This window comes from Embiotoca jacksoni, unplaced genomic scaffold, assembly GCF_022577435.1.
Source record: "Embiotoca jacksoni isolate LCO1_2020_lvr unplaced genomic scaffold, fEmbJac1.0.p SCAF_14, whole genome shotgun sequence".
Classification (NCBI taxonomy): Eukaryota; Metazoa; Chordata; class Actinopteri; family Embiotocidae; genus Embiotoca; species Embiotoca jacksoni.
The window spans coordinates 10962870-11216738 of record NW_027185274.1 but is presented as its reverse complement, the minus strand read 5'-3'; the positions used below and the strand labels follow the sequence as shown (position 1 = coordinate 11216738).

Here is a 253869-nt window from a genome sequence, read left to right as displayed (position 1 = left end):
ATCAAACCTTTTCTTCATCAGCTTCATCAGAAATTAGCATAACATTGTGAATTCTTGGGGACACAGTTTATTTCATTTGACAATATGACTGTTATCACTTGCTGATGGAAGAAAACATGAACAGTGGGGTATTTATTCTTGATATCTCCCTTCTTTGAAGTTTCTTGACCAGCAGCTACTGTCAGTAAATCACCATGTCACACAAATTGTGGCTGATGGATCATTTCTCAGTCTATCGTGACACCTGTTGTGTGAATCACTGGTCCTGTCAGCTCAGCAGTTAAATGAAAAGTAAACTTTGAAACAAACGAACATTTTTCATGCATGCCTTTCTCAGCCTTTTTCTCTGGGTCGAGTTGTGCTCGCGCTAATGCAGAAAAACTGGAATGCGTTTTGCCCAAATGGCCAGAACCATCCAATCTTCCTGCACAAATCAGCTGGTTTTTCAGGCACTTATTTTTGCCAAATTCTAATATAACTCCATACCCCTCAGCTGGGTTGCTCTGTGGTAACGTTAAAAAACATCTCGGGGATCCTTCACATTAGTTTCTCGTGTGAAGTGTCAGGCGGCCCGTGTCCAGTGTGCTCTAACAAATGTGCTCATGCATCATGGAAAAACATGAGAATCGGTCTTTGGTTTGGCTTTACAGTCGTTGACTGGCTCCGACTCATTTACCCATCTGAACATGGCTTTTAGTGTTTTGTAATAAAAATCTGCCAGGGTCACTGGTCAGGAGTTCCACTTGTTTTTCTCTACCACTGAAGGCTATTTCTATAATATGATATGATACTTAGTAAGAGTTTGAATAGCACTAGTAAAAAAACAAATAGAGCGCTTGTCATGTGTGTGTGTGTGTGTGTGTGTGTGTGTGTGTATGTGTGTGTACGTACGTACGTACGTGCATTGAGGAGGTCGCTGGGTGTCTGTTGGGACAGCAGATGGCCGTGATTCACCCTCTAGGCTCTTTCCTTACATTGGTCCACTTAGCAATGAGTCGGTCATGTTTAAACTGGTTGCAACTGCAAACTTGACCATACATGGTGAAAGAACTATTCAAGTACCAATACAGCAAAGTCAAAACACTCCGTTACGAGTACAAGTCCTGCATTACAAAAAAAAACCTACTTAAGTACAAGTATTAGAAGCAAAATGTAGTTAAAGTAGATAAGTTTGAACTATTTATTATCCACTTTTAAATCCAGGGACACCAAATAAATCTGACAGGTCATCAGATGATTACTAGGAGAGGAAAAAACTTCACAAACCTGTTTTTTATTTTTTTTATTTTCTCTATTCTTTGCTTTCTGTAGAAATATTGGATCATTTGAATATTTATTAAAATGACACCATGTGAGAAGTCTGGACGACACACTGAATTTTGTAAGATGTCAGATGCCACAAAGGTTTGAAGCCAATGGTTTTATTTTTAACTATGTGTTGCATTTTAAAAGTTTGTTATATTATCCATTGTGTCAAATCCTCATCTGAAAAGTAACTAAAGCTTACAAATATATCTAGTGGGGAGAGTGTACAATTTTACCCTCTAAAATGTAGTGTAGAGGAAATAAAATGTTGTGTAGAGGAAATAAAAAGTAGGATGAAATGGAAATACTCAGGTGAAAAACTAATAAAACTACTCTGGGGTACTCATTTAAATATTTTTTTGCATTAAAAGATTAAATATTGGCAGAAAACAAATGTCTTTCACTTGCTTCATTCTAAAATGTTTTCCTTTTAACACTATGAAAACTCGGACGGGTAAAATTAGTGCAACTTTCAATTAGGCACTCTTTAAAAGGGGTCAATAAGTAGTGACCTATGGCTGTATTTATTGTTAATACATTATTTACAAATGTTTTGTTGCTCAATTATTTTTAAAAACACATCGTTCATAATTATGGCTGCCACTTTGTGTGAAATCCCTATTGTTGCTATTTGGTAAAAAAAAATGCCATTATAAATGTTGGTCATCATTTTATAAATAGTATTGGGTTAATGATTTAAGCCAATAGAATAGGATGTGTAACTATTACAAAGGTGCGCCTTCCTACAAAGTGATACTAATGGATAAACACCAGGTAAACCAAAAATGAGAGAGAGTATTAATACCTTCTAACTGATCTCGAAAGCATTATAAATTATATCATTGACTATTAATAAAGCCTGTAGTTACAATCTATAAGCCCTTTAAAAAGGGTGCTTAATTAGAAAGCACTACTGTAAAACCTTTGCTTTTACCCAAAAAAGGTAACAGCGTAGTTGTTGGTGTTGTTTGTCTGGGAGCATCCTGTGACCGTTTCAAGGCAGCGCAGTTCAAAAATAGCCCCAGCACTTTTAGGTATTTCAAAGAATATTCAGATATTCTGCATCGCTGTTGCCTGAACTGTCACAGTCTGGAAGCAGATGTCTGGCAAACCAAAGGTGGCTTGTACTGCGCTTTGGTGCACTCTTAAAAATGGATTTTGCTCAACAAACTGTGCTGTAAAGATATTGGATGTGACAGGTAGTAAATGGGCAAGTCACATCAATCTCAGTATGCTAACAGTCAAATCTGATGATCTGTGTTGAATATATATATATTTATATATATATATATATATATATATATATATATATATATATATATATAAAGTCTTGAAGGGAGGTACATGCAGCTAGTGTGTGCGCTTTTATGTTTCTATCTTTGTGAGGACCAATTTTAGTTTCTATACAAGGACTTTTTTTTTTTTTTTTTTTTTTTTTTTTTAAGTGAGCACTTTCTGGCTTGTTCTCAATTTTCTACAGGGTTTATGACTTACATGTAGGGTTGAAGAAAAAATGTGGTTCATTACAGTTTAGGTTTTTGTTATCGTAGCTGGGCCATAAATTCCATTGATTACATATTGGAGAGGAAAACAAACAATACCAGGTAATTAAACAAGCCTCCAATTTAGCCAGATTAAGGCTATATAAAGATTTGGGTTAGACATGGTGGCTAAGGTGTGTGAGTGTACATGTGTGAGTTAGAAGGTGAGAACGAGGACGTCCCTTTGCAAGTTACTTAAGCATTACAGGTAATGGAAATATGTCATCTTTAGAGGCCTCCTCTTTACTTTTTTTTTTAAACCAACCATTAGTAAATGGAAATTATTTGAACAGGCAAGTGGTAGTCACCCGTTAACCCGGCATTCCACCTCCATGACTATACTTATCTGGATCGTATACAGTTTCTTAAAATAGACCGTGGTTACCAGAACCAAACATTTAACTATCATCCGCAACATTTTCCAAACAAAACACTTGATAAATTGGCACTAAAACTAAGAGCATTCATACACAGTGTAACAAGGAATCATATGCAATAATTGTCAAAATGTCAACAATTTTTCACACAAGCCAACATGTAAAATTGCTGAAGGATAAGTGAGCAGTCAGACCTGCTGGTCATTCATTTTGCAAAACAAACTGTCCCTGTGCTTTGTGAAACGACAGCAGAGACCTCGGTGCTACTATGTCTTCTCTGGCGTTAGCTTGTTGGTGGAGAAGAGAATGATGAGAATGAAGTGCAGATTCAGGCCAGTCCTTCCCGCTCGCTTGTCAGCAGCAGTTAGGTTTGCTTCTCTGTTACAGACACAGTGCTTAAACCTAAAATCGTATCCATAGTGACATGCAGCTCCAGTGGACGTGTCGTAACCAAATCCCATGGAGTTTTTTGTGCCTTTATGAGTTTTGAGACAGATGGCGAGGCCTTGTAGAGAGCTTGTATGCCCTCTTTTTTCCGACAACCCACTCGGGTTCTCCCTGATGTCTTTGTCACTCCTGTGGTCCTTTGGGTTGCACTGCAAACGCGCACTGTTTGGATTTATCTGACATTGTCTCGGTTTCCTGCTCTGCTCTCTTTGAGGCTGCTCTGTCACTGGCTTCCACATCCAATCACAGAAACATGACCCTAGAAAATACACCCTCATTCTGCGGCACCAAGCACACACAGAGCCGATGTGCAGAGCTTCTGCACAGACGGAATCATCCAGTTTCATGTCTCTGTGTTTTCAGTATTACAAAGCATGTAGAATAAACATAATTACTTCAAAGATGGCAGTCTTTACATCAGTTATTTTGGTCAAAGCGTGATAGAGAGTATTTCATTATACCAATATAAGCGTAAGTAAATATTTCATGATCCAGATGTATGAGAGAGTAATGTCTTATAAAAACACCAACCGTAGGGCACAAATGATCACATAAAAAGTGTTATCATAAAGCAGTCTGTGATGAAATGTCTTTTTCTCTTGGCTCGGCATATCGCTGCTTTTACATTTAAATTCTATCGGCATCTTCTGCTCACCATGTTCCCACTATTGTTAGAGTATAAGCCCGCCCAGAATAGCATTTAACCTTCATATGAGCTATGAACCAAGGTGTGCTCAGGTTACAGTATGTGGTTGCTCTTTGCACGATGCGCTCGCTGGCACGCTGGGCTGTTCGGTGCATGTGCTGTTGGGTGTGGGAGGTTATCTCATAACTGATGGAGTACATGGAGAAGAAGATGCTGTGTCCGGACACACCCCATCAGATGGAGGTGTATATGTAGACGAAGACGAGCAGCAGGAGGTTTAGCACGATGCCGATGACTCCGAGCACAGCCAGGAATCTCTCCTCTGGTGTGCTCAGGTATGGACAAGTGAGGTCCATGTAAAACGTTTTTAGGGATTCAACTACCTAAAGAAATCGATTTTTAGAAATGGTAGCGGTTAATTATGTGAACATTTGTACCGATGTTCTATTCAAGTAGATTTACGGGCGCTCAAGACCAGATAGGCGTAAAGGTCCCACTGTTAATTGTGATAATTCACTTGGCAGTTTTGGTCCCTATTGATAACCCCCCCCCATTATCTAATAATTTGGTCAAGTTAACCCAAAGGTGTCTTGTTTGTTTTACCTCTTGGATAAGTTTAACTGGCAGTGATCTTAAATCTCACAAAAACAGAAACCACACAATTTGACAGAGATTTGTGACAAACTGGAAGATGCAGTACAGTCAAGTATGACCACTATCACATCAAAGACACTTTCGAACTCCAATCCAGCTGTCTGCAGAGTCATATGTTACTCCAGAGTGATGCCTCAGTATACATACAAATGCATGACAGGAAACGCTGTCAGCAGTCATCTGATATGTGGACATTAGAAGCTGTGTTGCAAAATGGGAAGATGCATGACTCTACTCGTAGCTCCTGGTCCATCATTGGCAGCATTCTTTAAGTAACAGAGCAGAGCTGTCTTAAGGGATAAGCAGTGATGCAGGTGTAGATAAATATGGCTACCATCCAGCTGAACCCACTGTCAGTGATCCTCACATCTTAGAGCTTACTTTGAATAATCAAACCCTCTTAAAGACGAAGGTGGCAGTGTAGGGGAAAGTTGGCTACAGTGCAAATGTCTCGTGTTTCAAGTCTTACAGAAGAGTTTATGTGACGGAGGTGTAGATGTAGACAAATATGACCACTAAAAGATTGAGGATGGTTCCGATAATGCCCAGCACGGCTAGAATTCGCTCCTCGCGGTCATTCGTGGAGTCTTCCTCTCTGGCGTGAGCGCTGCAAACATAGCGGCTGCCGGGGACCATGGTTACCATCACAGAACCCCACCTCCACGGGGCGTAACGCCTGCGAAGGGAGTCGGCGGTGAAAGGGAGGACAAAGTTTGAAATTAAAGAGAGGAGAGAGGCAGATGGAAAAAGGAGGAAGAAAGAAAAAGGAAACAGGTTAGTTATTTCTGACTCAGACAAGCATCTTCTCTTTCACAAACACACCCACATCAACTTTCCCAGCATGTATTTGGGCCTTTAATATGAATCACAGAAGTGTGTAAAGTAAAAAAAAAAATCATTGGACAATGAATTGACTTTTTGACTTTGTTCCATGTCTTCCATTTTGCTCTTTTTCTCCTGTCCCCTCATGTTTATTTTTTTCCCTCTTTTCTTTACCTCTTTCATGTCTCCCACTTCTCATGGTCCCACCTCTTTTCACCACCTGTTCCTTTACCTTCCTCCTTATATTTTGTCACCTTGTTCACAGCCTATTGACTGGAAGGCAAGTTCCACTCAACAAGACAACATCCAACACAATGCCAACATCGTCCAGTTTATTTGAGGACTTGTGTGATGGCCAATTTATCAATCTTCCCCTTTCCCTTCATTTGTCCTCTCAAATAACATCCATCTCTTCCTTCTTCTTCTTCTTCTTTTCTTCAAACTCCTGCAACACCTCTGTTGTTGATAAATCGACGTCATGTCATATTTTTTTGTTTGAGTTTTTAGAGCTTGTGTTAAAATTCCTCAAAATCCACAGAAATTCATCAGACTCCTCTTCCCTCTGTCTCTTCATGCATTTGTTCCTTCTTATTCCCTCTCAGAAAGCATTAACGGCGATGTGGGATCAACAGTGAATGAGGTCAGCACCGATGAGGGAATTATCTGCACTCCTCTGAGACAGTTTGGGAGCACACAGAGAAAGAGAGGTCAGGATGAGGACATTGTAACTGTGTGTATCAAACAGCTCACAAAGGATGTAAGATGTCCAACTGCCCATAATTGAGTCCACAGGTGGATTACCTTGCACAATTTCGTCAATGATTCGCTTCTTTTCGATTGAAGACAAAAATAGAACATAGAAAAGCTGTTTCATGATATATTATTATGGACATGAAATCAGTGACTCAGTCTCATACATATTCCACACTAAATTGATTAATCCTCAAAAGCCCTTCTCCCGTATGCCTTTTCTTTTCTTTTCTTTACTCTCCACTTGTTGTTCTTTTCATTTTGTTGGTGCGCTGGGTAAACATTTCAACATCTAGCAGCTGTTGTAGCAGCCCAGGGGTGTCTGTGTGTGTGTGTGTGTGTGTGTGTGTGTGTGTGTGTGTGTGTGTGTGTGTGTGTGTATGTGTGTGTGTGCGTGTGTCTGTGTGTGTGCACGCAAACACAGCGAGAGACGTAGCACAATCTTTTGTTGCAGCTTATCCATTCAGCGGTGTAACACGATTATTTCCAGCCCACTTGGAGGCAATGTATGGCACACCTCAAAAATCACAGCCGTAAAGCATAGAGACAGAAGAGGGAAAGGGAAGTAGTATAATAGATACACAAGAACACACACTAGAGTTTATCTGCAGCTATTCGCCACGAACCGATCTGAAGTGTTTACCATGAGTTTAAATCATGAAACAGCATTTTAAGAAATAGAGACAAATTTGGATATGTATCTGCTTCATGGAGCTCTAGGAGAAAACAGCTGGCCACTTGTTAGAGTGTATCCCATTTTATTCACTTAGAGCCTGATTTACTAAGATCTCAAATAAAAGGTACTAAATTGCGTGTTCCTTCCAAAAGTTTCCACATTTATTTTGCGGGTGATTTACTAAAAGTAATTGCGTCTTGAAATGAAGCGTAAATCGTTGTTTTTAAATGAGGGGTTTGCGTGTGTTAAAGTGATTCCAGCATTGGAAAACAGAGCGACCGCAAAAGGAAAAGGAAATATGATCCCATTGAAATTAAGAAATATAAATATAACAAGAACAAAACGTTATATAGGAGAGTATCAGCAAGAAAGTTAATACTGTGGGAAAAACAAAAAGGCGAAAAAAAGGCTTAATAATAAAGCGTCTGCAAATAAAACAGGAGGGACGGTGGATGAGATCCTCGAACAAACACTGTGATCAGCAGGTCCAGCTCTTTCTGTGATGAGCAGGTGACTTTTCACTCAGTGCAGTGTGAACATGCATGCGTATGCATATATATGTTGACAGGGACAGTGAGTCAGTGCAGCCCCTTACAGATAAAGAATGCAAGCATTCAAACTGTATAATGAGCCTCTATCGTGATTTCAGTGTTCTACCATCCAGTCAGGAGCTACGACATCCGACCGCTGTTGCTTCAAATATGTTTCAAGATATTAGAAGAACCCGCTATCTTTCCCTTTAACTTTCTCCCCCTCCCCCCCTCCCACCTCTCCGTCCCTTTCAAGAACACGCAACACAATGATATGCAGCAGCTCAATTCTAATGAATCCCACTGTATATTTCAGTCATCCAAACTACACATCCCCATTACTGTAACAAAAAACAGGAGCAATCAGATGTGATTGTCTTTCAATAATTTACCTTAATTGTTTTTTTTACCATCAATGAAGTCTACCATAACACACTAAATTATCTATGACTTTAAAGTTTTTTTTTTTTTTTTTTTTTATGAATTAACTTTTGTAGCAGGTATAACGTATTAGTAGCTTAACATTTTAATGAAATCTCATATTTGCATATACTGTATTTTAACCTGACGAGTGAGTAAAAAACATCAGTTTGCAGGATATGACTACAATATATAACTGAAAATACAAAGAAGTTCTGTGTCCCTAATTAAAAGTGTTCAACCTTTTCATCGAAGGTAAGACATTACTTTAGCAAAACGTAAAAATACTCATAAGTGGAATCTTCTGCTGGATAGTACTGCCAGTATTTTACAAATCGCAATTATTCTCAACCTGTTTGAACCAAACAAGGAGGACACTGCACTGGAGATTTGGCTTCCCCACTGACTGAGCAATGCACTCTACCCCGTGAATCTCATGCATAATATTCATCATAATTGGTGCAGATAGCTACTCTGCTTATTTCACTGTCAGATTAATTTATTTAGGATGTGATATGAATTCCCTACAGATAGTCTATCTGCAGTGCAGTGTGCATTACTGTGGGAGTCTGAGGTCACATTCACTACCAAAGCAATCTCATGGAAATATCTTTGATTAAAATGGAAGCCTGTGTGATGCAAATTCTAAACTATCATATAGTTTAAGTAAAAGGATCTTTTTAAAAATGATTATAACTTCATTATAGGTTAGTTTGAACAGTTGCAGGTTAGTTGCAGTCAAAACAAGACATGTAATGTTCTTAAAGGACTATTTTGCAGGTAGTGCTTCTTCTAAAGGCTGTAAAATGATCTCGACAAGCTTCCCAAACAGAAACGTTGGTTTTATATATTAATAGTGAAGGTTTGCTGAGATTTCAGTCTGTAGAGTTTGTTGAAGGACAATGCTGTAGTAAGCAAGGTCTGTGGAGGCTACCTCAGGGGGAAGAATCTACACACATTACTGTAGTAATGAAGCTGTTTGTTGGGGAAGAAGTTTGATTTTAGCTGACATTGGATTACTACTAGAGGTTTGAATTGGATTATTAATTGCAGCATTGTAAACACTGGACACATTTAAATGTTTTGCAAAGTGTGGGGATTGGTGGAATCACTGAATAGCAGATTTGCGGAGGGACTGATAAAATTAGTTTTGCCTGTAGCCATTATACAGAGCTTAATTACTGCTTTTGTTGGCGTAAATATTTCCATAAGCCTCCATATTTTAGACAGAATAGTGTCTGTTCCAAATAGCCTGCTGCACATTAGTACCCATGTACTAAACAGTGGTGCTAACACTCTTATTAATGTTTCTTAAAATGCATCAAATTAAAGATACAAACATAGTCACACAGTAAAAATATGCAGACCTTCCTCATCTGTTAGCCCCAAACAATCTGCTTAAAAATGCATTGACTACATATATAGCAGTTATAGATATAGCAAAATAAGTAAATATAATCCAAGCAGAAAACAAAAAAGAAAGAGAGGACACTGAAATGGATTGGCAGGGGACCAAAGAAGAAGTGAAGGGATTAAAGACTTTTGAGGACAGTGTGTGCGTGTCTGCGCACGGGGGAAGGGGGAGGAATTAAATGGCAGCAATATTCCCCCGGGAGATGTTTAAATGATCTTATTCTGATCTTAATCTGACACCTTAGCAAAAGGTAGACTGGCCTGTCGCAGTTTCATGTGTACTCTAATATGTACTTCTAATCTGCATACCGAGCTCATTAATTATTTTTTTTAGCAGATGATAACTCCTTATTTATAATGCACATAATTTCATCCCATGTTTGTCTCGACACCGGCGTGCCCACTCCTGCAGTGTGGGGGGAGTGGATCCACCACTGAACGTCAAGAAAGTTTTCGCTTAAACTGACTGACGCTGAAACCAATGCTGTTAATGAGAAACTGACAATGGATGAAGAGGTCTGTCTACTTCATCATCCTAAGTGGCTATAAATTCACATGGGATACTAACAATTAGCAATAAGTAATGCATGTTTATGTAAATACGCTGACAGTTTATAAAACAAACTGGCTTCCTAAGGTGACCTCTACATGATGATGTTGTATCTAGCCTCACACAAATATAAATGCCAACCACAGCTATCTGTTATGTGGATCTGCCTGTTGTCTGCTGATCCAAAACCGCCTCACCCACAACCGAACTTCTCAGTTCACTCTTTTTCGTCGTGGAATCTCACACTGTCATCCTCATATCTTTGCCTATCCTTGATTGGAGCTTTGACCTCAGTACCTGTGCACTCCTGGCATTAACATGTGTCATGTGATCCAATCACAAATAAACAGCTCTAAGCACAGGCGTGCCTGATCCGATCACTCTGACCACATTAGGAGGTGTTTTGGGCCACATTTGGCCGTGCTTTTCTAATATTGTATATGTGAATGTGTCTAGGGCCTCACTGAAGGGCCCCCAACTCAACTGACATCCTCTGTGCAAGTACATACTTATTCACACCAACAGAGTCATAATAAAGTGTGAAACTAAGGCTCTGGTGTTGGTTTGAATTATTGTTTTAATTTTCAGCCGACAAAGCACAGGAAGGCCATGCTGCCTCCCGCTGGCTAAAAACAACAACGCATTTGGTCTGAATGTATTTATAATGTTTAGTTTTGTCTTTCTATGCTGTTCTTTTCTCTCTCCGCTCTCTCTCTGGTCAGAGCAGATGACCACCCACCTCTGAGCCTGGTTCTGTTGGAGGTTTTCTTCCTACTGTCGCTCATATGGGAATTGCATATTTTTTGGGTTGCTGTGAGATCTGATCACAAGTGAAGGCGGGAGAGGCATTTTAATGCTAGATCTCAGCTGACATAGTTAAAGCTGTCCTCATGTGACCATATCACCCAAGACGCATATTATGTCATGGGTGAAGAGACTTTTCTCAAAATACAGCTGTTTCAGAATTCAGGATTCCTTGCAAGCTCATATTTTCCCAGTCTGCCCTTCAATGCCAGTTAATCTGTAGTGAGATGTCCTGGGAGCCTAAGAGTTTATGATGCTGACTCTCTTATAACAATTTTCAATAGACCTCAGATGCATAGAAGTCATTAACCATCTCTGTTATGCTCACATGTAGATGCCATCTAATACACACCCTTGTCTATCCTTGCCATATAATTTATAGTCAGGCTCATAAATCTACGAGCACCCACCAAAACTCTTGACATATTGCAATAATCAAAAATGATAAAATCTTGTAAAGACAGTTTATGTTTACTAAAGTGTAGCTAAAACTTGGGTTTTCTGATTCTAATTAATTTAAGAGCACTGTGAGTAATTTCTAACTTAGGATATAACCCTAACTAGTTTTAGATTTCTAACCTTGACCTCCAATCATGCTCCAAGCTATTCAATGCAATTATCATTAAGCAAGACACACATACTAAAAATGTCAAATACAATATAAACAAATCGAGTCTTACGGTGGAGCGCTGTGCTCTAAGTATTGGCTTTACAGCCAGTAGTGATCAGGGGAAGGAGGAATTGCAAGTATTGGGTGGAGCTATTGATTTATTGATTGGTCGTGTTAACGACTTCAGACAAAGTCTCAATCATTGATCGTACAGCTTTTGTGTTTGCTACACTACACCGACACTCTGTTTAGGCTTTGTATAGAGCAGGCCTGGCCAACCCGCGGCTCCCGAGCCGCATGCGGCTCTTTGCCTGGTTTCATGCGGCTCTTACGTTCATATCGAAGTTTGTGTTTGTGTTTTTTTTTTTTTTTTAATGTTTTTATTGATTTTGCAAATACTTTAGACAGAGAGGTAGGACAGGATTACCCCTCCAAAAAAAATTGGGATATACAGAATAGTACATTCAGTTGTAAGTCTCTTGGAGGTAGTGTTTGTGTTGTTTTTAATGTGCGTGTTCGCTTCGCTTGAGTTCAATACGGTATTTTCGTCAAACGCGCATGTGCGTGAGATGAAAATACCGCAAAGTTTCCCAGTAGGGTCAAGATCATTTGAGTAAACAATTTGTGTCCAGTTCGCTCTCAAAATGGCAGGGAAAAAATGCACAGCGAAACGAAAATATGAAGATGAACACAGGACGTTTTTAACAGAGTGGGAGAGTTTATATTTTTTTGTTGAACGTAATGGCAAGCCATTCTGCCTTATACAGTGGGTACAGAAAGTATTCAGACCCCTTTAAATTTTTCACTCTTTGTTTCATTGCAGCCATTTGCTAAAATCAAAAAAGTTCATTTTATTTCTCATTAATGTACACTCAGCACCCCATCTTGACAGAAAAAAACAGAAATGTAGAAATTTGTGCAAATTTATTAAAAAAGAAAAACTCAAATATCACATGGTCATAAGTATTCAGACCCTTTGCTCAGTATTGAGTAGAAGCACCCTTTTGAGCTAGTACAGCCATGAGTCCTCTTGGGAATAATGCAACAAGCTTCCGTCGGACCACTCTGCCATAAAGCCCCGACTGGTGGAGGGCTGCAGTGATAGTTGACTTTGTGGAACTTTCTCTCATCTCCCTACTGCATCTCTGGAGCTCAGCCACAGTGATCTTTGGGTTCTTCTTTACCTCTCTCACCAAGGCTCTTCTCCCACGATTGCTCAGTTTGGCTGGACGGCCAGGTCTAGGAAGAGTTCTGGTCGTCCCAAACTTCTTCCATTTAAGGATTATGGAGGCCACTGTGCTCTTAGGAACCTTGAGTGCTGCAGAAATTATTTTGTAACCTTGGCCAGATCTGTGCCTTGCCACAATTCTGTCTCTGAGCTCCTTGGACAGTTCCTTCGACCTCATGATTCTCATTTGCTCCGACATGCACTGTGAGCTGTAAGGTCTTATATAGACAGGTGTGTGCCTTTCCTAATCAAGTCCAATCAGTTTAATTAAACACAGCTGGACTCCAATGAAGGAGTAGAACCATCTCAAGGAGGATCAGAAGAAATGGACAGCATGTGAGTTAAATGAGTGTCACAGCAAATGGTCTGAATACTTATGACCATGTGATAGTTCAGTTTTTCTTTTTTAATAAATTTGCACAAATTTCTACATTTCTGTTTTTTTCTGTCAAGATGGGGTGCTTAGTGTACATTAATGAGAAATAAAATGAACTTTTTTGATTTTAGCAAATGGCTGCAATGAAACAAAGAGTGAAAAATTTAAAGGGGTCTGAATACTTTCTGTACCCACTGTATGTCAGGCGTCATTAGCGCATTTCAAAGCTTCAAATCTTCAGCGCCACTACAGCTCACTCCATGCTAACATCGACCAGGAATTTCCAAAAGGGACTGAACTTCACAAGCACAAGTTGGTCACTTTGAAAAGTCAGGCAGAAAAGCAGATACAGTTTCTCGGACCTCGAGTGGATTATGGATCTGGCCTTTTTGGTCGACATGCTGTGTCACTTGGACAGACTGAACCTGACCCTGCAGGGTAAGTTAAAAATGCTGCCTGACCTGGTGCAAAGTGTGTTTGCGTTTGTCAACAAACTGAAGCTGTTCAAGGCGCATATTCAAAAGGGAGATTTAACGCATTTTCCCACTCTGCTAAAAGCCAGCAGGCAAGTCACCAGCGCCGCCCTGAATAAGCAAAGAGCCAGATATGCAACACTGATTGAAAACCTGCACGAAAGCTTTGTGACCCGGTTCCACAATCTACAACTGAAAAGGCCACAGATTACGTTCCTCGTCGACCCATTTAATGCGGAGACGGACTGTTTGAAAGCCCCGCTAGTCACAGATGAGGCCGCGGCTGAGTTGGAGATGATCGATCTTTGTGAGGAGGACCAACTGAAACCTGCTTTAAGGGAAGGGACCATTGAGTTCTGGAAAAGTGTGCCAATGGAAAAATACCTCAATGTCAAACGGGCTGTGCTTAAGATACTGTCAATGTTTGGGTCAACATACGTCTGCGAGTCTGTGTTTTCTACCCTGAAACACGTGAAATCAAAGCATCGATCTGTTCTGACTGACACCCATGTGAAAGAATTGCTTCGAGTGGCAACAACAGAATACAAGTCAGATTTGAAGAGGATTGTTCAAGGCAAGGAATGCCAGAAGTCGCACTAAGCAACATGCATAGTAAAAGAAAAACGCTATTGTAAATTATTATATTTTTGTTTGTGGACTTGGTTGAACTGAGGGTTTGTGTGTGTGAGACAGTGCACACAATGTTCATTGTTGAAAATGACTGGCCTGTGGTCTTAGTACTGTAGGAGTCAATTTCTGTCATTATCATGTTGGTGTGTGACATTTACAATAAATCTGGCTGAGCAGAGGTCTGTGTGTGTGTGTGTGTGTGTGTGTGTGTGTGTGTGTGTGTGTGTGTGGAAAGGATGGGGTGATGTTCGTGTGTGCCCATGTGTATGATGTGGCTCTTTGCGGTAACACAGTAAAAAATGTGGCTCTTAGTCTCTGACTGGTTGGCCACCCCTGGTATAGAGCAATGACCTGCACACCTACTGTGCATACTGTTGTGATAGAGAGAGCATGGAAGATCATGTCCAAGCTGCAAAGACGTTAGAAAAATATAGTGCAGGGTGGCAGTTTGTTGAGGAAAAAAATATCTATTTGTATGTTTAGCAGTTTACTACCATATTGAGAAATAATTTCGGTAAAGCCAAGAAATGAAAACTTTTACTTAAATTCATAATCTCTTGTTGTCTCTCTCTCTCTCTCTCTCTCTCACACACACACAGAGCTGATTTATTTTGTTGGTGTGGGAACCAGATCCTCATGATAATAGAGCGTTCCACAGCCTTATTACGAGCTCGGCTGGTCAGTGCTGCCAGAATATAAGGCCAGCGGGCATCAAGCAACTGTCACTTCACCTCAGCAGCAGCCCCGCTTTCGCCGTGTTGGTGTGTTAAGTGTGCTTGTGAGGAAGAACCAGAGAGGGAACGAGAGAAAGTGTGTGTTCAATGTTCGACCGAGTGACTGCACGTATGTATTCATGACAGCATGAGAAGAGAGAAAGTGCATCTGTGTGCAGGAGGAAGTAGATGAGATAAGAAGAGCGATAACTAGAACTCGATCAACCAGAAGTAGCACTGGCTGTACTCAAGTGGCCACTCTGGTTTGCGATACGGTAGATCAAAACTGCGTTGCTCACTTGCTGGCTCTTATTAAAAATGCACAGTTTTTGTAAACATAATTAGAACAACGTGAATGAAAATTGGAAATCAAAATACTTTGCTGTAAAATCCATCAAAATTTTGGCAGCTTCTCAGCGACAACAAAGTAATGCCGATGCCTTCAGAGCGTGTGGCACATCAGCAGACAGTTGGCCTCGAGAGCCAAGATGTCAAAGCTTCCATCATTCAAAAGTCAAAACATGTGCTAATAATATGTGGTGTCCATATCAGTTTTTGGCTAAGCTTTCTATTTGCATTCAAGTATTAATATTAATTGGCTCCAGGCAAAACAACGCTCTGCTGTACATTCAACTTACATCACGTAATAGAGGGGAGTCCTGTGGTTAAAACTTTACAGTCAGACTGTGAGTTGATGCTGCCACGCATCTACGGAACTTTCTCTCGTGAGAATTTATCTCGGGCACAGTCAAAATGTGGAAGTGTGTATTGAAAAAGATGTTGTATTGATCCGAGCATGCTGGGGTGTAACATGATATATCCTGTATTAATTAGTGGGCATTCTGATAAATCTTCCGTCATCAATTTGATCCTGGTCGCAGGCTGGATGTCGTGTGACCCACTGGGCACCACTATCATGTGACCCACAGTAAATAGTTTGAATCAGTGGTTGGAAGTATACTGTGACCCATGTGACCTGTGATTTTTGTCAGATCGCACGGCCTGCATCCAATCATGAATGTGACCTTAATACTCCTGAACTCTGTGTCTTGGACCTGGCCTTTCACCTTTGACCTTGGCCAACCTCCTGAGGGAACATGATGCTCATTAGTGGATGCACAATAGACACACAATCACACCTACGCAAAGACACTGGCACACGTTAGCCAGGACAGTGTACCGCACATGTAAAAACGTGTACTCACCACACATTGCACCGGCGGGGCAGCCAAAGACTCTTTTCTTTCTTCTCTTTATCCAAACATGTTGTCGTTTTTTTCTCCTCCTCCGTCCTGCTGGTTTCTTTCACCTCCTTCTTCTTCTCCTCCCTCTCCTCCCCCTCTCTGTCCCCCCTCTTACCACTTCAGGTCCAGCTCTGTCGCTGGGGGAGAATCCAGGCGACACACACACACACACACACACACACACACACACACACACACTGCTCCGGGTGACTCTTTGAAAATATACTCAGACACAGCTGAGTACAAAACTCGGTGCACACACACAAACACGCACGCACGCACGCACGCACGCACACACACACGCGCACACACGCGCACACACACCTCTTAACTCACACCTACACAAGTTCACATAAACACATAGCTGGTCTGTCCGCAGCTGGATGGAGACTGTGGCATTGTGTCTTCCTGCGTTATTGTTGTGATGTTTTGGGGAATCAACAATTCAGATCAGAGACAAGGCAGTTCCTAACTTGATGCCTTGACGACATCAAGGGCAATCAGGACTTCATTTGGTCATGAAAGCAAAAGGGAAGTATTGCATCCTGGCTCCAGTTGAATGATCCTTAGTGTTGATGCACATCAAAGAATTCCCACATATATTTCCTCAAGCTTTCCTCCACTGGCCAAATCTCAGTAATGATCCCATTTTCCGAGACTTGAAAAAGCTCCAGTCAGTCCAGGACAAAGTAACATCAATGCTTCTGCAGCGTTGGCTTATCTCATCTGGCAGTGATGCAGAGTGGCTGTCAAAGCAGGTGAAGCACGTCAATCCAAAACATGAATTTGTGTTGTTCTCGTAGAAAAGACGAAAATTGTGCGGCCTCAGTGATCTCTCAAATATCGATCCCCTTGCACACAGCATAAAAGTCCACTTCTTCTCTTTATGGTCAGTCTGACCTCTCAAGAAGTTGCAGACTAGGCCAAAAGGAAAAAAAACAAAAAAACACAAGAGAAGCCAAGCCTCAGCTAATTTGTAAGTCTTGTCTTAATTTGCACCAACATCTCTCCTTCACCACACTTGGTTGTCATCTGACACACAGAACAGCTTGTCTATTCCAGTGTAAAAAAAATCTCAATAAAAAAATCAGCTGCGTTTCTGCTATTTTTCCTTCTGTGGTACTAGTAGCAAGCTCCTCCAGAGTGGCCTGTCAGCATCAATATTTAACAGGAACCTCTTGCTGTGTTGCTGTCACAGTTAAAGTTTCCAAGTCCCTTCGGTTGCGAGTTGTACAGCGTTTTCTCTGGTCTGCAGGGTTTTCTCGTCAAGTCTCTTTCTCTTCTTTGTAGACTTTGCTCTTTGCTTAGATGTTAGATTTTTCTCTGATCTGGCCTCATTAGTTCCTTACCTCTGGACCCCATTTTTGCTCTCTTTTTAACCTTCCTACTCTCTACCATTTTTTTCCCTTTTCCTCTGGTCAAGCTTCTTGAAGCTTCTTCTCCCATATGCAAACCTCAGTCATGTTCTCGCTCGGTAGCGAGAGACAGTCACTCAGAACTTGCTCCCCTGTAGGATCAGAGGCAGTTTTTACATCAAGCCTGTCGTTTTGTCCTTCTTCATCCACTGTCTGCCCTGCAGCAAACCTTCATTCAACCTTCTCTCAACTGGCTTCAGTCATACCAAACCCTCCACTTTCTAAACTCTCTTATTTACGTCCTCTCCCTGTAGCGAGCTGATTTGCTTGGCCTATATATTTCACTCACCGCCTGCTAGTGTGGCTGCTTCGGTCCTCATCCTGTCCTTCCTCTGTTTAATGACAGCTCGATTCTGGCCGAGACCTCTGTTTTTTTTCCCCCTATATCTTCCTCATTGTTCCTCTATCTCCCTCTACGTCTCCTCTTGCATGCAGAATACACAGTATTTGAGCTGCTGTGCTCTGAGTCATACTGCTCTCTCCTCCCTTTCCCTTCCAGAAGCTTGCAAATGTTCCTCTGTTGTTTTTTTCTTCTTTTTTTTTTTTTTTTTTTTTTTTTTTTTTTTTTTTTGCCTCTTTACTCTTAACAACTGGTCAGGATTCGTTCAGCAATTCTTTCTATCCCAGGCACCAAAACGATGCCTTTGCATCCTGCTAATACAGACAGAAGGACAGCCTGTGGAGAGACAGTCATGAAGAGAGACACAAAGGAAAAGAGGGAGACACACTTTTTCCAACAGAGGCAGGAGTCTGTTTGGTTCTCGCTGTGTTTTTGCTGTTGCTAATAGTCTTTGTGTAATTAAAGGTGGCTTATTTTCTCCTCTTCCTATTGGAGGAATGTCTTTTCATTTCTTGTGGACACTGATGCAAGTTTGCGCCTTCTGCCCTCTTCTCTTTAACTCTTGCTGCTGGTTGCTCAAGTATTCGTGGTAGTCTGGAAAAAATAAATAAAATAAAGGACAAACCGTGGCAAATGTTCTCTGTAAACACACAAGCGCAACAGAGAGCCACTCGCAGAGGGAAATAGAGGAATTAGAGAAGAAGGCTGAGGATATGGGGGGGGGGGGGAAGAGATGCCCTCAGGATCTGTAGAAGTGACAGCAGAGGAGATATTGAGAGAGAGAGAGAGAGAGAGAGAGAGAGAGGAAGCAGGGAGGGGGAGGAGGAGGAGGATGAAGAAAGGGAGGAGGAGGGAGGTAGTGGAGAAAATCTTGTGTGTGGGTGGAATGGAGAGAAGATTGTGGGATGGAGATGGAGTGAAGCGAAAAGGGGGAGCTTGCCGGGTAATGAAGGATGAAGGAAGAGGATGTGTGGATAGAGGCACAGGAAGATGTGCATATGCATGGATTTGTGGATGGATGAGTAGTTTGGCAGCTTGACTGCTCCTCTGTGACATCCAGGAAATCTTCGATGCACAGAAGATGACAGAAGAAAAGGCCTCTCCCAGTCCCTGTCAGTCAAAACTATTAGTATTCATTAATATTGCATTAATATTTTATTGATTCATAGCTTTTTTTTTTATATTTTTATAATGTATGGGAATCCTGTCGGTCTCTCTGACAATGCACTGCTCCTCTCTTTTATTTTCTACCTCTCCAATCGCTCTGTCTGCTGATGCAGCCTCAGTCTGTGCTATCACTAAAATGCAGCATCCCTCCTCCTCCTCTTCCTCCTCCCTCTTTCTCTCCCACTCCATTCCCCTCGTTTCCCTCCCTCCTTTACCCCCCCATTGCTCTCCTTCTCTCTGTATTCGTCCTTCTCTGTCTACCTCTATCTCCATTCCTCCTTGCTTAGTTTATACATTCACCTTTTGCTTCTTCTGTCTATACCCCCCCTCACCCCTACCCTCTGTCTCTACCCCCCCCCTCCATATTCCATCACCACCTCCCTCTCTTTCGCCTTCGCTTGCTTTTTTTCACCCCTCCCTCGCAGAGAGAAGCTTCGAGAACGCAGTGGACAGACTCTAGGAGAGGAAAGCTCTCAGGACATGTTAACAACATTCATATCCCTGCCACATGAATAATACACACAAAATACATTCATATTTTCTCATATCAATGCAAATGCAAACGTCGCGAACCTGCACATAAACTCTCTCGCTCTCCCTCTCCATCTGGATGACAAAAACGAAGGCACGTCCTGTTGAAATCGAACATATAAACAGGATAAAAAAAAATGTTTTTAAAATGTATGCATGCATACCTGAGAAACATTCACATTGCAGCTCCCCACACGGTAAAACACAGCACACCGAAAGCATCGATAATGGAAGAGTTTTTTTTTTTTTTTGCAGCGAATCAATGAAGGCTTGAACAGAAAATATATTTAGTACAAGTTCATATGACTGCAGCCACTGCACGCATATATGCAAGAATGGAAACCGTTTTTGACAAACAGCGACCGAGTCAGTGAGCAAATAAATGAAACACCAGCCCAGTTAGGTTTGTGTGGCCAAAGAAAAAGTCTGAATGTGACTGAGTGTCCGGATGTGTCCATTGTCCACTGCTGAACATTTGTTCATACATGTATAAAATATGACACGTATCTGTAACACATTGTCCTGTGTGTGTGTCTGTGTCTCTGTGTGTGTGTGTGTGTGTGTGTGTGTGTGTGTGTGTGTAGAGCAGTCCTTTTGGCCTCTAGCATCACCCAGTGCCACCATCTGTGCCAGATGGGAAGGTTGCGTGTCTGCACGAATGTGTGTACATGAGTAAGTGTGTGAGGAGACATGTATATGTTTGGGTGAAGTGATTAAAGATGATCATTGGTGAGGATTTTTGGGTGATTTTTACATTTGAATATCTACGAAGACTCATCCAGGTCACAGTACAAATCTTGGATGAGTCTCACCAAACAGCCCACTCCAGTTGGAGACTATCGTCCTGACTCCAATGGGCGTTTGCGCACACAGCTTCTTACCACCCATAGTTATGTTTTAATATTAGGTGACATTGTATGAGACAGCTTCTGTTGTTTCAGCAAACGCTTCCAAATGACTCTACTTTCTTGTGACAAAGCCCTCCAGCGAACTCGGTAATTATGATGGATTGCAGATAGAAGCGAGGTGATGTTACAACAGAGCCGCATGTCTGGGACAAAACCATGGACTTTATTACGGGAGACTTCTGTTTATTTCTCATTTAAAAAACGATAGTCGATATTTTTCTTTAACGGTTACCATTCCATCACAGTATCCACATGGCTTTGTTGTTGTTACTATGGCGAAGATGCTCATTTAACCTTAATGAAGTGCTTTTAAAACCAAACTATGGTGTTTTCCCTAAATACTTTTGGGGATTTTTTCCCCCCTTTTTTTTTTATTATTAAAAGTATAAGATATAGAAAATAATGCACTTTCTTCATTCTATGTACTGTATGTAGAGATGCTCTACAGAGGCAGTGGATTCAAACATAAAAAATGTATAGTGATGGTGACAAAGCTGCGGTTTGAGCCCAGATTTGAGAATGTAGGCCATGTAAACTGGCATTAATGGTTCCCACATGTCAGGCAGCGATAAGAAACATCATGTACAAATGTACATATTGGATAAGGTAGAGAGGAGCAGAACTGACGGGGTGCTTAATCCCACTAAATACTTCAAAAAGATGTAGCAACTCTGTTGCAGAAGTGATGTCAGTTTTGTGTTTTACTTGGAAACTAGGGCGAAGAGAGCCTGATAATGAGGAAACAGGTTATTATATCTACTAATCAGGATGCAGTCAGAAACATATCACAGAGACAGGAAGGCAGCAGGCTCATACATTTTTTACCCATCATCTCAGTTTGCTGCGTCATCCCCCTAATCTCTTCTCTTTCATCTGGCTTCAACTTTCTGTCTCTCTCCATCCACATTCACTCTACAAACTCAAACTTCGCCTTTATAAAGTGAATGACTTTAAAAAGCTGAGCAGAGTAACACAAGGAGAGGAGATGGAGAGAGAGTCATTAAGACAGAAATAAAGAGACAGTGAGAGAGAGGAAGAGCTAAATTAGGAACAAAAGACACCGGGGGATATGTGTGTGTGCGTGCGTGTGTCTGTTTACCATCTTTATGGGGACCACTTTGAGTTTTAGACCGTGACAGTGAGGACATTTTTGCCGGTCTTCACTTTCTCACACCCCTTTAAAAGGATGTTTGAGTGTTAAAACTGTGCTTCAGGGTAAAAGGTTCGATTTTGGTTTAGGTTAGGATTAAGCACTTGGTTAAGGTTTGGATAAGAGGATATAGGGATTGCATTATGTCCATGAGTGACATCACAAAGATAGCCCTACAGAAATGCGTGTGCTCATGCGTGCATTGTATGCGTGTGCTTGCATGTTTTTGTGTATGTGTGTATCTTTATAACCCCCTTGTGAAACCTCAGGCTACTTAATTCAGTTTTTCCAGTTCAGTCCTTCCTGCCTTGTCTCCCTCTTTTTTCCATTCTGTTTTATTGTAGGAGTTTTAGGGATATATCAACCTTATATAATTATTGAAAACAGCATATACTACTTTGAAAAAGAAAATATACTACTTTTAGAAAAGAAAACAAATAGGTATGGAATGACCGTTGTTTTTAGCTAACTGCATGTATGAAAAAGAAAGAAGTACCAAAAGGTTTGCGAACATATATTCTTCCAGTTTTACATAATATCTCAACACAATTTAAAGGATACAATAAAGTTTTGCTGCTTTCACAGTCTAGAAAGTAGTAATGTTTTTTTCTCTTCTGTGATTTTCCTAATACCTTCTTTATTCCTGTAGGAGTGATTTACCGTAGATCAATAGGACATCCCATCCATTCCTTTTCAGTGTAATCCAGTTCAGGAACATCTATCGTCTTAATCAGACAGAAATCCATTAGAGATAATTAATGTCACAGTTAAATCGTCTGCTAGCAAAGATTATCATCACTCTTGCACTATAATTTACTGCCGTCCCATTCTCCCTCACTCTCTTCCCCCTTTCTAATTTTACCTAGTGTCTCTCTGTCTTTTTAAATTTACAACATATCAGTTTTGACGTAAATGAACAAACTATACTCAAAGTTGTGCTGAGATCATCCTCCATACACGTACTGTATGCTGACACAGTTTAAAGCTGATTAGCAGGTGATGACAGAAGGATCATCATCATCCTCACAGCAAAAACATGCTCCATGTCCAAAAATGTTAAACACGTGTGCACATTTGCATCACATGTTGTTTTTTTAACCATTAATCTGGATAAACAGACAACGAGACTGTGGAAACATGTAGCTCTAATAAAGCAACCTAAGGTTGTGGCTCTCCCTTGTGTACATGTTTGAGATTGCAGGATTTTCTGTAGTGAGGCATTTTGTTTTCACTGTAATTTGAGTCTGCTTGTATTTAGTGGATGCTGTACATAGTCAATACATTTTAATGAGCCTGAGTCTCAGTCCGATGCTATGTTTGGCCTCTGAGGTTTACCTCGGAGATCATGGGAAGCACACAGATCTATGTTTGGAGGATCCCAGAGGCATCAACAAAGTGATCTTATCGAACACGGCTTGACTTACTGCTCTAATGGAGCTGCTCGGTGGATACAGTTAAGTGAAGCTGCTCAACTGTGAACCTGTAAATGTTTACAACTGTCTTGCATCTTAGAGACTTCCTCCCGAGGACATAGCTGAACGCGTGTAGTCACCTTGCTTGGGTGAATAAGAGAAAGATCCTGTGTTCGTAACAATGTCTCCCCTGAGGCTTCAATCAACACGGTATACAACATTGCAAGCAGCTGTGACCAGCAAACCTGAAGCTCACTTTGATTGTAAGTTGCCAAAGGCTGCAAATAATGAAAATAGCACAATCTTTTTGATTAAAAACCATCAAAAAAAAACAAAACAGTTTCATCTGCTGCTGTGGAAAGTCATCTCTCAGTACAATGTTACCGTCTTTAGTATGATTTAATAGTTCTGCATGTTTTAGTGGCTTATCTTCGATTTCAGTGCCATTGTGACTTTTTATTGATTGACAGGAGCACCCCAGCATTGTTTTACAGAGACAGACATTTTCTAGTCTTGTATTATGTCCTGTTTTGTCCACATGTGTCAGCGGTGATAATATGGTACACGACTGCCTCCCCGTGGTCTAAAAGCCTCATTTGTTACAGTTGTACAGTTTAAAAAAAAACATAGAGACTTCTTTTGAGTTCATTTGATGTCACAGAACAATTGGTAATCACTTAAGATATTTCCTGGAGGTGGAATTAAAAATATTCATTTATTTAGCTAAACATTTTACGGGCATATATTCTGTGGTGAAAATTGTTTAGTGGTGAAAGAAAATGTTCAAATAGACTTTATATGCCTTTAATTTGCCTTTAATGTGCAGGTGGTTGTGTTTGAAATAGAAAGAGGTTTGGAAAATAATGTTTATTAATTAGTTATTTAATAACAACAGCACTTGTAAACTTTCAGTTCCACATATTTGTTACCTATAACATGTTAACATTTAGAGAGATGCATTGATAATGAACTTAGTTTTTCTTAATTAGCAACTTGTTTGACATGTAAATCAAATTTAAAACACTGGAGTTCACACATTGCAGAAAGATGACATCATTTTTGATTTGGCTTTATTAATCCTCATATTATTAAAAATTTGTGATTATTCATTGCAATAATCTTTAGCTGAAAAGCTCTAATGCCTATTTTATCTTCCTGAATGTTTGGGACATGTCATTTCTGGAATACGACTCATTTCTTGAAATTAAAATGCTTGTTAGTTCATGCCAAATACACTTCAGGTCACAACAGCATCGACACACATGTGGACAGACAGGCATAGAGTCACTCGTGTGATCATCATGCACACAAGCCCAAAGCTCTTCCTTTAGTCATGCCAACCTTTGTGACTGAGCATTATGTTGCATCCAAAGAGGTTTATTGATGTGTAATGTACTGTAAAGCCCTAGATGGGACCAAACAGAAATGTGTGGTTAGACAGCCAGACCGCATACTTTGGCTGCATCTTTTTTCTTCGTGACTAAAAATAATTACATGTACACAGAGAAACTGTTCTGCTCTTTTTCAGTGATGGGTTGACAAAACAAGAACTAGCTAAGATGCACGTGTGTTCAGATTTGACTCTAATCTAGTGTGATACGAACATTTTGATGCAGAGTGAGCTACAGTTATGCTCCAATTAATTATAATCCTTTCCCACAAAAGGCTTTGTGCTGTTGGAGTTGATTTAGTCTGACAATAAAGACTAAGATTACATTTATATTATTTTAATTCATGATTTTTACTCTCAAAACACCAGGTTTTACATTATGGTGACAAATGACATCACTGTTGGGTGTTGCCTCACCTTATGTGAAAACGTTCATCCGCAGAGGTCGAGGCAACATGACATGATGCATTTCAACTTATTTCTAGACTCAGAAACTTTTATTTGTCAAAATAGGAGCATGAGCCTTTTGTAATAAAGCATATTTTATACTCTACTGACATTCATACCGCCATGACAAGACATCATTGTCAGCCTATGCCATCTATTGATTCTTTTCTATCACTTCACAATATGCTGTTTTATCCTTTGTGTTTTCTTTGCATTTTTCTTTGGTCAATTGTTACACAGTGATGTCGACTATTGTGAAAATGGAGTGAATTAAAAGAATGGAAGAAAGTTTCACTTCATATTTCATGACGATTTATTGATGGAATTATAGTTTATAAAATCTTAAGATGATGCTGATATTTTTTCTGCCTTCCAGCCCACTGGACCTTCAGAGCTGCAGTGCAACTCGTCAACACAGGAATCTGTTCCGTCTGTCTAAACGTCGACAGCATGTACACAAGAAGGCTTGACAGCTGGACCTCCTCACCCCCAAAACAAATCCTGTTTCAGATAGCAAGATATTTTTGAATATTTCAAATGCCTAAAGTATTTTTTTTTCCCAAAACAGTGTGTTACATGGAAATTACTTTAGTTGGTAAGGTCTTTTTCATCATATTTGTGCATCTCAGATAATACTGGCTCATCACAACACTGTTAAACCCACAATAACTTCAAATTTTTGCTTATCTCTATCGGGCCAAAAACATTTGGATATGCGAGTGGAGCTACAGACTGTCTGGCTAACACGTTTAACTTAAATTTGGAAACCATATTAACAGTCAACGAGTAATCGCAAACATGTATTTTAAGTCCTGTTTGATCCCTGTCTCAAAGTAAGCAAAAGTGAGCAATGATGGGTTAAACGCCCTTGAATCTATCGCAGAAAAAAAAGAGCTTTATCTGTCCTCATTGATAGACCTACAAATACTGTGTTCGAGATACAGAGTGCTTCTCAAGAAAAATCAATGTGCTCCAAAGAGCTATCGTTCTGCAGCTCCTTATAGAATACATTCGTATGAAAATGAAAAGTCGTAGAAAATTAGATGAAAATCGATTTGCAGTACATTTTATTCAGATCACAGGCACCCAGTGCCCTCTGATCTCTGTGTTAAACGGCAAACATTGTTTTACATTCACTGCTCAGAATGTCCAGCATTTTCTAGTTTTTCAGCATAAAGGTGCATCATGTAAGATTTAACTCAGGTCTTGTAATACCACTTCGTACGTTGGGAGGGGGCGGTGACTCAAATTAGCGTACATTCTTCTGAGTTTCATCGGTTTGTTTGAATTTTGTGTGTTTCCCTGCAGTTAGTTAGAAATTGGCTGGGCATTTATTTTGTATAACTTATGATGGTAAAGGATCCAGCAGTGGATACAGTCCTGGATCGAAAATGGTGATCGGTTAAGCCTATAGTTTAGGTTATTGCTTGCTTATCTCCATTTTTTTTTAGCCAGTGTGTAATAGCAAGAAAACAGCCACAGCAAAACCATAAATTGACAGCACGTAAGAATGTTTTACGGCAAGGTTTGTGTTGTCACTAGCGGCACTAAAGATCTGTTTTGAATTGTTCAAACAACGTCAGTACCGCTAGTTTGTCTCCCCCATAAAATTGCTTCGGTTTGGAAGATGGCTAAATGATGAGCGAATAGAGTTGGGACACATACAGTGATTTTAACTGATCTGACCGGTAAATTAACAAACAACTAACTTACTAACTAACACACATATAAACACTGTCAGCAACATTATACAATGAGTTACATTTCATTAGCTATTGCTACATAGCCAACATTAGCACAAGAAACTGTTTATTTGCCAGTCTAGTCGAAATGTTACGAGTTCAGCATAAAACGTTATACCTATACTCGCCAAAAGCTGTCTCCAGCTGTGGAAAGCCATGCCAATGTTGACTTTTGTTTTGTCTATGTTTTGCCAAGAGTTTGAGCCGTCATTGAGTTTGAGAATCCATTTCTTCTTCCTGTCATGTTGAATTGAGGGCCGACTGAACGTTATAATGACCCCCTATCGCCTCTCGAGGTGCGTGGTGGTATTACGAGATGGGACTGGCCAGGTTTACCCGGTAGGCATGTTACCATCAGTCGATATGTCTGCAACACAATGCACATATCCCATACATAAACAAAAAAATCTTACATATTGCACCTTTAAAACTACATTCAAAGGTTATTCAAATGTAAATCATTTAACACCTGCTTTAGAAAATAAATCTGCTGAAATTATACAATACAAAAATACATATTTTCTCACAATTAACTGTATTAGAAAGATGGATCCTTTTTGCTAGTCAAAGTGTGGATATCCAGAATGTCATTAAAGTTTCTCCAAAATTATTCATTCCACGTCACACTTCTTTTATAGAAGTGGATAGAAAGTATTCTAAGATAATGTACGTAGATAGACACTTGAGCATTTAGAATTTGGTGAAAACTGAAAAAACTTTACATCAATATGTAAAACACAGAAAAATGAGAATATACAAATCATGGAAATCTTTACCTCTCCAACAACAATCCTTAACAAGTGCAGAATATCATGAGCTTTTGTACCTTCATCAAACACTCTCTTTCTGTCAGCTCGCTCCTTAATACTCCTGTCATTTCCTGTGCGGTACAGTACCATACACCAATCCACTGTCCTCTACTTTTCATCCTATACTTTTACATTCAACCCCTCTTTGCTAACCGCAAATCACCCCGACATCTTCCTCATGAGAGCAGTTGTGCTTCCCAACCCTGGACCTCTGGCACTCCAGCAGAGATCTCTCCCCACCCTCACACTCCACATCATCCAACATGATCCTGACGCTGCTGCTTGCTTCCCCCAGCACAGCCTTCTTCATCACTGCCAGCGCCGTTGTGAAGCCGAGCTGTCGGCACACTACGGTACCTGCCTTGCTAGTGAAAAGGTCATCGCAGACCGTCCCCCATTCCCCTCTGATGAAGATCTCCACTCTGCCTCGATCAGACAAACCATCAGCACTCACAAGTCGCACTGAGCCAGCACGCAGCCTTCTCCCTCCTCTTCCTATCTTGTACCTGTGACCTCTGCCTCTGGGCCTCTTATACACTTGGTTGCCCTCGCCAGCACTTTCCAGCTTCTCTCCGAGCCACAGCTTCTCTTCGCGCGTTTTAGGCGGTGTGGTGCTGATTGGCGGTCTCTGGGACTTGTAGGATGATAGTGTAGGCTTCTGACTCAAATGTGGGGCCCGTGTTGTAGTTAACGCTCCAAGATGTTTGGGATAAAGTGTCGAGGTCAAAGCCATCTGGGGTCGTTTCAGCGATGTTGTGGATGTAGAGGGAGAAGGTTGAAGTGAGGTCAAAGGTTGAGAGGTGGTACTTGGGGGGTACTGAAGAGGTCTTCCATGTCTTCTTGTTGAAGGTGGGGTGATGATTGGGGTTTGAGCAATCCTAGAAGAGACTGCAGTCATGATGGTTGTGCGATAACCTGAGGGAGAGACAGAATCACCCTCTTTATTTGATCTTTATTTGTATATATGTACTTTCCTAATGTGCTCATAGTTTCACTTTTTGGGAAATACACTTGCTTGCTTTTACGCCGAGAGTTAGATGAGAAGATCAAATCTTTCGGATAAATAAGGAGCTACTTTCAGCTGCTAGTTGGCTTCTTGGAAATAAAGGAATGTCCAAGGAAATGTTGGTTATTTTCAAAGGTAAAAAAAAAATCCTAGTATTACCAGACCCAAATTCACTGTGTAAAAATACTGGTCTGGCCATGCTCCATTGAGGATTGTTTGTTCCATCCTAATGGTCAATGACCTCGGGTTAATTTTGAAACTTTTAGAGCTCCATATGACCACCATATGAGGTATGTTGTGAGCAAAAGAGACAACAGAAACCCCACTGCGCCCTCCCAACCTGAGCAGTTTGTAAAACACCATTGCAGACTTTGCAGATTCTGGTTTAAATTCCTCGATATTTGCTAGTCGTGTTACAATTGTTCGTGTCGCTTCATCGATCTCTAACACCTCCGCCATTGCTGAAACTACATTTATGAACAAGCGCTTGACTTTAACATCATCGCATAGGGAAGACTGAGGCTTTGAGCAATAGGCATGCCGAGTGAACCTAAAAAGTCCACCTGCCAGTTTGCATTATAAGATGTTATTTGGTTTACGTTTTCACACTTTAAAAGAAGGTGTAAATACAAAGAACTTGTTCAACGCAGTAAACCACTAATAATTGTCTTTACATTTTGGTTGATGTACTAATCAGATAAGCAAGCTTTAGAGGTGCTGGTACATACATTTTAATACCTTTGAACAGCCGAGATAGCTATTTGTGTATATGAGGGTTATAAACTATAGCTATATGAGTTTGTTTATTTTTTTCTCAACTAAGCTAACTGGCCTCTAGCTGATGTCCGATACTGACCGAACCAACACAACATTGGCATTAACATCTTCTCAGCTCACTCTTGGCAAGAAAGTAAATAAGAATATTTTTCAATCTTTTGTTCAAACTAATACACCAGACTGGTAACTTAAAACTATGTTTGACAGAGCTCGGATTTTACAAAAGTTATTTAATTACTTTTATCACTGAATATTTGCAAAGGAAGGACATAGACACAGACACACAAGGATGAATGTCCAAACTGAGGCTGATGCAGAACCATTTATTCAAAATAAATAATGCCAAAGCACCTGATTTAAATTAAGTAGTGCAAATTCCCGACACATAAATACGAACCATTTATCCTGCTTTAGACTCTTGTACCAGCCAAAGAATAGCATGTCAGCAGGTTCGAAATTCTGAATAAAGGCCACTTGAGCTAATTCCATAGAACCTGAGTTTCACAAAAGCCTGCGCAATGCCTCACCCCAAATTTATATCCAAAGAGGCCAGCTTATGAATTAAAAACAAGCCCATGAAGTTGAGACATTGAACACTACTGTAATAAATATTAAATCTTTAACATTTTCATAGCATTTACTTTTATTAACATTTAATGTTGCAAATACTATTTTAATCTTTTAGTCCCTCAATAATGTCTATTCTCTTCCGGATGAGAGGTGTCGTGAAGTAAGTGCACTGAATCTATTAACGTGCTTTTGTTTTCTTTTTGCAAGTATAAAAAAATATTTTGATGTAAAATGTCTTGCTCTGCAATCAAAAACAAAGTTTGTAAGTAACAATATATGAACTGAGAATAAAACAATTTCAATTGCAAACAAATTATCCCTTAGAGTTTTGTTGGTTTCGGTCACAGACTTGTGTCACAAAAACTTTTGATTGTGAATCAGACCTTTTTCATTGCAAGTCACAAGCTTTTGGTTGCAAATAAAAAAACTTTTGGTTGTGAGTTAGATGTAATGGGCAGGACATATGCTGATTGATGAGACAGGAGTTTCTCTATTGGTGAGTTTGATTTGGATCCACAGCACAACTGTTGACCACTGTAGAGACACATCTCTCCCTCCGACCCGAGAGGACTGTGTCGAGCGACATGGAGGTCTGTTTACATTATATTGCTCGTCTATCGAAATGCTTTAAAATGTGTCAGCACAGACTTCTATTTTGGTTATATTTCACGTTGCCAATGCCATCAGCATGCTGATCCCTTCAGCAATATATAGTGGTATGCTCCTCGGATTTCCACCGGCAAATATCTTTTCCGAGATAGTGGAGGTTAACGTGGTTTTCCCCGAGTGGTGCAGATCCTGTCAACAACATGTGCTGCTCTTCATCCAAGGGGACAGGAAACGATATATACAAGTGGAAAGACGAGCAGCACTGTGTATCCCGCTAAAGGGATCAGTATGCCGTCATAAACAATGTCAAATATAAGGGAAGGGAAAACTGTGCTGACACAATTAAAAGCATTTCAAAAGAAAAGAGCAATGTAACGTAAACGGAGGGAGAGCACGAGGTGTTTGTCTGCAGCCGTGCTGAGGATCCATGTTAAACCCCCTAACAGAAACTCCCACATCCTCCATGAGCAGAGGTCTCTCCCGTTACGTTCAACTTAACTCGCTACCAAATGTTTTTGTTTCGCAAACAAAGTTTTTGATTCCCAACCGAAAGTTTTTGTGACACAAGCAAAATTCTCAAGTCTGTGATCAAAACCAACAAAACTGTAAGGGAGAATTTGTTTGCAATCCAAATAGTTGTATTCTCAGTTTATATATTTTTACTTACAAACTAAAGTTTTGATTGCAGAGTGAGAAATCAAAACAAATACACAAAAGTACCTTAATAGGAATCATAAAAAGCATAAATAAATTGCATTAAATAATGTTTCGTTTGAGTGCATATTGATTTAAAAAGTCTCAGGAGTGGTAATATACAGTAAGTAATAGGCTACTAAATAATTGCCTATTAAGATACAGTATTATGATTGGTGATTTGATAGAAATTTAAAGTAATGGAAGTTTTTATTTATTATTAAACAGTATTTTTTGAAACAGTATTTTTTTCAAGTAGTGTAGAAAAAAATTCACAGAATAATTTTATATAAATATGTTACAGTCTCATTTATCAATAAAACCCACTGGCTGTTTTATCATAATTGATCTATTTACGAGCTTTTACCAAACACTAAAGATTTGCCTGAATATTTGCATAACTGTTATGGAGCTTTAAATAAAATGCTTTAACAGCCAAAACTGAGCTACAGTAAGGCCTTACCTACCCTGCAAAATATAATTTTATATTTTATAAAATAAATATAAATATCATTGTAATTTTCGGTCAACCAAAAAAAAAAAGCGAAGCAAAGCTGATCAGAACAATACGAATCTTTCTTTTGACATTATTCCTGGCGTTGGAAAATATTTGATTAGCTGTTATATTGTTAAAATGTAAAGCAAAAATAGAGTACAGAAGAATAACCCACCCGTTTTGATGCTGGTAGCTTCTCCCAGCAACAAAGTCTGCACTGGTTTAGTGGTAGATTCAGTGTTAGTTTTAACGATCAATTTAGAGGTTGGGTTAACAGTTGTGCTAGAAGTTGGGTAATCAGTGGAGCTAGGTTGATAAACAGGTGCACCAGTCGGCCTACCAGTGGATGCGGTTGTGGCGGGAGTTGTTGCCATGGCCATCTGGACAGTTGTTGGTACGGTTGTTGGTTTTATTGTTGTGGCTGAGGTTGTTTTTATTGTTGCTTTAATAGTTGTTGTTGTTGTTGTTGGTAATGTTGTCTTTCTCATTGTTTTTCTTGTCTGTAATGTCGTTTTTCTTGTTGTTGCAGCTGCTGTTGTTGTTGGTAATGTTGTCTTTCTCGTTGTTTTTCTTGTTGGCATTGGTGGTTTTCTTATTATGTATGGTGATTTTCTTATTTGTGTTTTTTTTGTTGTCGTAGTTTTTGCCGTGGTCGTCGTGGGAGGTGCGACAGTTGGTTTCTTGTTGATTACAAACTCTGCAAACAAGAAAAGGAAGAAATGAAAACATTTGTAAAGTGCTAAAAATCCATCTAGACTCTAATACATGATGTAAATAGTTTAATCTCATGTTGTTACTTAAAGAAGCTCGATTAATGCAGACAGATACAACCCTAACCCCTGACTATCCCAACCTTTGGGGAAGCAATCTAAGTGAAGTGAAAGGAAAATCATTACACACAAAAAAAACACAACTGCCCCAGAGCTCTTTAATAAATTAATCTTCAAGTCTGCTGGAATAGAACTTGAAATACATTTTTACATATCAATACATACTGTATGTCCATGTTATGTAACCAAATGTGGCACATTGCCAAGATTGCCAAAAAAAGGAGTAAATGAAACATTATTTTAGGATTTTTCCTACCTTCTTTGGGGTGAAAGTGAACCAGTTTTCCCTTTATCTTAACAGGTGAAGGCTTTATACTGCATTTTCCGGGTGGCGCTCGCCTATGTGTTCAGGATAGGAAATATTACCACACATATATGTCCATTTTTACCTGCTATTCAAGTTGTGGAGCTTGATTTTTAATGTGTCAGCTTCTCTTTAACTAGATCTACACAGGTAAATCTCTACCCAAATTTGAATATCAGCCTATTAAATGGCTGTCATCAGTTGTCATCACCTCACATAGGCAAACTCAGTAAGCCCGGAGGTTACATTTGATGTGACCTCTCGTCATCATCACCTGAGGAAGTCAGGTGATGCAGTAAAAAGGATGAGAAAGTCCATGCTGGCAGAGGTTTGGGGGGTGGTCGGATGGATCAAAAATAGGACTTTCCCCCAGGAGACCACTGTTCATGTCCCAGGAAACCGATATGTTTGTCCCGTGTGAAAACAAAAGTCACTTAAAAGTGACTTATTAGAACTTGCCTTACGTAAGTTAACTTTCAAGATGTACTTACATAACAAATGTACTTATTTGAACCTAAACCCAAACGATCTTCTGCTTGACCTAACAAAGTAGTTTTGGTGCCCAAACAGCGACCATATCACAACCTTAACCATATGATTATTGCTGTTACCATGACAACGCATGTCCTGTCACTGGTTCTCTCCTACGTTCGTGTATAATTGACAATGGCCTACTTGCGAAGGTGGAAGACGGCCCTGGATGGCCATATCTATATTGCTAATATCAATTGATATTATCCTTTTGTTGGGCTGATATCATTCGTAGTAGGAGTAGATGTGTTGGTCAGATACGTCAGCTGATATTAATAATCTTGTAAGAACTCATTTTCATCATAGAACGGGATGAGACTGGGAGGTACAATAGTTGTTTACAGAAGTAATCCCTTTTCTACTTAAGTAAATAATGATGTAATATTTAGTTTGTTCAAGGTCTACATTACCCACAATATCTTCATTACTTGGGACCGTCATAGCAGTTGAACCTGCTTCTGGTGAAATGCATAGCTTGCCTTTTGACTGTGGATTTCAGAAGCCATCTCAGATTTGATCGGCAGTACCTAAACATCTACACCACACACCCCACTTGGTCATGATGAAAGTGTATTGGTAAAGTGATGTGTTGTGGGTACGCTACCTGGAAGGGTCCACTATCTTATAGATGAGTCCTGCTCTGGCTGTGGCACTCGGAGCTCCTGTGGCTAAGAAATACAATTCACCTAGAAAAATTCAGAGAAGAAAGGGAGATAGGAGTGTGGCAGGCAGACAGGTGGAGAGTAGAAGACAAAGAGGGGAGATGGAGGAAAGATGTTAAATACCAGAGAGAAAGGAAGGAAGAGGGAGGGAGATATTTACAATGAGTACAGATGGGAGAAAGACCAAGAAAGCCGAGGAGAGAGGTAGAACAATTTCAAAACATGAAGAGAAGTATGAAACAGTAGAGAAAATACATAAATTAGAAAATATTGGGATTAACATCTGGTAAGGTGTCTTACACTAAAGAGATTTAGACTTTGCTTGAACTTCTCATTTTAAATATGCCAGTAAGCCTGAGCGTGATTTATTTGAGCTAAACTGTATTTTCATGTCATATTGCAATGTTTGAGGGTTCAAATTGCGATCTTTTAATGGCCTCAACTTGTTATTCCCCCTTCTTTAGTTTAATGGCACATGAGTGGAGAATTACCACCAGTAGCTGTTTACCTGCAAATATTTGACCAATCACATTCTCGATGAGCGTCTATTGACATTACCATCATGGATTTATCATGCACTCAAGGCAGCTGTGAATTTGGAAAGTTTTCTTCTGGAGCTTGTTCACAAACAGACAACAGACCCCAAAAATGTGCTCTATTTCCGTAGTCAGAATAGAAAACTTCATCCATACAAACCAACACAGGGACAAAATGGAGCTCAGGAAGTCAATATGCTTTGAACACTATATTTCTTCACTTTTTGACTTACTGCCATTTTTAACATTTAATACAGCTGACGAACTAGGAATACCAGGCAAACCAAGTCTAGTTATCTCCCGTTATTTTCTGAGCAAGTATATTTCATCCTTTAACCATAAACACAGTCCTGTCTTGTGACATCCAACCTACTACTTGGAGCTCTCAAAAACCTCCCACTTTCCTAGTGGGATATTAACAGTTCTACGGTTGTGTATTTTTCCACACAGAGGAAAAATACACAAATTCATTTGCTCTTCCCAGTTGCACACGAATGCACCAGAAGTTGCACAGTCAAACACCACAGACAATAACTTGTGCTTCTTCTTCATAAGGTGTATGTGTAATGTTAAACTATGATTCTGATTATGCTGCAACAGTAGAATAAAATTACCTGAACAGCACATTGTTAACTTCTATTATTTGCTTGACAACTAATTGGCAACTTAAATGTCATGGATGTGACCGTGCTAGCTTTCAGACACTTTCATAGAAAAAAAGAAAAGGAGAAAAACCCACTTAAGACCAGCAGCATGTGTTCAACACTCTTCCCAGTAAATCAGCAGTCTTTATCATTCAAACCAGAGTTAATGTTTACCTAACCCTCTCCTAACTCCTAAGAAATGAAGGCAGTTTAGTAGAAATTTAGTAAGATCAAAAATACCACCCAAAGAAAAATACCCATCTAAATGCGATGCTTGACACAGATAATAAACACACGGACACGGTTTTTACCTGCTTCATCCTCAGCAAAAGAGATGATGTATTTATAGTAACTATTGATGAGTTTGGGGAATCTGCAGGTCTGGTCTTTTCCCATACAGATCTCATTGTACTGCCATTCACCTGTGGTGACATTCTCCTTAAGAGACATGAGGCGCCTGAACAGAAACAGACATGCACATATCAGCCACAAACATACTGTTTGATTGAAAGTCCACAATCAAAGAAAAGACGGATCTGTGTGTGTTTGCATTGGGCTATATATTGTGATGATATTGCAATTACTGTTACCACAATTTGGACCCTGGATCTCTGCTGTGACGGGCAAGAATGTGTCTAAAGAGAAATTCTGAAATTAAAATTTTTGAAACACACACCCGCTCATGAAATCCCCAAAGATGTAAAGTCCGTTGAGGTTGGGCATCTGACAACCTCTGTAGATGTATCCTCCTGTCACTGACTTTCCCAGTTTGTGGGGGTAGGCGAAGATAGGCAAGATGTCATCTGCAAAGGCATAAACACCTCCGTTATCTCTTACTGTTACTTTTATATCAGAAGAAGGCAATACTAATGTATATTTAAAATGAAGAATGACTGACTGTTGAGAGGCTTTTACAGAGCAAAAACAACAAACAAACTGTAACAATTTAATCCTTCTCAGTAGTGTGGATCGGGGGGGGGGGGGGGGGGGGGAAATAACATTTGTATCCATTTTTGCAGAGGCTACTTTGTGTCCCTCCGTGTTAACATTTGATGCAGTTTATGGACTTCAAGCAACCCAGAAAGTGGACTCACCCAGAGAAGAATTTTGGCAGAGTTTGCGATCGTAGCAGCTGAAGCCTTCTTTGGCCCTCCATCCATAGTTGCCTCCTTTAATTGAATGTGTTGAAATAGTGAAACTACTCAGGGGGAAAAAATCCATTGCATAATTTATTCTAATTGGAATCACTTCATATTGCAGTAAATATACTTTTGGATTCACACAGATATTATTTGGTTTGAAAAAAAAAAAAAGACATAATACTGTAATTGAATGTTTTATCGTGCCGTCTTTGAACTCTATATACCCAGATCCCATCCTTAATTTTATCCTAACCTCTCTGACAATAATATGGATACAGAGAGATAACAGTTTTATATGACAAATAATGACAGTGATTCTACTTAAGAGTGAACTATTTCTATGTAAGCTGTGAAAACACGAATGCTGTCAATGTGACGATTCATGTCGAGGTATTCATGTTGAAAACCCACCCTAGAAACCTGTGTGAAAAGTGAAATATTACTTCGAACTAAAATCTTCATACCTTTAACAATGAGATCAACCTCTTCGTATCTGTTCTGGCCCACGTCGCCACAGAACATCCGGCCTCTGCCTGCGCCTGTAGCAGTGTCACCACGGTCAATGGAACAACGCCACATGTTGCGAACTCCATACGCATAAATCTCTGCACAGAAAGGAGGAAAGACAATTACATCCTTTGTGTGGATTTAATGAATATTTTACCGAAACTGTATACAGAAACTCAAAGCATATATTACTGTAATGAATAGTGATTTTCCTCAATCCACTTAGAGAAGGTGGTCCCTTTAAAGAGGAGTTCTCCTTCATGAGAACTTCTCAGAAAAGTCTGAAGTAAAATTTAGATTGATATTTGAAATGTTCACTTCATCTTAAAAGTCACCAGACATGATCAAATTCTTCCACACATGCAGGATATCAAAAAGTACTTACCAGGTCGTGTCTCTTTTTCCCCCAGGAATGGATTGTCTGAGGGAATGCTGTACGGGGCGCCATCATCATTGTCGTCGACATCAACACGTAGCGCCTTGCCAAGAAGTGCTGACCTGTTAAACACAAAGGACAGACAAAAGACTGAAAGAGATTCACAGCAGCTCAAAGACTGACGTGAGCATCACGGCTTCGGCCTGAATCTTTTACTTTTCATTTTCACCCATAGACTGTATTTTTAAAGGTGTAATATGTAACTTTTCCGCACTAAAAAGTCTAAAAATGAGAGTGTAGACAACAACTCCCATGATCCCACGCTACTTCTTGATGTCATCTAACCTCTTTAGTTATCGTTTCGGTTGAGACATCCCTTGCGCAGAAATTATGCGTTCAACTCCAAAGTCCTCTTGGTCTGTCATACCATCCTTTTTTTTCCCTCATTGCTTAAACTTTCCTGTTTTCTTTTCATTATATTTTTTTCTTTTGTGTTTTTGTCTTTTTCCCACAGCTATGTTCTTCAACATTGCATTGATTCCTGCCCTTTTGTTAGTGCCTTACCTTTAAATACACAGTAAATATACATTATACAGTAGTTGTTTTGCAAACCATTCCTCATATGTGCCCCCATCTCTATTCTACTTTCCAATATCTCTTTGACCGAGACTGAATAAAGGTTTGTTCGTTTTCAGTTTTCTCTCGATCCCTCTCGCCATCTTTTTCCAGCCTTAAGTAACCTTCTCCCCCTTCTCATTTATTTCACACCTTCCTCCCCAGAACAGGCTAGTCGCTCTTTCCTTGTAGCCCTTTTCCAGTCCTTCCAATCACACCCTGCACTCTCTCTCTCCCTTTCCCTTCCTTCCACATACCAGTGTGTGGTGGTCTACGATGTGTAGTGTCAATATTAGACTTGGTAGGCTGCATCCTCCCTCATTCCCAGAAAAGCTATTATAGCATGTATGTCAAGAAGCTCCCTCAGAAAAAAATAGTTACACTATACATGTCTGGAGAAAAAGTGTCAACATCTCTTAAACACACGATGGTTTTTCACACAAACAATACCATCGATAATTAAGTTTGTTTACTTTAGTCTCTCTATAAACTTGGAAAATAAACTGGCTGTTATTTATTTCGCATTGTTGGTTGTGATGGAAATTGTGGAGCTTGTCAACTGTATTGGAGGACACCTCAGAAGAACAGCTGATGTCTTCAGCAGAAATACTTACTGACACTGACTGAGTAATAATGTTTACAACCATAGTAAACAACAAAAAAATGCCCTGAAGTCCCTTTAATAAAAGCTTGTTGTGCATGTGTGTGTGTGTGTGTGTGTGTGTGTGTGTGTGTGTGTGTGTGTGTGTGTGTGTGTGTGTGTGTGTGTGTGCACGCATTGCCATATTTCTTAGATTTTTAAGCTATTACATATCTCCCGTTGGCATCTGTAAATACTAATGTGATTTATTCTTTTCTCCTTCTGTCGTCAATCCAACTATGAATTTGGAAATGATAAACATCAATCAATGGCACGTGTGTAAAGCTTGTCATGAGGATAATACTGTAACAAACGATTCAGTATATTCTCAGTACACCTTAATCTCTGTAAACTACGCTGGTAGGTATCAAGTATACACATTTTTGACACAAGTGCAAACTAAATTTTAATTTGCACCCTCGAGGTAATAATTTGCCTTATAGTGTTTTCAAAGCTATCATGTATAGTTCCCACTGAGCAACAGTTTTGAAGTTCTCCATAATTGTTATCCTTTTCATTGGATTTCATTTGACTGGAATTCCTCTGACTAGAAGTCTGTCTGGTCGGCTCTTCGCTGCTCTGACTTGACTTTGGTATTTTGCTTATTTTTTTATTTGTTCATGTTGCCAAGATCTCAACAACGTCATGGAGTCTGGTAAAAATTAAAATGATGAGCACCCTCTTAGAGCAATCAAGAGAATGTTTATCTTATTTGGGTAAATTATTTTAAATTACATATAAACTTGTGGATTTGTAATGAGGGCTGTCATTTTCTTCCCACATGATAGTTGTGTAATTTAGCGTTACTGTCGTGGAACGAATCAAACCGTTTGGTTTGTGATTTTCATACACTTCATCACTGTTGTTTAATGTAAGGTGTTATGAGAAGTCAACATTGTCAGTCTATCATCCCTCATGCACCCTAAGGTGCCAAAACATTAAGTTATACTGACTTGTTCTGTGAATTGCCAAACTTTCCAAATGGGTCCCCAGCTCGCCCGCCGTCACCGATGAAGATGTACAGATATCCGTCATGACCAAAAAGAATCTGTCCTCCATTATGATTAGACGCCGGCTCTACCACCTCCAGGATGGTTCTACAGCAGGAGAGATAAGAAATCAATGAATATACCTGTGCTATTTTAGACCTACATGAAAACCCTACAAACACATATTGGAGTGCTCACCTCTCAGAGAAATGGTCTAGTTGGTTATCATCATGTGATGACAGAGTGAACTCGCTGATTCGTATCCTTTCCTCCTTCTTGACCGACACAGAATAGTACACGTAGGCTTTTCGGACTGTGGTGAACCTAGGCACAGAAGAGATGCTCAATATAAAGGTCCAAGTCATACTTTGGCAGAGTGACTTTTCCCTCTGGAAAACAGTGCTAAAATTCACAGTTGAGTTCTAGATATAACCCAACTATTATGATGAAAGTATGAACCTGGGGTGCAGCGCGATGCAGAGGAATCCCCTCTCGTCTCCAGCCCACGGTGATGTGAGGACAGCCTGTGTGAGGTTCAGGAAAGGACGGTCGATCCTGGAGCCATTGGCCAAATACACCCACACATAACCCAGCTGCTCGGCGACAAAGAAGCGATGAGTTCCATCATCTGCGTGGATCATGGCCACAGGGTTACGCAGTCCGTTGGCAACTTCCTGCAAGCACAGCTCCAGACAGCCTTCAGGATCCTCGCGCACCGAGCCCAGGTTAACATTTAGCTCTGGAAATGTGTGGAAAAAAAGATTGTGAATAATTTTAAACTCGTATAAAGACATAGGATGCTAAAGGGTTCAATGTAAGTTAGTGTGTTAAATTAGTGCGTGGCTAAGACCTAATATCTTTGCTCTGTTAGTTTGTGTTGGTTATGTAAGGGCATATTATTCCCAATATTTCTTAATGTTAAATCAAAGATGAGCTTTAATCAGTGTACGTGCCCTCTAAGGAACACTGTCCCTCGTGTAACCCATACCTGCATTTGTCAATACATTAGGATAGCAATATTGTTTGTCTTTCAGCTCCAGGAAGTCACAGAACCTTCTGCGATCTTCTTCTATTGTGGCGGTCAGGTTTGCAAACTGCTGTGGACTCCTCAAGTCCTCCAGGAGGAGGCTGAGTGTGTAGCGACACTGCAGCCAGTAGTCGGAGCAGTAATCCCCACACAGTCCTGGCAGCATCCTCATGGGTGTATTGGCATCCTCGGCATCGTACAGGTGGGCAGCATATGGAGAACACTCCTACAAAAGAAAAACAAACAGAGTAATCGACTTCAATTTTGAAAATTCTTTAATAATTACCAAAGGAACAGTTTCTTGGAAATGTATTTTTTTTTATATAAATGGTGATCATTACAAATATTACATAATAACCCTCTTTTAAACTAAACGGTTTATCTCAGAGGAAGCGTTAAGGATGTATGAATGAAAGTATGAATTACATAAATACAGGATGGATTCTAACACAGCTCCTCACCAACTCTCTCTGACTGGTCCGGCCTGGGTTATATACAGCCTGTCTGAGTGTAGTATCATATAAATGGATCCCAGGAATGTCCACTCAGTTATTAAGTCACAACCACATTGTCCACACCCAGAATGGGGAGCTGTAGGCACAGTGAGGCACAACACCCAAACCATCATGTGGCCAGCTGGTGCGCTTTCACAAAGTGCCAGATCAGCCAAACCAATCATCACCAGGAAACAGAGCCCAAACAACAAACAGCACAAGGTCACTTATTCACACGTAAAGCATTTGGCAGAACAAAAATATGAAAAACTGGATCAAATGGTTAACTGATGCATGAACTGTGCGTACAGGACAGTGTCAGGCAAGTTTGGCATGTGTCTATTTCCGAGAAAAGGAGAATTAATCATGGTAAAAATAGGACTTTTCTATTACAGCTTGTAAAAAAAAAATTAAAAATGTATTTTGTTTGTAATGATTTGTTGAGATTAGTGTGTCTTTCTAAGGAATGGTTTTGGCATTAAAGCAACAAAAAAAAAAAATAACTAGGCTAAAGGTTTTAAATGTTTTTGCACAGATAAAAAAAAAATTGATTGATTATTTTTTTCCGTGTATTTTGAAGGACAGCTGTGTTGTGTCGCAATCTTCTCCTCTCTCTTGTTTAAAAAACAAAAAAGGAGATTACTGCTGTGAAGGAATTTTTACTTCATGATTAGGTTTCTCCAGCTCTGTGGGGGAAAGGGATCCTCATGCGGTCACTGTGATCTCCCGTACTGAGTTGCCATAAGCAACCCTGTGACAAAGATAAAAGCCGCAGGGTAAAGGGGCAAACACTCCTAAATACAAGGTCTGTTATGGCTATAAAAGGGGACAGTTTCCGCTGTTTCAAGGATGAGAACGATACCTCTCCTTATCTGGGATTGTGCATCGTTCTCTGGGACAATATTTATGCTGGCGAAGGACAAAGGAGCGCAGAGACAGAATGGCAAGACACAGATCCACACTTATCATTCTCACTCTTTCAATCGCGTATGTCATGTTTAACACATAAATCACAACTGCTATAGTCCAAAACAATTACTTAAGTGGTGAATTTTTGTCTCAAAAGACTACAAAAATGGCACTCCACATGTTAGTCACCTTCTGTAATTTTAACAAAATTTGTATTTATTTCATGAATCTGACGGAAACACCTCCACGGACAAACCCCAATGAGCTGTGTATGAACACGTGTGCTTGTACCTTAAAAGACTGCTTTAAAAAATGTCCCCTTTTTTTCTTTGTGCATGTCAAACTCAAAAAGCTCTATTAATTATGACAAGTTATTAATTATGGATAAATTGCAGAGACAGAACAGGAAGAAAGTTTGGTGTGTGGGTGAGTGTGTATACAGTTTGTGCACGCTATTATGCATACATTGGCTAATACATTATTTCGATATGTTTGCGTTTTTACAACTGCATTCGCATCTGCAATAATTTCTGTATTTTTTGTTTATTTTTCCTACAGAGGAGGTTTTCATACTGTAAGCAGCAGAGTCAGACGTCAGTCATGTGAGACAAACCTGCCTGACAGTCATCTCGTTTTTAGGTTAAGTTGAAAATCAAATGAATTCATGGCTATTTTATGTATACATTACAAACAAAAACTATCAATAACTTTTACAAAATACTTTTAGTCGTGCCAATTTGGGAAAATGTCAACAAATGTTCGGTAAAAAAAAACAAAACAAGTTGAAGCCCGCACCGAGGTAACAGACTCCAGATCAACTTTGTACTTAATATTTGCATTATGGGAACCTAGTTCTAAATCTTTGAGCATGATTATTCAACGAATAATTATAGGAATGACAAAATCCATTATTATTTCCCTTTTTTTTTCAGGTTGCACTGCATTTTTTGACATATAATGCTGGGTTGGTAAGGCACAGTCTCAGTTTTGTCTTTTATTTATCTCTTTTTCTTGGGCTCACGTAAAATGACTACCTTAATAAGTTACTAATGTGATATTGCTTAATCAAAGTGGGTAAGACTGCATGTTTCTGGCTTTATTTGATTTTGAGCTCACACAAAGACAACTGCTGCTCTATCTCAGCGGGGCACCAAATTCAACCAATGCTTAAAAAAAAAAATGCATAAATCATTATTAATCAAAACAGACACAAATACACTCAAAGTTGAACAGAGAGTCGTTGTTGAAAGTAATTTGCTGGGTAAAGATCAAGGCCTTCCTGTGAAACAGTTTTAGCTCTACAGGGCAAAACAAAAGCTGGGTTCAGTCTGAGCTGCTGGAACTGATGATGAAAGGAGTGTCTGAAAAAAACTGCGATGTGGAGCAGATGGCAGCTTGACTGACTGAATCCGTTGTGCTTCCAACATCTTCTTTGATCTTCTTTATAACGCAGAAGTGCGTTGTATTTAAAAAGTCATCCAGAGGTTTTACTTTGTTTATTGGGCTAAATGGAGATATATGTAGTGTACATGTGTAAGGTGAAAGGCAGACTGTCCTCCCCTGAAACACGGCAGTATAGTTCGCCTGGACAAGCAGCTTTAAACAACCCATATTTACATTTATTGTGACCACTAGTAGCTGGAGATTATGACAAGAAAAAAGGAGCAAGTCAGGTGATGTAGTATAAACTGTGACTGTTTCACAATGTTAATCATGTATTTGTTATTGTTAATATGATAGTTAAGGTCCAGTACGGCTATCACCGCTACTCTCCAACAGCCATATATTACATTTTGGCTGATGAAGGTATCAGAATGTGTTGGTCCTACAGAGGGCACTAAAAACACTCATATAGGTCATTTTGTGAGTCTTTGGAAATATAAATATTTTGTTGTCTGGGTTTGAGAATGTATTGCAAACAAATCATTTGATCCCCAGTCATCACTGATCTACAGCTACATCTACATCTTTCTTGTTTGACCCGCTGAAGCTGAAAACCCGGTCCTGTTGTGAGACGGTCGTATTTTGGTCCTACTATCATAGGGTAGGATAAATGCATGTAACTACTAACAGCTGTTCCCTAACAATGCAGCCACTTCAAACTGCTATAATTTGGTGTTTACACTATCCAGTTCAGAACCGGCCGAAATTCAAACTTAAACTGAATCTAAAATACTTTTTTTTTACTGTCATCTGTTTTACTAACTCCCCATTCAGCACTGACTGGTCCAAATGTCTGTCTTTTATTATAGAAGAGAGACAGAAAATAGTCATGGCAAACAGATGGCTGGTAAATGTATGGATTGGACCCTCTTAAAGGGGGGTGGAGAAAGGGAAGCACCGTTTAAAAATAAAACAAAGAGCGATAAAGACAAAAGAGAAGATGTATCTTTGCCATAACTTCACTATCAAAATAGGTGTGATCCAGCTGCTGTAAATCATAACTGGACGCAGACACTGTACAGATGTAAAGCTTCAGTAGTTGTGATAGTGGTGAAGAAAATAAAAACGTAGGTCTATAGATTCTGAGCACTGGATCTCAATTTTAACAATTTAAGTGCACAGTCTGAAGCGTGTGGTGCATGTGCATTCAGGGCATCTCCAAATCTACTTTTGCTAGTTTAACGGCAGAAAATCTGAGCACAAATTAAGGCGCACGGTTCACAGGGACGGTACTTAGTGCTCTATTTAATCATAATTGTGTTTTGGGTAAAACATGAAATGAACCATATCAGACTATCATCTCATTCCCTTTGAAAGCCAGATGTGCTTGTACCTCGGCAGATTCATATTATAATGGCGGATTTTCAAAGTTGTGAAGAAAAATAACTCTGCATAGGAAACAGATCTGCTTTTGCGTAGATTGAACAGATTGATGTGCACAATTATACTATTTCACATTGCAATCTTTTTATTTGTAGTCTTTTGCTTGTTTGAGCCCTGCTGCATGTGTCTGTGGGAGTAAGAAGTATAGTGTAAGCACGCTGCGCACACAGCTATGTAGGCACATATTACTATCTTAATAATCTGTCCTTAATATCACAGTAAAATACTGAACCAGTAACTTAAGACAAGGTTTTTGTTGATCAACTCTGTGATCACTTATGGCTGCCTCATGATAGTAAAGCAGTGCACCTAACCACGCCTCATTTTAACACCAACATCTTCATGGGCGCAAGTACATTTGCTGTTAAGACAATGTGGGTGCTGAATTGGTAAATGGCAACAGTGAAGACACTTAAGTCCACGTTGTGCCGAATGCAAGCTAGAGCCCTGTATTTGTGGTGCGTTCATGTGCTACTTGGAACCTTAAACATGTGCATCTGTCTGCTGCTGTCAGAGCAGGGGACAGGGGCCAATTTTTTAAAGTGAGAACAGCCTGAAACATGCAGAAACACTGCTGCAGTGCTTAAAAGTGCTTATTAAAAATGCATCCGTGGAAAACAACTAATTTGATGTTCCGTTGCCTGGTTAAGTGCACACTGAATGGTTTTGACCTCAAACAGCCCTCAGGTGGGTGTTGTTGATTATTATTTAATTACTGACATAACATTACTGACGTATTCTCTCTCTCTCTCTCTTTCTCTCTCTCTCTCTCTCTCTCTCTCTCAGTCTTTTCAACTATGAAGAGTGTTATCTGTGGGTTGCTTTATGACAAAAACAAACCAAACCTAAAAGACACACACACAGACACCATCTCATGCTTGTATGTCACGCTGCATAAACCTACTTAACCTTTCAACTGAAGGTCCCTTAAATCTGCCAGTATGTTTGTCTTTATGGGCTTTATTGATCTATTTCTCTATCTGTCTCATTTCTGCTGGATTGTTTTTAATGTATCTCTCCTTGTCACTCTCGTGCTTTTCTTCCTCCTCTCTCTCTGTCCCTCTCTAGCTGGAACTTGATATATCCTATAACCCTGGCCGGAGGAGGAAATGGTTGTTTGTTTGGTTAGTTAATCTCTTGGACGGTGTCCCTTACACACACGCACACACGCACACACACACACACACACACACACACACACACACACACACACACACACACACACACACACACACACACAATTTCCCCCTCTATCTGTCTCTCTCTTTATATCTGTCTACCTGGCTCTCTCTTCGCTGTGCGATTGATATCAGTGCCAGGAAGCTCCTGTAGTGCAGCTAGAACAGAGGGCCTCAGTGTGGTGGGTTTACCCAGGGTTAGTACCCTGGCAGTGGGATAACTTGACCAGCTCAAACCATTGATTTTGGAGCTGAAAACCACAGAGTGTGTGTTTGTCTCTCCAAAGACTAAACAAAGGGTTTGTGACAACAGAAATCTTAAAAATAATCAATTATCAAAGAAAGAACAGCCACATATCTCTGTGCTCTGTCCACTTTATTTGGCTAACCTTTGGTCACAAATTTAAAGCATAAACAAGACTAAGTCAAATCCTTGTGTATGGCTGGTTCGTGTCCAATCTGCCACAGGGCTGTTTATTTGAAACGTGAGCTTTTCATTTTATTAGACTGGGAGAAGCAGCAGCAGATATGTGGTGACTGTATCAGACAGAAGAGGAGAAGAGGGAACTGAGCCGCAAGGCAAAGCAGAGCTCTCTATTAACCATTCGGTCAACATCCCCACCCTCACCTATGGACATGAACTCCAAAGAATAAGGTCACAGATACAAGCGGCTGAAATGAGTTTTCTTCACATGGTGGTAGGCCTCATTCTCTGTGACAGGGTCACTACACTGCTACGGCAGGAGGTTGTGGCATACAGTCAACCAGAGGAGTAATTATGATCTCTCACTCACTAAGTGACAGACATTTATAGGGCTGGTCCACCGCGGAAAAAAAGGCTGCAACTAAAATAGTTACTTTTAGAATAACTCTTGAGTTAATTTATCCTCATTTAAGGAACAGTTTGTGTAAAGGAGCTAAATAAAATAGAATCTGTATGTAATGTAGAAACTTTACATATTTACATTGTACTGAAGTCAGCCTATAGTCAAACAGTTGGCATGCACTGTAGCTCTGTCATTATACTCAAGACACAGCCTGCACTGCTTGGAAAGAAACACCGTAGGCTATAATTACCACAGTGATAGAAACCTATATTTTAGAAGTCAGGGATTTGTCACTGCCTTTGGTGTGTGATGTATTAAACTGCTGGGAAGTCTTGAAATATGTTTTTGTTTTTTTTTCATTGTTTTGTTGTTGATATAAAAGGTTAAAGTTGGTTTTTTTTATAGTACGCCCATCAGCCGTTCTGTGGAGTAAATTTGGGCTGTGCCTATTATTCAATTTACGTTCACGATCTGCACGTAGTTAGCGTCTGAGCTGCAAAGTCAGCACCTAATAATGCAATGTGTGAGTGGGACTGGCTTCCAGGCTCCTTCCAGTGAGTGGGAAGTTGGGTTTCAGTGCCAGGATCTCTTGAGATCAGGGAGTTCAGAAAAGAAAGTAAAACCCTATGATACTGAAATAGAAATACTCATTAAATGAAATAACATTCCCTAAAATTAAGAATGACTGTAATCCCACTGTGAGGAAATTGCAGTATTTATGATGTAGCTCCATTAATGATGATATTATCACAATAACCTTTAAATTCAGAAAGGTTTCCAGGTTAAAGCAACCTAGACCAAGAAAGAAGGGAAGTGCAGTTAATGGGCTGTTAAATTAAGACGCAATTTTTTTTTTCATGCAGTTGTTCTTCTTTAGAGGCTCCTGATGTCTCGTGTGAGAGAAGATACTAAACAAATGCTATCTGGGAATCTGAGGGGGATTAAGTGTAGTTTAATGTAATCTGTATATATAGTCAAAATGGGAAAAACATAACCAGTGAGTATTCTTTCAAGGCATTGTTAGACAGTTTGAAGTCAAATATGTGGTGTGTTTTGACCTTATTTTTTTAGAAACTTGCATCAGTGTCAAAAATTTGGCTCTTTACATTTGCTCTGAATCAATAACTAATTTCATATTCATTTCCTTGTATGGCCTTTACACCAGACTATAGCTGAAATGTTTACAGCGTCACTTGTTTATTTAACTACAAACACATCTGACACATCAAAAAAGTCATGAATCTGCAGTTAGAACTGTGGTTTAGCTGTGCAAGCACGAGCCATGAAGTCATAAAACCACATTTTGTTTGTGACTACTTTGTTGAGATTAGGTCCTCACTCATGACAAACCACACATCCTCTCAAAGACGTATTGGTGTAATTGACGTCAACAACCGGTTGCAATCATTTGCTGACAGACAAATTGACACCTTGCATTACTTGGGATCACAACACAAAGTGGAACAGATTTGTGTGGATTCCAAATTAAAATGTGTGATATATAATCGAATGCAAATAATAACAAAAATCATCCTTTTAACATCTGGGTGCACAGGAATAGAGACATCATAAGACATGATGACAAGTTTTAAATTGAACCATTAGAATAGGCGTTGTCTTACCTGGCAGAGGATGCTGCGTATGTATTTGCCACACGTTGCGTAACCTGAATGGTCAAAGTTGTCCATGATGGAGTAAAATCTCTCTGATATCTCCATATCTTTTTCCAGATCACAGCATCCAAACTTGGAATACTCTTTGCAGAAGACCAGTTGCTTCCGGGGCTCAAACGGAGGTTTGTAATCCAAACACTGGGGGTGACAGCTCCCCCGCCAGGCCTGGAGGAGCAGCAGCAGGACGGGGAGAAGCAGGTGAGGGGAGAAGGTGTGCTGCGAGATGCACCTTGAAACCGAATTCCAGCTCTGTAGGGTCATGGTGGACAGATGTTGTCTTTCAGTTCAGGACAGTTCCGCTCTTGACCCAATAATGGAGTAAACCAGCTGCTTGTATGTGATATTTGAGAATAATATGTGAGAAAAGGGAGGCCAGTGTACATGTTACATCTGCACCAGCATATATGACACACAGATAGGAGACTCAAAGGTAGATTTTCTCTAACATTTTGGAGTATGTGATGTTTTCACTTGATGTCTTGGCAACCATATGTATGTGTGTGTGTGTGTGTGTGTGTGTGTGTGTGTGTGTGTGTGTGTGTGTGTGTGTGTGTGTGTAGAAGTGTGAATGTGTGTATCAAACACACTGACCTAGCATCACACCTGCCTGCAAGTTGGCCAGAGACCTAAAAAGTGCTTAGAATTGCTCTGGTTAAATTATCAACCCACACATCACGCCCATATGGCAAGCTGACACCGAGATGTGTGAAAATAGAATAAACTAAGGTCAAACTGATCCAGATCCAGGAATTCTTTTGATCAGCCACAGAACTGCAGTGCAGTCCAAGAGTTTGGTAGAACCAATGTCCCAAAGTCCTGTGATGGGAGGAGATTCACTTCTTGTCACTAAATGTATAATACCTGCAAAAACACCTGCAGATCACAGCAAAACTTCCTGAAAGACAGAAATCTTCCAGTTACTTAAACTTAATTACCATCACATGACAGTTTCTCAAAAATAAGTTCCTTTCTGCAAAACTAAAAGCAACAAAAGCAGGTAAAATGCTAAGAACTAAAAAAGCTTCTTAGAAAGAGGGACCAACCTCAATAAAGCACTTGAAAATGAAAAGTTGCACCTTCAGCTGACGTTTCTGCAAAATATTTACTTGCTGCTTGAAGTCACTTGGAAACTCTCGCTGTGTTTGCTCTGGATGTGCTCATTTGCTGCAGCGGACACAAGCCATGCAGACAGACAGCAGGCGAACGGGAGAGAGAGAGAGGTTCTTTCATTCAGACATAGAAGCCACGCTGCAGCCTTAGCTGAGATCCCACCCTCCTCTCGCTTCTTTCCTCCTCCTCCTCCTCCTCCTCTCTTCTTTTCATTTGCTTTTTCACTCTCCTACAAAGACACATGCATTCCTCCCCATAGCGCGCGGTCCATATTGCCCTGAAGTTGCAACTTTCCACCTCTTCTCCCTTGGCGCTCCCCCCACCTTTAGCATTCCCAGACCTCCTCTCTGTCTCTACTGGTTCCAGACAGACGCACTCACCCTGGTGTGTGTGTGTGTGTGTGTGTGTGTGTGTGTGTGTGTGTGTGTGTGCGCGCGCGTGTGTGTGCGTGCGTGCGTGCGTACCAGATGGATCAGAACGTGTGCTGGAAGTACAGAGCAATGGATTCTCCAGGCACAATTCCAAACCAAAATCTTATGTTAAAGAGCACAACGGGTCAACGTTTGCATCTAATTACACTGCTGGAAGGATTTGTAGCTGTATTATGTCACTCTTGAACCACAGTAGAAACCAATCGTAAAAAAAAAAGTACTTAAAGGACCAGCGTGTAGGATTTTACGGGATCTAATGGCAGAATTGTATTATAATTGAATTTGTGTAAAGCTTAGAATGAGCCCTTAATATCTACATAGAGAGCGGGTCCTCTACCACGGAGGCCACCATGTTGCACCGCCGTGTTTCTCCAGCAGCCCAAGACACACAAACAAAACTGACACTGACACTAGAGTAACCCTTTTTGTGAATTTTCGCAGTCACTGTAGAATTTTAGAGGAGGGTGAGAGGAGGAGTTTTCACCTAATTGCAATCTGCAACATGACTCCTAAATACAACTTAATCCTACACACTGGTCCTTTAAATTAATATAAACAACGATGAACTTGACTGAGCTTTTTATTTATGTTTTGATATTGCTGTCTTAACTTAAGTGAAGGGGCTATAATCAACATACAAACCCGACATTTTAGGTCCCTTCAGCCCCACAGAGTTTCAGTGTCTCTTAGCTTTTTGTTTTGTTTTTGTTTAACATCTACGAAGTTAGCGACTAAATGGTGAGCGAATTGGAGCGTTTACCTGGTTCAGACTAGAACAGAGCAAAAAGAGTGACTGTTGGATTTACAATCATGGGGTGGACAAAACTATGACAAAGAATGCAAATGTTCTTTTATATTTGCTGGAGGTGGGAGTGCTGATGAGTCTTTTTTTTTTTTTAGCTAAAAAGTTTACTTAAAATCTCCTTAAAAGGGATAATATGTCAGTGTTACAGTTGCATGGTGTTTCTGTTGCACTCAGATGTTAAAATAATACGTTTTTATATAATTAAATTGCAAATGTTATAACATACGGTATGAATATATTCTATAAAGTGTTCATTCAGTTCTCCAATTCATTTTATTATTGAGGGGTTTGCCTTTGTCTCATTTGGCAGCTTTTGGGAAATGAAAGAAAATCAAGTCTTTCTTTCTGTTTATAAAATGTCACACTCCGTTGAGAAGGTTTGTGTATAGGGGATTTGTCTGTGTGTGTGTGTGTGTGTGTGTGTGTGTGTGTGTGTGTGTGTGTGTGTGTGTGTGTGTGTGTGTGTGTGTGTGTGTGTATAGACATACCATGACCATCTGTGTCTCATTATTGCCGAGCCACCTTTCAGATCAGAGCGCGACTCCCATCTGGCTGGCTGACAGTCAAACACTTTATCACTGTGCACTCATAGATAAACACGAAATCTCCAGCCAGACGTTCAAATAGATCAATGGGCACGTTACCATGTTATGTAATTTTATGACTCATCACAGGTCCAAAAGAAAAATAGTACTCTTGATAATAGCAAATAGTGTATCGTACTGAGTGAAGCGTTCTCTCCTGAAGCTGGTGAGGTCAGATAACCCCAAGAGAGCCAGATTCAATACAGGCCCCGATAGTCGCATTTGTTGTTGTTCATTTTATGTTCTCCAAAATACAAAATCTTTACAGTGGCTTTTTATACGGGGAACTGAGTCTACACAGTTATGCCACTGTGAGCAGATCCCATTTGCAGAGACATGATGAGACCTGTGCCACGAAACAAAAAAAGCATTTTCTGCAGACAGTGTTTATTCTCAGCTCGTAAAATGTACTAATCTTTAGAATGACTAAAACGACTGAGTGAGTCAGTCTTTACTGGAAAAGACAGTCAAACTCATACTCACTCACTCACTCACACACACACACACACACAACTATGTAACCAAACACACTGACCCTCAGACTGCCTCTATCTTTGTTTTATTCTCTTACATAGACACATTCTCTTACAAACACTGTAAGTGATGTTGGGACATATTTTGTTGTCATTGCATGTTCAGTCCAAGAACAGTCTATCACACAAACACACAAGAATGCACTTTCAAGGTTTTATTCTACTTCAGTCATTTAGTTGCATTCTTTCAAAACTCCTTAACATTTATCCTGCAAATCAAAATGTGTGTGTGTGTGTGTGTGTGTGTGTGTGTGTGTGTGTGTGTGTGTGTGTGTGTGTGTGTGTGTGTGTGTGAGAGATTACGGGCTTTATTGTTTGGCGAATGTGAAGATTGGATTCCATCCAATGTGTGATCTTCTCCTCCGGGCCAAATTTGACAGCCTATCTTTTGTTTGTAGAAACGTTTCTTGATGTTCTTATAGACATAAGAAAAAAAGCACACAAGCAAATTCAAATCCACAGTCGACAGTTTGAATTGAAATGCTTTTGAGTCTTTAGCTGTATTTATGATTAGATATAACAGAATAATAAACGATTTTTATTTTTTTAAACTTTTTTTTTCAAAGAATCAATCAATATTAGATAATATTGAACATTCCTTTTGTGTTTGTGCATGTGTGATCGGGACAGTTTTTTCTTTGTCTGTGAGGATGAGACCATTCATCTGTGTTTGAGGATCTCCCATCTCCCCAAAAATAGCCATGCCTCGCAGTACTACAGATGGAGTGTCTGGGATAGCATGAAGGGCTGGCGCGCGCGCGCGCGCACACACACACACACACACACACACACACACACACACACACACACTTTATCAAAATGTCCTCACTTTGTCAAAATGTCCTCGCTCTGATGGTCTAAAACTCAACCTGGTCCTCACAAAGGTAGTTGCATAAACACAAACACATGGACAGTTGTGTCTTTTTACCTTTGTGAGGACATTCATTGACATAATCCGTTCCTTGCTTCTTACTCGAACCTTAATATCTCAAAAGGGATCCAGACCCCAACCCTAACCTAAACCTAATTCCAGCTTGGGATAAAATTGTGATATTTTTGGGGAAGCGATTTGATTACTTTGATACTATCTACTATCGAAGGTTAGGTACCTAATGACCTACCATAACTTTAACTATGTCTATGAAGATGTAAAACTCATCAGCCAGCCACAGCTGTCATCATTTATTTTGGCAGCACCCCGACATGTAGATAAAATCACTCGGTTTAAACATTGTTAAATTGCAGCATCTAGCTATAACTTGCATGTGAGGCATTTGGGGGACATCTGTTAATTGTAACTACAGAAAGCAACCTGGGTTACACTCTCCCCCTCTGAACAGCAAAAAAATAAAATAAAAATGGGGTAATACCTTAACTCTAAAGACAAGTCTTAACCCTCAAGTCACCCTTTAAAGTTATGAGGACCAGCTGTAATGTCTTCACAGTGGTTTAATGTAAAAATATATAGAAATAGCAATACAAATTTAAAAAAAATCACACAAATGAAGTAAAACCTCTTCTCTCCAGCTTCTCTCTCTATCATCAATCAGTCAGACAACAAGTCATTGATTCTATCAGTTCTCTCCCAAAGGTATTGGCGCTGGAGATTACAAATTTGATGGCTGCATTAAACGGACATCGCGAGATATATAAAGCGCTGCAGCAGTCCATCACAATAAAATTAAAATATTTAATCAGCATGTGATGATCACACTATTCCAACTGCAGAATCCCTTGCTTAGACTTAGACTTTATTATTTAGGATCCTTTACCCTGTATTCACTGCAATCTTATTATGTGTCAGTTAAAATGTCACTGTTTTTTGTTTTTAAATAAAAAATACATGGTACTATTACACAATTTACTTAAGTTTTAAGGTGTAGATGTGTTTTTTTGTGTTTTGTTTTTTGTTTTTTACTTAGATTACGATATTAAAATACTATTTAAAGAGAACAATGAATTCTGATGGCTGTATAATAGAACCATAGTCATATTAGATGAATCAAGATGAGGCCACATTACCATTAATTCTCATTTAGTCTGTGTCAGGATGAAGTCCTGGCATTCCACATTCGCTGATATGTAGACCAACCACATTGAATTAATAGTCTAATTCATACAAAGCAAAGGACCAATTATATGAATGAATGTATCTCTAATAATAACCATTCTGTCACAATTATTTTCGCTCATCCTATATAGTTCTCCACGACTCCTCTCCAGGACACAGTAATGGAAAATGTACTTTGTAGCAAGAGACAGCACCTTTTTGAATCACTTCAATAATTTGATTGGTTTACCTACTATGCCGCAGTCACCGTTTACATGTATTCACTGAAATCAACATTAAAGGGGCCCTTTTTATATATATATATATATATATATATATATATATATATATATATATATATATATATATATATATATATATAAAGCAAATATATATATTTGCTTTATTCTTAGACTCCATTCAAGAAGTTTTGAATGATCTTAATTTATTAAATACTGGTTCTTGATACAGCACTGTTCGGTGTACGGGTTGGAAATAAGCTAGAAAACGTTTTTCTGCTGCCGCCAAGTGACTGTAAGTTAAAGTATTTGTGCTTTGGTGCCGTGCTGCGCCTAGAGCGAGCTGACATCAGTTAGTTGCGAACTGAATTATCAGAGCTGTCTGAATCTTTTTTAACAAAGGAATTACTATTATATTTGTTTATCTAAACTTAAACTGTTTAATATGATCATCCGACATTGTAACATTATAATTAGGATTGAAACTATGGAAAAACTAAAAAAAGATCCTCTTCAAGAAAAATAAGCATTTGTTGTAATATTGCAAATGTTACGTGTCTCATGCAAATACACACATAAATATGATGGAACATAGCTTTGATATTCATTTGTAGATCTTGACAAAAAACCTTTTGGAAGTATTTATCACTGGAAGTACATTAACTGCAGTAAATAATTAATAAAACTGTATTGTAATAACAGGATGTTTCAATACTAAACTTGTCAAACACTCATAAACACACCTGGTGCAATATGCAGTCTCACATTCTTATTAATTTAATGAAGCTGTATTACAGAAGATTCAGTGTACTAACAGAGACGTACAGTAGAAAGGGTTAACTTTACAAAACTGCCTTTAAGGAAAGGAAATGTAATACATGACATTACTCAACATGTAAAAACAAAGGTTCTCTCAAATAAAACTCAAAATTAAGAAATAGAAAAAACATGTAATCTAACCTAAAGCCAAACCCCATACACATAATTGTACATTAACTAATAAATCTAAGCATGTAATTGGTGTTGCATTAGCGCAAATGATCGAAATGTATCGGAGAGGAGAAGAACAGTTTACTCCTTAAGGAAGAACGTTAAGGGACAGAGAGATATCTGCTGGTAAACATGCATGTCAAGTGAGGTACACACAATGCTGCACTGCTGAGAAGCTATCATGGTAATTATATTATCATGTCAAAATGTATCATTAATCTATATTCCTGTAGTTCTCGTCCTGCTAACCGTACAGTGCTTCAAATGTTTATCATTGCTTTTACCTGTATGCATAACAATTCATTTCACATGATGTCCTTTCTGTCTGTTTGATGTTGAGTGTGTGCATAATGTGTGTGTGCCTTAATGCATGTTTGGATCAAATATTTGAAAAATACAACGCCAGCAGTATTTCACAGTGGAGCCTCTGAATAACTGCCTGTTCACTTCTTCATAAATACAAACACACTGTCACATCCTCAACAAACAGGAGCTCGTTAAGACAAGGTTTGTGTTGGAGGTTGTATCACAGCTTGACATCTGTGCAAAAGTATATCTTCCTGCCTGGCTTCAATTATTGATACAGCCAACTTTTCCGGAAAGTGAAATGTTATTCAGTAATTGGCATTGGATATTTTGAAATAACGGAGCTTTAAACCGCCAATTAGTTTCAAGGTTGTGGAAAGAAAGTGGTCTTTGAGCCAGTAGCCAGAAAAAAACGCTGTTGGACATTTGCCATCATAGTCAGTGAAAATCTTTTATCATTCTTCTGCCCCTTCATCCTGCAAAGATTTTTTTAAATCCTTATGCTGCAGTTTTGTTCTCCACACGTCAGTCTTGATGTTTTATACAATGATGCATTTCCATGTACAGTTTTTTTCTTATAATCCTGAAAACTGTATCAGAAAGAAGTCAGTGCCATAGTGTTGTTTCTCTGCATTTTTTGTGGAAGACGGGGCCATTTCTTTTATCTGGTGCTCCTCCACTGACCATCAATGATGAGAATCTGTACAGACAACAAGCAGTGAAAAAGAGATTTAGTACATTTGTGCACAGCAAAAGTTTGAAAATTAAAACTTAAAAGGACATTTGCCATTAGCGTTTTATGATGCGCCTTTTGACTTGTGGAGTTTTCGTATTTTTATGTTCTCTGTTGTCATGGACTGATTACCATTTGACAGGCCATTTCAAATCATTTTTATTCAAACAAATATCAACATATAATTTTTTGAAATATCCTGCAACCATGTCTGCATACCAATCAACCCCCTGCAGCATTGAGACTGCTCTGTTGCAGAATGAGTTACATAAATGTGAGTGAAATGAAGATGAAAGATGGGGACGAGTCAGAGGTCTGGTTAGGGCAGTGTGTGTGTGTGTGTGTGTGTGTGTGTGTGTGTGTGTGTGTGTGTGTGTGTGTGTGTGTGCGTGTGTGTGCGTGCGTGCGTGTGTGTGTGCAGAACAGGGGTTTCACAATGTGGACTTCACGGTCTGGTGCCTCACATGCATGAAAGGAGGGACGTGTGAGATGACAGAGAAGGAAGGAGAAGAACTACAACGTAACACGAAGGAGCAATAGACCACAGTGCATATTATGCAACACAAATTCAAGTTTCTAAGTAATCATAATTGATAGTGCTTTATTCTACTCACGATACAGAGCAAAGCATATAACATGAATATGTAAATTGTATTCATCAAAGGTAAGGCTGACAGGGAAAAACTTAACCCAACAAATTGATCCAGGATAAAGCTGCTAAACCAACTTAGACTGGATGTATTCTGTATGTAGACTGTAAGAGGAGCAAACAAAGCTACGGCCGCTCAGGTCTTCTGTTAATTCAGTTTTCCGGAACATTTTGCGTGTTATACTGCCATCTTGGGTTCATATCCATTCTGGAGGATGCATTGGAATTTTACTTACAGTGTGTAAATGTACTGTATGAGGTAATGCAATCCATTTGCTCGGCTTAGCTATGTAGAGCTTTTGAAAACAACACAAGTGTGTTTTGTCATTTCTGCCACATAATTTCAGTTATCCCCGGAGTTCATGTGTTTAAATGCAAGAGGGAAAAAAAAAAATCTCAAGATGGATGATCTCTTGGTGACTCATGTTTGCTGCTGACTGGCTCATCACTTTCAGTGAGTGACATGAACAGAAATACTGCTAACAAGTTGGTTTTAGAGGAGACACGAGAGCAAAACAACATACTTTTAATGTAATATACTATGTAGAAGCAGTAGAGAGCAATACTACCTCAGAATCTGTGGTATTTTTATTACAAGGTTGTGATTTGTGCATTCAGGAGATATAGAAGCAAAGGTTGCCTCCATGAGATCTCTACACAACATACTGTACAATTCTGCTTTATTCTCACCTTGTGGTTGAGTAGCTGTGGTTTCTGAGCTGATAACAAGCACCAGGAGTCGGTGAGCAGGGCGGAGATGTTATCCTTTACTTCAGCTACTATCAGGAGCAACATGGTGGCATTTAAAGAAATCCAAGACTGGCTGGGTTGGAAGGTTTCCACAATAAGAGACACTAAAGTGCACATGCTTTCTTCTTCGTGGAGTCAACTGAGTTGGTTCCAAAAGCTTGGTGTCACCAGACAGAAACATATTGCTGGTATCTAATTGGCTACTACTGCAAGTCCAAGCAATCACAGAAACTGTAGACAGAAGGTTCAGGTGATCTGTGTTTAGTGCATTATTAGTGTGCATATGTACTCTGTGGTTGCTGATAGTGGTTATCAGGCCAGAAATATTACATTTTCTTTCCAGGGTCTCCATTAGGAGCTCATATATCTATAGCAAATGTCCAGTCATACATGCTAAATCAATTAACTGAATACATAAAATAAAATGATTAATATATGAAATATTTTTGAAAATAAGGACACTCCAGCTGCTTTAACAAATGTCTGATCTTTAACATAAGTTCCTCTTATTTCTTTATGTACTTCAAAAATGTCTAAGCATTCACTTAAATTTGTTTTCAAAAAACAGTAACTTGCAAGGCTTTTACTTTACTTTACTCCTACTTTACTTTTCTTGCCTCACTGATTTATCTCTTGTCATCTTCGCTCTTTGAAGTTTGAGGTATTACTAATTCATTTTCATTCCCACTCATTCCGACATAAAAAGCCAATAATGACAACGATTCTCTTTATCAAACATCATCCTCCCCTCACCGCCTCTTTTTGTTCTTCTTTTGTCTCCTCTAATCCATCACCTCTCTTTTCGACTCATACCCTTACTCCTCGTAAGTGACTCTTTCCTTGTCAGGTGCCTAAGTAAATCTATGGTAAAACTGACAACGAGCATTTCCTGCTTCATTATCTTTCATTTCTCTTTAACATCTTCCTCTTTTACTTCCCGTGTCGCTCATTGCCTTTTGCCTCTGATGACTAATATTACATATTTTTTTCTCGTTTCCGCTCATTTCTTTCGCTGTCTTGCTTCTTCAGACCTTGTCTTTGTCTGTGACAGCTGATAGTTATATACTGTCTGAAAAATCATCTTCTAATAAAGTTACCCACAGGGATCGGATGTACTGTGACTGCTCTAAAAGCCGCTGAGGATGCACTTCCCTCTGGGATATCAAGCGAGGAAGGGAAAAGGGAAACACTGGATAGAAAGCTCGAGAGGCGCATTACAGCTCATTACTCTGCAGAGCACTGACAGGACAATGACGCAGTTCACAGAGGGTGAATATCAGCAGGGATAGTGACATGCAAACATGCATATGTAGAAACACACACACGTGCAGTGGAAGACACTAGCTGATGATCCGTTCTGACTAGACTGGGTTACAACCACACAATGTAGGAAAGTAATCTTAGCACAGTGATGTGAAGACTGCCCTCAGGATGCAGAAAACCACCACTATTTAAAGTTTTCATTTTAAAGATTTTACATACAGCCTGATGAGGCTCCAGACTACATAAAAACTGAAAATCCTCTTACGGGATTATGGTAACTGGAAGAAGTCCTGGAAATTAGAGGGCAAAGTATGTCATTTGTAATTTCTCTCCACAATAGCAACAATATAAAGATGATAAACTGAGGTGCATGTGTGTCATTTACAGAAGAAACTTAAAATGGCATTTATGGTATTAAGAAAACAGTGAGGTTTACTTTCTAATCAAAGCAGCTGTAATTGATATTTATATATTACTATTACATCACTAGTATGTAAAAGTAACAAATTAAGTAATAGTAACTCTGTGGTTTGCTTCAGATACTTGAGACTAATTTCTCGGTGAAATGATGAACAAAGTTATGAACATTCTAGCGTTAAGTTTCTTCCCAATACTTTTTGACCTCCCGTGACTCGATTTTACCTTATATCGTATCTGCATGTTCTCTCTCTGCCTTTTCATCTTTGAAACTCACTGTCTTCCTCCTTTCATTCTTTCCGAAAGATCATTTCTCCGCTAACAATCTCAGTGATTTGAAGGGAGCTGAAAGCTAACGGCCAGTCCACTTTTTAATGATGTGTTTATCCTTCTAATGGGGGAAAACTAACCCTGACAGAGAGAAATACCCCCGCGTGACCTCGCTTGCTTGTTAAATTTCAGCACACCGCTTCTCTCTAAAAGGAGTTTGTTTCCTCTGGGCTTTTTAAGGGTGCTGCAGTTTCTTCGAAGGCCAGACATGCGTGTCAGATGAACTGGAGTTTTTGAAATCAGTGTTGATGTTTGTGGACACAAAGAAAAGGAGAAATTGCTGAAGCATCGACTAATGGCAATAAAAAAAAAGAAGAAACTGTAGTCACGACACGGCTGTATCGAGGAGTCATGGCATCAGATTGACATTATCTGACTGTTCACTAAACCCTTCCCACACTCAGCAATTTTCCAATCATACCTTAGCAACTGTAACAATGCAAAGGTGACCTCTCAAGCTTTGCACTCTCCACATTAAAAAAAGTGACATGTGGCTGTAGTGAGAGCGAACTTCCATAAATCAAGAGCTTAGAGGATTATATTGTCTTTTTAGCCTTCCCAAGCCAAATGTACAAGAAAAGACATGTAAGGAATGGATTCAACATTGTGTTTGTCTGCTAACCAAGGGGCATTTCATATTACATTAAATCCACTGTGTACTATTTCCCCTCTGTCTGAAAGTCAGTCCTGGATGATACATTAGCGGCTCTGTCCTGCTTTTTGTTCTGGATAGTTTACACTCCAGCAGATTGCACTACATCCACAAGGGTTAGACGCCCCCTAAAAGCATTTTCTGTTGTCACATTAAAGTGAAACACGTTTTTGAAAACAACAAAAGAGCCTTTTCAAGCCTACGTCTTTCCCTCATTGGTGAGTTGAATAAGACTCTGATCTTACACTTCTCTTTATGATATTAAGGCTGTGTCTCAAATCACATACTTTTTTTTTTACACTTGTTATTTTGAGTGCGCAAGTGCGTTCACATTGTCAAGAATGGAAACATACACTACGAGCACCCGGACGGTGCACTCATATCGGTACGCAAATTGAATAGGAAACAATGGACACTTTTCACCCTAGACAGCAAAAAGAGAGTGACCACGGACACATTTTCAAACTGCAGCAGCCGAGGAAGTCATATTGTTAACTAAGTACCACAATAATGCTGTTAGATTGAAGCCATTGGTATTTTTTATTGGTTGTGTAAAACAGGACACAAAAACACGTTCACTTTAAGTGAAAATAACCAAGCGAAGCTGGCGGTTATGTTTGCGGGTCATGCGTTCAAATGTTTCAGTCATTTCCAGCAAATGCAGAACGGCAGCGTGCGATTTGAGACAAAACTGACCAAATTCACGCATAACACTAGTAAATGTACTTATATGTAAATTTAATACACGCAAGTGTACCAACGGAAGTACGCGAATTGAGACATGGCATCGGATTTATTAGTTCTATAGTAGCTACAACACAAGAACAATGCTCTCTGTTTCCATGTTTTGTATCAAAAAGCTGATTTTGTAATAAACTTAAGTGGGATATAGAGCCTTAGCTTCAGTCTTTTAGCACGCTAATGTAGCCATCAAGTGCTGCGAAACCATTTTACAGGTTTCTCTTTTAAAAACACATCAGTGTGGAACATTAAGAAGTCAGCCGGACAGGCAGAAAGTGAAGCTAAGTTTAGCTTAACAATTTAGCTACTCACAGCTAATCAAATCTGCCAGTAACACTTAATATCTCAACTGGCAAAATCCAAAAGTGAGAATGCTTTTCTTGTCTAAATTAGTCCAAAATCCAGGACACATTTTAAATAACTAATAATTTTGTAAGGTATATCTGCCTTTATTAATCCATAAACCGTCTTGCAAGTACAGAAAGCTGGATATGCAGAGCAGCATTAACTGTAGTGGAGGTGATGCTTCAGTCAATTCCTCTTAGTTGCCAGAATTAGTCAAGTAAATAGTAAACTGGGTGCTAAAAATGTAAAAATAAAAACATGAAAGACAGGACAGGTTGGAGTTCAGGGCTTTGTTCGAGCATCATCGATACACTGGCAGTCGCAGGGTTCAAACCTCCGACCCCCAACTACTAAATCTGAATCGTGTGCAGCTTTAACAGCAGATCGCTATCTGGCTTCTGATCCAAAGAGATCAAACCATGATCTTGTCTAATCCTTGTTTGTTGTGATGCTGACCTCTGCGGAGCTGGTGGTATAAGCAGGGCTGAATGGGTTTATGTAACACCAGCTCGGCTTGCATAACCAACTGACCGATGGCATGCATGGTACTATTATTTTAAAGCCATAGATTTCCTTCAGCCTGGAACTCAAAATGAATAAATTTAGTATTTTGCTCTAGGACCAGTACTTGTTCAAAAAAAAAAAAAAAAAGTTAATTCACTGTTCAAACGGAGGCAACAATAACCATCACTGTGTGACCTTATTAGACTTTAGCCTTGAAGGACAACCTGAGGGAAGGTTCACATGAACATGGTATCTGTGGCGTCGGTTGTTTTAGTTCTATAATTGTAACTAAATATTAATGTGAAGATATCAATGACTTATGGTAGGTCCTAGTTTCAGGCTTTGAGGCCTCGGGATTAGAAAGTTGATGGTTGAAAATGTTTGACATGCTGAGAAAATATTTGTGAATGTTGAGCAAGATATTTACTGTAAACTGAGCTTTCTACAACCGATGTGAGGTTAAGGATTGTCTTTAAACTTTAGGGAACATAGGTATTGTTTTTAACTGTAGTGTGAAAGTTTCTCTTGGGTTATTAAAAATGGTGAAGACGTGTTGGTAGATTTCTTGGTGTTTAGTGAAAAATGTTTTTGTTGCAAACTATATGCATGTATGTGGTCTGAGTTTGGTCGGTATGAGGTTTTCCAGTGTTGGGGTTAAGTTTATGAAAGCTTCAGTAGCCATTATTGAAATCCTATTTGCGTCTTATTGCCATCCTTAATTCTGTTTGTTCTCTTGTTGTTGTTGCACTGTACAACTGGACAGAAAAGTAAGATAAGACATATCTCTATGAGATCATTATTTCAATCTGATAGCTGCTTTAAATAAATGAACAGTTTTGTGATACCTAACTTGAGTTGAATATTTTTGCTATTTGTTGCGGAAATGCTAAAAGTCTTTGAATAATTCCCACTCAAATTCCATTTCCAATCACAAACTAAAGCTGGCACTTGAAAAATCCATGGTATCAATCTAAAAGTAAGGCTATTTTACATTATTTTTGGAGAAAAAAAATATATTTTCAGGATATACAAGGTCTCCCATGTCCGCAGCAGCAGTATTTTTGCTCGGCTCCTCCATTCGGTCAGAAGGCACAGGCACAAACCACAGCCACCACCACTATGTTGCCAATGGTTGCCAGCACAGCAATCCACAGCCAAATGGTGTCACTGGACACTTTCCCATCATCCTCTGCTTCCGAGGGTCGTGAATAGCCGGCGTTGAGGTTGGACGTGGATGTCTGCAAGGATGTGTTGCCATTGTACGGAGAATCCATGAAGGCTCCGCTCACAGCCGGGAAATGCTGCCAGGAAGAGGGAGGAAGAAAGGGAACAAGACAGAGAGAGGTGTCTTCATGAAAGTCTGTGAGGAATGATTTCAGTCAGTCTTGTTGTGCAAAATTTCAGGAAGGTTATTGAACTGCACTTCAATAAATGAATACGGCACATTACAACACAGACTGAAACTTGCAAGAAAGACAAATGGAGGGGTAATTTGTTTAAATGTGTGTTGTTGTTGTTTTTTTTAAACTTTTTATAGGGCTATAAACAAATAAATAGATATTACAATGAAGAATTGCTTTCAGCAGAGAGTTAGCCCACTAAATGAAAAACACACAGAAAAGCAAACAAAGTTTGCTACAAATGAAAGGGGGTAATACATTTTTTAAATCAAATAATAAACATGAAACTAAGAATTTCCCCCCGGTATTGTGGGAGGTTTTTAAGAGCTCAGAGGAATAGGTTTGACATGCCTCGACATGGCAGTGTTTGTGGTGAAAGGCATAAATGTACTTGCTCTGAAAATAGCCGTACTTGTCGATTAACTAGATTACCTGGTTTGCTAGTTATGTTAAAGACAGCAGTACATCACGCTGTGTAGGAATAAAGTGTACAGATAACATTGTCCTCCTGAGCTCCATTTTATCCCTGTGTTGGATGATGATGAGGTTGTTTATCACTTTTCTCTGTTCTCACAACAGAAATAGAGCATATTTTCAGGGATTTGCTATGTTTGCTGATTGTGAACCTTCAAGTGCAGAGGCTGTGTTAGAAGGAATGGAACAAGACGTCCAAATAAAGAACTGAATATCAAGAAGTGATCGGTCAGATTAAATCATCACCTCTGGTTAAAATCTTTCATTTTAATTCTTAACATATTTGTACTCTCAAAATTCAGATGTGTTCGACTGTAAATGTAGGATACAGTGATGAGCATGGCATGGCTGGACAATAACATGTTCTGTTCAGGAGGTTAACCCCACAGCTGTGCCTGGTCTCAGGACAGCTGTACTGTACAGTGAATAGACAGCAGCATCTCAGACGGATTCATTCTCAGATGGATTAACAAAATCTAATGCATGCTTCACATATCTAAAAGCTGAACAGGGAAACACACACGCAGAGAGGATGGCAGAAAAAAAGCAAAAAACAAACGAAGCAGATCATGAGTCCCTCTTTTTGTCTCAGGTGGATGTGTTTGTTCCCCCGAGGGCTTCCACAGGTCCTCATCGCACAGACAGAGACCAATATCCCTGGAGCTGTCTCTGGTAATTATAACCTAAAATGTCCACAGAAGCAGGAACAAGCACACGTGCATGCAAACACTCTTCTTTCCAAGCCACCTCTATTTTTAGTCACTTGTCTTGCTGTCAGCTCTTTATTCTGGAGATGTGACACCTGTGATACAACCACACAGACGTGAGGTTGAAACTCAGGTGTGTGAACTTAATCTACTGTAACTTTTAACACTAGCTCACCAACACACTGCAAAAAGATTCAAAAACACAAGCACCCAGGCTGTCAAACCATGTACACACCAGAGACTGCACAGTCAGTGATCCAAACGGACAGCTCATTGCCCATTAATAATCCCAGTTTTCACCCGACAGCTGAGAGGTTCAATTGAGTTTGACCCCTTAACTTGTGGGCGTTTTAGCATGTTAAAGGTCCATTCAGCGATTACTGAACAGCATCAACCACCCTTGACTGTCAGAAATAGTCAGATGTGACAAGGCTTGGAAAAAGTTCCTTGTAGGCTGATATGTAGAAGGTTTTACACGTTTCATTTAAATGTTGAGGAAATAGGATAAGTCAGTCAGTTTCATGGGGATGCTTCGATCATCATTTATGATAAAAATCATGAATTTATATTTCACCCAAATCTAAAAAACGTCATAAACTTGTTCTCACTTTTGTCAGTTATGTATTTCTGTTGGTATCTAGCCACTCAGTTCTGATTTTATCTCTCTTCTGAGGATGATCCACTTATCTGACTGTGATCACCCCAGTGGATCAGTGGACGAATGTTAGAATTGTGGGTATCCAAAATTTCAGCAGATAACGAATTAAAGATATCAATATTTACACACAGAGGGTGCAAAAAGTATTAAAGAAAATCAGCTTTCATAAAGCCAGGGATTACATGTTTTTTACTCTGCATCAGTGTGAGTGCAGCTGCTCCTGTGATAATACAGATTCATTTTTTCTTCCAGACTGGCTCTGAGATGCCTTGAGATGTACCATCTGAACATGACGCTCAAAGCATCTGAGAGCCACTCTTGGGGTGCCCAAGTGCTTTTCATGTTTCTCTTGTGTCCTCATCGGCCCTATCTCTACGCCCAAACTGCAGATGTGACTTCAGGGCAAATTCTCACTTAGAAAATCCTCATACTGAAAACTGCCTCACTTTTCTTATCACTGAATATTACAAGGGAAACCCATCATAATGTTACAATTTTAAGGCTCACTTGTTATTATGTCCATTCAAGCTACATTACTTCCCCACAGACTTCAAAGAATTTTAATGAAATGAGTTAGCCATCGGCCTTGTTAACGATTTGTCACCCATTTTCAACGAGGGAGCAACCGGGAGCGAGACGTGAGGTCATCTGACATCCCCTGGCTGAGTGAAGGTGTAGGACACTGATACATGGTTCATATGTCTGCTGGTTGAGGCCACATCGACCTCTGTAATATGTCTTTACACCAACTGAACTGCACATAATTTACTGCACAGAAAATGTATGCAAGATTTGTTAAGATTATCTTGGCATGATAACAAAACTATCACTGTATTCATAAACAACCCTGTATCACACCAAAGCCTGTAATACACACTTCTGTCAACTACAGAATGTTGTTTCAGTGTCACGTTTTGCCATGCCAAGGCCTGAAAAGTAAGGTGCTTTCGGTTTATCTACAAAAAACAACATAATCAGGTTTAGCAGCAGACGATTTGGTTATGGTGAGACACCAAAGATATTTGGTTAGGGTTAAAATAAACAAGTTAAATACGTTACATTATGGAAGTAGCTTGAAAAACTTCTGAGAAATATACGTAGATTTTGGCTTTCTGGTGGATTCAAATATTTGTCTCCTGGGTGAAAGTCCTCCCTACTCTGACTTTATTGCTCCTTGTACTTCGTCAAATGACCTCCATTGCATGACCTCAACCCTGGTCATACGTGTGTGTACTTTTCAGCCCTAAAGGAGGCATGACACTCCCACAGTATCCTCTAGTGGATTGACGGGAGTAATGCACGTCTTAGTCTGAGAACCGGGCTGACGTATAGTATCATCCACTGGGATCGAAGGAGCTCCCAAAGACCAGAACATACAACCAGAAACAGGCACAGATATTATGAATAGATGAGGATACATTTTCTTTTAAAACATTTGAATATGAGTCATTGACAGGTCAAATCATGAAAAAAAAAAAAAATCACTGATCACATGAAGAGCATCCAGATTTAAGTCTACATGTCACAGTCAAGCGTATTCCAGACCTTCAATGGTATAAAATAAATCCAGCATGATTGCCATTAAGTCTTATGTTATCCAGTACCAAGCAACTATAGTGTGTTTGACTGTGCATGTTTTCGTTCCTTCTGAGAAGTGGAAAAAAAAAAAAACGAGTCTGAAATGTTGCAGCCGTTAAAATACGGCAGAATAATTTATAAGAAAACTTTAAGAGCTCTCACTACAGCCACTTAATATGTATATTTAATTAAAACTGCCTCCCAGGGTTTTTCATGGGTAAAGGAGGGAAAATGAGTAAATGCTGCTCTTCTCCTGCTGGTTTGGAAGTATACAATATGAAGTCCCCAATATGCCATTGACTCCTTTATGACATCTATCCACTCCAACCTGAAGACATACCTTGTTCTAACAAGAGGAGCACTGAACTTGTTCAAAATCTCTTTAGAAAGCCTCAGCCCAGAGGCTGTGTCTCTTTCTGTGACTAAAACAGCACAAAAAGGTCATCAACAGCAGTGAGCAGCAAGTGTTATTACACCACACGCCTGGAAGATAAACTACCTGAATAAATAATGAGTTTGTTTTTAGAACTACATGATCTAAATGCAAAAGGCTGAAAAGCTGCTTTGCAACGTAAAATGGCAGCTTAAGTAGGTCCCACTCTACAAATTCACTTTCCCATTTACTTTAGTGGCAGTTAGGCAGATTAAACATGCCATGCAGTGGTAAAGTTTGGCCTACACTTTGTAACTTTAAGTGTGTCTTGCTGTTTTTTTCATAATTAACTAATGTGAATAATCTACGTTGCAAATCATGACCAAGCAAAATAGCTGACTCTTTAATTGGCCAAAGTGAGACCACATGACCTCACAGGCAATGGTTCTACAAAAATTAAAGGATACAATTGAAAAAAATGAATGAAGAAATGACTGAATGAACCATTACAAAAGCAAGTGGCCACCAAAGTCTCAAGATGTCAACCCAATTAAAACCACATCACACTGTACCGCTATAAAATACTGTATGTATACAACATGTATTTTTCTCACACACTAAACGGTTCAGTGCATTGATAGTTTGCACAGTTAAAGGCAGTAGCTAGTGTTAATTAAGTCATTATCAAATGAATGGTGGGAAAAAGATCCCTCGCAGATAGACACACACGCACACAAAACAAGAGTATCAACACTAAGCTGTGCAGAAAGCAGCAATCTGTTCCTTTAGACTAAAGTTACAGTTATATAAGTAACTGACCTCTTTTGGTGATACGACAGCTACACACTTTTACTGTATGTTTATTATTTTTGTTTTATTTATGTGCAAAGAAACGATTCCCTCAAGACATAATTTTTTTTTAAAGGATTTTCTTAATTAATCATTTAACAATGTCTGAATATAGTGACAATAACATTGTATAGTTCAAAAAGACATCTTCAAAGCACAAATAAAGCTTTTCAGTTAATAAAACACAACAAAAAGCACAATCAAAATATTTCCCAACCTATTTTCTGTAAATCAATACTGTAAAATGATCTACACTTTGTTCCAGCTTAGTTATTTTAAGACTCACTGTGGTACATGAGGAAGAAGTGTTGCAAGACTAAAATGTGCCTCATTTCATTTGTGTTATACTCATCAGCCGTCAGTCTAGTTAGTTACCTGCATCCTGATGTCAACATAGGCCATATGGCAAATAAGGAAAATGACAGCTGGACAGCTGTTAATGGTATCATAGCAGTAGTGTCCTGTTACAACAGCGTAATAGCCAGGCAGAGTCGCAGAAACCTAAAACCAGCATGTATAGCTGCAGGCCACACAAAGTCCCTTCTGAAGACTCGGGGCGAGAAAGTGGTTTAGGAAAGTTGAGATCACACCTTCAGAAAAAGTAAACAAAGTAGCTTAAATTGAAATTGATGAAGTGAACATAAAACAAAATGTGAGTAAGAAAATCATGGTGTCGAGATGTCAGTCACTAAATACAAACAGACAGGGTTAGCCTGTGTGCTGATGCTGTGACGAAGGCTCTTTTACCTGTTGTTTGTTCTTAAACATTGTTATGCATCACAACAACATGACAGAAGTAAGTTGGTTTCATGACTTTGAGCTCAACACACATGCTGATTGATTCTCAGGAGGCGGAGAGAAAGTTCTTCATGGCTGGAGGTAGCTTTGACTGTAATGTACTCTTATGTGATGTTGGATATGTTTCTCACACCGATTGTGTACTGAGCAGCTACAGTATTAAGCGTAAACTGCATTCAAGTTATCAAAGTAATTCAAAGTTTCCAAAAGATCTCATTCTAGCATTCACGCTCAGTTAGTTACCTCTAAAACTTGCCCAACAAATAGAGCTATAAAAGGTCATTAACTTCACAGTCTTAAAAAAAAATCATTATAGGTTCCCTGTTTCTTTTTATGCATTCAAGTAAAAGCTTATACAAACAGAGAGGACAGCTGCTTTAGTGTTTCTGGGGTGACAGAAAACAGGCGACATCCTGCATGGAAAATGACATAATAGATACTGATAAACAAAGAAAGAGAATTGTACCTACTGCCGGCTGTATATGAAGAAAGAGATCAGTTGTGGTGTTGCAGTCTGTCCCGTCCTACGATCTGACTTAGAGTCAGTGCATCCAGAGACAGAGAGGAGCAGCACGCTTCATAAGAGTGAGAGACCTGACTCCATGTGAGCGAGCGAGAGAGATGGGATGGAGGGAGTGTACACTCAGAGGGAGAGAGAGAGAGAGAGAGAGAGAGAGGAGAGAGAGAGAGAGAGAGAGAGAGAGAGAGAGAAAGAGAGGGAGAGAGAGAGAGAGAGAGAGAGGGAGAGAGAAAGAGAGAGAGAGAGAGAGAGAGAGAGAGAGAGAAAGAGAGGGAGAGAGAGAGAGAGAGAGAGAGAGAGAGAGAGAGGAGAGAGAAAGAGAGAGAGAGAGGGAGGAAGAGAGAGAGAGAGAGAGAGAGAGAGATGGAGAGAGAGAGAGAAAGAGAGAGAGGGAAAGATCCTTCCCAGTGAAAGTGAGGGATTAGCGCACACTGAGAGCCTGTGTGTGTGAGACAGATTAGAGATGCTGCTGTGAGAGTTTGCCAGTGGGCCGTGTGTCATAGAGAACACACAGTGGGAACTGCATGTAGATATATAAAAATGATATATTGAGTGTGCGGGGCACTTTCATCTTTGTGGATCACCTCACACTGACAGACAACATCTAACTGGCTGAGTTTGCATTATCAGAATCAACCCCTGAAAATTATTTCAGTGGCTTCGTAGTTTGTATTTAGTTGGAAAAGATGGCAGACTTGACATTGTTGGTGAGATGTGTACCGTGATGGAATAGTAAGCATGTCTTTCCCAAATTGACAGCAGTCTCTCTCAGTGAAGGAAAAAACTCTAACAGTCAGCAAAGCAAAAGCTTAAACATGGTGTTCTTTACCAGAAACACGGGGAAGAACAACAGAACATGACCCAAATCCCAAATCTGATTTTAACCATCTGCATTGTGAGCACATGGCGTCCAACTCATCCCGCTGAGTCACCAGGATGATCAGCTTTTCTGCAGCTGCACATGGGACTGTGTGGACACGCAGGTAACAGCAAGAAACTCAATCAAAATGAGGCCTCATATGTGTTCTTGTGTTTTTACACGCATGCGCACAAGTACATATGGTACGCACCTGTGTATCTACGTGTATGTTGAGACCATGTATGTGGGCATTTCAGTGTGCATATGTATGTGTTTGTGTGCATGCACAAACAATAATGGCATGCATCTGTACGAATGGATGATGTTCTGTGAATCTGTGCAGAAAAAAATATGTCTTTCTTGTCTCAGTTAAGTTTCAAGACTATCTTCTGTCAAAACAATCTCTCTTTTACACAACACAGCGCTTTTGTGTTTTGTTAGATATTTTGTAATGAAACTACGAAGAAAAGTTCTGCTGTTACCATCTAAAAAATGTGTCATTTCTCAATCACCTAATCGTCTTCCCTCTGTTTCTTTTTCTGTCTTTCCCCTTCGACACTCCGCTGCCACCACATGTTGACTTATTAGCAAAAAAAAAAACCAGAAACATATACAGTAGGAGTGAACAGAGGAAGAGAGAGAAGAAATGTAAGTAATGAAAGATGGCGGTTATTGGAGGATAAATGTGAAAAAAAACAGGTGCGGCTCTGTGACGTGCTCGATGCTCACATCTTTGTCTTTCCGCCTCTCAGACATTCTTACGGCTCGTTTTTTACTTTACTTCTACCTGTCACCTTTCTATTGGCCGGCCCTCACTCCTGTCCTGACTTAACGACATTATATCTAAACTTTTATCCCGTCTCTTCTAGCCCCTCTGCTGTTCATCACTGTTCTCTCGTAACCTCTAAATGTCAGCAACTCTGTCTCTACAAACTCGCATGTTCTCATGTGGCCTCCCCCACCTACTTCTCTGTGTTCACGTTTACTCTCTTTGTCATCACCTGTAAAGGTCAGGACATTTCTCTTGCATTTTCTTCCCTCACCTCTCCAAACCTTCTTAGCTTTTTTACCTCCACTCTCCCTCCATAAATTCTCCCATCCCTCTTCGTTTTCTACGCGCATCGTTCCTTCGCTCTATCCACAGTGTCATCCCACCACAGGGGCAGTGTGCAGAGCTGCAGGACTTTTAGAAACAAACATATGTAGCTTCAAATCACCAAATCTCTGCCAACGAGAAATCTTTATTCTTTGGCGTATTGAGGGCACGACGTAACTTTTGTGTATAATAAGTGGTGTGTGAGTCCACCTCCTGCGCCCATCTGTGAGTGTGTCCTCCGGGTCTCCGAGGAAGGAAGCGCATGTGCATAGTTTTTGTCTTTCTATCTGGGTGTGCATATGTGTTTGCATTCATTTGTCTGTCTCTGTTTTATATGCACAGGTGCATCCATATCCTGCATGTACATGAACCTTCATTCTGTGTGGCCGTGTGGTTGCATGTGCAAGTAAGTGTGTGTGTGTGTGTGTGTGTGTGTGTGTGTGCGTGTGTGTGTGTGTGTGTGTGTGTGCATGTGTGCGTGTGTGTGTGTGCCTGCGTGCCTGCGTGCATGTGTGCGTCCGGAAAAAGCGCTGGTTTATAAAGTTATGTAATGTTCTTCTACGTTTGAGATACAGAAACTGCCTCTGGTAATCCCACGCTCATGCACACACAAGGCACAAATTAATGCGCACACACATGCTGCAGGAACACACATTCATCAATCACTGTGCCAACATAATCTCACTCACAACCGCACACTGGAGGCTGCGGGTTATTTAAAATGAGTTGAATTTGAGCTGAATAAGTGGAGATGGAAAAAAAAACAACTCTGATTAGCAAAGGATGGGGGGCAAGAAAAAGGGGACGGAAGTGACTTATCATTTGGCTTTTGTTACACAAGCTATTTGTTTCACAAGCTATTAGTGTAGCCCTTGATGTGAAGTTTGCTCCTGGGCGAGGGAAACATTTTGTGTTTGAATATTAAAGCCACCAAATATATATTTCCAGGGCAGAAAATTTGGGTCTCCATCTGTGACCGCTTTAACAGAAAAAAAACAAAACAAGCATGGAATGAGAGAGGGGGAGGAAAGAAGAGAAAGAAATGAAAGAGGGAATAAACAGCCCTGCAGCAGCCAGCTGTTCTTCTTCTTTGTGAAACATCTGTCATAAAATTACAAACTCAGAGAGAGAAAGTGGGGAAAATGGAAATTAAATACAGATAAGGTAAAGGGAAACAAAAGAGAAGGTAAGAAAAAGGGGCCTGAATAAGCCATTGTTTACTCTCCTGTTTAAAAGACCTGCTCACTGTCGGCCTGAATAAAGTTTGACAAAGCTTGAAGGGAAAAATGGGAACTTGGTCGCACAATTTACACGTACATGTGTGTTTGTGTGTCAGATAATAAACATCAGCTTAATTTCATTGTTTTGTAAAATGTGAAATGTAGCCGGTAACTATCTTCCGCATACTTGTTATTGACCTACTGATGGTGCTAAATGAGAAGTCGTTTGCTGGGAGCCATGAATGTCTTCACAACATGTAATTGCAAAGCATCTAGGATTCACTGTGACATTCAGTCTGGACCAAAGTGGCACACCAACCCACACTACCACCCGCAGAACCACATTGCTGGCGTGGCTAAAGGCCGGTGTAAAACCGAAATAAAGTCCACCACAACATCTTGCCAGACAGATCATGCCCTGTTATCATTACGTTTATGCACAGAACTGATGTTCCTAAAAAAAATTGCCCGAATGACAGAATAAAATGCAATTAACTTTTAAGATGAGATTTCTCTGAAGCGTTAAGGCGGGATCCGCTTCATCGGATGAATTTGAATGAAACTGAAGTAGGACAAACTCACCTGATGTGCTATGGCCATAACACAAGGTGGTTCTTGAGCTGTGTCTTTAATTTGTACAGAAAGTCTATCTCCTTTAAATTAGTCTCACTTTATTTCACTTTAAATCATTGATTTTAAATCTTTAGTCAGTTCCTCTATCTACTTTCACATTCGCAATTACACTAAGTATAAAAAGAACCTGCCAATATAATGAAAATACAAATCCCCCAAAATGATTTAAATCTTTTAATATGGCAATACATTTAAATAATCTAATTCTACATCCAAAAGTCTCTTTAAACACCTGCAGATACCATCTCCTGCTGGGAGTGGGTCTTCGCTTTGCATACAATTTGATGGAGTTAATTTTAAATGGCTCTCAGGGGATGATGATTTAAAAATAATAGACACCTCGGAAACTAAACCAAAAAGTAGCAGCAGAAAATGAATTCCAAGTTATTGAGCCGTATGATGAAAAGAAAATACGGAATATGTCCGGGGGGGCCGACTGAATTCATGACAAGAATAGCGGGAGCAAGAATAACTGCGAGAAGGGAGATGAAGCTGGAGATAACAGACTGAGCCGGAAGACAAGCGAGAGAAGGAAGAGGTGACTGCTCTGTAGGTTGTGGTGAGGAAGAAGAGTACGAGGAAGAAGAGTACGAGGAAAAGAGTGCGCTACACAGAGAGACATGGGCTTGCTCTCATGGCTCGCTGAATCTTTGCTTCGTTTTGCTGGAGGCTTCAAACCCTAACAGACGAACAAAGAACAGCATTCACTGATATCAATAAGTGACCATACCCAGCTTTCATAACACCCTTCAGGCTTCAAGCACACACACATACACACACACACACACACACACACACACACACACACACACACACACACACACACACATAAAAGCACATGAGAGGTGCAAATATACATTCACAAATATTTGTAGGCTTTCACGTAAAGATGCACATATGAATAGAATTCGTGCATTTCTGCACTACGTAACTACAATGTCCCCGGGTTGATTCTGGCTGTGGACCATTTGAACAACTGCCCCATAACAACGTGTTTACATTCAAATAACAGAGCCCTACAGCATTTTATGGCAGGAGCAAATGAAGAAGTCATGATAACATTACTGTTCACAATCATATTATGGAGGTTGGGGTTGGCGGATGGGTCAACAAAGAATAGAACTTTAACAGTCTACAGTTAAAACACTTTTTACATACAATGCAATACAGCTATAATCCAATCTTTTAATCAAATACAAACTACCGAAGGCCAATTTCTATATGCTTTCTGGACAACTAAAGGGCGATTGTTCCTTTGTGATGCAGGACAGTTGGACCTGTGTAGATAGTCATGTATTTCATTAAGTAATAAGCTTTTAAAAAAAAAATTAGCAAGCAAAACAAAATTCTATACAATTTTCTTGTTTCTTGTGAAACAGGTTTTACCATCTTTAATCAATGAAAAGTAATTCCACAATTAACCAATTTCAACCATTTTGAATGTAAGGAGCATTTTGTGTGATCTTATTCAAATATTACGTCGGGCACGGTTTAGTGAATAGACAAAGAAACCTGCAACCAAAAGCACACAAGCAATAAATGCAACTCAATGCTCACGTGGCAATTATTGGGTTCCTCTCTATAATGTTGTAAGGTTCTGTTGTAAGAACCACACTATAAATGCCCTGAGATCACCTTGTGATTTGGTGTTATATAAAAACAATTGAATTGAGTTGGACACCTCGTTGTACAAACACTCACACAACACGCACACAGAGATATACGTGCAGAGTGTGCACGCAGACACTGTGTGTGACCCTGCACTCTCCTCTGTCCATTATTCCCACCATGCAGTACATTTCATGTTCACGCTCTGTTAAGCTCCATTTAATTAACTTTCTGCTTTTCTTAACAGACAGATCAACCTTATTATTGTTGCATGCACTGAGATGTGAAGTCTGCTAAGTGCATTTCATGACTCCTGGTTACACCAATTCTCTCTGTAGAAATCAGTAAATAGTGAGTTTTGTCATTTGTGTATGACGTTTGTAATAATATATACATATACATATATACAATAATATATGTAATACATTTGCCTCAAATGCAGAGCCAATAAAGATTTGTGTTATATTTTAAATGTGTTTATTTTCAGAAAAAGTGTACCTTCGCCTACAGTATGAAGTGTCTGATCATTTTTAGAGGCGGAGTCTGCCTTTCTCAAGCTTGATCCAATTTTCTTACCGACTGTATGCACTACGGATTCACAGGAGACCAAGCGATTCTGTTTTTAATTCTATCTCACAGATTTCCAACCCTCAGTCCTACAAATTACATTCTGACAGTAATCGTTCATAATGACAAATTATGTGTTTGTGTAGGACCTCATTCCTAAGAAGCTGATTGTGGAAATACAGTTGTGTGCTCTTTACACTGTTATCATTCATGACACCACCTTCATAGGCAAAGTATATCTACACATTAAACATAGTCTTGTTTTGTTTATATGTGAAGCAGTAAAACTAACTTAAAATGTTTCCTTTTCTCATATTACTTATTACGTAAAATAAACTAGTTTATATCCATATTAGTGATGTTTTTGACGGTGGTATTAAGCCACGTTGTAATGTAATGCATTATTAATTATATATAGTATGTAAAAGAGATTATGCTGATCCTCCACCAAACAAGGCACATCCTGTCATTCCAGTTAGAATAATATTACACTGCAAAGGGATCTCATAAAATGATTAAAACCTCGGAATGTGATTAAATGTACCAAAAAAAAAAGCTCTTACTCATAATATACTTTTATGCAATGAGGTTAACGTTAGTCAGGCTCATGGCAGAAGAACACATAACAGGCCTGAAATTACAACATCAAGGAAAACCTACGGTCTGACTTTTGATCCTGGATCGGGGCTTTTGATTGTTGCTAGACAAGGAAGTGACATTGTAGTTCAAATTTTCTGTTTCCTTCCTCTGAACAGTCTCGATTAATGACATCAAACCTAATTTACAAATGTCAAAAATGCACTGCCATTAAATAAATATGAACACGTTCGACCGACCAAAATAAAAAGTTCCTCCAAATGATATCTTCATAAAGGAACGGACTAATCTCTGAGGTGAAGTATTGGGTTGACAGTTGACTTATTTATGTAATAAAAGTGCAGCCACTTGCATGTCTGACATGTGTATCTGTATCTAATCTGTCATGCAAACCATCCCCAATGAATAAAGCATTACAGACCTTATATGGTACGTGCCATGGATGACTCATCCCCCTCTATACTTAAGGTGTCATAACCTTTGTTTTTATCTCTGAAGGTTATCTCAACTCTCTGTGCTGAAATATTAATGGAACAGACACTGTTAAGATCCTTTTACATTTTCCCTGTTAAGGCCCTTCGTGCATAGTTCAAGCCAATATAGACCTTCTTCCAGCTTGGATGGCTCCTGTATTTGTACTCAAAGTTAAAAGTTTAAGCATGGCAAGTTTACAAGTATCATATATGTCATACACAAAGGCTATTGAAAACTGCTTTACATGAAGAGCAGTGTGGAAGATACTTGCAAAAAAATTTGAAAAACAAGAAAGGTCTTCTCTCGAGCTTGTGTTTGGTTTATCCATTCTGGGCTCATTCTGAGGTAACAAAAACACAGCAATGTGCAGTTTCAGGGGATTATACACCAGCAGTAAACATAATTGTAGAAATTATATTCCATTTCTGCAAATATACAAAAAATTCAGAAGGAAATGTGAATTAAAAACTAATTAATAGAATGGAACATTGTTTAAAGGAAATTAAAAAAAGTTATGAACTGATCCATAAATACAGGAAATTTGGGCAACATGATTCATTATGAGAGTTTAAGGTTCTGGGAAAGGCCATGCAGTACAAAAGTCTTATTGATTTTAGGATAATCAAACACAGAGGCAGTCTAATATCATCTGGAAGTTTGCTCCAGCTCTGTGGTGCTCAGAGAATGCTGTTTCTCTATCTTTATGTCATGGTAGATAAATATCTAGTTAGAGTGCTTTGTGGGAATTATCAACATTTCTGATGAAAATAGTGTCGAAACATTGGTATTCCCTTTACAATCAACATCCCAGATTTGTATTCAATGCTAACTCATGTCTAAAAATACAAATTAAATAGAAAAACAATACATTTTGGTACAGAGCAAAGAAAGTGTTTCACTTTAATAACATGTTTTAACCTCACGATCCTGCATCTCTTAACGGGTAACTCTTCTGTGTTTAGGTTCTTTGAAAAATAAGAAAACCTAATTCAAGTTTTTGTTACAAACACACTTTTTAGATGAACTGAAAAGAAGGGCTGTTCATCCTGGATCAGATTTACTGTCTGTGTCACAGCAGGTACTTCTGGGGAGTATCTACTCCCCTGAACTACCTGATAAACTCTTTAGCAGATGGTAATCTGACCTACATCTCCATCACACAGACTTTGATTGACTTTACTTAATTAAGACCAATCTAACATTCACCCTCGGAAAAAAAAAGAGAGAGCTGGGATTGAAAGAGAGGGAACGCAGTCATGAGCACGGGGTCTGGCCTGGAGGCTGTGCTGCTCAGGGTCAAGGACACATCATCAGTCATGGGGGGAGCACGACTGAAATCAACCCCTACTGTACATGATGTGACTCAGAAACAATTACCAGTTCATGACCGATGAGTAACACAGACAGAAATAAAAATAAAAAACTCAGATGTATTCATATTCCTTGCACACAAAAGGTATTTTTACATTAATTCGATTTTAAGATTTAGTCTTGCCAAGATGCTGGGTATATTTTTTATAGTAAAAACACAACAAAATTTACATCCATCTGCTCCATCATCAACTGAGAGCCTTTCAGCTGCAAAAAAAAAATTGTACCATTAGTTTTGGTTTTACTTCGTACTCAGCCAGAAACAACATTAAGGAGTTGACTACAGAGACAGTTAGTGTGGCGTGATTAAGGACCACACATTGGGCACGTCTGATTAACTATCTAAGAACAGATGGCTATCGGATGAGGCTCTCCATCAAACTCCTTCAACCGGACAGGGTTCACATCTGGAGCACAGGAGCTCAGTGACAGTAGTCAGAAAATTAAAGGGAGATACCACTCAATTCAGGGACCAAGATCACCTCATCTTTTACCATTACTTGAGCATGTCTTTGCACAGAGGATGAGTTGACTTAGATAGATAGATAGATAGATAGATAGATAGATAGATAGATAGATAGATAGATAGATAGATAGATAGATAGATAGATAGATAGATAGATAGATAGATAGATAGATAGATAGATAGATAGATAGATAGATAGATAGATAGATAGATAGATAGATAGATAGATAGATAGATAGATGTTTTTCGCTACAGCAGCATTATAGGTACTGGAAAGCAATAAAACAACAGTAAAAAATATTAAATATAAAAATGCACAGTATATACAATAAAATAGAATAAAATAGAATAATTAATTTAAATTAAATTAAAACTAACTAAACAATAGTGCAAAGATTTAAACAAACAAGAAAACAGACAACCAACGGTGTTATTGTTGTGTGATGAATTTTGCCAGAGGTGAGTTATTGTACTGTTTAGTACCTATAAGCAGATGGTTACAGGAGATTTTCCGTCAAATCTGCACAGCTAGAAGGGTGACAGGACATTTCAGGAAATAGGGACCTAATCCTGCAGGATTTCTGCATTGGTAATGCTATAAAAGATATCTTAAAGGCACCTATTTGTGATTGACATAGGAAAGGTCAACCGACTCAAAATTTCCTCATGGTGAAATATGATTTATTTTCTCTGACGCAAACAAGCAGATATAATTTCAAACTTTAGCAGGCGGCTCATTGGCTAGCTGAGTGACAGCTGCAGGTTTCAACTGTTATAAATCTTCAATTCCGTAGCAAATGTTGTCAAACGTCTTTTAAACTGCACCTAATGTGCTTCAATGCTGAAAGTTTAACCCAGAAATGGTGGATACACCATACACAACACCATAAAGTCATTGTGTGTCATTGTGTAGCTACTGAAAGTAAATCTTAGGATTATTAGGTCATTAAAGTAATATGACACCAGAATCACCAAAGACTTGAAAGTCATCAGTTATGTTCACTCATGACCTAAATCATTGCCTGTGCTCCTCCGGTAAACAAATATGATGTGCATTGTTTCATGATAGACACTAAATATTCATGATAAAAAAAACCTTTTTATATTGTCTGAAGACTTGGCTGTAAAAGTACATTCTCAACAACAGACAATAACCCATAATTCTTTCTGGCAAGAGAAGAAAACAACTTTGGAGCATCATTTTAAATACTTCCTCTAGCGAAAAGAGCAATAAAGTATCAGGGATTCAGTGCTGAAGGGAGAGCATGCAGGGAAAGTAGGCCTTCAACTGTGCTTGCACTTAAAAGCTTTAGTATAGTAATCACTTTCAGAACATATCCACAGGCTTCGAAGCCCAGAAAGTCACAGAGGGGCCTTGATTGTAACATAAAGCATTGCCCTTGGGTTACAACTAGAGCTCAACATCATTTGTCAGAAGATAAAAAAAAACAACTGGAAAATGGGACAAGAATAATCTACCGTCATTCAGAGCAACAGAGCTGTGTTGATGGTTGTACAAAGAAACAAACACAAGCAAAGGTTTTTAAAACAGAGCAGAATCACTTCTTTTTTCTTCTAAAGTATCTCATTCTTTGAAAATAGACAGATGCTACTCCCTCATTTTGTCGAAGACTTCTATGTGAGCTTTAGCTGCAACTTAGTGGAGGAGAAGACTTTGCAAAGGTCTCTCTCTCCAAACCAAAAAGTGCCCGCTGGCATGCAAACTGTAAGAATGTGTTTCATGCATGCTTTGAAAAACTGTAAGAGCCTTTATTTGACATTGTTTTACTTCAGTGTTAACACGGACAGACAAAACAATAAAAACATAGCACAGTGTTTAACAATAGATAATGTATTCAGGTTTAATCAGGCACACAGATGCCTCATGGGTACTAATATCTTTCTTTGTAAGATAACAGAAAACCAAAACGGGGCCCAAAATCAGCCTTAATTCACTACATGTTTATATGGCTCACACATGCTGCACCCTACTTAGTGAAAAAAATCTTGACAATTGACAGCAACACTCAGAAACAGCAGCCTTGTACTGACTCAGTCTGTGAGTCCCTGTCTGCGCGTCTCCTTTTGAAGAAGCCACTGTGCAGACTGCTTTTGAGTCACTGCTGTATGTGTGCACTGTCTAAAACTGTAGATCTAACTTGCACATTTGAACTTTACAAATGTACCAAAACTTTTCTGACGCTCCAGTGACTCAGCGGGTGTAGTTAGATTTCTTAAGTAATCATAAAAGGTGGACCTTGTAAGATCTGCACTCTTGTAACAACTTAGTCCAATAGTTAATGTTTTATCTGACTTGACTTGAGGGATTTGTAGATTATTGTGACATGAGGCTGTTTTTCGTCAACACTGTGACGATGCAATAAATATATGATTAAAAAAATAAAAAAAATAGTGTTAAAATGTTGAAAAAAGATCAATATAAATAAAGCAAATAAAACAAAAAGAAAAACATTCAGCTATCATTATCTGAAGGCCTTAAGAATTTGCGTGGATGAACGTCTTCCTTACCTGTGCTGACATCAGTGATAACTCCATTATCCCCAGATCAACGGTCGCCAGCCGGAGTGTGTCAAGAAAAACACGTTTTGCTGGGAAAGTAAGAATGTTGACAGCAGAGAAATCTAAAGGAGAAGCAAAAGAAAAAAAAAATAGTGCGAGCAAGGTCTTTAAAACAGCACTGCTGGGCTTAGCTGTGTGTGGCTGTGAATGTGTGTCATAATGAGACAAGGAATGCTTTTCATGCTTCATAGAAGACTTTATTCACTCAGCACATCTCTCTCTCTCTCTCTCCCCCACCCCTCTCTCTCGGTCTATATGCATGTGTATGTCGGGGGGGCTGGCTGGGGCAAACTTGCACGTGAAGCATGGCAGGCAAACTGTGCAAAATTATTGATGCTGGTGTTGCTTTGGCATGAAACCGCTGCAGACACCGCTGCATGTGTATCTGCTGCCAGTCACTTTTGACTGACCGTCATAATCAGCCCGAAGGTGCATCCTTTCATTATTCAAGTTTGAAAATGTATTTAACAATGGATTTGTGTTTTGCACTAATCACAAAGCTGTAAAGGGTCAATAAAGTTGTAATGCTTAATAAATCATTACCTTGTGTGCTACAGATCAGAAATAATACATTAAAAACAACAGTGGTGGGATTGCCAGGTTTAATAGTGAGAAACACATAATACTGAATTAGTTCATTATCAATTACTTAATTACAATTTATAATTGCAGATTTTAAGGTCCATTAGAAAGAAAATCATGATCATGGAAACTCACAACACTTCTAAAAATGTTATTTGGTTTATCCCTGATATGTAAAGCATCAGTAATTATTTTTCAACTCTTGACAAAGTCAGTAACTTGTCAACCCTACATGAAGGGTGCTGTCTTCAGTAGGAAAACTGATACATTGCTTTAATCACTATATTATTTACAGCTGAACAGCAGCATATCTACATTGTACATCTGGCTCTGAGTTTTGAACTTGTATGTAGGTGAGGGGAACCTCGTAATACAAACTATAATGTGAAATAGTATTTATATTTTGCACTGCATCTTTTGAAAGCCATCCATCTTTTTATATATTTACAAAGGACAGCAAAGGTTGCATGTCAGTGCCTTCAAATAAGACCTATATCCACATTTTCTGAGCTTCAGCCTCATGGTTAATATTTGGTTAATTTTCAGAAAATTAGCTAAAGGTATATTTAATTCATGCATAGTTCAATGCGGTTCGAGATATGCGACAATGTTCAAAGTGCATTTTCTTGTCAATACAACGGCCTCAGAAGACTTGGAAAAAAAAACACACAGATATTCTACATTAAGACACAGACAAAATGCAGAGTTGCTCAGATACAGCTCGGCAAACACACCGTTTTTTTGTTGTTGTTGCTCGTCTCTGCTTGAAATGAGCTTGCCAAAGTTGTTGAAAATAATTTCCAAAGACAGGTTCACCCCAAGCGGCTTGTGTCTCCAGAGTCACAGCTCACCAAGCTGTTAACTGTAGACCTCTATTGTATTCTGTGGCCTTTAGAACAATTACTACCGCATGAGAAAGCCCCTTAAAATAGTCCATGCTGTGTGCGTTGCAAGTAGGAGTGAGAAAATAACATTGTGTGTGTGCCCTACATGTACATGTGAGTGTATGCATGTGAGGCAGGGCTGTTTTATAGGGCAATGTGGCTCTTTAATGCAGTACAGTCCATTTACACAGAGTTGGTCATATTCCCTGAGGGCCAGTGCGTCCAGCTGTCAGAGGAGAGAGTGAGACGCAAAGTCATTTGAAACAACACAAAGAGGCAAACTGTGGACAGATAGAGAGACAGGAAATTGACAATTTTATCATTTTATTTTTGTCACACAGATTGATTGAACCAATAGGCCTCCACAGTAAAAAAAAGTAATTTGATGTTCTTGTATTTCATGTGTTTATGATGCCGGAAAACTGCCAGTCTGAGATAAATTTGCCGGCAGTGTTTCTGCGTGCTCACTTATTGTGTACAGTACAGTACACATTTACTTCACATCTGTCTAAAATGGATGGGAAAAAAAAAAAGAAAAAAAAAATTGTTTGTCCTCGCAGCCACAAAGACACTTCTTAAAAATAAGGCTGTTACTTACTTCCCAAAGGCTTTACACACACATGAACACACACACACACACACACACACACACACATAATGGATGACCAATCAGAAGTGCCTGTTTGCCTTATTTTACTGGTCATGTTTTCTTTCTTTTTTCCTGTATATTGCGACATCTAAAATATATACAAGCCAATCATTTTTAAATAAACACTACAGGTTGATGGTTACAGAACAAAAGCAATTCATACAAAAACTCTTCATGAGCTTCAAAATATTTAGGAAATTCTGAGAATATTGAATGTAGAATTTTTCTAAAGGATCGATTCTTTAAAGGTTTTAAATATACATTACTTGATTTTCTTAACAGAGCAAGCTGTAGATGCACAGACGCTGAACCCTTACTGATATGGCGAGTGTGTTACCAAACAGTTGCTTATGTTTACAGTTCATATATGATACCAATGCTATGAGCAGTAAGACAAAACCGAAGCAGTAAAATGTGTCAAAAAACAAACAAACAACAATTGGAGCTGAGGGAAACTGATGTTAAGCAGAGACTTGACGTTTGCTTCAGCCAAACCAGTTGTTCAACATTTCCGCTGGGTCCACAAATGGTAGAACAGTAGAATTGGGACCTACTGGAAATGAAAGGGAAATACGATGTTTGCAGTCCATCCAATCAAGTTGGTCGATTCAGTGTAAAAGATGAGTTCCAGTTCTTCTCGTAAAGTTACAATGCAGGTAGATCAGTGCTTTTCCGTTCTTTAGCACACCATGTAAATGCAGTACTTATATGTTATAGGTTTTATTGTATGGTGCATTTTTTTTTCAGAGCTTTCACCGCTGCTGGTGCCAAGACTCCCACTACCGCCCCGACAACTCCACCTACCACTGCCCCGATGCCCATGCAAAGTGGACCTCCAACAGTTGTTGCGGCCACCCCAATCAAAACGCCAGCTTCGGTTGCTGTCACGATCAGGCCAGTTTCAATAAATTTGTTTTTTTTCTCTGCCTTTTCTCTTGCTTTTCTTTCATACTTTTCATCGAGCCAGTTTAGCTTCTCCTGCAGCAGTTCTCCTTGAAGTGCGGCCCTTAGTATTTCTTCTTCTCTGCCTTTCTGCTCAGCACTGACCTGCATAATCTCCTTCATTTGATCTCGGATCGCTCGCTCGGCCTCCTGGAACATACTGTTGGTGTAAAATGTTCCTCCGTTTGCTCGGACCATGCTTCTTATCTTTGCGAGCAGCTGAGGTACCTGCCTGCTGTCTGGGGCTGCATTACTGAAGACGTGATACCGCCAGTTACATTTTTCAATCAAATTGCTGAGTTTTGCACACTGACTACAATAATCTTCAATTGTTGTAGATCGCAGCTGTTCACCATGAGTGAAGAGAACCAAAGAGTAAGCTGCGGCTTTGTCCCCGAACACCAGCTGCAGGAGCTCCACCGTTTTCTGTTCCTCCTTTGTGAATCGGTCCAGCTTGACCACAATCAGGAACACATGAGGACCAGGAGCGGAGAGTGAGATGCACTCTTTCAGTTTTCTGATCACCTCGTCTTGTTTGTACTTCGTGTCATAAATTCCTGGTGTGTCAATCACGGCAAGCCTGTACCCGTTCACCTTTCCTCTGGCCTTCTCGCACTCTGACGTCACAGAACATGGACTGGTGGATGACCTGAAAGCCTTTCGGTTCAGGATGGTGTTGGCAGATGCACTCTTCCCGTTTCCTGTCTTTCCAATCAAGATAATTCTAATTTCTTTATCTGGATTAAAACCTACAAAACAATGAGGAAAATGAATTCACTTGTGGATCGCTACATGGTGCTATTTTTACACACTACGTAATTTAACTGCAGTTTTAATAATCAATACACAAGTTGGCTTCTGGAGATGAACAATATGTTTACATAGCATCACCTTTAAACAATTGAACAGACTTCATGCTGCCCACTTTGCTGCCACATAATACTATATGCAATTGTTCACGTATGCAGCAGTACTCCCCCAAACCCAGAAACAGACTGTGATGTGATGTGAGGATGTAAAGATAGAAGTTCAGGAAAACCGCTAACTTTGCCTTTCCAAAGTTGAAAAATACACTCTTTTCAAATTTGTATTGTTTTCACTGTAAGGAATTACCTGTATCAAAACAGCAATAATGTAGACAACTAGCATGCTGTTAAATAAAAGGTTTGAAAAAATAATAAGAATAATGTCTTATTAAAATTTTTAAATAGTATTTGAAAATCTGGATCTTTACATTCATAACTGAAAACTTTAGTAAATCATTAGACAGCACTGTAACCTTTTGTCATTTTGTTTTTAAGTTTTCAGTTAAATGTTTGAGTTTTAATTACTTTTCTAAATTGCAGGGCAAATGTATTCATCTCACAACCGGCGTTCACAGGATGAAATCAAAACGAAACACTCAAACATTAAAAATAGAACTATAGTTGGTTGAACAAAAGACATAAACAGGTGCAAAAGAGCCAATTACCTGTGCTCCGTCTCGCTACAGTCGCCAATCGTCTGGCACTTTTCTGGCTTTGCCTCGGATCACTGTGGGCCATGGCTTTACAGATTTTGAGTTCACATTCACGACTAAATCACGAGAGCAGCTCTAATTTATTTCAAATAAGCGAAGGACTATTTACCAATTGTTTAGCTGGATGCTTTCCAGCAACTTTGTTTAAACGAACGTCAGCATTCAGGTTCGATCACATTCCATCAGTTGTGTTTCTCAAGTCTGACGTTTACATGATAAGTGAAACAAAAAGTATGAGAGCATTACGTGACTGTGAAACTTTTTTCATTACTCAGGATGTCAGGATGATGACTGACATAACAATGTTTTTGGGAACTCCCCACATATTGAAGAAAACCCATATTAAACCGGGGGTCACCAATCGTTTTTCCTCTGAGAGATACTTTGACAAATTGTGCGTGCCCAAGAAGTTGTATCAAACATGGGTCAAGTGAAGGTTAGTCTGTCAACGTCTTTGCTGCCAACGCTATACGCCCAACAGGGGAAATTGTGAGTCATCACAAAGTCACAAGCAATACAAAATTCAGGAAAAACAACCGCAAAAAAAAAGGAAACACAGCTAAAGCAAAGACTGGAAACTATAGCTACTCAAAGTGAAGCTGGTGGAAGGTGATTCTCAGAATGCTTTTAGCCTTTTTTGCACTATGTGTCCTAAAATAAATATAGTATATGTATGATATAGTATGACTTCTTTTTCATATTTCCGACGACATGCTACAGTACGACGTTTTTTTCGTATTTCCGACAATATATAGTATATATAATACTCATAATTCAGATGACATTCATATTTCCAACGAGTATGACTTTTTGGGGGATTTTTTTAAAGACATACTATAGTATGACTTTTTTTTTTTTTTTTCATATTTCCACCTAAGCAGTAAGGAATTGCAATGATATTTTTGGACGACATACGGCGGTATGACGTTTTTATAAAAAAAATTTGACTGATTTGGGGAATTTTTGACGACATACGAACAGGTAGGAATACGCGGTATGACGTTTTCATGAATTTTTGGACGACATACGTATGACGTATGAAAGCTGGGAAAGATAATGACAAGGAGATAACTGCTCTGAAGGTCTTACAATTAAAAAAAAATAAAATAAAATAAATTAAAAAAAACATCACGTCGTACATGTCGGTGAAACTTTAACCCCATCAGGACGGAGTCGTGTCGTCACCGAGGAGGTTTTTTTTTTTTTGACCCGGTGCAGCCGGACAAAGAGCAGCTGCGGCCGCCCCGGTCCTGCGTGGTTTCAACATCACGTGACGTCGTGACGTTTCACGTTGCCGGCTGAAGTCGGACGCACTTTCTAACCGTCATGCATCGCGTCAAATCAGCGCAGAGCGTGCTAAACCGGTACTAACTCCGTCTGAGTTCAGAGTTGGCAGCTGCCGGTACGATCAAGTTGTCCGAAAATGGATTATACTGCAACTCAAAGTGGGTCCAGACAGCGTAAGTTACGTACGTGACTTCCTCCATCACATGAATGTCGCTACGTGACGTGCTGCCAGCTGGGATCAGAAAGATGGTGTTAGCTCCTTTCAGCCGCTCGAGGCTAGCAGCTAAACGACGGGCACCAAAAACCTCTTATTTGGAGGTCTGGACACTTTATTTGTTTCCTCCTCTGAGTCTGGAGGGTTTTTGTTGTTGTTGTTGTTGTTTGAAAGGTTTTGTAGATCATTTAAGGCGAACGGCGGCTTCAGTTGAAGCTACAGTTCAGTGTTTCACAGGCGGACTCGTTCCGCTCGTGTTTGTACATCCCGGGTTTGGTTGTTTCACTCCGCTGTCGGCAGGACGAGTTTGAGGGCGAGCATCGAGGTGACGTAAAGTCTGCCTCTTTAACAGAAATCATCACCAACAAAACGTAAACAAGCCGCCCTGAAGGACTCTGTGTGACGTAAAAACCTCCAAACTGTCACGTGTTTGTGGCTCTCGAGGATGACGTCACCCGGTCACGTGATAAGCGTATGACGATGTGATTGGTCCCTTCGAGGAGCTGAAGATCATCTCCTCCTCCTCCTCCTCCTGCAGCGAAGACTTCAGAGTTTCTTCCGCGTCACGTCACGTCACGTCACAGCTCCTCACAAAGAGTGAGATGAACCGTGTGTCTGGTGCTGATGTCCACCTACGTCAAGACCGGTCCGACGAGACGAGGTGTCCTTGGCGATGCCGACACTGTTATTTCGCATTCAATTTCCATCGGGGGCCGCAAATAACAAAATTATTTTCATTGCCGATCTGTCTTTGTCAATTCTTTTCTCGATTCATTTATTTCCTGTTTGGTCTTTTTGAAATTGCAGAAAATGGTGAAAAATGTCAACTAGTTTTTCCTCAAAGCGCAGTGCGGCCTAAAATGTCCCAATGGACAGTCTACAACCTGAAGTTATTCTGTTTATTTTCATGAAGGATTAAAGGAAGCAGAAATAATCCACATTTAAGAAGCTGGGATCAGATAATAACTAACTGATGAATTAAGTCATCTTTGCAGCTCTAAGGGTCATTAATGAACAGACTTCGAAGCATGCATTTCAAAGTGTTTAGTGGCTACAATATGCTGTCAAACTCTTTAGAAAGTAACGACGTTTAAAAAGAACATGACAAAAAAAAAAAAAAAAAACGTGAAAATTAAATGTAATTTAATCTCAAAAACATTGACAAATATCAGCTCGTACATAAAGCAGCCAGCGTCCGTGATTGACTTTGGCTTAAAAGTATGAATTTGAATATGACTGGAACAACAGAAAGGTGGGAAGGAACGCATGCCGGTTTCTCTTGATTCTGCTTTAAATCTGTCTGCTTGCTTGCTTTACTAATACCGTCCGATTTAAGCAATTTGAAAAGTATAGATCTATTTCTCTGCTTGACACGCGTCCTTCCCTAAACTCCCTCTTTTCACACAGAGCCAAGCATGCGTCAGAGGAATAGCTCCATGGATGGTTCAGACGGCAGCCAGCTGTTTGAGGACACGAGCAGAGCTGGACCTCCTTCACAGGCAGGATACAGGTGGGACTCCTGCCAGCTGGGCTGCAAACAAAACTATTGAATCATGAACTTCTGACACGAAAGTGGTATTTTACAGCGTCAGCTCAATGTGAAGCACGATTCCAGACACACTCTTGAGCCGGCAGTTTACAGTTCACCAACGACACGTTGCGAATATATTCCATGCTACGGCGTGCCGTGCGTTTTGTGTCCTGTCTCGGACCAAGGAAACACCCGTCTTTTAATTTCTGTTTCTCCAGCTCGCGTCTTTTACGTTGTAGATCGATGATGGTCAATCGTCATGTTCAGTCAGCTGATCCACTGTCTGGTGTCATGTTGACAGGAACCAGCAGGCCACCCTTCAAGCGGCGGGATTTGCGGGCCAGTCCCTCATCTCAGAACCCATGTCCAACCTGGCCATGGCCTACGGCAGCTCGCTGGCCACCCAGGGGAGGGAAATGGTGGACAAGAACGTAAGACGGACTCACAAAGTTTTCTTTGAAATGATTCTGATTCACAAAAAGAGCTTCGATAACGTGCTCTGAAAAATCCCGCTGACATTTCCGCTCAGAGTAAAATCAGGCCGAACAGGAAGGCCCAAGTTAAATGATTGCGCACGTTGACGAGGTAACATACCCCATCTGTGTGCTTTTGGTTGTTTCAGCTGGACAGATTCATCCCTATTTCAAAGCTGAAATACTACTTTGCCGTGGACACGGTGTATGTTGGGAAGAAGCTGGGCCTTCTAGTTTTTCCCTACATGCACGAGGTAGGTCTGCTTACACCTGCTAAATGTAAATCACTCCGTTAGGCCTGTCACACTTTGCAGAAGTAGAGGTGAAGAAGAGAATATTTCTTCGTCGGCCTCTGTGGTTTTCCATAAATGGTCCTGGTTGAGACAGTCTGAACCAGTTATCCAGGCAATACAGAACGTTTTTTTTTTAGCATTCAGAAATACCCTTCTGCATGTGTCCTGCATATTCTCACTTCAACAGGAGATTCTTTACGTTGTTTAATCCACATAATCACATAGAGGTTGTGTCTGTTCTACATGCACACAAAAGTTAGTTTTGGCGTACCACAAAGTTTGGTGGTAGGTCCGATACTTTTCACTTTATACCGATACAGGTATAGACTAAGGTGATATTGGAAGGAACAAAAACGCATATATTTCCATTGTTATGCAGATGACACCCAGTTATATGTGTATATGAAGCCTAATGAAAGAAATCAGTTTGTGAAACATGTCTAGAAGACGTATAAGACCGTTCATTTTCTACTCCTAAATTCAGACGAGAGAAATTATTTCTGCAACAATTTAGTTCACCTCGATGAGATGGCCTTGGAGTCGACTCCGATAAGAACATATTCCTTCAAATCACACACAAAGCAAGTCTCTCGCTGCCTTCTTTCATCTACACAACATTAATAAACAAAGGGGAAGTTTCTTTCATCCCAGTTGTCTCGTATGTGGGAATTGTAAACATTTTTGGGCTTCCTCTTTATAATGTTGAAAGGTTCTGTTGTAACCACGTTAAGTGCCTTGAAGTAACTTGTGTTGTGATTCGGCTCTGTATAAAGGAATTTGAATTTGGTCTTGGCAGAAGTCCTCTTGGTTATCTGTTTTGAGTTGAAAGTCACCTGATAAAATATTCTGGCCAAAACCTGAGGGGACTACAGATTTGGTGTGTGTGTGTGTGTGTGTTTGTGTGTGTGTGTGTGTGTGTGTGTGTGTGTGTGTGTGTGTGTGTGTGTTGTAGAACTGGGAGGTGAGCTACCAGCAGGACACTCCTGTGGCTCCGCGCTTTGATGTGAACGCTCCTGATCTTTACATCCCTGCCATGGGCTTCATCACATACGTGCTGGTGGCTGGACTGGCCCTCGGCACACAGAACAGGTACACACACACACACACACACACACACACACACACACGTGTTGTTATCAGAGTGACACAGGTTTGGAAGAGATGTGGTAATCTAAGGCTTTGTGATCATTAGAGTATTCATCTAAGCAGCGCTTATTAACATTGAGCAGATTTCTTTGTAGACCTGTTTTTTTTTTTTTTTTTTTTTTTTTTTTTTTAATGTCTTTCTGTTTTGGCAACTTCATTTGGTGGAGAAACACGAGCGGCACGGATCTGTTCCCATCTGCGCTTTGTTTGGGCTTCGTCTGCCACGTACTTTTACAGATGTCCTAAATTTAAAACCTATACATTTTAGCAGCTGCAGGATTTACAAAAAAAAAAAAATGGCCTCCTAAAGACACTTTGACGAGACCAACAGGGCCACAGAAGGGAAGTACCCGGAATATATGACATCAAATTGTACTTACTTTTGGACAGAAACTGGATGGACGAGTGGCACAAATGAATACGTTTCTGGTCCGTTTCATTGCGTGTAGATGTCTCGGTGTAATTTGAATTGAAATCTATGTACATATATTAGAGAAAACAAAGTACTTTTATAGCTGAATAATTGTATACAACTAGAGATAATCTTAATTGACTCACTTTTTCTGTATATAGGACTTGTGTGCGTGTGGATTGAAGCTGTTAATAAGTTTGTGTATGTGTGTGAATTGCCATATTTTAATATGTTTGAAATAGTCACGTATAATTAGGCAAAAAAAACAAAACTGGGATAAAAAAAAAATTTTTAAAAAAAAAAAAACCCATCAGCAGCTTGATAGTAAGTAAATGATTTACCAGCTCACACTGATGACAGAAAAGTGTCCACAGTTTCTAGCTTTGTAGAGACTCTTCATGCTCCGCTTCCCCCCTTCAGGTTTTCCCCAGAGCTGCTGGGAGTTCAGGCCAGCTCAGCGCTGGTGTGGTTGATCATGGAGGTCCTGGCCGTCCTCCTGTCGCTCTACCTCGTCACTGTAAACACAGACCTCACCACTATAGACCTGCTGGCTTTTTCTGGCTACAAATACGTCGGGTATGTAGCCGTCTCGCAGTATGTCGCCGTTTGCACCTTGCGTGTCCCGTGAGCGTCAAACCAGACGTGCGACCACGTGCGTCCCTCTTCCTTCTCCCTCTGCAGCATGATTGTCGGCGTGGTAGCGGGCCTTTTGTTTGGGAGGCTAGCGTATTATCTCTCTCTGCTGTGGTGCTGCGCTGCCATCTTTGTCTTCATGGTGAGTAAAAATGTTGCTTATTGATTTTTTTTTTTTTTTTTTTTTTTTTTTTTTATGTGCAGATTTCATTTCTACAAATAATCGAAGACACTTATTCGCTCTTCTCATTCTCAAAGTCGTCTTTGACCCACTGTGCATGCATACTGGCCCCGGGACAAAATCTCACAGGGTTTCATAAACCTAACTTGACCTAATTGGGTCGCTTTGTTTTGTTTATGTCTTTGCATATTCTTTTAAAGACGGGACACATCTCTTTTTGTATTCATACATTTAAAGGGACCTTTTCAAAGACGTGAAATATTCTGATTTAAAAGCCTAATAGTTAGGTGTAATATAACGTCGACGCCAAAAACCTACAACTCCCTCCTTGTTGAAAAAGATTCTATGAATATGAAAATATTGTTCATTTTAAAAGCTTTAATTGCTAAACACAAGATCGGTCTCCTTTTACTGAAAAGTTCAGCGTCAGTGAAATTGAACCGGCGGTTTCGGTTTTAAGTTGCACAGGCTTACAATAGGCTCCAAACTAGCTGTGATCAGAGCCCAACTAATTTATCGGTCGGCAAACAGTCGTCGGTAGCCACACCACGATGGGCTCATGAACCGGGGCCCATGTGGCTACCGACGACTGATGTGGACGATGTGTTGTAGTTTTACTTTAAAAGAATACGTTTCAATAATTCTCCAAATTCTGACAGGATTTCTTTTTTTTTTTTTTAAGAACAGGTACTTTCAATGAAATACTTTTGATATTCACGAACAGTAAATATCAGATACTTTTAAGACCTACTCAAGGAATTTTCTAAGAAGTGTCTTTCACTTTTACCAAAGTTATTTCATGCCAAGGTTATTGTAGGAGGAAATATTGAGTGGGAAAAAAAAAAAAAACACCTACGATAGCTGTGCTAGCATATCCAAAGGTGGGGAAAAAACAAACGGTGTCAACCTGTTGACCGTAGAGCCTGTGTTTAACAAGTTTGCCATGTGCAACTTGTAGGAATCAGAAGGCCCAAAGGGAGGCGGAGCGCACGGAGTTTGCGCCTGTGCGGTGTCTATGTGGGCCAGGTGGCGTGCACTTTCCCTGGAGAGGGGAAAAAAAAAAGAAGCTGAGTCAGCATTCTTGAGCCGGGTGGCAGAGTGGAAAAATCCCAAGGGAGTCGTGACGGATCGCATTTCTGCTGGCTCGGCGGGAAATGACCAGATACGAGCGCGCCACCTGCGCGTGGTGAACAAAAGGGGGAAATGTTTTCATGCCAACGAAAAAGGAAGATCAAAGTAAAAGGAGGTGCCCTGAAAAGTATAAATAGAGTGAGCCGTGGAAAGTTTGGGAGTGGGAATGTTTGTTTGAACCCCTCCCCCCGCCCCGCCCCCTGTCATTTTATTGGTGTTTTTATACGATAAGGTGTTTCACATCAGACCCTGGAAGACCTCAATGCCTTGTTTCCGAGTCGTCATACATATATATATATATGTGTATATAAATATATATACATGCTGCAAGACGATTACGTCACTGGCAATGTAATTATACAAAAAAAAAAAAAAAAAAAAAAAACATGCATAGCACGTATGTGGCTTTCATGTGCGCTTCAGTTACTGATGAAAGATGATCTTCTCCTCAGATCCGCACTCTGCGTCTGAAGTTGTTATCCGAGGCGGCGGCGGAGGGGAGGCTGGTGAGAGGAGCCAGAAACCAGCTGAGGATGTACCTCACCATGTCTATAGCAGCAGCGCAGCCCATCTTCATGTACTGGCTCACCTACCACCTCATCAGGTAGAAGCGACAACACGACGCCAACAACAACAACAACAACAACAACAACAACAAAAACAAAAAAAACTCCCTCCACACACATATCAGAGAAGCTGGACTTGGACAAAACGTAAAGACCCCCCCCCCCTCCCCCCCCACCCCCCCATGTTCGCGTGAGGGCACAACAAACACGCGCTGCAAGACGATTACGAGAGGACGCGAGGCACTGCTGCCTTCTCTCTCCCAGCACAGAAAATGTCATTAGTGGGCAGAGCAAGTGGCTTTAAGTTTTCTTTTTTCTTTTTTTTTCTATACTGTATAATTACTTGTTAATTATGTTTTTTAGAAATATTTAAGTATGTATGTATGTATGTGTTATTGCGGACGTTGCTCCGGTCTGATATTTCTCGTCAGAAAGAAAAGCACATTAACCTCACAAACCGTCCACTTGTTATAAAGAAAGAACTGGAATGACCTTTTTTTTTTTTTCTTTTTTTTTTACTCATCCAGATGTTTGCGTCACGGGTGAGAAACGTGTGGGAGAAAAAAAAAAAAATACCCGTTCTGTCACCTGTTGGCTGTGGGAACAAAGGGTTGTCTATAAACGTGGGTGTAAAGCCACCTTTTTATCTTTTTGTACGCGCGAGCTTTGCTGCCCGACACCTCTCGAACAGAAAGATCGGCTCCAAGGAACAATGACATTCAAGCGAAGAAAGGGAAAACGGTGCGACGGGTTGTTTTTGTGAAAACCGTTTCAGTCTTCTTGGGATACTCGAGATCATTTAATAACCGAACCGCTTTTCTTGCGCTTTAACGTGGTTGCGAATCTCCCGGTGGTCACCATCAAAACGTCAAGTCTGCGGTTTCCACGTAGCCGACGTTCATTCTCGTTTCAAACCGCTGAAGGATTCACATTCACTTCAATTATTTCCAGAAATTCAACAAAATCCAGGACTTTTGTCTCCCTCGAACTCATTTTTTTATTGATTTGTCAAGTAACGAACCATTGTCTCGGTCAACCTAGGTGCCGCTACGATCCGTTTTTGAAAAGTACTCCATTTTCTCATTTAAGGACTAATTCTATGTACACGCAGCAGGTAAATTAAACACGTTTTCACGATTAATCCAGAAACTGATCCCGGCTCGAGTGTCAAAGAACGCAGGTTCATTTGAAATGATATGACGACTGATAAATAAAGTGCGACTGACGGAGCTCCTGAAGTGCGAGTTGTTGTGTGTTCTTAAAAAATAGGCTTCATTGTTGTTGTTTTTTTTTCAGATGTGGATTTATTTTAATGACAGAACTTTTGCAGATAAATTTGCTGAGGACAAAACGTGCAAACATTTGGTATCTCCAGGCTGCGCACACACACACACACACACACACACACACACACACACTACTTCACTGCAGCATAAGAACTGACAACAAAAAGCTGCGAAAAACATTTTCAAACAAGATTTTAACATTTTAAAGTGCAGGTTGGCCATCCGCCATTAGAAAGAGGACATAAACAAATACAGGAAGATTTACACTCTTAACTACTGTGTGTTATTACTCAGTTTTCAAACGACTAACTGGCACAACATTAGGCCGCCGGTCTACTCGTTTAACGCAAGTACACCTGTTTCCTACATCGCTGAGGATTAAGGTAACTTATTTTAGTGTGCAATTTACATTTCAAAGAAAAGAAAGGAAAAAAAAAAATCACTGCGAGATTATTTTTTTTTTTTTAAAGAACTTTGCTACTTTCAAGCTGGAGTGTGAAATTCCATGCGGAAGCCTCTGTTGTGATTAATAGCCTGGAGAAGCCTGGACCGCATCGTCCTGTCCACGGGGTATCTGCGGTAGATGGGCAGCCACAGCAGACAGTGGCAGGTGAGCGACTCCGGCAAGTGGAGCTCGTTGGAATTGGGCAAGACGGCGACTCTCATCCTGACGGCCTCCATTCCCATGAAGGGGACGCGGTCGCAGCCCGTGAGGAACACTGAGAGCAAAAGGGCGGGGGGGAGGGAGGGGGGGGGAGGGGGGGGGGGAGAAAATTTGTAAGATACAAAAAAGAACAAACTTTTTTTTTTTTTTTTAAATTTTTTTTTTTAGTAAGTCTGGAACTGACGGAGATGCTCTCAATTTACACCGTGAAGCAGAACGCCAGACGAAGCGCGATCGCAAAGTTCCTTTTGTGCGTAAACGTGACCGGTGGGGGGGGGGGGGGGGATGCACGCCGCGGACCCGGCGGGGAGCGATGACCTTTTTGACGGCACCTCGCGTGACAGGGCGCAATCGACGGTAATACTTACAAAGGAATTTTTTCTTTTCCTCTGCCGTCAGTCTCTCAAACACCTCCCAAAAGGTAACGATGTTTGGATGCCCGGCGTGGTAATCTCCTTCGTAAACCGTGTTCTGTTTGGAAGAAAAAAAATCAATTGAAATCGACAGATATAAGCAGAAATCTAAAAAGTTTTCTGGATTCAAGTGTCCCGCTGGTACTTTTATGTATTTTTACCCCAGTGTTTACGAATGATTGACATGCGGTTGTGCGAAGCAACCGAGTGCTTTATTTAAAGTACCGTTTTCATGCGCCACAGCTCGGGGGGGAGGGGGGAGGTATTGTATCACTATATTTATATACTTGTTACTTTTCAAATTCAAATTTTACACAAAAACGGATCAAATAAAACATTTAAAACACTGTTAAAAGGTTGAACTATTAATTGTTCTGTTTATGCCAAATTTGAAGAAATTCCATCACGGCGCTTTTGAGATATCGCATTTACAAGAATAGAGTTAAGTTAAAATGACATTTTGAATACCTTGGGTTTAAAATGAGTGGGAATATAAATCTCAGTTCTGCAGTTCCGACTCCCCTTAAAGATGAAAAACATCAAACACCTCCTGCGGTTTTCAGCGCACCTGCTTAAACACCTCCCAGTTGTAGTTGTCTTGGCCCACCATCACTCCTTGCAGCTCCTCCGGCTGGAAGAACTCCACAATGTCGATGTCGCACACTTTGAAGAACCCTCTTTTGAACTCGCTGAACACCCTCTCCACCGATTTGTTGAAGACGTGGTCGACAAACGCAGCCACGAACTCTTTCCTGTTTAGAAACGAATCATTAGAAAACATGGCCGCGAGCGTTGTGTCCGAGCGAGTCGAGAAGCACGTGGCAGTGAACGCTGCGACGGTGTCGACCGGTTGTCCCGGAGCAGATTCGACCCGCGAACCTTCGGCTCCTCGGGGTGACGACCCCACACACACCGCACCCACAGCGGAGACGCGCAATTTCACAACCATCTCGTGCAGGGGTGTCAAACATACGGCCCGCGGGCCGGATCCGGCCCGCCAGGGGGTCCGGCTCGGCCCGCCGGATGACTTTGCTAAGTGTGAAAATTACAGAAAGACATAAATTGCATTTCTATGAGAATATGGAGGTTTACGAGTACAAACGTTTTGTTATTTTTGTTTTAATCGATCCAGCAATTGCTTCAAAAACAGCGTAAATGCTGATGTCTGAGTTTTTGGTCTTTATGTTTCTAGTTTATTGTAGAAAGACCTTAAAATAGGGTTTATCATCCAAAAAACCTTCACCAATGATTTAAACAAAGAGAAATATTGTCGTTATGTATGCGTTATTATGCTATGATTTTACTGGTCTGGCCCACTTGAGATCAAAGTGGGTGGTATGTGGCCCCTTAACTAAAATGAGTTTGACACCCCTGATCTAGTGGCTTTAACAGATGACGTGTGCAAAAAAAAAAAAAAAAAAAAAAAGGGGTTGTTTGGGGATAAAATTATGAAACAAAATCACATATTCTGTTGATGGTCAGGTGTATTGTCAAATATTTTGGTGAAGTTTAAACAAACGTTTGGGGAAATAGAAACTGTTTTGCATTTGAATAAAGACGCGGAGTTGTAGATGTTCATTGATTTGGCGCGTTTTTGAAAACTGCAGAGTAAATCGGCTTCTGACTTGACCGTACGTTGCGGTAAACCAAAGTTTTGAAAAGTCACACGCCCTTCCGATGGCGTCGGGTAATGCGGTGGCGCAACTGGCGGCGCGGCGGTGCAATGATTAGTTCCGTCAACCTCGGTGCAAGAAGATGCGGGGTTCGATCCGCCCCCCGGGGTCTTTGGTTAGAGCCTAAAGTAAGTCGGACGCCCTTTGATTCTACAGCTGATGAGGTGTGGGTGAAGTTTAGGTAAACTGGAGTAGCTTTCGTTGTCCACGCTTAAGACGCTTCCAAAAAGTCCAAACGTTGTTGATCAAATTTCTGAGAAATTCATTCGGACGACGTCAACGTGTATCGTCGAATATTTTGAGCTTGTGCACACAGTACATATTACAAGATGTTTAATATCGCCGCGTGCTCGCCGTTTGACCAAACGTAACCCCTTTGAAAAACATGCGATACCCAGTATCCAAAGAATGTGTCTTTTTTTTTTTTTTTTAGTATTTGAATGAATATTTGTGGACATATAGACATATATATAGCGATGCCGCTTGGACCTCTAATTATCCAAGTAGTTTCAACTGACATCCCGAAATTGAGCTGCTACAGGTCAGTCATATGAATGTTCCTTCTGTAATTCCAGGAGTAAACACCCTGAATCTGTAATGACAGGAAAGTATGCCGGCAGAGCCACTGTAAAGGGATATTGCGGTTACGCACTTTAAAGTTTCCGACACCAGATGGCAGCAAAAGCACATCATCGACGTGTCCGTTGACAGCGCACACACAAATGACACAAAGTTGGGAGCGATTGTTCCACTTTACTGATCCTGTTTGAACACACCTGTTTGACCCTGTGACGGGTTTTCCGGGTTCGTTGGGATCGAGCTCCACTTCCTCACCTCCCCAGGTCACCTGCAGCGGATCATTAGTGCGTTGAGACCGGAACGTGGCACCAACACGTGAAGGCATTCGAGGCAGAAGAAGAAAACCCAGCAATGGTGCGGACGAGGCTTCGGTAGACTTACGTTGAAAGTGGTCTCCAGTCTTGTGACTTCATCAGGAGCGTAGTCCATCAATATGCACCTCCAAGACCTAAAGACAGTAAACACGGCTTAAGATGAATAAATCACGATCCGCACGTCCCCCTGCGAAGTGTCTCAAATCAAGACTGCGTAACTTTGTTTGCGATACAGAATGTACTGCCATTGACATTATTTTAAGTCTATTAGAGGTTAAACTGCACGGGATATAAACGTAGAGCTAAATAACACCCATCGGTAACGCAAACATTTCCTCCTTTTTTCTTTTGATGAAAACAGAGTTTCTGTTTTTATCGTTTTGTATTTTTAAACATTGTATTTATGCGTAATTAGATGCAGCTTTCCTACTTAATAAAACTGCGTGCAATAGAAAGCAGTTATGCACTTTCAAAATCGGTCTTACTCTGCCATGACGGGTTCAAACTCCATCATGTCGTCCAGCGAGGGTTTGATGCTGAGCAGCTTCTTGAAGAGAGCGCGTGGGAACGGCAGGTAGACAATGTTGTGGTTGTAAAGAGCCAGGCCACACAGAATGCCAAACAGGAAGTAAGTGTTCTCCTGCACTGTGGGCTGTTTGGTTGGTGAATAAAAAAGCAGTTAGAATTCAGTAATAATCAAAAAAACCAAAAAAAATGGCGGTAATATGTGTTGCATATCTTGAAGACAATTTACATCTTCAGCTTGTTTGAGTAAAAGTGCCAAACTTGGGGAATGAAAGCTTCTGACATTTTAGTTGTAAGTTTTCTGAAGCGTATTTACTTTTTTCTTAACATTTAATAGCGGTGTTTAAAAAAAAAAAAAAAAAATCAAGCTCACTTGCTTATTATATTCATAGGGATTTCTTTAGCATTTAAAATACTCACTGTAAGGGCTTTGGTCCAAAAAAAAAAATTAGCATGTGCAAAATCTTAATACACACAATACAACACTTCTCTTTAAGTCACTGGTCTTACCCGAGGAGGGAACCAGACCAGAGTCTTGCTTTCGTTGTCGATGAACATTTCCGATTTGGGATTGATCAGCTCATCAAACATATGGAGGAAAAAGTCCCGTTTGTTGACATCCATCACCTTCCTGTCGTCCACAAACTGCACCTAGGATAGAAGAAATAATACTTTTGAAAATACCGAACAAAAACTAAATTGAACGCGATATTCATTTTGTGCCAGAAACGCGGACTTATTCCGGCAGCAGCTGCTAAAATCAACAGGCCAAATGTTCCAACTTTAGTCAGTAAATTTGACATTTATCTAATTCTCATTAGAGTAACATCGCTGGCATTCGTCTGGGTACTAATGTAATTATATTTAATGTTGACTTCTCTAGTTTTACTCTTTCATTTTTAATGCAATTACATTTTGCTTAAAGCTTCAAACTTTATGGAAGCACAGAGCTATATGTCCAGAGTATCCCTTTAATTACCATGGAGGGAAACACTGAGAAGACAAAAGCTGCAAAAGTTTTTTTTTTTTATTTTTTTTTTTTTACAACAGCTGGCAAAGTTTGAATGTTACTTTTACCAAAAGCTCCCTTTGGAAGGCAGAGTGGTCGGCTGCACTGAGCTGTCTGAAGGCGTCCTTGACCAGGTGAGTTCGTCTCAGAGTCAGCTGGAAGACCGGGGCAGGAGTGGAGTCCGGGGGATCCCCCAAAGACTCTTCAGACCACGCCAAAGACATTTCATGGGCGAATTGGTGCGCTTTCTGGAATCACAAAACTTATGAGGAATCCTCTTACAAGACTAATTACAGATGCTGTTGGATATTTTATTTAAATAAATGCTTGATTTAAGAAACATCTGCAGGTATATTGTGCAGCTTCATCAATACAGTAAAATGTTTATAAAAGATGAAATTCTTAAAAAAAATACTGTACCTTCGTCATCTGGGCAAAGACGTTAAATATTGCCACCTTGCAAACCAGCGTGAAAACGAATGGGTAGCGGCAGAAGATGGCAGGTGTGGCCTCATTATCCTTAAAGAAAATAAGAATTTACCAGGAAACAATTTCAGCAATAAGCCGTTAAACAAATTTAACTCTATTAAGCACCGGTGGACAGGTTGTTTCTTTAATATTGTGGCGACTGTACGGCCTGTTTTTACCTCCAAGTTAGAAAACTCCTTCCAAAGACTGACGTCCATGATTGGTTGCACAGCCCCATTGATTTCCTCTACGTAAAAGGTGCTCAGTGGGACTTTGTAGGACTTTCCAGCTTTGTTTGCCTATAAACAAATACAACATACATTATATTTTAAAAAAAAAATAATAACCGAAAAAGTCGGACACAATATTCAAATTTAGGAATGTCTGCAGAAGTGCAGTCGCCACTTTGCCTTCAGTATATGATGACGGTCAGACACTGCAGTTCCAAGACATGGCTATAAACTCTTTTTACTTGTGATTGGCAATAGTCATAAATAGTCTGATTTTTACAAGTGACTACTTAATTCAGAAAAAAAACCGGATAATAATTAGTCATAATTAGTAATTTGACCCAAAATTCAGACAGGCAGTAAACCCACTGATCATCAAAATAAAACACGCAGCACTGACTTTGTAGAGAAGCTTGAGGGCATCCAGCAAGAACCTGACTCCTGGGTTGTGCGTTGCCAAGAGGCCATTCTTTAGCAAGAAGACCAGGGCCTTCTTGAAGACCATGATGTGCTTCATCAGTAAAGAGGCTGACAGCGAAGACCACCAGCTTCCTGCAGAACAAAAACACTCAAACAATACACTAACACTGCATTGAGCATTTAGTGAGAGAGGATCTCACATTTTTCAAAGTAACTAAAAAGCAGCATCTGTATATTTTTTATAATGAACATATTTGGTTTAAGATTTGTCCATAAATATTACTTGAAAATAAACTTTTAAATAAAGCAAAACATTCAGAAATAATATTATATTGCAAAGCTACGCAGCGAATTAAATCTAAATTTGCAATGCCTGGCTGTACTGACACTAAGCTCCAAGATTACAAGCCTCCACAACGCTGCGACAAAAAGCCTTTGGCCCCCCCAAAAAAAATCAAGTTGTTTACTTAGTGTTGTGAGAGTCTTGTCATTGAGATGCGCTGTAACCATCGCCAGACCCAAAACTCCGTGCATGACGCTAGAGTCCTCTTGCAGAATCGGGCACGTCAGCAGAATCAGGAGGATCTCCGGAGATTTTAAGACAGTTTTTGAAGCGAAGAGCAACTCAATCATGCAATCCAGGTTTACCTGCATGAGGAGAGGAGATCTGTGAGACCACATGGGAATGTTTGCACATGCGGCTGAAATGTTAGTGAGTGGTTACTGCACCAAATGTAAGCAGTCAATTTAGGTCTCACTTATAACGTGCATAATGAATGCATTTAAAGGATGTTCTTAACTGATTGTTTGATCCATGGTATTGCCAACAGCTGGTCAAAAACTCGGCTGGAAGCCTCGAGGTCCACAGTTAAGGCACCCGCTTCCAGTGGAGGCCCTCTGATATCAAAGGCAGAGTGTTGCAACAAAGAAGTGAGCAGCAGTGTCCACCTTTTAATTCTTAAGCTTTGTTTCCGATACTGTAAAAAGCCGACGGAAGAAAAGGACTTACGTGGGTTTTGTGAAACTTGCAACAAGACTTGAACTGGTCATGAACATTGATCTGATTTCCCTGTTGCACAAAGGGAGAAGAATATGGAAAGAAATATGTCAATAGAAACATTTAAAACATTTAAAGTACATAAATATTAATAATTGTGCCCCGGAAGTGCGCAAAAGCTTCGTGTCGCACTAAGTTATGCAGTTGTATGATTAAGCAACAGACGATACCAATATGATCAATATGATCTTATATGAAGGGCCATACTGTCTGTATGTATGTGTGTGTGTGTGTGTATATATCTGAATGAAAATAATATAAATGTATATACAATTATAATAATAATATATATATATACAATTATATAAATTGAGCCATTCAAATAAAACATGTAAACGTTTGATAAGGAGGAGACCGGTTGCTGGAGATTGGAAAGTTAAAAAAATGAATATGAACACCCGAAACCCCGTTTCTAAAGAAGTTGGGACGCTGTGTTGGGACGGGTTTACAGGATTGTCAAATAATTGCATTCTGTTTTTATTTAATTTTACACAGCATCCCAACTTCTTTGGAAACGGGGTTGTAACTGATTCAAATTCAGTTTTAAGTGTTATATATTTCTGCCATAGAAAGGATTGGGAGTGACTTATAAACAACGCAGTTATAGCGCATGTGTTTAATATGAGTCATATTTAATATGCACAGAAACATAATTACAAAAATTCCAGAGCCATGACAAATTACCTTCTCGCCTCCACGTTACCATGTGTCAATGTCAGCCATTTTTGTATTTTTGTGTCATCAAGGCGCCCAGTTATCTGTCTGTGATCCTGGTTTTTAAAAGAAAGGACTTAGAAGTTAAAAGGCAGCCATAGAAGCTTCTTTTTTGTATTTCTTTTTCTGTGAACATCTGTAAAAAAACTAAGGTTTTAATTAGTTATATATTACCTGTGCAGGTGAAGAGTACATGAAGTTTGTATTCCATCCAGCTGATATTTTCAAGTCTGCTCAAACAAATAAAAGCTGATTTCACTTCACACCACATGATCTTCTTTTACAAATAAAAATCCTAAAACATTAAGTCAACTGGCAACATTTCAGTTTGACTTGAATCTGAGGAAGTGCCAAAGAATAAGGGCCACGTTTAACTCAAAGTTTCATGTAATGCTCTTTGGCAGCACGTTATTACTGAGGAAAGGCTTCATTATTCATTCACGTATCTCCCGGAATAATTTAGCTTTGGTTTAAGGGGAGAAATGTGAACATGATCACATACGCCTTATTAAAATCTAACAGATCTAACAAATATAACTGCCCAGAGCCGGTGCATACATACCACTGGGTATGGCGGCTAGAGTATCAGCGGTCCATGGAAGCTGAACCAGAACCGGATTCAGACTGTCATCTGACTGTCCAGTTCCAATTTGACCTTTGGCTCCGTTGCCAAAAGCCCACAAGCTGCCAGAGGTGCTCAGAACCAGAGTGTGATGCCTGTGAAACAATAACCAGTTATGGATTTAATAAAAGACTTGATATTTCACAAGTATTTAAATACGTTTTTCTAGTTTGAGCTTTTCCATCCGACTATGAATGTGATCTCAGGACTGTAACGCGCCCAAAATTAAATACATCTTTCTTAAAATAATCCTAGTTATTACCTGCCACATGCAATCTGGGAGGCGGGTCCGTCAAGACCGTCGACCAGTTTGGGCATCACTTCATGAGCGGAGGAGTTGTGACCGAGCTGACCGTGGCTTCCCTCTCCAAAAGTGAAAACTTTACCATCCTGGAAATCCCAAAATTACATGATGACACCTCACACCAATTATCTGCACAGTGTGATAAGTCATCTTTGGGGGGAAGTAAATCAGAGGATTTTGTTACATTCATTCCAACACGGCTGAGAACCAGCGAAGTTTGTACCTTTGTTAACACGGCAGAGTGTGACTCTCCACAGCTGATCAAGGAGACACCCAGAGGCCTGAGGGCAGGCACCACACAGATGTTGAACCTGCCTGTTAAAAGACGACCGGAAATGAAATCATTAAATACAATTTAGTGTAATTCATAATATGGTTTAGTGCGAGGTTAGTGCCTCTCAGTTCTCGCATTTGACCTTACATTACACACAATTCTGAAAAATAAGACAACACCTGCCCCTGTTCTGAAGTCATCTCCAGAATAACTGCCTGTAGTAGTTGGTGATGTCAGGAATATATCATGTGTTTACAGATACTCTGCTTCTCACTAAATATGAACAAACTAGTGCGTGACAGGGTGAGGACAAATTATCGTACCGTTGTTGTCGACCCTGTTGAGCCCCAGCTGGCCCCATTTATTGGCCCCACAGCAGTACACCAGGCCTGAGAGGGTGAGGAACAGAGTGTGGGTCCCGCCGGCGGAAATCCTGGTCACTGCTACGCCGGTCAGAGCGGTCACCAGCACAGGTTTGTACTGCAGTGACACCTCCTTCCCCAGGCCCAGCTGACCGTGACTGTTTAAACCCCACGAGAAGACATCTCCACCTGGAAAACGATAAATAAAGTGAAAAAGTAAAGTAAAATGAATAGCTGACAATAAGAAATGAATTTAGTGATAATTAGCTTATGGTTTTTTTTATTGTTTTTTTATTCAACATAGAATGTTTTATTCAATTTTACAAGCCGTGAAACGGAAGCTGCCTCCGCTCATTATAAACACACCAAGCCGTCATCAGTGTGTTCATGGTCTTACCTTCAGTCAACGCCAGAGAGTGGGAGTTTCCACAAGCAACTTGAACTATTGGTATGGACAGTGGAATCGGCACCCGACTGCATGAGACAAGAGATAATTAAAACGTTAGACATGTAACCACCGTCCACTGACTTCCAGTGAAGTGTCTGACTGAGTGTCTTGCCTTGCTCTCTGACTTCTGGACTGTAGACCCAAGGGATCCCCGAGCTGTCCATCCTCTCCTGCTCCCCAAGAGAACACCTGTCCAGATGCACACAGAGCCAGACAGTGGTCCTGACCGCAAGCCATCGCCACCACATCACCCAGACTCTCCACCCGACCTGACCGAGGATACCAGACAACACGTGTTAAGAGAGTTAACTGGGATGTCAGGTGGAAGATGCATGTCTAAACACTAATAACTTCCAGATGATAAAACCTTTGATGGATGTCAGTCTGACAGACAAACGCAAAAGGAAAACCCGACATATCATAAAAAGCTGTTACCCTAAAAGCAGCACATACCTTCACTTAGTACGCACTCTCTTTACTAACATAATGAATCCGGGACTATTTTACATTGTAAAACGTTATAAACACCTTCTATTGCTGTATTCATCTATTGACTTTTTTTTTTTATTTCGACGTATATTTTGCAGTTCGTCAAAACTATATATCAAAAGTAAGAAACACAATCATATTCCAGACTATGAATGCAACACTACATGCTGAATACACAGCTGTCCCACTTGCACGTGTAACTCCGCGTGAACTATTATGATGGGCGTTGTTTGGAGTTACAGGGGTGAAACGAAACAGAAACCTAACTCTGCCAAAAGCAGCCTGATACGTGTATGAGGGGTGAGTCATTATTTTTTCGATGGCTGCAACTGATTCGTTAGGCTATTAGGCAGAGAAACACACGATCAAGGCAGTCCTTAAAAGTGAGAAAGAAGTAGGAAAACTCAGAAAAGACCAACTTCGTAGGACAATTACACGGTTTCTTATGTATTTCAGTTGTTGCCTACAAATAAATCATCTTCATTACTCACCTGGTGTCCTTCCATTTGTATTTTTCTTTCGTCCGAGTTGTCCCTGTGAATTGTGTCCACATGAAAAAACGGCTCCCTCAGCATTGAGGAATAAAGTGTGCTGGTCCCCGCAGCAGATGTCGGTGATGACCCCGGGGACAGTCCAGGACGCGGGGGTGAGTGCTGCCCGTGGACCGAACTGTCCACTGGAGCTGTCTCCCCAACAGAACAGATGCATGTCTTCACGCAATGTCTCCAAGAACTGAGGAATATGCAGCATCCTCTCTGGAGGCTATTTAACTCAGCTGATGCTGCCTTCAAGTGCTGCCGGAAATATCATAACCGCCTAGCAAAGTGTAGATAAAACCACTCATTCCTCATGTTGCATGGCTCTTTTGTAAGAGTTCAAATGTCTGACACGACTATAAATTTTATTTATTTACTTTTGGCCAACAGCAACTAGGGCCGAATGCACAATAACTTAAAAAGTAGTCAAATTTACGGGCATTCCGGGAAACTGGGAAGGCAGCACGAGAGCAGAAGTTGTTTGTTTAAAGATAAATGAAACTAAATGAACAACGTCGTATAATGTATTTTCAGTCAATAGAAGGACGTGTTTTTTTCTTTAAACAAGACAGTATTTGTATTTTCTGACGTTTCTAGCAAGATGCTTAGTGATACAAAGATAGGGGGATGTCAAAGTGACATTATTTTGTTTATTACATGAACAGAGATATAAAGAAGGCATTATTACCCGAGTATTTTATTTCAAATAATTGTGACAAGGTCCTGTTCGTGACAACAATAAGCATTATAAATTGGCAAGTCAGGTATTGGTTTTGTTTTCACAGAAATGAAACTCAGGTGGAAAAAAAAAATGCTGTTGTCATTATCATAAAAGAAGATCTGTTGAAAATGAGTATAGACAAAGGTGCAGTTGATAGCGTGGTCTCCACAAGTATAAAACACTGTAACGTGCAACTTTTGTACAGTTGTAATTTCTGACTGATTTGATGCTCTGCACTTTATTTTCTATCAAATGTATCCCCTCCGTTCACAGTGGTGCTCGAACGTTTGTGAACCCCGTAGAAAGATTTATATTTATACATAGATATTAAACAAATGAGACAAAAACTATCAAACTTGGATCATTTTCCGCAATACATAAATGGAAAAAGCATATTATTTGTTATTTCATTTCTTTATTAGGGTTGTACTATTTCTTTTAGGACTTGTGTCAAACTCTGATGATGTTTTTGGGTCATACTTACGCAGACGTGGAGAATTGTAAAGAGCTCACAAAATTTCAAGCCCTTACAGCAGCAGATAATAACTAGGGCCATATAATACTGGGAGTGGCTCGAGGAAACCAGTTGAATGGTGTCCTGTCAGAGGGGCATTGCTTCCGCGGACCGTTAACATTTCTCACCAACTCCTCCCCATCGATCGTGATACCTAACACGGAGTAGACACCCACAGACCCGTCCTCAAAACCCACAAACACACACTGCCCCGCGCACACAACCAGAGTCAACGGGCTCTCAGGCAGACGCACGCTGCCTATTACCTCCCCGTCTGAAAGGCGTGTGACTGTGAGGACGGGCCTCGAATGCAGGTAACATGCGCAGCCGCTCCCCCGGCTGGCGGGGCGCGATGCGCAAGCAGCGAAGCAGCCGCTTTTGTCCAAGCGGGCTTTAACGACAGGACCCTCGGCTTTGAGTGAGCACAGTCTGACCTGAGACAGGTCCAAGAGGTTGACGGCGTCGCCCTCAGTGGACAGCAGAGCGCAGCTCCCGTCAGCGGACGTGTGGAAGTCGTGTGGCTGACAGCGAAACGTGCGCGGCAGACGAAAGTGTCTGCACGCCGTCTCCTCTGCTACGTTCCAGGTGTACACGGCCCCCGAGGCCGCCATCACCACCGCAAAGTCCGGATGTCCCGAGAGCGTGTGGAAAGCGATAACACGCTCCGAGCCTGCCGCGCAGGAGAAGCGCTTACTGATCGCGCCCGACCACAGGCTGGCAGCCAGCAGGTCTCCGTGACGACGGCCGAGGAGAAACGTGCTCTCGGGCGACACCCGGGCGTCAGACAGGTACAGGGGTATGCTGCACACGATGCTCCCGTGTGCCATTTTCCAAACCCGGGACAGCCCTCGCTCAGAAATGCTCACTCCGAAGTTACAGTTGGGTGTGATCAGGACGTCCGTAGCTCTGCTGCCACAGATACGTACAATATTGTTCCCCGTCTCCGTCTGCCAAACGTAAATATCTCCTGCTGACAGCGACACCAGGTGCGCGCCGTTTGGAGAAAGCCGCAGTTTCTCCACGGGGCCGTCATGCAGGAAGTTAGCCTGCGGAAGTCCTGAGTCTAAATTCCACCTGCATACTTTCTCCGCACCGTCTGCAGTGTAGAACCACTGGCCTGTTTGTTCAGCCACCACTTCTTTCACTCCGCGCCCCATTTTAAGAGCTGACCCTGCGGCGTCAATCATCTCCGAGTCCCACACTGTCAGGCTGCCATCGCCAGTGACACAAATGAAGTCCGAGGCCACTTGGAGGATGGCGCGGGGCTGATTGGTCGTTTCTAAGGAGAGAACACACTCCCCGCTGCTAACCCTCCACACCAAGACAAGGGGGCAGGTGTCCAACAAAGCCAGGAACAGGTGGGCATCCCGGGACAGCACAGCTTGAGTGAGGGCTTTCCCTGGCGGAGCCAAGAACTGATCCCAGAGCTCCCAGCTGCACGTATCCCACAGCGTAACCTGACGGGCTTGACACACCAAAAGAGTGTCGGTTTCATTCGAGTAATCTGTGCTGAGGATGTTACTAGATTGGCCCCGGTTGCCGTTTTGTTTGACGAGTCTGGGTGGCAGTGTTTCGGCTGCTACATCCCATAGAGCTACATTCCCAGCCCTGTCAACACATGCCATTTCCCTCTTGTCTTCACTGAGGATTATGGATGTAACTGCACCGTGGTCGGAGTTTGAACAAGTGCCAAGCAGGCTGCTGGTTTCGATGTCAAATATCGACACTGTACCGTCTTCCTGCCCACAGTACATGCAAAACCCATTGGAGGAGAAAGCCAGACAGATCACAGAGCTCTGACACTGGAAATGAGTCAAGGTGTCACTGGAGATGTCAAACAGGCTCACGAAACTCACGTCTTTCCACCACATAAATAACTTTTTTTGACTCGCAACGAATCCCTCAATTTTGTGTGGTGTTTGGCTCGAGCCCATCTCGGTTTTTAAGGGGTCTTTAACCTCCAGAAACATTTCTGGGCCCGTCACATCCCACACAAAAAGCTTGTTGCATCGCGTTGAAAGCAGGAGGAATCGACCGCTACCTCTCACTCCCGCAAACTTCCGCTCCTTCTGTTTGCAGCTTAGTGACAGTTTGACTAGATCACATCCAGAGCCTTTCCAAATCCAAGCAGAACCGTCATCCATGATCTCTGCCACAGTCCCGCACTCCATACCAGCAGTTTCTACAACACAAGCACCCCCGGTTTTCTCATCATACTCTAAATGCCAAATGGGGAGAACAGAGGTGGGACCAGGACAAAGTGCTATTTCTAGTCCGTGTCCTCTCTTCTTCCTCTCCCGTCTGATGTCTCTGACATAACCCTGGAGAGCCGGAAACACCTTGAGATTAGGGAGGATGCTGGACTCCATCACTGTAAGCAGCTGCAGCGGTGAGCTCTGCAGGAAGCAAGCAGAAGACCTAAATGTGCTCGCCAGGAGTAGTCTCTCCCTTAAAAACTGAGATGAGCCGTCATCAGACTGCAACATGGCTACCAGGTCTCCTAGGAGACCAGCTCGAACCATGGCCTGGTGAAACCCCAACGACATTAACAACCCACGCTCCAACTCCTCGCACCTGCCACTCTGTTGCAAGTGATACGGCAATTCTACGACTTTTCTCAAGTTCACCCGCCCAACATCTTTGAGCGAAGTGAAGACAAACGGCTGGCTGGATAGTTGACTGTCTACGTTCCTGTTTGGTCCAGATTTTTGTTTTAGGAGAAGTGGTTTAGCACTTCCACAAGCCCAATCACCACTAAAATAGTCCGCCATCGCTGCATGAATCTTCCTCCTCACCTCATTAGTGCTTAAATACCTTTTAGCCACAACCAGCTTGAAATGCCTGCTCGCCCAGAACAAAACCTGTGAACCTGCAACCGTCCTTTTGATAAGGAAGCTCTTTAAATCCAAAAGGAGTCTCTCCACGTCGACTTGTGAGACCTCCACCTCGGAGGGAGGCCCTTCGCTGCGACAGACGCACTCAGCCAGAATGTCGTCATCATCGCTGGACAACAGATCGGCAAGCTCGGCCTCCGAGAGCCCGGCCCTGGAGAGGGTGAGGTAAGAGACGGCACGAGCCACGATGGAAGAGCTGTGTTTTTGCTCGAGGTGATCCAGGAGTGCAGAAATGGATGAGTGGACGCCACCCGGGAGCGACGACTCCGTCACATCCGAATCTGATGAGAGAAGAGTAAGGAGAGAGAAATGTAATCATTTCATAGGATGAGTGGTGGTATCGTGTGTTCATTTGGTATCGGCAACAAATCCCAGTAAATGACCAAACCCAACCATTAATTAAACAAATAACACTTGTGTATCCGATATCTCGTCCAGCACAGCTGGACCTATCGCCACCGCACTGCTCCAGCGCTGCAGAATGGTCTGTCTGGCTGCACCCAAATATCATTACGGTAGAGGAGAAAAAAAAAGGCTCCGGTTTGTTAATATTTCTTTAAACCAGTCACAATCGTCTCGGCCGGCGCCAAGCGCAGCATTTAGCCACGATGGCCCTGCAAAATAGTGGAACTTGTTTTGGAGGTGATCCCTGGCATTGAAATGGTTAAATCCCTGCAACAGAGCCAAAACATTCAAACAAGCCTGTCTGATTGCGTGATCCAAATCTTTGTCAAAGCCGACCATTTTCAGCGTAAAAATTGCAAATCAAATGTTGTTGTGACAGAGATTTTTAAAACAGTGCAGGGGAGGAGACTGACAAAATAAAATGTCTCAAAAAGACACAAGACGGTACATACCGTAAATTCTCACTATTTTCTTTTCCCCGTGGAACCTCTGAATATAGGTTTAACGTCACTGCTGACTAAAGAGGATGAATTGTCTCATGACGTCTTTGTTGACAGGTTTGACAGTCTACCTCTACTTTTTTTGGTCATCTCAGATCGTATTAAATGAAAAAAGATTACCTAAATATTCGTGACCCTTTCTTTAAGGATGTAAAGCTTCAGTAAGAACGAATGGGTGTGGCGCAGGTTGCCGCAGACAGCGAAGTGACTTTGGAAAGAAATGAAAGACGCTCTACCACACTGATGCTTTACTGATGAGATTTTTTTTGTTATTGACTATAAAAAATAAATAAATAAGAAGACTATCACCATCTTTATCCTTGAATAAACTCTCTTTGTTTACTGTATCAGTCATACCGGAGTGCCAGAGCTCAGTGTGTGCGTGCAGGAGCCGAGCGTAGAGAGGCAGACAACAGGACGTCAGCGCCTGGTTCACCAGAGCTTGTTGTCCTGACGTCACCCTCCTCCCTGAGCTTCTCAGCAGTGAGGCCAACATCTTCGCACACTGTTTCCTGCCCACCGATTCCAGGTGTACACGGCACACGTATCCCGACTCCTCCTCACTGCCCTCTGATACACAGCGAGGTGAACTGCACTGCGGGTAATGCCGTTCGATGGCTTGCAGGAGGTCCGCTCGGTTGGAGGAAACTGCGAGGATGACTTTGACACCGGGAGGGAGGGGAGAGGGGAGGTTCCCGATGATTTGAGCACCAAAGTTGTCTCCGAGTTGATCCAAGCCATCGAGGATTAAAACGAGAGGCTGTTTGGAGGAAGGCAGGAGGGCGAGGAGGGCGCAGAGACGTTCTTTAAGTTCAGACAGGCAGACATCAGGTTTTATGCAGCCAGAGTCGAGTCCTCTGTGATCCGGACGTGGTGTGGCACTAAGGTTAAGCTTACAGTCAGAAACATGTTCTTTAATGGTGGGGTCATGGTGAGAATCCAGAACAGGTGTTGGGCTACAGCTGGATATGGACTCTCTGGGGTTAGTGGGACCGTCTGGGTCATTGCTGAGGTAGAAGCTGGGATCCTGCTTCGAGGAGGGGTCGTCCTGATATCGGCGAGCAATTTGAAAAATCAGGCTGGACAGCAGATGCTTTGGTAAAGTATTGATTGACAGGTTGCAAAGGTAACTGATCACGACAGGATCACTGTCTGCAAGCCAAGACTTTATCTGTGGAGAGAGGCAGAGACACAGAGAACGTGTTGCATGTAATTAAGATCAAGTGGAACAAATTCCTACAACACTTGTGTCTTTGCCTTCAGGTTATTTTGCACGCGTTTTTCATTTGTTTGATGGTCGATTATTTCTGCATCTGATCCCTTTCATGTACCTCGATTGGAATCTAAGATTTTGTCAAGCGTAATTTCCTTTGATAAAGATACAGGTTAGATAGCTCTCTTCTCATTTTGTGCCTTTATATTAAATGATCATATCTTTAAGTCGATGTAAGTGCAGCTGCAGGAACAATTATGTCATTATCAATTAATCTGATGATTATATCCATCAATCCAACATAAAGGCGGAAGAAAACCATAAGATATTCATATTTAAAAAGGTTGAACCAATCAATGAGACGTTTTTCACTTGAAAGTGAAAAGGATGCAAACATTTTTTTTTTTAAAGGAAAGTAAGGACATATGTCTTAAATCTCACTTTTAAATTGGAGTAAAGTGTATCACCTTGATTTTGAAGTTTTAATCATTAGCTTTCTGCCTGGCATTTATTCTATTTTTTAATTCATTTTATCTATTGATTTTTGACCAAACAAAGTTACAATTTTTAGTACTGCATTTTTATATTTGAATTTTAAAAAAATGTGTTTATTTATATTTTTGGCTTTTATTTGTGTGTGTTATTTTAATGTGAAGCACTTTGGGCTGCATGTTTGTATGAAAAGTGCTACATAAATAAAGCTGAGTTAAGTTGACTAATTATCTGTCCCTCAACTAACTGAGAATAAAAAAAAGATCCATGTAATTAACAAATGAGAAGGCAGAATACTTGCAGATTTTCTTACTTTTAAGGGGACTGCTGTTATTTATTTAATGTTAATACATTATTCTTGTGAATACATATTTCTATCTCTACTGTCTGTATTAAGTATTTAATTGTTTTTTTTGTTAAACTTTAGTTTATAGCTGACACATTTCACCTCAGTACACCTACCTGCTGAGTGCAATGTGCCAGCAGGACTGTCTTCCCTGTGCAGGGTCCTCCCATCACCACTAGTGGGCACTGTTGGTTCCTCTGATCCACATAAGCTCTGACCTACAATCAACAGAAAGCAAACTCAAATGGTGCTATGCTGCAGGCAGCTGGATTTTTTTTTTTTTTTTTTGGTAGCAGTTTAATCAAGGCTTCCAAACACTGTGATAATAAATATATCCATTCGTTACTCGGTTAAAAAAAAAAAAAAAAAAAAAAAAAAAAAAAAAAAAAAAAAAAAGCTACTGCACTGGACATTGGAGCTACCACAGACTGTAGGCCGCAGGGACCACATCTACACCTCAAGCAGATCAAAATCAGAGTTAATGCACTTTCTGTTTTTTCTTGGGGAACCAGACCACCTTTATCCTGACCTTTTTCTCGTCTGGCTGACTGATGTCATAAAATCGAGACAGGACGTCACACAGCTGCTCCTGATCCGCCTGCTCTCGAAGTAAAGCGTCACCGAGGTGAGATTCTTCTCCGGTTTCTGAGATGTTCAAGCTGTCAATCAACCCCACAAGGTCAGAGTACACCTGCTGGCACAGAGCCTCGGCATAGCCCCGCCTCCTGGTTTTCGTGTAACCATGGCGACCATCACACTCTGTAGTACTGGTGTAGACTAGAAGTTGGCGGGAAGTGATGAGACCAGGGAGGAAGTTATCACATAGCTCTGAAAATAATTCATCATTGGTGGGTGTTGTTGTCCAAGTAGCCTCAGAAGTCCCAGCCTGAAAATTAAAAAAAAAAAGAGTCCTGTTCTCATCCTCTGTGACACTTCTGAAAGAACTGGAATCCAACATACATCAGGAGAGAGATGTTTAAAGTACATGTAGTTGTCTGGTTCAATAATAAACTTAAATAAAGGCAGTATAGAGAACTCATTTAGCAAATTGTACAAATCAATGCCTCTCATATCACATTTTAATCTAAATTCTTGATGTCATGGATTTTTAAAGTAGTTTGCAGGTGGTTTATATGCTAAAGTTGTAAATGTGAAATGTCTTGTGTCGATATTTCGGGTTGCTTCTGTGCTCCTTTTTTAAAATGAAATATAAACTACTCATGTTTGGGTATCTAACAGACAAAAGTGGCTACCTCTTCAGTTGTTACAAAGGTTTTTTTTTTTTTTTTTTTTTTCATTTCAAAACTAATTGAATAAAAGAGATTATTGGTAATTGAAGGTGGATTAAAATTCATCCTTCTCTGGGCATTAAGGATGTCTTATTATTATCTCACGCTACACTTTAAGCAAACAAGAATGGGAACTGAGTGAAAGTGAGGTGTATAATGACAAACAGCTGCTCATAAGAAAGTGCTGCATGACTTCTACCTCTGACTTCGGCTGCAGCTGTGATTTCATCTGTCTTTTTTCTCCCTCTCCGATTGCATTGACAACCTTGTGGACGTAGACCAAGCAGCGTCCGACAATGTCCTTAACAGGAAGGTTGTCCAGTGCGAATCGCAGGTCTGCGTCCAGAGCTGGAGACAAAGAGTTAAATTATTCTTCAGCAATGAATACATTCTACACATACAGAGACGCAGCTCATATTTCACCTGATCTGTAGTAGCGATGGGCTCTCTCTGGGGTCATAAGGCCGCTCTGCACACACAGACTCACAGCTGTCTGAAACACCTTCCTCAGCTCTTCCTCTTCAGTCTTCGCCTGTCTCTCCTCTTCCTCCTCGATATCTGCCCGCTGAACAAAAGACACTTAGTTGCTTTTTAAAAAGCAGCACCACGAGGACATTATTTATCTGAGCAAATGGGCAGAAATATGTGTCACTCGAAACTGTATTAGAATCAAATGCTGTATATTTGAATTTGAATATGTAACTTCATTTGAAAACATGACGACAGATGAAATTATATTAAATCACATTTCTAAATGCTTCATTTTGGGTTTTTAATCTGTAAATAAATACATCGCTTGTGGAGGAAGTTCACACTCACATTTAATAAGCAGCTACATCAAACCTTTTCCTGCTCATTTAAAAAGAGACTCTCAATTATGATTTACTCATTAAAATGTAGCTGTGAAAAGTAAACAGCGAGAGTAAACAACCAAATTACAAGGTTCACTGTATTCACCAGAGGACAGCGGGCGAGTCTGTGTGGAGGTCTGAGGCAGTAGGAGGCAGGGATGGTGTTCTCGTCCCTCTGGTAGACCCTCTCCAGCTCCAGGGTGCTGACTCCCGCCCGCTGGCTCTCCTGCAGCAGCAGCTGGTGCTCTGACACCTCGACCTGGGCGGGCAGACTCGCTGTGCCATACTGATGTCCTATCAGAGCCTGCAGCACCGCCATGTGGGCACAGAGGGAACAGCAGCATGAGATGAGTTGGTTTGATTGCCGTTGTTCTTGTGTTTGTGTATTTATGAAGCTCATAAAGATACATATTTTTTATTTTTATACATTATGTTTAGCAATAGGTAAGATTGCTTGATTAATACACAACAACTCTGCTGAATGAGCAGGTTCAGTGGTTGTGCACTATATGGGAAGTACCCCTGTGATGCTGTATATTGTTCAGAGCAATTCAAACAGTCCTTTAGTAGTAAAGTCTGTGTTTCTAATGAGCATCAACTTGTCTTGAGGCTGTGACAGAAAATTGCTGATTACGTTTCTGAGGACATTTATTAATTTCAATTATATAGGCAGGTGTTTCTGTTATTTTGTCCATGTCCTGTACACTGGAATTCAGAGTTGTATATGGGAAGAAAATATTTCCATCATTAAGAAAGCTGCCGGTGAGTGAACTATGTGGCAGCCATGATGTCAGATGGACAATTTGTTCTTCAAATCACCAAGGTAAACACTGTAGGCTAAGTGGTTGTAGTTCTGATGTTTAAACCTGATGACTTTCTGGTTAACAAATGATCTGACCCAAGCATACCTAAAAAAATAAATAATAATAAAATAAAATAAAGCCAGATAAGCTTTTATCATTTGTAATACTGAACACATTCAGAATTCAACAGCGACACTTTGACTGCAGCTGATTGTCAACTCAGGCGTCAGAGTGGCGCCGGTAGTCCTTCAGGGCTGCTAATAGTGCTTGAGTTGTAGAGTGAGGGTCAGTGGACCTCTCCCTCTCGGCGTAGGTCTTGCTGCACACTCATGACTAAAGACTTCCAGGGGTTTTATTTACCAGTAAAAAAGGTCCAGCTGAGCTCTCTCTGCATTCTTGGATCAGCTGCCGTCTGGTGTTTTCATCAGGCCAACGACTGGGATCACTGGACTCAAATGGGTCAATCACCTGCAGACAGAGACGCACGCACACACACACACACACACAGTAGAAGGGTTAAAGTTAAGTGGAGAGACACCTGACAGTCGAGGTCCAACAACAATCGGACCAGCAGTGGCTGACTAACATATCATGTTCTCCCCTGTGTCTTAATTACACATGCTGCTGAATAGAGATACGCAGCACAATGTGCTGATTGAACTGTCCTGTGGTGAGTTAATACACACACGTGCATGAGCAACAAACTAGCACACAATGCAGACAGTCGCGTTACAGCTGCTCATTCCCTTTGTTGTCAAATATAATCAAGCCAAGTTGAGTAGAATTGACTGCACCTTTACTGGAATGGCCTCAGGCGGAAAAAGTGAAAGAATAAAGAGAAAACACACGCACGCACGCACGCACGCACGCACACACACACACACACACACACACACACACACACACACAAGGAAGCAACCGAATGCTATTGCTTTTTTTTTATTCCACTGCTGGCAGTGAATACAACGTTACGCATGGTTGTCTTAGTGATGACTGCATGGATTAATAAGGTTTCTGCCCTGCAGCAATTAGTTGAGTATTTTTCTCATTGACTGATGGAAAATAAATTTGCTGGCAACAGCTATTCAGAACAGTGTGATTACACATTGTAAATGTATTTTTCCTGTTTTTTTGTGTTATTCCTAATTTGTATTTATTTTTTTAAGATCTGCACTTCAGTATCAGGATGGAAGAACAGACACTAAAGAAACATCACTGTAGACTGAAACTTTATGGTTGTAATTTCACTACAAAATATTTGCAGGAGCATTAAAATAAGGCAGTTTACGGCGTTTCCTCCAGTGGATCACAGCTGATGCTCCTCCTAGCTCTAAAAACCATTAAAAGTGCAAGTACTTATTTATGCAATTTAAGTAATCATGTTTTAATGCACATGCAAAAGCACCTGCAACCTGCCTCAGCCAGTTCATGCTGTTAAAAGGACAGAAAGGATGCAAAACGATATGAAGTTTCTATATACAGCACACCTAATGTGTTTCCTGTGCACTTAGAAAAGAGAAGTACGCACTCACCCTGACATCCAGTCCCAGCGAGTGCCTGCAGTGCTCTCTCAGCCTGGGGAACACTTTCTCTCTCAAAGCCTGACGCTCTACCACGCTGTCTACACAGAACAAAAACACCAACGTGGTAACGAAATAACTCCGAAAACATCTTTAAGAAGACATAAACTCACATGCATACATACAAGATGGTTTTTTTTTTTTTGTTTTGTTTTTTTTCTAATTTCAGGAAATTTTGTTGATACTTTGCTTCATGATTCATCTGCTTACCCTCTGGGTTGGAGCACAGATAGATCTTCACACAGGACGAACCACAGCTGGAAAGTGGTGGAGAGCAGTTTATTTGCTTTCCTCCGGAGGGCATGCTGACTCAACTGTTATTGTTAAAAAAAAATAGGGAAGAACGCTTTTCTCACAAACATATTGACCTAAACAGTTTACGGCTGCTCTCCCTTCTCTGTGCCGGTGTTTTTTCTCTCCTGCTCCACTCAGGAAATTCGGACCTGGGGTTGTTTCTCATGTGTTATCATGATCACGCCCACTTCTAGTAACTGCAACATCCACAGGAGACACACACAGATATGTACATGTCAGTTACAATAATCCTCAAGCGTGTATATCATACTCAGATTATGGCTGACGCATACAAGCACACATGAAAGTGATCCAAAAAAAGAAATCCAGTGTGACCAACAAAAAAAAAAAACACTTTTCCATATTTTTTTATTAATTAACATTTGTACACAATAAATACAAACTTTATTTTTTGTACAGCCAATAATAATATGCAGAAAGACTTTTGCACCTGTTCTCATTATTGTCACCATGGCAACAGTCTGTGACGAGAGAGAAGGCCAGTTGTTCCCCCACAGCTGTGCTGCTCCATATCCACACATGAAAAGTAAAGAATTGTATAAAACATAAAAACAGGCTCATACCAAATAATTCACACGGTAGCGGACCAAGGGGACTGTTAGAAAGGGAAAATAATCATCTTCAAAGTGGCAACAAAAAGTCATATATTGGATATTTGACAGAATGACTGATTGAGCATTTGTGGTGGGAAGTTCTGTGGATGCTGCTCTGAAACATAAACTTCAAAACAAGTTTGAAAACCATTATAAATAAGATCTCAGAGAGATCAAGGAGAGGCTGCTGTTCAAGTCGCCGTGAACGCACCGTGACCAGTCAACGCCAGTTCCTATGACAGCGGAAGAGCAGAGGTTCATAGCTGAACGTGTCACTAATTCCAGCATGCTTCATTTTGTCAGGTTTGGGTGCTACACAAAATGTTTCATCACTTTCCTCAGTCTGATATAATTCACCTCCACCTTTCAAAGAGAAAAACAATAAATTCAAGATCAAGACTTCAGAGGACTTTCTATTCTTTTCTTACAAGAGGTCTAAAGCTGTGCCCCAGCGCCGTTCTTCATACTAATACTATAGTCAGTACTCTGTAATAATCTTTATACTTGATACTGTCTTCCCAGTTAGAATACAAGAAATTAATACACTTTACAGCTGTGTATTAACAGGAACTGTACAGCAATACTGCAACTGTGAAACAGTGCTGCTCATTTGTTTGTTTTCCATCACGTTTCTGAAGCTGTTTCACCACCGAAGACAATCGGTTTTAATTGTTTTGTGATGCGATTAGCTTTTCTGTTGCATTGTGGGACGTCAGAGTGCAACGACACCATATTTGGTATCTACACTGACAATTAGAAATACACTCGATTTTGTAATATATTCAGCACGAACACCATTTCAACTCCAAAGTTGGAAGTAATATGTAGTAAGAAAGTGGGGCACATCTTCGGCGTCAAACAGATCTGATCAGTATTCCTCCTCTCTCTTATAAACAATCACACTCACAAACAGGCAGGCCGAACTCGAGACTTAAAAAAAAAAAAAAAAAAAAACCCACACATTCTCTACATGTCTTCATTCAAAATAACCCTGACTATATCTTTTTTTTTTTTTTATATATATATAAATTAAGGAAAACATCAAATGACACCGTCCACCATCATCTGTCCATGTCTTTGCAAGAGTGCAGAATAAAAAAAGTATCAGTCACACTGAAACTAAGAATGTTTATAAAACCAGCATGAAAAAAGAATAACTCTGATTTCTGTAACTGCAGTGATTCATCAGTCTTTTCTACCCATACTGACTCTATGTGAAGGTACTGCTACTTTCCAGGGAAGGTATAAATAAATAAAAGTGCTACGCTGCCCTTTAGGCAAGGAGTTTTAAAGGCTTGAAGGGTGTGTTAGGGGGAATTTTTATTTACTTTTGAGTAAAAAAACAAAACAGATTTGTACTTGGCTCCATTTGAATGTCATTTGCTAGTTCCATCCATTAAGGATAATTTATTTGCTTTATACACCTCTTTTGTTTTCTGTTTCGACCGTCATAAAAGTTGAAATGTAAGATACAATGAAAAGATAAGGTTAATATAAATTTGGTGAGGTTAAAGGTCCATTTTTTTTTTTTTTTTTTTTTTTAATGCATGTTTTCTCCGTTGCATTAAAAAGCTCAACTGGCATAGTGATGTGATGGGGATGCTTGGCAGGACAACAGAGAAACAGAGTACCTGCAAACGTAAAGCATGTCGAGTAAACACAGCTGAACCGGACGATGTTATAAATGAACAAAATCAAGGTGAGAGGAGATATGATCTGTAGGGAAAATAGCTATACACGTCATTCTGTGCTTAAGAAACATCTCCTGACCAGAGATATTTTTCAGTGTCTGTATCATCTTAAAAAGAAAAAAAAAAAAAAGCTTCTCTGTCTCATACACATAGTGAATACCAACAATGTCGATGCCTTCGAAAGCACCGGCGGTCTTCTCCCGAACCAAACAGCGATACAAACACGCAGCGCACACAATGGGAGAAGATATAGCAACGCATGTGTAATATAATGTTAACTGTATGTGTGTATATGATTCACACTGACTGCCAACGGACAGAACAGACATTAGAGAAAAGAGGGTGAGACATGAAAGGAGGGATGGGAGGGGAGGTGAAGATGAGAGGGGAGGATCCAGCCTCCTTTGTCTCTCGTTTCCTTTCATCCTCTCCTCCCTTCTCTCCTTTCATCCTCTCCTTCCTGCTGTATTTACAATGCCCTTTCAGTATAAGATGAAGATAAAACTCCCACTACATATCAGACCTGGTATTCCATTCAGCCGAGTTAGTCTATATGAAACGCTGCGCATAACATTCCTATGACAACAGTAATGTACTGTACTAATACACATTAGATACGTATGATGATAATGACTATATGTGGTGAGGGAAGGGCAGGGCAGGGGAGGGGAGGGGAAGGGAGGAGAGGCTGCGTCCACACGCACACCACACACTTCCTCTGTCCATTTACTTCGACCCCACTCCACTCGACACATGACGACCTTGGCAAGTTTTTTTTTTTTTTTTTCCGCTCATTTCCTTTCATCAAGCTTACTTCTCATGGAGCAACAACACTCAAAATACAAAATATAGGAAAAGGTACCCGAGATCTAAGATAACCAATGGCATGAGAAAATAAAGCAAAACTAATTTATTTTACTGTGCACACTTTTTGTTAGTCTTGGCACACATTAGCCTTGATAATTCTCCATTTACCTCACAACAAGGGACTGTGTTAGCTCCAGTTCGCGCTGCTCACATTAGAATACATTTGATTAACTGTTGGTTAAAAATGGAATGGAAAAAGGGAATTCACTGTTGTCCACTAAACGATTAAAAAGATTTTCTCAGCTGATTTATAAACTTGTGCCAAAACAAAGATGGCAACCTGCCAGCTTTGTGAATAGAAAACAGTGTTTAGCCATAGATATATACAGCTTGAAGTGTTTTCAGCAAGCCACTCCGCTGCTCCACATATTAAAAAGGGGAAAAACAGGGAATAGATGAATAAGAGTATAGATAAGTCACTTTTGAGTTTATTTATATTTATACTTGTTATTTCAGCATTCAGTAATATCTTTGACTTTTCCGATAACCCTTTACTACATTTTGTCAGTTTCAGAGCTCCAACATTCATCACGAGCGTCATGACTACTTTTTAACAAAAAGTGAGTAAAAAAGTTAAATGTGGCAGAATGATCTGCCTCTGCAGAAAATATAAGATACCTTACTTATCTTAAAGTAAGCTTAACAGGCCAAAAGAAAACTTGCCAAAGCCATCATTAACTTTTCCTCACGCTCCCCCCCTCTGCAAACATTCCTCCTCCTCTTCATCGGGCTCTGGTCCGCTGCCCAGTGAGGTGAGGTTTTAAGGCAAGAATGGAAGGACGGGAGGGTGAAGAGGGATGTGGGGGCGGCTACTGTTGCACTTCATTAGGAGGCTAATACGGAAATTATTTAATTGGATACTCTGTCTTTTTCTCTCCCCCCCCCTCTCTCTGCCCTCTTCCTCAACTTGAGGATGAGAGTAGATGCGGAGCGGCCGGAGGGGTCGAAGTGGTTCGGTTCGGTTTATCCGTCACATCACTTTATTTAAGCTCACTTCAGTTCAGATCCCCGGCCTGTAGGACACGTCTGTTTTTCATCAGTGATAATTTTGTGTGCGTGTCTAGAGCCGCCTGTCAGCCCGTCTGTCTGTCACACCAGCGTGATCTCCACCTCCTCCGTCTTGTCGCCCTTCTCCTGCTGTCGGCGGGGGTGCTGTTTGGGTGGAGGAGGAGCGGCTCGCACCTGCAGCGGGGAAACAAAACACATTAAATGTAAGTTGAAGAACACAGCCAAACCAAGGAATGTCAAGGCAGCAATAACAGAGATGGCCTTAATTTCTTAAATGATGTTCATTTCCTGTTGTGAGACACAAACCAAGAAATGCACGCAAGGACTAGGAATCATTTTTTTCCTCTTCTTTTAGAGCTGTTTTCAAATAAAGACGGGATTTAATTCATCTTTTGGACTCCCAGGTCACAATTTAAATGGACACTTATGTAAAATTTTGATTTCAAAAGGAAATCGGAGAGAACCACGTCACAAAAAGTTTCTGTAAAATGTCTATAAAGGTCTGTAGGTCTATAAAGTGTCACACAAAAGACAAAATCACGTTACAATCTCCTTAAGTATTCATTCATCGCTCTTGTGGACATCAAAAACCCAAAGAAAAATCACAAGGCCAGAACAGTGCAAAATGAGTGCAGATTCACTTAAACTATCAAACAGGGGAACAGAATGTTCTTTGCTGTAAAAAAAATATTTCATACTGTGTTTCAGAAACTACGTTGTACATTGTCATAAATAACTGCAACGATGTGTAAAAGTCACTGATCAATTACATTTACCTTTTTATCTATATCATGTTAGGTAAAACTACCCCAACTTCGGCTCTAATTTCCTAACAAAAGGTGATGCTGATTTTGCTTTGTGAATCTGAAATCTTCTATTAAATCCATCTGTGAGGAAAACAACACAAAGCCCATGCCTTTATAGATTCATCATCAAAAATAACATTCACATTTTTACACACAAAAAACACACTTGTCGAGCGACTTTGATACTAACAGGTCGTAGTTTGCCCGGGCCTCCCTCAGTAGTGAATCGCAACGGCTGAGTCTGTGCAAATCCTGGAGACACCGGACTCCTGCCGGAGCTGTGATCTAGAGGGAGAGTCAAAAAAAATGTAAACAAAAGTCACAGTGACTCTTCCCAATGAATTCAGTCGCTGATAAAAGTTGTTGTGTTTGTGTGCGTCCTACTGTGAGTGGACTTCGGTCCTTTGTGTGACGAGGCAGGCAGCGGGGGCTTATGCTCCCCGTTAAGTGCAGCGGAGGGTGAGCGCGGCAGAGGAGGTGGGGTGGAGATCTCGGGGCTGGTGAAAGAGCTGATGGGAGGTTGGTCGTACAGGGGGAGATGTGGCAGAGAAGATGGCAACTTCAACGATGGAGAGATCTGCAGGGAGTGACAGAAAGAGAGAAAATTCATCGTCATCTGCTCACTTTTGATTTGAAAGCTCCTGGAATGATTCTCACGCTCTGTACGTCACATCAAAAACAATGTCAAACTGAGGACTGAACCACTTTCATCTGAGTCTAAGTTGAACGGCTTGAACATAAAAAGCATCTTAAATAAGCACCATGAATGCATCTAAAAAATCTCCTCCTTTCAGATAGAGCAAAAAGCTTTTTAAAAGTTTATTTTTTTATTGTTATGTTTTTTTCTTCTAATATTTAAATGGAACAATCACGGTCTAAAACCAAGCCCTCGGTAACGGCACTCATCACGACTCCATAAACATGAGAAAACGAAGCAGGTTGTTAACGCTTGAAATGGAAGAAGAAAAAAAAAAAGTTACAGGCCAAAATGTTGGACCTTTGCCTGATGGACATGAGGAATATTTTATGAGCTCTCCATCAACTGCATGAAACCTGTTCAACTGGATTAAAACTGTTTAATCTTTACAGAAAAAAAGAACAGTGGCAAACAAGATAAAAGAAGGCAAACCTACATAAACAGCATGCATGAATGTAACAGAAAAAAACAGCGTAGGGCTAACTGGTTGATTTTACTAATGGATTAATACCATGTATTTTGGCAATGGGGCAGTGCTACGAGCTGCAGACTCAATATTCACAAAGTCACAGTATAAAGTTGATATAGCAGCAGATATGAAACCATGTAAATTTAGAGTCGTGTTTATGGCAGAATGATTTTTTTTGTGTGCCTTTTTTCGGTCACCACAAACTTCTGCGAAATATATAGTTCTTTTTAGTTTCTCTATTCTCACTTGAGTTAACCAGCTAGTTACTAACTTTACCTGACAGCTATCTGGTGCTGTGCAGGGTATGGTACGTTTTTAGAGTCTTTTCACTAAAAAAAAAAAAACAGCCCCCTGCTGCTGCTGCTGCTGCTGCTAACATGGCATAACATGGAAACATCTCATCACATCTGCTGAGACGTGTGAATCAACACAGCAAAGTTGCGGGCTGCAAAACCAAAGAAATACACTGAACGAACCTCTGTAGACGCTTTGAAGCAGCGAGGGGAACCGAAGAGGTGTTTAGAACTCCAAACAAGACCCTTCACATTTTACAGAATAGTTTCACACATATGCTATTATAAAATAATTGATTAAAGCGACTTAAAAATATCGGTCACGGATGGAAAACTCTGCCACCATCACATATTTAAAATGATCAAAAAGAAAACCATTTTGACTTTCTGGGGCTTTTTAGATATACTCAAATAGGATAATTAAGCTTTTTTTTTTTAACATATCTTCCCCACGTACAGTAGCACTTAAAAGACGTTAAAAGTTGTTGCGTGTTATGTCTGCCGTCTTGTAGGAAGGGAGAGGCTGTATCCTTCCTGTTGCTAAACCTCTAATAGGGCAACACTCAGTGCCACAGATAAGACCCGTTTCTGTGATTACGGTGCCGGGTTTTTTATCAGAGTGCTGCAGGAACACAACAGTTCTGATCCACTGTTTGTGAACTCTGCCCTGCTGAGAGATCAACTGGACTACAGGCAGGAAGGGAGGGGAGCAGGGGTATAAAGTGGCACACTGGACGACACTCAATCCTCGGTATTTGTGCCCTGAGGAAGGACTGATAAGGCCACATGTCTAGCTCAGCTGCAGAGCAAAGCACTGCATGTCTGCTGCTTAGCAGTAAATCAGCCCCACCTCGCTTTACAGTTGTCACTCCATTTCCCCAACTGGGAGACTCGCCCCCGTGCGCGCGGGTGTTACCGTACCTGCGTATCGCCCGCCCCTCCCCCGCTGGTCTCCCCATTCTCGGTGAGATCTTCTACCAGCACGGAGGGGAAAACGCCCACCCGCCCGTTCAGCTCCCCCTCCCAGAAGCCGTCGTCTGTCTGGGTGTCACGGCTCAACAGGCGGATCACGGCTCCCTCGGAAAAGGACAGTTCTTCATCCGCCTGGCCCTCGTAATCGTAAAGTGCGCGGACATACACCACTGCCGGGAGGAGAGACGACAAAGAGAGGGAGAAAGCAATTAGAGTTACACTGGGAATAATTATTCTCCGGGAAATGTAGTTCCTTGTCTGCTTTGGCCCTCTTTGTCATAAAGTAAATGGTACACATGGCTGGAGTGAGGGAGATACAGAGAACACAGAAAGATGTAACTGTAACAATAATTAGGTGACAGGATTTCCTCAGTACTCAGGCAGAGCAGACACAAAACAAAACAAAGAGGGATGGAGAAAGAGTGGGCAGAAGGAAACGGGAAAGCGGTATAAGGTTGCAAATAAGGCACGTAAGGAAGGATACAGACTGAAAATCATTTTTCAACCACTAGGCGACAATCTAGAGCTGTTTTTTTTTTTAGTTGTTTTGTCGTTGTTTTGGTACGCAGCGAAACTGGCCAATCAAGTACCAATTACTATACCTTTTCACCAGATAGTGTAGATGTTGCCCTTCAAGCCTGGTCAACATTTGTCAGAGTAAAAGTATCTCTAGCCTTTTTTTTTTTTTTTTTTTTAAAAGGCTGTCATGAGTTCCAGCTTGAAGCTTGCATCCAGCAACTTCATTTACTTGATATTTTCTTTCAATGCTGGCTGAATGCAGACTTTCAACACCCAACAGTGTGTGCTTGAATCACAGAAATGAGTGGGAGAACAGACGAGACTTGTCTCTTGTCCATTTCATTAAATTGGCCCACATTTTCAACCGCTGATGTTTAGTTTTCTTTCCACAGCTTTATATAACCACTTTGCTCGGCTTTCTGTTCCAGTGATCAACTGGGGTGACAGCAACACCATTTCTAATTGCTACATATAAGTGGATGGAAAGGCAATCAGGGTGGACAAAACGTTGGAAACTTGACTTAAGGTAGGATGTTTTAGGAAACTCCGCTTTTACTTAAGTGTGGCTCATATTTCTCTTGCGTTTTTTGCCTTTATTGTGTAATTTGACCTTGATATACCCAGGAGGGCTAAGTAGAAAACCCCCGCACTTACTCTTTCCAATAAAAACCCTGCTGAGCAAACTCTGCGTTTTCTATAGCTGGCCTCCAGTGGAGCAGTGAAGAGCAAAATGGCTCACTCGGTGCTACATAATAATCTCATTATAAGGGTAAAACTAATTTACACTGGTACAAGTGGAACTAACTTCTCTCACTTAAAACTCCTGGCATGCAGTTTGATTGTTAAACAGAATAATTGACATTACTTGGTTTACAGAACGCTTACTATTTGTGTCTCCGTTGATGCATCCAGAGTGCAGCTCTGGCTCCGTTGAATTGGACGAGGTGTGCGATCGAGCGTCGAGCGTAGCCAGAGACTGAAGCATGCTCAGCAGACTGTTGGAGGTTGGAAACTGCAGGTATTTCTCTGGGACGTAGCCCACCAGACCGGTCTTATTGCGTGCCTTGGAGAGGGAAAAAAAAAAAAAAAGGAACACCAAGATACCATGTAAGTATGTAAATCCAAATCCAGAGCCGGTGAGATAATATCTGTTGCAAAAATACATCCGATATACATCTACTGCACTCTTCTGTACTGTGTGTGTCTGATATATGTGTGTGAGTCTGTTTGGGCACCTTGACCCAGTCCTCCATGTCGCCATCCTCAATGACCTCCAACATCTCCTGTTCATCAATAGTTAACTCGTCTGGCTGAGAGGCCTGAAGGAGAGACACACCAAGAGTTCAACATAGAAGAAGAGAGAAAGTGGGAGTGAGAATAGGCGTAATCATACTTTATAACCCAAAGACTTCTTCATGAATGATTCGTCTGAAAATGTTAAACATTGTCATGACTACCAATCACAAATCCATTGGTGTAACATTGATGTTCACATTTCGTTGTCTCATTGTGTACCTAAACAGGCACACAATTAAACTGTGTGTTGTGGGTGTTTCTCTGGTTGCAGCTAGGTGTGCGACCACGTAACTGCAGAAAGTAACTTTGTGTGTACATGTGTGTGTATTTATACCTTGTATGAGTACAGGACTTTGCAGGTTAGCGGGTAGTTGCGGAGGGTTCCCGAAGGACTGGAGCTGCTATCGTCAAAAACCTCCATATTCTCTTCACACTCTTCGCCCTCCTCGCGCTCCAAGTCCACTGTGCCCTTTAACACATAAACAGAGCCACAGCCGAAGACGAAGTCAAAACCCTCTGATAAGTACAGGGACGCAGAAAAAAAAAAAAAAAAAGCACCACTCACTTTTAAAGCGAAAGAATAAAATACATTATTGTACTACAGATCAAACAATCAAACAATCGTCCAAATGCAAGAACAAGTCGAAATGGAGTTCCACCCATGATTAACATATCATAGCATCAAATAAAAGTTAACTTGCCAAGAATTGAATTCAAATTAAACCAGAAAAAAGTCTGATTGTAACTCCTCCTGTCCTTCAGGGATGCCCAGCGAGGTGACGTTTTATATTGCTGTTGTTTTGTATTTCTGCTTTTGTCTGAGGTCTACAGCTCCCTTCCTTTTGTTCTCTCCCATTCACCTCTGCCTTTCACACTCTTGCTGTGTTACCGTCCCACCTTCCACTCCTCCTGCCTTCTATGTATTTATTGACGAGTTGGAAGTCTGTCCATTTAACAGAGACTGACATTTACCCGTTACCTCTTCCTTCCTCCGTGCTACAGTCTCACAAGCAAACTTCTACTGATGATCCCTTACCTGTACTTCCTGTCTACGTTTCTCTGTGCTGCTCGGTGTGTGTACTGTAGCTTTTAGCGACAGGTGTTGAGGGACTAATGTTTCATATGATTCAGACCCTCCCTCTTTTGTTCCATGTGAATTTCACTGGCTTGTATGAATGTCATGTGATCCAGCTGGTAGAAAGATCCATGGCACACAGCAAGCTGACCTGCCCGATAACAATAGAGAGAGAGAGAGAGAGAGAGGGTGTGTGTGTGTGTGTGTGTGTGTGTGTGTGTGTGTGTGTGTGTGTGTGTGTGTGTGTGTGTGTGTGTGTGTGTGTGTCTACTCCGTGATCATTGTGTTTAGTCATCAGATTTCTGTTGACACAGTAAACTCTACACCAGCGTGTGTTTTGTTGATCTGATCTCCCAAGTTGGACAGAAGAATGTTTTCTCTAGGGAAATGCAAACCTTCAGGTGTGGTCTTAAGGCATTCTGTAATTAAACAAAAAAGAAAACACACAACTAAGAAAGCTTGCCAGTAGGATCGGTTCACACAAAATCTTACAACACATAAGCTGCATGATTTTATGTTTGCTTTTCTTTTGAATGATGTATTTTCTGTTATAACACACATGTTACATCTCCGACTGCTGCTGTAAACTGTTATGTAATGCTGCAGTTAAATGTCAGCATGCTAATTTGACAATGCTTTGCAGGTATAATGTTTACCATGTTCATTATCATAGTTAAGCATGTTCCCATGCTGGTTAACACGCCAACCATAGCGAAACACAAAGTAGAGAAAAGGATTACGGGACAGTCTTTAGTTTAACAAGTACATTTGAATGTTATTGGACAAATAAAAGTTAGGTCACCACCAAAGCTGTTCAAGTAATAGTAAAGTAGTTAAAAGGGATTTTGCTGGAAGCCAAGTCAGTCCTAATGGAAGCACTACAAGAAAAGTGAAGGTTTCCACAGTGTCAGCAGGTTTCTCCTGAATGTCTGTGGAAACAAAATAGTTACCAAGATATTTTGATATGAATCAAAGTGCAAACATTATGTAACTTATAAAATGTGTGCACTCAAATGAGGAGAGTAACTATTGCGGCCTGTTGGTAACGTGTATAGCCACAATATTTAGTGTTAAATTAACCCCCCTAATGTAACAAATCCTTTTGAAGTAGGACCTGTGCAGTGACAGTTGGTACATTGTAAAGAGACATACCAAAGAAATACACAACAGGGCAGAGAGATGGATTCAGCGTGATAACGGATAACTTGATGTCCAGTTCAACATTTTGAGGCGTGTTTGCAAAGCCACATTTTTGGTGCCTGCATGTTTATTGTGTTACATACACTTTACATCGTTGATTTAAGAGTATGCTGCACCGTCTGAGGGCCGATCCCATTTATTCCCTGAAGTTAAATGACCAGCATGTATTTCATTAATAACCCAATAAAGTATCACCAAAGAATGCAGCTCACTGAGTGAGCCAATAGAGATGAGATAGAGACCAAAGGCATATTTTATTGGTCCTGTAGAGTAATAACTGTAAAAGTGATATTGTAATGAAGGCAGTTGGGGCCTGAGAGACTTAAAGCTTTGTGACTTGCAGTATTTCATACTTGTATTAATAAAAGTGAGTGGGCTGAAGGAAGGCCAGAGGGAAGTCCCCATTCCCTGCACTCATTGTTTTTCTGTGCGGATTATTCTTCACAATCCATCCATCCTTTCTTCTTTTTTTACTGCCGTCGGTCACTTTTGACATCTGCCTAATCAGCAAACTGCTGTTAACAATTCCTCCTGCAGTTTTTCTCCCCTTCTCTCTCTCTCTCTTCATTTCCTTTGTTGCACCTTGTTAATAATATTCATCTCTCCTCCTTTGCTGCTGCCAGTCTCTGAAGGCTCCAGTGCACTCCAAATAAAATCAAAGGCTGTTGAACTGCTGTCATATGGCTGAATACTCAGTGTGCCTCCTAGTCTGTTCTTTTAATGGCACCCGCACCAGATGGGAGTTTTCTGCAAGTGCTTCCAACTGATTAATCTTATAAACAGGGCAAGGAAAGTTAAAAAAGAAAGTTTTAAAAGTGCACTCAAAAGAACATAAAAAGATTCAAAGTTCCCACCATCACTGAGGTTTTTGAGACATAAATGTGTCAACGTTTGAAAGGTTTGGTTTGCATGCTTGTGATCCAATCTAAAGGCTGCTCTTTGTTTCATCTTGGTAAACCAAATCTATTATTTTAGCAGTATACTGTGGGCTTACAGTATGTTCTCTGCTGTATTTCCACAATCCCGCCCGTCTCTCTCACTTCTGCATCCAATTTTACTTCAGCATTATCGCCCTAACACCACTGTCTCCTCACCTCTCCTTCTCCACATCACACCCCCTCTTCCTTTTCTCAGTTTATTTTCTCCGTCAGTAATTGTCTCTCCACCTCTCCCTCTCTCACTGCACAACTCCCTCTATCATCCCTGCTTCTTCCCATCGCTCTCCTCCCAGATTTCTCCCTCTCTCTCCCTATTTTCTCTCTCTTTCTCACTCTCAGTACCTCTCCCTGGTGTTAGCTGCGAGCTGCAATATCACATGAGCAGAATGTCAAGTGCTTCCAGTGGAGCAGACTGACTATGTTTAGCCCTGTTGACAGACAGGCACACACGACTCCTCACAAAGTCCTGTGAGGGGTTACACTTTGAGTCATGCGCACACACTTTTCCTCCCTGTATTGCTGATGTAAAAAAACAAAACACAAAACAAAACAAATGCACCGACACAAATGTGCATAAATATCCACAACTTGTGCAACAGCATGCGAGTCTTATAAAGTCTCATTTTAAGAACAATACCAACTGAACTAATAAAATATTTGTGCAATGAATCTGTTTTAGGAGCAACATCGTATCTTTATGGCAAAGACTTGAGCCTGCGATCAATATTCTCATCTCACTCGCAGTATAAAAGCAAAAAGTTATATTTCCCAAAGTGTCAAACTTCCTTTATAAGGTCGACTTTCTGTACGGGGTCGACTACCACCAGTAATGAGGGCAGTAAGGGAGCATTACTACCCGGAGTCCACTTCCTCAGCCTCGACAATTGTATGTACACACATTCCTAAACCTGACGAGGTGATACAAAAAAAAAGAGCTTCAGAGTGTTTTGTGTCATTAAAGCTAAGGGTCACGAAATCAAAAACTACATTATGTCTGGACTACATCAATATTCCACTGGGGTAGTGGGGTGTTTTAAGAGGCTGCAACTGGTGTGATGGATGATTAGACAGTAGGGCCGAGGTCACTTGTTCACCAAATTACATCATTCAGGGAGCGAGTCGTCAGGAAGATGATTTGAGCTGGATGATTTTCACTTCATATCAATAGGAGCCAGTGTTTTAAAGGTTTGGTATGTAAGGTCTAGCGGGATCTATAGGCAGAAATACTTGTTGAATATATTCTTCATAATTACGTTTCCATTTGCGTAAATTCACAAGGCTAAAAATGTTTGTGTTTTTGTTACCTTAGAATGGGGTACATTTTAATCTACATAAAGAGTTGGTCCTCTTCCACAGAGCCCGCTATGTTTCTACAGGAGTCCAGAAGAAACAAACCAAACACCATCTCGAGAGGGGCTTTTGCATCTTTTACAAGTTTTGCGACCACCATAGATTCTCCTACACCACAGGTTTCCAACCAGCAGCTCTCGAGCTACCTGGTAGTTACTAGTCGAGTATGTGCGTGTTGATTATCAATTTGTAATTGTTTATATAAAAGAATAAAAGTGGTCAGCTATGTAATGAGTAGCTCTTGGACACTTTCCTTTTGTCAAAGTAGCTCTCAGAGGAAAAAAGATTGGAGAACCCTGCCCTACATGATTTGAAAGAGAGGGTGAACAGGGGTGTTCAGTTGGTTGCAATCTGCAACCTCACTGCCAGATGCCTCTAAATCCTACAAACTGCTCCTTTAAGACTGTAAGATTACTTATTTGAATGTGCTGAACTCAGTGCCGTTTTGTGTATTGCAAGAAGAAAACGTGTGGGTAAAACAGATGAGCAAACAGCAGTTGTGACTAACACAAAATTCAGGGATCTGATGGTTTTCACTTGAAGTGAGTAAAACATGCCACAGTGCATGCAACAAGGACAGCTACGATGTGTACTGTGTGGTGAAAAGGTACGCTTCTTTTTCGCCCTGTGAGATTTGTACTTTCAAGCCAATCAGAAACCGTATTTATGTACTTAGTCTTAGTCTCCAGAATTGCTGGCAGTGGGACTAACAACAGGTCCAATACCATGTTCACAAGTTTTACAGTTTAATTGAGTCCTCCTATGTTTTCAAATCATATTAACAGACTTTCTGTTTTTGGTTTCACTCTGCTGGCTTGGCAAGAAAGCAGCAACGTAGGTACAGCGAGAGCAAGTGTCTCACCGACAGTGAGGGATCGTGCGAAGTGTAGCTTGCCCAGCGTTCATTCTCCAGCTCCTCCATCACCTACAGCATGCACACAGAGAGAGTGGGGGGTTTATTCACATGTTGCAAACAGGCACACTCACATTGCACTACACAAACTACAATTTATGTGGGAAAGGATAGAAGTACACACACGTATCACACAGTGCATCATGCTTGTCTGCATAAAACACGTCAGGCAGAGAGAAGGAGAGGCTTGCATGCACACACGTACAGCGTACATGTATTGATTTTCCCAACACTCGGTTACAAAACACACCTGGTTCATGGCGCTCTTCAGCCAGGTATCCACGGCAACCCCCACTTGCCGCAGAAGGTCCAACCGAGCTTCAGCTTTCAACTTTATTGTCTTAAGAGAAAAAGGGGTTAGGAGAGTTAATAATACACCTCACTGCCCGACAAGAGCTTTTCTCCTATTAATCTTAAAAGGAGCAATATTGATTGAGTTTTTTTAAAACCCAATGGTCCCATGTGTCAAATCTGTGCCACATAATCTCCTAAAGAACAAATCACCAAAACTTGCTGTACTTTGTTTTAACGAGCTGCGAACACTAGAATAAGGTTCCTTCCTAATGAGACGATATGATGGAGGCTATAACCACCAGTAGGGAAACCCCTGAGATTTACACTCAGACTCACTTTCATCTCTGATCCTTTCTCTTTTTTTGTTGGCGTCTCTCTGTTTTCATCAATTTCCTCTTTCATTACCTGCCCCTTTCCCTTCTCAGCGATGCTGACAGAGCAGATTGATGGCTCATGACTCCATCCCACAGAGTCTGACAGACAGACACACTGACAAGCACAGCCTCCTCGACTTTGATCAATAAAGACCTGAGTCCCTTGAGAGCCTCCATGTTTTCTTTTCTGCAGCACCCAACAAATACAAAAGGGAAACATCGGCCTTGGCTGTTCCAGTTGGACCATAAACATACCAAACTAAAAAGGATAGTCAAAATACTGGCAATTTTACTGTTAGCAGTGGTTCCTTAAAAAGAATTTGCAGCATCTTGACTTGAAGCATCATTACTTCAAGTCAATAGGTTGGTGTGAGTATAGATCGCTGGTGGATAGACGGCACAAACTCAGGCAGCTGGTCCAGCTGAGCAACTGTAATCGATACAGCTTTAACTGAAAGAAAAGGAGACTGAAAAACACATGGAAAGATGGACAGGAAGAGAGACACTGCAGTAAGAAAATTCAGCTGTCTGGCTGTAAATAAAACTAAAGACATCTATGGTGGTCTGCAAAACGTGCTACAACCAGGTGATCTCAAAAGACAAACAGATGGAGTTGTAGGGAAAAGTTATGAAATACTGTATGTGAGCTCCATTTAAGACAACAAACTACATGAAGAGAAGATATGTCGAATATGTGAAGTATTACAATGTCAAGATAAAGAGGGACAGTGGGATCACACGGGGTATTTAGTACAACTATACAGTAACTGTTTCACAATACAGTTCCTCCTGTTTTTTTTATTCGAAAGATAAAATAAAAGAAGTCAGCTTTATGGACACAATATGGACACTGTGATTGTGCCTTCTCTTATTATGGTACAAACATGCCAACGCGGATGGAAATGTGTCTAGATTAAGAGAAGATACTTCCACACATTTTTCCAGTCTTCTTTCGTTGCGTTTGCTTGTGCTGAAAGGTGTCTGAGAGCACAACCTGCTCCCTGTCGTGCTGACACATGTAAATGAGGCCAGATTGTCTGCTGGAGCCAGTTTGACAAGAGGCTTCAACAGCTCAGGGGACAGACCCTCAACTGCTGACAGTCTCTCATCCTCTAAGAGCTTCTTAGAAAGAGGAAGATACTCATCATCATCTAATACCGAAATCTGTATAAATTATAACACACGAGTTTCCCATTCATCCTAATGCTGTCTTTTCTCTTAATTTCTGATCTAGGAAGCTTGTTGTTTTATTAATAAGCTCCAGTAGAGCACTAGAGACAGCCTGGGGTGGAATGTCATTATATGTAATTAACATAAGAATATTGAATATAACAAATTTAACTTTAAGAGAATTTTAATTTGTCTTTTATCAAAGTATGAATCACTTGTTTCGTTTTATCATGCTGGGGAATTTTGTAACAGTAATAAGTGTTCAAGTAATTTCACAGAAAGATGTGAACGGTCTCTTGTTTCAGTCTTTTATCAAGCACTCAGGCAGAGGCCATAAAAATCAGACCGGCATCTGTGGAGCAGAGAGAACATGTTTCTACTGGTTTTTCTTCCCGTATTTATTGATTGCATTCAAACAAAGACAAAAAAATAATCGTCTGAGGTGTGTACTATCGAACACTGAAAAACACATCAGGTTTAAAGCTATAAAAAAAAATAAAAAAAACTTTGTTTTATTTCTTCTAGTATTGTTTATTTGTTAGTTTTGAGTCCTGTGTGACCAGTGATTATCAACTAATGTGTTATTTGTTTTCTCCTATGATGGAGGATTTGGTCTTTAAATAGTTAAGCTATGTATTTTGTCCCGACCAACTGTTAAAAAGCAAAAGATAGTGAGTTTATTGTGACTGAAGACTAAAGTTACCAGAAAATATTCACATTTAAGAAGCTGGAACCAAAAAACATTATTAAATTACCATTAAAAATGACACAAAACAATTAATTGATTATTTAAATAGATGCATTTTCTGTTAATCAACTGTAGATTAGTTGACTACTACTTTCTCCTCTATTGATACGAACAGCACTCAAGACTCCCTGGCTGTTAACACATTCTGAAAATAATGGATAATAAATAGGTCTGAAAGTTCTTGAAAGTATTGAAGTTAGTGTAAATAAAACTGAACCTAAAATAAACCTAAAACTTGTATCTTTTTCGCAGAGTCTCCAGAAGTTTGACTGCAGTAAATGATGGTCGCATTTTTGGCACAGACAGCTCTTTGATTCAAAGCATTGATTGTGAAACTCAATTGTCCATCACAGCGTATTAAGATGTTATCGCAAGCAAACAAGTCAATTTATATAAGATCGTTGACAGAGGACAGGTAGCGAGGCCAACTGTGCTATCAATCTTTTTACTGGTTTATCATAGTCTTCTTTGTTTAAGCTGTCGTTTCATTTATGCTGCTTCGGATGATACCAAAGTATTATTATCAGATTATTACCCAGCTAGGCAGAAATATCTTTAAAATCCATTGACTGAATTTCATTGTATGCATGGTGTCTTCTTTACAACTGATTCTCCATTCTATAATCACTGTAGGGCTTTGCTTCAGTTTCTAATGAGGTTCTGAAAGTGCTACTGCAGAGGGGCTTGATAGGATGAAGATGGGACTTCATGTAAAAGGAGAGGGAGCTATCACTATCAAGATAATGTGGTTACCAAACCTACATAATGTCTTTTGTTCTGCTTTCACTCCCTTTATAATTCTGCCATAAGAGCTCTGTGATGAGGCCATTTGTATCAAATGAGCTCATAAAATATTCATCATCTTAGTCAAGGTAATGCTGGCCTGGTAGAGTGCAGAAGAGCAGACAGACAGAGACTGAAAGAGAGAGGAAGACAGAGGGTGGGGTAGGAAAAAGGTGATGTGGGCACATGTTTGCTCTGGTGCAGTGAAAAGCATCCCTAATTATTCTGTAGAAACTGAGATCACGAACTACAGATAGTTGCTAGATTGTCCCTGCGGGGGGTTGGTAGACTAAAATAACTTAAACATGATTAAACAGAGGCCATCATCAAAAATGAATGTTTTCTAAACGAACCTGACAGCAGAGGGTGCCAAATATGTGGAAGCCTGATTAGAAAGGCAGCAAGAGGCAATGAGGCAGTTGAGAGTGAGCTGAGCACACTAAGGCTGAAAAATAAGACTAGAATCTAATGTCGAGACTTTTAAAAGACAGAATCGAGCTGAGGCCGATAGGAGATGATGCAATGGTCTCATTCAGTGTGACAGGTTGAATCCCTCAGAGTCAATACATAAATGATAGATATCTCTGCAAGTGGAAAGGCTGAGGAGTGTAGAAGGAAAAGAGAAGGAGTGTCAAGTTGAGAAAGAGGCAGAAGAGCAATAAGTCCAAGTAAAATCCTAATATTTGATCTGACGGTGTAGAAATTGAACTATTATATGTAATATCTAAATAAATAAAAAATATCTAGAAATGGTACCACACCTGTATGCTGTCACAGTGAGGTATTTAGACAGTAACACTATAAAGGTGTTTTTAAACCTCTACAAGTGAGCAGAATGTAGAAAAAAATATAATCATCAGGAAGTTAGTCTGCGTTGTGGAATGGATACGTGAAGAATTTTAATGATTTATCGTCGCCTACAACGTGGTCCATGTTTGTTAAATGTATCTGCACAAAAAGTCTGAAGCTGTTTGCATTCAATTCTCCAAAATAATCAGCCACTCAGCCCAAATGCTGTGTAGCAGGTAGGAGCATCACTTTACAGAAGGCTCATTTGCTGCACCGATATTACAGCAGAGTTTGTAATGATATGCAGAATTTTGTCCTTTCATGTCAATGTGTGACACAGACTTCACAGAGAGGTTGTTGTTTGTTTTTTTTCCCTCCAAAGGCACACAAACAGGTCAGTAATAATACAAAGAAAAAAACAATGTTTTACAGCTTTTTGGTTTTGACATCAGCATCACATGACTGCTTCCTTTTTTCTGTCCATTTCTTTTTTTTTTCAAAAAACATTAAAAGAAACCTCTTGAGGCTACTCAAGGAAGAATGTCCGACTTTTTTTTGCCAACATTTTTTTCACATATTGAGAAAATCAAATGTTCTTTGACACACTCCACACTAGCTGCTCTCATAAATATAAAGATTGATGTTTGTGTACTGAAGGTTTGTTGGAGAAGAATCCTCTGTCCATCTGGTCTCTATATCCTTGTATCCTGTGCATGGTGGCAGAGGCTGGAGCCTAAGCTGACACACTACATTCACTCGCAATTTAGTGTTTTCAGTTCGCCCGATCTTGCATTACTTTAGACTGCGAGAGGAAAACAAAGCACCCAGAGGAAAACCGTATGAACATGGTGAGAACATACGAACTTCACCACAGAAGGGATTGAGTTTGAACACAGACACTGAGACAACAGTACATGTTGACAATGTGAGTCACAGACCTCAGCTTTGCGCATGCTTTCTTTGGTGTCTTCTATCTTCAGCTCCAGATCTAGTCTGCCCTGCTCTGTGGGAGGCAAGCCATGGCTCTCACACTCCTCCAGAGACTGAAAACAACACACAAAAACACACTTCTTGATTAGAAACAGTGTTTGACACTTAAAAACTTGATTCCAATTGACATATTGCATTTGTGAAATGGGTTTATGCAACATCTTACTCTCTTGTAGTGAATGATATTCTTGTGCTCTCTGGCTACTCTGGTCGCCCATTTCCTGGCCTCCTTGTTCAGACTGTGCTCCTCCGTCGTCCCCGTCTCCGACTCCAGCTGACGACTCTAATACACACAAGCATATACACACACACACACACACACACACACACACACACACACACACACACACACACACACACACACACACACACACACACAGACAGCCATGGGTAAACACACACACACCCAGCCACACAAAGACACACCATTATAGCAGGCAAACACGTGTAAGTACAGTGTCAGTGATAATGACTCAAGGTGCAGAGGCTGTTAATTAAGCTGAAGAAAGTGCGAGAGCGAAATTGTTTCCTTCTCACATAATTAATACAGCGTGTGTTGCAAAGCGCTATTGTTATCCTCCTGGAACAAAATAGCTGCTATTTAAACCACATGTGCAAGATTGTGAGTGTGTTTCTGTGTGTACTCCCAAGTGAGAGAACAGGAGGTGCTTTTTACATGTGATATTTTATCTTTAAATACAAAAGCAAATATGTGGGCCTGTGTGAAGACTCTGCATGGCTTTCCAACAAAGCATTCGACAACAATTATAACCATGTGGCCATTTGTCATCAGACACTAATGTATTAAATCCGTCTCCAAGTTCTACCACTTACCAATTACAGAATCAGCATAGATCATATTTTTAACATTACTTCTAAAGGCTGTGAAAACCTTGGGATGCCATGCAACAGCTTTTTTTAGCAGTTAAAACAGTTTTGCATATTTTACATGACTTATGTGTATTTTTGTTTCCTCTGCACTTTTCTCACTGGTTTGAAGCAGACAGGCTTGCGTTGGTCCTGGCACAGACTTCTTTCCATCAACCAGCAAATCAGAAACATTTGAATACAAATGATGACACTTTGAGGGTTGTTTGGTCACCATCAATCAAATTCTGATCGAACCACCCATGCTAAATGAAGCATATTAACTAGTTGTTTTTTTTTTAATTATTATTATATTCTGAATAAATAATAAATAAAAAGCTTTCTTTAGTTTGGTTGTTTCCTCTTTAGCCAATCATTATTGATTTTATTGAATAATATTTGAGATTTAGAGACAGATTTTTAAGGGCTTTAAAAAGGAACCATAAATATGCATTATTGTTCTCCAAAAAAGTGGCACATCAGCTCAGTCTAATTTTCTGTCTGGCAGGAATGTACACTAAACATACAAAGCTCAGTTCCATGCCAATGACCAAAATTATAGAGTTGACTTACACGTTCAGAAGAAACTGCTTAACAAGCATGGAAAGATTTCCTTTCAGTCCCTTGATTGTAGTGTTTGTTTTCTTTGCTTGTTTACAAATGCGACAGACTTGATATTTTCGTGGCTGTCTACCATTATCACAAATCCCACCAAGGTGGGAAAACAGAAAGGATATTTTCTAGTAATTCCATAACAGCAGTTAGTTGTTGTTGGTTTTTTTTTCCATTTTTGAAGTCAGCTTCAGCCAATTTCATTCATATCACCCCATAACACAAGTACAAAAAAATTGCCTCGGGGGCTTTGCAAGCTGTTCAGCATCCAACACCCTCAGTCCTTAAACCTGACGCCCTACTCATTCTGAATGAATCAATGCAATGCCTGGGCTTCCATCGCTGTTTTGTGGAAATAACAAGTGTTAAAACATTTATCTAGTGTTGGTAAATTCTGCATATGTAAGCTGGCATATATCAGTTGCATGTGTCAAAAATTAGTACAGCTATTCTGACAATAGGCAGAACAAATTAACTAATGTCACAAAAATAAACTAAGCCGGACTAAATTCAGACCTTCACAGACCTGAGAGGCCACGATTCCCATAATCTGATAATAAAAGTGCTAGTCAAACTAAAATACACAGTATTTTAATTGCCTCGTTTAATACACATCATATCTATTAATTATGTGCTGGTTTGGTAACAACATGGCATAAATCTGGCTAAGTATAGGTGTGAAACGAAGAGTATTACACGGGAGATTTACAGCTTAATAACATTCAGGCAGGGGAGAATCGCAGGGAGTTAAGGGAGGCAAGCAGAAAACTAGATTAGAACAGGGGCTGTAATATGATATGTCATGGAAAGAGCTCGGCTAATTTGATAGTGTGCAGAAATTATTGACATCATTTCAGGCGGCCTACCAGCTTCTACATGTTGTAGGGAAATGTTGATGCTGGTAAAGCAAAATACCTGAATCTTCTCCCTGTATGTGACCCTTACGTGACATAGATTCCTCATTCTGTATAGGAGCTTTACCCCGGAAGCTTGCAGTTGGGCCCCTATGACAATATCAATCTGCATTCTGTGTTTATGTACCAATAAATGTCACAACAACATACCATAAGCGACTACTGTAAATGTGCTAGTCAGCCTGTCAGATGATGGGAATAAGAAGGAGAGCACACTGAACTCAAAACGGTTCAGTCATACCTCAATGACAACCTAAACTGCCATAATAACAGTCATTTAGAGAAGTGTGCAAAACAACTGTGTTATTCTGAGGCCGCAGGGATCACGGGACGCGAATGAAATGTGTTAAATTATAGCTGTCTGTGTGAATCGGGAGTAAGGCAAATGTTAGAGCTGGTGCTGGTTTGAGTTTAAAAGTCTTAGCTCTTGTCAGACTATTAGATTAACACGCATATAATGTTGGGGAAATTTTGCTGTGGGCTTCCCCTCGTTTTTAACATTCATTGTTGAATTTCCTGTCATAATATTGTGAGGGAATATGCCAAAAAGGTCTGTACAGTAAGTAAGAAGCAACTACTGTCCTAATGCAGGTTTGCATCATTTCACACAGGTCAAAGGCTTCCATTGTTTTCTAAAAAAAAGGATTCCTTTCCCTCTACAGCTTGCAGAGACACACCGCTGTCTTGACTGATATCATACATTGAACAGCACCTGCATCACACTTAAGTCAAGGCAGCAGTATTTCTGTGTAAGCTTTTTTTTTTTTTTTTAATGGATGTTCAAAAGCAGTGGGAGTCTAAGACTCCAGGATGTCTGCACAACCTGCATTAATGCAGACAGCAGTGCCTTCTGACTGGCAAACACATGGCTGTGATTAGACTCTTTACGTGTATCTACAAATTCAATCGGAAAAATGTGTGTGCAGGTAGATACAGAAGATCTATATTAAAAATCAATTGTATTTTGAGTCCTAGTTAGTTTCAACATTCAGCACTATTTAGCCAACATGTTCTGTTTTACAGGGTTTTGTTTGCAGCTACACTCTAAGGAATACACGTCCTAATTATTTGGACAGAATTTACCAATACTTACAAAAGCTTCCACTTATTCTTATTCAGCATGTAGCATGGTTTTGGAATTGTGTTTTAGGGAAGGGTGAACACGAAATCAAACAAAGAAAACATGCAAACACACAAACAAGAAACAGCTGAACAAAACCACTACAGTCCTTCTGTCGCCAACGACCAAACCGTGAACCCAGAACACGCTACAAATGTGCAAATCAAAATCACACACACAAAAAAACATTGACTCATTTATGTACAGGAGGGAGATGATAGCGTGGTGATATTTTGACTGATGACATAACAGCAACAAGGTCACAGCACCTTATGAATCATCTGGTGTCGGGACTGTATTGCTCACCAATAGTGACAGCACTACAGTGCCAGCAAATGCACCTCTCATGTTCCACTATCATAGAGCAACTAGGCATAAAAACCTCTTATAGTAATAATACTGCAACACAGAAAATTCCCTGAAATATCCACTGCAATTTACTCTCTAATCATAGTGACTTATTTGTCCCATGGTTTATCTAATTGCAACCAAGGTGGAGAAGGATCATGGTAGGTAGGTTACATCAGAAGAAATGTGATGTTATTAGCTGTTAGATAAGAAACATGAAATGATTACTGTTCCATACACTGCAACTGTTGTTGCATAAAACATAAGTTTCACTGAAGTGACTGACAACTGAGGTTATAAAGTCTAAACCTGTCGTTCAGAACCTCTCACATATTGTCCCGCTTACTCTTATTTATCCCACCAGCAATGGTCATGATGTCATAAGTGTTATTGTAGCAACACCTGTGTGGTTATGCAGCAGCATGCAACAGTCATGGACACGTAACGGTGACAAATGGACATGGAGATTCTAAAAACTGAAGTTTATAATGTAATAAACACCATAATTTAGTAAAAAGGAAAAAAATCTGCCCTGAGAAAAACAGCACACATTCAGTCTATGGTTAAGGTCCCGACCACTATTTACTGAGATCAATGACATCCTCTTTAAGCCACAAGCCAGAGAGCACAATGACGTGATGACAGCTAATAATAAAATCAATAATAATAAAATAACCCCCTGGTAGTATCACTAAAAATAAAAGGTTGCCAAATGTGAACCTTTGTCTTTCTTCTTAGTGATACCATGCACTAATATTTAGCATGCTAATAATCATAATCCCCTGTGTAAAAATGACCTTGTGCTAAAACAGGGTAAATATGCTGTAATGGCTTCTTCACTTTCTGTTGAGGCAGTATGGGCCACACTGCTTGCATTGATAGTTGGGACGCAAAGGTTATTATTGGATGACTCACTGTCTGTCAATCACAATTAAATCATGGAAGAAGGCACTGCCTACCATAGCAATTTTTTTAAGGCACTTTCTTGAGACGGAATGTATCATTTAATAAATGTCTTAGTATTGTTTTGTAATGCCAGTGACCCGGTAGTTACTGGGCTGTGTGGACCTGTAAGGCTGTTTTTGAGGAAAATGTCAATGTAAAGTATCCCAAGTGTCAAGGTCGCAGGTAGTGAGTTCGGTGGTGCAGACTTTCATTAAGAGCATGCTATGAACAACACAGGATTTTTCATCTGTTTTCACTATAACAAGTCATTCATTCATCTCAGTTTGATTCTGATCATGAACAAGAAGGATCACGATGCAAATCAATCAAACAGCATCATGGCTAACAGAAATGAGAAAAGTCCAAATGAAAAGCAAAGTTTTAAGTTTTTAAGTGTGCATATAAGCATAAAGTGTGTTCATATACTGTGACATCAGTGTCATGCAAAAACATCAACCACAGCCTTAGTTGTTGGAGTATTAAGATATCTTTCAAAGCTTTGTTTGGTGTACTGCTGTCTACAGGTTTCCTACAGTACATGTTCAAGTCAATGTTACCAGGACAGATAGGTACACGAGGGTGGATCGATACGTTTCGAGAATGCACCTGTTGCGCGCGAACGATGTGCAGCACTGTGACGTGCATGACGCAGAAGGAAGGCATAACCCTGAAGAGAAAGTGTTACAGATTCCATCACTTGGTGAAAATCAGCACCCGAGTTACACATGCTTTTGTGAGCAGTGGTACGGGTGCGTCCGTGATGTTTTAGGGATCTGAACTTGGAGTAGAGAGGCCAAGAAGTAGCGGGGAGAAAATGCCATACAAAATCCACCTGGTTTAACGCCTGACCTGACGTGCCTCTCCAGGCTCGTTGCTTCATTGCCACCGGCTTCCTGAAGCCTTTTAACTGTTGCCGATTTGACACCAAATCTGATGTGCACTTGTCGCAGACGCGCTGAACCACGCTCACAAAAACGTGTGTAACTCGCGACAAAAATGAATAACACTAACTCATTAGGGTTATACCTCCCTCCTGCACCCTGTAGGTCGTGGTTCACGCGCAACAGCAGCAGTCTCGGGACTTCTCGGTCCACCCTCGTGCAAGGACATGAATGGAGTAGATGAGCCATGGTTTGTGTTAAGGGATGGAGATGGGAATGCTAACAACAGTTAAGACTACCTGTGCCAGGGTCATTCTCATGGCACTGACGGGCGACGGCTCAATGTCCACCAACTGCTGCACCGAGCTCAGAGTCTGGCACGCACACATACACAGACAGGCAGGCACCCGCGGACCCACACACCCAGCAGCAGCAGCGCAAGCACACGGACACACAAACACAAGGAGGGGTTAATGGAAAGAAAGTTTCGGGAAAAGTGTTAGCAAAGGTTCAACAGGAACGAGGAAGACACAAGGAAGGAATACAACATTGTTACACAGAAAAATGTTTAAGAGTACCGGAAAAGAGGAAAAAGATCAGAGCGGAGAAGAGAAACTGGCAGAATCCAGCAAGAGAGAGAAGGAAGCTGAGAAACAAGAGAGCACAGTATGACTCAAACACAGGAGAAAAGGATAGCTACTCTATGGAGGAATTAGGAACAGTGTCCAGTGAGACACATTTCTTTTTTAGCCCAGTAATACATAACAAATCCCCAGAGGAGGGAGACAGCATGATTCCCACGCCTCCAGTATAATCACAGCGAGCCTGATCATTTGACAACAATCTTAAATATTTGTAACATTCAGCAACCAATTTTTTAATTCGCTCGTGATTGATAAAAGAATTTAGGACATGAAAGATAAGTTCCCAATGGACACAACATTTGGCTTGGCCAATTAAAATTAGATCGCAAGAGATGATTTATGCTTCTATCCTGCTGTCACCAGACACTAGCTAACTGGACAACTCCATGCTGAATTGTTAACATAAAGAAATATCCAAAGGCTGGAAACAACCGACTCAAAGATCTCTTTAGAGAATAAAAAAAAAGATCATAGCTTTGGCTCTCTGCTTTTCAGCTCGGCTAGCCTCTCGGATATATGAATGAAAATTCTCTAAAATTACAAGAATAAAGATAACTGAATTCTGTTACAGGGATTCAGCTAATCGAGATCAGCAAAGGACATGTAAAATACAATATATCCGAGACAAAAACAGTAGGAGGCCCACATGTGGCAACACAAGAGGCTGATTGCTGTCTTAGTGTCAGACTTTGTGTGTGTGTGTGTGTGTGTGTGTGTGTGTGTGTGTGTGTGTGTGTGTGTGTGTGTGTGTGTGTGTTTGAGACCAGATGGGGGAGAGAGAGTGGCTGTCCTGCTTTGAACAGGTTCATATACAAACAATCCAGGTACTTAAAGCACAACAGCACAAGGCTGCATGTGTTTAGATATGAATCCAGTAGACGTGTGAGCAGCTATGCGATTCTCACCGTGTCACATTCACTGGGCTGGAACTGGAAGTCATGTGCTTTGTGAAACACTGGATTCTCTTGCATGAACAGCTGCTGGTTGAACTCTTGTATTATCTGATAGAAAAACAGAAGGAGACAATCAATGTGGGGACATTTGTATGCAACTTTGCTGCTGTGAGGACACTCCGATATTGGAATCTATTGTAACCTTAGTAAATCCATGCCGACGGCAACATCTGTTCCCTGTGAAGGAGGAAACTATTTCACGGCCACATTTCAAGCCTCTAGTGGGTGAGTAGTTTATATTCATACATAGATTTGGGGTTTGATATTTTGAGCATCAGGTTGTTGGCATCCACGTTCAGGTCAGAGAGTCTGCAAGTTGGGTAAAAGGCATAGTCACGGAAAAAACCCAGATACTCATCAACAGTTGACCAGTTGGCAAGTGACGGTATGTTTTGAATTGTGCTTGCTAGTCCTGCGGGTTAGCAAGCACATACTGTGTTGATTAAAAGCAATCATTATGTGATTTGATTGCAGATCCACATCAAATAACAAAAACAAAGAGATGCACAAAAACATATGACGAAAAAAAACCTCTTTATGTTGTTTCTATACTCGCATATCTTCTGAACTTAATTCACCTGACAAGTAATAAAAGAAAAATAGCATAGTAAAAACAAATGAGCCGGAAATGTCAAGTTGTCCTTTCATTTCAGAAATACATGTTTCTGCAAAATGAACTGTTTGAACAGGTGACAGGGTCAAGCATGTCAGTTCTTATACTAAAAAAACTTTCATGTTTCTACAAGAACGAAGTGAGAACAAAATGAGCAGACGGTCCCTCCCCACATCTGACTCACCCTGGTGGATTTGTCCAAGAGGAACTGGAAGGTGTTGTGTGTTGCTTGGGAGGCCTCCAGCTCAGTACGACTCAGCGCTACCAGGTAGTCTTTCACATGCTCGTAGATTCTGCCATCCAATGCCTGGAGGACAAACAATAAGACGGACCAGAGGTTGCAATCATGAAAGGGTCAATTCGATGTAATTCCATAATCCTTAACACTGAAGGTAGCGAGCACAGGTGGATCAGGAGGAGACGCCAAGAAAGACACAGACAGGAGAGAGAAAGCAAAGAGTGGGTGGATAAAGGCAGTTAACACAAAAGCTTTAGCATATATACTTTTCCTTCATCCAGTCAGATGTGATGGGTCACTGAATTTTCACTGTCACACCACTCACTGGGCACTACAGTACCTTATTCCTCATCCCCAAACTTCTACCAATCATTTAACCACAAATATTCTGTAACTGGAGCCTGACCATAAGAACTCTTCTGTCCTCCACGTCCTCTTTGCTTTTGAGCCTAGAGGAGCACTTCATCTTCAGGGAGGCATAAAGCTGCACAAGTTGAACATATTTTATGTTTACACAGTTATGAGTGTATGTTGGGAAGAGACACAACAGCGTAAGCCACACACTGTTTCATTGTATTAAATGAGCATTACAGACAGATCCACAGTAATCTCTGCAAATCATATTAAGTATACATTCATTTATACAGTATGATATATGGTAAAGAAAAACAGCATATGTGTTTCGTATAAAGTAGATCTGTATACTGTATTTATACTGTCTAAGGATAAATATAGCAAAGTTTAACCTGCAGCACAAAACTTTTGTCTGCCCCTTCTGCCAGTGAGCGTAATTACAAAAACAGCCGATGCGTGCTTATGTGCGTCGGGCGATGCCAAAGCTTTCTCTGTACAAAAGTACCACCATACTGCTGCTGGACAGAAGCCATCAGTATCTTTTACTGTGTGCATTAAACAGAGTGCACAAACCACGTTCATTTCTGGGTAAGATAGTTAAAGCTACAGATGTGTTGGCAGTTGATCCGGTTATTTCCAGTCCGTGCAGAACAGAAGTGTGCACTAGTCCTGATGTGCAACAGCACTATCTGTGAGTGTACTAAGGGAAGTATGCCATTTTGAGCACAGCCTCTAACTGAGTTATTTCATCAACATTCAAGTTAGCATAGGGCTAACTGAAAGTTAGCTGGCTCGGCCCACAAAAACAGCCGATGCAGTATGCATTCATCTCGCCAAGAAAGGAGAATGTCTCACAAGACTCAAGATTAAAAAAAACCAACCAACTCTATATCCTGTAAAATAGAGAGATTTATCTGGCAGGATTGTGTGAGCTGGTTTGACAAAGGCTTGAATATAACTGACTTGGGATTTATTAATCTTAATTTAAATATAAGGACTGCACTATTGGTGTAATTTCACTTTTGTTACACAAGAGAGCACTTGCCCAATGCCATCAATTCCATTGTGAACAGGGTATATGGTATGTTTCCTTATGCTGTTAAACAGGAACAGAGGTTTTGTGAATTACACTAAACTGGGAAAGGAAGAAAAGAAACAGTGAAAAGAAAAAGTGGAAAGAAAAAGAATGAGAGGCAAGAGTGATGCGGCAAAAACTCAAAAGAAAGACAGAAACTGAGCAGATGTTTTCACTTGACAGCTCTTATCATTAGAGGTTCTGATGCACTGATATAAAAACATTTTAATGAAGTATGCAGTCCAAATGAACAGCCCTTCAATGGGGAGCTGGGGTAGTGCTGCCAAGCTGTAGGCCACGCTGCCAAACAGTCAGAGACAGAGACTAATGGAATGGAGGAAGAGAGAGCATTTGAAAAGGTATAAAAAAAAAATTAAAAAAAGTATTAGTGGGTGAGAACAAAACGGAGAGACGGACTGAAAAAAATGGTATATGGGAGATGTGTGTGTGTGTGTGTGTGTGTGTGTGTGTGTGTGTGTGTGTGTGTGTGTGTGTGTGTGTGTGTGTGTGTGCTGTATGTTTGTGCGCGAAAAATATTCTTTGGATGACTTTCTCACAGCTGCAGGGGAAGGTGAAGGGGTTCAGATTCCAATTCAACAAAACACAGAGACCACGGACACACACATCAACTTTTTGAAATACTCAGACACAAACACACTCCTCTGGCAAAAGTACTTTACAAAAGCTCACGTTCTCAGAAACCTGCACACACAACACGAGTCAGGGAATCTTTTTAGGCTACAGCCTCCCACTGACACCTACAGCTGTCCTTTTAACACACACAGAGACACACACACACACACACACACACACACACACACACACACACACACACACACACACACACACACACACACACACACACACACACACCACACACACACAACACAGACTTATAAAACAATGGGATACTGACAAGGAAATTATGTCATTAAGGCTGGGTTGTTGGCTGACTTCTCTCTAAATGTTCCCTCATCATTCTGGTTACTTCCTCCTCCCCCTTTCTTCCCTTCCTCCCCTCCTCTTTTCATCCTTTTACGGTAGTGTTGAACTGAAGTGAGTCAGCTTCCAGAAAAAGCCCCGTTCCTGTACCGTGGGCGTGTGTCTGTTGTGTGTGTGTGTGTGTGTGTGTGTGTGTGTGTGTGTGTGTGTGTGTGTGTGTGTGTGTGTGTGTGTTTGGGTTGTGAATGACTACATCAGTTGGAACAATAAGTACAGCACAGCAGACTAGACAGAGCAGCAGAGGTGGAAGTGTTAGCCTGTGTGTGTGTGTGTGTGTGTGTGTGTGTGTGTGTGTGTGTGTGTGTGTGTGTGTGTGTGTGTGTGTGTGTGTCTAGCAGGGGACTTAAAGGATGGACAGTCATAACAGTGTCACCTGCCAACAGCAGAGGGAGATGTGGAGCAGTCTGTTCTTCCTATGTCCTTCCACTACAGCTGTCGCATTGACAAGGACAGCAGCTCTCTCACATAAGTTACTACTGCAGCCTGGTACTCTTCTCTGTACACTCAGTATTTATGAAATGAATTTCTGACCTAAACAAGGCTATCAGTTACAGGTCTCCTCGTCTATCATCCCCAGACAACCATTCTATTATCCCGCCTACATCTCTTCCACACATAGTTCATCATCTTCCTCTCTCTGGTTTAACTTTAACAACAGATTACCCGGCTTTATCTATCTAAAGGGAGTTGATGGATTCCCACTGCGGCAGCACTAGCTGTCTGTAAGATCTCTGAATGCTCAAATTTAGTACCACGTGTACCAGTTCCTACTACATCCAAAATGTCCTCCCATTGCTACATCGAACGAATAATGTCCATTGCAATGCACTGCATTAACAGCACAATATATTTCATAGGATATCTACAATTACTGGAGACAGTGTTAGAAACGTGTGCGAAGTGAAGAAGCCTACAACACTGTTGCTCCAACGTATCTCAGCGGCACAAACATGAACAAATGCCAAAAGATCACAGACTTTCTTGTTATGCAGATTTTGGTCCCTTCTGTTTGGGAGTCACCGACGTTCAGGTGACGACTGTAAATACCCCAAATAAAACTGCAGAGGAGGGAGAGAGGATGAACAGCCTGCCTCCCTCCAGCAATGTCCCTTATTCTCCTTGTGTGTTTGCATGCATGTACTTGTATTTGTGTCTGTGCATATTCCCCTGCAGTCCTGTCCTTCTGTCACGAGGAGCTAAAGATCTATTATTCACAATGGCCTCATAGTATAGTTGCTCATGCAGGCCCGAGGCAGAGAACAAGAGAAATTGAACGAAGGATGGAAAAGCAAGCAAAGACAAAAAGTGCAGGAAACAGAATAAAGAATAGATCGAAAAGAGGGATCACTTTCACTTTTAATTATTATATGGATTTTGAATGTATGAAAATTACTTTGTGATTTAGACAAACAAAATGTGTAAAGTAATGCAAACTCTGATTCACGTCAGAGACTGATGACTGCTGGGATAAAGCTGCGTGTATCTGTGTGCACGCGGACCAGTGAGCCTGTGACTCAGACTGACAGGTTTGCACAGTATTTAAAAGGATGACACAGTCTGTGTATTGGACAGGCAGTTATTTTGTGGATGTAAATGCGTCTGTGTACAAGTCAATGTGTTTACATGCACATAATATTCATCATTACATTACTAGCAGATTGAGGAAATACTCCCAAGTATCGCAATTGAAATAGTTTAACTAGATTAAATGTTTTAATTTAAAATCTAAATCGGGCTGGGCATAAACATCTTTTACTGCATCAACAAAACTGTTTAAGATGAAAACCTACCCTAAGGATTGTTGATAAATTCCCTGTCCCCGCACATTCAGCGTTGTGAAAATTATAATTTCGGCTCTGCCAGTCATTTAGTTGACATCAGGATGGCTCACTTTGTGGGATTTTTCTCCACATAAGCCCCTTTCAAATCATAAACCCACAGAACACTCTTTGAAGACTCTAAACTGTGAAATCATCACTTTTTCATGTATGAAATTTGCCTTCCAACTTTATACTGCTACTGAATGGAAGTCTGACTCTGTGCTCTCATGAAAGGAAGACACTTTATCCCAAATTGAGCTTTAATTCAAAGCGCCCCAGTTTGAGTTCTGGAACTAGAAAATGTTCCCCGATTCCTGAAAAAGTCCCTCTGGGTCTTATCCGAGGGAGACTCTTAAGTCAGTACAAGTCGTAGTAAAATAAAATGTTGGTACAGCATGACACACAAGAGTCTTCTGCCCCTATTTTATACAAATTGGGAAAGGATTTGTGAACTCTCCCTCACAGCACACACATCATTCAGCTTTTCCTAGATCTTTCTGTAAATACCTGTATGCAGTGCAGTAGATCTGTATGGTAGTAGCGGTCATGGTGAGCATTGGCAGCAGCTAGCGTTAACAAGTAGTCATTCCTGGCCTGTGTCGCCTTAGAGTTACAGTCACTTCTCTTGGCTTTCAACTGCAAAAAAAAAAAAAAAAAAAAAAAAAAAGACGGACAATATTGTAATGCAACATACGGCAAAAGACAGGAGATTTAGGTGGAATAAATCAGTCTCCTTTTAGTTTTATAAAAGAGACAAAGTGAAACAGACATTTTTATATTTGTGACATGGATTAAAAGAGTCCACCTGAAAGCTCTGCCTTAAAAAGGAGTGATGGTATTGTGTTTGTGGCCCCCTTACCTTTACACTTGCTTTCTGTAAACTAATTCTGGATTGAAAAAGACCCAGTTTAGACCTAAAAAGACAAAACAGACCAAACAAAGGAGTTAACCTCGAAAAATCATGCATTATTTTCTAATTTTAACAAATAAATATGAAGTTATCTAAGCTGAGTAAAAAAAATGTATGGGATTTTTTTTACACCCTTGTTGACACTCGACTCATTCAGATCAATAGTTTTCATTGAAAATATGTGAACACTGAAGTTAGGTGGAAAGGGGGACAGGATCCAAGCATTTCTGTAGCCTCTCTAACCCGTGATTCAGACCAGTCATCATAAATTGACCCTGGCCTGAACAGACAAGAGGCTTGACAGCCGTAAATCTCAGCCTGATCCTGCCTTTCTGATTTATATCGATGGCGACATCTGAAAGACCTGCTTGATAAAATGACAGAGCGAGCCAGTGCGTGTCTGTGTGTTTTGGTTCGACCGTGGGTGCATGAAAACAGGCCTCGTTCGCTTCTCTTAACTCCCACACATACAGATGCAAAACGTGCCAGAGGTAAGCGAATGTTTGTCACTTGTATATATGAGCGAGTACATTTGGTGTGTTTGTACTTATGTTATCCTGCTTTAAACGCAGAGGGCTGGTAAACATGTAAAGTGTGTGTTGTTTATTTATACCAATTTCTTCCTGTGTTTCTTGTGCCCGACAATGACTAATGTCTTGCCATTGAATTACACACGCACACAAACAAACGCGCACACAGACACACACGCACACTACCATAATGGCAAAGAGGCATGCAGTAACATCTAGTTTGTGAGGTTCTACTCAGTGACAGAGAGCGGGGAAAAGTTGAATGGCTAATCAATGAGAGTGCTAAACAGAGCTGGGAATTCAATGAAGTGAGAGTGTCACCATAGCTACTGCTATCTGGAGAAGGAGAGAAAACAACACTCATCAGCAGAGGATCAAACTGGAACTAATTGTGAGACTGCACAGCTTAAAATGCTGAATTCTTAGAGCAAAAACTCGACTAGTCAGTTGGCGGTCTATTAAGGAAGCTTCTTGAGCGTTCACTGTAATAAAAAGTAAAAGACAGAAGGCAATGTCAGAAAAAATTATGTGTATTTTAATCAGTCTAAACACATCCCTACCAACATACACACAAACGGTGCCATGGCAAACTTACTTGGCCTCTATGTCTGCCTTCTCTCGCACAGCATGGGCAACCTGCTCACAGTCGTAGTATTTTTTCTTGGCTTTGGCCAGCTCCTTCACCGAGTCCTGCAGCTCTACTTGAATGCCACTCAACTGATCTATGGTCTGTGGAGGTACAAAAGGAAAACAGGCAACTTGTTAGAGAAGGAGCATGTCAACATGGTAATTCAGTGCAAGTACATGGAGAGATGCTGTAGAGAAAGAAATATTGCTCCAGGAAAATGGGACTACCTTCCACTGTCCACAGGTCCGCTCACCTTTTTGAGTTGCTGCTCCTTGTAGAGTCTGACCGTCTTGGCGGGCTCTGATACTTGAGTCTTGTAGTTGTCGCATACGTTGAGCCTGGACTGGCTCACCTGCACTGTACCTTCTAAGTAGGCCCTCCACACTGCATACACATTCCTAGTTGGAGAGAAAAAGCACAAACATGCTGGATAACTGCATGACTTGCACTCCTGACAGTAATTCATAAGAAAAGCGTCAATTTCGCCTAAACCACTGTGTGGATGCCACGGTGCGTGTTCGACTCTGCATGTGCATGTACCTGGAAGGGGAAAAGATTTGTGTGAAGACGCAGCAGTTGTTAGAGCCAATGAACACAAAACTAATGCCACTAAAACTCTGAACTGCACACTTAATGCCTTTATTTCTGGGTTGACACAGTAAGTTAGATCTAAGTTGTAGTTTTTATATTTCAGTGCCTCTGTTACGGTAAATAATGACTCATAACCATATTAGTTTTTGGTTTTTCTTATCCTACAATTTTGAAGCAATCCAACAGAGCACTGATCTGGCTTTCATTTGAAGTGCAGCTGCATGTGCAAGCAGTTTGTAGATGATGCAAGAACCCAAAATTAGAAACCAAATTTAGGTTTTTGCTCCAGCTCCTTACATGATAGAATATATATCATATGCCCGCCCACACACACACACACACACACACACACACACCTACCTATAGTCTGTTCTCTGGTCATCGGGGTTGATTCCAGGCCAGTCTCTCTTTAGGTACTGACTCGCTAACTTCTGTAGAGCCTGAAAGCAGAAGATTAAAAATGAGGCACTGGGAGTAATTAAAGACCAAATACATCCTGTTTTCTGATTAATGAGTCACTGCCAAATCCCCGGAGAAGATGCCTTTTGATGCTCTCAAAAAAACGTGAATGGTCCTGTTAGAATAAAACACTGGAAATTACAATTGGAGCAAGTCAGGGAAGTTAGTGGGACAGGAGGTTGCAGAACTGACTCAACTGAGTCAACGACAGCAAGTCAGATGAGAGAAATGATGCAGATCAGAGGGCATGAAACACATTAAAAGGAGTTTATTTGACAGATATGATAACTGAAGACTGCTAAGATTATGTAAGAAAATAAGCCATGCGGCGGGGATGAGAGCAGTATTTTTCTTCATATGGTAATGGTAAGAGGAAGCATGTAAGCGATGAGGTCGTAACATCACTCGCACAGTCGCTCAGTGGTAACAGCTTTACTATGTATTTTGACTTCATCCTAGCTTGGTCACCCCACAGGCTCTGTTTTCTTTTGAACATATTATACTATATTTCTATTTCAAGTACACAGCAAATAAGTAAACAACACAGTGGAGGAGCTCTGTGTCAGCAACAGTGAATCCCCACTCAGCTCCTGTGTGTACGAGCAGAAACCCGAGGGCCGCAAGCAGGGCTAACCTACATCTTCCAGACTGGGTCACTGTGTCAGTGGAGACAACTCACAGACACTCTGCCCTTGTGTCCCTGTGTATCAGTGTGTAGGGGTGGGCAGGAGGGCAAATCCTCATTAATAAAACAGTTGTGAACAAACCCGAACAAAAACTACAACAACCCAATCAGGACAAATGCAGCTTGGGGACAAAATGATATCCCACTTTACCCCCAAGCCCAAATCACACTTCCAGACCTGCATGTAAATCTGGCCTCAGTTCTGTTTACAAATGTCCCCCCCTTTCTCCGAACTGTCTCCACGCTCTCCATCTCCAACATTACAATTCTCAAAGGCCTATTTTACAACCTTGTACTCCTGCTCCGCTCATCCCTCTAACTCAAGCTTCAGTGATTTCCACATATCCTCATTCTCTCGCCACTCTCTTTTTCTCTCTACTATCAAGCTATTGTGCTGCCTTTGTTTTCAAATTCCCCTTCCTGTTTCTCCCTTTAAACATATTTCATTCAATCATCTTCAATCTCTCTTTCAACTTGCCCTTTTTAACTTCCACAGATGGTAACTGAGGGCATTAAATAAATCTAATAGTTCTTTCTCTAGTTCCCTGGACCTGGAATTCGTTTTCATCCAGTTGACAGACAAGCTTGTGTCCTGGGGGAGACTGTGGCCCACTGACCCTTGGCATCCACCAGCTAAATCCTCCAAATGAAAGGAAGAGAGTCTTTTTCTAAAAAAGAGAAACTCCATCATCTGTAAAATGTTTCCTCTTCCAGTGAACTAGAGCCAACTGAGGACATATTTTGTAGTAGTTTATGTACGAGTAGCAAAGTAGTCCAGGTTCACTATTTTTCAGCTAAATAAATATTTGACAACTTTCTGTTGTCACACAGTCATTTTGCCTTTATTTAGCAGAATTTTAACAGTCCTTACCCCACATGCAGTGTATCCTCTCTTTTAAAACAAATTAAGCTACAGAATAAGTATGACTCAGTTGAGACCAAATACAAAGCTGCCACAAAATACAAGAAAAAAACCTCAACATATTGTACAGAGCAGCTCATGGTTGTGAAAACAAAAGTATCACTATTAATACACACACACACACACACACACACAAACAGCAGAAACATGTAAAAAACAAAACTACAGTACAGTTAGTACAGTACAGTGACATGTAAAGGGGTTTATCCCCAATCATTCTGTCTTTTTTTTTTCCACTGAAGGTCAAAGTATGCCTGTAAATCAGTGACAATTTTCAAAAAGTTTCAATCAAAGTTTTTGTGGTCTACAGACAATGAGATACCATGCGAAAGCCCCACCTCGGTACTCTGAACCAGTTTTCTCATTCATCTTTATCATCATTCACTGATGAGCTCACTGATGACTCCTGAGGGTTGAGAAATAGCTTACTGGAAAGAGCTTACGCATTTCTACCACATATGACTAACTCTACAGGGTAGTGAAGGAAATGGTTTACCAATCCTTCTTTATGTAAGCTACAGTGAAAGGTGTTAAGTGTCAGAAGAAAGATAAAAAAAAAGACGAGATCAAGTAAATTATCCCACGTGTGTGCAGAAGCACAAACACAGGAACTGCACTGTCCGATGCAAGAAGAAATGAAGGAAAAGAGAGGGAATGTGAAGGAGAGCAAATCAAATGTGCAATAAAAGCACTAGGGATTTAATTACCTTCCTGCTGTAGACTCATCCATCATTTGTGTTGTGTTTGTACACAACAGAGATGCACATTTTAAACATAAACACTATACACCTGGGAACTATTTGATGGTTTATTGAAGACAGCCCGCGCTCAGCACGCGAACACCAACAGCGCGAGAGAGAGATGATTCACCTTGTAAACTCAAACTTAACGACTACTATCAAACTTCGAAAAGCCTCACCTTGAACAAAGCTGATGAGAAGCAAATCTTTAGAGAGCATCTCTCAGCTGAGGGCCGTTGTTTGTTCTGCACGTCTAACATCAAACTCACTTCGTCTGGTGACGGCCTGCTATTGACTGTGCAGTTTATATGCGAGCTTTCCATGGCAGAGTTTGCACTGTAGGTCGTCTTCGTTTATTTTTGAAGGACACGTTTTTGGACGGCTGTCGTAATCTCTGCATGTTTCTGCTGTTTGTACCGTAGAATCTATTCTCGCAGCGCCACACACGTTTTACAGGATTATGCCAGGTAGGAACATTTTCTTCTTCACTACCGATTTTTGGCGGTTGGCAGATTTTGCGGCGCAGTACCGCTACCTACTGGACCGCCGCAGAAGACTGGCAGGAAATAAAAAAAAACTTCAGGCCACTTTCATTAACGTGATTATATACTTTCCCCAACTTAGTCACAAGCATGTTTTGTAGGATGAACCAGAGTTTTGCTGCCTTATGGACTTTGTTAACCCAGGCTTTCTATTTTGGTTTCTGAGCACTTTCACATAAAAAGGGAGGTATGTGCAGCACCTGACTAATCACAAACATAGATAAGAGTACTGACAGCTGGGCAACATATTTTACAAACAAGGACCAAATAATATATTTTGTTAAATATGAAGAAGTTAAACGCATAATCCATTTTAAAGCAATACAGTTGCAGCTGCCAAATGCAGGAAGAAAGCGCTGGCAAAGAAAATTGCAGATGGTGTGAATGTGTAGCTGAAATGTGTAGTTGAAAGGCTTATATCACCTTACCATCACTAGCGCATGAGGAAGATCTGACGATAACTACTAATGTCTATTTCATTAAATGAAATTCATTCAATGTACTCTCATGACGTATGTGACACTTGTACTTGTATCGTTTCACCCGCAGCCCCAGTGGTGTCCAAATAGGAAATAGATATAAAAGCATAATTCAAAGCATTAGGTAAGTTTACTGTCAGATCATATAAGTGCAACAAGTGCAGTGCTTTTAGCGCTTCAGTCAGCGTCTGTTGTCAGTATAAAAAAATAAAAGATAAAATGGAATCTATAGCTCATATAAAAGTCGCCGGGGAAAGCCAAAGAGGTTTGTTGGTCTCTGAACACTCTGCCCTCCCTCCACAGAGGACGTATCACTCTGTGCACCGAGCTCCATGGGATCCTCTATGATTGGTGATGACGTTTTTCCAAGCGGATTGATTAGTCAGTAGGCAGTACATTTGTATGATTTGCTCTGTTATCTTGAACATAACCTGCTCCGGATTAGGTTAAATTTGTAGCATAAATTACCACGATGATGTGCCCAGGTTAAAAAAGAGCCATCTTTGTGACAGCGACAACCCTGGCTTCAGTTTCGACATGCCTCACTAACCCACTAATCTCACTTTGTAGTACACCCCTCACATGTGCACATAACCCTGTACGGTGTTATTTATCTTGTAGAGAGTATGATTGAATCCTGTATGGCACAATAACAACTCGCCCCTCACTGCGAGGTGGCAGGCAGAGAGGACTTCTCTGACAACCTGTTTCCATCTATTTAACTGTCCTAAAAGACTTCACATTTATAGATAATTACTCAGATGCCAAAAACATAAAAGCTGCAGCTACACAGGTATTGTTAATAGACTTTTTTAAAAAGTAAAGGAAAACCTCTGATTCCTACAGTTAAAATGTGATCCGTAGAAACACCATGAGAACCAAAGTGACAGCAGATATTCGAATTTGTCTTGGGTTTGTTCCAGCTGGACATCTGGGATCAGCATGTGTTTAAATGAATTGACTCGTGTCCCTCATAAAAGAAGATGATCCCAATTTTTCGCGTCTATCTAGAAATCTCTCAAATCTCTTAACCTCTCAAGCGTCGGACTGGACGGTTTAAGTCCAGTCATCTCTACAATCTTCCAAAACTGACAAATAACATTCACAACCACTTCACACTGTGATTGGCCATCTGTGCAGGGGTGAGAAAGGAGGCGGGGTTTCTGTCTCTCTATGTCTCTTTCTTTTATTGTTGTTACAACTACAAATCTCTTGTCACAACTCTCTCTTTGATGGCCATCTTCACCTTCCAGTGGGGCCGTTTATATCAACTGTAAACACTTTGGATTTCTGACGAGGTCGGACAGCATGTTGCATGAACTTGTTCTGATCGTGCAAAACCCAACTCTGGTCTTTCCTCCTGTTCATACTGGCTGTGAAAAGATCCCTCGCTCTGTAATGACAGGAATGGACACAGCATAAAATACTTATTTTGTAAGGTATCAGCCTGATTTGGCTGCACTTTTTGATGCTCTGATTCAAAGTTGTTTTCTCTGTCACACTCAGTGAAAAAAAACATCTCAACAGACAAATACAAATATCCCACTGTCTTTATGGGTTCAAATGAAATACTCAAAAATGACCCCCGTTTTTGTTATGGGCTTTCAATACTCCTACTTACAATGTTTCAGGGCCATAAATGTCAGGCTATGCACAAGCTAAATTCTTACCTAATAACAGCTTATAATAGCATCTAAATTTGTATCTTTCGATAAAATGAGGACGGCAGATTTGAACCCCCCTCTCTTACTCTGGAATTGTCTGGGATCTCTTCACAGCATATAGGACCAAGAGAAACCATGCATTTCTAAGCATACGGGTGTGAACCTACCTATGATTTATCTGTGGGACGATATTCACAAACATAGAGAAGCAGGAGTAATGCTGTCTCCATATTGTCTTCCCATCAGACACACTGACCACCTCCATGTCCTTGCTCAAAGCCTTTCTTGATGCCAGCCCACCACTTAAAGCCTGCTAGCTGAGTCTGTGGTGTTATTTGAGCGAGAGCTATGACAGATAAACCTGTCGAAGACTGAATGGTGAGGAGACAGATTTGTGACAGCTTCAATGAGGTGCTGTTGGCCAATTTCAGGTGTGTTTTCATTTCACCACCACTGCCTCCTTCTTGCTTACCTCCTTTTCATTTCCATTGTCACTGCTTCTTCTTCTTCTATCTGCCCCCTTTCCCTCAGCTGTCCTCTCTCCTCTACATTTGTCCTCCTGTAAACCTCTTTCTTCCCTATCTGTCTCGCTCTGTTCTCTCTCTCCTGGTACCTTGTTTTCATTTTCTACAGGACACCTCATCCCATCATCCTCCTTTCTCTGCTGTCATCACCTGAACGGCATGTTGCTATGGCAACCCCTCTGCCCTTCCTGTGTGGTCCGGGTAAGGTGGAACTGCTCCTTTTTATATACAAACATGAAGTAAAACACATACGCGCTCACGCACATCCTGTTTTTGCATTCAGAGTGGCAAACAAGGGTTCCGTGACAGGAGGATATCCTGCGAACAGTGTGTGTGTGTGTGTGTGTGTGTGTGTGCTTGTGTGCGTGTGTGCACATGTGTTTGTGTGGTGTGTGGGTTTGTGTGTGTGTGTGTGTGAGAGAGAGAGAGAGAGAGAGAGAGAGCGAGAGAGGAGGGGAGGGTTGACAGACAACAGAAAAACTAAAAAAAAGAGGAAGAAAGGCTTAAAAATTATTTTTCAGTACGTCAGTTAAGCTGAGGTAACCATCCTGTAATTATAATTTGTTTGCATCGTAAATATGTGACTCCATTTATGTATTCACGGCTACATTCTTTTATTTCTGAAATTACAGATAAGTCCGTTGGAGTCACTACAATTACAGGTGAAAATATATGACATAATTGTTACTCTCTCTTGACTGATGATTGCATTGGAACAACCCTTACTGTGAAGTACTGCATTAAGTGTAAAGAGTAAAAACAAGAATGACAGCCAAAGACACCGTTGTTAAAATTATATTTTTTTTAGTGACTATCATTCAGTTTTTATGCCTCATTCATAACTTCTTTTTTTTGATTCATTACTTCTCCATCAGCTGCATTGCTTGCCAAGTAACTGCAGACAGTCCCCTTGATATATCGTTCTGCCTTGTGTTCACTCTCGTTCTTCCACACTTATATTCTCCGGTCTGCGGCTGAGTCACTTTCTCTCACTTTGTATCTGCTGTCTCTCACTGATCTCTTCCTGCCTTTGTGTATCTGCCTTTTAAACCACCTCGCTTTCTCAACTTCCCCCTAAATCAATATACTTGATTTTCTCTCTCGTCTCTTCCTGTCTGCACATCTCTGCCCCTGCACCTCACTGCCTTGTTTATGTGTGTGTTAGGTTGGGGAGCCTCTCACATCCACATCTGCAGTGTCAGCTGAGGTTACAGTAAGTCAGGTAGGAGTGAGAGGATGGTGAATGGTGAGGAGCAAGACCGCGAGAGAGGACACCGCCAAGCTGTTTTTGTTTAGAAATAAGATTACTACAGACAGTCCTGACATGGCATTGCTTGCGATGTGTATGTGTGTTTATGTGTGAGAGAGAATACAGGGAGGATAAAATGCTGCTTTTCCATCATATGGCTCAACTCGAAGAGAAGTAGTCACTTTCCTACTTGCTGTCTCTCGTGTGTTCCCCGTCTACTAACTTTGTAATCAATGTAGATCAAATACTATAATGACATATGATATCAGATACATTAGCGATAAATGTGCTGTTGTTATGTACAGAGGAGAGGGTGGAAGGAATATAGAGAGGAGAGGGGGCGGAGACGGAAAAAAGAAAAGATGGAGAAGAGAGGAGCAAATGTATGAAAGTGAATTACAGAAAGCTCTGTTTTGAGTGTGTTTTACATTTGCAGATGGTACATAGACTATTTTGGCTCCGATGTATGAACTGAAGCTGAGGATCGACAAATCTATTCATAGACCTTGAAATCCCCCATAACGTTAAAGCTGATTTGCATGTAACGAGTGCACAGAGGGACACCGACGCACAGCAGTAACCACAGCAGGCAGGCCTTTTTGGGCAGCACAGTGAAAGTGTGACCCCAGTCTAAAACTATTCCAGTAATGTTGATCGTGGGAGAGGAGTATGAGACAAACATACGCATGAGAACACACACATTCACACACGCAGAAAGCATGGAGCTTTTGATTGACGGCTGGTAATTGCGACTGACTCCTTCACAGAGGGAACGTCTGGTTTGACACAGTGAAAGGACAAAGGTTAAACGACAGCATCTTCACTTTCTGTCTCACTCTGTCGGCCTCCTACACCATCGCCCCTCTGGCCTTTTTCTCTGCCTGTTTCCCGATTTGGTTAAATGCACATGTCGATTTCTTTCCCTAATCCATGACTCTCTGAATGTCCCTTAGAGCATCTATCTCACTCTCACTTGGAACATCCCATTGGCTTGATTTTCCTCAGTGTATCTACTACCTGAGTGTCTAATGGAAAGAGACATGAGCTAAGGGCAGATGTGCCGTAGTAAAATCGTATTGTGACAGAAGACAGGAGAAATTCCTAATCCAATCGGATCTTGTAACAAAATGTATTTCCCATTAATCGTGCATTTATTTAAAAAAAAAAAAAAAAAAAAAAAAAAGCACTGCACTCAGACATTCCCACACAAACACACACCAACAATTAGGAGGGAATCCATTGTCCTACTGAGTAGGGAGGAGGGGTGGGGGTTGGGGAGGTGTTGCTAGGCAACCTCTATTTCTAAGGTGAAGAGAATAGTGAGAGACAGAGAGAAAGCAAAGCAGAGTGAGGGAGAGAGGGAGATAATGAGCATTTGAAATCAGTGGGGTTGACCACAGGAAACTCAATCATTCAAATCACGTGTAAATGAAGACATTTGTTTTAAACCACACACACACACACACACACACACACACACACACACACACACACACACACACACACAAAAGCATTTTGCACTTTTCTCTTTTCCTCCTCTATCTTCCCATCCTCTACACTCCTCCTCTCATGTGCATATGATGACGGTATTAGGGTTACAAAATAAGGGTTATTTAGTGCACAGCTGCGTAGAGTGAATATCTGTATGTTAATATGTACTTAAGAGCTGGATGGGTTATGTATTGGGATGTTTTTCATTAAGCTACAGGAGGATTTTGCAGCTGACAGCATTTCTCAAAATTTGCATGGATGTGTGTGTGAATGTGAGTTTGATGGGAGCTTAAGCTGAGCTGCATCAAATACAATGGAAATCAGACAGTCTTTCACATTGTTGGCAGCATCAATGCTTGGTTTACTCAGACACCACTGAACTTGTGCTTACTAACACAAATATGCTGATTCAGACTTCTAATGGGAAATATGTTTTGGTTTTGTGTCCTGACAGATCAGCAGTATACCACAAAGTAGCTGTCTAATGGATGGAAATAATTTAATGGTAAAGATGTAGTTTGGGCATGTTAAGAACAATGTTATCCCTTGGTGAAAAAACGCAGCTCTCTCCATCATTCAAATGAAACCTGTAGGTCAGGCTCAAATAAAACAAAGACAAAATGCTGAACCTGGTTCCATTTGAGCTAAAAAGTGCCATCCATTTATTTATTCTGAAGTAGCAACAGGAAATACTTCATGTTTGCATAACAACAGGTCTTTTTTAAACAACCAGATATTTTTTTCCTATTCTGTAAGCAACCAATGGTCACTGTATACGCAACCACCTGAAAGTGTCTGTAGGCTTGAAGATATGTTACAGCTTCACATTGGAGCACATGTTTAATAATCACAGTTGTCTTATATTTGGCTGATACGTTGTTGTTTGTAAGAAAAGATATGGTGGTTTATAATCTGCTACTCGGCGTCTTTGCTCATAAGATATTTTTCCTGTTCGCACATCTCTATTTTTAGAAGCAAATGCGAGTGAAATACTTGCATTGTAAAGCCATGTGGCTATATAATCTATTTCTGAGTGGATATAGGGCTTTTTTTGTATGCAAAACCCCTTTGCTGTCTGAATCACAATTACTATGGAGCATTTCATAAGTCTGAAAACAGGAGGAAAGAATACCTAAAAATAAGAGGGAGATAGAAACACTGAAACATCTGTGGATAACTAAATAGGAATACGGGAAGAGAAACCAAATGTGGCCAGCAGCACATGTGTGAGGTTTTATTTGTCCAGAGAATGAATCAATGATAAATCAGGAGGCTTTTTTATGAAAGCTTTTAAAAGTCAAGGCTTCACTGAAACCTTTTAATATATTTCACCATTTAATGTTAGTATAAGTAGAAGAATCACAGTTTTGGATAAAAATGTAAGTATCACAAAAAAAAAAGCAGCTGAGTTTGATATCAAGCAGTGGGAGTGCAACTGTAGACAAAAGAACTTAGTAGGTCCCAGGCTACACAAACAGGCTTTATTTTTAAAACAGCATTATAAAAGGAGAATGATCTCCAGCCACACAATTGATTTAGCAATGGTGATGAATGAAACCTTCCTGAGGTCAGAGGCCAATATGGATTGGAGATAAAAGCTCTTACAAGGAGAGCCTTTCACATCCTGAACACCAAACTGTAGCAGAGGCACAGCTGGGTTCAAACCAAGGATCTCCTGTTTACTAAACAGACATTTTAACTATTGATTGCATGCTAATTAGTATCAATCTAGTCTTACTGCATTGGTCTTACACTACAGGTTTAAAATAATACAATGTCAAAAAGTTTTAAATACTATATAAACTATAAATTGATCTTGATCCAGAGTACAAAGAAGATAAGTCTCTTTCAATTTCTGCTGGATTTACAAATATGTTTAAAACTGTTTAGGGTTTCCTTCCTCTTGGCCAACACTGGCATTTCACTTTCAAAGAGATTCAGTAGAGTAGCACTGAAGCAGTGACCATAAACACTTCAAATTTACCTTCCCCTGATCCAAGTAAACAACTTGAGCCAGACTGCGGAAAAGGCACTGCTGGGATTTGAACCCAGGATCTCCTGTTTACTAGACAGGCACTTTGACCAACTAAGCCACAGCACCATGTAAACCTGAAACTAAAAGCCATGTCCATACTGTCCAACCCAAAATAGAGCTTCTTAAAAGTGATTTTTAATATGAACTGATTGCCTTTAACGATAAAATAAAAGTAAGAAAAAAAGAATTCTAAGGTTCTGATTCAAATAGGTATGTTACTACAAAGAAGCTGCTAATAAAACATGGACGCTTCACACACACATCTTAAATCTAACAGCACATAAGATCCATGCAACCTATACAATCGCCACAGTCTTAAAATTGGCAAGATTGCCACCACCAGAGCCACCTGGAACTAAACTTCAAAATCGCTCTTCAAGAAAACTATGGGTGACATCTTCGAACCCAGAAGGTGCTTTTTAACATTTAGATCTAGAACAAAACTGCTTCAAACCCATAACTTTTAATGTGTTAAATGTATGACAAGGTGTCGACTATCCCTTTGAAATAATTACATAACAAATATTTGTAGGCAAGTTGAGTTTCCTCCACATTGGACAAAACTGGCATCAGTAAGATAGCAGATTGAAGAAAGGATTATTCAAGACAGTTGGGTGGTACTCGATTCACATTAACATCTCCTGTGGAAAGGAGGAAAAGGCAATGCTGGGATTTGAACCCAGGATCTCCTGTTTACTAGACAGGCACTTCAACCAACTAAGCCACAGCGCCAAAAAAAAAAGTGTGTCTCCAAGACACACGTGTACAGATTTGTTCAATTATCACCAAAGTATTTATATTTGTTCAGCAGTTGCAGCGTGGCTTGAAGTAGATAGGTCTCATGCTGTGTTCCAAATGGTATACTGACGTACTAACACTAATTACTTTAAGTGTATAAATGCGTTCACACTGTCAAATAAGGAAGCATGCAGTGCACAATGTACCTGGATGATGTACTCAAAACGTCTCAATATCTAAAGTATATTCTTTCAAATGCGGCGTCCAAGGAAGCTGCAGCTGTTGCTGAATAGAGCGCAAAAGTGCCTATTTTTCACCAAATACCATCATACTGCTGTTGGGCAGAAGCTATCAGTATTATTACTGTGTGTTAAACAAAGGGCACGAAAACATGCTGATATCTGCGTAAAAATCATTAAAGCTGGCAGATATGTTTGGCAGGTGATGCATTCAAATGCTGTGCGTATTTACGGTGAGTGCAGAACAGCAGGGTGCGATTTAAGACGCCACTACTCGGTTCAAAATTCTAAGACTGCACAAGTACTAACTAAGCCACAGCATGATGATTAAATTAAAATACTGACAGATTTTGAAGGGGGAGAATACCACAAAGGCAACTCTTAATCAGTTCTGAAAACAGTTCAGCAAGAGTCCAGCCAGTCTTACCTGTGCATAGTCCCGCTCCAGCTGTCCCTTCTTCAGACTGTAGCTCCTGTGGAGAGAGAATCACAGGATTGTTTAAGCGTCTACAATGGGGGAAGAGAAATCATAGATCGATACATAGTGCACATACAACGACGGGTTAACACATAGAGAACACATGCATATTACATCTCACATACATCTCATCATCAGATGTTTTATTTGTAGTATTTTGTAAGATAGGAGGAGGAAGAAAATATAAACGTGATGTTCTCCCTTGATATCGTGTGTACAACTTGTTTTCCAGTAACAGAAAAGAAAAGCTCAAATAAAGCAATCACATTCAGTGTCCCTGAACATCCTAATGGTGAACTTGGATACCACAACATTATGCAACGAAGGAATTATCATTGTCTCTTCATTGCGCGACAGTGCTTTCTAAAAATAATTGCTCCTTTTAAGACCCACAAAAAAACACAAACTCCTCCAAACTTTTCCCCCGTCCCCTCAATGACACACAACATCCTGGCAGCAGAGACAGTTGAAGCTCTTATCGCAGCCCAGGAATGTGCAGAATGAAAAACATAAAAGTTAAGTATGTGATTATAAAGACAGATAAATAGGCCGTGAAGCTGAATGAACACAGAAGCGCAGAGATGACCCATTCAGGTGCACAAACACTTTGCCTGCATAAATCGGACTACATACACTTTAAAAAAAAATTCAAGATATCTTTTCAAATGAAATGAACAGCTCACCAGACAAGATCCCGACTGTAACTCAAATTCATTAACCCACTAACATTTTTAAAGGATTTTTAGAGTTTCAGGTTTCATCACACCTTTAGTGCATTTTTTTTAAACTTAATATTTTTAGAGATGTGTGGATTGTTCCACGTGCTGTTTGTACGTATGTTTTGAGACAATACTAAGCCTTCTTACAGTCATACAAGTACAATGATGGTGGGCTGCAAAAAATGCAGTCATCTTGGTTAACAAGCACTATTTATGAGGCATGTTAAAATCATAATAAAAAAAAAAAACTCCAGCTACTGGAACATGTATCAATACGACCAACTAGTAGCTATATTAAAAGCAACCGGCAACCAGCAGTGACGTCACCAATTGGTTTGTGAACAGCCGTTATGAAGCCTCAAGTTCGGATTTTGTCGATCTTGCTAGTTTGGAGCGGTTTGGAGCCGGTAGTGACCATATTTGGGGGAGTTGGGGGTGCCGGATGGGGGGGGATCTGACTGATCTGATTGCAACCTGACTGCACCACAGGCCTGTCAATCAAACAGACACGACCCCAAAAACACTGATTTTTTTTTTTAAGCTTATTTTCGAATTAATGAGGGATTATTTTCAGAAGGACTGCGAGAAAACTAATAAGAAGAAGCGACTTTAGCTAACAACACCGAGATAACTGGTGGAGAATTTTTATCGACTGAGAATTTTATGAGAAGTTGAAAGGGAGTCTATGGAACCGGAGACTTTTTGGAGCCGACCTCTAGCGGCACCCGTTGGTAATGTAAGCAGGAAGCTACAGAACTGATGTCTTGCATTTTAAGACCTAATAATGAATGTTAGGCTCAATTTTGTTCAATGCCAACCGGGCAAAGTCAAAATGCCTTCTGTGAAAAACGTCACTGGGATTGGCAATATGAGATTCAAATACTGATAGGGGGACATAAAAACATGATGAGCACAACGGCTACCTATTTTGAATACTTGCTGTGATAAATTATCATCAATTACAAGAAATAGTCTGTGTTTGTCTGGAATTACAGGGCACCAGTTAAAATGTATCTGATGCAACAAATAAACAATTACTGACTCCATGCATCAAGAACTGGTGTTCAACCACACTCCGAATATCTACCGCCGAACAGTGTATTCACCAAGATGTCAAATTATCATGGCTCAAATGAATTTATCGCCACTATCTTCTGCAATGGTTTTAGGCCTCCACCTCTAATTTGTCAAACAGCACTGGATATACTGCATGCAGCCCGCGCATGTATCCTGTGTTGATATTTCTGTAATAACAAGTGAGTAAAAAGTGGTACTACAGTTTACTAAAACTTCAAGTCACCAAATTAGTGCTGTCTTAAATATACTCTATACAACAGACTGTTAGAAAAAGAGAGAAGAGAACACTTACTGTCAGTGTAGACAGCGTATCTACTGCCTGTTCTCTCTATGCTAATTACACCTCAACAAAAAGGGCAGCGATTCTTAGTCAAACATGTTGTTGCTGTTCTTTAAAGAGGCTACTTCAGATTTCTGGGTTTAACGGTTAAAACGACGAGGCATGAGAAATTCTTAGTAATGACTAAACTAGTCACTTTTAAATCCAACACAGACACACAAAACTGCAGACTAGTCAACTATTAATGATCTACTGCAAGAGGCTGAAGCATGTGTTTAGTGTTTAGCCCGACCCCATGCTTGTCAGTTGAAATATGACACGCACCCTCGCACGGGTCACGTTTCCACCTGTGGCCTAAAACGCACATACACCAATATCCAATACCATCCAAATACTACATGTACTATAATGTATTTTTCCGAGGGGCTCCGACAAGCTCTTGGAACCAAAGTAGAAAAATATAGAATTACCACCTCGCCATACTATGCGTTTACCAGCCAGTCAAGTTGCAGCTGATATCCATCTCTGTCCAGATTCATATGATATGTAATGAAGACTTTCAGGGCATTTAGCCAATAAAACAGATTGTGATCAAACATAAAGTTGTCTCCATGACAGCAGACAATGCCCCAAATATGGATGTTATGTCAGAGAAGGTACAAAAGTTCATTTTTGAGTCGAAGTGGATGATTTCATTACAATTGAAAATTTTCATTGCACAGCAGTTGAGTTTGTTATGAAGAAGTGATCATATAACTGCAGGTAGAAGAACTAAGTCGATGTCAGTCACCTACACATAGAGTAAGACAGGACTTGACATTTGCTTTCCACTGATCCACAAGGTTGACTGGTGAAAAGGCACTGCTGGGATTTGAACTCAGGATCTCCTGTTTACTAGACAGGCGTTTTAACCAACTAAGCCACAGCACCACGTTGATAAGTGACACAGAGCCATGAGGAAAAAAAAAGCAAAAAAAAAACAAAGCTTCATAAAAGCAATATTTTCAGTCACCATGCAATTAATGCCTTTAACAACTATACAACATTAAAAAGGTGTTAGCAGAGTTGGAGGAGTAATGTACAGATCTGTTTGCCATAATCAAAGTTGAAAAACACTATTAAATACCATATAAATACTATATGTGCTAAAGCTCTTAAAACTACAATTACCACCTGGCGGTTCTATGGCTCCACCGGCCAGTCAAATTGCAGCTTACCTCCATGTCAGTCCAGACTCATGTAATATATCAGAATCAGAATCCGTTTTTTTGGCCAGGTACACATACAAGGAATTTGACTACGGTTGAACTTGAGCTCTCGGTGTGCAAAAAAACAAAAAAACAGAGACATAAATGGACATATAAAACATAAATAGACGTACATACAGCTAAGAAAAAAATATATATATATACACATATACACCTAAAACAATGGTGCAATTGCAATTGGGGAGGAGCTGGAACAGCGGGTGTCCAGGGTGGGATGGATCTGCAGTGATGCTACCGGCCCGTTTCCTGACTCTAGATGTGTATAAGTCCTGAATGGAGGGCGGGTCAGCAACGATGATGTTCTCTGCAGTCCTGACTGTCCGTTGTAGTCGGTTCCTGTTTGGTGGCCGATCCAAACCAGACGGTGATGGAGGTGCAGGGAACAGACTGGATTATGGCCGAGTAGAATTGGATCAGCAGCTCTTGGGGCAGGTTGAGCTTCCTGAACTGCGGCAGGAAGTACATCTGTTGCTGGGCTTATATGTAGTGAAGACTTTAAAGGCATTTAGCCAAAGAATCGATTGTGATAAAACATAAAGTTGTCTCCATGACAGCAGACAATGCCCCGAATATGGACTTTAACTAAAATCTCAAATCAAAGTCTAAATATACGGAGTCCTTTTTTACCTCAACCAGGTTAATCAAGATAAGTGATTAAATTATCATAATTAGATGTACAATCCAAGATAAAATCAAATAGCACAACAGAATTGCAAGACAAAGTATTAGTATTTTTTTTTTTTAAATATGTTCTAAATATCACTATGAATTTTAATAGTTTTTGAGTGTAAAAGTGCTGCAGTTAACACGACTTTGCTGTCAAGCGCACACAGCGAGATGCGCTAAAGACACTAAAGGTGGCTCCACACACACACTTACTTCCCCAAGAATAGAGGCCTCTCAGGTTTCCAGCTGTGACAGCTCAACCTCACCAGCAGCAGAGACACTCTGCCAGTGGGATGCAGTTCTTTTTTTTGCACCGACCTTTAAAACTGTCCACTTTCCGAAAATGTCAGATACAGTCCAGTTAGATGCACTTTGGGCATTCAGTAGAGCAGCAACATGTTGCCACTCGCAGCATTTTCTTTTGTTTATGACCCCACTGCTGTGGCCACCGAACAACATGAGGTTTATATCCTTCACCTCTTCAAGAAGCACTTTGATTTCTGGGTTCAAAAAAATTCCTTTTCCCGGTCTTTCTCTCCATTGTTGCGACGAATCAGCATAAAGAACCACTGTGATCAGCAGGCTCATTTCTGGTCATCAACATGAGGTGCATTGCGTTGACCATTTATGGTTGAATATAGGCATGCGGAGGGCAGACTATGAGGGCGATCTACATGTGCACATTTCCAGGTGTCCTGTGATGGAAAAAGGGAACATCGCATACAGGTGTGCATTTTTATAAATTTTAATTTATTTTGCCATAGGCCATTTTTAGCTTTTGTTTGCAAATGCAATGTTCCATTAATGAGCAAGCTTTTATCACAAATTATCAGATGAGCTCATTTTCAGTTCAATGAGTAGCTTAGCATTCACTTCATGAGAAGACAATGTATTGCGTAATAATTAATTTACCAAAGTGGCATTTAAGGCAACGCTGTGATTTGAACCGAGGCTCTCCTGTTTACTAGACAGGCACTTTAACCAAGTAAGCCACATCGCCTCAATGCCCCGATATACACAATAGTCATCAAAGGCAGCTGACAGTGCGACTCAGCTCGTCAGGTCCCCAGCAAACACATTTGGAGGCACATCGCCTCTTTCAACATTCAATCAGCTGCGATGCAAAGTCAGCTCGTCACAGTTTTAAATCGACAGCTAATCAAGAGCTTTGGACAGAAGAAAGAGATGATGACCTCATCAGTTTTTTTGAAGAACAGCTATGTCTGTATGACACAAATGAAAATGAAAGTACAGAGAGTCTTGGCTGTGGAGATGTAACAGTATCTCGTTTAGTTTCTTTGGTGTCAACTGCCGCTGCCTGAATTAAATGCGCCTTTTGTTGAAATGAAGTTAAATAGCAGTTCAGACTAATTGTAGTCACTCGCGTCAATATTCATTAAGCTAATGCTAGATTTTATTGATTTTTTTTTTTAGGGGTCGTTTTGTTTTCCTTTGAGGACGTGGCAGACCAGATTGAGATGGACCACCGGCCGTGTTTTGACCATGTGTGCTTTAGTACAATCTTCAATTCAATCAGAAATTGTTGAATACACCAAAGGCAAAATTTCCCTCACTACAGCAGCTACATCTTGGCAAATATTACAATTTGCCAAACCACATGTAAGTGGTGGAGAAACTGAAGCAACTGCTTTAAGTTGACAAAGTTTAACTATTTAAAAAAAAAAAAAAAAAAAAACACCGATGTGCATTCATTTTGTAATTGTGTTACACATTTTCTCCTCATTTAAGTTTACCGTTGATTTGAGATTGCAGATTCACTCAAATATAATACACATAGAACTACGTTATAAGTTCTTAGCTAGAAGCTATTTCCCATCCATTTAGGAGTTATTTGGCAGAGCTAAGCTATTGCTGTGTTTACCTCCACTTTTATATTGGCACACTAATTAAGAACAGCAAATAAACACCTACGCTACAGGTATTCAGTTGCTGTTGTATAAATACACACCAGAAACCTCAATTTCTGGCTGCAGAGCACTGACTAACCCGAGAGCGATTGAAATGGATTTCCTTTACTAAATATTGGCACTCTAATTTTTCATTGCAAGCACTTTTTGGTTTGTTTTTCAGTGGTTTTGTGGTAACAATGGATATCCCCAAAAGCATGAAAGCATTAGAAGATACGATCTTGGCAGGGATTCAAAACCACAATCTCCACCCTACCAGAACTCCTAATGTGACTCATTTCCAGCTAAAAAAAAAAAAATTGTTAATGAATCATGTGAAAGAATTTGGAACTTGGAAAGCAATGTGAAAAAGTAGGATGTAACTCATTTACAATACTGAAATGAGGTGAGTCAGTTTTAGTCGCTCCCACTGGCTGTAACAATAGTCTTGGAGCTCCAATGAATTTAAAGGCATTTAAAATTTAGAAATATATTTTTACCTCTTTTTTTTTTTTAGGTCCAACTTTCCAGTTTCTGTGTACATCATCATAACATTTGACAGTATATGCAAATATAAACACTGGCTGTATTCTTTCATTCTATTCATGCACAGCCCAAAATAAGCATTTCCTGCTTTGGTCTCTTGGTAATTCAGGATACTTGTGTACTAGTCAGGCCCCTCTGGAACACACAAGCCAAGTCAAAACCAGTATACACACCGACAAACATGCACATCCTCACTGGGGTCTTTGGACATGTCTGGGCTTTTCATGCTGCCATGGTTACACTGCGGCGGAGACAGCATACGTAAACATGGGACACCCAATTATCAGCCAGAAATACCTCACACCCAGTCTGCTTGTTCACATGTCACTGTGCGTTACAAGCGAATGAAAATGAACAGAACAGACAGTTCAGGGTGAAGTCTTGAATGGTCATTTCGCTCGGAGTTGTAGAATATCGACATTGACTTATGATGCTGTAATCATAACCGTGTGCAACTAAAAAAAATTTAAAAAAAAAATCTATTACATTATTGTAAGACACAATATACTGTATTTCACCTCCGTCTGTGTCTCCTCACATTTGCCTCACTCCCTGGATTTGTTCTGCTTACAGTGTATTTCTATTCCTTCAGACCTGTCCATACCCTCCTTCATCCTCCGCACGTCTGTCTCTCTTCCCCACTTGTATCCCCTCCTCTTTGGCTTTTTGCACTCTACTTTCTCGCACTCCTTTTCTCCACTCATCCCTCTCTCCTCCCTCCCCTCTCTTTCTACTCCACCACCCCGTCTGTCCATCACGGGTGTACGTTTGTGACTGTGCAGCACATGAGTCAAAAAGCCATGTCAGCATCAGCTGTGCACGAAGAAGAAAGGGAGAAGAAAATGCGCAGACTTGCAGATAATTGTGTGTCTGACAGGAAATACTTAAGTGCTTGAGAGTAGGCATTAAGTGTATGTACTGTGTGTGTGTGTGTGTGTGTGTGTGTGTGTGTGTGTGTGTGTGTGTGTGTGTGTGCGTGCGTGTGCCTGAGTGAGTGTATTGAGGGCAAGGGGTGCAATAGGTTGAAAGGCAGAGAGAGGAAATGATCAAACCTGGGAAAACAGCTGAGATCAGTGCCTAACAGGACACAGACTGAGATCAGTGACAAACGGATTAGCAACGTGAGTCATAGGCGGAGAACGAGGCAGAGGAGGGTGGTCATGTTTTCGCACTGCGTGATCACCACAACACATAACAGAGCACATTCCCTGCAGTTTATTCCACTTAAAGAACAAGTAGGTATTTGGACAATTGATAAGTAAGCAGGAAAATGAGCAGATCAAAGTGACTGTTACTGATCACATCTGAACAGTGTGTGCTGGCATTAAAGGCAGTAGCTTCATACAAACCCAATCCCACCACGTTTCTTGTCACACAAATTTGCTAAAGGCTGCCAACGCTGCCAGGTGAGAAGTAAAGTTCTGAATGCGAGGAGGTGAACTACGCTAAAACTACAGAATCATGTTCATGTAATTGTGAAAGCTCCTGCTGGTCAGAGGCTCACTCAGACCATAACATTTTGGAAATTTAAAACAGTGCGACTTTAAGTTCGATGAGCTCTCTCTGACCTGTTCAAGTTAGCAGACAGCAGGACAGGCTCTCTGCGGCCCTGAAAAATCACTTGTTATGGTTAAATCAGGCTTAAAATTTGAGTTTTAATCATGTCATTTTTTTTTTGTTTTTTTTTTATATAAGGCACCAAATTCCTATTAGGTTGCAAGGACTTGTGCTCTTACCAATCCTGTGCTGTGGTGGGGGTTCAAGGGGAAAGAGAATCAGATTTATCATATTATTATCATGGTTTCGACAAAATCGGAAACAGAAACAAGAACAGAAAGAGCTGGCCAAGATATAGCAGAAAGAATTCACTCTCAGTCTAACTATAGGAGTGCAGCCACAACATCACAGCAAACTATTGCTCTGATCAGCTGTGGCTGCTGAAACATGATATGCCAGAGACGTCTCTCTCGAGATGGGAAGACATTCCTCAAACAAAAACGGCAATTTTCACACTTGAGTCTGTCATAGAAAAAAAGCTTGTACACTGTCTGACTGCTTACTACACTGCCATTGTTAATTAGTCAAACCAAATTCCTTCTGTTCCCATTTCTCTGCCGGGGACTAAAGGTAACTGAACAGTACAAATCTTCAAAAATTTTGCTGTGATACATAAATAACAAATATAAAACAGAATAATAATTCCTTGCACTATAAGAAGGCCCTAAATATTGTAAAATATACAACCCAATATGGCATGTTAATTATACAGAAGAGTAACTAACTCGATGCAACATTTACAAAAATAAAACAGACAATGTTGTCAATGAATAAAATCGATTTAATACTATTATTTATTATTTGATAAGACCACCATATTAAATGTGTAGCAGCTAGAACAGATGTTTTTTTTTTTTTGGATGGGACTTAATTGTTTGTCTGGTTATTTTTACGCATGGACAAAACATGACTAAATTAAGTAAAATCCTTTCACTATTGACTGCAGTTCTGATAAAACACAAATGGTTTCCTGTAGAAGAAGCATTTTATTGGCCAGTATGTTACATAAAGTATATTTTTACACACAGGATTTGATTTTGATTTGAACCCTTCCATGAAAAGAGAAAAGAAACACGAAGCCAGCCAGGAGCCGAACCTAGAAATCTTCTGATCCGTAGTCAGATGCGTCATCCACTGCGTCACTGGCCCACAGAAACCTCCGATTTCCAGCTGTTTTAATGGCTTCAGGTGACTACATGAAGGGCCCGCCATTTTAAAACAGCAAGAACCACGCAATGTTTTTGTCATCTCAGCCTTATCTCTAAGTATTACCTGAGGTCCTCTTGTTGTTTAGAATAACAGCAGAGGTTGTAATTCTGCCAAATACAGAGACCATTTAATTGCATTAGCAGGGTGTGAATCAGCTTTGCATTAATTTAGCTCTCCCCCCCCCCCAATGAATCCTTGACTTTCTGTTCCCCATCTTCCTAAATTATAGACGCAGCAGTAAAAAGCATTAATGAGAGCTCTGATAGCATTGAGGATTGAAATGGAGGAGGTTCATCTAGCTACTCAGCATGAAGACCCATTATGTTTTAATGATATTTGCTGATAATTCCAAGGATTTGGTCAATAAATCTGCATAAAAAAAAAAACAAATTTGTTTATCCCGTGTTAATGCGCCACAAAACACAAGCATGGGGAAGTAATCACAAAGTCCAGACGAATGCAATCTAGTCCAAATATCATCGCCACAATTAATTAATCAATATGTATAGTGTAAATACAACTTTCTGTCTAAACCACGGTAGATTTCATGCAATTGGTTTTGTCTGCAAGTTCCCTTACAGCGAAACGGAGGTAAAAACCACACAACACCATCTTGTCTATAACAAGAACAGATTGTTAATGCACTGCTGCAGGGCAAAGCAAAGCAGCATGACAAAGGCCTTTTTTGCAATTTTGCTTCATTGACTGATCTAAATCTACCAATAAAACTGATATTACACAGCTGCAATACTGAAAATGTGTTGAAGCTTCACTGTTAAGCAACAAGTATGTTCTTATTGAGCAAAAGGAAGGGCAAGAAGGTGCGAAAGCTAAATACATGCTACCAAATGTGTAAGAGGTGAGACGAGTGTATTTGAGCCTATTTTTTTGTGGTCAGCACTGGGTGATGTAAGTGTGTATAGCTGTGGAGGCAGACATAAGGGAAAGGGGGATTTAGCTGGATTGAGGACACCAAGTTGACTCCGAGTCCACCAACTCGTCATCATGTTCTCCTCCCTCTCTCTTTCTCTTATCCTCCCTCCTAAAACTAGTCCAACTAGAATGCACACCCAGAGGATTAAGTACACTGTCCTTTCTCTTTCTTCTTTCTGTCTTCCTCTTTCCTCCATTATTTTTGTCTTTTTATCTTGTCCCTTGTAATTTTTACAATTGGCAAACGCTGAATATACTGAAGCAAGGAATTTCTGTCCATGTGTGTGTGTGTGTGTGTGTGTGTGTGTGTGTGTGTGTGTGTGTGCTTTGATTAAAGTCAGCCTGTGGATTAATTAGGGTAAATAACCTCAGACCAGCTTTTGGGATTTAAGAGTTAAACTCTACTGCTGCCTTAAGCAGGAAAATGTGTGTCTGTCAGCCATGAATGGGTTTCATCATACGGCCACAATTTGGTTGTTTTATAGGGTACAACTATTTGAAAGATGTTTTTTTGGAGTTTATTTAGTTATGATTAGTCACGACATGAGCAAAACTCTCAGGTCATCGTTTCAATCCAGATCCATCAGAGATGTGCTTTTATAGGGACAGTACATACCCATTCATTCCCAGTGTTAGTCAACTGGCTGGCTTTCAACTGTAGTCCATTCGCTGACTGTATGCACCAACTGCCTCATCAATGCTGCATTCTGACCCCAGATCCCAAGTCAGTAATTGCTTCTTTCTGTGGAAATCACTTGCACATGATTAACATTACTGTCAGTTAGGGATGCATGTGCTTTGACAGTGAAAACTATTAAGTTAGTTTACTATGTGGGGCTTCAACTAACAATTATTTGTTAATTTATAACTTATTTAAAAAAAAAAAAAGAAATTGTATTCCTTAACATTTCTGAAAATAATGAAATACATTATTTTAAGAGAATTATTAAAGCAGAAAAATACCCCCACTGTAGAAGTAGGAACTAGGGAATGTCAAGCAAAATTGTAGTTATTATTCCAGTTGATAAATTGGGGAGACACAGGTCGCACACGCTCTGCATAGTGAGCTCCAGTTGAACTATTTATACTTTTAAACTACAGTGGGCAAGAGCCAAAAAGAAAAGAATCAAATATAGAGACAAAGTCAAAACCTTGTAGAATACTGGACTATGTATGAAACACTAGAGGGCTTTCAATTTGAAACAGATACAGGAAGTTGCGGCATTCGGCTGACCAATGGCATTCGCGTTTCTAAGGCCGGCCCCGCTTTTGTGCTCCAGCTGAAAGCAACACCCTTTAAAAAAAAAAAAAAAAAAAAGTATATCTATTGATCAACCTGACTGAAAACTATTTTGTTCATTTTAGTGGCGCTGGTGAAGACATCTGGCAGCTCAGCCCACTGCTGTCCGTTCAGCCCCTCAGGTGCTGCTGAAACGGCAGCTGGATCTGACAGGAGAAACAGTAGTTGGAGTCCGTTCGGCTGAACAGACGAACACGTTCACCTCCTCAACTGCTGGTGTGAATTCCAGATATCCCGAACCCCTCCGATCTTTCATGATTTTGTTTTAAAGTCAGTTGAGTGCCACATCAGCCAGAGAGACACTAATAGTGCCTAAGTGTCTTGCTCAAGGACACATCGACAAAGCAGATGCATGCGGCTGCAGGCGCTTGAGCTCGGGGCGTCCAATCGAACGGCGATCTCCCAAATCACTGGACCACGCCGCTGCTCCTGATTTCACCTCCATGAGAATGTGTCATCAGAAATAATTACAAAACATTAAAGGCTGGAGTAACACACTGAGAAAACACTGCAGGCAGCGCCTTTCAATGACGAGGATGACAAAGCCAATTTGGAGACCTTTACTCAGTGGCACGTAGCTTCATCCCTCACTGATTGAAAGAACTAACACATTGTGGTTGCATATGCTTAACTGGTTCTCCCTCTCTCCCACAAGTGAGACCCGAGCCTTGTTCACTCTCCAAAACCAAGCAGCAACAAGCCAATCTGTTCTCAAACAGCTGGAGCTGCCCCCAAGAGGGAAAGGGGGAGAAAGGGGGAGAAAAGAGAGGAGGGTCTTAGAGGAAGAAGAGGTCGAGAAAGTGTGAAAATGAGAAACAGAGCGAAAGACAGGGATGGAAGCAGAGAAGCAGATAGTATTAGAGAGTTTGCTGTCATAAATAATCAATGCTTAGTCAACACAGAAAATAAGAGCATGTGAAGGAACCGGGGCTTCTTCCCAATGCCAAATCCAAAAGGGATAACTGCCAACTCTCATACGTCATGAGTAAACAGAGCTGAGCTGGAATGAAAAGGAGATACGGAGGCAGACAAAACCAAAGTCAGAGCAAAAGACACAGAAAAATGAAACCGAAGCAGAAGACAGATACAAAATGAAATTTGGAAAAGACGAAACAGAAGAAGAAAGAAACCGAGTCAGAGAGCAGGAAGAGAGCAGCAGGAAATTCCTTCATCATTTTCCCGACCCTTTGTGCTTCTCAAAGAACTGGAATATGACCATCCTCCCCCTCCTCTTTTTTCTTTCTCATGCAACTCCTCCCTCGCGCCTTAGTTTCCTTCTCTCTTTTTGCACATGGCTGTGTCCATGTGTGCACGCTTTGCACATCACAGCCAGCAATGAGGACTGGATTTCAAACCGTCCGGGAGTGTGTTCCTCAGCAATAGATGAGAGAGGCGTTGTGTTACAGCAACGCAGAGACGTGTTCATACCTCATGTCTTCCAGCAGGTCACATTCAGTCTGGTGTTTAAAGTGCAGTCTTGTCATCTGCTCTGTGTGAGTGTTTTTCAGCTCCTGTGTCACTTTGACCTGGAGGAAACAAAAAGACACATCAAGTAAAGGATTTGTCATGTATTCACCCTTCTGCTCTGCAGCCACGTTATTTATCTCCTGGCTCACACTCAGAAATACCTAACTCCATAAAAAAAAAACATCTGTCCTGAGATATTGATATATTACTAGAAAATCAATAGCTAAATATGATATTATAGCCGAGTTAAATCATTGTCTTTTCCTGGTTGTAAAAGAGGTCGGTACATGATGAATGCCTCCACCTGCCTCCACAATTAATAATCCATATCCATTCAAATTCATAATCTTTCCATATCACCCACCCCAGGTCAGATTAAATGTTGCATGGAATTACCAAATCACCCACCATTGTGACAAAATGCTCTAACATTACTCAACAGGAGTGCAATTATTTTCTTCATCAAATAATCTGTTTTGTCCATGAAATGTCAAAAGAACAATGAACCTGGGTTTTTTAAATCATCTTAAAATATTGGGGTTTTTTTTGTCCAGCAAACAGTCCAAAAGTCAAGGATACTGAATTTGACCCTCAAATTCGACAAGCTGGAAACACGCAGACACACACACTCAAATAATGTAATCCCCAACAATTTATCTGCCAATCAGCTGTCAGCTGAGGGCTCAGCTCTATTGTCAACACACACACACACACACACACACACACACACACACACACACACACACACACACTTCCAACCATCACTGGAACAATCCGAGTCAGGTTTTTGTCAGACTTTTGGACAGGTTGGCAGCAGCAGTTTGAAATGATACTCTTAACAGCCCATAATGGCACTTGGGAACCGACAGACCGTGCATACACACATTCGCACCATCCTGTGCTGCAACAGACACAGAAGTGAGCCTTAATATGCACAAAGACAAGCACAAGCACAAGCACAAGCAAGCGCGCGTGCGCGCACACACACACACACACACACACACACACACACACACCTCCTGCCACCATGCACGGAGTCACTGTGAAGGTCATTGTGCATTGTCGGGTGAATTCCATCGCCTATTCACCAGAGTAACAGTGGGCAAATTCATGACTGTTCTAGACAAAACAATCAGCAACATGCTCCACACACACACACACACACACACACACACACACACACACACACACACACACACACACACACACACACACACACTGCAGAGCTCCTTTCTTTCATGTGCTGTGTCTTTGAAGATAAGGAGGGAGTGGTTCATTACATTATCAGGGCAAAACGACTTCACTTGATTTCACCTTCTATCACTCACTGGCAACCACAGAGGGGCTGAAGGGGGGGAGGAGGGGGGAGAGATGGGGAGACAAAGTGAGGCAAGTTGGGCATAAGAGGAGAAGGAGAGAGGAAATCAGGGTAAGAAAAGAGGGAGAAGAAGAAAATATGGCAGGACTGAGAAAGAGAGACGGTCAATGAGACAAACGAGAAAACATTTATTAGTAATTACTATTATTAAGAAGCAAAAAGTAAGAGATATGAGAGTTACCCTGAAGGTTATGTTAAAGGACAAAAAACTCTGCTGGTGTAGCGGTGACTGATGCCGCGAGAGGGATTATACTGATGCCTTCGAACCTAAACATCGATACTCATAATTTAATGTCCCTGCTTAATGTAAACATCCCCACCTGTATACGAGATCTAACAAGATCAAATATTGACCTTAAAATCCACATCACTATAAACCATCAGATTTACTTCTATAGTGAGAAATTTACATCAGTGCATAAAAGCCATGTACTTCCCTCCAGTTTCCCGTTTCATCATTGTAATATGAACAGGTAAAAACACAGGGCTACTGAGGGCTCATTGGTTGGTTGAACTTCTGCTCAAATGCCCTTGATTGCTGTAGTTGTTGTTAGTCTGTGTAGACAAACACTTGTTGGAAAATGGAAAATAATAATTGTAAATTTAGGTCCAAAAAAAAAAAAAATCATGTTGTTAAGAGAATATAAATCAATTGTTGTGAAGACATCAACAGATCCACAAAATAGAGATAACAGAACTGAACTGATGCTTCTTCTGTGTCCACTACAACGCCGATGTCACTGTTGATAGATAGATAGATAGATAGATAGATAGATAGATAGATAGATAGATAGACAGATAGACAGATAGACAGACTGTGTGGCAAAGCACTGCCTTTGTCGTCCTCAGTTGCAGCCATCTTTAATTTAAGTCACATGAAGCTAATATAGGAGAGTCCGATGAGCTCAGTTTGTAAGCAGATGTGCTGAGACACAGACAGAACACTTTAGGGGCAGTGTGCCACCCGGGGAGAGAAATTATTAGCGTCCCACAGCCAAATACTGATACACTTACAGCTGGAGGAAGCCAGACACGTTGGCATCGGGAATTTTGAAAATTCTGTTTTAGTCTGGGAAGTTTGATCTTAAACGCAAATTGAATGATGCACTTGATCTCACACACACACACACACACACACACACACACACACACACACACACACACACACACACACGACTGTGGTCTCCACAGCCTCAATTATGAAAGGTGTTTTAAAGACAGGATGTGACATGTTGAGGGACGGATGAGGGACGGATGTGACTTGGCTCTCATGCATCTATTTCAGGACAACACACACAGAAAGCAATGGACCAGAAACTTCAACACACCCTCATGTGCGCACACACACACACACACCGTGCAGCATGCTACTATAGAGTACTGTGGTCTGTTATCTGAACGCATCCACAATCAATAAGTCCGACATGTGTCCTCGCTGGGTTTGCGTGGACAGCTCTTGTCAGCTCAGCCTTTGATGAAATGATGTGACCCCGGACACCCTGAAGGTCTTTCTTTCATACAAGACGCATCACAAAGAACCGCAGCTTTCGTTGTGCTATCTGGGGAAAAAAAAAAAAAAAAAAAAAAAAAAAAAAAAAAACTGTTGTCATATTTCACTTCGTGTAAATATGCACACAAAAAAAAAAAAAAAAAAACAACAACAACAACAGCCGCTTCACGTCCAAACTGAGGTTTCACTTAAGAGCGACAACGTTACAACGTGCAAAAATGCCGCTTTTTTTTTTTTATTTAGAGTTAAATTCTCCTGCTGGACGTCCTAAAAAAAAAGAAGAAACAACCGCAGTGTTTACTTCGTAACACAAGTCCTGTGCTTTTTTGTTTTTGTAGGAAACCGCGCGGCTGCTTCCTCGCCGACGGTGTTTGACGGACAGACGCGCATTAATGTCACTGAGGTGTCCCAAGCTAGCATCCTCAGCTAACGTCGGCTAGCGGTGTGTGTGTGTGGGGGGGGAGGTATTTTTTTTTTTTTTTTTTTTTTTTTTGGGGGGGGGGGATCCTGTTTCCTTCCCTTTAAAACGGTGCAGCCTGCAGCCTGCAGCAAAACAAAAAAAAAAACAAAAAAAAACAAAAAAAAATCACAAGAGTCCAACATCGGAGGTAACGACGCCGTTATCCGTCGCGCAGTTCAACATAACGGGACTCCGGGAAGAATCAACTCACCTTCCTCGGCGGCGGCTGCATGGTGGAGGCTTGACATGGATGGTGGTTCCCCTCCTGTGATGTGTGGGTCGTAAATTCCAGGGAGGAAAAACCCGAATCGGTCGAAAACGCTTTCTGCTTCCTCAAACGAAACAACAATTCCTCCCCCGTCCCGAGACGTCAGGGAAGGAAAAGACGGGGAGTTAAATTTGTACTCCGGCGGCCATGATTGATGGTTTGTAAAAAAAAAAAAGGGGGGGCGAGTTTTTGAGGAGGAGAACAACTGGACCCGCCGGTGCTGGCTGCTGCCACTGCGAGAGGACTGTACGGTACTGTTGTGAGCCGAGAGAGGAGCAAACAGGCGGACGAGAAAAAGCAGAGGGAAGGGATAAGGGGGTGGTGGTGGTGATGGGGGGGGGATTTTAAACGGGGAACCCCTCCAGCAGCTCGGCTCGACAGCGCCACGGTGCGGGTGAAAAGCGGGACTGCGCCGCCCGGTGTCTGGACCTTTTTTTTTTTTTTTTTTTTGGTTTGCCCTTTCTCGCCCGGTGTCGACAAGGAACCACGATTAACACTCGTGCGAAAAAAAAAAACAACAACAACAAAAAAAACGGGGGGCGGCGAGGAGGGTGGTCGCGACAAAACGGGATGATTTCGCCGACTGAAGCGTCGCCGCAGCCCGCTGAAGGAGAAAAGACAGAGACGGGAGGCTGCGTCCCGCAGACCTGCATAGCAACAAGAAACCGCAGTCGATCGAGGAAAAATCGATCGGGGAGGAGGCTGCAAAACAAAAATTATTAAAAAAAAAAATAAAAAAAGAAATCGGGAAAACAAAATTATTTATTGCTTTCCTCGAATGCAGATTGCTTTTTTTTTTTTAAATAAGCAATGTTTAAAAAAAACAACAACACAAAAACACCATTATTTCAAGGCTGTCACACTGTTCCAGCTGAAATAATAAAACAACACCGATTTTTAAATATGTAAAATAACTAACTATTTTAATTCTAATCCAATTTATATTTAAGTAGATCAAGTTTGTCCTTATGTCGGATATGAGGGAGCCGACTGAGTAAAATGGGGTCATTGGGTTCATTGGAGGATGGAATCTGTGTGAACAATTAAAGGAATATATTACAATGGAGGGTGTCTGACACCCTTGTACAGAGCTGGCACCAGCAGTGCTGCTTACATGCAGCCTGTATGTTTTTGTGTTAGGAGTGGTTGCACGTGATTTAACTAGGTATTGAAATAACTTTTTTTAAAATACAAACTGTTTCACATACATACATACATTCATATTTAACAAACATGCATGTTTTTCTATAAAATTTGAACCACTCCTCCACATCCCACTGTCGTTAGACCCACTTCCCAGGGTGGCCTCTGTAACATGGAAACAATAATTGGCAAAAGGTTAAGACATATTGCTGCAGATTGGAAGAAGTGCACACTTTGTTATTGTTGCCCAGAAATATTTAGACTTGTGTTATTGAAGCAAAATTAAAGGAGATTGTTATAGATGTTAGGTTTCAGAGAAGTAGTGTCTTACAAAAAATATAAATAATAAATAACCATAAGAGTCAGCCCCCTGAAGCATTAATGCTGGTTAAACTGCTGGTTTGGGCGGCACGGTGGTGCAGTGGTTAGCACTGTCACCTCACAGCAAAAAGGTTCAGGGTTCAAATCCGGTCCTGGGCCTTTCTGTGCGGAGTTTGCATGTTCTCCCTGTGCTTGCGTGGGTTCTCTCCGGGTTCTCCGGCTTCCTCCCATCATCCAAAAACATGCACCTCAGGTCAGGTTACCTGGCGCCGCGCTAGTGGCAGCCTGTTGCAGCAGCTCCCCCCTGAGAGCCCCCCTGCTATAGCGAGGAAATTTCCCCTCGGGGATTAATAAAGTGAAATAAAATAAAAAAATAAATAAACAGAGCAAAAGACAAAGAAGCTGGAAGGACAAGTACATTTTATTTCTTGCCTCCTACGTGCTGTACTCAATGTTAAGGGCCAGGTAATCATTAATATGCAGTTTCTGGAGCAAGTAAGACATTAAGCACTCACCTTTCAGTAAAACCAGTTATACTAACACATGCATATTCAAACACATGAGCACACACACTTTTGAGAGAAACCAAATATCCACATGCAACTTTCTGGCAGAGGCACGGGAGAAAATGGCTGACATTCATTTCTGGATCATATTTGTTTTTGTTAGGATCCTGCCAGGAATGTTTTGATTTATGTTTTCTTTTATGATTTGGCTTATGAACATCTATTCCTTTGATCATACTAAGGTAAGAAACTGTTACAGTTAAGTACTTCTATTGAAAGTTGGCTTATGCAATTAAAAAGGTAAACGGGAGAGAACATTACATTAGAGCCCACATAGTTTGTCCTGACTGTGATGTAAAATGCATGTTGCGTTTTAACTCATTAACAGATGTTTCTGTGGTAGGTGAGAGAGATACAAAAGGGGGAAGCTCAGATACACTTACACTACAGGAATCTTTTATCGTGTTTCTATTTAATTGTATTATCAGTGAAGGAATTTGTAATTATGTCTACATTGTTTAATTTGAGAAAAGAGGATTGTCCAGCACTCTCAAAGTAAAGAACAAATATACATTTCCCAAGTTTACAGCTTCAGAAGGCTTCTGTTGTCATCTGAGGAGGATAAACTATGACATGTCTGTTTTTAAATCCCCTTTTGATTTATATATTTGGTGCATTTTGTGGATGATGTTTCTTTTATCTCTGTATTGTAAATGTGTGATTTTTATTGATGCAATTCTAGTTATGCCACTTTAGTTGTTGTTGATTTAACTTGTGCAGCTCCTTTAAACCTCCTTAAGAAAGATGCTGTATGAACAAAGACTATTTTTATGATCATAAATGTTACTATTGTCATTACTATTACGATACATCTATCTTCAGGTGGTCCTTTAGTTTTTTGAATTTGTTGCAAAAAAATGTAATACTATAATAAGAATTTGTAGTATGCCCTAATAAAACCAAGGTTACAAATAAAAAGAAATAAATCTGAGTTCATGGTGATGAAGAGATGATCATAGTAATAGTGATTACATTAATTGATCAATAGGATTTAAAAGCTACCCCTGTTTGTTTGTTTTCTTACTCTAAAATAATTTTAACTAATGGATTTCTGAAGTTACCAAAAGGCTAAAATAAATATTTGGATAGTTAAAGGTGAGTTGTCCTTGTCATTGTCAATATGACTGAAATACAGTTCACATCTGACCACCAGGGCCCAACTGCTCACGCTGTATGTACAGGCTGTAGCTTGTCAAACAAGCACACACCTTAACTACATCCAGCTCAGGTATCTTCGGTATGTAGTGAGCCATAAACAACATTCTGGGGATATACTTCACAGGGCAATCAGCGTGGTAGTGTAAGTAAACTTGTGTTCTAAGGGTGTCATGGATATTGTTGTCTGTTAAATTTCATCTGCAGTTCTTTTTGAAGAGAGCAGGGAGAGAGCGAAGGGTTCAGAGCGAGCATGAGGCAATGTTCTTGATCAAGAGAAAATAGTATCGGAAAGAAAAGGAGGGGGAAAAGAGCTTTAGGTTAATTTATCAGTCAGCTGAGAAACTAGTAAGTCTGGCATCTACTACTGTACATCATTTAAGGCATGATTTTTCTGGCTTATTACATGACTTGAGCTTGTCAGATAAACAGAAAATAAGGGGCTGAAGTTATGAGCAAATTATGTACTTTGCCTGTCAGTGAGTAAAGCTGAAAGACAAGTTCGAAAAGGATCTCAAAACAGGTTCTGTTTTGAGTTAAAAGTTATTCCTCTGTCTTTCCGACCACACAGCTGCACGAGACATTTTGTAAAAAGTTGTTGCTACCAAAACAACTCGGGGTGAATCAGTGTCACCAATATATATTTCAGAGACGTCAAGACGTAGCGATGTGTCGTTGGATGAATCTGTTGGGCCAGGTAGTGGAACAGTGACACACATACTGTATACAGTACATATGTTTCATACCAGAGCCATAAAATCCACATCTGGCCTAATTTTTATGCCACTGATTCATATTTGCACCCAGGAAAAGGGTTTAGGATACCGTATAATAATCAGTAATGATTTAATATGAGTGGCACCATTCTCCACTCTCATTTACTCAACAACCCACTCAAAAAGAATAAGGCGATTAAAGGAAGTCACCATTACAATGGTTTACTCTCTGTGACATTTAAACGGCCTGACTCAAGTTGGATTGTGTAAATTTGACATGACTTATACTGGACTGTGCTGCTGAAGCATGCCAAAGAGGGTGGACATCCTAAAACACAGGATGACATCACTTCAGTAGAATCAAACCCATTTCCTGTGTCAACACATTCTTTTTGTGTGTAGTCATGGTTGTAGAACACTTTAAGAGTAAAATGCAGCATATTCATCATCTCTTTCTTTGTACAAATCTTTCTTTCAGGTGTTCTTACAATCAAGATGGCCACCTTTGACATCAACCAGACCAGCCAAACCAATTACAGTGCCTTCCACTGTCAATTTAATGAGGATTTTAAATACATTCTCCTTCCGGTCAGCTACGCCCTGGTCTTTGTGATTGGCCTGGTGCTGAATGGCACAGCGTTGTATGTGATTGTGTTCCGCACAAAGCGCTGGACGCCCTCCACTATCTACATGTTCAACCTGACGATGTGCGACACGCTCTACATCTTCACTCTGCCCTTCCTCATCTTCTACTACGCCGATGAGAACGACTGGCCATTCAGTGAACCGTTCTGCAAGATTATACGCTTCCTGTTTTATGCCAATTTATATGGTACTGTTCTGGCTACAGACCCACACCAAACACTACAACAGCAGAGTTTATCTAATAGTACCAGTGTTTGATATAGTGCAAGACAATATATAATGATACATTACAATATGATACAATAAGATATGACATACAATATGTGTAAAAATATGCAATGTGACATCAGATATGAAATGATATAATTTAGACTAATGAATGGTATAAAGCCATGCACTTGAATATAGTACAATATAAAGACATTTAAACAATAAATTATGATGTAATATGGCTTTAAAGGACACAGTGACAAAAAGTGACACTACAGAGTGAATAATACTATGTAAAACAATACAAGTATTAATAATATTGTACACTATGCAACATAATATCTCACAATATGATGATGACACCAAATAACAAATTTGTATAATACAGTAAAAGAAGGGTAGGATATCGTATAATACGGGATGATAGTAAATAAAATAATGACAGGATGTAAATGATTCTCATTACAGTATGAACAAAACATATCAAACATATACGTTACTCTGACAGGTTCCATTCTGTTCCTGTGCTGCATCAGTCTGCATCGGTTCGTTGGCATCTGCTATCCAGTCCGCTCCCGCAGCTGGGTCAGCGCTCAACGGGCCAAGCGGGTGTCCGCGGCCGTGTGGGTCTGTGTTTTATTGTGCCAGGCACCTGTTCTCCACTTTTCAAGAACTAGGTGATTTACATCTATGTAACTTTATTTTTCTTTGTAGCTGTCAGTCTGTCTTTATTGCTTTCATTTACTGAGAATGCCTCTAATTGTGTTTAATTGTGCACTATTGACTTTTGTGGCACATCAATTTTGCCAAGTGCCTTATCTTAGGCTGCAGTAATGAAATGCATTTAAATGAACAATCAACCTGTTGGCAAACCAATTTCCATTTACTGCCCTTTGTTCCATCGTCCTATCGCTTTACTCTGGATCAGTGTCAAACCAGGCCGTACCATTTGAAAATCCTTGACAGTTGTAATCTGCCATGTCCTTCACAGGGATGTGGCCACTGAGCGAATCTGCTACGACACCACCAGCCCAGAGCTTTTTGATGACTTCCTGGTGTACAGCTCAGTCGTGTCAGTGCTCATGTTCGCCTTGCCCTTCATGGTGGTGATGGTTTGCTACGGCCTCATGGTGCGGAAGCTGCTAGAGTCTGGCTGGGTGTCTGAAGGGGAGAGGGGAGGCCTGACAACCCAACGAACCAAGCAGAAGTCAGTGAAGATGATCATCATCGTGCTGGCAGCGTTCATGCTGTGTTTCCTCCCTTTCCACCTCACCAGGAGTCTTTACTACTCTTTTAGATACCTGCGGCAGATCGATCCAGCGCAGGTGAGGACGAGCTTCTTTTTTTGTTGATAATAAACGTGTTATGGCGACTTTGAAAGCTCACTGTGTGACATTTTGATATATCCACCAGCTTAGTTGTGGTTTACTGGAGGCCTCCAGTGTGGCCTACAAGGTGACACGACCTTTAGCCAGCGCCAACAGCTGTTTGGACCCCATCCTTTACTTCCTGGCTGGGCAGGACGTTCGCGACAATCTAACCAAGAAGAGCAATCTGTCTTCAATGAAACCAACAGGTGTGAGCCAACACATGACAACACAACTCTGATCCAGCACCTGAAAGTATCTCTCTTGTTTGGAGGATAAGTAACGTCATTGTTGTTGGCCTCTCCTCCCACGCCACCCATTACAGCTTCCAGAGAGCACATTTTGTCTTAAACGTTGACCACAACAACAACAACAGGACTTCCAAAGGTTGCAACAATTGGAAGAATTACGAGTGATTTCAAGCAGGAATTAATTTAACATGTTTTTCTGAAGTAAAAACAATTGTTCTCTTTTATAACATACCTTCAGGGGTTTCAGTGCACATCTACTGCACATAGTCTTTATTTAGATATACATTCATATTATATTATACATTATATATATTTACATAGTGGTTCACAGGTTTGTTTGTTGTTAGGGTTTTTTTGTCAACCGTTTTACCAGACAGCTCCTGCACCTGATGTTTGCATGTTTGCATAGGAACAGGTAGACTGTGTTCAGCTCACCTTTCTCTGAGGGACATATTGGACAGAGGACAGACATGTCTGTGTTCCTGTTGGGTTTCAGCAACATTGTGACTTTTAAGGCTTGTTTTGAATGTCCTGCAGTAGTGTGTGTGTGTGTGTGTGTGCGTCACATTGAGTCTCAAAATGTGAAGGAAGTTAAAATCATGTTGTAATAAAGAAATACATTTTATTTTTTACCATATGCTTATATTCTCCTCATAATTTCCATCTTGCACCAAGCACACTATTTTCTACTTTCATCCAGAGGCCATAATAAAAACAGTAACATACAACATGACAGCTTCATAGCAGTCAAACAAAGTATTTACAACCAGATAAATTAGCTATTTGTTATGAGTTTGGAGAGTATTAACTGTAATTTGTGGGAAGAGTAACCTCAGTTGCAGGGCATAGCTGAGCCAGCAATTTTATTGGTATTGTCCACACTCCCTTAATCTAAAAATAACCGCTAGGGGGCGATAGTGCCTTACACAAAGGATAGGCTCTAGTTTATGACGCTTCAAGATGCTACAAAGCATAACCTGGAGTTCTCTCACACAAACCAGTTACACACGTCTCACACATTTAAAGACACTACAGAGACATAATACTGTAAGTCACCAGCAGCGACAGCAAACCAGATAGCATTTAAAATACACCGCTTCTTTATTTCAAGAGTAAAAACATCATACAGAAAAATGCAATATCATATGCAAGCTACAAAGCTGATGAGATGAATGTTTTTTTTATCCTTTCTCCCTACCAGCAACACTTCAGCTAGAAAACATTTAATTGTAACTCTAGTAATAGTACTAGCTACAGATCAAATTAAAACATGTAACTGTAACTTCAGCCAATAAATATTTTGCCCTCCAGACATGCTGTCATATTCTTCATAACAACATAATAAGAAAATGAGCGGTTAAACCCCCTCTATGATTATAGTACACGCTTTAAAAGCCATGAGGATGTAAATTAAAGCCAAGTGAACTGCATGACTTTGAGGCATTTCAACCACTAATTCTCTGCAGCCACTGGTTGGTTTATTTAATTAAAGTATAAAAAAAAATAAGTGTGTGTGTGTGTATTTATATGGAAGTGGTTTCTTACAGTTATGGAGATTACATAACTGGAGTCTAGCTACTGTGTGTGTGTGTGTGTGTGTGTGTGTGTGTGTGTGTGTGTGTGTGTGTGTGTGTGTGTGTGTGTGTGTGTGTGTGTTTTAGTGTAGGTTTGAAAGTTCATGATTAGAATAAAAACCTGTAACAGCGAGAAGAAAAAAAAACACTGAAATGTTGCAGCCAAATGGTGGAAAATAACATAATCCATGTTTAGTTTTAATCATTTTATATGCACGACAGTGTGACAGAGTTTAGTGGTTTTTGATTGATGGACTAAAATGTCACTCACTGGTGCAGTTTCGTTGTCTTTTCCATTACAGAGGATCTAATGTATCACCTCATATATACAGTGTGTTAAATTTATAAAAGCCAAGTCTGGTGAGTTTTTCTATACCCACCCATATTTACATATTTACATTAATTTACACATTTTCTTCTACAAAAGTTAGATCCACTTATGTATTTGCTTTTTTTTTTTACCATTAAACCCAGATGACTATAATAAAACCATTTAGCTGCAGTGTCAATAGTAATGTGATGCAGTACGAGGAGCCACTCAATACTAAATTTGGCCCCTGATCACCTACTTGGATCTAGTCTAAGAGCTTAAAAGTTATTAATCCTGACAGTGGGTAGGCGTCTTTTGCTGAATAAATGTATTTCTAATTTCTCAAAGGTGTTAATAAGTGAACTCGGTGAGTGCAGTGAGCTTCTTCTTTTACGACTACATTCAACTTCTTCAAGATCTAAACCTCAGTTCCCTTGCAGTTTCTATGAGAAATAAATCACTAAGCTTATAAAAATATTGAAAACACCAAATTCAGTTAAGTTTAATACTTATAGTAGTACTCAAGTGTCATCATATAGGTTTTTATTTTTAAACAAGCCAGATCTCTGTTGCTAATGACAACATTCAGACTCCTTGTTCATGTGGCACTTGGTTGCAGACAACTTGATGTTTTTCTCTTTTTAAAAAGTACACACCCAAGAAATAAGAGTTTTATGTTTTTTTGTTAGCAAAGTAGTCCTCAGTGTTTTGTCCTCCGGAAGACTTGGGGTGTATTTTGCTGGGTAACCATCAGCGAGTTTCTGCTAATGTATCTGTCTACATGTGTTTCTATATGTGTTGTACCCCTGTGTATTTTTCTTTTTACATGGAAGCACAGATACCACGTCAGAGGGTGCGTTTGTTTATCATCTAAACTTCCTTCCCCCTCTTGTCAGTTATTCAAAATTGTTCATCACAGATGTCCACTCTGCCCCTGCAAATATCCAACAGTCTTTTCAAAACCCTTTTCTGTTTGGATTGGGACAGTGAAGCAGCAGTAATTTAAGATGAACTTCTATGATGATACATCTGATATATCTGTAAAGTACATGAATGTTTAATGTAATAATAAATACAGTTATGTTCCTCTCATCGCTTCATTAGAAACAACTTCTTACAGCAGGAGGTGGTTCTGATGTCTCGGAGTCAGGTGTCTAAAAACACCCTCCGTGCCAGCAGTGAAGTTGTCCCCGGGTGAGGAGGTCATCTTCAGCGAGGTAGCATTAACTTACAGCATTTCTTTATCTCTTCACCTGAAAAGACAAAGAAAAGGAGGTAGCAAATGAATGAAAGACACTGTTATAATGAACTAACAACGTGATGGCATTCAAGTCATTCCATAGTACACTGATCTTATTATTTCTCACTTTGGATGATTTTGAAGCATCATTTTCCACTTGAGAGATTTTAAGTGTAGGACATGATGAAACAAATTACTTTTTGAGAATAGAAGGGCCCAGATGATTACTGTAATAATGCTGACTCAGCTCTGACTAACTACAGGGAGGGTTGGCACATGTTCATAACCGGCCAGCTGGAAAAAGAAGAAGAAGAGGCTCATTTCCCAAATCATTTTCGAGACACTCCTCATCTAAACTGATCATAACATGGATAATTAAATTTTCCACTGAAACAGAAAACATGATTCAGTGTTGGCCAGAACAATCTTCACCCGCTTCACCGCACTTTAAACTGTTCTAACGAACAGTGAGACGAAATAGAGAGACAAAGGATGGGACACAGGCAGCTACAAATAAAGAAAAGAGAATGAGAGGGTTGATATCAATTATTGTGTTATTGTGTACACATTGTGGAGTTGTACCTCTTAATGCCAGATGATGAATAGGAAAAGTGTTTCCCACCAAACAGGGAGTTCCTCTGCTCGTGGGACGATGTCTTGGTTTCCACGGTGACAGGCTTCTGCTCGGGGATCTGAGCAACTTGAAATCTGTGAATCAAGAAGCAAAAGGTAAAACCCATTATTACGTTTTGATAATCACTGCATTATGACGGAGGGTGTTTCAGCAGTGTGAGAAGTAATCAAATCCATTACTTGAGTAAAAGCAGGACTATGTGTGGAAATACTCCAATAAAATATCTATACAAAATTCTGCAGCTATGAGAACAGAAGTAATATCTGAAAAAAAATATTTAAGTTTGTGTGAATGAATGTGTATGAACAGTAAAAGTATGCATCAGAATGGCCCCTGTTGGAGTCATATTATTACATATGATCTGTTTATCATAAGTGAACTCATATAACTGACTGAACTTTACATTATCATGTTGCTCCATCACAGCAGAATATTTCATAAAATGATCATTTGTTTTTGATGGAAAATCTTAATCTGCAAAGTAAATAAAAATTAGCTCTCAAATAAATTTAGTTGTGTAAAAAGTAAAATATTTTCCTCTGAAATGCAGAATAAAAGCAAGAATTAACAGAGAATGGAAATGCTAAAGTAAAGTAGAAGTACCTCAAAATTGTGCTTGAGTCAAAGTACTTAGTTACATCACTACTGAACAATTTTAACTGAGCAGCTCTCTACTACTATAAACAATATAAACCTGACTGACCTCCCCACAGACATCACTGTGAGCTCTCCCTCCTTCTTCTCCTTCACTTCACTCCCTTCCACTTTATCCTGTATGGTTTTTGGCACGACATCTTGTGCACAGTGAGTGTCCATGCACACTCCCTCCAGCAGAGGGTTATTCTGCTGGTTGGTGGATGAGTCTATGGAGGGCAGGATGAGGGTCTGGGGGGGCTTCAGTGGATCCTTCAGAGAATCGAGGGGAGGAATGAGAATAGGGGGCCACTTTCTCTGGGCGCAACGGGTGCAGCGGTAGCCGTGTTTGGGGGCCAGACCGGAGAGGCCGGAGATGGTGTGGAGGTGGGACTGATGGGGGCAGAGCCTGGGGAGGGAGCGGAACGTAGACAAGGGAGACAGCATCGGGAACCTGGGCGGGAAGGAGAGCAGGAGACGATTACAGTCGAGTTTAGTCAAACCATACGGTGAAGTCCCCCACAAATACAAAGTGAAAAACCTGGACTTCGAATATGACTGTTCATCAGCCATTTCACACAACAGATTTATGATGGTAGGGAAAGCACAGGCGTAACATTTCACTATGTCTCGTCATGGCAGCGAGCCAACATGCACAATAACAGGATCCTGGAACTGAAGCATCATCAAATGTTATTATTTATATGTGCTCTTCCTGCTGTGTCTGGTGTGAAATTAGGAATTAGTGGTTACAGATAAGCACATGCAGGTAACAACTCTCATCTTATTTCTCATCTATTACTCCTCATGAATCCACACATCTCATCCATCATCATGGTCTTAGTCAGGGCCACATATCTATGATTTTCTATTTTATCAACATTACTAAAAGGCTACTCTCATCAGCCCAGATCATTTATGCAGACAGTAAAAAGTGTAGCTGCATCACTGTGTCTTGTGCTCCCCATTGCTTCCCTACAGACAGTGAGGAGAAGTTTGTTTGTGCTGTTCATTAACAAAGCATATTACCAGGACGACAGTGGAGTCCAAAGCCTTTACCTAAGCTCTTATACAGCTTGAATATGTGCATGAAAGATTATTTGAGGGATCCAAATTGTGTCAAAGAGCCCCGGGTTCTTTAATTTGTGTCTTTTCATCGTTTTTTTTTTTTGTGTGCAGACAAAAGCAGAGCAAAAGAGATGAATGTAGCTGTGTGACACTGTGTTATACTCGCTTGTGGGTGACCTGTAGTGACCCCAGATCCCCCCCCTCCCCCCGCAAAACCTCCCACCACCCACACATGCAGGATCTGAGAGCTTTCCAGAACTGTGTGTGTGAGAATGTTCTGGAATCTAAAGCTCACATGTTACAGCGGACCCATTGAGTGACAGCACACTGCCACAGGCCCGTGACACCACACACTATTGTACATGTGGCACGCATACTGAAATGAACTGGATCCCATTACCATCATACAATATATTTTGATAAGATGAATAAGAGGGGGAGAGGGGGGCGGCATTTCTGGGGGTCACTGGATTGACCTAAAGATTAGACAATTTTGTCAAAATCTCGTGGAAGGTGTATGAAACAATGGATCACTTCAGTTTGTCAGAAACCAGTTAAACTGCAGAGACATTTGGAAATGAAATACACCAACAAACGCTTTTGGATTTTTTTTTTTTTTTCAGAGAGAGGACTACTGAGCCGGCGAGGTCTCGAACCACCGTATTTGCACTGAGAACCACTGGTGTAGACTGTGGTTCACTGCAGCATGTTAACGGACTTGTTAGATTGAACTCTGACTACTTTAGGGTTTTTTTAATGCCGCAACTCGCAACCCCGGTCCCAACCACAACTACACTTGTTCATGTAAACTGTGTGACTCCAAGCTATGTGACAGCCAGTGAGCTTAGTAACAGGCTGGTTGTTTAAGCCTCATGACTAGACAGCTGTTAGCACTGCGTGAGACGCTCACTTCAGACCTGTGGGAGTGAGTCACTGCCAAGTATCAGCCTACTCCAGAGCTCCGCTGAGGAGATGTAGCCTCCATGGTCTGATGTGTGTTACTAAGAGATGACCTTTTTTTTTTTTTTTTTTTAATGTTTTACTCTCCTTTTGCTTTTGTTGAAAAAGTACAAAAACAAGAAATTGCAGCAAATAAAAATGTGTCACAGCTGAACACACATTGACAATAGGAAATTACTGTATAATACTATGAACACAGCTTGAATTTTATTGCCATGTGGAGGTATGTATGCTCAGTGTGAGGTATCAAATATGTTTTTCCGCAATATCCACAGGGAGCAGCGTAACAGTCCGTCTTTCTTCTCGCTGCCTGTACATCCCACCATAAACACACGCACACACTCAAGCATACGCATCCTTTATTAGAGCTTCTCGGCAGGAGCCTGCCTCCAAATTATTCAATCTTTTTCTGCCTCCCAAACTTTCCTTCGCCTTCTTGTTAAGTGTGACCTTGAGCAGCATGACTGTGCAAAAAAAAAGCACGATTATTTGTAAGTGTGTAAGTGTGTGTGTGGTCTCATACTTGATTGACGAGCTTTTGCTCATGGCCATCTGTTTACTCTCGTACTCCAGCAGCAGTTCCTCCAGTGCAGCAGCATTTTCTGAAACACACAGGAACAGACACACAAAACAATTAGGTCAGAGTTATATTGTTGACTGCATTGACAGTCATCATCTTTGTGTTCCATCCGCTACTGTAAATTAGATGCATCCAAGCTAATCAGGAGTTTTGTTAGCTGCTATGTGTTACATTAGCCTCTCGTTTAAAGAGTCGCTGGTTGTCTTGAGTTAAGTTGATTATTGAATGTGTTGACAGATGTGACTATAAAGAGCATTCATTTTCCCAACCATCAGTCTGAGATGGAGAGAAGAGGAGCTGCTGAGCAGACCACAACAGAAATATGTCTTTGGTTGTGTGACATGCTGTTATGTCACATAAGTGACATCGGTGTGGATACTTGCTTCACACATACCTTTCTTTTCAGTAATGAGGCGAACTAAAACACTAATGGTGTCTTCATTTAGGTCATCTGATATGTAGGGACAACTAGTTCCTAAAGTAAAACAAAACGAAAGAACAAAATGACCCATTAGTAACAGACAGATATTATCTAACACTGTACATACAATAGATTGCCATGTTAGGTTATCACTTCAAGTATTATGACAGTTTCTATCATGAAATTCCAAACAGACTAATTCCAAACACGTCACAGGTATCAATTCACACATTATTCCATTTTAATATGTATCAAAAATATGTCAAAGTGTGTATTTTGTGGGTAAAATATGTATGTAAAATGTGTTTTTAATATAATGTGAGGTATCTGAATTGTAGAAAATGTGTCAAAAATAGAGGCTCTTAAAGAGAAGTAACAATATACTGCCATGTATGGCAAACATAATGTACACTCCACCCAAGTATTAAAAGATACATTTTTATATATTTACTACTTATAATATATTTTCAATCTAAAGAAGGACACATCGTCCAATTTTTAACAAAAGCACAGTTCACACGGTTCATGTCACTGATAGGATATTGTGCCCTGGGGCACGATGGGACTGATAAGAATGGATGTGGATGACTGAACAGCAAAGAATAGATATGCCTCCATGGCGACCCCGTCACCATCCCATAATAGCACAGCACAGGGAGGTGGCTGAGAGGAGAGCGTTGAGGGGACGGGGGTCCAGAATAGCACGCTCAGCAAATACGCTCATTCAACACACAGAGCTCTATATGTGTGTGTGTGTGTGTGTGTGTGTGTGTGTGTGTGTGCGCGTGTGCAGTGTACTGTGCTGTGCTGTGATGTACCGGACCTCCACTGCAATGACACTTGTATATGTGTGTTGCAGGGACTGTGACTATGGAGATTGCAAGTGTGGCTATGTTTTTTGTGTGTGTGTGTGTGTGTGTGTGTGTGTGTGTGTGTGTGTGTGTGTGTGTGTGTGTGTGTGTGTGTGTGTGTGTGTGTGTGTGCATTTCTGTCTTTCTTGCATAAGCAGCATTAGGCCACAACAATAGCTCTGTTTCCACAGTGGCTGTTGCTATGGGAGGATAACAGCATCAGTTTCACAGAGTGGCACTCATTCTCTTCTATTTATTACTTCAACAAAGTCAGACCCGTGGGATCAATGTTTCATTGTCAGCCACATAAAGGCATCACGCTGTCATGTTTTCAGATGAGTTAGCCTCCGAATTTTAAACTTTGTGTTGGCCCCTAAGTTTCAGTAAATGCAGCAGGCCGGATGCTGAAACTGAAAGCTGCAGCAACTAACCTCCAACTTTTGCTGTGCAATCATCCTTGAGCTGGTTGCGTAAACACAGACCTGCAGATTTGACAGTTGCTCACAACTTTTCTTGTGTTATCAACCCCACATTTGCCCTTTCTGTGTCCCCCCCTCCTTCAACTCGACTGTCACTACAGTCTGTGATGAGGCAAACGTTTCTTCTTCTCTGCGTAGTCAGTCAGATTTGAGTCCTGCCGAGCTAAGCGTGGCCTTGCTATAATTTATCCCCATGGGTGTTCCCCCTGAGTGGAGATGGTGAGAAAAGTGCTGGAGTAAAAAGTTCCTCTAACCTTAGCCCAGGCAGGACCACAGACAGACAGCGCACTGCAACAAGGACTGTTACATAACAAGAGTGGGAAAGAGGGAGAGAGATCAAGTTTTCCCATGCAGCGCTGAAAGACTCCTACTGCCCTCTAATCATTGCTTTACTTGTATTTCTCTAGCTGCAGTCCTTTATTTCCTCACCTTAAGAAGCTTTCTTTCTTCTTTACTAGCTTTAGCTGACTCTTTTAATGCGCCTCTCTTTTGTCCTGTGTCTATCTCAAACACACTCACTTAGCTTATGTCTGCACTGCATCATCTGTCCTTAACGAGAGAAAGACATGAGGTGAGAGTGACGGGGGTGATAAGATGTCCTAAAATCACCTCACTTGTTGTTGTTACGTCAGAGTTGGAATTGTGCCCTCAGCTTTTTAAACGTGATCAAAATAACTCTATTAACACTATTAATGTCCTAATATCAGATTTTATTGGTATGTGCTTTCTGTTCTGCAGATCAAAGTGCAAACTACAGAGACCTTTTTTTTTTTTTTATCATAAATTCAACATCCAAATCAAATCCATATCACTGATATCAACTTTGCCTCTCAAACTCACACTGAGACCTGGCATTCAACTTTTCACGTCACCTCATGCTGTAACTAAAATGGCCAGGCACTTCTCAGAGAATGAGACAGAAGAAGAAAAGCTGAAGAAAAGAGGACGGAGAACACTGGGTCAAGGAGAGGAGGAGAGGAGAGAGAAGATATATACAACGAGGCGAGCAGCTGATTGAATTATTGATTTGGCTGGGAAAGGAGAGATGGACAGTGTCCTGTTCAGATGAAAAGGGAGTGGGTTGTAAGAGAGCCAAGACACCGGATGAATGGCGAGTTGGAGGAGTGATCAAAGAGCTGCTGGAGCATGGGGGTTCAGGGAGTTTCCCGTTAGGTGCATGAACAACTTAAGTTTCACAACAAAGTGTTGGGAGAGGAGGAGGCCGAAGCAACGCTAAAAACAAAAGTCAGAACATTGAAAGAACGGCATAAAATCTTCCATCATCATCATCATCATCATCATCATACAATCAGTTTTTATTCATATTTACTGGTCTTAGACAGCTGAAACATCTGCTGGAAAGGAAAAGAAAAAAAGAGCAGCGCTTTTCTTTAACAACAGCAATGAACTACCAATCTACTGTGGAGTTCCTTAAATTAGGTGATAAAAAAAAAACCCAAAAAGGACCACAAAATAAAGGATTAATTGATGTTTACATCTGTGAAAAACATGCCCATCTATTCAACTTTTTAATCTTAAAGACAGAAACAGTAAGTTATCCAAAGAAACAGCTGCTGAGCACACGTAAACCGTTTCTTGATGTGGGAAGTCACTAAGTCAGATCTGTGGAAGTCGCAGCTTAGTCTGACAGTCAGGCTTCATGGCACAGCTTTCCTTTGAGGCTCGCATCATCAGGTGAAAGAAGCAAAAGCCAGCTTAGCCTCTAAATCTATTTATGCTTGCCCACTAAATGAGAGTAACTGCCAGTCATGGCTGCAACAATAAGGTTAAAACCTGGTTAAAGCAGTACGTGGATTTACTGCAGCAAAAACAAACAAGCCCTTTAGCTCTCTCTGTTTCTGGGATACAGTGGACTGTGTGACCTGTGTCAACTTCATTATGTCACCTCTGAGAATCAATGGCTGTTTAACACGTCCACTTTTTACATAATGCAAGTTGTGTTAAATTACAGAAACTCTCTCTGTCTCACATGTTTTTACAACAGTAAATTACACCAAACTGGGCACAGCATCTTACAAAAAGTCCACAATTCATTATGGGTATTATCCCGCAGTTGAATACAAGCTGCTCTGAGCAGTGCTGGTGTATCCCATGAATCCCACGTGACTTTAGGGTTTTACCTGTTATACTAGCCTGAGAACCAGACAGCTACCGCACATTAAGTATAATAGAGAAATGGGTGTATTTCCCACATTGCATACACAGCAGTGTCGGTCTATACAGGAAGAAATCCATTCTTTGCTTCGTCGTCAAGATCAGCCTGGTGCTATAACTGTTGTCAACAATCAAGAGGAAAAAATAACTTTCATTTTGGTGGAAGGGCGGACATTTTTTTGGAGTGTTCCAGGTTTATGAGGAGTTTTCCAGGACAATACTGTTAGAAAAGGAGACTACAGGGCAAACTCCAGAGATTGGGTGTGGTAATTCGACATTTGTTTTACTGCTTGATCCCCGTGTGCCTGTCTTTGTCCTCAATCTTTCTCTTTCTAAACTCTCTTTGGTTCTCTCTTGATTGATGTCTAACTCTCTTAATACCACCCTAATCTGTATCCCTTTCTTCTCTGCCATCCTCCTCCCTTTTTATACTTCTTTCTTTCTGTTTACCTAAGTCTCTTTCCTCTGACGTCAGTGGGCAAACGAGTTGATGGGAATGCTTCCCTACACCCCCCCCCCCTTTTTCCAAATAAAAAAATTACAATAATAACAGTGCATGCTGAGCAAAACACAGCATGCATGACGTGTAATGACACTTGCCAGGTCAAAGTTCAGAACAGCTGAGACAAAAAGCCTCCCATGTAGGCTTGCGTGCAGTCACATCACAGAGATACAGGGACAGTGACCGCACACTACCCTTTGGGCTTGGCTGCGCTCTGCCCTGACTCCTGACAACACTTGACCACATCGTGTGCATGCGTGTGTGCTAATTTGGTATTTTTATGGGCGAACGTGACAACAACCTGAACATAAATGCTAGTTTCAGTAATCACTCTCCACTGCCGCTTTCTTGCCTTTCTTTCCTTCTCACCTTCTTTCTGTGGTGCGGCCGTCTCTTCGTCTCCTCCCTCCTTCTCAGCAGTGCAGCGGTATCCCTTCTTCTTCAGGATGTTGCAGATGAGGATGCCCAACAGGCCCATCACGCAGAAGATGGGCACCAGAGCAAACACAGCGTACTCTGCTGTCTTCTCCTCGGCGCTGCGCACCACTGTGCTGTTGGCCGGTCCCCCCGCTCCACTGGACGGACCTTTACCCACCGTACGAACTGTTCTGACATGCAAAGCTGCTGAGACAGGGGAGAGGAAGAAGGCAAAAAAGATTAGAGAGAGATAGGAGGTAATAGCGGAAACATTTATCTTCATAAAGTGACTGTTAGCTGCAGAAGAATGCTTACTTTTCACACAAGTGGAAACTTGCCCTGTGGAAGTGGAGTGAAACCTGCAAATGGAGGAGAAAGAATAAAAATGAGCATAATTACAGAGATGGATGGAGAGAACAAAAACAAAAAAACGTGAGGGACTGTTTCACAATGAAATAATTAATCAGCGGTTTTAGCCTGTGGCATGTTATGTCCAATGGTGCCTACTCTTGATGTTGCCTGCCCATTGTGGTGAGATGACATGCTGTATTGGTTTGTGCGTGAGTGTGAGTGTGTGTGTCTGTGCGTGTGGGTGTTCTCTTGTTTTCTAGAGACACAGAAAATAACAGGACATAATTTAGAACAAATACAAGTTTAAGAGTTGTGATGTTGAAGAAAGTTCCTTTGATTGTCAGGCCTACAGTTGGATATAAATGTGGGTGGATTAACTAGCAGACAGGTGGACGACTGAAGAGGAAAGCTGGCCGTCTTTACCCAGTCAGACAGTTCCCACAGATGGCATCTGAGGTTGCAGTGGCAGAGGTCGCAACTTTTCGGCCGAGGAGCTTACAGGAGGTGTGCAGACGGCAAAATTCAGAGTCCAGTGTTTCTGAAAAGCTTCCAGTTGGGCACAACTGACATTGTACTTTCTCTGCTAGACTCTGGATCTGCCCACAAGCCTGGCAGGAAAAAAACAAAAAAAACAACTTAGAAACTCAGGAAAATAAGGGGCTGAAACACCCTTCTTGTGTTGTCAGATATTTAGAGCTGGAAGGTAGCAAACAGACAGAGAAATTATAATTCTAAATCTTGTTTTTTGCCTTCTTTAGACTTCCACATAATTAGCCCCATAGGCCGCTCAATAAATAATTATAATTGTGATATATCCAATATCCAAGTAATGAATGGAAGTCTTGTCACATCAGTAGGTATTTGCAGTCTACTACAATTTCATGAAGGAAATCTTCAACAAAAGAGAAACATGACAACTTGACAAAAAAAAAAAACTACGTTGGCATCGAAGCAGTGTCGTCCTTGTTTACCCCTATTGATGGATTTATAGAAGCAATTCCTTGATTCATGTTGACTGTGTGGTGACCAAACACATAAGCTATGAAATAAGGGAGGAGTTGAACACGTGACCCAAACTCAAGGTCTCTGGCCATTGCAAACACGTCTATGTATCCTTTTGCAGAGACATGTACTGCTTCTACAGCCAAAGAGCTGAAACTCTGAGAGCCAGACTGGACCCACGGTGACCCACAGTGACCTCTCAATGTACACAGCATTACAACACACGGCTTCAATCTCACATATTGCACCTTTAACATGTACACTATACTGAGTAGGGAGAAATTCTACTAGTGGAAACAAATGTAATTCAAACAGACGGGGAGAGGACAATAATTTAGGAGTATGAGGTGAAAGTTTGCAGTGTCCGAGGGGACAGAAAAATCCATTCAAAAGAAAACATAACTTGTTATGGATCATTTTATTTGAGTTTGTCTCACCTTGGAAGGCTCCTGGCCTGCAGGGCATTGCAGACACACACACTCTTCCCCCCACCGACACTTCACTGCTGCAGTCCCACCACAGCCAAACACCTGGAAGACACACACACACACACACACACACACACACACACACACACAAGAATTAGAAAAGGTGCATAGATCCTATTTTTTTACATAAGCACACACATATATATTTACCGCGAGAAGGACAAGAGCTGAGCAGCAAAGGTGGTTCCTCATCTTCTTCAATGTATTCTTCTATGTACATATGATCTAAATGAGAGATGGATCACAAAAAAAAAAGGGTTAATCACATTTGGAAACAAAACATGATCAGGTCCACATATTTTGGGATTTTCTTTTTTAGTGCATGATAAAAGTCAACCATATCATCTCAGTCAACACCATTTTGCCCTTTTTGCACAGTTACACAATCTATCAACCTTTTCAGTGACAACTAACTTTTTCAAGTCAGAAATATACATCACAAATCACAAAACAAGTGATGCAAAATGAAACCTTCCCAACCTGTCCCACAGACACATAGGCCTACAAGCATGCACACTCACACAAAACCACACAAACTCACATGGCAAAAAAAACAACTCAGTCATTTTTTTTTTTAAGTTATCCAGAGCCCAGTGACTCTCGCAACAGGGAGGTGAGGAGCAGTTGTGGATGCTGTAAATAACGTTTACCGTGAATCAGGACCTTTTTATGGGCAGCGGTGAATGAACCGGGGATTTTCTGTGGCTATTTTTGAGCCGTAGGTACTCACATACATATTTCAAGCAATGATTCACTCTGCAAAATATTCATTTGCCAACACATGCTGACTTTCTCAAAGGTTGACATTAGCCTGCATGGGGTGAGTATTTCCTGGCACTTAGATCAGGTAGAAAAACAAAGTCTTTTCATGGCTTAAAACTGACACGTCATGAGGAAACAAACGCATGACAAAAATGAGGATGACTGCATTACGTTACTTTGCAGAACTAAATGAAAGAAAAAAATTCAAGAAGCAAAACAATCTTTGAGTGAGCAGTGATGCGCCACAGGCTGCTGCTGTTACAGCAGAACAATTTTGTTAAAGTTTGACATCGGCAGCAAGACAATTGAAAGCTGTCTATTTTAAAATTACATTACTATACCTGCAGTGCATCAATATACAGTACATGTTCATATGACACAAGAGGTTGGCAAGGCCTTCGTCTTTTACCGATGTGTCTACACAGCCTTATGATCTTTAACTTGGCTCATCTTCAGATTTAAGTTTTCAATGCCTACTGTAACAAGCCAAAATTATTATGATCACTATAATGTCACTTAAAAATCCGTGACGGACATCTAAAAGCCCATTAAATGGACTTACCACAGTGACTGTATGATAACAGGTCTAACTATACAGCAACCTATACAAATATTATGTCAAACTGCTAAAACAATGAGGTGATGTAAAATAAATCACTGCAACCACTATTTCCACTGGGTGCCTATACTTAACAACACTATTAATTCAACAACTAACAGTATAAAAGTGACCTCAGTCTGTCTCCAGGCAGCAGGTTATGGGTCATGCAGATTTCTCTTTCATATTTATAGATATCACTGACAGATTCAAACAACATAAAATTAAAAAACAACAACTTGAGAATATGAAAATATCAGATGCTCATGTCGTGACTGACACTGCAGACTCTGCCAAAGATAGACAGCACAATGTTAAGAATGTTTTTCTTTAAACTCTTTTCTCTCAGGAGGAGAAAATGTGACAGACAAGACTAGTTGGCTTCAAATACGATTTTAAAACAGCCTCTGACCAAAGTAAGAAATAAAAACAAAAGAGGCATTTGGAAAGTTCCAATTAAAAAAGGAAAATAAAAAAAGGAAAAGTTAAATGACAGAAGACCAAAAAAAAACAAAAAACATGAGGAATCAGTCAGTGTAGAGAAAGAGAGAGTAGGAAAAGAAAAAGAGAGGAGAAAGACAGAGCAGCATACTTACCCCAGACTTGCAGCGGTGTGATTCAGTTGCCGTGGCAACTCAACGAGGATGCTGTGCGTACTACTACAAATGCTGAGTCAGGACCAAACTCAAATATGCTCAAACTTTCTCAACTGTCTACAAAAACTCAAACACAATTAAACCTTGCACCGAGTTAAACTTTGAAAAAGAGCTCATAAAAGTAGAATAACTAAAAAACGATCTTAAAATTAGAAAATCTGTAAAGACATATCTGTGGGACGGAGTTAACACTAAGATATGACTTAAAAATAAGTGAGGAAAAAAATCAGACTAACACAAAAATCTGTGTAGCTGAATGAAAAATTCATTGTACCTGCCAGTGTCTTATACTGTCACTCTGACCACAGACACACCCCTGACGTCCTTAGGACATGCCCCCTCTATCACAGCAAAAACAATGTGTGTGTGTGTGTGTGTGTGTGTGTGTGTGTGTGTGTGTGTGTGTGTGTGTGTGTGTGTGTGTGTGTGTGTGTGTGTGTGTGTGTGTGTGTTTGTGTGTGCACATGTGTGTGGGTGAGGCTACTTTAACGCCTTAATCTTCACCTTTGACCACACAGCAAAACAATGTTTTAAACATTAATCAGCAAGTAAATCAACACTTCTCCTCTCAGTTCATTCTCTTGGTATGTGTAGCCAAAACAAATGTACACGGCACAACACCTATACTGCTTATTCCTTGTGCATATGTGCAGCAAGTGTGTGGTGATGGTGTCCCAGAACATGGCTATTAATTTAGACTTTTATACTTGTTCATGCAAGTATCACGCACACATAAACATCTGGAATGCCACAACATGCAGCCAACACCAAGCTGTGCCTTATACAAACAAGAAAATAAAAAATGCAATGAGTTTCTGATTTTGGTCCGGCAAGGCCCTCCTGCCAATGATAGGCTTCTGAGACGTAATTTCAGGGGGGAAGAGAAAGATAAAGCGAGGACAGAAAAACCACCGGCTTGAACAAACAACGCAGGGCTGAAGGGCGAACGCCGATGCAGAGGAGGAGAGGAGAGAAAGATGGAGGGAGGGATGGAAAGAGGAGAAAGTGAAAGGGAGTGACATTGCTAAAACTTCTGCCTGATAGTATGATATATATAGAAGTATTTGTTAAAATGCCATACAGACCAGAGCAAGAGGCTAATTACAAGTCACACACGCGCACATATATCTACACTGGGACACACATGCAAACATGCACCATCACACAGAACAAAATGATCAATAAAACGACAATGATAGAGAGAGCTAAACAAAAATGGGACCTACAATTAAGTACCTCCTTTTCTGGAAAGTGTCAAGTAACAAATTGGACCGGGCTCTGGGGGTTGAGGAATGTTGGTTTCCACAGAGAACCTCACTTGACCTCCAGAAGTGCAGTCACTGAAACAACCGGACTTAAACTTCAGATGAGCGAGGTGAGACTGATATATTGCAAATATTCTGAAATCATTATTACACAGCAGCACAGTAGTTTTTTTTTTTTTTTTAAGTTTAGAGTAAGAATATGATAGAAAAAACTGAAGATGTCACATTTTACCCATTTTTTGTGAATGTATAGCGCACAAAAAGCATTATTTTTCCAGTATGTACCATTGAATTGTTCCTACAACACTAATACTCCTGCCAATGCAGACATGTTGGCTGTCCACAGGTCAACACCAGTGAATGCATGCAAGCAGCAACACGCGCAGTGAAAAAGTACCCAAAATGATGTGAGGGCGTGTCCAGAAAGGATGTTCAAAACGTGCCCACTGCCTAACCACTGCCCTTAGAAGTCAATCGTATTCACAGCCAGGCAGTCCAAGCCAGCAGTGTCTGCATGTGATGCCTTTACATTTAAATCCCATTTGTCTGAGGTTTTCCCCCACAAACCCACTACAAGAGTGACCGCCACACGTGGGACTTCCACTGGACCTACAGGCACATGACTGCCGCTGTGTCCACTCACAGCCTTGCCCGCCTTCAAATACCCATCCTTCACTTTTTTTTTTTCCATTATCCATCACAGAGAGCTACTCAGAGTCACAACATTGCAGAATCCTCCGCTGTCTTTCACAACAATCGGTTCAACATTTTGGAAAACATTCTGATTGGCTTTCTTGATGAGAGTTAGATTAAAAGACCGGTAAAAACTGCCATATTTGTCTGCAAAAAAAATCTATTAAGTGGCAGACACTTATCTTACACTATGGACACTGCTTACATGGCTATGTCCAAAGGAAAATAAAACAACAAAAAAACTATCAGAGCCTTATGAAGTTGACCGGAGGTTCATTGTATCATATAAATAAATCCACGTTACTTCATATTTGTTACAAGGACACCAAAGTCGTATTTAAATTTGCCATCTTCCCGTAGTGAATCCTGCAGCCATTTCTTCCCCAAGTAAACAATACACACACAATGTAAAATAATATTTTTCCTGCTTTCAACACATGAATTTCAACAAGTGACTTTTCACAGTTTTACATAATCACAGTCATGAAAGTTGGAGTTTTTGTCTGCTTGCTGTAACTTTTCTTCCATGAGCTCTTCCTGTCCTTGCTAGCCTGTCTGAGATGTCGATCCCATTTTATTGTGTTCACGTTTCTCTTGTTATATCGTGGCATGCTTCACGCCTGTGTCAGCCATGTGCTTTGGTTTTGGAGGCTTCAGTCAGATTTTGGTTTGAAAGAGCAGATGAAAGAACAGAGGGAGAGGAGACAAGAGTGGAGGAAGAGCATGACATTAACACTTCTCAGAATAGCCCAGCAAACACAACAAAGATGCCAAAAGATGCCAGCGACCACAGTGCTTTCGTCACTTTATGTGACTGGATGAAAGCAGCAAAACATTATAAAAAATTCAATAACATCTCAAAGGAAAGGGAGAGGAGCGTGACAACTTTTCCTAAACTTTGTAAAACAGTAATTATCTTAAACCCTCTGACACATACAAATGACAAGTCGAGACAACATCAGATGACCAGTAACGTTTTCTGTTTTGTTCAGGGGAGCTAAAAATAGCAATAATAAAGAAGTAAAGGCAAAAGCATGGAAAAAACACGGGCATTATTCTATTCTGCTGTGGTTTTGGAGGCGAGGAGAAGCTAAATGTGTTGGAGAGCTTTTTCTGGCTCCTTGATGTCATGCTACAGCTGAGCTGAGAAATCCTACTGGATGAAACTGTGAAGGAAGGAACCACAAAAGAGGAAACACAAGAATGAGTGGAACTCCTCGCCTCAGTTTGAGGTGACTGAGTGACAGGGCAGGTCGTGTAAAGTGTTATTGGCTTTCAAACAATGAGCCACGTCTGTCAAGTAGACACGATTTTAGAGTCAAGTTTAGAGGCACAAAAACAGATGTTGTTTTACACAGGTATGAAAAAAAACCCGAGATAACTCAGCAAATTATATCAGCTTTATTGATTCATTAGTAAAATAATCACTTTGACTGGTGTAATTAAGACCTTTGTGTTTAATCTGGGTGGAACAATATGGTTTTAAATTAGATGAAAAAAAAAATCACAGAAAGATGCACAACAGCCGGCTAAATTGACAAAACTTTAAAGAGTGCCCCTCCACCCCCCCCCCCCCCCCGTCCCTGGTTGCTGTCATTCCGGGACTGTTCCAGTGATGTACATGAAGCAGGTGGAAGCTACAACTGTTGTAATTATCCCAAGTTATGTCACAAATGCTGTGCAGTGGTTACAAAAATGAGTGTATCACAGTTGCTGATAAAGCAAAGTAACTTGGAGTACTTATCCACTGCTCCGGGGGCATCACTGTGCTGCGCTCAGTTGGTGCGTAACAGGGAACAGTCTTGGAACATTTTGATCAACCTTCGATTTGATAAATGCTCCCAATAGGTCATACTCAAACAAACAACTCACCCACTGGTTATAGGATTATAAAATGCATTTTTTTTTTTTTTTTGCCATATTGCAAAAGGTCTGCAGCAGATTGAAATCTCATCAATACCCCTCAGATGTCCTGCACCCTGATCAGGTAGTTTTACTTGCCTTACTTGAGCCAAAATGCATTTAAGGGTGGAGTCAGCCACACGGGTCAGTGATGTGTGAGGGGTGAGGGTACTATGGTGTTCCCAACCTCTGTATCGGTCGGTATACTGTTGCGCTGAGTCATACTGAGTGGAGCAGCAGCTGCAGTTTGCCTGAACTAGCATTCAGATGTTGCTCCATCAGCGGCATATCTACCAAAGCCATTATTAAAAAGTCATCATGTCTTACATAATAATCTCCTTTAGCTTTATTTTGACCAGGTTAGGCCTGACGGGTTTTTTTTGGCTTCACTGTTCAGTGTCCTGGAACGATTTTAATGTTATGAATAAAGATGAAAGCACACTGAATCATATCCTTTTTCTAACCGATTACAGAGTTTGAATATCTTCCGATTTCTGCTCTCCTCTGTAGGTGCAGTGAAGCATCATCAGAGAAGGTCAGGTACTGGAAGTACAAAGAAGTAGTGCTTGCTACTCCACAGGTTGAGAAATCCTCCTTTATCTTATAGGCTCATGAAACCCTTGTAAAGTTCATTAGATTATCTCTAAAACGCACAGTCAGCCAAGTTTGAAACAGGAATGCTTTCCTTAATTCCGGAAAAGTTTTAACCTCAAAGAAACGACATTTTGGAGATGAACGATACCATAATACTGAGATGTATCCTCGCTTTAGCTTCAGGTTAAAACTAATACCCATGTTGTTGCATACAAAAAAAAAAAAAAAAAGGATTTCCCTCTCCATCATGGTCTTGAAAAGCCTGACAAGAAAAAGTCAACCACCAGTTCCAGTGCAGATAATAGCTACCTATTAAGCCCTCCAGGTCACGTAGCGTGTCCTAGCCTTGGGGAACACCTCGTTGTGATGCACACGAGTATTATCCTACGGTCCGACGAGCGAAATAGAATCGAAAAGACCTGAGGTGGCAGAAGAAAAAGGTTTAGGGTAATTATACTCCATATTCATCAGACATTTCGTGGACTGAGAGATAATGTGCACGTGTATGACAACGACGTGATCGGGACAACCATACCCTCTGTTTCACTTCATGGAGGTGCCCATTATCGAGAAAATGAAAGGCTGATTTACACCAACACTTTCTACGTTAGTACTCAGACAATGTCTCATTACGGGAAGCGCGTCTAATAACTGGGCAGGTGTCTACCCTCCGCACATGTCTGCGTTTCTTTCAGCGGCTCTTTGTGTCCGTCCTTCATGCTCTCCTGTTCTTGGGTTCGTGTGATGTCAGCCGTCATGTTTTCCAGTGGAACCGTACACCAGCAGAAACCTAACGGGCCTCTCCTGTGTCTCTGCAGCATCAGACATCAATAAGTCGGAACAAGAGAGGGTGAACTTACCAGAGAGAGTAGAAAGGTGGGGGGGAACAGACACTGCAGCAACCAGAGAGCAGGATGACCACACCGTCCCAATTCCCTATAGCTGCCATCAATGAACCGTTGCATGCGCAGAAAACAGACATGGACCTTGCCTTTTAGTCATTAGAAACCGAGACCACATTAAATGGCAAATCATAAATTCACAAACAACACCCGACACAGGCCAAGGGGCCCAAAGGGTCAAAGACCTCATCTGCAACGACAAACACAACCAAAAGAAGACGCAAAGAGCAAACACACTCCAAATGATTCAAAGAGATATGAAATGACCACAAACAGAGAGTCGTTGATTAAAAAGACACCGAATGAATGCAAAAAGACAATATACGAATACAAGGAGCTGCAAATCGGTCACAAAGAGATCCAAAATTACCAGGGAGACTCACAAAACTAGCCTGAATCCACCAGACTATTGCTCACAGCTTGAGTTTATTTTGCTGCGGTTGTATTCTTGACATCCTGTTCGCATTAACATTCGCTCGGCCCCCTCTGAAGGGCGGACCAACCGGCGACCAGTGGCGATGGTTGAGATGAAGCTGGGGACTAGCATTTTTTTCAAAATTGCAGCGGTGGTACAGTTGCGGTGCATTCTGATTGGTTAAGAAAACTGCAAACGTTTTAAAATGAACCCAAGGTCTCCACCCAGCAAGATGCAACGACTGCAAGCGATTTTCTAGGGAGCGTACCCAGACCCACACATTCATGCAGTGAACCTAGGTCTGGCAGCACCAGGCTACTACAAAACAACAAAGAGACGCAAACGCTCTGCACGTTACACGGCTTTCTACATGTCTGCACCCAGGGGCCCCTTTGTTTCGTAATCCGTCTGTGCAATCAAACTACCTGGCCTAAAATGCTAAAATTGTGCACTTTGCGATTATCTAACCCACCAGAAGCAGACCACAAACCGATTCTCACTACAAAACAACCATGAGGGGATCCAAGGCCTGTTTTTTCCAGGGTTTTAATGGCGAAAATGTGTGTCAAAGCAGTTGTTATTCAGGTTCTGCTGTTTTCCCTTACATCACCACCATAATTAACTGTGTAAATCAACTCCTCATGTTCCAACACCTTAAATAATGATTCACAGCATGTACACTCAAACCATGCCTACATTTAAGACAGGGCACACACACACTATAATAAAACAATTCCCATTTTCACCCACTCTAACGAGCATGCAGCGTGAAAACAACACCTCCAACATGTTATCTCCATTTGTCCGACAAATACAAAGGATTCAGTTAATTACTGTTTTAGTCACTGGAAAAAATCTCTCTCAGAGGTTGAGCTCAGGTAAATAAAACAGGATTTTCTCTCTACCGTGGGGTGTTGCCTATTTCCACTTTTCAGTGAGAAGTGAACCTGAAAGAATGGTGTCTTAAAAGAGAAGAAAGACCTTTTTGGAAATATGCTTTTTAGCTTTCTTGTCAAGAGATAGATAAAAAAAATAAAAAATAAAAAAAGATCAAAACAATCACGTGTGTATGGTAAATATGAAGCTACAGCTAGAAGCCAGTTAGCTTAGCATTAAGATTGTAAGACGACAGCAGGAAACAGGAAGCGGCTTAAATTTAAAAGAAAAAAAAATATGACAATATGGGAGGGAGCTGTATCTATCTACTCATCAAACTCTTGTCAAGAGGGCAAAACACTATTACTTTGATGGATGTTTTATGTAGGTCAGTGAGTCCAAAGACAGATATTGGCTCTTTGAAATCTAGAAAAATCGAAGACTGTTAATTTTAACCAGACCTCTGAGAATTTCAATATGTTAAATAAGTCCACATGTGCGTACATTAGGAAGCTGTATCTTATGAATTTCTATGAATAAAGTTGAAAAAAACAGAAAAGAAATCAGATCAGCAGAACGACATAATTTGCAACCCTGCAATTTGCCCCCAACACGCAACCCAACCACAGACAGGCACATCACTCGCATCCACATATATTTATGGCTCTAAATATGCTGTGTTTTGAGTTGTATTCAATAACTCTATAAAAGTGCTGTTTCAGATGAGAGGTTCAATTTCCGGCTTTGTTGGCTATATTGTCATTACTCAGCGGCTGTTTTGAAACAGGGCAAGTCTGCAACACTTCTCACATGAAGGGATTGTATGGATCCTCTCCAAAACATGATACACAAACACTCGCACGGTCACTCACTTGTGCCTCGTCACAAAGCGTTCGACCCGGACACGCTGGTGTGTGATTTGCTCTGGCAGCTAAAAGCCAGCGATTGGTTAGTGGCGAGTTCAGTTTAGAGATTGTGGTTCCTTTCGGATTTCAGATTCCTTTAGACCAGAATCGGCTTGTGGGGGAACGAATGCCTGCAAGTCTCTTTTTACCTCTTTTCTTAAAGCTTATTTTTAAGACTGTGTCATTACATAGCAAACAGCGGGGAGTGACAAAGGAGATGGACGAGCCAGAGGGGAAAGGTCATCAGGCCAAGCAGGGCGAGACCACCACTGTCTGCTGGAAAGGAAAAGCCTCGGGATCAAATGTGACACCGCTATAGACGTGACCTTCGTGAACTTCAGAGACAAAAGAGCTGAGACATCCGGGAAGTGACTCTTTTCCACAATCTGACTTTCTAAAGGAAAACGGACGGAAATCCTCTGCAGCATGACTTGCGGTTTGCTCACTTTGTGTAGAACAAGAGAGAAACCAACACAGTGGTCCTCCCTTCCCCCCCCCCCCCCCCCCCCCCCCTGAGCGAAGGAGAACAGGACACATTTAGGATACTGCTGTCCACCTAATCACGTTTCCCTCACTTCTCATTTGGCCTGAGTGCGTATACGTACACGATAACGTGAGTGTATGTAAGAGTGTCAGGAGGTGAGCGTGTTGGCATGCCCATGCCGCCAGCGTCTTTCCAGGTTTTTGCGTCAAGGCCCCCCTGTCATTATCCAATCCTCCACCAGTCCGTATGTGCGGACGCTGAGCCAGCTTGGATTGCGACCTGCGGACGGCGCAGTACGAATTTCTTTGGCACAGAAGCTCCTGGCCGACATTGGGGAAGGCAGGCAGGCAGTTGTGGCACGCGGACGGAACACCGTCGGGCGGCGTTCCCAGCCACTCTGGTTGGACGGTTGGACAGACAGATGACAGGATTGATGGGATAATTAAAGCTGAGCTGTGTCTCTGACTTCCACACGCACTCACACACGCTCCGAGGTGAAGCAGTGCATCCATATGTTACGTTTAAGCTCCAGTTTGTCATCAGCTCCGAGCTGCAACGCGCTTTTTGTCTGTTTTCTGTCCTCAGTGCTAATAACTCTCCCTCTCTCTCTCTCGCTGTGTCCCACTTCCTGTATTCCTCCCCCTTCCCAGTCTCTTCTCTTTTTATATCTTTTACTCCTTCTCCTCCCGTCTTCATCCTTTCTTCCCCAAAACTTGAATACATACAGCCTACAGTAAATGCTGGGTGGGGTGGCATGTCAGAGAGGGGTTAAATTTGGCTCAGGATAAATCCATGCACACGCTCATGCCGCACCGCACCTCCTAATTAAAGTGCACGTATAATTGCAGGTGTTAGTGGAACACACATGATGCACAAAATGTTACTTTCTGCCAAAAAGTTATTCATCTGCAGTACACAACACACAATATGCTTCCTCAAAATTAATTTCTGTGTCAGCAATGTCAATAATCTTATCAATTACAGGATAATATGTGATGAGAGACACACGCAGGCAAAAAAAAAAAAAAAAAAAAGCATGCCGAACATGTTTCACTTTCTCAGCCATGTGCACATCTACGTCCTGTGCCAGACTTGGTCTCATTCAGTTTAAAGTGGTCCATAGGAATACACTTTAGTAACAGCAGACTAGCTAAAATATTCTCAGGTCATGACCCAAGGTGTAACCGTTGTAATTCTCCTCAAGCAGATTTACTACACACGTTTTAGGCATGTCCTAAACTTGAACATTTCTGGTGCTATGTTTTTGATATTTTAACTATAGTTTTAGGGATCAAGGTACAACCGTGTACCAAAGAGGAGGATATTATTGACTTTACCACTCTTCTGGCGCGTCGTAGAATACTTCTTGCTTGGAAATCTCCAAATTCACCATCTCAGTCTGCCTGGCTTAAAGATGTGATGTTTTTCCTGAAGTATTGGTAAAAAAATTAAATATGCACTTAGAGGCTGTAATGACCATTTCACAAAGAAATGGCAACCTTTCATTTCATATTTTCACAATCTATCAGTGCTGCCCACTGAATGAGACACGTCTGGTAATGTCTGATTAACTGTAACTTAACTACTTAACTATAATTTTACAATACTGTACTATACAAACTTTATGTAAATGAACGTGAAGGTCATATGTGATTTAATTTTTGTTATTCTTTTTTTTTGCTTTACTTTCCTGTCTTTTTCTTCTTTACTATTGTAAACTGATTAACGCATACACAAAAAATGAAAATACTGATTCTTGTATTTCATATTGTGCATTTTCATCAATAAAGTATATATATGTATATATATTCAAAAAAAAATCACTCAGCCAATTTCTCAGCCATCAAAAACAACTGTAAAAAAATCTTTAATTCTTGAACAGGCTTCTAACACTTTATTTCACTCTAAGAAATCTGTGGAATCATTCAAACTGACCAATGTAGTTATTTTTACGTGGGACAAATTTACTTATGTGACTATAATGATACCACTGTGCCGTTTTATAAGTAAGCTATAATCTTTGGTGGCTGAAACCTGGTCCAGCAGATGGCAGACATAAACAGCTCTGCACAGTTCGGACAACCTAAAGCAGAACGCGTTTTAGTGAGTGTGAAAGTCCTTCAGATCAAGCCCTTTCCTCTCTGCGCCCAAACAACTCCGTTTCTGAGATAAACAAATACATCCTGTGTATTTACAGAGGCAACATATAGGAGAAATAGACACAAAATATTCAAAAGGATCTCAACATCTCCCCACACTCACAAGTGACCTTTCACAATTACGTGTGAAAGTTCTTGACAGGAAACAGGAAGTCTGTCTTCTCGTAAAGTAGGCAATATCCAATATTTGTTCACTTGAGCCGTTTCAAGATACTGCTGATGAACTAACTGTAATATCCTCCCTGAAAGTGACTGCATCGTAACAACATTGGGACGAGCCAGTGAAGCTGTACGTGGCCCTCTTCTGGTGGAGGTGTGTGTGCTTGTGTGTGCGTATAGTTGTGTGTGTGTGTGTGTGTGTGTGTGTGTGTGTGTGTGTGTGTGTGTGTGACAGGTTGAAAGCCTCTTACTGATACAGGCGTGGAGGAATTTGGACTCAGACAATGGAAGCCCTCTGCCAAAGATGACAGTCCAGACTCATCTAGTGCTTGTGCATTTGTGTGTGTGTGTGTGTGTGTGTGTGTGTGTGTGTGTGTGTGTGTGTGTGTGTGTGTGTGTGTTTGTGAGGTGCCTGCTCACATTGCTGATTGTAGTGGGTTCATTGGGAGCAGTAACTACAACTGTATTAGGGTGTAGATGGTGATAAGACACAACTCGAAATGAACAGTAGAGCAAATAATGAAAACAATTGTTTGTTTTTTTTTAAAGTGAGAGACACGCTAATTTCATTACTAGACTACTAAAATATGGCTTGACATTTTGTCTCTGTGCAACATGTAGTAGGTGCAATGTTTCTTGTGCGTAACTTAATTGGCTTAAACTTCACTGCTCATGTACCTCGTTAAGCTAATAATAATAAAAACAGAGCCAGGACTTCACTTCATTAAAAAAGAGGGGAGGAGGAGGAGGAAGATCGTACTACCGGTGAGATCATCACGCCGCCATAACGGTGCGTCGAGCACGCGTTCATTCCGTAGTTAGGCAGCACGATACGCCGCGGTTCCCACAACTATTAGAGATCTAGTAAATGAACCAAACGGAAGGTGTTAAGTTGCTTATAGCAGAATCGTCTTTAAAATAGCGAAGAGCAGCTGTTTCTGAACGATCCGTGAGTACTACAGTGAAAGTTTGAGTCACTATACGAGCATCCCAGCAAAACCAGTCCATACTCGGATACTATACGTTTATACTTACGTTAAACGATAGAAACAGGCACAAAGTTGTCTCCGACACAGACGTCTAACTGCTACGCGTTCATTTAAAACATTTTTGCCGTTTTGAGCCTTAAACCGCGTTGAAATAAACAGCAGAGACGTTACTTGTCTAAATGTCTCCAGGTAGGCTATCAGTATGTGCCATTTATCCCCCATCAGACTAAGTCATACGCACGCATCACCGCTGTGCGTAAAAGTGGTCATGACGGCAGCATATGCGGCGAAAGAAGCCCCACACGAGTCTAATATAACTACCGGCTTCAGCAGACATTCACATTCATACTCCTAAGGTGGAGAAAAAAAAAAAAAAAAAAAAAAAAGTTGTCGCACTTACCGGTTTGGTGAATAAATGGAGCTGAAATCAGTGTTCAGAGACGAGCATCATCGGCTACAAACGGCTGAGCTGGCAGGTGTGATTAAAACGCTGGAGAACGGATGAAAACCACAAAGCCGGTAAACGAGGTTCCCTCTCTCTCTCTCTCTCTCTCTCTCTCTCTCTTTCTCTGTGTGAAAAAGGACATAAACACTGAGCTGGCTCTGAGCTCAGTGCGTCACCGCTGCAAGCTGAAACCCCCGTCAGTGTGCGTGTGCGTGCGTGTGTGTGTGTGTGTGTGTCAGTGTGTCAGTGTGTCTGCTGGTCGTGGTCTTTCCCCAGCAGGTGGCTGCAGCTCCAACAACCTGGCGGATGAAGCCAGTATTGGCTATAGGTCCTTTGATAGACATGTTAAAAAAAAATGAATACCTTTAAAAGAAAAATTTAACACGAGATACACGAGTAAATGTAAACAAAATATTTAGAACAACTACTTGTAAAAAAAAAAAAAAAAAAAATGTTTGTCAGCTGAATGTGTCATTGTGCTTCTTTTATTGCTCTATATTAACTCATTAAAGCTACATATTTTTTTTAAATATTTTCCAAAGTCTGCTGGATAATTAATTTTATCTGTTCATCGACACATTTCAATAGTATTGTTAATTTTTTTTGGTGGAAATTTAGCTTGTGTTGATGTTTCTAGAATCCCTCCTGGGTGATATGGAGTCACGACTGTTCAAGCCCTGGAAAACTATACAATATGAGGAAAATATTAGACAACCCATGTGATTTTATTGCATTTCTCTGTCTTACTGATGTCCTCTAAATACAGTTCAATTCAGCCTACTATCACACCAACGGCTGTAATACACTTTCCGTCCACTAGAAGACATTGTAGTCAGGAGCCACGTTTTGCCGAGCCTTGGCGTGAAAAGTACACGCATATGACATCAGGGTCGAAGAAGGAGGTCATGCCACAAAGATAAATCTGACGAAACCATAAAGTGCAAGTACACGGGTTGGTAAATGTATCGAACCTGGGACTGTCACCCAGGAGTCTGTGATAAAAAAAAAAAAAATTAAATGAAGCTTTCTTTGAAGAAATCATTTCCTGTGTTTATGTCTGTGAGCAGTCCTACTAAAAATTTTTTTTTTTTTTTTTTTTTTTTTTAAACTTCCTTTTGATTCAGGTTAGATTGGTTCACTTTCGTCGTACTCGTATATGAACGGGAACATTTTCATACTATAAATTAACCTTCAGAAAGGCACAAGTGGTTGAGGAGCAGCCTGATCGTGTGTTTGACGCTTACTTTACAAGATTTAAGGCGCACTGTCATTTTTCTCCGTACACACATACAGAATAATATTGTGAATCTGATATTAAAGGTAATGAAGGGCATCCACGTTCCGAACCGGCGAGTCGGCGTCAGTCGGTGACTCACAATGTCAATCAGTCATTCTGCGGAGACAGCTGAATCTCTGTGCTGCTTTCAGCCGTCACACAGCTCTTCACTGTTCACACGTGAACACTGTGAGGATGTGCGAGTCTTCGTGGGGGAAGAGGCGACATTTGCATTTGTGCATGTGCCTTGAATGGGCTGCATTCAGTCGCACTCTCTACACTGCGGGATTATTATATCGCAATACAGTTCACTGCAGGTCAGTGGGTTAAAAGTCAGGCTGAAGCGTGCTGGCAAAAAAAAACCCCGCAAAAAACTGCTTCCTGCTAGACGCACGGAGGGCATTGTTGTTGTGTGATTGATATATAAGTATGAAAGAGGTAGCAGTGATTAATTAGAGGAAGCTGCGTTGGAAATGTGCATTGCACTGGGTTTTTTTTTGCTTCCTATTTAAAAAAAAGAATTGAAGACGCTGCTTTCTTCTGAAAGAAAGGGGTCAGCAGTGAAGCTTGGGATGAGCTTGGGATGAGCTTGGGATGAGCTTTTCAGAGCAACGCGTGGATTAAATGTCTTACTTGGTTAAAAATAATTCTAAAACACACCGTTTCTAAGGAGATTGGAAAAAAAAGTCTTCTCGTTTTCTTCCTATATTTAAGCACCAGTAAGAACCAGTAAGTATTTTATTCGTGTCTGATTTATATAATGAAATTACACCATAAATATGTAAAGAAAATTCACCAAACTTCCTTTGTTGTACGTTTTAAGAGAAGAGGCAGAAACTGGCACCAGTGAACTGTTTTAATTACAAAGAGGAACCCACAGTGACAAAACAAGAACAGCTACATACAGGAAGTAACTCTGATATTGAGCGTAACCATGACAGCTGCAAGATGTCCACCAGAGTCCGAGTTAAACAGAGTTATGGCGGCGCAAATACTGCCGCGTTTTTGTTATTCTTTCCCGCGTACATCTGAAAAGGAGGCAAACATCGGCACGTCTTGGCGCTAACCGGTGACCACGCGGATGTCGAAACGCCGCCCGTCACCGTGGTAACAACAGAGGCCATCTCGTCTTCTTTTGGAAAGGTCTTATGAAGGTTATAATTTAAACGTGACTGACAGCACATGCCAGAGGGGAGCGGGGGGGGGGGGGGGGGAGGGGGGATACTAACAAAAACAAACCTTACACAAATATATAAAAATATGCCATTAGATTCATATCAACAATTGAGGACCGTGGGTGTACTATGTACAGAAAAAAAAGGCAATATGTACCAATATTTACAACAATAAAGACTAAGTTCACATATGGGCATGAGGAGGTTTACTACAAGTTGCTGAGAGTTACAGTGATGAGCGGTTGAGTTTTACGGGACGGTGAAAGTTAATCCACGACGTTTGCTTCATTCTCTCGTTTCTAGTTTCAGCGTCGAGATTACAGTTACTTTGACTTCATATCGAAGACGTAGCGTTCGAGTGTGGAAATGAAGGCGAGTCGGGAGTCAGTCCGGTTTCATTTCAGTGGGTTGAAAACCCAAAACGCACCTGCTGACGAACGTGGTTTTTACATCATTGTGCGACCGCCGAGGAAATACAAAAGTATATGTTTAAGGCAAAAGAAAATCGGACCACAGTAGCGTCATCAAACACAACCGTGGAATCGTCTTCAGCTCCGTGTCATCGTGTTTTTACTCGGAGACGTCGGAGCACGACGACACGCCGGGGATTCTTTGAACCGGTGACCCGCGATCGGGGAGATAATCTGCTGCCGAAGCGTCGGTTTTAGAAATACTGCTGCGAAAAACACCGGCGGGGGACCGATGTTTTCCGCAGTCCGCGAGCGAAGTGACTCCGTCGTGCACGGAGGCTCCGTCGCTCTACGGCCGGCTTCGACACAACAGCGCTATTAAGCTGAACTTCCCCGCAGGAACACGAGTATTCATTTTGCTGTGAATCACACAGAAGATGAAAATCGCACCGGCTGCTTTCAAACGCTGCAGGACACCGAAGGAACGGTTTTGGGACATGAACTTGTTCCCTTTACTGCCGAGAGTCAAGACGAGCCGAGCACAGCGACCGTCGTGCTTTCACGCCCGTACGGCGAATACGAAGCTCCAATGCTCCGTTTGTACACTTTAGGTTCAGGCACGCCACCGCGTGTTCGGAGGTGTTCGTAGGCTTTTTGTTTCACCTGGAAGTTTTTTTTTCTTTTTTCTCATTTCCACTTAAATGAAAGAGAACCAGCTGCTTGGCTGTTCTTTTAACATTTACCACGCAGACATGAGAGCTGTACAAATCTTCCCATCTAACTCTCAGCAAGAAATTTCCCAAAAACTGCTGAACTTGTCCTTTAACACTTGCTTCAAATCTTTCCTCTGCTGTATTCCTCACCTCCCTCGCTGCAGCTCTGCAACGACCGTGGCCGGAAAACCACGAGAGGCTCCTTTTTGAACTCTTCAACCGAATAACAAAAGCGCCGAAGGTCGACGCACAGACAGACCCGGGCCTCTCCACTTCCAACACTTGCAGAGGCTCACTAGCTGGTCAGCAGCTATCACGAGAGCCAGATAATCCTCTTACCGGTTAGCTCCTCTCGCAGTGGGAGAGAGAGCCTAGTGTGGACGCCTTTGGAAGTGGCAAAGCGGAGGTGAAGGGCCCAGATGGCTGCTGAGGGGCAACGAGGTTTTCGAGGCTCGGAGGGATCAAAGGCAATCGCTGCTTAACCCCGAAGCCAGAGGGTAACTCGCCTGGAGAGTGCGCGAAAGGACAAGTCCGAGTCCTCCTTCACTACCGCTGACATCTGCTGTGGGACTACGCGCGAGCTGGCGTTTCACTCTGTGTGTGTGTGTGTGTGTGTGTGTGTGTGTGTGTGTGTGTGTGTGTGTAAAATGGCTTAACTTTTAGCCTTCTGAAGGCACGAGCAGCCGCTCAGCGTTTGTCCTTCTGATCTACTCTGCATCATGTCGCCCCCCCCCCCCCCCCCAAACACGCATTCTGTTCTCCAACGATCACTGCTGAAACGCGCGTCTGCGCGGGTTCGTGCCCGAGGGGGCGTAACAGCACGCCTCGGCGCTTTCATCCCCTGCAACAGAAGTGTGACAATACACAAGAGTGGAGCTGAAAGAAGGATTCAAATATTTAAGCAAATCACGGGCACACAACCAGGCAACGGTGTTTGGACCGTGTTCTCCGTCGGGCCGAGAGCTGCTTCTTCAACGTGATGGGATTTCGGGGAACGATTTGAGAGCTGGTTCCGTTTGCGGTCCGGGACGCCTCGCACCGACAAAACTCCCCCCCCCCCCCTTCTCATCCCGTCTCCTCTAACGTTCAAGGAGTCACGCGACTCCCAAACGAGAGCCCTGTATCGTGTGTCGTGCCGGAACCGAGATCGAACTGCACCCCTCCGCCTCTAGTGCGCACGACCGTCTGTCCGAGCCGAGCCGAGCCGAGCCGAGCCCATCCACCTGTCTGGTAATTCAGTCGAGGCCTCTTCGTTCTTCAATTCAAAACGGAAAAAAAAAAAAAAGTGAAAGCTACATCTTCTATAAATTAAGTGCTGTAAAAGAAGGCGCTAAAATCAAAACCATAAATACTGTACATAACTATCTGTTATCTGCTACCACAGCCTAGCGTCATCTTGAAAGAGTCCCCCCCCCCCCCCCGTGCCTCGTGACGGAACGCTCAACAAACTGAAATTTCACGGCAAAAGAAATCTTTTCAGATTCCTGTACGTCGAAACTTGAAAACGTACAAGGCTTTTTTTTTTTTTTTTTTTTTGGCATAGTCGTGTTAGGGACGAATGTCTCCAATGCGAATTTTCTTTTTTTCCGACCAGTACCGGGACACCGCTTCATCTACGTCTCCATCATCTTAAACTGGCGGCAAAAAAATTAAATACCAAAAACAAGAGACAATGTGACCGTCTGCAGCCGACACGCGTGTAGGTTTTTTCACCGATGTCGTCTGACTCGATGAGTGAAGGCTATGCATTAATGTCTAGGACTATATGTATGTGTTTGTAGTCTTGTTAGATGCCGTTGCCACATATTGCACTTGAATGACGCTCCGACTCGCTCTCCCTCTGTAAGGAGGAAAGATGAAGTCAGCAGTCTGTGAGCAGTGACCCATGATATTGAAATCATGACATCCCTACCAGGGTCAGAAAGAGCTGATCTCAGATCTGACCAATCGGGTTTAAGGCGCAAAATAATATGTCCTTTACTCCTTTAAAAGCTCGGAGAAATCATCTGGAACTCCGCACTCATCTTTAACTCGAGTTTAAACTCACATTCATAATTCAGAAATTCAATCTCCCACAGTCTCCGTTGGTTTTCTTCACTCCGTTGCCATCCGTTGATATTCACATCAGGAGGCTTTTTGTCTGAAGTTTCAGGTCAGATGAAGCGATGACGAAGCAAAGTGTTGATATCCAAGTCCAAAAAAACCAGAGAAATTTCAAAAGGACATGCTATGTTTCACTCATGTCCAAGTTGACTTAAATGTCCTCTTCCAACTTCCCGGGCGATGACACTCTGCAGAATCCAAATCCGCTGTGTTTTTTTTTTTTAACTTCTCAGTCTGAACGTACGTCCATCTGTGAAAGTTCATTTTTCCCTCCTCAGTCTTCTTCTGTCTCTTTCAGTCAACACTTGAGTTTAAAGAATTTTTTTTTTTTTAGACAATATTCGCCAATGCCTAAAAAAAAAAACTAAATACACACACTGACATGCAGACCGTCGGAAACATTAACACACGAAAACTGGATTTGAAGTGATCATATTCATTAGTAAGTCCAGGAGGGAGCTGACAGCCATAGTATGCACAAAGAGACTGGTGGACCGAGCAGAAGACCAAAACAACAACGCCAAAAAAGTGAGGAGTCTGATGCGGCTGAAGGACGGGAGCGCTTGCGCCGATCTCAGCGAGAGGGAGGTTGGGTGGAGTCGGTCAGGGGCGTCTCAGACCCTCCAGAGCAAAAGGTGGTTGGTACTGTCGTCACGTCCGACTGTTTCACTGCTATTGGTCAGTCTGAAGTCCTCATAGCCATCGCCGCCGGAAATGACTAGGTGGTTGTTTTTTGGAGGGATGTGGGCCGAGGCCCGGCGACGTGCGGAGTCACGTCGTTGGAGGCTCCCGTCAACCGTGCCGCTGGTCTGAGAATGATTGACTGGAAAACAGAAGAGGGTCAAGGGGAAGCACAAGCGATGATGCGACTTTAGTTTGTAAAAAAAACTCTTTGAAATAATTGACTTGCAAACAACAACAACAACAAAAAAAAGAGTTTCAGCCTTCGCGCGTGTGTACGTCACCGACATGCATGAAAGCAGGTTGTTATTTGTCTGAGAAAAGCAGTGAAAAAAAAACCTGTAGAGTCCATTGATGACGGAGGGAAGTCCACGTCAAACCCTTCCGGTAGTTCGATTGATGTAAGGAACCGAACGTGGCCCGTGTGCCCGTGAGCAGAGCCCATTGGCAGCAGGGCAGATTTCAGCATCCCAGCCCCGGTACCTAAGCTCACCGCTGGGATTGCCAACGTAAGGACCACCCCTGTACAAGAACACGATAGCTTAGCAGAAGCTTTCTATTTGAATCCAAAGTATAATGATCAGTGAGAAAAATCACCGTGCACCATTTTAAAATCGATTTTCTTGTAGCTCTGTTTGCATGCGAATGTGCTTCTAGGACATTTCCAGCCCTTTAAAAATTGCTGCCCTTATCGGATTTAATAATAAAGCAGGTTAATGATCAGTTAATGTACTTCAAATTTTGTCAGACTAGAACATGCGCGCTTACCTGCACTGGTGCCGATCCACAGCAGATCCTTACAGGCCAGCAGGGCTGTGATTCTCAGGCAGGCAGCCTTGTGTTGTCTGATGATCGCATCTGCACCTGCATCGAGCAGGAAGCACGGGATGGAGGGTTGAAGTCGGAGGAATAAAGACAAGCGTGGTCAGACGGTGGAAAGAGGGCTTAAGAAGGTCAAGTTAAAAAAAAACTGAGGAACACCCAGAGGACACGGTCTCCTAAATTCGGTTAAATGAAGAAACATTTAGAGAAATAAACTGCAGACATGCGATGGATATGTATGTCTGAGCGCTCAACCCGTGTGTATGTGTTCCCCGTGTGTGCTTTACCTGCGAGCATCTTGTGCACAGCAGGCGCCACGTCCACCTCTGTCAGGCTCTCCCAGGTCTGAGCGTGATACAGCTTGACCTGCGCACTGCCCTGCAACGCCAACCACACACCCTGACCGTACACCACCATGCACGTCACACACCGACTGCTGTCCGTGCCCACTTGGAAGCAGTGCTGTGAGGGGAAGGGGGGGGGGAGACGGAGGTGAGTATCGTTCCGCTTCAGTACTCCTGCTTGTCAGTCTGTCAACCTCGACTATTTTTCTAGCTGTGAAGGCTGCGATCCAGATCACCTTCACAGCTGATCTCCCTCCCCTCCCCCTCTCCCCCTCTAAATATGCCCGTCCACCTACCTCTTGTACCAGAGTGGTTGTGTTGATAATAAGGACTCTGTTCTGTGAGCCGCACCACAGCTTTCCTCCAACAGGAACCATTTTGGTGACCGGACTATTGGGTGTGCCCAGAACCAACGTCTGAGAGGACTGAGGGTCCCAGAAACTACCTGCAGATTTAAGACAGACAACAAAGAAAAAGTGGGGTGAAAAGAAAAAAAAGAGACCAATATTATTACTAAAATGGTTTTCATGTAACCAAGCACTTTTCACATTAAAATTCATAGTGTCTGATCCTCAACATGGGTTTGTCTTTGGGTGTCAGGAAAATAAAGTGTGCTTCAATGATACGTGATACGGTGGTCACTGCTTCATCTACAAACTCCCAGTGTGTGCAGACTTCAAACGACTTCAACTTCAGACAGCGATCGCATAATTATGCAAGGTAAGAAAACCAAAAGCACCGATGCATCTAATTCATTCCTACAATCATGTCCACAGTTCAGCGTACCTGCTTCTCTCTGATAAACAATCACCTCTCCATTTGCTAAGGACACAAACACTTTATTGTCCAAATACCTGAAGTGAGAAAAAAGAAAGAAACATTAGGAGGGACAGTAAAAGCAGCATTTATATGAAATCAAATACGAAGTCGCGGCTGATTCATACCTTTAACGTCTAATAATAAAACATAAATTCCTATATTGTTTGTTCTTAAAGACCCAGCAGCAGACAAAAATGCAGACTCACAGAATACAGAGGATGGAAGCTGAGTGTTGCATCTTCATGCTGTTTTTACGGTTGCGGATGTTGTCTGAGGACTGGTACACATGGATGCTGAGAGAGACACAGAAGAAATTAGGTGATGAAAACCAGCACACCAGCAAGCCAAGGGAGTAATTACAATGTGGGGCTGGAAAAAAAAAAAAAAAAAAAAGGGCTCTTTTGGCTTCACATGACATTTGAGAGATCAAACCACTTCCAAAACCCAGTAACTTGTGTGTACATGTGTTGGTGGTGTACCACACACCATCCATCCTCTGTGCCCAGCCACACGGAGCTCTGGTAGGCCTCCGGGTCAATACTGAGCAGATCCTCCAGACTCGCCCGGGTGAAGGACCCCCGAGAGGATCGGCGCATGGCGCGGCCATCCATGGGGCTCTCTGTGTGGGCACGGCTTCCTCCACCAACCCCTAACAGCCCCTGAGCACCGTAGGTGCTAGCCACCGGGAACTCCTGCTCCTCCTCACTGCTGGTGGTCTCAGTAGCCATGTCCTTGGAGCCGGGACCCTCGTCATCTTCGTGGGGGGAGGCGGGGAGGGGGGAATGAAAGAGAGATTCAGGTACTGGTAAAGACAGCGAGGGTGTAATCGTCCGTGTGGTTTTTACTCACTGCCGTAGCTGGATGATATGGTGGAGTGACTGGCCTGACTCTGCAGAGTGGAAGAGGGACTGGGTGAATCTTCGTCATCTGTGTCATCGCTGTCAAATGGAACGAGCTCCGCCCCCGGTCCTGGAAACAAACGATCCTCTGGTCAGCCACCAGAAAATCGGGGACAAATTGATGCAGATACTTTTCCAAAGCTATGTTTGTACAGCAGCAACTAACCTGTTGGCTGCTCCGTCAGCTCGAGAGATGAATGAGAGATGGATATATGGAGCTGCTGCTGGGGGTGACCAGGTGCTCCGGAGGTGGGGGCGGGGGCAGGCTCTGATCCACGCTCCCTGAGAGGTCGAGGGTTATTGGTTAATAACTTGTAAATTATGAAATAAATAAATTCATGAACAGGGTCAATCACCTGGTACCGTGATGGGACAGAGCCAGCTTTAAGGAAATACGTTTCTGCTGACAGGTCATTTAAGTCCGTTTTTGATGTCTATTCCCTCATATGAAGCTCAAACAGTATTTGCCAAGGAAACCTCTTTGACTTCATCATCTCAAACTACTGCTGTACAATGACGTCTTAAAGTTTTACATACAATACATTCAGGTGCTGTGTGTGTGTGTGTGTGTGTGTGTGTGTGTGTGTGTGTGTGTGTGTGTGTGCGCGCGCGCGCACTGACCTTCCCTTGAGTCCTGGTACTGCAGCAATACATATGATCCTCGCTGAGCAGACGGCGATGCAGGCCTCCACTGTGGGCTCATCTTTGATGTTCAACAGACAAACCTGGAGAGGCAACGTCAAAGTCGCATCAGTCAAACCAATATAATGTCCTGGCTCCTAAATGGTGGAATGAACTCCCCAACGACACCAGGACAGCGGAAACTCTGCACATCTTACACCGCAAACTAAAAACACACCTCTTCCAAATTTACCTTGAACAGGAGAACTTTAGTAGCGCTTAAAATGGCACTTACTGATAGCACTTTGTAGTTTGGCTTTCTTGAAGAAATTGTATTTTCTTGATTCCTGTTGTTCTGGGTTGTGTACCCTCATGGTTGAAATGCACTTATCGTAAGTCGCTTTGGATAAAAGCGTCAGCTAAATGTAATTTAATATAATCTTTTTTTTTCTTTCTCCACCGGAGAACACCGATACAATACTTTCTCACCTGTCCCACGTATCCGTCGCTGTTACACACCCACACTTCACAGCCGCTGTCGGGACAGCTGTGGCTGGGAGAGGCACACGAAAACTGGAGACAAACAAAAACACATGGGGGTGACTTTTTTTTTTGTACGTGCAACATTTATGTGAACATTATACAGTAGATATGTTCTGTTGCTCTCACCTGCATTCCACTGCGTGTCTTCATAATAGGAATGGCCTTCAGAAACTCTGGATCCCACTGGTCTTTATTCATAGCTAAACAACATGACATGAATAATTACTAACGTAAAGTAAGCAGCTGCGGGTCTGTTAAATTCTAGTTAGAATCATGAATGCTAAAAAAAAAAGATTGTGCAACACATTTTTGTCTGAGAAAAGCTAGCCACAAATATTAAATGAAACTATCTCGTCCACATGCTTCAACCCGCGACTTTTTCTACTGCCCTGTTAGCAAGTTAGTAGGCAGAAAAAAAACACAAAAAAAATAGGTTTCATTATAAAGCTTCTCCACTAACCGAGCTTTTTCTTGGCGTCCTCAAAGGCCTGTTCAAAGCTGGAGCGAGTGTCAGGCGAGGTGAACTCGAAGATAAAGCTGCTCTCAGCGGAGGCCGTGGTGAACTCCAGCTTTGTGGGCAGGAAGGTCATACTGAAGGCCAGAGACTGTTTCTCTGACAGCTCCCTGTGCACTGACACCATCAGATCCTTTATTACCTCGTCTAGGGACTGAAAGAGATGAAAGAAAAAAAAAAGAAGACGATTTAAAAAGACTCTTTTGGTAGCTTCAGTTAAAAACACATTGCAAAAAGTCAAAAAGTCAAAAAAAAAGACAGGGTGAGTTATGAAATGCTTTAGACAGTTTTTTTTTTAAGCCCGTCTTTGTAAAGACCACGAAATGTATCGCTCGATAGAGGAGAAAAACAAGACATATCAATGTCTAATATAAAAAAAACTTGACTAAAGACAAGGAGATAGGTAAAGGAAGGAGGGTTAAAACATAAAAGCGACAGTGACACGTCTTTGTAATGGTATTTGCTCCACAGCACCTGATGTGGGAAGCTGAGGGTCTCAGACAGTTTGCTGATCTGTCCGAGTGAGCTGACATCCTCGTCTAATCGGCTGATCATCTTCTGGATGCTCTCCTTGTTTGTTGCCTGAGAGGAGCCTGAGGCATCGAAGAATAAACTGTCAGAGAATTTCACACAGCAGTTTCCTAAAAAGCTATTTCCATTTTTCATCTGAAAGGTTAAAAATCTTGAAAGTGAGCAATTTATTATTTAATGTTTACACTGACGAACGAGCAAACAGTGAAGTGAAGTTGGTCTCTTAAATTTAATCTGATTATTACTTCTCCTGGTGGTGGACTAATTGGATTGATTAAAGTTTCATACAGAAATTTGATATGCAAGGACAAGAGAAAATGGCATATTATATTACTTGTATTTCCTTATGTGCAGTGAACTATTAATTCATTAAAAGTCTGAACTTTTGCACCATGGACCCGTATTTATTTTTATTTATACTATGTTGTATTTATATATATTGCAGTTAAGCGTCATTGTGGTTGTTGACTGTTTTATTGTTTTTATCGTTACATATTTATACTTTTCTTGTTTTATCTTTGTATTTTGCACAGCGTGGGACTGTGAGAAACAGTATTTCCATCTCTCTGTATGTCTTGTACGTGTGGTGGATTGACAATCCAGTTGACTTTGACTAAAGAAAGTAGAAATGAAAACACTGCAGTTTCCCATCAGAGCCTTACTTTTCACCACCTCCACGTCCTCTAGAGGAAGTTTCCACAGGAACTTGTATTTACTGGAGGTATCGATCATACTTGCAGCTGAGTATCTGAGAGTGAAACAGCAACACGGGAAGGAAAACAGAAAGGAGGATGGTAAATATGAAGACCGACACTTCCTGTTGTCCAACACCAGGGTGCAGTGTGGTTTAGAAAGTGTGCTCAACGTGTGCATGCGTGTTACATACAGGCTCATGGAGCTGCGTCTTAATGAGCCAGACTTCCTCTTGAGAGTGGTGCAGATGATCAGATCACTAAAGAGGAAGAGAGAGCGGTCTTTCTTTCCGCCCACCGTCTTCTACAGAGACAGAGAGAGCAGGGGAGCAGATAACATCAGAACGTCAACATCATAATTCAAGTTTTAATATAGTATTAGCCAAAGTTCAACTTTATCAACGAGTAGAAGTAAAAGAACATAGTTTAGTTCGTTTATAATACGGCTTGCTTAATTCAATTGTTTTACTTATTTTCGACAGCATGGCAACAATTCAGGAAAGTAAGTGAGCACAAGCATTTGTCATTGTTCAGAAAGCATTTCTTACCGCCTCCATGACCATTTCCTGTCTCAAGAACTTCCTCTGAGGATTCAGAATCTGACACAAACACACAGAGAAATGGTCACTTCACATCGTAGAAGAATAACTGTAAACGGCTGCCGTCTCTCTATTTAGGATGTGGCTAAATAATGGCTTAATAAAGAAGCATAATCAGTGGAAAACAAAGCTACAATTGGCTGACAGTTTATTTTTTTTCTGCCACAGCAGTACTACATAAGTAATCAGCAAAACTAAACAAATATCAGCTTTAAACAGAACTATCTTCACAAATTTACTTGCATTTTTGTATTTCTTATATGTCAAATTATGCTCGAATAAGCGCTGATCAGATTCTTTTTATTGTTCCTGTTCTGTCTCAGGATGTTGGTAAAACAATAAAATAGCCTTTTATGTTTTGGGCTCCTTTGATTGGAATAATTTATCTGTAAATATTTGCTCCCTGTCATCATTTTGCTCTTTTTTTTTTTTTTTTTTTTCCATTTGTGGAGTGTTTGTTTGGACTTGAAAACAAGACGATATATCTCAGGGACTTTATCCAAATTACAAAATAATTTGAATCTCATAAATAAATATCTCACATGTTCGACTCCCTCTATGTGCGCCTCAATCTCCTGGATAACCCTGGTTTCCCTCTCCGCCTCCTCAGCAGAGCGACGTCCCTTATTGATCCTTTCCGCCAGCCGCTTGATGTCCCTCTGGGCGTCCAGTAAGAGCGGGTGGTCGGGGTGATCCTCTGAAGTGTGCTTGAGCAGGTCCTACGAACAAAAAACACAGTAATAAATATCTGCCTTTAAAAAAGAAAAAAAAAAAACGCTTTTTGTCACTGAACGTTGAAGAACTCTACGTACAGTATGTAGAAAATACTTAAGTTATATTTTGAAATAAGTCACCTTAACCAGCAGCTCGTATCGAGGAATCCGCTGCACCGGCTTTATCATCAGATCGCCCAGAGCCTGTTTCTCTTTGTTCTCACGCATGTTTTGCTGTTGGATTCAGGGAAGGAGGATAATGGAGAAACAAATATAAGACAGACCCCTCCTACCCCCACCCCAACAAAGAAGACTCCGAAATCAAGTCAACGCTGCATTTCACACCTCCACCACTAGATGGTGCAGTGTTTCCACGGTGAACAGCCCCCGAGGTAAAAGCTCTAGTCCGTTGTGGGCTGAGTGCAGGAGGAGGAGGAGGAGGACATGGTTGGAGGTGCCTGATTACGTTTCTGCAGGTGAACTTTTGTCTGTGCAGCCGACCTGTACAGATTATTTCTAGTGGTGCACCGCAGTATCAAGAGCGTAAACGCCGATCGACTGAATTCAACTGGACATATTCCTTAAACATCCGCAGCTTTTGGAAGTCTAGTCGTCCTGCTGACTTGCCTTAAAGAGACGGTTTGTAACAGAGCGAGACAGACAAAAAAAAAATTTATGCACCGAAACATAAAATTCACCAGTGGTGAGCATTGTGAACAATTTTTTAAATCATCCAGCTGTATCATTAACTTAATATAGTTTGATTAAGAGATGAAACTATCAGCAGAATAAGATGATTTTGATCCAGATGTTGTCAGGTTTCAGCCTGTGTGCTTCATTTTAGTGACAAATAGACGCATTCAGGTAAAAATCACTTGGTTTTCTCCAGAAACACTCATTTCACTAAGAGTTCTGAAGTTCTGTTATCGCAGGGCAAGAACTATCAAGCGTGTCCTTTCAAAGACAAAAACACAAACATTACCGGGATGCAGCGATGATGTGCGTGTCAGAGGAGGCGTTCAGGCTCAAACAGCTGGTTGAAGAAGGAAAGGTGTCTGCGGTGGCCTCCGATTTTTCCAAACAAATACAAATTATAAGAGCAGCTGCTCAGTCCTACTCTCACCTCCAGAAACTTGTGAAACGCTGGCTTGGCCTCCTTGGCAATCCTCACGGCATCTTTGGCGTTGAGAAAGTTGTCGATGTACGCCGAGTACATATTAGCGAGAGTCTCTTTGGAGAACTGGAGAAAAGAAGAAGAAATAAACGTGTTCACTTTTATGTGACAACAGCTTCTTCAAAGTTAATCCGATGGCCTCCATGTTTGTTTGAAGCGAAATCAAACGATCCGGGTGGAAATTGGTGCATTTTGTTAAGTATTGATTTTTGACAGTTGTATCCGATATACCGCCTCCAGTTTAAACCACAACCCTGTCACTGATATAAAAAAAATAAAAAAAATAATTGTATGAAAGTAACTTTCTTTTGATGTTTGATTAACATCTTGAGGAAAGCAGAAAACCCGATAGGCTGGTGAGAGAATCTCAGTTTACAGTTTTTTTTTAACAGAAAACTAAACGGAAAGAGTTTTGACATTTTTTTTTAATTGTTAGTCAATCGTATCACGTGAAGATTTACTGCTTTTCTGTGGTTGACATGTTAAATTGAAATCTCAAATGAACTCTCACAAAATAAGGCAGATTGTGATTTTGTTCTTTTGTTTTCTATTTTAAACAGGTATTTATTACATTTGCGCAAGAAACATGAAAAAAACGATAATTCTACTTTCCTTTTACATTTTCGAAAGACTAAACAATGAATTCATTCATTAAAAAAAAGAGACTATATTGTCGGATCATACAAGGTGAAAATAACATTTTCATTCAATATAAGATATAACAAGCATCTCATGTTGGAAAACATCAGATTACAGGATGAATAGTTCACCGATAGATTGTAACATTTGGTTAAATAATGAGGAAAAACTACTATGAATGAGATCCAACAGCTGCAGCAACAACAACAAAAAGGAGCTACAAAAGAGACGTTGGTGTTTGTGGGTCTCAATTCAGTTTTCCATCAGAAAAGAATAGCGTTTGTCCTTCTTTTTATCTTTCTCCGGGTCAAACAGATGAATCACACCGACCTGCTTTCACAAACAAGAGGGGCAGACGTCTGTGTCAAAGAATAAAAGAAAGTGGTAGAGACGCAAACAAAGAGACACCAAGGGCACAGCGTCTCATTTAACGTCGCAGAGTATCCGGCTCGCTGCCCTCGCCTCGTCCTCACTGTTTTTCCCCGTCATCCGTCTCTGAGAGTCCTCTCCTGTCTCTGCTCTCCCTCCTTCTCAGTGTTCGAGGGACAGGAAGAGGACTGAGGAATAATGTGAGGATTGGTCACAGCAGACGGTAGAAATGGCAGAAAGAGAGAGATTAACTTAAATGGAGGCGTAGACCTTTCCAACCATCAAGCAGAGGATTGTACAGAGCAGAGAGGCCCAAACAGAGAGGAGATAACTCAAGTGTCTCGTTTTGTGTTGTACTTATTAACCTGCTGATGTTTGCTATGTTAATAATGGTTTACAAAAGGTTTGTTTTTATGTGTAAGTATATGTTTCTAGAGTTACATTTCACAGTGTTTGGGTCTTTAAACATGAAGCTTTTAGGAATGAGTCTTTTACCCCATTTTTAAAAGGTTTGCTTAAGAATATTGTTTTTTGGTTGGTAATGTCTACATTTATGTTTTTATTTAACTTTTATTTTTTACTTAATAGGAGGATTTATTTCCTTCTTTTCTTCAGTGTTTGCTGATTAAGGCTTGAAGCTCTCCAAGTTCTGGGATTTTGTGGATTGACCAAATGAACTTTGAACTTTTACTATCAGTCTTTGTCAAGATAAATATCGCTGGATGGTTGTGTGAACGCCTCCCAACAATAGAAATGAGGGTCCAAAAGTCTGATACTTTCATTTCAAAGATATATGAGAAAATGACTAATAAACTAATCAAATACAAATTCTTTCATCTATTTTAATCGCATTTCAAAAGTGATCAATCCAAATTTAGAAATGTTTTTAAAGTCTGGAAAAGAGACTTAAAACTGAGATCGTCCATCACAAACAATACTCCAAACTACTCTGAGTAGCAACTTTGGTTAGAGACTCGAGGTACGAATTCAAGGAAGCAATAAATGTAAATGGATAATACATTCTTTATGTTCAAGTATACTTATAGACCTGAAAAACAGATGTATCTATGGACGGATATATCTGTCAGTCTTGAAACTATCAGTCACAACAGACTATTAATTGAGAGAGATTTAGTGCAGTGTATCAAAGATATCTGCAGCTAATAAAGGGACGGGCCGCATGTAACACAAATCAAACACAAAAGATACAATCTGCAGCTTCAAACGGTGACAACAGAGCAACAAAAAAAAAACTCTGCCCCGTGTGAGGCTCGAACTCACGACCTTCAGATTATGAGACTGACGCGCTGCCTACTGCGCCAACGAGGCCTGAAGGAAACCGAGCTGCTGCGGCTTTAAGAGCTGCAGCGAGACACAAAGAGCTGCCGAAAGGGAGGGGGAGGTTCAGGCTGAGAGGGGGAGGGAGGTTCAGGCTGAGAGGGGGCTGCAACGGCTCCAACTCAACAGGAAAACCCAGCTCCTCTCACATTTCCACCACAGACTACATCCAACTATGTTCTATGTCTTTATGCCATTCATTCTTTTCAACCTGTAAATCAAAATCCACCTGAAGCAACAAATATCAGCAGAATGAATTCGGTAATTTTGGAACGTAGTCAGTCAGTCAGACTGCTTTATCTGCAGTTTCTGCTTTGTCTAGAGAGCTTGTGAAACACTTTCATTCAAACTGATTGTGTCAAAATAAAAACCAAAGCCTGTGGCCACATCACTTCGTGACCGACTAAGGAAACTGAAGAGACCGACATCTGAGTTCTTCCAATAATGAATTTCTGCCTGTGTTTGTTCAGAGTGTGAGAAAACTCTGCCAGCCTGGATGGAAGTCCTTTACTCAAAGACCAAAACATGACATTTAGCCCGACACTGAAGCTCTTCAGCACTGTTTTGTATTTTTAACGTTTAGGTTCAGAGCCACCCCTGGGTCATGGGAAACTTTGAATAGGTCAACAAGCGGCCACTGGAAAAGCAAAATATTAAGCTACTGTTGCCAACTATAGACCAACTTTCCATAAAACAAGCTTCTCCGCATTTTGTTTTTTAACGTTACTGCTGTCTGGAAGAGGAAGTGTCCTTTGGTCATTGGTTGTTTATCAGTATTGTATTAATTCTAACTTAAGAATATAGTACCATACTTCATAGTGTTATAATCATAATTTTAGGACCAGTCTTATTGTTTTCAAGGCTGTTGAGAGGGAGGCAGAGAAGCAAAGGGATTACTGCTTGTTGGCAGAGGTTAAAGATCTCACGCTCTCAGCCTACATTCAACGGACAGACGCTAACCATGCTAACATGTGCAGAATACATCCTGAATGTTTGAGGCCAATCTGGGTCTGAAATCTGTTAACAATACACAGAACAGTGACTGCAAACCACAACTATTAGCTGTTTGGTCTTTCAAATGCCAGAAAAGTGGGAGGAGGGGGGGGGGATGTCAGTGGAGGACTTAAGAAACAAGAAAATATTTACATTAAAGAAAGTGGAATCAGAGAATTTTACTATTTTTCATTAAAGAACGGCAAAACAATTTTCTGGCCATCAACTAGTTGCATATTTGACAAATAGTTGCGGCTCTAGAATCGACCAAAACTGCTGTTTCACATATGTTACTTGTAGAGAATATTATGCCATTTTGCCATAATCAAATATTGACAGTGTAAATGTAAAAAAGAAAAAGGTTGTACATGCAGCGAAGGTCCCCAAGAACAAATAAAGCTGCCAACTACAGTTTTCATTCCTACAACCAGGACACCACCCAGCATGTTAGTTTTAACATAACTGAACAACAGTCATTTCTGAATAGACACCCTTTACATTTGATTTTCAAAGAATTGAAAGCAAGATGTGTGCTGAGTGGGACATATCGCGGTGGAAATATATACTAACTAATGCAGATGCTGCTTTTAAAAACATTCCCTTTGGAGATTTCTCCATTGTAACTTCTTGTTCGTGTCATAACTTCGACCAGCAAAAATCTAGTGACAGGGAGTCGGCTGATGAATTGGTAAAAAGAAAACTCTTCAGTCTTCGTGTGACTTAGTCGACAGCACCTGAACAGCTCCTCTAATCTGACGTCCGAGAGATCAAAAAGAAGATTTTTTTTTTAAAGGCTGATATTAAAAAGCTGTTATTTACTCAGCTGACCTTTTACAGAGGTTTTTCAAAATGGTGGTTGCTGGTGGTGCATGTGTTTCACCAATCCCCCCACACTTGGGTCCCTCAAGGCATCTCCCTGTGCTGGGAGAGTACCCACTCTAAAGTAGGAACCTTTTAAAAAGTACTATCTTCATTAGTTCTTGCACTGTGGACACACACACAAAAAAAAGAGGGTACTTCTTCCACCACTCGGAGCTACGACGATGTTCCTCCGTTCCTGTCGATATCCGTTAAGTACCTGCGCACTCTTAATTTATCGTCATCTCCACTTACTGATTGGATGAGGAGGTGTCCAACAGTTTGCCTGTCGTGCCATTGGCCGACGCAGCCGGCGACCTGCTCCAGGAAGTGCTCGTGGTGCTCCAGGATCTCTGGGATCTGGTAGAACATCTCGTCCACCAGCAGAGGGTCGACTATTGAGCCACTGTCCGGCTGTTTGAGAGGACGCATGTAGCCCTGAGGGGACAGAAAGTTAACGACTCATTACAAATCATGAAATACGCAGGACGGAGGCGAAACGTGTCGGCTTATTTGAGGATGTCCAGCAATTTTGGGCAAATAATTTTGGAGAACACTAAATTCATAATTCTGACAATCATGGAGTATTTTTTTTAAAGAAATTACGTGACCTCAGTGTGAAACTTTAGTTGTGCATTATCAGGGGATGAGATGGTAACAGTTATTACAGAGGAAACTCATGGAGGATCATGACACGCAGTTAAAAGCTCATGAATCATAAATAAAGCTGCATTAGCAGGGTCTCAGTCACTAACGTGAGTGTATGTTAAGTCTTTATAAGAAGGAGGTAGAAGCAGCTGGTGCTGTGCTTTCTGGGAAATGAGTAAAGGGCGACTGTTCCCTTTTTTTCCCACCACCGCTCCTCCTGCACGACGGGGCTTCAAAGACGTTGCTATTATTGGAAAATGGCTTTCAATATTCCGCGTCCGCACACAACAACAACGTTTCTCTTTCTGCAGATTTCCCCCGGAGAGCTGACAGTGACCCCACAACACGACGGGGCTTGTTGCGCACACAGCGGCTTGTGTTCAGCGTCGGCGCGTTCTGCACACAAACCTGACAGACAAGCTGCGATGGCAAGTCATTATTCTGCGTGCGCGCCCGAGTCACGGCAGCAAACTGTGCTGCTACTGGAATCTGAGGGGTTTTATAATACGTTTTAAATAGGAAAGCAAGAAATGCAGACAAACAAAAGATGTATTATTCGTCGGACTTATTTTTAAGCTTTGCTTTTCATGAAATATGGGTTACGTTAACCTGTTTGTTCATTAAACAATTATGAAACCATGAGGAAAGTTGAGTGGGGAAATGTCTGCTTGCTTGTCCCTCCAACGACTGAAACGCGACTCAAAGCCACACGCAGAGGACGTCACAATTCAAAAAAGCTCTGGAAATACTCGTTTAATCTTTAACATGTCTGTATTTCTATGTTTAACAACGTAAAATCAAATTATAAAAAAAATAAATAAATAAATTTGGGCATATAATTTATCACCTTTAGTTTTCTTTCAATCTTGAGTAGATTTAGCAGTTGGGCTCTCAACAGTGTCACAAGAAGCCTGACTCAGACATGCACTAACTCACGGAGACACGGATACTGTGATCCGTTAAAACTCTACAGAAATTTGGAAATTCGATTTACTCTGAAATGGACTCCGACGGATGTGACCCGAGGCTCAAGAATCTGTGAAGTCTAGTTAGCTGCTCACTGCCCGACTTCATGACACATTTGACGGCTAATTCAATCTGCTCGTTAAATCATTTGAATTGAGGAAAGTTGGGACAAACAGAGACTTGAGGTAGTTTTAACAGCACTGATTCAGCTTGAATTTCCTTCAAGTTAAACTTCCTTCAACTATTTTTCTTGGATGCGAGTTACATAAGAACTCTGTAACTGCCTGAAATGACCAACTTTATCTCAGAAAAGTGCTGAGCTGTAATGGAGACTCCACATTTTCTAAAGCTGGACACGCATACAGTGCAGTAATGAGCTGTGAAGATTAGTTGGAAAACAGGCCTGTGAGACTGGTGAGACTTTCCAACATGACCTGGCATTAACTGTGCACGAACATCTATGGCTGCTCGTTTGTGAAAGTGTTGTGCAGCTGTTTTCCTCCAGAGACTGTCGGATCAGGGAGGTGAGGAAGTGAGTGGAAGATGTGTGGTCACTATGTAGGTCAGCTCAGCCTCCTGCTGCACTCTATCATGCATCCGATGATGTATCTTTAAGATGGATTCAGTACCATTTCATGTAGACCCACTTCACGTCTGATATTAATCTACGTTTAACTATTTTGTACAACTGAAATTAGGATGCGTCTCTGGTGCACGTTAAAACTTTTTAAAATGTTTCTTTTACCATAATTCTGACAGGTTTCTTATAATTTATGCTGGGACTTTTTACATTTCCCCCGTGGGCAAATTGTATATATATATATATATATATGTTCATTTAATTTTCCTTTTGTGGCCAAGTCCATTTCTGCTCTGCTGTTATTACACCTTGAAATTATCATGACTGCAAGAATAGAATGTTGGGAAAAAAAAAAAACAATAAAAAAGGATATCTAGAATATGAGACAGGAAGAGGGAAATTACCAATACGGTAACCTGCCGGTCACTGAATATAACAGATGGACTTCATTTACACTTTTCCACCACAGAGCTTTACAATGTGCCTCTTCTTCACCCACACACAGCTGCCATGTAAAGTGGTGGCTTCATAATCAGAAGCTACTTTCTTTGTCGGCAGTGTGCAGTTGGTGTATCACAACTTTTTTTTTAACTAATTTTTTTTTTGCATTTTGCCATTATATGACAAGTAGAGACAGTCAGGAAATATGGGTAAACTGAGCACACGGATGACGTAGTGTCAGGGTCCGTCCAGCCGGGAATCGAACCCACAACTCACTGTTTGTGAAGTGCACGCTAATCCCTCGGCTGTCACGTCGACCCTTACCGGATCGGTTTTTTTGTTTGTTTGTTTTTTTACTAAAGACAGCTTCCTGCTGACTCTGCGCCTTAAAATGAAAACGAGCTGGGAGACACACAAATGTATATCAATCTTAACATTACCGTATTCCAACAGATACTAACCTCGTCCCTCTTCGGCGGGTGCTAAAATCTTTAAACAATTCACTTTGTGCAGTCATTTATACATTTGCCGATTTATCTCCGCTTCGCGCGACAGGAAGTAAAGCAAGCGCCTTTCAAAATAAAAGCATCTAAAATGAAAACAGGAAAGACTGCAAACTTGTGTAGTACAAAATAAAACCGCAATATAACTGTTTAACAAGGCTCTCCTAAGATAAAGGTACGACATGAATTAAAAAAAAAAAAAAAAAAAAAAAAAAGGCCCATGAGTCCCAAAAAAAACCCCTGAGTCAGATTTAAACTTTGGACAGCGCTACTATAACGCAGCATCAGCTGAACCCCATCCTTCAAGGATCTGCATCTTCACAGCAGTCACCGTGGTAACACTTACTTTCCCCTTGTCGTCATGGGAACACAGCCCAGGATTATTCACTTTGTGGCCACACATACACAGGCAGAGGCAAAGTCGGTGTGCATGAGGGATGTGCGCGCACCGATATAAACACGTGCACATTTTATAAAAATGCACACGTAAACACACTGTTCGTCACACAGTGAACGGTGACAGGTTATACAACAGGGTGATGACAGGTAGCAAAAGTGATGTGTGGGATTTTTGTGCGTGTGTGCAAATGTGTGAGAGAGGGATGCAGCCAAGATGTGTGGTAAAGGGTTACTTAGCTATTAGAACGCAGATACACTAGGTGTAGGATATAGAAATGTGTGTGTGTGTGTGTGTGTGTGTGTGTGTGTGTGTGTGTGGGAGGGGGAGATAATGCTGATGACAGTGAGATGCGATGGGGTTATCAGATTATCCAGGCAGGAGGAATGACAATAAGTGCATTACATAACACCTTTGTTACCTACATTTGTTATTCATGTCCTCAGCAATCTGTGATTCCAAGATGGCGGTTTGCTTTTGTGTGTTGCGTGCGTGTCCGTCTGCCACAAACTGACAGCTCAACAAGTAAGTGCGAGTCTGTCAGGCTACACAGCTCATTTATAAGGCATAGTATGTACAACAGATTGTGTGCGTTACCTGAATGAGTGTGCGGAGTGACTCGACGTATGACTGCTCTGTGTCCAGGAGGGTCATCATCACATGCTTCCTCATGTCCTGTGAAGACAGACGAACAAGAAGAAAAAAAAGGTGGTCAATCGCTGCATTTAAACTCATCGTTCTCAGACACTCACACCTAACGCTGCTGTATGTCACACATCTTTACAGCTTAGGACACAACAATGGACACGCCTTCGGAGGCATAACTCCTCAAAACACTGACATCCAGATACACACATTTTCTGCTGTAATTTAATGCTGTAGAATTATTGTGTTTTTGTGTTTCGTGTCCACCTGCTGAGGGGTTGCAGATGCAAAATTAGCTGAATGTGTTTTTCTCGTGAGCGATCAATGGGGTTTTATTTGGAAATGGTACTGACAAATAACTATAATTACCAAAGTAATAAACTAAAATTGGTCACATAAAAAGAGAATGTATTGAATATATAATTTAAAAATATGAATGACTCTTATATAGACACAAACAATTAACATTTCCTAAAACACTGTGACCTTGAAAAACCATCCATCCATCCATCCATCATCTATACCCAGGCCTATCTCAGCAGACTTTGGGTGCAGGCGAGGTTCACCCTGGACAAGTCGCTGGTCCATCACAGGACCTTGATTTATATACTGTAAGCGCTTTAAAATAAAAAAAAATTTAAATGCACACAACTGAGGCAAAGTGTTTAAGATGCATACCATATAACTGCAACAGCGCTGCTTCTGGCCACATAGCTACATGTCATCAAACCCATATTTTTCTCATCCTATGCTTTCTGTATGTATCTATCACTGTAAACAAGATCTGTTAAGGTGAAAATGGTTGAGAAAAAAAACAAGCACAAGAACAAGAACAAGCATTTGGGATTTTTGTTCCCCTTTGGATGAAGCTGCAAAAAGGAAAAAAGAAGATCCTCCACTGAAATGTGTGAAAATGCTTCATAGTAACAAGACAGAAAGACAGAAATGGCCCAAATTTAATCTGAAGAAAGAATTACACATTTACACCTGCACCCTTTATGAGAAATAAACGCATAAATAACAGAAATACACTGAGTCCTGAGACCTTGTTTTTGAACACATCCACACAAAAAGCACATTTAAAGCCTCCTTAAAAAGCAGAAACAACTTCTCTGGTTCCCTTTTAGTTCCCTGCATCATAGTTCCTGACCCACTAAAAGTCCTGCCTCTAAAGATAGTTCTTACAGATGGCCTGTGAGCTATCAGGGCCAGACCTGCTGTACTGAATGTTGCAAAGCCATAAAACCCACTTTTTAAAAGTGCAACAACATGGGTAGAAAAAACAAACAAGGAAGTTATATTAATATTTTAACAGGGGATGGAAATATCTTTTGATGTTGACATTTTGGCAGCAGACTGCCAGCAGTCTGTACAGTCAAACATTATGAGACAGTGGAATAGAGCTAGCAAGAGAAAGTATGGATATTTGTGTATGGTCATTTCTTCATTGCTAATGCATACTAAAGTGAGAAGAAAAAAAAAACAGCAGTTTTTTTGCACTTTTTGTGTGCGATTTTGTAGATGGGCTTCTCGCCGTTCTGGCATTTTAAATCTCCCCTTTCTACTTCTTCATTCAACATTAGTCAGACATGACTGAAATACAACGATCACAAACATCATAATCACTGCTGTTGTGTCGCTGTATGCCTGGCTTGCTTCACAAACCCCAGGGTTGATTTATGATCCATTATTTGCCTAATTTCCCTAATCTTCTTTTAGTTCATGAGGGTTTAAGTTCTGGGAAATATTTGATTGCCATTTTACCTCTCAAAAGGTCATCGGGTTGTGTTATTAATAATATCATACAGGAGGCAAACACAGACAGGACATTCACGGCTAACACACAGAGGGACCTGATTAGAGGTCACTGAGGCCAGGAAGTCCATACAACCACAGCATGACTCAGCAGTTCACCCTCACAATGGCTCGTGATCTATAGACGAAAGTGGATGAACGGCTCCAACACGGTGGACAAAAACCCAAAACGCCCAGGACAAGAAGGAAACCGGCAGAATGAATGTGAAAGAGATCAAAGGTTTGCAAGAAGCTCTACAACAAATGGATAAATTTAGTTCATACTATATTTATGTTTATCTGTATCATGGTATATGTCTGAACTGTGAGATGAATCTAACTCAATGGGTTGCTTGTTAAATTTAAACAAAGGAGGTCAGCAGCTTAGTATCATCCAGCTTTTCTCACACAATTTAGTAAAGACGTTGGAAAAGTGCTACAAAAGGTGCAATCTATCACTTTCTCCTGGTTACTGTGTGATAGGAGTCTGTCTTATTACTTGTGACATACTGTGTGTGTGTGTGTGTGTGTGTGTGTGTGTGTGTGTGTGTGTGTGTGTGTGTGTGTGTGTGTGTGTGTGTGTGTGTGACAGACAGACAGAGGTGGGAGAATAACAAGAGGAGTTTTAGGATCATGGAACGATATCGTGGACGTATTATCTCAGTGGCCGAAGGGGAGATTCCCAAAATATTCTGGTACTAAATGTGACTGAAAAAAATACCACAGGCAAAAACGCTAAAAAAAACACACACACATACACACACACACACACACACACACACACACACACAAGGCAGAAAAATACAGAAGATAATTTGTTTCCCCCTCATGCTCCGTGCCGCCAGCACCAGTGTGCCCTATAAATAACGATAACAATAACTTCCCAGAAAGGCCATGTTTAGCGTTTGGCATCTGAAGAGATCCCAGGGGGGAAGCGGGGTACCACTGGAGGGTGAGAGGTGGTGTGTGGATGGAAGAATGTGTATCACTGTGAATGTGCAAGACAATGATTGTGAATGAAAGACGGGCCCTCTGAAATGACATGGGTAAGACTTATCATGTTTGTCAAATAAGCTTTCTTATAATCAGCACAATTGCTCCTTCAACGAGTCAAAAACTCTGTCCAAACCTACTCATCCCTGACAAACACAAACACAATGGAGTGGAGGGAAGAACTACAGGACAAAACAAGGCTAAAGAGGGATGCTCACAATAACATATACAATAGTAATCCACATTTCTATTCTCTAATTACCGTGAGTAGGGACCTGTTCAAAATACTTTGTGATTGGGTCATCTCTTATAGCAACAGAATCTGTTGACTCTAACTGATTTTGCAACCTTTACTTTGAAAATCCATTAATGATTTCAATTTCTTGGGGAAAAAAATTTACTGATAAAAATGACTTATTTAAAATGTCCCATTGATCTTTAATTTAAAATATATATATATATAATTTTATTGTTTCCATTTGTATGCATCTTGACATCTTATTTTGGGGTTGCTTTTATCAGTTTTGATGTGGTAAATTCCTGAAGTGTTTGAAATTTGGCTCCCATTTTGTTGCGGCTTGTTGTTTTATATCGTTAATTTGATAATGGTTAAATTAAATGTTGCAAAACAATAAACCATACCCATCATCCTCTATAAACTGCTGGTTTTGCCCAACTAACTGTTGTAAGAGAAAAGCTTCAAGCATTTGACATTTGAGAAGCTGAAACCAGCCAAAAAGTTGAATTTAATTATCAAAATTGTTGTCACTTAATCAGCTGACTGACTGTTTTAACACAAGCAGTTAATTTACCGACAGCATAAAACATAAAATATATTTTTTAACATAAACATCGCTCGACACTATCACGGTCAAAAGAAGAGCAGTTGAATTGAAAGACGCTCATGTACATCGAGGAGTAATAACGTGCATGTACTGCATTATAACTACTGTTGTACTGTTCCAAAGGCCAAATATAAAAAGTTGAAACATCCCATTTAACATTTAATCCTTGTGTCTTCTGACAGCTTAGAAACAGTTTTTATTCCAGCTGCAGGAATTATGTCGTGTGCACCACATTAAGCAAAAGCTGGAGTCCCCGGCAGCTGCAGCGATATATGCTGTTTCTCTCACTATTTCCTGACACTAAGCTGCATACACACACAATGTGGACTCAACACAAGAACACAGCTGCCTCTGCTTGAATGTCTCATACAAATTAAAGCTCATTTGCAATGATCAAATTAACAAATGCAGATCCACTCTCTCTTCCTCATGACCGCTTAATTAGAATCAGTGTTTGTCTGCTTGGACTTCAGAGTAGGTAAATAAACGTGCGTGTTCACGTGTGCCGCTGTTGAAGTGATGGCAGTCTAACGAGAGCTGTGTGTGTGTGTGTGTGTGTGTGTGTGTGTGTGTGTGTGTGTGTGTGTGTGTGTGTGTGTGTGTGTGTGCGCGTGCGTGCGTGCGTGCATGCGTGTGTGTGTGGGGGGGTGGGGGTGGGTGGGAGCGAGGTAAAAGAAGAAGGGAACTTCCCTGAAGACAGGAATGTTCCTCTGTTAGGTGCTGGTCGTCTTTATTAGATTACACATACACACATCAGAACATGGTGAAATAATGCCAGGAATGCATTTCATTTTGCTAGCCGGGTTACCATAGAAACCCCAGTTGAGAGGCTGAATGGTCGCAAGACAGTCGAGTTTCACAGCAAAGCCGACGGCGCTGTAGAGCCGAAGTCAAAATACTCTGCAGTCTGGTGGGTGTCGACCCTCAAATGAGAAAGTTCAGCAGAATCACACTGTAACTGCGATAGTATGATGACACGGGATGAGTCACTGTTTCCTGTGACACCGTCGTTTCAAGTCCAGCTCGAGGCCGAGCGTGGGTAGAGAAAAAAAATGAAAACAGTGAAGTGTTTTCTCCATCATGAACATGTTTGGTATGATTGCAAAAGGGAAACACTCCTAAAAGGGTTTATTTTTGCGCTTGGATTGAAATTATAACTCTTATTATAGTAGCTTTCACAAACATTTCTATCAGCTATGGTGACAGCGCGCTCGGCAAAGTAATTATCAAGGTCTGCTTCGCAGGGCAACAAATAACCTGAGTCCTATTATCTTAACCACTTCACTTCGTAACATTGCGGAGGTAAAAGCTAGTGCACAAAGCATGTCGGCAATGAACGAGAAAACTGTGGGTAAGAGCAACTACAGTAAGTACAGTAAATCAAAGCTGGACCAGAACATCGGTCTGGAGGCTGTGATGGATGTTTACAAAGGGCAGTTAGGTTATCGCTCGATTTTGTTCGTTTCTTCCAAATAAGTTTGACAAACCTGGGAGTTTGTCAGCAACTTATATGGTCATTTGTCTGCTTGCGTTTGTTTCCAGTCAGGCTTTGTTTTAGTGACCGTATTCCCAGACCTCATCAGTTACGCTGGTTAAGTGCAAGGTGGCTCTAAGAGACAGGCAACAATAAAAACCTTGTGAGAAGCTGATGCAGGGAGTGAAGCTGACACAGTACATATGGGCTCGATTTTGTTAGTCTTGACCAGGTATTAAATCACTCGGTTCAACTAATCTTACATTAAAACATCTTATATCACTCTTTACAAACCAACTCATTTTAACTAACACTTTGAGTTTGCTATTCACAAGGAGCACCTGCTGATGTGAACCATTCCTTGCAAATAAAAGAGATCTCAGAGGACTTGCAATCAGTTATTCATGAGACAACAGCTGACTTAAAATTGCCTATAAATTGACACAAATTACTACTGTAGGGGCGCCCAGCTGAGTGGACTCCAAAAAAGTGCAACGCAGAATACTTAATGAGGTTAAAGGAACCAGTGGAGTCCATGGACTGCATGCTCCATACAACCATGGACCACAATGGAGGAAGCAGCCGAAGCCTGAACTTTAACAAATAGAGTGAACAGTATTGTCTGTTAGTAAGACTTTATATTTTCCGAATTACGTTGCAGAAGGATAATGGACACGACTGTAGTTTAATTAAACTACAGTCGTGTCCATTAGCGTAGGTGTGTACTGTCGGCACAAACCCTCCAGTATCCACATAGCTGCATAGAGTCGAGTGTGGGTTTTAGTAACACACACACACACACACACACACACACACACACACACACACACACACACACACACACACACACAGAGAGAGAGAGAACTCATGGCCTTTAGTTGTTTGTCACAAGTGACAAAATGAATATCCATGAACAAAAAAAACAAGCGGCCAGAGCCTCAGCCGGGACACCTGAACCTGTCTGAAAATTCATCAGGTACAAGGGCAACAAATACTGCCGATGTAAGCGTATCCTTGCCAGGCAGACAGTTTCTTTTATGATAGATGCCCACAATGTAGCTTCAAGTTAAAAGGGGCATCTGCTTCGGTTCTGCTCAGCAACACCCGAACATGATCCACAATCAGTGGGGAATAAACTTCGTCCACTTTTTTTCATACAGTCTATAGCCTAAACCAAACGATGACCAGTTTTAAAACTGGTTTTTTCCCCCATTCTTTTGGGAACGTGTTCCACACAGAACCTTTTGACAGCCATAGTAGTTTTGCATCTTTCTCCTGTTTACTGCAACATCTAATCTCACGCCACCACACACATTTTACCAATATGAATTTGCAAAAATCTATTTGGTTTGCTTATGTAAAACAGATTATCTGTACAGAAATGTTGGAAAAAAAACACCTACAGAGTAAATACTTGAAAAATCTCCAGCTTTAGTAATTAATGACTCTAAATCTGCCATGTCCTACACACACACACACACACACACACACACACACACACACACACACACACACACACACACACACACACACACACTCACTCACACTCCTGTCATGGTATGAATCTTGGTTGTATACATTTGGTCTCTGTTCCTTTGGATTACAATATGTTGATTCAATACCTTATTTAAAACATGTTTCATAAATGTTATCTCCTAAATTAAATATCCTCCACAAACCTAATGAGTCATCCACTTTTCATATCTGAAATCCTTAGATCACAGGTTCAAATTATTTGTAATCAGATAACTCTGATCTTTCCAACAACGCAGATCTGAGGAATGATGTGGCTTTAAAGAGCAAGTTGGTGTTCGTGTAATTTAATCACCCAAAACAGCCGAGCTATGATCTGCTCAGTAAGGCGAGTCTGTACATCAGTCTGTTCCCGAGATGGAATTCACCATCGCAACTCAGCAACAATATGTTAAATGTCCAATTTTCCTTTTCTCTGGCACATATTTGCCACGTCAGACATTAAGTTCATTAGATTGTCTGAACTTGTGTGTGTGTGTGTGTGTGTGTGTGTGTGTGTGCGCGTGCGTGCGTGCGTGCGTGCGTGCGTGCGTGCGTGCGTGCGTGCGTGTGTGTGTGTGTGTTGTGGGTACAGCATGTTCTCGTGTCCTTAAGTGAGTTTCGGTGTGTTAATGGTGTGGACACAGGGGGTCCATAAAGTAAGTTGTTCCTCTCAACTGCAGCCAAACATTGTAGCTTAACAGTAAAGACATCACTCGACAGACTCGGACAGCTTTGGTTAATGTCATTCTCTTTGACTTGACATTTTTCACTTGGACTTTCATATAGCAATGTTGTGATGTTATTCGACTGTGTGTGTTGAATTCACGTCTTTGTTCGTGGCGTTGTGTATGTTGATCTGCACATTGTTATATTGTAATGCAGCTGTTACCGTTCGAACATTGTTCAACGATTTTGTCTTGACCGGACAAAAGCAGAATAAATTAAAACATATGTTCTCCTCTTTCACTCCTTTTTAATGGGTTCTTCATTGTCTACTTCAAGGATTTGTGTTGCCGCTCACTTTTTGTTTGTATAAAACTGTTCCTGTGATTTTGTTCTTGGTAGTTTGACAGTGTTACATTTTGGCATTTGAGCACTGCTGAATCAGAAAAACTGAGGCAAACAAGATGTTCATTCGTTACATTTTATGCATCCTTTTTTGGAACGAAAATAACTTTGTTTTTCTCACTACATATCTTATGTAGAAAACAGACAAATTAGAAAGTAAAAGTGGTAATTTGGCAACAGAGCACCGATGTGTCCAATTATTCTTCCTAAGTACCGCAGCTGAGTACGATTTTGTGTTATCAAAATGGTCACTTTTCTTTCATCTGCCAAGAAAAAGACATGCACCTGCCAAAATGGGACAGCTTTAAAGACTGCAGCTGCATACAGCTTCTCACAAATACATGATAAACTGCCAACAAGGTTATGTTTCGGTCCCGTTTCCATTTGTTTGTCTGTCTCAGAGTTTGTCTTTGAGGAACAGGTGTTTTCAGTTTCTCGTCGATTCTGGTTGTTCACGTTAAAAGTAGAGTTACTATAAAACACACTGGGAGTCACATGAGGCCATCAAAGTCCACGATAATAGGAATGACAGCATTATGGGTGTCACATATTGGATCGTTTAGGATAATATTGGTCTCATTTTGAATATGATGAACAAATTTATATGATGATATTGTTAATATTCTGACTTGACATAATGATGTCATATGCAGCTGAAAGTGGCTATATTTTATACCGAATCTGACTGTCACTCTTACAGCTGTTGTTGTTTATATACTAAAGATCAGAGAGATCTTTTTTGTTTAGTTTTTCCACTCCTATAAAATGAACCCAAATATTTTGTAGCAATTGTATGTTTTTAAATATAATAATATACTTTTTACTATTTTGCTAAATTGTCGAGAATATTGTTGTCATTATCTTCTGGTCATATAGTATCAACCTCACCTGGATAGCAGATGTACACTTAATACCAAAAGTACTTCAAAATGATAATTAGTTTATAATCCTATTAAATTTGGATTTATTTTTTTCCTCATTAACTTGTCTTTTACTGCAGACGCTACATTCACCTTAAAAAGAATAACGACGACAATGGAAATACAGATCAAGTGATTTTATCGTAATTTGTTTTGGCGAAATGACTGAATGTTTATGAGCATCAGCACAACAAACAGGCATCTTCATTATCGAAATACTGGCCCGAAACCTAAACCGCCTGAGCTGAATACATTTCAGTGACAGAACAGCAAGTCCGTCCTCATCTCATTGCTCTCGTCACACATCTCACACCGCCTTCACCCCACCTGCCCCCCGGCTCCGGTATCCCCTGGCAACAGCCTGGTGAAATCAGCAACAGGCAGCCTCTCGGCCCGAAGAGAAAGCATCCTCATCACCTATCACTTCCTCGATTCACCCCCCACACACACATCTTTGTAAAACCCCAAAAATAATTTTCATGTCCTGAAGGTGGCAGCCATGATGGTCAAAGAGTCTCATTCGTCACCTCTTTTTGTGAAGACAAGTTTATATCCTGCTGGCGTGTGTGTGTGTGTGTGTGTGTGTGTGTGTGTGTGTGTGTGTGTGTGTGTGTGTGTGTGTGCGCCCTAATTGTCATTTGCAGACCACCGACTGCTTTGGCCTACTCTATACTGATCAATCGTTTTCTCTGTCAGACGCACAAACTATCGATCCACCTCCTCCATCATCAGCTCTTCCTCTCCTCCTCTCCGAACTCCTCTCATGCATCTTCCTCTGTAGAGCTCCTCACCTTGATCTAACCTCTCGTTCACAGAGTCAGTTAACAAAATAATCAAACGTATGCAGTTCGTCCTCGTCTGCTTCAATATCATCTTCATCAACGCCACAAATCAGCCCGTTAAAAGAACATGATTATTTTCTATTTACACTGTATTGCATTTAATTAGAGATTGAACAAATAAGCGATTCATTAGTTGACTCTTTTTTTTTCTTCTTTTTTTTTTTAAGCAAAACATGCCATTTATTTAAGTTCTCTGATCTGAATATTTTTTCTTGGTCCTGTGGGACCTTATAAAATATATATTTTGGGGTTTTGGACATTTGGTTAGACAAAACCAGACACGTGACTTCAGGCTGTGGCAAATTGTAAGTACTTTATTCTTAATACGTGGAAGAAAAGATTCATAAATGGATCAAAAGATGATCCACATTAAAACAGTTGTTAGTTACCACATCACAAAGTACAATTACTTTGAGTGTTTTTAAAGAACTGACCGAATGTCAGACCTTAAATAGTCTTAAGCTTGGCTCTTAATTTCTCTACACCCCGAGTGTTGAGCGAACTGTTTCTGAAATGAGTTGAGCGAAGATACATTTTAAGCTATGGTTTTACATAAACCTACTTGACCCATACTCATACAAATACAGTTCAATCCCCGGATGGAGATTAACAGGCTGGGTGTTAAGATTAGCGGAACTAGCGCGGCTGTCTTATGTCTGCAGTTTGTGTGTTGACACGTGTGGATTGAATCCAAAGCATGTTTGTTGCGTGCATATGTTGACCATGAGGGACACGACTCGCGCAAAAACAAATGCAACAAGAAAAAAACCTAACTGTGTGCAAAGATCATCAAACGCCTGGACAGTGAGAATGTAGATTTATAAGATGTGCTGATGGACAAACAGCAAGACGACGGTGAGTGGTGTGAGTGTTTCCAACGGTAGGTGTTGAACTTTATCGTGTGATGCACTCGATTGAATTCTATTATAGACGGGGATGAGAGGGAGACAGAGCGGGATCTAAAGAAAGAGACAATATCCAAAATGGAGAGACAAACTAAACAAGGAATGAGCTGTGGCAACCAAAGATGAACACTGAAAGAAGAAGAAAAACCGACAAGTATGAGAGAAGAAGGATTCAGAGCATCCAAACAGGAACACGAACAGAAAGCAATCGGAGAAAAAAAGTGGATTTAATCGGGGGGAAGAAGCTTGATGGAGTGAAATCTAAATTGAGCTGGACAGGCAGGTGATGATGTCCCAGATACGCAGCGGAGGTGCAAGACATGGAGGGCACGCACACACGCACGCACGCACGCACACACACACACACACACACAGCCTAATAGAAGAAAAACACTGGTCTACCTCTCCGCTGGGGCTTCCAGCACAAACTCCATTGCCATTCAAATTCCCACGAGAGTTTCCGTTGTTGTTTCTGAATTGATCCACCGTATCTCGGTCCCCCACTTCTTCTCCTCCTCCTCCGCCACCATTTCTCTCTCCTCCACCACCTCCACCTTCGTCTCCAGTATTCTCGCCACTCTCATTCATTTCCTCCAGAGCGATGCTGAACTGGGCTAGGGTTCGAACCATCTGAAGCATACGGAACAGTCCGTGTGCCCAAACGCACACTCAGTCTGGTACATAGACACACACGAAGCAACCCGAGAAGGCTTTTATCTGTTTGTTTACTCACACAAACTTGGTCTTCATGTCTGCGGAATAATTCTAGATAAAAAATGCAGACAACGCACTTGTGGGTCGAAGGAATCCCCACCTTTCCGCTTACTCACAACACAAAATATGTTCCTTGCAGCTGTTTTTCTCTCTTCTTCTGCCAGCAAATGCGTTTAAATAATTCAATTCCTTCTGCAAATGATCTGCTCTTCCATGAATTCAGTCTCGTGTCTTCAGAGCGCGTCTCTTCTGCAGCAGTTGGGATCAGCTGCACGGCTTGTCAGAGCGTGTGTCACACAGCACACACACCCCCCGAGTGAGAGGCAGAGGAGCACACTTCACTATGTATGCACGGATGTCTGCTCTGTTTCTACTGCATGGATGATGTAAGCGAGATCCGAGCGCATGTCGAGGTGTGTGTGGACCACGAGAGAGAGAGAGAGAGAGAGAGAGAGAGAGAGAGAGAGAGAGAGAGAGAGAGAGAGAGAGAGAGAGAGAGAGAGAGAGAGAGAGAAAGAGATAGTGTGGGTGTGTGTGTGAGTGTGTACCGGCCCTCCCCCTGGATGTGTATAATGAGAGACAGCAGGCAGGGCAGACGCTCACAGCGCTTAGCGCCGCTTCACACCAGCCAGACTCGACCAATCCCGCCAGAAATAATCGAGTGAAGTACCTGAGAGAAGGGAGGTTTTTTTTTTTTTTTTTTTTTTTTTTAATCCATCCATCTCTCTCTTCAACATTTATCAAATGATGCCTTCACCGTGATAACATATTCTTATCGTCACACACAGTAATAATTATTTGATGGAAACACTGTCTGAAGAACTTACATGCTCCATTGATAAAGGCAGATTTGAATGGGAAGTATTTCTATTTGTTCCGTTTCTATGCAGGCGAACTAAGCAGATCATTGAATGGCAGCAGCCTACAAGTAACCATGACAACAGTGATTTTAAAAGGACTACACCTGTGTTTTTGCATCGCCTATGAACTACAAATCATATAAACTGTTAACCATTCTTTACAAGCAAGGTATAACCTTTCAAAACGAAATGTCCTTCCTTCTTATGTCACTGGTTTCTCTTCTATGGCTGCAACTAATGACGATGACCTCTCAATCTGGTTATTTCTTTGTCAAATCAATTACGTTGTTGTTTAAGTCTACAAGATGTGAGGGGGTGGCCAGAAAACACGCATCACATTTCCAGAGAGCCTAAGGAAGGGCTTTAGGGCACAAAGTGGTGCAGAGTGCAACGCACGTGTCTTTGCTAGTTTCGGATCGACGCAACTGACATTTTCACATTCAACCCCGCGTGGTTTAAATAGTAAATATTCTTGCACCGCAACATGCAAACGATTAGATATTACAGTATTACAAAGATTCCAGTGAAAGACTATTGCTAAGCACTTAAATCTGATCAATCTGCACACGAGTAGATTTGTGTGTTCTGCAGGGAAGTGTTCTCGATTTGACCAATTTTAATAGCAATCTGTCAAGATACAAGCCCACCTGGCTTTGAAAGGGAACGTGTGATGACACTGAATAATAATCGGTTTGATTACTGATTAATTACCACCCTTTTGAAACATGTGCCTTAATTTGCATTCAGTCTATCCTCCAAACTAGCAAAAGCACTAAATAGATTTACACCATGTGCTTGAAACTGTGAGCTCAGATAGTTAAAATAGAGGCCTTAAATGTTTACCCCAACAGTGCGGCATCAGATCATCACACGTGAGAAGCTGGAACCAGCAATTGTTTGGTATTTTTCCTCCATAAATGACTCGACCAATTAATCCATTATGAAAACAAAGTAACATGAGTTAAGAAAAAGTCGCTACGGCTTTCATTTGAAAGAATAGATATATAAATACAGAAATGCCTTTTTGTGTAACTTACTCTATTTTGTAACTTTTATACATTTTGAACAAATACTTCCTTCTTTCTGTTGCAATAGCTTTAATAGTTTAATAACAACGTGGCTGAAGTAGGAGGGATGGCACGTGACCTTGAGCTTAAATTGTTTGCAAGTAAACTTAGAAAAGAAACAGTGGCTGCGAAAAGAAAGTGCACGATAAAATATTAACAACGGACCTCGAACCAGCTCAATACAGAGAACTTCTACACCGTTTTGAAGTTGGACTAAGATGATGGCAACACAGGTAAAGTCATGTGATAAGATAAACTAATTTGACATGACGTTTGTCTTTCTTCCCTGCCAGCGAAAAAGCCAAAAAGACTTTAGGCTCTTTCTCTCCAACGGAGATCAGACGGTGACAACAACAGGAAAAGGTCACAAAAGGACATTTAAAGGTCAAGCTCGTGGCAGGAAATTGGCCTTTCATCCTTGTTGCCATGGATACAAATAAGACTGTTTTGAAGGTCTGGTGACAGAGATCAGAGATGACAATCTCTCAGGCATGTTTGGAGTTGTGGAAGAGAATTGTTCAGAAACACAAGACCCAGGTCTTTCCAACATACATCCATTTCCTTCTTTACCTCAGGGTTTCCGTTTCTTTTCAACAAACTGCCTGTAAGGCCAAACAAAGGGCACCTTAATACCAGAGTAAGCGCTTACTCAAAGATATATCAAACTAATATCTTTACTCTGAGGTCTGAAGCTTTGAATGAGATTTTTCTCAATTTCCTTTGTATCTGCATCTCTGTGGCACTATTTGTTTTCTCAAACCGTACGGTCATGCCAACACCTCAAACTTTTCGCTTTCATTTCTTCTACATCCCAACTGTTCAGTATTGAGCAGACAGTCTGATTTATTTACAATAACAGAGCTGTGCTACTTAGTTAACGTCTGTACTTCACAGATAGTATTGGGCATATTGGGCAACTGTGAAGTCTAGACTTCAGACTGTACTTAAACTATACAAGTCTCAAGACTCAATGGATTCGATTTCTTGTGGCAAATATTGTTGTCTGTTGCAATTTGTGTTCGAATTTGTTAAGAAGACACTTAAGATGTAACTTTTTATCAGAAAGACGGAAGAACAGAAAATAGCCAGAGGTGGGCGTCACCATTTTGGCTCTTGAGTCAATGTTATTACATAATTATATATATTATTTAGCAAATACAGTGCACAGGCACTGTATTCGGGATGGACTACAAAACACTACAGTCCCAATGTGCCAAGAAACATAGACCCAATGCAATCGTGTGGTTCACTGATGTGTTTTTAATAGGTTATTTTTGGACAACAATAAGAGTTGTACGGCTGAGAGGAAAAAGCTCCGTCTTCGTCTACACAGCACGTTACAGTCAATTTGTTGCTCTTATACAAAAGTAATAACTTCAGCAACCACACTTGTCCTTTGAACTACATGAGAGCACACAAGTCACAAACATCACTTCAGCCACTTACATCAGTATCTGTAGCATCGCTTCCATAGCAACCCCAGAGTGCTCACATCTCCAGCATTTCCTGTTTAGTTTTGCTCTACTGCAGTTGCTCGGTATTAAAGAGGGGAGCCATGAATGTGTTTTTGCACGTGTGTTGTGTTTTCTGCATGTGTGAATGTAAGCACATGTAGGAAAAGCATCTGTGGATGGAGCGTTCTCCCTGAATGAGTTAGCAGCTCACAGTGGGCTGACCCAGATTTCCATGTGGCTGCATTCACAGTGAAGACACCTTCCACAAAGGGCTACAGCGACACGGTGAACTGAAGATCACTGTGTCCTTTTCAAGGAATGATTACAGTGATTGAACTATCAGGTGGCAGACATGTTGCCTTGAACACGAGTCAGACTGACTCACAATCCTATCAGTGTGGCAGCATTTGAGCCGTTTTCAGTTTACAGATCGACCACAGAAATGTATTTTATGGCCCAATAGTTAGCCTTCAACTAAAATCTGACAAATCAAAATCGATAGAAAGTAGAGGGAAACGGTTCAGGTAAAAAAAAAATCCAACCTGTTCAGTTTGCTGGTCACGATTTGGGGCATGTACAGAAACCCCCCCCCCCCTCCTTCAAAAAAGTTATAAGGAAAAAAGCTTCATGCCAATAATTCAGTGAAACATCCACCAGTATCCATAACGTGGAGGATGCAGAATTTCAGCATATGATAAAGTACTTGAGCCGAGCTATAATATCACCTCCAGCCAACTGCAGCACAGTAATTCACAAATGAACACACACGACTAGGAATGCTCAAAAAATTGTCCAACGCACTTCATATCTCTTACTACAGACAGATGGACCTCCGGGGCTTGTGAAGGTTATCTTACTGTGACTCCACACTGCATCAATTCAGAGTGAGATAGAAATCTCTGTTTTACAGACTTGCCGCCCTTTTGAGAGACACAGCAGCAACTCTCTGATGCTCTTGTTGGTGTTGATGGTCTTTAACTGGTCTTAAATGTGGCCATATCTATTTAAAAATAACAATGCTGTATTTTTTTTTTTTGTTGAGGGTAAATGGAAAACAAATTCTTTCAACAGAAATTTTACAATGAACAATGTTTATGATGTTTATGTTCCCAGCCAGAAGCAAAGCAAACGGTTAACTTTTTTTTATGCCAAGTACATGAAAACCATGCCCCTTCCTCCCCCCTTTACTGCAGATGTACCAAACTGAACTGAAACCCATTAGCACAAAGCTGCGATATGAAACGTGAATTTCGTGAACCATTCCACCACTACTGGAGGGTGTCAGTGGTTTTATAGCCATGTATTATCACATACAGTAGGCATTTATAAATAACTCACCACAGCCCGTTGCCAGATACACATATGTGGCTGATCATGAGTGGGATGCATTTGCAGCCGTGGTTCAACCTCATATTTCCTCCCCACCCTGAAAAGAAATGTGTGCGCAGTGTAATTGGCGCTGGGCCGCCCAGCCCGGCTGTGTCA

General features: G+C 40.9%; 10 protein-coding genes and 4 non-coding genes across 20 annotated transcripts in view; 2 read left to right on the top strand and 12 right to left on the bottom strand.

The window, feature by feature from the left end:
- Nucleotides 1-26035: 26035 nt before the first annotated feature.
- Nucleotides 26036-49595, bottom strand: LOC138197256 (HHIP-like protein 1). The gene is made up of 15 exons (XM_069147948.1): nucleotides 49425-49595; nucleotides 48331-49276; nucleotides 40436-40700; nucleotides 39907-40186; nucleotides 39646-39771; nucleotides 39412-39555; nucleotides 37213-37325; nucleotides 36785-36925; nucleotides 36273-36347; nucleotides 35855-35981; nucleotides 35490-35635; nucleotides 33941-34022; nucleotides 32758-32840; nucleotides 32012-32368; nucleotides 26036-28435 (listed from the first exon to the last, which is right to left on the bottom strand). The coding sequence occupies exons 2-15, from the start codon at nucleotides 48640-48642 to the stop codon at nucleotides 27669-27671; spliced, it is 3018 nt and encodes a 1005-aa protein (XP_069004049.1). The 5' UTR covers nucleotides 48643-49276; nucleotides 49425-49595; the 3' UTR covers nucleotides 26036-27668.
- Nucleotides 49596-54645: 5050 nt separating this feature from the next.
- Nucleotides 54646-80657, bottom strand: LOC138197255 (uncharacterized protein C14orf132). Its single transcript, XM_069147947.1, has 3 exons — nucleotides 80591-80657; nucleotides 57502-63114; nucleotides 54646-56129 (listed from the first exon to the last, which is right to left on the bottom strand). Exons 1-2 carry the CDS (start codon nucleotides 80615-80617, stop codon nucleotides 62896-62898), a joined length of 246 nt encoding a protein of 81 aa, XP_069004048.1. The 5' UTR covers nucleotides 80618-80657; the 3' UTR covers nucleotides 54646-56129; nucleotides 57502-62895.
- Nucleotides 80658-82447: 1790 nt separating this feature from the next.
- On the bottom strand, nucleotides 82448-85405 carry LOC138197253 (GTPase IMAP family member 9-like). The gene is made up of 2 exons (XM_069147944.1): nucleotides 85170-85405; nucleotides 82448-84447 (listed from the first exon to the last, which is right to left on the bottom strand). Exons 1-2 carry the CDS (start codon nucleotides 85240-85242, stop codon nucleotides 83477-83479), a joined length of 1044 nt encoding a protein of 347 aa, XP_069004045.1. The 5' UTR covers nucleotides 85243-85405; the 3' UTR covers nucleotides 82448-83476.
- Nucleotides 85406-86537: 1132 nt separating this feature from the next.
- Nucleotides 86538-94322, top strand: yif1b (Yip1 interacting factor homolog B (S. cerevisiae)). 2 transcript variants are annotated; one of them, XM_069147946.1, is made up of 8 exons: nucleotides 86538-86677; nucleotides 88126-88228; nucleotides 88551-88680; nucleotides 88872-88976; nucleotides 89968-90104; nucleotides 90994-91149; nucleotides 91255-91348; nucleotides 92971-94322. In XM_069147946.1, exons 1-8 carry the CDS (start codon nucleotides 86641-86643, stop codon nucleotides 93124-93126), a joined length of 918 nt encoding a protein of 305 aa, XP_069004047.1. In that variant the 5' UTR covers nucleotides 86538-86640; the 3' UTR covers nucleotides 93127-94322. The 2 variants fall into 2 exon arrangements, with proteins under 2 accessions (XP_069004047.1, XP_069004046.1); XM_069147945.1 differs by having other exon boundaries at nucleotides 86538-86686.
- A 37-nt stretch (nucleotides 94323-94359) lies between these two features.
- On the bottom strand, nucleotides 94360-105657 carry LOC138197252 (probable E3 ubiquitin-protein ligase HERC6). The gene is made up of 23 exons (XM_069147943.1): nucleotides 105427-105657; nucleotides 104559-104715; nucleotides 104396-104472; nucleotides 103960-104187; nucleotides 103586-103677; nucleotides 103321-103448; nucleotides 102999-103153; nucleotides 102611-102666; nucleotides 102407-102492; nucleotides 101675-101734; nucleotides 101466-101562; nucleotides 101133-101313; nucleotides 100646-100797; nucleotides 100195-100314; nucleotides 99968-100066; nucleotides 99616-99795; nucleotides 99049-99189; nucleotides 98499-98665; nucleotides 98081-98147; nucleotides 97897-97967; nucleotides 96016-96199; nucleotides 95403-95505; nucleotides 94360-95089 (listed from the first exon to the last, which is right to left on the bottom strand). The coding sequence occupies exons 1-23, from the start codon at nucleotides 105641-105643 to the stop codon at nucleotides 94854-94856; spliced, it is 3054 nt and encodes a 1017-aa protein (XP_069004044.1). The 5' UTR covers nucleotides 105644-105657; the 3' UTR covers nucleotides 94360-94853.
- A 494-nt stretch (nucleotides 105658-106151) lies between these two features.
- Nucleotides 106152-117384, bottom strand: LOC138197251 (NACHT and WD repeat domain-containing protein 2-like). The gene is made up of 10 exons (XM_069147941.1): nucleotides 117290-117384; nucleotides 117032-117120; nucleotides 115860-115967; nucleotides 114803-115000; nucleotides 114269-114410; nucleotides 114045-114193; nucleotides 113086-113442; nucleotides 112673-112774; nucleotides 110863-111676; nucleotides 106152-109881 (listed from the first exon to the last, which is right to left on the bottom strand). Exons 1-10 carry the CDS (start codon nucleotides 117381-117383, stop codon nucleotides 106739-106741), a joined length of 5196 nt encoding a protein of 1731 aa, XP_069004042.1. The 5' UTR covers nucleotide 117384; the 3' UTR covers nucleotides 106152-106738.
- Nucleotides 117385-117725: 341 nt separating this feature from the next.
- LOC138197250 (F-BAR and double SH3 domains protein 2-like) lies at nucleotides 117726-181754 on the bottom strand. Of its 5 annotated transcripts, none has more exons than XM_069147936.1 (22): nucleotides 181008-181753; nucleotides 177410-180385; nucleotides 164469-164514; nucleotides 152635-152714; nucleotides 151937-152081; nucleotides 151651-151784; nucleotides 150475-150529; nucleotides 150123-150251; nucleotides 145311-145433; nucleotides 144466-144561; nucleotides 143216-143290; nucleotides 137396-137512; nucleotides 137178-137282; nucleotides 132332-132421; nucleotides 132031-132093; nucleotides 126940-127074; nucleotides 126545-126628; nucleotides 126195-126372; nucleotides 124740-124960; nucleotides 122744-122936; nucleotides 122550-122644; nucleotides 117726-121727 (listed from the first exon to the last, which is right to left on the bottom strand). In XM_069147936.1, the coding sequence occupies exons 2-22, from the start codon at nucleotides 177547-177549 to the stop codon at nucleotides 121635-121637; spliced, it is 2397 nt and encodes a 798-aa protein (XP_069004037.1). In that variant the 5' UTR covers nucleotides 177550-180385; nucleotides 181008-181753; the 3' UTR covers nucleotides 117726-121634. The 5 variants fall into 5 exon arrangements, with proteins under 5 accessions (XP_069004037.1, XP_069004038.1, XP_069004039.1 ...); XM_069147937.1 differs by having other exon boundaries at nucleotides 177410-177507; XM_069147938.1 differs by lacking the exon at nucleotides 132031-132093 and having other exon boundaries at nucleotides 181008-181754.
- On the bottom strand, nucleotides 163057-163130 carry trnat-agu (transfer RNA threonine (anticodon AGU)). The gene has a single exon. It is a non-coding gene; the product is annotated as a tRNA-Thr (tRNA).
- On the bottom strand, nucleotides 163723-163796 carry trnat-agu (transfer RNA threonine (anticodon AGU)). Its single transcript has one exon. It is a non-coding gene; the product is annotated as a tRNA-Thr (tRNA).
- trnat-agu (transfer RNA threonine (anticodon AGU)) lies at nucleotides 167452-167525 on the bottom strand. The gene has a single exon. It is a non-coding gene; the product is annotated as a tRNA-Thr (tRNA).
- A 3312-nt stretch (nucleotides 181755-185066) lies between the features above and the next one.
- Nucleotides 185067-188075, top strand: LOC138197249 (P2Y purinoceptor 2-like). The gene is made up of 4 exons (XM_069147935.1): nucleotides 185067-185797; nucleotides 186329-186497; nucleotides 186812-187145; nucleotides 187234-188075. The coding sequence occupies exons 1-4, from the start codon at nucleotides 185461-185463 to the stop codon at nucleotides 187426-187428; spliced, it is 1035 nt and encodes a 344-aa protein (XP_069004036.1). The 5' UTR covers nucleotides 185067-185460; the 3' UTR covers nucleotides 187429-188075.
- A 4-nt stretch (nucleotides 188076-188079) lies between these two features.
- relt (RELT TNF receptor) lies at nucleotides 188080-215082 on the bottom strand. 2 transcript variants are annotated; one of them, XM_069147933.1, is made up of 12 exons: nucleotides 214883-215082; nucleotides 207903-208012; nucleotides 201274-201348; nucleotides 201073-201165; nucleotides 200057-200241; nucleotides 199598-199641; nucleotides 199235-199489; nucleotides 194832-194912; nucleotides 194381-194459; nucleotides 191900-192283; nucleotides 191145-191270; nucleotides 188080-190575 (listed from the first exon to the last, which is right to left on the bottom strand). In XM_069147933.1, the coding sequence occupies exons 3-12, from the start codon at nucleotides 201313-201315 to the stop codon at nucleotides 190572-190574; spliced, it is 1293 nt and encodes a 430-aa protein (XP_069004034.1). In that variant the 5' UTR covers nucleotides 201316-201348; nucleotides 207903-208012; nucleotides 214883-215082; the 3' UTR covers nucleotides 188080-190571. The 2 variants fall into 2 exon arrangements, with proteins under 2 accessions (XP_069004034.1, XP_069004035.1); XM_069147934.1 differs by lacking the exon at nucleotides 207903-208012 and having other exon boundaries at nucleotides 199235-199486.
- A 1963-nt stretch (nucleotides 215083-217045) lies between these two features.
- The window catches only part of LOC138197246 (rho guanine nucleotide exchange factor 17-like), a 69327-nt gene continuing 32503 nt past the window's right edge, over nucleotides 217046-253869 (bottom strand). The window contains exons 2-24 of the mRNA XM_069147929.1: nucleotides 237886-237963; nucleotides 234009-234191; nucleotides 229506-229622; nucleotides 228524-228616; nucleotides 228212-228388; nucleotides 227619-227669; nucleotides 227265-227374; nucleotides 227041-227126; nucleotides 226322-226440; nucleotides 225794-226001; nucleotides 225460-225533; nucleotides 225280-225363; nucleotides 224791-224894; nucleotides 224336-224451; nucleotides 224120-224239; nucleotides 223757-224024; nucleotides 223477-223563; nucleotides 223238-223305; nucleotides 222748-222896; nucleotides 222395-222569; nucleotides 222054-222149; nucleotides 221625-221807; nucleotides 217046-221427 (exon numbers count right to left, since the gene is read on the bottom strand). Coding sequence (XP_069004030.1) covers nucleotides 221219-221427; nucleotides 221625-221807; nucleotides 222054-222149; nucleotides 222395-222569; nucleotides 222748-222896; nucleotides 223238-223305; nucleotides 223477-223563; nucleotides 223757-224024; nucleotides 224120-224239; nucleotides 224336-224451; nucleotides 224791-224894; nucleotides 225280-225363; nucleotides 225460-225533; nucleotides 225794-226001; nucleotides 226322-226440; nucleotides 227041-227126; nucleotides 227265-227374; nucleotides 227619-227669; nucleotides 228212-228388; nucleotides 228524-228616; nucleotides 229506-229622; nucleotides 234009-234191; nucleotides 237886-237963 — 2955 coding nt within the window. The 3' untranslated portion in view covers nucleotides 217046-221218. The remainder of the gene's footprint in view (nucleotides 221428-221624; nucleotides 221808-222053; nucleotides 222150-222394; nucleotides 222570-222747; nucleotides 222897-223237; nucleotides 223306-223476; nucleotides 223564-223756; nucleotides 224025-224119; nucleotides 224240-224335; nucleotides 224452-224790; nucleotides 224895-225279; nucleotides 225364-225459; nucleotides 225534-225793; nucleotides 226002-226321; nucleotides 226441-227040; nucleotides 227127-227264; nucleotides 227375-227618; nucleotides 227670-228211; nucleotides 228389-228523; nucleotides 228617-229505; nucleotides 229623-234008; nucleotides 234192-237885; nucleotides 237964-253869) is intronic.
- trnam-cau (transfer RNA methionine (anticodon CAU)) lies at nucleotides 231821-231893 on the bottom strand. Its single transcript has one exon. It is a non-coding gene; the product is annotated as a tRNA-Met (tRNA).

Excerpts from the sequence above, each read along its gene's own strand:
- LOC138197256 (XM_069147948.1), bottom strand. The coding sequence starts at position 48,642 with ATGACCCTACAGAGCTGGAATTCGGTTTCAAGGTGCATCTCGCAGCAC. Across the intron at positions 40,187-40,435 it reads TAATGTATTGACAAATGCAG|AGCTAAATGTTAACCTGGGC; the intron begins GTATGGGTTACA and ends ACACATTTCCAG. Across the intron at positions 36,348-36,784 it reads GGTTGATCTCATTGTTAAAG|GAGGCAACTATGGATGGAGG; the intron begins GTATGAAGATTT and ends ATTCAATTAAAG.
- LOC138197255 (XM_069147947.1), bottom strand. The coding sequence starts at position 80,617 with ATGGAGTTATCACTGATGTCAGCACAG. Across the intron at positions 63,115-80,590 it reads TATCACTGATGTCAGCACAG|CATTTCCCGGCTGTGAGCGG; the intron begins GTAAGGAAGACG and ends TCTTCCTGGCAG.
- LOC138197253 (XM_069147944.1), bottom strand. The coding sequence starts at position 85,242 with ATGGCCCACAGTGATCCGAGGCAAAGCCAGAAAAGTGCCAGACGATTG. Across the intron at positions 84,448-85,169 it reads TGTAGCGAGACGGAGCACAG|GTTTTAATCCAGATAAAGAA; the intron begins GTAATTGGCTCT and ends ATTGTTTTGTAG.
- yif1b (XM_069147945.1), top strand. The coding sequence starts at position 86,641 with ATGGATTATACTGCAACTCAAAGTGGGTCCAGACAGCGTAAGTTAC. Across the intron at positions 86,687-88,125 it reads GTCCAGACAGCGTAAGTTAC|AGCCAAGCATGCGTCAGAGG; the intron begins GTACGTGACTTC and ends CTTTTCACACAG. Across the intron at positions 90,105-90,993 it reads GCCCTCGGCACACAGAACAG|GTTTTCCCCAGAGCTGCTGG; the intron begins GTACACACACAC and ends TCCCCCCTTCAG.
- LOC138197252 (XM_069147943.1), bottom strand. The coding sequence starts at position 105,643 with ATGCATCTGTTCTGTTGGGGAGACAGCTCCAGTGGACAGTTCGGTCCA. Across the intron at positions 104,188-104,395 it reads CTCTCTGGCGTTGACTGAAG|GTGGAGATGTCTTCTCGTGG; the intron begins GTAAGACCATGA and ends ATCGTTTTCCAG. Across the intron at positions 96,200-97,896 it reads CCCGTCACAGGGTCAAACAG|GAAAGAGTTCGTGGCTGCGT; the intron begins GTGTGTTCAAAC and ends GTTTCTAAACAG.
- LOC138197251 (XM_069147941.1), bottom strand. The coding sequence starts at position 117,383 with ATGCCCTCCGGAGGAAAGCAAATAAACTGCTCTCCACCACTTTCCAGC. Across the intron at positions 111,677-112,672 it reads TGGCACATTGCACTCAGCAG|ATAAAGTCTTGGCTTGCAGA; the intron begins GTAGGTGTACTG and ends CTCTCTCCACAG. Across the intron at positions 109,882-110,862 it reads CACTGAGCTCTGGCACTCCG|ATTCGGATGTGACGGAGTCG; the intron begins GTATGACTGATA and ends TTCTCTCATCAG.
- LOC138197250 (XM_069147936.1), bottom strand. The coding sequence starts at position 177,549 with ATGACAAATCCTTTACTTGATGTGTCTTTTTGTTTCCTCCAGGTCAAA. Across the intron at positions 137,513-143,215 it reads TGAGAATGACCCTGGCACAG|AGTCGTCAGCTGGAGTCGGA; the intron begins GTAGTCTTAACT and ends TGTGTGTATTAG. Across the intron at positions 126,629-126,939 it reads AAGTCCTGTACTCATACAAG|GCCTCTCAGCCAGACGAGTT; the intron begins GTATAAATACAC and ends TCTCTCCTTCAG.
- LOC138197249 (XM_069147935.1), top strand. The coding sequence starts at position 185,461 with ATGGCCACCTTTGACATCAACCAGACCAGCCAAACCAATTACAGTGCC. Across the intron at positions 185,798-186,328 it reads GTTTTATGCCAATTTATATG|GTTCCATTCTGTTCCTGTGC; the intron begins GTACTGTTCTGG and ends TTACTCTGACAG. Across the intron at positions 186,498-186,811 it reads CTCCACTTTTCAAGAACTAG|GGATGTGGCCACTGAGCGAA; the intron begins GTGATTTACATC and ends TGTCCTTCACAG.
- relt (XM_069147933.1), bottom strand. The coding sequence starts at position 201,315 with ATGAGGAACCACCTTTGCTGCTCAGCTCTTGTCCTTCTCGCG. Across the intron at positions 199,642-200,056 it reads TGTGGGAACTGTCTGACTGG|GTTTCACTCCACTTCCACAG; the intron begins GTAAAGACGGCC and ends CTCCATTTGCAG. Across the intron at positions 194,460-194,831 it reads CCTCATTACTGAAAAGAAAG|AAAATGCTGCTGCACTGGAG; the intron begins GTATGTGTGAAG and ends TGTGTGTTTCAG.